Below are 221,177 nucleotides of genomic sequence, written 5' to 3' on the forward strand. Positions count from 1 at the left end.
AAGTGGTTTGGGAACCTTGAAAGGAAACTACAAAAGTTGCTTTGATTTCAGATTAATTATTCCTTCCTATTTGCATTTGGTAAGAAGTCTCATTCCTCCTACAATTAAGTGCTTTCAGGCAATAGAAAATAAAATTGTTTTCCATCCCCGTTCTGCTGAAACAGGCATCTCTGCAGGCTATTTTCTTGGAGAGTCGCCAAAGCTTGAAGAAAGATATGTTTTCTTCTGATTGTCAGGGATTACTGCTTTATCCCTAGTTCAGTTGTACAGCTTGGTGTGACTAACACCAGCAATATCCTAAACTAAATATACATATACACGTGTAAGGCTGAATCCTTGGCTTCTCTAATTCAGAAAATACAGTAATAAAATTAGATGGAAAAAGCTCCCTGCTAGGAGTTTGGATAGATTGCTTTAATTTGAGAAACCGGCAAGGTGAGCTAAGTGATCTTAGGAACAGAGGTGATGGTAAATTGGATTTGTCTTTGGCAAAAGTAAAGATTATTGTCACTATCCAATTGGATTTACTCATTTCAAATTTGTGTGGTGGTTTTCAGTAGTTATAGCAATTTGAAGAACAGGCTGAATATATAAGAATAATCAGCACTTGATATTTTGTCTGGCTTACATTTTGTATTTAAGATCTACGTTATGTCTGGAAACAAAAAATGAGTACTTATGTATTAATAAACTCAACATTCACAAATTTAGTGATATTTCCATATCTAGGGGCCACCAGCTCTGCCCTTCAAAAAAAAAGAATGGTTGGAGGTAGTTTTCTATTTTTCTGTTGTCACTGCCAACTTTCTGCAGTCTAAAACAAATAGCCCTACAGCAATAAAACTTATGGAATATTGCATTGATTTGAAGGTTTTGCTCTCCTGGTTCAAGGAAACATTTCAAATATTTCTATAGTTTTGTAATTTTGGCTTTCTAAAATGTTAATGGTTCCACAAATGTCAACTATCTAGGAAATGAATATTTGTAAGAATTGATACCATCAGAATGTACTAAAGTCTGACAAATGATGAAATAGTCTGAACGTGATTTAAATGGTATTTGGGAGAGTTCTCTTCTTGTCCTGCTCATGGACTGAGGTAGCATCAGCATCCTTAAATTGGAAAGCCAAAGCTTCAGAGCTTCCCAAATAAATCCAGTTGGCCCATCTCTGAATGTTGGTCTAGCTCAGTGTTTTTCAACCTTTTTTGTGCAAAGGCACACTTTTTTCATGAAAAAAATCACAAGGCACACCACCATTAGAAAATGTTAAAAAAATTTAACTCTGTGCCTATATTGACTATATATAAAGTGTTTTTCCCACGGCACACCTTACACTATGTCACGGCACACTAGTGTGCCACGGCACAGTGGTTGAAAAACACTGGTCTAGCTGATACAGCAGAGCTCTTGAATAGGTTTGCTGTACTAATGCAACCTTCATAACTGTCACAACTGTTGATGTGATTAGTTACCATAAAATAACATTTTCCTTAAACAAACTGAAACATACCGCTAGAAGGTTTTGTCTCAACGTTTTTATTCTTCAGACCAGCAAATACTTGGCAAGAGCATGAATGCACTTACAACTTCATTGTATGGAAAATATCAGCACATAATGTGGATTCTTGAAGTCACAGTCTCATATTCATCTTACAAGCATAGGAAAGCTCCATACTGATCAAAACAGAAACCAGAGTAAAAGGCCTGCGGTCTGAGAAGAATGTAAGATTCTGGCTGGAATATGATTTTATCAGCCAGACAAGACCAGGGCCCAAAGCAGGGTCTCTAAACTTGGGAACTTTAAGACTTGTGGACTTCAACTCCCAGAATTCCTCAGCCAGCCACAAGTCTGAAATTGCCAAGTTTGCAGACCTCTGCTTTAAAGGATAAGTACATTTAAGGACAATAAAGATCAAAATAGTTAATGCAATGGTCTTTCCAAAGGTAAATGCATGCTGAAGACCAAGAGTGAGAGAATTACAATATCTTCAAATTCTAAATTTGGAAATGTTTATTGAGAACCAATGAACTTTAAGAAGAACCAATTACTCAATCCTAACCAAATAAAATAACCTTGTTCCATAGGGGGGGGGGAAGAGCAGGCAAACTGAAATTTATTACTTTGGGTATGTGGCATGAAGAGATTATGAATGAGAAAAAATAATTGTATTAAGTTGAGGGAAGTGGGATGGAAAATCAATGACCAATTTGAATTGATGGGATCAAAAGAGATTACTGGAGTATCCCTGGAAAAGCTGCAAGATGTGTGTGTATGTTTTTCATTTATATTGTATATTAAAATTGAAGATCGAGCCTTTCCCAAGAATATACAGTTCAATAGTTAAAACTGTTTACATTTGAAATTTAAAAAATATCAGAGGTGCAAGCAATGTAATTTATAGTGCTTGTGACAGAGGTGGTATTCAGCAGGTTCTGACCAGTTCTGGAGAACCAATAGTGGAAATTTTGAGTAGTATGGAGAACTGGTAAATACCACCTCTGACTGGCCCTGTCCTCATCTATTCTCTGCCTCCCGAGTCCCAGCTAATTGGGAGGAAATGGGGATTTTGCAGTAACCTTCCCCTGGAGTGGGAAGGGAATGGAGATTTTACAGTATCCTTCCTTTGCCACACCCACCAAGCAACGCCCACAGAACCTGTAGTAAAAAAAAATTGAATCCCACCACTGGCTTGTGAGAAGGGTGCTGCCACTGAATCTGTGCAACCATGGGCTGCACCAACAGAAGTATAATGTCAAGATCAGGGGAAATGATCAGGGGTACTTCCACTCTGCACTGGTCAGATTGCACCTGGAATAGTGTGTCAGTTTGGGTTGCCATAATATAAAGAGGATGCGCAGCAGCACTGGAAAGAATGCAGAGGACCAGAGATGGTGAAGTACTTGGAGGTCAATCCTATGAAGAATGGTTAAAGGAACTGAGTGTGTTTAGCCTTAAGAAAAGGCAAAGGGGAGAGACAGCCATCTCCTGAGAGTTTAAGGGCTATCACAGGGAAAGTCTGGATTCATTCTCCATAGCACCCAAGGGTAGGACCAGAACCAATAGGTAGAAGCTTTAGAGGGAGATCTATGTTCAAAATGAGGAATTTTTTCTTCCTTCTGCTTGCCTTGGGCAGTCGAAGGTGATTTATCTCAAGTTTTCAAAGGTTGAACAATCATTTGTTTGAAACAATCTTCCATCTCTATGATTTTATTTCAGTGTTTGAAATTTTAACACCATTTTGTATTATTGAGCACTCAGAAGTGATAGAAGGGGATAATTTTAAATACACAAATATGCCCATTCCTCAAATATTTGACATAAAATACCCACCCACCCCCCTTCAACAGATTAGGCTGTATGGCAGGAAGATGCAACACATGACCCTTCAGATACTGCTCAACTACATGTTATTTCAGTATATTTAGTCACTGGCAATGCTGGTTAGCTTATTGATGAAGTTACCAGTATCTGAAAAATGCTGTCCTTTCCTATTATATAAAATAGGAGGTTTGGCAGGAACTCCAGTAGAAAACTACTAAATGATTAACTTCACATGATTCACATATATATCCTATCTGCTTGTTTAGCTACCTGCAACCCAACTGTGTTTGAAAGTAAGCCTCATGAAATTATGAAAGAAAACTGATTGATATAACCACAATGAGCTTTTAGGGAAGTTTGTAATGGAACTTCTAAGCTGCATTCAACTTTAATTTCAAATATGCCACCTTTAGATCATGCAAGGCTTAATAAATAGTTAACTAAGAGCATCACTAAGCTGATGGAAGAAATAAAATATCTGATGTGTGTGTATATGTAAAAGCGTTTCCTTCTAGATATTCTCAAAAATATTTTCCTGAGCTTTTACCAGAGATCTAAATCTATTACTGCCTTAAGAACAAGAAGTACACACAGATACACGCACATACACACACACACACACACACACTCTGCAATGACATAATACCCAATAAAGGGATGTTTTCGCAATAAAGATAAAGCAGTGGAGGGTATTCAGAAGCAGGATTCTTGTAATCAGCCTTAGTGTTATTGGATAAAACCAAGGGGGAAAAAACAGGGTGCCCCCTGTGGGCTTGTAGATTACTGCTTAAGCAGGAATCTTATTTTTGGAACAACAATTAAATTATAGTACTCTAACAAGAATCCATATCACCTACACAGACCCAAATACTCTTGGGGGAAAAACTGGTAAAGGAGAAAAACACTTCTTCCTCACAGGATTGATTGATTGGTTTAGGAAAAGAGACACATGTTGATAATGTATTTTCTAAAATCTAATTTTTATGTATGGTATTTTCTTATTTAGAATCAAATGTAGAATAGTAAGAGTATGCGAGATTAAAGTCTGTCTTCGAATGACAAGAATGAGAGATAGCTTATCAAGGCAGATGTCTCACAGTGACTTCACTGATAGTTCTCTTGGCAACAGCATGGAAGTGCAGCTGCTGTTTTCCAGGATAATTCTTTGACCTCCTGTTTAGCATACTGCCCCGATACTCCCTAGGAGTTTCTCAGACACATGCTGTTTAGCTTCTCAGCCTAGACTTGGTAACACTAGGAATATAAACATCAACGCATTCAAAGGAGAAAGGGGGATACATTTTGGTGATAATATTTGAATATTGTACCTTTCCACATGGTCAAATATGTATTTAAACATGCAGCTAAACAGAGTTTAGTAAGCAAAACAGACAAAATAATGACATCTAGATTTGTTATTACAAGATTTTTTTTTAATATGGTCTGTGACAAGCAATATCAAAGATGCCAACTCTCAAGCGCCATATTTGGGGACCAGACAAGTTTCAGCAACAATACACAGGTAGGCAGATTGTAATTTTAATTAAATATGAAAACATGAGCTGTGTACATTATTTTTCCCTAAAAAAAACACAGCAATCTCAAAAAGTTTTATTGTAAAATATTTTCATGAAATGAGTGAACCAGCAATACATGCATTTGCCCATCTCCTCCTCTGTAAAACAATACGATAAAGAAATAAGAGACAGGTGAGAAAGTTGACTCAGGATAGAAGAAGCGTGCCAGGCTTCAGGTATAAGAATGGAATACAACACTGACCTTCATTTCCTATGTTGGAACAAAAGAAAAAAAAGGGGGTGGGGACTTTCTCACCAGCCATATTTGGTGTAATACTTTAAACTTTTTTCTATTTATGCTTCAACCTTGGAGAAAAATACTTTTTCTATAATAAAATAAGTTTGCTTAAATGTAACCTCGTCCCGCTTCCCCCTGCAAATTTTGGGAACCGCCCTTTTTCAAGGCTGTGATTGGCTATTTCATTCCAAGACCTTCCCCGCCCATCCCAAAGGAAAGCTGTTCTTTGATGTGGAAGCAAGAAGGGGAACAAGAAGGTAGCTCAGAGCCTGCTTGCAGACAGAACGAAAAGTGCACCTGGATGGAACAAGGTCAGGTGATGTGGATAGAGAGGTTAAAGGTCACTTTCGCCATAGAGAGCTGTCGAGAAAGACATGTAGTCCAGGGCACCAGGTACAGAATCCAGCCCAGTATAAGGTGCCATTCTAGCAATGCAATATTCAGCTTGATCTGGAGGCAGCTCCCGCCGTAATTCATCCACAGTGATATAGTTCTGCAAGAGAATACACAGATGACCATTTTCCATTTCAGTTTATTAGAAGCTTTAGCTTATTGATATCAAGCAGACATTATTTGGTAAACACTTTAACTCAAATCCTTTTTAATTGGATGTATTATAGAAAACTGCAGGTTGAGGATACAGGTTAATTTGCTTTTAAAATGAAAACGAGTGCTGTGTGAAACTTGAATGAAAAAATATCAGATTTTTCCTTAGGGATGCTTAGGATCTGTTTCTTTTAAAAAATTCTTACTTTGAAAGAAAAAGCTGTGTGCTATGTGTGTACATACACACATACATGTAAGATGATAGACTGAGGGTCTATGAAATCCAAATGATGTCAACTAAGATCTTGTAAACAGAGCAACTGAAGTGAAACAAAAAAGGTCTGCCAAAAAGCACCTAAAGAATTTAGGATAAATGTTAAATTCAGAGCAGGCACTTCCTGGTTTGAAATTCAGTCCCTTGCTAGAATAAACCCCATTTAAATAATTCATTACTCTACTAGAATAGCTGAAGAACACATCAATTGATTCCCAAAGGTTTGTTATAGAATTTGGGGAAATTGCTAGGAGAGACTTGCCATAACCTAAAACAGGTTCTTACAGGCTTTGCTCTATAGATAGTCTTTGACTTATGACCATTCATTTAACAAAGATTGGACGTTTATGGTGGCTTCGGGAAAAGTGACTTGCAATCTATTTTCAACGTTTTGACTGTTGTGCCATCCCTGCGGACACATGATTGCTTAATGAACATATGTCAGAGAGAGAGAGACAGACAGAGAGAGAGAGACAGACAGAGAGAGAGAGAGAGACTGACTGTCCAAGCCATAGAGGAGAGTCAAGTGAGGATGTAATCTGGAGTCATTACTTGGGCATAAATGGCATCATCTGACTCCCCTTGAATGCTGTTGGACCTTATCTAATGTGGCTCAAGTGCAGAATATCAGTCTGAAAGATTCCTGTGAAATAGGCATAAGCAATAAAGCAGCTCTTCATGTATGGATCTGTTTATTCATGCCAGCCACCATGTGATTCACTTATTTACCATGATTCACTTAATGACCACAGTAAAAATGGGCTGTAAACTTTTCTCTAGTCCCAAAATTTAATTTTGCTTAGTGATCACAATTCTGGTGCCAGTTGTGGCCCTAAGTTGAAAATTACCAGCACAAGTCTATAGTATGAATATAACTGACAACTAATAACTTGAGACATTTATTCTCACTTGGCCTTTGAATCCATGTCATGAATGCCAAAGACATAGATGGCCTCTGTCCATCCCATCATAACAGCGGAATAGCTAGAGCAGGGATGCCAAACTCGTGTTGTCTTGGTGTCGTCACGTGACGTATCGGAACTTCCCTTCTCGCTAAACTGGATGGGGGTGGGGCCAGCACGTGACACGTGCAGGCCGTGGGCTGCGAGTTTGACAGAGAGGGATCAGGCACATACAGGCTTGAATGCCTGGGTGTATATATATGCATACAGAGTTGTTTTTTACTTATCGTAGTGATATGAATTCAATAATCATATTTAAGAGAGAATGTGTAAGACATTCAATCCATTGTTAAACGTTCCATTCCACTTTTATGGCTTCAAGCAGAAATAAGATATTGATGAATTGAAGGAAAGTTCCAGATACTCAAGTATTTCAATAAAAACCACATTATCTGTTCACAGTAAGATAGTGGCCACTATAATCTTCCTTTTGCATTTATATTATAACCTGAAATCAAGCTTAAACTCTGCCACAAGTCAGCATTCTTTTCATTCAACCTGAACTCACTTTATCTCCAGCCAGGATCTTGAAAGAGGCCATAACTTGGTCAGCTGTATCAGTATCTGCTGTTTCCCGGGACATGAAGTCAATGAAGGCCTGGAATGTCACCACTCCAATGCGATTGGGATCCACAATGCTCATGATTCGAGCAAACTCTGCCTCACCCTGGGTTCGGAAATAAAATTCAGCAACAATTTAATCCAAAGGTGGCATAATTGAATAGAAATTATTCCCTAGGATAGGGATCGGCAAACTTAAACACTCAAAGAGCTATTTGGACCCGTTTCCCACAGAAAAGAAAACACCGGGAGCCACAAAGGTCCTAACGGGAAGCCCCCTGTTCAATTCTGGAGCTGACCGGAAGTTCAGTCCCCCCACCATAGAGTCTCCTCCTAGCGTGGCATACTTTTTTCCTCTACCTGTCATAACCGAAAGTCCTATCAATTGTGGAGACAACTGGAAAACCCTCCCCTGGCCTTAGAGTCTTCTCCTGGCACACTGTGCTCCCCCCCCCGAAGCTCCTCTCAAAATTGTGGTGCCGACCAGTGGAGCCGCAGCACAGGGAGGAAAGAGCCACATGCGGCTCCAGAGCCGCAGTTTGCTGACCCCTGCCCTAAGATAATTTCCCTACCCTTTAAATGCAGGGGTCTAAAACGTCCATCATCCCCAACCAGCATGGGCATAACCGGATTGAAGAGCAACTCATGCAAAGGGAATGATTCTCTGCCCAAACTACAATGAATCTGAACGCATTTTGAAGGTGCAAGGGACCCAAATCCAATATGTCTGAAGCTATTTTTTTCCCTTTTTAAAAAATATAGCTTTATTAATTTTGAACACACAACCCTCAGAATAAAATACAAACTGACATAAAGGGAAATGGGGGAAGGATTAGAGTTAGAGATTCACATGGCTGCAAGAAAGGAAAGGTCAGATTCTGTCCTTTTTTTCTCCTCTGTACTGCTTCCCAACAGAAATATACAAATTTCATTCAACCTGCTGAAGTTTCACCCTTTGACTTCAGCAAAAGGACAGCTCTGCCAGGCTTTGCCCTCTTCATCTTTTGCCTATCTCCAGTTTTGCAGCACTCTGTATTTGTAACCCTTTTTCCTATAATACCATCACTCTGCTAAACAACTAATTCCCTCACCACTGCCTATTCACTAAGCTTGCATTACTATTACTATTAGTCTTCTCATCCTTCCTATTACCCATATTTTCCCACTTATGACTGCAGGACTGTAATTTTGTTGCTTGTATCCTTACGATTTATATTGATATTGATTGTTTCCTGATTGCTTATTTGTACCCTATGACTATCATTAAGCGTTGTACCTTATGATTTTTGAGGAATGTTTCATCTTTTTATGTACACTGAGAGCATATGCACCAAAGACAAATTCCTTGTGTGTCCAATCACACTTGGCCAATAAAGAAATCTATTCTATTCTATTCTATTCTATTCTATTCTCCTTTCTTCTATTCTAAACGGTTTTCTTTTTTCTACTCTTCCTAGAGGTTCTTTTTGAACTCTTCCTCTGCTTTTTTTACCCATATCATTCAAATGAGGCATAATGTCAGGCCTGCAATTATATTCCTTTTAGAATTTTGACCTGCCACGCTTTCTCTTATTTCATTATGCTGTTTCATTAGTATAGTTGATGGGAGGGGGGAATAGAAGGAGTAGGATTGTGGAATGTATTGTTGTCATTCTTTTCTAGAAGCCAAGGTCATCTTTTGTCTCCACACTTTTACACCTGACCGGAAGCAGCTGGGTGGAGACGCTAGCATGGAAGAGGAAGATTGGACCATGTGATGGATTGTGGGTGTGGGGACAAGATCATGAACTTTTAACTGGGTGGGATTCTGATGTAATTTCCAGAATTGGGATTAACACAGATGTGCTAAGATGTCTGCTTTATTAAATTGGAACTTTAAGGATCGTTTTGCCTTGGACTCTGATTTAATTCTACATGATACTTGGAACGCTGACACATAATTTCCAAATAAGGGCTACTGAGATTGCAAATTTTCAAATCTTTTTTGTAAAGACCATTTTTCTGTGCAATCCCATCGGTGAAACAACTAGATGTTTTTACTTATAACATGTAATATTTTATTGTTGCTAAAGTATAGCTATATGCAGATTGTAAATCAGTCATTTATAAGCTGATATTTAACATATTGAAACCTATAGTTTAACTCATCGAAAACTATGACAACTGGTTGTGTTAAAAGTTAAAAGGACTAGAAACTACCGGATTTGATAAAATAATTTCTGAGTCACTACCTATAAGGTCAGCCCGTAGCTGTCACTGAAATCCAAAAATCAAAGTAAGTTCATTCACAAGTAATGTTTTATCATTTCTACTGAGACATCTGGCCTGACTTTCTGACTTGACAGAAAAACATTCAGATGTTTTTACATCAAGTTCAATAAAGCATCCTCTCCAGTAAAATTTCACAGTCATACCATGATTAACTGCAAATGCAATGAGATCAGAAAGCTGTCCAAATATCAGGGCTAACTTTAATTTGATCACCATGTGTGATTCCTATGTGTGCATTGGAAGTGTTAGAGCAGTCAGCTGGTGGTGGTGGAAGACACAACTATTGAACTGTAAGATGCTGACAACACAAATATGTGAAAAAAATATCTTGGCTGAGGAATTGTGGGATTGGGGGCAAATTCCATTAATATGGAAACACTGCCACTATGGTCGAAACAGAAGCTGAACTGCCCAGATGGGGCCATTGCTGCAGATGTCACTGGATTACAGGTGCTACAATTACACACCATACATGCAGGTGGTGCAGAAATGTGTGCTGGCTTCTTCTGAAAACTAATGGCAGGTGGGTGTCACTGCTCTGATTAGTGGGCATTAATGGACTTCAGAGATTCTGCTGTCATTTTAATATTTTCTATTCCTGTGATTCTTGGATCGAGTACATGTTAAATGCATAACTAGATAATTCCTAGAGCCATGATGGTGAACCTATGGCACGCCAGAGGTGGCATTCAGAGCCCTCTCTATGGACACATGCATCGTCGTGGTTGTAGAGTTTCCATGCCAGCCAACTGGTCATTGGGTTTCCGGCACTCTGGCGCATGCCTTCCAGTTTGGGCACTCTGTGCCAAAAAGGTTCACCATTACTGTCCTAGAGTAGTGACAGAACATGTCTACATTCTCAATGTTTAAAGCAGTGTTTCTTAACCTTGGCGACTTTAAGCCATAGCTGGCTGGGGAATTCTATGAGTTGAAGTCCACAGGACTTAAAGTCGCCAAGGTTAAGAAACACTGCTTTAAAAGAATTAACACTTGAAAAGAAATTTCAATCTGGAAAAATAAAACCACTTCTTCAGCACAGGGGTGGGTTCTGGCAGGCACTACTGCCGGTTCGCTTGTGGGCGTGCTGCGCACACATGCACAGTGCAATAAAAATTGTTCTGTGCATGCACAGAAGCGAAAAACAAGATGGCGGCACCTACAGCGCTGCTCGGAGAACTGGTTCAGGGGTGTGGCAGGCCTGGGTCGCTGCCGTTTCCAGCGACCCAGGACACCAAACTACTACCGATTTGGCCAAACTGGTCTGAACCACTAGGAACCGACCACTGATTCAGCAGAAAAGAAGTGGTCTTGAAAGAAAATGTTATGCATTTGCATGAGGGTCTAGTAATGAACATTGATTATTTCAGAAAAACAGCCCACGAGAACAGACCTTATACAATTTTGATTCAGCCTTTACTATATTATTTCTTTTCTTCCGAAGATTCCCAAAGGAATTGATGTCAGGCAAAGTTCTGTTTCTTTTGAAAAACAGAGCTCGCATTTGGACAATTTTGTCTGTAATTAAGAGGCATTAATTCTCTTTCAGCACACTTTTAAAAATGTAAGATTTTAAATAATTTTCCATTTGAAAATCATGGACATGTATTTTTACCTTAAATTGTTTGATGTATGCCCTTTCCCTTTTTAAGGGCCAACTATACCAATGTGAAAAGAAGTGCTGTTGATGCTACATTACCATATTGTAACCAATGGCGATAAGGAAGGTGTGGAAATCTTCAGCATCCATCATGCCAGTCTTCTTCTACAAAGAGGAGTTTAAAAACAGACGAATAAAAGGGGAAGGGGAGGGAAGAAACAGAAATGGAGAGAAAGTCCAAGAAGAGATGAACCCATAGAAGATGTTATAAGCAATGGATATTCATTAAGAAGGAATGGAAGATAAAGCATTGCATGTAATGAACATTAAAAATAAATTGAGAAAATAAGATTTGGACATTTTTCATAAAGATGAGATGGAAGTTTAAATGTAGAGAAGAAGAAAAATAGTTATGGGGATATAAAAGAAATAAAGAAATGGAAAAGTGAAGGCAAGACAGTAAGATTTTAGGCAAATTGAAAGTTTAACACAAAAGTTTGAAAATGCATAAAAAGAAACAGCACAGCGGAATTGTGGGGAAACCAGAAAGTAATACAGGGAAATATGTGCAACAAAATATAAGAGCATTGACAAGAGATGGATTAAAACAAAACAAAACAAAACAAAAAGAGGAGAAAAAAATTGTTATTTCCTCATAATATCTGGCGATATTTCCCACTAGCATTCAGTACCTGCGCATCGTTTCCAATATCGTAACCCAAGCTGATGAGGCAGGCTTTAAATTCTTCAGGGCCAAGAGTGCCGGAGTGGTCCTGGTTATGCAGTGTATCAGATAGCAGGACATGCATTGGGGGTGATGTAAAACCAAGAAACAGAAAAGAGGTATGGGGGGAAAAAACAGAAGTGCATCATGCAGTGAATGAAGGAAGACACATGGAAGAAGAGTGGCATGCAGAAAAAGACAGAGGGAGGGAAAATAAAAAGTGCACAGGTTAGACACCGTGTTACCATTTCACTGTGCCAATGCATTTTAAAAAAATATTATTCATAAAATGTGACCTGACTAGCCAAGTGTGCGCATAACAACCCCTGCTCGTAGCAAGCGCTGAAGGTGGTTTTGCCCCTCATATCACCCCTTATCACTGATTACATAACTTTAAAATTGCCATGTTTACCCAGCAGCCAAGCGCACAAAGACAATGAATTCGAGATCGTGCTCTCAAAATAAGAAGAAAATCTTTTGAAATAAATTATAGGTCTTAAGAAGCTATAGTGACATCAGAAAGGATATTCTTTTACACATAACTACATTTTAACCAAGTGCCGTAATTTTTAATCAAAGAGCCTATATCTGCATTAGAATTCTGTCTGTCTATTTTTGATGGTCATTTTCAATTTATAAATACTAATGGTTCACATGGCATAGCACTGGATTTTCCTGTGAATGGGTGCAGATTTTTCACCCTGTTGTTTGAACCAATGGCTCATACTTGTTCATCTCGAAACAAATCAAATCAAACGAAGAAGACAGAAAAAAATTCCAGAGAAACAACCCAGAATTTATGGTTCGTAGCAAACGCTAAACAAACCACAGACTGAACAGTATCTTAACAACACACAATCACAGGAGAAGTCAGTAGGTATGGTAATGCTGATTTGTTGCATCATGTGAACCAGCACAGTATTAAAATGGAAATCAAGAAATCCCAAAGTACATGTAAACTCTATTGAATTGCAGCTAAGGCAAAGAATTAAACAGAGTCGAGCTTCAGTGCATACTGTTAGATTATGATTTGACTTCTGCTCTAGTATGAGAAGCCAGTCTCTGTGCCCCTTGTGGTCGTAGTGAATACAACAAGTTACTTAAATGGACTGTCTTAAGTTGAGGGACAGGTCATATTATAAAAGTTGGCCTTGGTCTTTTTGAGAAAAAGTCCTAAGAATCCTCCTGAGGTAAAAACAAATGTGAGACTGAGGAGATACTGCCAAGAACAGAGACTGTTTCTGAAAGGAAGACACAACTGCTTGCCTACACCAAAACCAATTTGCTCTGATTTTAGTGGCATATATGCTTTAAGTGAAGAACTTGGCTTAAATCTAGCAAAAAGGCTTATAAATGGGGAATGATGCTGTTTAAGTTGTAAAATATTGCAATACATTGTTGAAGTGTATTCCCTGAGGATAGTTGTACAACTAACATATATAAATCTAGCTATGGAATTACATATAAATAAATTGATACATTAAAAGAATAATCTTGTGATCATTAGCTACTAAGATTCACCTAATAAAACTGGGCCTTTACATTTTTATCTGAGAAGAGCTATTGAGCCAAAATTTGAGGATTTCAAAAAAATATTTGGGCTAGCACTAGGATTTGGGACTTCCAATTTTCATTCAGCCCAAGGAGACCTACTCTTGAGTGCTTACATGTATTGCTATTTCTTTCCTTCTTACCCTGTCAAAGTGATTGAAGGAGGCACGGAATTCATTCATCTGTTCCTGGCTAATTCCTTTGGCATCCCGAGTCAAAATCTGGTTTTCCACTTCATTGATAGTTCTAGCAATTGTTGTGAGGAGTTGCTCCCAACCCACTCGGATATGCTGGAAGGGAAAACAACAACAAAGGTAACTTATTTCCAGACATCTTAAGCTGAAGGACAGTATTTGATGCCGAATTCAAATGAAGTCAAGGAAATCTTGAAACAAACATTACTTAACATAACATTTGAGAAAACTGTGTTAGTCTACAGAAACAAAACATCAAGAGTCTGGTAGCACCTTTTCAGATTAACAAATTTTATAAAGAGGCATAAACTACTGTAAACTGCAGTGAACAAAAACATGCCTTTTAATAAAGTTTGTTAATAGGAAAATAGGAAGATCCATCTTCCTTCAAAAGTCAAAAATGCTGGGAAAGTGGAAGGAAAGAGAAGAAGAGAATGACTGCATTAGAGAGAAGATGAGTGCACCATTGAGATTCCTGAAGGGCCCAGATGAGGATAGACTTCCTGGAGAAGGTCTACATATGTGGCTAAGATCAATACAGCTGTCAGTAATAATAATAAAAAAACAACCACCTTCGGGATAAAGGTATTTCTAGATTTTATGGCCAAGTTATTCATTCTATTAAATGTCAGCAGGTAACTCTTTGCTTTATAGAACATGCCGATTTGGAATTGGGCCATACATAAACCAGCTTTTTCATTAATTGCACACATACACAACATCAACAGAGAGGTTGATGCAACAGTATTGTATTTCAACATTCTGACAATGAGGGCGGGAAATCCTGGGTCTCTAAAGCAGATGACTGGGGCCCGAGACAGTCTTGGAAACAGCAGTTGGCATACTGTAATTACTGCCAGACACAGTGATGGCAAAGCCTTTTTTAATAAGCTTGAGGGCTTTATCTTTGCCGCTGGGATCTCCAACATGGTGGTCATGGAGACGAACAAGCCTAAAGATACCTCACTTGGGACCTGCCAAGCTTTCTGTCCTACACTCATTTTGAAGTACATGAAGTCCTCTACTTACAACAGTTCATTTTTCACACTTATGACCCAACGGTCATAAGCAGCCTCTCCAGCATTCAGATGCTTGACAACTGGTTTATTTTTATGATGATTGCAGTGTCCTGGGGCCATGTGCTCATCATCCTTCCGAGGTGGGTAAAATGAGGACCCGGATTGTTGGGGGCAATATGCTGACTCTGTAAACCGCTTAGAGAGGGCTGAAAGCCCTATGAAGCGGTACATAAGTCTAACTGCTATTGCTATTGCTATTTTGCAACTTTCTGATCAGCAAAATCAGTGGGGAAACCAGATTCATTTAACAACTGTGTTACTAAGTTACTAACAACTGCAGTGATTGATTCACTTAACAAATGTGGCAAGAAAAGTCATAAAAAGGAGCACTTTTCTCCCTTAACAATATACATTTTGGACTCAGTTGTGGTCATAAGTCGAAGACTACCTGTATTTCAAATATTACTTTTAGACAAAATTAGAAAGGGAGCTGGCAGGCTCCAAACTAAAGCACGAAAATATCCTGATATTTCTTATAGAAAACATAAGTGTTTTCAGAAAAACAAAATGGGGAAAGCAAAGGCAGTCAATTGCTTTGTTCGAAAATATGCCTACTTTGCCCGCCCCCCCCCTCCAAAATCTTATGATAAATTGGAGATTGCATGAGCATTCCGCAGGGTTACAATTCATTTGGTAAAAGATGAAGGAACAAATGGGTGCTTTGTAATTAGCCACACTTACTATGATTGCTGTTTTGTGAATGGATAAACCTTCCATGGCAGCCATTTGTTTCAACCAACACACTATGCTCTGAAAAAAGTGCACCCTGACTCTTACTCTAGGATTCCTCTGCCTAAAATAATCTCTAACTGCTGTGTGACCTTCATTATATGAGAAAAGCAGCTGCCAACCTCACCACATTCCTCAGTTTATCTTAAACTAAGCAGAACCAAGTAGAAATTCTGGACTTTCAAGGTCTCCTTACCACGTCTTTGCTTACAGTACAGCAAATATTGCGTTGCATGTGTTTATATTTATACACAACGTCGGTGTCAGCCAATAATATTGGTCTGCCATCCTTTGGCAAGGAATCCTTTTACACACAGCAGAACTGTGTAGTGCCGTGTTTCCCCCGAAAATAAGACAGGGTCTTTATTTTCTTTTGACCCCCGAAATAAGCACTTGGCCTTATTTTCGGGGAGGTCTTATTATTTTTGAGGTGCAGGAGGTGGCGAGCGTGGTCACCATGGCTGCTGCTGTGTTGCAATATTTTCAGGGAGGGCTTATTTTAGGGCATCCGGGGAGGGCTTATTTTTGGAAAACAGGGTATTAGAATTCATTCTCTTCAAAGATCCTTTCCTTGCAAGCTTATACAATACTCCGAGTCTTTACCTCCATAGTGTAGTTGGTGTGCTTATTATCGAAGATTAGAGCCTCCTGAATCTGCTGGTGATCTCCCTCCAGCTGATCAATCTTTGGTTTATAGTTCACAATGCTCTTCTCGTACTGCCGCAGGTGATTAAGCTGGTCCTCCAGGGTCCCGTGCATCTCTATGGAGATGCGGCCAATCTCCTATAGGAGCCAAAGGAAACAGAGAGGTAAGGAACAAGTTCCAACATGAAAGGCATTTGCTCCGACTGTTCCCTAAATGAACTAAAATGCTTTAACCACAGGCCTTGCAGTCTCAGAAGAATTCGACTTGACTTGCAAGCTTTTTTTAGAGGAAAGGTAAACAGAACAGAACACTGGATCTTATGTAAGGATGCCTTTTCTGGTGCGGATGGAGAATATCTATCATGGGGCTTTCCCCTACCACTGTGGGACATCTTTATACTTATTTCACTACAGAAAAATATAGTGCAATTCCTATCTTGGACATTAATCACTGAAACTGCTGTTTAACTGGATGGAAGTATATTGAGCTGGATTTCCCATCCTCTCCAAGCAATAGATCTTTGTCTGCAAGATGAGAAAATGAAGTTCAATGCATTTGGAGGGCAGCATATGGAGGAAATCTGTTTTAAATCTTTAATCCATAATTGGGAGTAGCTTCTTTTCAGATAAAATGCAATAGGCACCATACAATTATTGCAAAATGCAATAAAAGGCAAAGAATGCACATAGTATGGCTTGCAGCCAATGGAGAGAGGCATCCAATTATGAGCTATTATAAGGTTAATCCAAAGCGAATTAAAAAGGAACAAATCTGAAAAAATATACTTAAAATACAAAAGCTCAATGTGGCTCCAATATGCATTTCATGTTCATTTCTCCAGAGTCCTCGGTCAAATTCAGTCCTTTTAACTATACACACATACATACACATAAATTTTTTTGGATCTATCCATTCCAGTGACATTAAATCCCATACTGTAACCACACTGTAACCCTGATAATTTTTTTTTTAAATAGGGCTTTCAGTCACAAGATAGTTGCATATCCCTGCTATTGATCACAGGGTTATCAAACCCATTTCAGCCATTGCCACATTTTGTATGTTAGAAAACCCAAATCTGTACCAAATGTCACCTTTCTCCAAAGCCTCTCTTATATAGCCTTACTTTTCTTCACATAAACTTACTTTGTGAAATTCTTACATGACAAACTGAGCTCTTTGGCAACCTACTGGTTTTAATGAGATATTTTAATCTATCTATATATGTCCATAGAGGAATATACACAATTTTAATTCATAAATAATATGAGAACTTTTGGCACTGGCATTAAATACCTCTATATAACAATGTGCTTTTTCACTTCAGAGGAAGAAAAAGCCCTAGATAGCAACTCATCAGGAGAATTTCTATACTAAAATTGCTTACACTGCTGGGGCAGAGTTCTTCTGTGATAAGCTGAAAGATGTATTAAATTGCACAGTATATCTAATCAAGTGCAGAGTCAGTAAGCTCCATTTCTATACAAAATGCAAAAACAGCATGTCTATCTCATAATTTCATAGTTATTAAGTGTCCCTCCTATAGCGCATCCTTAAACATTTCATGACAATAGAGACCCTGGGTTAAAAATAAGTAAATGGCAGAGCCAGCATTTTGGCCCTCCAAATTCTCCAAGGATAGTTTATAAGGCTGGAAGCTGGTGAAGCTGAAAATATAATTGGTTGATGTCAAGGCTCAGAAGAGAAAAGCAGAATTTCTGTTCATTCAAAAGACTGTGAGGAAAAGACCTAGAAGACTGGTCCCCAACCTTTGCAACTTGGTGGCCTGGTTGGAGGGGGGGAGAGGGGAACCGGGCCATGAGAATGGTGGGCCAGCGCAGGCGCACATGTCCACAGCTCAATTTGTGCAAGCAGTGGGCTGGCACACATGCACACACAGCTCAACTTGCACAAATTGAGCTGTGCATGTGCGCATCAGACATATGGCCCAGTTCCAAATAGGCTATACCCCAGTCATGGGCTACAGCCTGGGGGTTGGGGACCGATAACCTAGAGTGTATATATAAACCATATTTTCAGAAACGTTTTTATGTGTACATGACTTTTTGGTGCTTGCAATATAGCAGCTAATCTAGCTGGGTCATCTCTGTGAGCTTTTACTGTCAGCAAGCAAATATGAAGTTAAGCATCAAAGTATAGGATGCCTGAGAAGTGCACAGTCCTGCAACCATTGTTCCCATTCCTACTCTTTGTTACCTCATCACATTTTGTGATGTAGGCAAAGATCACCTTCATTCGCAAGAGGACAGGGGATGACAGGGTGGGTCCTGGGTGACCCCTGTCTTCAGAAGAAGACTAGAGAAGCAAGGAGGAGGAGGAGGCAACAGTTGCCATCCATGAGAAACCATCAGCATCAGAAGAATTGCTACAATATGGTATTTTCCAAAAGTACCTTAAAATTTATCGCAATGATGATGTTATCTTTTGAAGTCAGGATTAGGTCAGTTTGTAAAATAGCCTTTCAAATAGCCTTAATGTTTAAGTTATTTTTTCTAGAAGAGCTATCGTAAGGCTCAGTTTCTTATGTCACCATCTTAACTGGAAGCCCCCCTACAATTCCAACTTTCAGCATTTTCTGTGGAGTAGCAGCAGTTCAGCAGCTGAAAACCTCCCCCAGACAAATGGGGCCACATGGAGAAAGGACATTAATCCCTAAAGAGTGCAGCTGATGTGCAGGGCCCCAAATGTCCTCAAATCAAGTGTGGAAGCAGCCTAGGAGATCATTCTTTCTGTTTTTGGCTTGAATATGTTTCGAAACAGTAAGTTCTTTGGCAGAAAGTATCCGATTAAACATTGAGTTTTACCTCCATCTTGGTTTGGATCCAGGGCCCAATGACATTGGCCTGAGCCCCAAATTGTTTGCGGAGTCTCTCGTTATGCTGCTGCCGTGCATGTTCTTCCATCAGGGCCTGATCTCTTCTGGGAACAAGTTGTCTCACCTTTAGTAAAAACACAAAAGCTCAGAATCTTTTGCACAGTATTGTTAAATGTGAAGAAATAAAAATGATCCCTGAAATTAGTCAAGCAATATTTGCTACATCGACAGAAAATAAAACCATTATTATTGGTTTTATTCAGTTTATTATTTGTGGGTAAGAGTTTAACTGAACTCGTACCCACAAATAATACAATCTCCACAGATGAGGCGCAACACTAAACACATCAGGAGATCAGCCAGTACAAATACCAAAGTTTCTATATAAATGCCAAATAAATCATTTTTAATCTGCAATAGTGCTAACACTATAACGACCTTTCCACAATATAGTTCCGACCAAAAATATTCAGATCACTTCTGCTGAAATCTCCCAGCTGCTGGCCATACTAGCTAAGAATTCTGGTAAGCGCATTATTAATACCTGTACGGCCTCAGATAGAGAAAGGCTGGTTCAAGCCATCATGCCTCTCAGTAAATATCTATCCTTTGAGAGGTCAAGAATGAGATATATAATCCAGAATTAGCTTTTGCAATCAACACCAATGATTCCTTTCCTATAGAACAAGAGATCAGAAAAGTTGAGCAAAATATTGGGCACCTGAGAGAAGTTACACTGAAGTTACAGATCTAATATGCAGAATGAAGTCCCACTGAGCTCAGGAAGATTTACTCCTCAAAGAATTCAGAATCAGAACAGAGCTGGAAGGGACCTTGGAGGTCTTGTAGCCCAGCCTCCTGCTCAAGCAGGAGACCCTATATCATTTCAGACAAGTGACTCTTCTTAAAAACCGTCAGTGATGAAGCACCCACAACGTCTGAAGGCAAGCTTCAGGCGTTCCACTGGTTAATTGTCCTCACTATTAGAAAGTTTCTCCTCAATGCTTGGGATGAACCACTAAAAAGGTGCAAGAATACCCAGCGGGACAAGCAGCTCAACCTTGAAAGCAACTCACATGGTCCCATTTGCCATTGATTTCCTGTGGGCTGATAGTGGTGTAAGGATTGGTTCCTGCCATGTTGACATGGTAGGTCTGGACAATTTTTGACACTTCATTGTGGATTCCTAGGATAGCTTGTCGCTCTTTATCAGCATCTGGCAAGGTAGCTTTAAACTGTTCATGGGCTGTGGTCAGTCCCTGACAAAGCAAAATAACATAGTCATGAGAAATGAAACACTTCTTAAAATATAACATTATAAACCCTAACACCACACAGAAAAATCTAAATCTATCTATAACAGTTCAACATGGTATCACTGCATGGTAAGAAAATACTCCCCCCCCCACCCCCACCCGAGATTAGAATTTTTAAAAACAATTTGGAAAGAGAAAAATTTAAACTTGGTTCAATTAACAATTTTCTACAGTGTGGGTGTATCAAGAGTATGCCAGAAACATTATAAGACAAGTTTGCTAAATACATATATTCTTTTTAATAACCTTGAGGCTAAATATTCATGTCATTTAATAGGCTAAATTTTATATCATTTATACTATAAGATTTAATTCTTTCTGAAGCAGAAATAGGATTTTTTTTCTTTTTAAACATAAAAACATCCATACCCATTTGTGATTAAGGCCACATGTTCATTCAAGGAAAATCCTTGAGACACTATAAACAAACTTGCATATTGATTGTATGAAGTCCAGGGACATCCAAAATAATCATGTCCCATGGCTTACCAACTATTGACAGTTTTAGATATCCAGACTAATGTTTTCAAATGGAATAGTTCATCTCTCCTTTGAGCATTAGATCTGGGTTAAGAATTTGCTTGTATGCATTAAAAGGAAGACATATTTGGCATGTACTATGTATTATGATTTGGTCTTAATAGCCGCTTCTCTGCCACGATTCTCTTAACTATGATCCATGGAAAAGAAAAATATCCTCTGTAGCTGTCTCCCTAGCTTTACTGAATCATGACATCTTACTTTAGTGGCAGATAGGACAAAATCAGGAAACCTGATTTAGACTGATTGTCCACTCCTACAAATATCAGAAAATAGCTCTGGGGCTGGGGCAAGGGACTGGGAAACGCATGTTCTGCATTTGCTCCCAGCTATATATGTGGTATGGACTGGCATGCACCAATATTTTTCATCCATTTAGGGATAGCGGCTGTCACCTGCCTGTGTCTGTGGGAGAAGAGAAGCTATTTGTTGTTGGGCAGACAACATCTGAATCAGCTAGTGCAGCGGTGTCAAACTGGCGACCCTTGTGGCTGGATGCATCACATGTAGGCCACACCCACCCCAGCTCCGCGAAGGGGAAAACATCGTGAAACGTCACTTGATGGCAACGTGATGTTACGAGTTTGACACCCGTGAGCTAGTGTCATGAACCTACTATAATCAAAGATTGAAAAGGCAGTTTTTCAAACATACATACCTGAATCTCTTCAATTGTGTGGACAATAAATGTATCCTGAAGGTCCTCCATAGCGCCCTCCATCCAATTATTAAAAGGTGCAGCTCGTTTGGCATACTCTAGATACAGCTGATCAATCGTTTCCAGCAGTTTTTCTGTTCTCTGTAATGAGTCCAGAGAAAAATAATGCATGATAGACAAAAATGTAGGTATTATATTATTCTGAACATTGAATGATTTATATAGTAAGATGCAAAATGTTCTCACCTTACCAGGTCAGAAGAACAGGTTTAACACCGCTCTAACCATCTCAGAAATGTCCCAATTTTGAACAATTCTGGTAAGGATGGAACCTTTTACACAGCCCTATTAACTATATCATTGGGGTATTTTTCTTGCTTATCTTTTTTCCTTGTATGCTAAAAAAGGATATTTTCAAAATTATATTCCTCTCTTATTCAGACCACAAACCAGATAGACATATAGATACATTACATTTTAATTTATATAAAGAATAAGCAATGATCTAGAATAGTACTCTGAGTATAAAAATGTCACAGAACATGGGGGACTACAGTATATAGCAAAGTACTTCATAGATTCATAAGTTTTGTGTATGTATATGTATAAATAATTAATTGTATAAATAGTATCAAATGTCTGATAAGCTTTAGAATCTGGTCTCAGCAATGTATACATTCTTCATTACTTCCTTCTCCATTTCTCTATCATCATTCAACAGATATTACCATCAAGCCGAACAAAAAGAGGGTTTACAAAATAATGATAAAAGTCTCCATGAAATAAACACAACCAATAAAGAATGAAATAGTTAAGTGCCAAATAAAGGGCTCTGGAGAGCTTACTAATTTTAAAAGATCATGGAAAATAGAAAAGGCATTTGCTTTACACTTAAAAGACATTGACTCTCCTGAGTTGAGATTATAAATATAATATAAATCTGAAAAAAATAAAATCAAATAAATCGGAATTAGATGTCCATTTAATTTGAGCTCAGGTCAAAGCAAATTTTTAATCTCCTCTTGATATCTGTCTTTGTTAACCTGATGCCCTCCGCATAATTATTATTATTTCCACACTGCTTGAGAATGCTAGGAGTGAAAGTACTAGATTGAGTAGGGCTGATTTATGGACTTAAATATCCTTATTTCAGCTTGCAGACAAAATGAAGTCTAGCAGGGAAACTTACAGTGTCATAAATTGTTTGAATGAATGAGTGTGAGCGTATATGTATTTCTTGTTTTGACTTTAATGTTCCAAAAACTACCTGAAGGACCTCTACATTTCACATACATACATATAATCTATTTGTGGCACTGTGCATCTGTCTGTCTGTCTGTCTGTCTGTCTGTCTGTCTGTCTGTCTGTCTGTCTGTCTGTCTGTCTATCTATCTATCTATCTATCTATCTATCTATCTATCTATCTATCTATCTATCATCTACATAAAATGTACAGTGTCATAAATAGATTGTATGTATGTATGTATTACCGTATTTTTCGGAGCATAAGATGCATTGGAGAATAAGATGCACCAAGGTTTTGAAGAGGCAAATTAAAAAAAGTTTTTGCACTCTGCAAACCCCCCCAAAACGGCCCATTTTTTGCAAAAACCGGCCTGGTTTTTTTCCAAAAAAGGGCATGGATAGCCTTTAGAAGGCTTGTAGAACGCTCCTGGGGGAAAGGGCAAAAACGAGCAAAAAACGGGCCCGTTTTTTATCATAAAAAGGGTATGGATAGCCTTTAGGAAGCTTATAGAGTGCTCCTGGGGGCTGGGGGGGACTGTTTTTTGCTCATTTCTGCCTTCCCCAGCCCTAGTTCTCTGAAAGCCTCCATAAGGCTATGCACGGTCATTTTGGTGAAGGGGTGGGGTTTTGGGAGGCAAAAAATGCTGTATTCAGTGTATAAGATGCACCCAGATTTTCAGCCTCTTTTTTGCAGGAAAAAAGTGTGTCTTATACTCCAAAAAATATGGTATGTATGTATGTACGTAAGTATGTATGTATGTACGTATGTAAAATGAGAATCCTTCAGGTAGTTTTTGGAACATTAAAGTTAAAACAAAAATTGACTGGATCCAGAACTGAAATGCAAGATGCAGTACAAGGGCTTATTATGGATCCGATTAAACATTGTCCAACCTTACATGGGAAATCTTAATTTCTGAAGTGTCTTTTAAAATAAACTTGAGATTCTCCAAAGTTACTGCAATACCATTTTTTCTATCTTTATCATTGGTTAAGTTTGATAGGGCTGCTGAAAATGATACTCACAGCTCAGCAATATCAGAGGAGCCCAAGTACCCAATCTTGGATAGTTTACCCTAGCAACTACCATAGATAATTGACCACTAAGTCAATTTTTACTTTCCTGCTCCCAAAGTTCAAGAGAGGAATAGTCAGAAAAACTAGTAAAAATACATTGCAGGCTTAGAATGCACAAACATCTTTTACCTCCAATGCTTCTCGACGTTTTTGGGTTAGAGCTCCAAGGTTATCCCACTGGTCACATATTTTCTGGCATCTGGCATTGACACTCGGTGAATCATAATAATCTAGCTCACTAACAAAAACAAGAATTTTAAAATAGAGAGAAAAGAAAAAACCTTTATCCAACCCATTGGTAGAAGATTAATACAAAATCTTTTATGAAACAATGTAAATAATTGATGACACACAAAGCTCATAAAATAGTTGTCTGGAGAAAACAAAGTCCATCTAACCCAAGATCCTGCTATCCATTCTGATCATCTTTGTTCGGAATACTTTTGCACATCAAGAATTCATCTGATGTATTTTCATAGTTTTTATCCTCCATAATTTTGTAGCATTAAATCACATTAGTGGCATGGTGAATGAAATATTTTTTTCTATCTGCTTTGAATTTCTTAGTCAACAGAGGTATGAAAATACAAGTATTATAAGAGGTGAGAGCTACACTATATTGCCAAAAGTATTCGCTCACCCATCCAAATAATCAGAATCAGGTGTTCCAATCACTTCCATGGCCACAGGTGTATAAAATCAAGTACCTAGGCATGCAAACTGTTTTTACAAACACTTATGAAAGAATGGGTTGCTCTCAGGAGCTCAGTGAATTCCAGCATGGAACTGTGATAGGATGCCACCTGTGTAACAAATCCAGTCGTGAAATTTCCTCGCTCCTAAATATTCCACAGTCAACTGTCAGCTGTATTATAAGAACGTGGAAGTGTTTGGGAATGACAGCAACTCAGCCACGAAGTGGTAGGCCACGTAAACTTGTCCAACATCAGTGTGTGACCTCACAAATGCACTTCTGGAAGAATGGTCAAAAATTCCCATAAACACACTCCTAAACCTTGTGGACAGCCTTCCCAAAAGTGTTGAAGCTGTTATAGCTGTAAAGGGTGGACCGACGTCATATTGAACCCTATGAATTAGGAATGGGATGTCACTTACAGTAAGTTCATATGCGAGTAAAGGCAGGTAAGCGAATACTTTTGGTAATATAGTGTATGTAGTCACCAGCCTTGTCTGCACCCAAGTAAGTTTTAATTCTATTGTATCTGAACTTAAATTATCATTTGCCCAACAAAATGATAGCTCTACTGCCTTAGCTGAGCTCATAAGGCTAAGATGAGCCATACCTGCCTAAAACATGAAAAGGAGGAAATCCCTAGGATGTTAAGTAGACTTGAAACTACCTAACTTGAAACTTGAAAGATAAATGTTTGCAAAATCATAAAAAAATGGAGCTCAGGTGAAAGCAAACTTTTAACGTCCTTGTAATAGTTGTCTTTGTTAACCTGATGCCCAAGAGATAATTACTATTATTTCCACCATGGTTGGGAATGCTGGGAAAGACAGTACTAGATTGAGGAGGGCTGATTTATGAGCTTGGATGTCCTTATTTGAGCTTGCAGACAAAATTAAGTCTCAAAATTGATGAAATATGTAATCTATGCACACCAGCCATGTCTCTTTCATGGTTTGTTACATGTCATAGTGCAGGGGTGTCAAACTCAATTTCATTGAGGGTTGCATTAGGGTTGTGTTTGACCTTGGGGGGGCTCGGGGCATGGCCAGCACAATGTCAGTCATGTCGGGGGTACCTGTGGTGGCACTCTGCCAGCAAAAACAGACTCCTGTTTTCTGCCCCAACAGCCTCCTGCAACTCTTCACCAGTGAAAACAGAGCTCAGGAGGGCTGCACACAGCCAATCCGACCTCCATTTTCATCGGAAGAAGCACCGCGGGCTGGTCCTTTGCTGTTTCCAAGGTGGCTCCATGGGCCAGATCTAAGTACTCGGTGGGCTGGATCCAGCCCCCGAGTCTTGAGTTTGACAGTCCTGCCATAGTGCATAGTTCCCTTTCTGATCCCAACAGTTCTTTTTTTTTGGCACTCAAGTCCCTGCTTCTCTAAACTTCTGATTTAAAGAAGGAGCAGAACTGAATTTGAAGCCCATCAACCATCAAAAAGTAAACCGCGTGCTTGTGGAAGCCATACTTGAGTTCTTGTGCAATAGCAGCGATTTGTTCTACACGGTCCTGGTGAGCAGCCAGATCACTTTCAAAGGCCTCGTGTTTCTTTAGCAGAGCCTTGATCTCCGAAAGGGTGGCTGTTTCATAATCCTTCTGCTGCAACATGGCTTCTTTGCCTACCAAGAGATGGACAGCGAAGAGGAATGAATCAAGGACCTAAAGGTGACCAATGTACATAAGAAGTATCTTCTAACAGAAGTTTATTTATAGCAGTTTAATCATATTAGTAAGAAATAAGGTTTGTTCTATGGAATACTGTCTCAGAGTCACTATATTTACTTGGAAAAGTCTGATCTCTGTTCAATTCAATCCCATTTTCTGGAACATAAACCATCCTATTGGGGGTATCTTCCTTCCATTTGCTTCAGAGGCACGACTGGAATGTTAAAAAATTTCTAACGTTGATGTATGTGGGAAGGTGGTAGCAAATTTCTCATTTTCACCATAACCCAAAAGAGACATAAAAGGAAATACACTTGAGAAAGGTAAAGTGTGATACTTGTACAATTGGTTACAGATACTGATGCTCCCTGCACACCTTCCTTCTACTTTTCCCATGCCTGATAAGGTGGATACCCTGTCCCTGCTATTAAAAAAACCCTGACCTTCATGGTATGATTAATATACTATTTTTATATAGCAAAGTCAAGATGTCTTATAATGGACATATCCGAAGGCAAGGTATTATATTCAAAGGGTCCCTAGTCCTTGGTAGGCGCCATTTACAGCTACAACTTCCACCAAAGGAAACTTTGGCTGAAATGTAAACACTGATTTTAATAAAGAAATAAGCAGAAGTCTTATAGGTGTAATCCTGTAAGGCAGTAGTGTCAAAGATTGCCAAGGTAGGTGTGTCTTTGGTGGAATAGCCCAAAATTTCCATGGGGGCAGGCTTATTCTGTGTCTCATGTATTAATTTGACCTTGAACCACCTGGAGACCGTGATCAATAAAGCTTTGCAGACCAAGAGTCCTAGAGTAGCAAAAAAGCAAGAGGCAATTAGCACATTTCCAATACGCTTGGTTGCAAACAAATGAACATATAACACTAAAACTGACTGAGCTATAAATTAGGTGAAAAACAATCCATAGAGAATCTCTTCCCTGTCTCTTGCAGCTAGGTTTTAATTATGGACAAGGGGAGGTCTACTGAACTATGATAATCTAGAATGGAAGATATCCACAATATCCATTCCAGCCAAAGATCCATGTGGGGCATGGGGCCAGGAGAATTAATGTCCTTCTTCTTGCATTCTTTTAGAGAGTCGTTGAAGCCACCTGGAGGTTTATCTGTGTAATCAGGGTCACCTGAGTGGTGCAAATGGGTATGGAGCCTTCTTGGAACTGTTGGAGTATATGAACTGTTGTAGACTGGAGACTGATGTTGCATCCTCTGTTGAGAGAGGGCTGCTCAGTTTTGACATAGGTGGCCTCTTTGACCCCTCCTTCAAACCAGAGGTCTCCTCTGTCCAAAATGTAGACTTTACAGTCTTCAAAAGAATGGCCTTTGTCTCTTAATGCAGATGAACTGCTGAATCTTGTCTGATGGGTTTGTTCTCCTATGTTGTGCCATGCATTTATGAATTTGCATTACTTTGGTGACCCTGAAGACACAGATAAACCTCCAGGTGACCTCAATGACTCTATAAAAGAATGCAAATGACCCTCTGTCTGCAAGGAGTATAAATCCTTCCATTCCCCAACATCCAGCCAGAACTAAGGAAGTTTCTTGGATGAGAAGCGAAATGTCTTCAAAAAAATTCCCATAAAGTCCAGTTGCCTATTGAAAAAGCACCTTTGAGACAACCATGACCTGGATGACTGAGAATCTCCATAGACCCATGATCCTTTTAAGTTGGGGGCTTAGCTTTCCCCCAAGAGCAAGCTCTGACTCTTTGCTATTTGAATCAGAAGCTGGTCCTGTCATTCTCCACACACATAATTGCAATAATGAGAGCATTATTGCAAGAAGTTGCAGAAAGTCTGTGGTAGATCTTTGGTAAAAATATTTGTGGCTTTTTCTCTCTGGTTGGAAAACATGAAACGAAGTTTTCCAGCCTGTAATTGGTTGAAGTTGACCAAAGATGCATTGGTGATCAACCAAACATTAAAAAAAAATTGCTTGAATGCCCTGAGATCAAGACTTCCTTCACCAGGGTCCTGGATTTGCAACTGAGCCAATATGCAGCTATGCCATGGATTCCTTAGTCATATTCTGCCATAAGCTACGGTATATTTTCTTCAACCAGGATAGAGGGCAGTTGCTTCCTTCATTAGCTGAATTAAACTGCTGACTCCCCATTGCCTGATAGGGAATTTGTTGAAGGTATTGTGTGCAGCTCCAGAAAGCTTATTTTGGTCTTTGCTGTTGCTTTCACTAGATTCCCCGGGCTACTAAGTATGGTCATCAATCTGACATCTATGGAGAATTGGGATTTTGTGAGAAGGCTGTAAAGATGGGAGCCACCACTTGAGGGAGCTCTTCAACTTCAATGGGTATAAAGGAATTTCGGGTTGGGGAAAGTATGAGACTGTATTAAGAAGGAATGAGCTGTTGAAGAGGGACTTAGAGAAGATATTACACAGAGACATAGGGAAGCATGAGAAAGAAATTCAAAAGAACTCCAGCCTTGATTTTGTTTAATATAAGACTAGATGGAGAGAATATTGGACAAAGTTTCAAGACTCTGTTAATACATCCTGTAACAATAAAGTAGCATTTCTGGAATTCCTCTTTCTAGGCTTAGAATAGAATAGAATAGAATTCTTTATTGGCCAAGTATGATTGGACACACAAGGAATTTGTCTTTGGTGCATATTCTCCCAGTGCACATAAGAAGAACAAAATACATTCATCAAGAATAAAAAGTTACAACTTAGTGATAGTCAAGGTTACTAATAAGCTGTCAAACCGTACTAGTAAAGAAATAAAACAATATAAATTGAAAGATACAAGCAACACGATTATGGTCATAAGTGGGAAGAGACAGATACTAGGAAAGAAGTATTAGCCTGCCTCAAAAGGCTGATTCTGGATTTTTATATCCTTAAATTCTGGAAGAGGAGGAGGGAAATCCATTGGGGGTGTAGGAGTGAAATCTTGTCTAATCTATGGAAGCTACCATCTGGAGCTGCCATCTGGAGTGAGAGGCCCATGCTCTTCCATGCTCCCCATGGGACAACTGGCTAAAGAGTCACAAGTTGTCCCTTCTTGTGGGTAGGTAATCATGAGGGTGGCTTGAATTTGTTGCAGCATGGCCAGTTAATTATTACATGGCCTTCCAGGCGGAGGGACACACCTGATGTTTAAAAATGATAGCATCTTGAGGAAGAGAATTTCTTGATGGAGCTATGTGATCAAACCAAGTGCTTCCCTGCCTTTAGTGGTGGACTGAATGTGTGTTTTGCAGGCTCTCTAGAGCAGTGTTTCTCAACCTTGGTGGCTTTAAGTCCTGTGGACTTCAACTCCCAGAATTCCCCAGCCAGCATAGCTGGCTGGGGGATTCTGGGAGTTGAAGTCCATAGGACTTAAAGTCACCAAGGTTGAGAAACACTGCTCTAGAGCAATGATAAGCCAGTGAAGGCTGAGAATAATACTTGGCTCAAGGATGGTGACTCAATTAAGGGAGCCCATGTCACATGAAGAGTTGGCAAAGCTTAGCAGAGCAAAGCTGGGGCTGCCCCCTTCCCACACCAACCAAGATCAAAATATTTTTAGTCCTGCAGGTCCTGAGAAGCAGATATACACAACTCAAATAATGGGCTTCTTTGGCTTGGCTGAGGGCAGTTGTTTAAGAACTGGGATCTGGAGACACCCTCAAAGTTCTGTTAGTAGGAAGCTTTTTTCTGTTCTTCTATAGAATTATCTACAATGTAGCAATATACTTTTACATTTGTTTTACAGTTTACTTTTATGTATATAAACAGTTGTATCCGATCCTTCTAATGCATATGCATCAATCCTGCAAGTTAAAGCAATCTCAAAGTTTTGTTCCTACTAACTTGATGGTTTTTATAATCCGGTTTCTATCTTGTCTAGACTACAAAAATCTCTAATAATAATAGAACACATTTAGATGTTGTGTTACCCTCTGTCCAGGATTCATGAATGGAAGCTTTTTGCCGGAACTTCTCTGCTAGATGATCCAGTCGTTCTAATCGTCGGATGTCATTCAACAGCCACTCTTCATATCCTTTCTCAGCCTGCTCCAGGCCAGACCAGGCATTATTTATATCCTGTAGTATAACCAGAAGAAAAGCATAACACTATCAAGAAAAGGCAGATGGATTCAAAATAATTGAAACATTTCTCAACACAGTGAGAATTAAGTTTGAGGAGCTTCTACAATCACACTATGAATGGGTGGGGAAAAAACTGGCTGATAGATCGGCAGACAAATGATGAAGCCCTGGCAAGGGGATCTGAGACAATACAAGATGGGAGCTAAAGACAGTTAACTTCTGTAATCAGAAAGGACTGGGCCAGAGCTTTGGAGGTTCCCTACCAAACATTTTAAGTTGCTAAGGCCTGAAGTTCTCCTGCAGAGGGATGTATTTTCATTTCCCTCCTGGGATTGATATGGCGGTGAAAGATTTGCTCAGAGATGTGTATAATAAGAAATATAATCCCTTCCAGTAATTGTTAGATTTTCCTCTTTATTATTAAGGAAGTTTGTTTAAGAAGAGGTCACTTCCTGTCATCATCTAAGGAAGGGTGACCAATCTTGGCAACTTTGTAAGTTGTGGATGCTGGCTAGGGAATTCTGGGAGTTGAAATCCATAAGTTTTAAAGTTGCCATGGTGGGATGCCCCTGATCTAGGAAGATGCTGTCTGCCTTCTCTAATATGTAAATCTTTGGTACTATAAGATTTCTGTTCTAAAACAGCCACCATGGTATAATCTGGTATTGGACTAAGAGATCTGGATTCAAGTCCCCTATTGACCATTCTCATTCTCCTCCTCAAGATAGTTCAGGACAAGCTGAAGGGGAGGGGGGGGAACTGGAGGAAAGGGCACCAAAAATATTATTTTAAGCTCATGAAAGGAAGATGGATTTAAATCTAACAAACCTGTTTAAAAACTATATGAATTTATTATTCAGTTATCTGAGGTTAAAACAAAAAATCTCATGTGCGGTGTCTGTTTTCCAGAAGGGACAACCTGCTAGAATAGAGAGGTATCATTTGGCAATTTATAATCTGTGGCTACTACAAGTTGTAGTAAAGCCCATGGCAACCAATATATGTTCAGTTCTAGGAAACCGAGTTCCACTGGCCCATGAAAGCAACAGTAACAGTAGGAAACCCATCTTGCCAAGTCATTGTGTATGAACTCATTAATCTAACACACTCACCGAAACCATTTTCCCTTCCGAAGGCATGAAGGCTGGCCTGTTGCTAAGCCTCAGCTTAGTTTGCAATGTGTTGAAGTTGATTTCCAGCTGGCATTTCTCTTGGACTTTGGGAGGCTTGTGAAGGCGGCGGTAATCTCGGAAATCTTCCAGTTTCTGCTGCATGGCTTGCATGGTGTTCTCAGGTGCCCGATTCTCCAACCATGGTATGGTGCGCCGGATCCATTCCAACAGCTGGAAATACCAAGAAGAGAAAAGTCAGAATTTCTGGAAACTAAAATCATAGCTAGTATTAAATTTGGCCAAGACTTTGATTTCTGTTGGGAAGTTTTGCATTTACTTCCATAGTAGGTAGCAGCCCACAGCCAAGCTTGGCTGTTTCCCCTAAATTAAATAGCGTGAACTTAACTAACATTTGGATGGAAGGTTACGTGGAAATGTCTGTCAGGGTTCCAAATAGCATCCAAAAAGTCCAAAAAGAAAAGATGGCTTGCAGGCATGACAATGTCACGACTCTGGCTAGATAGGGAAGTCTTAAAATATTCTGGAAGAAGGCCACAACAAATCTCTTCATTATTACTGCCAGGCAAATCACACAGAAAGACATTCAATTCAGCTTGAGGGAGCCTTTTCCCCTTTTGTCTTTACAGCTGCACAACAAATTTGTTCATTCATCCCTGCCACTGGTTTTGGGAGGCAGGCTTAGTATTAGGTAGAGACCTATCTAAAGAGAGAGGACTGGTGTATTTACAGCCTGAGGGGAGAGACAGCAGGTCTTCATGTCTTGTGGAACTGTCTTGATTAAAGATAATTGCTGAAACATTCAGATTCTCCCTGAGTGTAATGGTATGTGAGAATGACCTTGGGAGACAAGGAGATGGAGCCAAGGGAATGGTCAGATAAAAGGCAGCCTGAAGCAGGAATGTATGCAAGGCCAGAGGTTCAGAAAAGACCCTCCCTAGTTTCTTGGACTGTAAAGGAGATGAAGGGGGGGGGGGGAGATACACAGAATACTTTCAGACTTCAAGATTCTGTTAATGTAAACTCACAATAAAGTAAAATTAGCTCATCTGTCCATGTTTCCTGTCTACTTTACCTCACAAAGCTGACTCTGGGTCATGTTGTGCATCTGTTTATCTTACAGATTGCATGATCTATTATTATATTTATCTATTATTATCTGGCTACTTAACCTTGGTTCTGTACGCACTGTTTTTAAATCACTACAGAACTCAGATATTTTAGTAGTATGAACTTCTGATATTAGTACTCATTATAGATTAAAAATCTATTTGGATACAATGCTATTTTAATGTAAATATTCCATTAAACCACGGTTCCAGGAACCCAAGAGCCATGGAGCAGCATACCCCTCTTTGCAATTGTTCACAAAGATTTTGACTGTTATATTCCAGTGATGGCTAACCTTTTTATTGTTGTGTGCCAAAAATGCGAGTGTGCACGTGCACCCATAATGCAAAGTGCCCCCCATGTGCATGCGCGCATGCGCGCACAACCCCAAACTTCCAAACTTCTGGTTGGGCCCGTTTTTCGCCCTTCCAGGCTCCGGAGGCTTTCCTGGAGCCTGGGGAGGGTGAAAACAGCCTCTCCCAGCCCTCCGGAAGGCCGAAAATCAGCTGGCTGGCATGTGTATGCACTTGAGTGCCAGCAGATATGGCTCCACATGCCACCTGTGGCATGCATGCCATAGGTTCGCCATCACAGTTATATTCCATACTGACTTTCCTGGGCTCTCCAGATGTCTTTACCTGTCCCATCTGGACCATAAAGAGAGACATGCTTCAGATCCCAATCGTGTGTGGGCTGATAAGGCTCAGAAGAGAGCTTTTTCTTTCATAGGGTCTACACTCTGAAATAGCATCCCTTTGGAGATTAGATTAGTCCTGCTCCTGCTATTGGCCTGCTGTAAGGATTTGAAGTCTTGGCTCGGTTCTGAAGCCTGGGACCTTGGGGATGCAAACCCCATCTTCTGGTTATGTTGAATGTTGGACAGGTGTTTTTTTAAATAATTTTCCTGGTGTTTTCCATAGGTTTTGTGTTTATTCTGTACACGTCGCGCTTTTTAATATTGTTAGCTGCCCACGGTTGACATGGAAGGTCATATAAACCTACTGAATAATAAAAATAGCATGCTGTAAACAACAGTGCTGCTCTGTTTCTTCCCTCCTTGCGCATTTGCTGCTGCACTCCACTAAATTGAACTATTCCAAAGAACTCCCCTGGCTACACCAAAGAAATTGAAAGCAAGGCTACCTACATCACTGGCCAACTTCTCATAGTCTTCCATTAGCTGCTCATTCTCTTGATTCACAGCCAGCACCTTGCAGATGCGATTGGCTGCCGTTTCAGCCTGTTAACAAGAGAGAAAGAGAACAAGAGAAGAAAACAAAAACAGTTTCATTAGCAAAGATGTCCCATGTTCCAACCCATGTCTAAGAGAATGATACTTGTCCCGTTTTCTTTTAATACTTCAAAAACTTGTTAGTACCACCACTTCTGGGAGATTAGGACGAGAGGCACATTTTGGGAATTTCAGTCTGAATGTGAACTTGTCCAACCTGAAATGTTTGGGGTTTTTTTTTCCCCATCCTCTAAAACAAAATCATCAATGATAAAAGGGCCTGAAATAATCAATGTAAAGAAGTGGAAGAAAAGCAACAAGCCCTGAATTCAGATCCCAGTTAAAAAAAATACCTGACGGTCCTTTGCATTGTTATGCGTGGCACAAGCCATAGAACGATGTCACATGGGTCATAAGGTCATCATGCAAATTATGTAAATGTTCTCATAACACATGACATCACTTGTCCCTTTGAACATCCAAAAAAATCCTGGGAGATCGTTGGGAGTTATAGATGCTACCATATTATTTCAATTGAATTATTTGCAAAATTTTACTTGACAATAATTTTATTTTAAAAACAGCAGCAGCTGTTTTGTAACTTTCTGTCTTTTGTTCTTGTGGGTTTTACTGGTTGCTAGCAAACAGTAACCCCAAATCTCTAGCATGTTTGAACTTCTGTATCCTATCACAATGGCCAAAATAAATGACAAACGAAGTCCACGCTTTGTTCCAAAGTGTTCAAATACTTCTTTACATTACTATATGGGATCTCCTATGGCAGAGAACTAAGCTTTCAGAGAATTAAGCTTTTGCTTTAGAAACTTTTAGTGAAGAAGCAAAGAAAAAAATTCATAAATAATCATACTCAAAATGAACAAATATGTATTTTAAAATACATGGCTATATCATCCCAAATGAAAGAGATAGCATCCAAAGCACACTCTGTAGAAAATAGTCAGTTATTTCAAATCTCCTCTGATCCTGACAACCAGATTGGTACGAAGAATTTGATATCAAAAAAGGAGATTAACAAAACAGAAAAAATGTCTTGCTTTTTCTCTAGGAAATGGATGTGCCCTAGGTTTAAAAGTGCCATAATAAAAATGTTATCCTAAAGAAACTATGTTCTGCAGGTTTTTTTTTAAATTAGGTTAAATGTTTAATTATATCATTGCTTTATTTTATTATTTTTCACATATGATCTGCATCTTCTAATTAAAGTGCAGTACAGTAGTGTTCTCTGAACTTTTAAGCTTGTATTGAAGTCAGTTAATAATTGTCAATTGCAAAAGGCCACCCTACTTGGATCCGCACAAATATATTTCACTGATGCATTTTGACATCCTAGATTCTTGGGAAGAACTCAATGCATATAAGGGCCAACACCAGCTAAAGAATTGGCAGCTGTGACTTCACGTTATTGTGAATAGATAATAATAATTTGCTTCCATTTGCCTTGCCTTGACCAATAAAAATACAAGCTTTCAAATTCCACAAGATTCTTCTAGCAATCTGGAAACTGACAGCCCCATTTTATATATTTTTATTCCAAATCAAGTCTTGGTTTTGACTCATGCTTAGTTTTAGATATGTCACATAATATACAGTAATTAATCACCTGTTTGCAGAACATTGTGCTTTGGCTCTTGCAAATACTTTTAACCAGTTTAATTAAGCAGGAGGTTAAAATTCCAGCTGTAAGTAGCTATATTGAGGCACTGGTTTGGGAAGCAAGAAACTAGCTTTCTATGTTATAAAATTCACTTCTTCACATTAACTGCTCATAAAATATATTGTACTGTATATGTATAATGCAGAGTAAAAATACTGATCTATGGACTTATGTGAACTGATCGTTTCCTCTATCAAGGATCCAATTATTTTGAAGGGATTTTTTGAACTGTATTTTTTTTTACTGTCCTTTGAGAATAAAAAAGTTTTCTTCCAAGTTATGTTTGTCCTAAAGTTTCCCTCATCAGAATGCACCATTTTTCTGGGTCACTGTCCAGTTTTTTTTTTAAAGGGCATCTTAATTAATGAACTAAGTATGAGAATAGCTTGGACAAAGACACATCCACGGAATTTCCCTGAAAGATGCCAAACTGCAGTGGCTCTGAGAGCTGCAGATTTTACACGTTTTGCTCATCTCTTCGCTTTATTATCACATTAAAAAATACAGAATAAACATGGTTATTGCAGAATGCACTTTGCTTCTAAGTTAATCCAAAATAAAACTCAATATCAATTTTTTCAGGGAACATAAAAAAGGCTAAAGCTGAATTAAAAGGCTTTATTTCCAGAAATCCACAAAGTAAAGTATTAAAAACAAGTTATAAGTACCAATTTAGTAATTAAAAATGCTCATGCACTTTAGGGTTATGAAAGTTGGAAGCAGCTGGGGAGGAAAGGAAGCAAACTGACCATAGCAAGTGTATATTTAGAGAAATACTCAGATAACACCCCCCAGATACATACACACATACAAATCAAATGAAGGAAAAGCAACCCTATACACACACACACATCATGACAGGCAGGGGCCCTGTACCTTCAGTGACTCAGTATAACAGAATGAAAGAAGCAGAAAGTTGATCATGTGACCTCCCCTTCAGAGCTGGTAGCAGTAATGAGAAATCTGAATGAGAAATGGAGTGACATCACAATAAATCACCTAGTCAAGAATTGGGATGGAGACTGAAAAGATAACCATGTGCTCCTAGGTCTGCATCAAAATAATACGCACTCAGTGCGGATTAGCCCTGCCAGCTAACAGAAATGGATCAGGAAAAAACTTCAGAGGAACCAAATCCTTGGGGCAAGCCTCCCCACCCAGATCCCCTCGAAAATGGCCATCGTTCAAGGAGACCATTAGCCAAGCCAATGCGGTCTGGCCAACTCATTCCATCTGTCTTGCTATAGCCAATTCCCCAAGGGACAACTCCAAGGATAACTCTAGAGAGGGGCAAGTAAATTGCAGTAAATTGCTTCAGGTTTGAATCTTCTCAAGTTAGAACTCTTCAAGGCTGGGGTCAACCAGAGCATGGAGTAACTTGTCCCTTTTCTCCCTCTCTTGAATTATCCTGCATTGAATTGTCCCACGGTGAGTTGGCCATGCGAGTTGGCCGGGGCAAGTCATCCCATTCCAAAGCCAATGAAACACCCATTAGGTCCCGCCAGGCCATTTCTGAGTCAGGTTCATCCTCATTGTGCCTCTTGTGTACCTAGAGTTGACGAGTGAGTTACGCCTTCACCTAAACCAAGGACCTTTGCATTATTTGAGATTCTGAAAGAAAGCAAACTTGAATTCCAGTCCTAGGATACATAGGGGAGAAACTAGAGTAGCTGTGTATTTCTTAATTATTTCACTTCCTTTCAGGTAGATTGTGGGGATGTGAAACTTAAGGTTTCCCACCCCAACTCCCCACTTTTACACAATTTACTTGGTCAGGGGCTTTTTGTGAAACAAAATAGGAAGTATGAGTTTGTCAGTAACCTCAATTTTTGTGAAATCTTAAAACAGGGAGCACAAGCCTATCAACTACACAAAGAGGTATGGGATTCTTTCTGATATAACTAAGTCAGCCAATAGTTCTGTCTTGATTGTTGACCAATTCCAGGTAAGACTGTTACTCATTATCTGGGCCAGACCCAACATGTCCTATGAACATGGCTGACATTTTACACTTCAACTCCCACAGTCCCCATCTAACCCATGGTTTTGTCCAATTCTTCTAATTGGGGAATGCAGATACATGAACCATTATTTTTAATAAACTTTACACCAGTTATTGTTCCGTGAGAACAAATCTAACAAATTTTCTAACTGAGAAAAGCTTTCTAACAAGATGGGTAACATTGCTAATTGCAGACTAAACATAGAATCTACTCATTGCTGGATAGAAATGTTATTTTAACAGTTGTGTTCACCTATCACTCAAAGAAATGAAATAGTGAATTGTTATTTAAAATGAGAATATATATATATATATATATATATATATATATATATATATATATATATATATATATATATATATATATATATATATATATATATATATATATATTGTTGACAAGGGTTTCAGTTAACATTGAAACCTGCTTGAAAACTTCTGACAAATTGCTACTTTCCAAAGAAATGAAACCGAAAAGCTCTTTGATTGTAAATATGGTAAGTTTAAAAACCAACTCTGTATATGTTGGTGTATATACTCTGCCTTCTGCTACATTTCATACTATTTACAGAAGAGGATTTTCCATCCATCTCAAGCAGAACTGAGCAAAAGTTTTGGCACCATTCTAAAATAAAACTTGTATTTATAATCCATGTTGTCTCTTAAGCACTGAAACAGCTTTAGAAAAGCTTTTAGTAGGTAAGCTTTTAGTAAACTGGTGTCACGGTTATTTGAAAACCTGGGTTTTCCATTTAAAATAATTTATATAAATTCAATTTATATCCCAGTTTTCTCAAACTAAACTTTTTTTTTACATAAAAGAGAGAATGAGTAAAATGTGTGCTTTTAAAACACAAACCTATCTGCACACATTAAAAAGATCTGCTAACTGCCTTCTGCAAAACATATTCTCTAAAATAGTCACTAAGCACATTGTTAAGGTCCAGGCCCAATTCTTCTCATTTCCAAGGTGACAATGAGGTACTACTGGAAACAACTCAATCAGAAATGAATGCAGCTTATCAGCTACACATGAACTGGGCCTTTCAACTCATAATATTTTAGTTTAATGTGAACTGAAACCCTATAGGCTTGATAAATTATTTTGGAAAATGAATAAAAATGTGCATGCTAATTGTTATTATAAGAAGATTACATCATGGAAAGTAAGGATGAAATTTCTAAGATTGCCTTGGGCAGTGAGTAAGATTAAGGCTCACATCAGCTGTCCTCAAGTGAGCACAAGGATCCAACAGGAAGCTATAAGACATGGGCTAAAGGCTGCTTTCCCCTTGGTAGCTTATACTCAGGTATGGATAAATGCATTAGTGCCAATTCTGAATGCCATATGTAAGCTGTTGGTTGTTTTTTTGTTTACAAACTACACACAATCAGTGAAAGGGAATCCATAGAAAGCAAAGTACAGGCTGTGCCCAAGTACAAAAAAGTCAAGGGAAGAGCAGCTAGCTGTATGGCATGGGGGTGGGGGGAACCATGGGAGAGATGGTTATAGAAAGTTTAAAAAAAAACAAAATAAAGCTGAAAGAATAAGAAAACATCGCAAATGACAGAAAGTAAAAATAATGCCAGGAACACCACTGAGTGGCAGAAGAAGACAAAGAGGTGGAAGCAAGGATAAGCAAGAAAAAGAAAGAGTATGCAGAAACTCTTGTAATACAATCTAGCCTAGGACTAGATATTAATATAGCTACACCTCAACTTGTACCCCCCAAAAAATGCATTGGAATGCAAATGTAATTCTTCACTCCAAAGTAGGGTTTCCAACACATAAAAGGGGAGTTCCAGGTTGGGGAAAGCAAGGTAGGACAGGACTTTATACTGTATTTAAGTATTAAAGTGGCCTTAAGAGTTTTCTCCTCATGTGGAGGAAAGACCTGGGATCTTCAGAAGGACTCCTGAGAAGTCTTTTGCTGAGGGTGGATCTGGCAAATTGGACACATTTGTCTTCTATTTTAAAAAAGTTGTTTTGGGGAGGTCCATTTAGGCATGTTCTGATCACATTGATATTAAAACACTATCAACAGGGGAGAAGGGATTTGTTTTTTTATGATATCCTAAAGAGCACATTTATGTCTACAATTGTAAACAAGCTGGAATCTTTAACTCTACTATTCGTAGATGTAGCCAATAGCAATGGAATCCTCTCACTTATTGAAAAAAAATAGAAATAAAACCTTTTGAATGGCTGGCTTTTTTCCACTACAGGAAACAAATCATATACAATGGCATTCATGTACAGCTTTTTTCAATATAGATACAGAAACTATAGCCTGGGGAGAAAACTCAGCTCTGCTCATCCTTGCTCCTCTTAATATTTTTTCTGCCAAAGGCTGCCTGATCTCTATTCTATTCCCCTCACAGGAAAAAAGAGTCATGGTTCCTTCCATTTATGAGATATTTCTAATTTATCCTTCAGAAGAATTAGAATTAGAACAACAGAGTTGGAAGGGAACTTGGAGGTCTTCAAATCCAACCCCTTGCTTAGGCAGGAAACCCTACACCACTTCAGACAAATGGTTATCCAACATCTTCTTAAAAGCTTCCAGTGTTGGGCATTCACAACTTCTGCAGGGAAGCTATTCCATTGATTAATTGTTCTAATTGTCAGGAAATTTTTCCTCAGTTCTAAGTTGCTTCTCTCCTAGATTAGTTTCCACCCATTGCTTCTTGCCCAACCCTCCTCAAGGTTGTCCTACCTATCCCAAGAACTAGAATAAAGATTAAATTTGAGAGGAAACCATGTTTTAGAAGAAAAAACATTGGAAGAGTTTAAAAGGGGGCTCTTTGTGCAGGCCCCAGTTCACTCCACATTGAAGTCTGTGTGGTTGCACTTGCAAAACATCTGAAAAGAAGAAGTGTGGCTGAGCTCTACTTGCAGCAGGCTCTCACCCTCTAGTGCAATGATAGTTATGGCCACACTACTAAAACACCTATAAACTGGCCTTTTTTAAACACCCCCAACCGTTTCACTACTGTAAATAGTAGACTAGTGCTATATCAGTCTTGAAGAACTATCAGGCTTAAGAGGTTCCGAGGGATGCTGCACCCTGCAGAGAAAAGGAAGACTTTGAGGAAGCTTCCCACTTGGAGAAGATATGAACGTTGTCAAATAAAGTAGAACGTGTTTCCTTAATTTGGATTAGTGTCAATACAGTCTGGGAGCTGCAGACGGGCAACTATGTCCAGGAAAATGCAGAGTTCTTCTATGTTGCAAGAAAGAAACAGAGAGCTCAGCAAAGATAATGGTCTTTTTTTTTTAATCCCCAAGATATTAAGAATGATAATATTAGAGCTCAAAATGAAAGCCAGCACTGGATTCCATATCTGTAAGAGTTTATAATACTTTTCTCTAAATTTGGTGGGCAGGAAACAGGAGAAGGAGGAGGGGTGGTTAGGAGTAAAGGCTCACCTTCTGCGCACCTGAGAAGGCGTGGTAGTAACATGAAACATAGGTCATAATGGCCTTCTCATCCGGCCTTAGCGTGCCTATAATATCTGTGCAAAGAAGGAGAAGAGGTTGAAAGGATAAAGTAAGAAGCAGCACACAGAATAAAATAAAACAGTCATGGGTGATAAGAGAGGGGGGAAACTTCCCATCATGCATTGCAGGACAGGCCAAACAGATTTCCATGCGGAGTGCTGGGAATTTGAATCAGAGTATGACTGGCAGAATTGGCTTTGTGGACTCCATGAATCTGTTACCACCACCCCTGTCAATTTTACGTGACACTATTGAACTTTCTTTTCTTTTTTTCTTTTACACAACTCCACAGTCAGTATATCCAACCCACTTGGAAATGGGCAAAATTAAGATTCTAGGAAACCAACTCCTGGCAGAAAGTAGACCTAGCAAAATGAAACAAGGTTATAACTTCTTTGGATGAGTTATTTGTTTACTAACCTTTCTGCTCATAAAAAACACTTGATAACTATAGCCCTCTTCTAAGTGAATAAACCTTTTGGCAAATTAGAGCCAAACTATATCTTGGGAAATATTGCCAGCTCTCCCTTCGAAAACAGTGTAGTTTCCAAGTTGCATGACTACTATGAATGAACATTCTCATCAACAGAACTTCTCTCTTACTAAGTGTTACTATATCAGAACAAAGAAGTCTTGCTTTTTCTTCAACATGTTAGCTTTCCTTAAAGAGAGAATTATTGCCAAGGGGAAACAACCACTCACAGAAATATATTATATGCATTGTGTGAGCCTTCTGGTCAGACAGATCAGCTGCCTTATTGTCATCTTATGAAATATACCCCAATCCCCAGAAGTCCCTGGTTTGTAATTGCAGAATAAAGGAGCGAATGCTTGTTATTTCAGACATGTGCAGCAAAAAAGCTCTGGATTAATCCCTTGCCCAATATAGAAATATAAATCAACTATGCCATATAATCAGATTGGATATTGGATTACTATTCAAGAAATGGTAGACTGAACTCAATTATAAGATCAGTGCTATCATAGGGGAATTCTGGAAATGTATTTCATTATTCAGTATTTAATCATTTGGAAAGTTTGAAAAACAATAACAAATGTTTTAGATTTGCTTCTGTTTTGTTTTAGAAGACATATCTCTCTCAAACCAAAAGTGAGAGGCTTATCTTAAAGTTGAGTTCAACGCAGTTCAACAGGTTTGACAGTCATCTGTTTGAATTCCTACAATATTTGAAATAAGCACGTATGTTTAAGAACATACATTTTTTGAAAAGAAACCTCAAGCCCATTTAGTCCAGAATTATTTTGTAAATGGGGATTTTGATGACTCTTCTATCTATTGCTGCCATGAGTCATATTTTATGTTTTTAATGCCTTTTTGAAGTGGTTTGCAAGTTCAAACTGAGAAAAGCAAGCTTATCTCATCCACTTTCATACTCCATTTTTGTTTGGAATTGTATGGTTAATTTTCCAAATTTCTGTTTTCATGCTCATATACCCAGTACGCATCTGTGTCTCCTAAATGAAAGATGGGGAGCATCTGTCAGCCTGAATGTTGATACTAAATCATCCACGCACCTGACATAAAATAGTAGTTTCTTCTTTATACCACAGCTCATTGCAGTAACTCAGGATTAGTTCAATCATATTTACTTCTAAGCAAATGTGAATAGCACTGCAAAGCCCCTTTGATCCAGAACAAATTTTGAGATAACAAGGGACAATTGATTCATTAAATTATAATCTTCAGTGACAAGTTCTTACTTGGAGAATGAGCAAGATTTCGGGGGATTAAAAGAAAAGAATGTAAACATATTTATCTAGGAAATCCAGCCATTTGCAAGATTGTGCAGTTTTACAAAACAAGTAGAACTACCCCATGACAATTTCTTTTGAGGGGGTAAGGTCTTCTGACATCAGCAAAACATGATGGCTATTTAACTGTCAACTTCTACACTACTTCATTCACAAAGTTGTATTGCTGAGATGGAAAAACTTTTTTGCAGAAGCCCAGTTATTTATTTTCCTGGTTAAAATGTGTGTTCCTGAAGATCATCTCAGAAGAAATGCTTGCACTGAGTGGGTCAAGGGAGAGTTTCTAGTGCTTTTAAAGAGGCCACAAGACTTATACGGAGAATGGCTTGGCATTGCATCACTGACTGTAGAACTGTATTTGATTAATATGCACTCCCAGATTCCTATACACTTGGAGTACCACTAAGACAACGCTGCTCTCAAATAATAATAACAAAGATGCCCGTAGCTAGATAGGAAAGAGAAAGAAAGAGAAAGAGAGAGAGAAAGCGAGAGCAAGAAAGAGGCTTGGACATTAGCAAGAGGACCAGGTGCGCTGTGTGGAAGGAGCTTGGAATCCTGTGATACCTTCTGGGCTCCTGAGAAGGCGTGGTAGAAGCTAGAAACATAGGTCATGATGGCCTTCTCGTCAGGACGGGCTGTTCCAACAATGTCTGTCAAAGAAAACCTGAAGTTAAAGAGCATCTTAACTTAGGGGAAGTGAGAAAAGTGAGGTACTAGGGGCACCAAGTGAAGAATGGAATAACTCTTTAGCTCCTGCACATTTTTTTTACAAAGGCCTCTTTGGATCTGCTTAGGAGAAGGCTCTCCTACGTTGAAGGGAAGTTATTCGTGCTTCTTTTCCCCTTGCTTAAAAAAAAAGATTTTTGAGAAATGTGCAGATTAGCACTTGACAATAGGTAGGTGTCTATTAGGTCAGCAAAAATATGGAACTTACAACTTCTCGATAGTTACTGTACTAAATGAAACTACTATTGTTCCTCCACCCAAAATTTGCCAATTGTTTTGAATCTGCTTTTGGCCTGAGTGTTCCAAGCGTTTGTTGAGGGGTTATTATTATTTATTATTATTTTATTTATTTGTATCCCAATTTTATTATTTTTACAAATAATTCAAGTTGGCGAATATATCCACCACACCTTCCTCCTCCTATTTTTCCCACAACAACCCTGTGAAGTGAGATGGGCTGAGAAAGAGAGAGAGAGACTGGCCCAAAATCAACCAGCTGGATTTCATGGCTAAGACAGGACTTGACCTCACGGTCTCCTACTTTCTAGTCTGGTACCTTAACCACTAGGCCAAACTGATTATAAGAGTAGGTGCTGATCATTTTTCAAATTAATGTTTTTCACAGCACCTTCCTTGCTGCTATAAGGAGGAAGACAAGGAGTGAGCATGATGGTCTCTAATACAAAAATACTTTGATGTGGTTTAACTATTCATTTCTTCTTTGAGTTTTGTTGGGGTTCCATTTAAACTCTTTACCTTGAGACACCAAGTCCAGAGGCTCTCTGTAAGAACATGAGGTCTTGGGAATCTCACCTAAAACTACTTGCAGAGCATAAAGGTGAACATTAAAATCATTGTTTGATTTTGACTGTTCCCCAAAGTGGTGCATTCTAATATCTCGATCTACATGTTCCAGAGTCCCTTAGCCAATGAACTGATAACTGGAAAATTCTGGGAAATATAGTCCTGAGATATTTTAGAGAAGGCTTAAGCAAATTAAACAGTGGGCAGACTGGCCGTCACATCCTGCAGAGGGTGTTCTAAGTTTCTGTATATGGCTAAGATCTATTCTAGAAACAGTTCTCAAAATTCATGTCCTAGATGGAAGGAAACAACTCGAAAGAGCTTAGCAAACAATAAATCGTTTTCACAAACTTTAAGGAAAAAAGAAAAGGCAATGTAAAGGGACTGAAAAACAAAGGCAATGATAAAACTAGCATTCAATGCCAGTGTTGATTTCTATAACACAGGGAGCAAAAATGAGTATTTAACATCAGTATTCTAGAAGCAGATATCCAAGAACACAGGGTTTATATTGAACCTGTGTTGATCCTATTTAAAGGACAGTGGCCTAAAAAGTAAAATGTCAAGATAAACTATTTAAAAAGGGAAAAAACAATGAAGGATGACTAGTCCTTTGTTCTATTTTCTCTTTATGTATTGTAGATTGCTATCATATCACTGGTTGCTGAATAATTTGACTTGTTTGCCCAAGGTGGAACACTGAGTTAGTCAAAGACAGGTGTGCACCTATTACTGAGGCTCAAAAAGCACACCAGGGACCAGTGAAAAAAAGCATGAATGCCATTCTGCTATTATTTGTCTTAGCCCAGCTTACGTACTTTTGCTACTACATGGAGCTAATGACCATGATAGGATCTCATGACTGGAACAAAATCATGCAGGACTTAACAGATCATGTTAGAAAGTCCAAAATCTGTGCTGCTCCTACTGATATGTACACAAATATTTTCTCTGTTATCCTATTAATCAAATGCCATTAGTATTGTGCAGGATCCAAAAATTTGACCAATAGGTTAAGACTGTGGTTGCTGCAGATGTATCAGGCCTTAGTCTGATCTAAATGGATCTAAATGTGTGATAAGGAGGGAATGACCTAATAAGAATCTCGGTTCTAATAAATACATAAAGGCATTTTAAGGAACCTTTTGGGGGAAGTGGGAGGAAGAGGAAGGAAGCAAAACTGGGTTTTACTATACCTTCTGCATCCAACATCTTTGGAATATCTAAGTATCTTTCAGCCACATCAAAAGCTGTATTCAGATTTGTAAGAGGGTCGTCCTAAAAATATAATGGTTTTATTAGCAATAAATACATATTACAAGAAAATACTTCAATAGCCATCAGTTGCATAGTATACTTTACTGAAAAGCTAGAAAACAGAGGAAACAAATGTAACTAAAGCACAATAGTCTTATCAAGCACATTTCTTCATGAAAAACTACTTTCTATTTTCTCAAGATTATAAATAACCTATAGGCACATTTTTATTTAGCTTTTTGAGAATTTTAATAGTAATTTTTATTACTGTATTATACAGAGGGGATTGCTATGCTTTTAATTTTCTTTTTAAAATTATTATATTTCTCCCCACTAAACTCTCTTATGGATAAGGATGGCTTTCAGTGACCCTGCTTTCTTGCATAATCATCTAACATTCAAACAAAGTCAATTCTCTCAAAGTCCTGCACATTCAAGGTTATCATTTGACCGGACCTAGGAAATAGGCATTTTGATTGATGCCCCCATTGATTGTGGAATTCACAATCCCCATGGAGACCCACATTGTTCCTACTCTTGTAGGTTTCAGGAAAACAATTAAGATCTATTTACTTCAATTAGCACAGGAGGAGAGCATATTGTGAGTGAAGGTTGGAATCTGGTGTGGTCACGACTATTTATTATTTTGATACTTGGCAAAATGTATACTTTTTGATGTTTGCTTTTGCTTGTATTATGGGTTAACTTATGGGTTTTGAGGGATCTGCATACACACACACATCTCAGTTTAGGTTATGTACACTACAAGAAACTGAAGATGTAGTCTTGTCATTAATTCTACTATTTTCACATTTTTTTTAAAAAGGAGGAGGAAAACCGGAGAATTTTGCACGCTTTGAATAGGTAGCGTCATAAACACCCTTCTATGAAGAAGAGCATTCTAGGAGCTGACAATTAAGACATTTCTTCTAAAAGAGGAAAATGAAATCCTTTTGCCCTTAACTTGGGGAACTGAATATAACAATGTTCAAGGAACAAAAAGAACCTTTTAAAAAGCTGCTGAAACATCCATTTTAATTAACTACTAAACCATGTGAATTATATTTTAGATAACATTTGGAGCAAACCTACAATCATTATTACAGTTTTGTTTAAATTGTCCTTCTTTTTATAAATGCTAAACAAAGAAAGATTAGATTAACTTGATTTTCCAGTATGCCCTTTTATTATTTTGTAACATATATGAACTGTTAGCTGAAATATATCCAATTATTATAACTTAGAGGCAGTTGAGGAAAAGCATTTTTAGAACTTACTGATAAATTAAATGGGTGTCAAAACTTTTAGTCAGAATCGGCAATGGGATTTAACTTTTTAACAAAAATTATAATCACAGTGATTTATCAGACCTCAGTTAAGTGAACTACAGAAACTGCGGACATTTTTTCCCTTCAGATACCTTCCCAAAATGATGAATAAATCAAACTGTATCAAAAATAATTTCAACAGTTGATTGAATTTACATCATTGGTGTAATTATTTATAATCTATAAATTGATGCAAATAAAGTCAGATGTAATGGATATTCAGCTTTAGCAGCCATGCCTTTCTTCTGAAAAGTTCATTTAACTGTATTAGGAGGTTTAACTGCACTAATACACTTTTGTGCAAACATATGCTAAACATTATTGAAATGTCACCAACTGCTATCTTTCTACCTTCTGCAAATTGAAGCAAGCATTTGAATTGCTTGAGCTAGAATTCTGAATGCCAAGGAACCATCAATCTGCTGTTAATCTATATCAGGAGTGTCAAATTCAATTTCATTAAGGGCTGCATCAGGGTTGTGTTTGACCTCAGAGGGCTGGGGTAAGCGTGGCCAAGGTAGGCATGGCCAGCTGGACATCACTTGTGGTGGCCCAAGTGCTTTGCCAGTGAAAACAGGCTCCCAAACTCTATTTTCAGCTGGGACAGCCTCCTGCAACCCTCTGCCAGCAAAAATGGAGCATGTGGCCCTCCCTGGCTTCATTTTTGCTGGCAGAGGCATGGGCCAGTCCATCGCTGTTTCCAGGCCAGCCCTCTGGGCCAGATCTAAGCACCCCACGGGCCTTGAGTTTGACACCCCTGATCTAGTATATAACTACTTCTCCTTCCAACCTGGTGCTTTCCACGTGTGTTTTGGAATGAGAGTCAGTCCAGCACATTTGGAGGTCAAAGAAGACTGCTTCATCTGAACTTTTCAGAGAATCTATTTCATCTTAGGTAGAATTATCCAAAGGTTTTATTTTTTTGGTATTATGAGCTTGAGACAGCCCAAACCAAAGTCTAATACAGTACCTTTCTTAGTTTTCCATAATCAATAAGTTCTGGACGGTGTCTGTGGATCAATGCACAAAAACCAAGACCATCTTTCCAGCTATAAGAGAGATGAAACACAATTAGCTATATTCTTCAAGATGCACATGATGACTAATTTGGAAGCAAACTGAAGACAGTCTAAAATCAATAGTGTTCTCTCTGCACACAACTTGGCAGAGAGAATACGGTTGATATAGATGGCATGAACCTTGGTGGGGCCGTGGTTAGAATGCAGTACTACGAGTTACTTCTGCTGACTGTCGGCTGCCAGCAGTTCGGCAGTTCAAGTCTCACCGGCTCAAGGTTGACTCAGCCTTCCATCCTTCTGAGGTCGGTAAAATGAGGACCCAGATTATTGGGGGCAATATGCTGACTCTGTAAACTGCATAAAGCACCGTGAAGCTGTATATAAGTCTAAGTGCTATTGCTAGTGCTATCTTCCAAAATTACAAATGCTATTAACTTACAACTCTCTTCATCCTGAGCCAGCACAGACAACAATCAGGGGCAATTCAAACTGTGGGCCACCATGTGGGGAAAGAAACAAGTTGACCATCTAGAGATTAATTGTCCTTGAATTTAATCAAAGTTTCTATTCATTTTTGAAAGGTCAACCAGTTTCATATTTAGAAGGACCTGGTACCGAACTAACTGTGGAATAAAAATAAAGAAGGTATATTGTTTTATCATTCACTAATGTGTATATGCAGTCAAATAATGTTACATTGTTGTTTGTCCAATTTTGGTAAATAATGATTCCAGTTTGTCTATAAATGTAAAAAGGAATACAGTGTGACATAAGACACGAGCTGTTTTCTTTAAATGGGTGGAATATATTTACAGGCAATCCTCGACTTACAACAGTTCACTTAGTTACAACAGCATTGAAAAAAGTGACATGACCCTTTTTATGACCATTGCAGCATCCCCATGGTCACATGACCAAAATTTGGATGCTTAGCAACTGATTCACATGTATGACGCTTGCAGTGTCATGGAGTTATGTGATCCTCGTTTGCGACCTTCTGCCAAGCAAAGTCAATGGGGATACCAGATTCATTAACAACCGTGTTACTAATTTAACAGTGATTCACTTAACAAATGTGACAAGAAAAGTCGTAAAATGGGACAAACTCACTTTTAAAAATGTCTCACTTTGCAACATAAATTTTGGGCTCAGCTGTGGTTGTAACTCGAGGACTACCTGTATCTTAACAAAACTGAGATGGGAGAGGAAAGAATAAGGACGTCAACATCTCTTGCTGCATCTCAAGATATAATATTCCTTTTCATTTTACTTCTTTATAGATTTTTGGCAGTTGTGTTGACTAACTGTATTTCAAGGGCTCAGGAGGAGGAGAACAGTAAAGAAAGTAAATGGACAAACATGTCATTAGAACATGATGCATTGCTTCCATTCTGGGCTGCTGGTATCAACCACCGTTAATGATCAACTCAGCCCTAGCTTTATCATTCAAGCTTTCAAAACCGAGGTATACACAAACAGAGATAGAAACAAGTCTGCGAGACAAAATGTTCATTTTGAAATGAATGTGTTATATGAGCGAAGCCTCTGTAAGGCAAGGATGAAGGAGGAAAAACAGTAGCAGTAGCAACTACATTCCCTTCCTTGGCTCCTCAACCCATTAGTTTGCATTAATTACTTTGTAAGTAATGTAAGAGCCATTTTACATGTCACTGTACATAGCTTAAGTCCTATAAAAGTTCTTTTAAACCACTCTCCATAGATTGCTAAACCACAGCATAACATTAGTTTTCCATTTGCATATTGAATAAACCAACATGAAATGACTTTTGCTGTCATGTTTCAAGTATAACAAAGAACTGCTGTTAAAGTTAACAACAGACGAAGGGACGAAGAAGGAAAGTGAGCCCAGAATTCATGTTTATCTTGACAACTTTTAGTTTAGCAAAGTGGAAATATAGTCTGAACTGGTCCTATCTTTCTCTTGGCTGGATAAAAGTTTTTTTTTTTTAAAAAAAAGCTTCAGTATTTTAACATAAATACCAGGGGGAATTGCATGTGGGTCAGCAAGAAACAAATTATGAAAGCAGCATTGTGGTTTTGTGATACAAGGTCCAACTGTTTCGCAGGGATATTGTCACATACATGTAAAGAAAGGGCAAAGTTTATGTTGCATCAATGCAACATTGTTTGATAGAAACCCCAGTCCTGAAGATGTGTCTGATGCCATGGTAACGGAGGAAGAAACCTTTAGCCAATTGCAGTCTTCAAATCCTGAACTGGAAGGTAGGTTCGAGAGCACAAGCACTCCATCCTCCTCCATCTAAGTCATGGGTGTCAAACTCGTGGTGTCATGTTGCCATCACGCCCTTCGCGGAGCTGAGGTTGCATAGCTTGCGCGTGACACATCCAGCCCGCAGGCCGCCATTTGACACCCCTGATCTAAGAGTTCATGTTAATTGTGAAGGTTCTTAGTGTGAGGTTTAAGAACAGCCCAGTTGATCACTAAGCAGTGTCCAAATCTTTTAGATGATTTTTTCCCCTCCAACTTGGGACAGGCGCTGGTTGTGCAACTGAGGTATGTGACATATCAGAAAAGCAATATATTCAGAGAACTGCTCTTTATTGGTTTTTACCTAATATGGAAGTTTTGGATGTTCACATTTTTGTAAGGGGCAGTTTTCCTCTGGCACCACAGCAAAAGCCCTTCTTTCGCAGATGTCTCTATAAAACAAAAGATACAAGCATTAGTTCCAGGTTTTCTTTGATCATTCTGACCTTTGAAACCATTGAAGAGAACGTGGATGGCTCCTTTCATTTGCATTTCAGAATCTCCCAAGAACCAGTTTAAGGTTCAAAGCTCAGAGTAAAATAGTAAAAGTAAAGTAACAGTAAAACAGCCCAGAGTCTTCTGAATTGAACAGCCACAGCAAATTTTAATTAATAATAATGATACCAATAATAATAAAATACAAACTAAAATTAGCAACCTAGCAGTGAAAAAAATAATAATTTACTCAACTCAAAAGTTATGATAACTAGGTAGAAGCTTTAGAAGGCTCAATAACTTTTCAAGATGAACTCCCTTTGTAAAAAATATTGCTGTGATGGGACTGGTAGACAAGTCTTATATCAATTTGATTCTGTGCATTATATTATTTTAGTGACTGACCAAGTGCAGCATTTAATTTTTAATGCTTACATTTACATCCAGTCTTCATTCTTTTTTTAAATAACAAGGTGGCAAACATATGTGATATTCCTTCCTATTCTTATAACCACCCTGTGAGGTTGGTTGGGAAGAGAATGAGTGACTGTTTCAAAGTGCCCCAGATGGCTTTCATGCCTAAGGCTGGTTTCTAGCCTGGTGCCTTAGCCATTAGATCAAATATAACCGTGATGGCGAATCTATGGCATGCAGAGGCATGCTGCCTGGCACACACGGTGTCCCCCATTCCTCTTCTGGGCTTTTGGAGTGCACGCATGCGTGATGATCTACTGGCCTTCGTGTATGCAGCAATGCCATAAACTGGAAGAGCTGGTCTTCCTTTTTCCGGTGGGAGCATGCATGCCAGCCAGCTGATCATCGCGCACATATGTGCACCAATAACCAGAGGTCTAGCTGGCTGGTGCGCATGTGCATGTGCCCGCCAGAAACCAGAAGTGCATTTTATGGTGTGCGCATGCCCCCTGCCCAGCTCCTCTTCTGGGTCGTGTCCCAGAAAAGAGCACACACGGGCTACCTTTTCAGTACTCGAAAAATCAAATCGTCCTCTTTCTTTCTCAGGCCTGTCAATATGCTGCCGCATATACAACGAATCAGTTCACAATTATTAACGTAGAACAATAATTACAAAGATGAACTAACTATAAAATAATACTAAATGAATAAAAAGGCCCAACTAAAGAGGTGTATCTTGAAGCTCTTTCACAAAGTTAAACTAACCCAGACTCCTAAGGAAGCCTATTCCAAAATGTGGATAGGCAGAAAATATCTTAAAAGGAAAACTTTCCGTCCCCTGCAGATCTTAATGCCTAGGCAGGTCAGAATAACATAAATAACATAAATAACAAAGTGAAGCATGCTCTACAATGTCATGAAAGCTGTCAGTCTGTGTCCATCTTTTGTCTATTCAGGGAATCCAGACTTGGAACTCCTCAACTCTGCATTTTGTAAATAGAAGAAGCAACTTTCAGATACCTCAGTGCAATTAATCAAGCAGAGGAGGCACTAACTTCCAGCTGACGTGCCAGTATCCTTCATTCAGTGTATAGGTTTCATGCTCTTTCCTTGAGGCAGCTCGTAATATAATCTTCCTCGTCATAACTATCCTTGGAAGAGATGAGAACCTGTTGGGATTTACCTTCTACTGAGATATCCTGAATGGCAAAACGAAGGATGATAGTCCAAATCATGCCAAGGGTCATTTTTGCATTCCCATCAACAATCTCTGTAAAAAAAAGAAAGAAATGTAGCTGTTAAACAACCAAAAATAAACAAACATGTTTCCTTAAAATAATTATTAATCCAGCAGCAGACACTCCCTGAAGCCTATGATGGGAAGAGGGGCAGAAGGCACATAAAAACTCCCTGGACTTATGAAGAAGATCAGCAATCATACGCTGAGGAGGAAAAGATCGAAATCCTCTGAATGTTTATTGCTTCTCTGATCTGATTTGAACGGTTTGGTTTTCTTTTTAATATCTTTCTGTTTATTTATTTGACTGATGTATATGATGCCTTTCTATTTGACTGCTGAAGACAGTTTACAGTTTAGGTTTTAGCACATCCTGCTTTCAGAGGGTTGGCATGAGAACCTGTTTTTAAAAACCAGAAACAACAGCTGGGCTCAGTCAATGTTTAAAAAAAATATGATCTGGTTTGGTGAATTAGCCCCCTTTCACAATTTGTAATATTTAGAAATGGGCTGCATGTTTACTGGCGTTACACAATGCCTTTGTCCACATCAGCACATATAAGGAAGTTCAGTTCCTATCAACTGGTTGAAGAATCTTGAAGGTAGTCAAGAGAAAGAAATCAGATTGTCTTTCTGGCCAATATGATGCTCAGAGATTCCCAGCAGATTTTGGTTTCCCCCAGGATTTCAGCTAGCGAGTTCCTCTAATAGCTGTGACCCTGCAGCTGAAAATTAACAATAAAATGCTGGCACTTCCATAAACATTTCTCCTCCACTTAGAACTCCATAGAGATGCAGCTATATCCTTCTTTACAAAAACAACAGAATCTTGTGATTTCTTAAAGACTCGTCTGTTGCATAAGACTTCCTGGATCACTAATGAGATTCGTAGAGCATTGCCCTGAGAAAGGAATATATAGAAACCCACTGTTGCTATGGGTGGTAGGAACAGAGAAAGTAAAAGCGAAGAAATAAAATGCAGGTGGTAAAACCACAGAATTTATTTAAGTGGTCGTTCATTATACAGTTTGGGTTATAACAGATATTTTGGCATCAAACTAACAGTGTTATGTGATAAGAAAAAAAAACTTTTCTGTTTAACCAGAAAGGTGTTAATTCTTTGAATTACTTGAAACTTGATTGCCCTATTACATGAAAAAAAAGGTTTATCAAGCCCACCCAATCCAAATAACACTATCTTAAGCTATATTAATGAGCGTTAAGGTGTTTATATCCACCTTATATCCAGAAGACAGACGCTATTGTTTGAAATGTTCAGCTGTTCAAAAGAATTGCCTAGATCAACTGAAGGATTCACTCCAATAAATCACATCAGTATTAACAGCAGGTGCATATATAAAGCTCCTAGTTCAGGAATAATACTAATAACAACAGCAATAATACTAATAACAACACCCCCAGTGTTGTTGGAGGGACACTACCTTGATGTGGTTGTGGGCCTTGTATGCTCTGAGAAAGATGAGAGGTAGCCACAGGTTCAACCATACTTAACACTCCTACTTAATCAGGAGTCAGACAGAGTGTCTCTCCCATAAAAAATATATGGTGAGATGCAGATTTCAAAAAGTCCAGTCTGAACATCTGGGTGTATGATGAACCATAACAATACTATCAAATATCCACATCTGCCTATCCAAGTCATTGGAAAGGACTCAATAGTAGACAAAAATGCTAAATCTAGTCTGAACATCTGGCAGACTGTGTGACAAACCACAACAGCAACAACAACAACAACAACACAAAGCAAAGGTAGTATCAATAGCAATAGGCCCCTTGGGTGCCATTCTAAAACAATCACAACACATTTGAACACCATTGGCATTGACAAATTCACTATCAGTCAATTGCAAAAAGCAGCTTTTCTCAGAACAGCTTACATCCTGCAACGATAGTTTCTTGAACATTTAGTACTATCAAACATCAACATCTGCCTATCCCAGATCCTTGGGAAGGACTCAATAAGTAGATAAAAATGCCAAATCCAGTCTAAATATTTGGCTGTGACAAACAATAAAATCAACCAAAAGCATTCCAAGAGAAGTAAGACAGCAAATTCATGATTGACAGCAGGCCTGATTAACAATTGTGCCAATAGAAGACAACTTCATTCAAATGTCAGCTCTTCCAGTTTAGTTCTTCGAATTATCTATGACTGGGCGGCGGCAGCAGCAATGGAAATAATGAAAAACAAATTCTGAAAGAAACAGTCAGGGATAACAATTTGCATGCAGAATGTGTTCCTGCCAGATTCTATCACCTCATTCCAATATTCGACTATTTTGCAACAATAAAAATGTGATAAGTCACAAATAAGCCTTTAAAGCAGATTCATGAATAAAAGAACTGTTGCTAGGAAGCAACAGTTTGGATTTTATTTGCTAAAGTTGGTAATTGTCTTGTATATTTTGTTCTCCATCTCAAAACCAATGTTGTCATCCTGGTGTCAGGAATATATCTTTATATCAAATGTGAAGATATGCTCATATGCAAAACATTCTTTCTGTTGCAGGGGTTAAGCATGGAGCAAATCTGTTTTATAATTCCAGAATTCTGATATAACAAAGAAAAGGCTAACAGTTCTTAAAGGGGTTCAGGGTAGGGAATAGGAGAGGTGCAGGTTGTGAACATTCTTTAGTACATCTAATGGACCACCACCCCTTTCCTCCAAAATCAGTGGGGTCCTTCTGGGACATTCGTACCAATGGAGAATTGAGATTCTGTTCTGCATCTTTCACACTTTATGAAGTGTTTCCATTAAAAGGAAAAGGGGTTGACAGAAATATGAAAAATGGGCTGAAGACTAAGGATGATGATCTGAATCCTCCAAGAAGTAATTGTGAAAACCTATAACAAAAGATCCTTAAAAAGTCAAGCAAAAATATCTCAGGTGTGAAATCTAGAACAGTTGTCATTCTCCTTTCTCACAATCTCAAGAGTGTTGTTCACAGCACACTCAACAAGGAAAAATGTTCAGCTAGCACTACATTCAGCCTGGGCAAAGATACAGACTGCTGTTTGAAGAATTGGAACAGCTGGAAAGAGGAAACCAAATGTTCTCCTCTAGTGAGTATATTTCCATATAATTGGTTTTACTACAATAAGTCTTTGTGAACAGAATATACAAATGAAGATACAATTTCCATCTCTTTGGTGCTCAATTCTTCCAAAAAGAAAATAACCACTGAATATTCATAATAAAACTGGGTTCTTCAAAAGGACTCCAAAATGAACTGAAATGTATAACCCTGTCATAGTACTCTAACTCTGATGTTCCATTATCTTCTTGTTTTACACAGGAGGATCACAGGATATTTTTTTACATCAGGATTTCAAAGAGGATTTATGAACTTATTTTATATGTAAATAGGAAATATAGTGGAAATGCATCAAGAGAATGAAAATGTATTCACACTCCATGTTGCGGTCCATTTTACCACAAAATGTGGATTGCTTTTGTGCTATTGATAAGAATTTACTTTAGGTTTTAAAAAATCCATTACTAAGTGTGAGAAATTGTGCAGTATAAGCAACCAAAGGGGATGCTTTCTTGAACCTGCAGAATTTGCAGAACATAAGCAATACTGAAAGCCACATAAGGTGGCTTTAATTTAGCCAATAAAAACCAATATTAGCCAATAGTTTCACTATTTAGAATTTCACTTGTATAAATACAACTTTTAAAAATTGTTCTAAATGTCAGTGTTTTTTTCTTACAGTTTCCTTTTTGCAACACATTAAGGAATGTTGGCATTGCCAATCTAGTATCAATATAGAATCCCAGTGTTTTCTCTTGTTTTTCCAAACATCTGACATAGTTCCTTGAAAATTTGGAGCCAAGATAATGATTAGGAAGTGATTACTGATTATATCATTTATGGTCAAGTGATATCAGGGATCTTTTGACACATTCTGTTGCTAAGGGTATATTTAAAAATATGCACACAAAATATCTTTTATTGGCCATCATGATTTCTAGTTAAATCCCACCTGCTTGATATGATTTATTCTGTCTCAACCAAGTTAACAACATTCAACATGCTTCACTGATTTTTATTGTATTGCCATCATAATGACAATCACTGATCTGGGTCTTTCAAAATGCAGAGTTTGAAAAAGTTTATAATCCTTTTCCCAATCCTGTCACCATAATAGCATGCTATCAGTCAACCCAATACAGTACAATTAAAAACCTGTAATGCAAAATAAAACGCATGCAATGGGTACAGCAAGAATCATATACAGTATGTCCATAATTATTCTTACATTAATGAAAAGAGTTGGGGATTAATTCTATTTTTACACATATGTTTTTGTTAAATTATATAGGTTTGATATAAGGAAACATTATGACCTAATTATATCTACTGTATGTTCTTGTTATATTTTGTGCTGAATCTAAAGAATAACAGACAACATACATAAACTAAACAGATTCACTTGGTTGAGTTGGGCAGCTAGAGAAATTGAATAAATAAATAAATCTTCCTTAACTTTGAAATGCAGCCTATTCCTATCACACATTGGGCATTTCCAGAGACTGCTACTTCCCTTCCCTTCCCTTCTAGATTCAGATAAATCAAGTTGTAATCACCCATAACATTGTTTCATTCAAGTATTTTGGGGGAAAGTTTGTGATGTATAAAAAGGTAAAGGTTCCCCTCACACATATCTGCTAGTCGTTCCCTACTCTAGGGGGCAGTGCTCATCTCTGTTTCAAAGCCGAAGAGCCAGCGCTGTCCAAAGACATCTCCTCTATTTTTCTACTTGCATTTTTATGTGCTTTCGAACTGCTAGGTTGGCAGAAGCTGGGACAAGTAACAGGAGCTCACTCTGTTACATGGCACTAGGGATTCAAACCGCCGAACTACCGACCTTTTGATTGACAAGCTCAGCATCTTAGCCACTGAGCCACCGCTCAGTGACTATTTGGTTAATCAGATCAAATAGAAGACTATTTGGTTCATCAGGTTCCTGGGTTAGAAAATCCATCAACAATTTTTTTTTTCTAAGATGAACAAAGGCATTGGATTCTTTCTTTTATTTTCTTCCCCCAAATCAAAGATAATGAGACAGGATAATAATCCTTTAGAAGGAACTCAGAGAGAATGTGTCTATACACCTGGTTCTTGGTAACTAGGAAGGATACAAATGAATGTAACAAATGGATGGATGGAAGCCAAAAACTGCTACCAGATATTCTAAGACTCCTTAGTTGGTTGGTCTTCAAATGTGAAGTTCACGTTTAGGAGATACATTATTTTCTAGTAATGCATCAAATATTAAATATGTATCAAATAAAAGCAGGTTCATTATTGTTACCATCTAGTTCCTACTTGAAGTAACTGCTTACCTTCAGCTCCAATGGAGACCAGCTTGACTCCTTTGCTAGCAATAAAATCCAGAGCTTTGTTCACATTTGAGATTTTATGCACTCGCATTTTGCCTCTTTCTGGCTTAGCCAAACGTTCACCTAATCAGGTTGAGAAAAAAAAATATGATTGTTTTTTTTAAGTGAAGTCCTTCATTTCACCTCTACAAAGAATTCATATACCACACAAAGATAACAGTTGCTTCTTTTTTGCTGTAAAACCACAACTGGTCCATTGGAATTTGTTTACACTCATGTTTGTAAGTACCTGATCATGCCACTTAATTATGTAGGGCAGTGTTGGTCAACATTTTTGGCACAGAGTGCTGAAATGGGAGCATGCAGATGAGAAGCGCCAGAAACCAGAAGAACAGCTCCCCAGCGTGCAAGCACAGGAGTGCCGGAAACTGGAAGAGCAGTTCCCCGGTGCGCATGCTAAGCTGCAAGTTTCCTGCATGTACATTCACACCAGTCTTCTGGTTTCTGGTGCACATGCGAAGACCAGCTGGCCAGTGTGCATGTGCACACCAGAACCTGGAAGAGCAACGGGCAACAGCTGGCGTGCCCAGAGAGATCGCTCTGTGTGCCATTTCCAGGATTCATGCCATAGGTTCGCCATCACGGATATAGGGGAATAATGTATTTGAAAAACTACATCCTTCAAGTGATAAGTTATATACATACTAAGCAGCACTTTGAGGAACAATAAAGCTAAAATAATTATACCATGGTCACAAAGCAGGAATGAGATTAGTGTTCAAATTTGCTTTGTTTATTTCTCTTTTCCTTTTCCAATTGTGAAGATCTTAACAACAAGTAATCAATTTGAGATCAAAGCCTTTATTGTAAAACAAATATTTTGATACAACATGCAGTGTTTTTTTTAATGTTATATTCAATTCTGGATGAAAAAGCAAAATAATGTCATGCTTATTAACATTTTAAATCATAATTAATATTGATATTTTTGTTTTGAATCCATAATGGTCTAAGTTATCTAAATATTACAATGGTAATAATGTTTACTTAATATTGTATTAATCAATATAGTTATAGTCAATATAATAGCAATATAATGTATTGTGTAAGCTGTATAACTGTGTAATGAAGACAATTAGAAAAAATAAAAGGAGGAACACTTTAAGTATGCAATTGCCTCTTATTCCAAAGTGGTATTATTTCAGAAGGACTGCTCTCTGCCCTAATATGTTTATCAATACATATGTCCCAAAAGCAACAATGCTTCCCCCCCCCTTGTAAAATATCACATACAGTGCCGATATTTTTTCTAAGGGCCTAGCCTAGACAGAATAAAATTCCTAAACAAATGTGCTCAATTATCTTCATAGTGGGGAATTGGAAGTGTATACAGAAGTAAATAAAAGCAGAACTAAGTTGTCATGGCAGTTTTCATTGGGATTTCTTTGTCTAAAGATGTGCAAAATGCTTGGTGCAGGGAACAGCTGATGATGGGTGGTCTATGCCTGAATGGAAACATACACACTTTGGGAGCTTTGGCCCATGCAGAGAACAAAATGAAGCTGTTTTTCTCCAGATACAAATGGTTTGATATTGGAGGCAGCGGGAGCAGGGAAAAAGCCAAGGACATTGATGGCGAAGGAGAGCAGCAAAGAAAAACACAGGAAGAAGATCTGGGGACAGGCTGGCTCAGGGAATATGCCCTGCTGCAACAACATCAGGGACAGCAGTGCAGAGATGAGGAATGGAGGGCTCTGGAAAATAAGAGGGATAAGCAGGCTGGTGGGATATGCTGTACTGGGAACCACAGAGGAGGGTAGGGCAACATGGACCAGGCTTGTTCTAGCCACTCCTCTGGATTTGTAAAATGTGAAATCTAGAATAAATAAAACATTCTGGGTTTTGTTGTACTAAACCATGGCTCATCAGTCTTCTAGTTTCTTTTTGCCCAACAAAAAGGTTTTTTTTTTGCCTGCCACATACTAATGGATTACTTTACTTAGTGCAGCTCACTTGTACTGTATCATTTCCCCATCCCAAATGAGTAGGGTTATCAACTGATGGCTAACAGTTACCACTACAAATTTATATATCTACACAGGAGTGGGCAGGGGTGGGTTTCTCGCCCCGTTCCAACCGGTTCAGTTGGAACGGGGCCGGCGGTGTCCTCGTGCACGCGCGCAGCGCACGCATGCGTACTAGCGTCTGTGTGATGCTCCAGCTGCTCCTGGAGGATCGCGCAGGCGCTGTATGCGTCCTGCGCATGCGTGGAAGCGCAGAACTCGTCAAAACCGGGTAAGGAACGCGGGCGGGCGGGTGAGCCCTTCGTCGTTCCCGGAAGTTACTTACTTCCGGGTTCGCCAACTAACCGGTTCGCGGGGACCGCCGCGAACCGGTTGAAACCCATCCCTGGGAGTGGGCTTCAAAACTTTTAGCAATAGGTTCTTTGCCCGGTTGCTGAGTGGGCGTGGCCACGGTGGGCATGGCCTAGTCAGACTCTTGCACCACAATGGGGGGGGTGTGTTCACACTCCCCAGGCTCCAGAGGCTTTTCTCGAGCCTTCGGGAGTGTGAAAACGCCCCCCCCCAAGCTTTGGAGGCCCTGCATACTTTTCCAGACTTTTGTAACTTCTGGGAGGCCCATTTTTCACCCTCTACAAGCTTCAGAAGCTTTCCTTGAGCCTCAGGGAGGGCAAAAATGGCCTCCCCCAGTTTTTCACCTTCCCTGAGCCTCTGTGCAGGCCCTTTACTTACCTGGCCCCAAACTGGCCGCGTGGAGACTCCTGAGAGGGGAAGTATGAGCGAGACCAGCCAGGGGTGGGATTCGCGGGTTCGCCGAACTGGCCAGATACTAAGCTAGAGGATCCCCCAAACCCGTGTGAACCCACAGCAGCCGACCCCTGTATCCACACCGTAATCACAAAGATATCGTATCAATGTATTATGTCTGTGGTGGGCAAAAACATTTCAGACATGAGATTTTAAGCTTAGTGGCAGGCAAAAAAAAAAAAAAGAAGGAATAAATGTCCTTATCTGAAACAGAACCTGTGGGACCTGATGTGTTTGAATGTGTTCTTTCCCTTTTGGGTATATTTCTAATTATTTGTATATTTTTAATATTCTGCGTTAACATAACCTCCATCCTCAAAGGCTCTCTTATGTCAAAAGATCATTCATACACAGCAGCGTTAACAAACCTTATAGTAAAAATAATAATGAAGTTGGAGGGAGATAAATGGGATCTCCTTTCTTGCAAAGGATTCAGTCTACAATCCTTTCCTTTTCAGTCAGTTATGTGTCCTTTCTTTCCAAAATGCAGCATGTCCAGCCGTTATAACTGTGTTTACTTTGAACTGCTGCCAAAAGCAACTGAACCTGGAGTTCAAAGAGGCAGGGGAACAGCCGCCTTTCCTTCTGACAAGAACGAACTGACTCTCCTTTGGCAGTCACAGTAATGTTTACCAGACGATGCCACAACAAAGCGAAGGCTTGTCCTGCACTTTCAAGAGATCAGTGACACATGCCAACTGTACATGTTTACCAGACAGGAAAAGGGCTTCTACCGGGGAAAACGGGAATCATTGAGATTTTAAGAGGCCGTGGAACCTGCTTACATATAATGTGGCAAACCACCATGTAAAATCGCAGCAAAAAAAAAATTTTTTTGAAGCACTTTGGCTGTTACACAGTGTGTGTAACCAGGCTTTTCCATGACCAGTGACCCCTAGATTTGTTGGTTCTAATGGTTGCCAGAATTCCTGGGTAGCCAAAGGCTAAGAATTGTTCATGCCAGAGTCCTGAACAAAAACCTGGAAAGCACTGCAGAGAAAGGGAACATTTAAAACAAAAGGCAATACGGGCAAAGAGATGAAGACAGCGGAGAAGGCAACATCAAGGAAATATACTCCATGGTAAACTTCTGTAAATAAAAACACCAAGGCTTGGTTATTTGCCCTCTGCCTATCACTGTCTGTAAACTGCCTCCTCTTGGCTTTCCTCTCCTTCCCCATGCATGAGTGAGCACTTCACTAGCAAGATAAACAAGTCAGGAATAAATAAGATGAGAAACAAATTCAGCTGGAAGACTTCAAAGAAAGCCACAGGACATGGGACCATTCAGCATTTTGCTTTTAAATTCTGCAGAGGAAGGAGCACCACTTGTGGCTTTCTCCAAGGCCTTCGGTTGTAGAAAAGCAATCAAAGTTCTATACAAGTAATCCTCGACTTACAACCTTTCATTTAGTGACCGTCCAAAGTTACAACGGCACAGAAAAAAAAAAGACTTATGATCACTTTTCACACTTTTAACCATTGTAGCCCCTCCCTGGTCATGTGATCAAAATTTGGATGCTTAGCAACTGGTTCTTATTTATGACGAGTTGCAGTGTCCAGGGGTCATGTTGATCCCCTTTTGCAACCTTCTGACCAGCAAAGTGTTACTAATTTAACAACTGAAGTGGTTCTCTTAACAACTGTGGCAAGAAAGATAAAAAAACCAGGGCAAAAAGTTACTTAACAACTATCTTGTTTAGCAACAAAATTTTGAGCTCAGTTGTGGTCATAAAGCGAGGACTACCTGTAAAGGAAGCTGCAGCAGACAACACAGTGAAGCTTAAGTGGGAAAGGTATCCCAACAAAAACATATGGAAGTGAAGTTGAAACTATTGCTTTGACTGACTTGGTTTCCAACCCTGAGAAAATACATTGTGACTGGATAAGCAATGCTGATACACCCTTCCTCAGCTGATACTGTTCAAGTGTCCTGGATTATGGCTCTCATTACCCCAGGCTGGCATGACCAGTCTAGAAGGCACCAAGTTGTATGTGGATGCTTCATGTGCTGATAAAAAGAGATGCTGATGAAACAAGTGCTTTGCTTCATGTGGTAATGAATACTGGATATGAATAGATTCCCATTTATTTGTCTCTCTGAAGTGCCTTCTCTCCATAAATTTCCCAACATGAGCTGTGTGCACATGGGATACTGATTCAAACAATGGCCATCTTGGCTCTTGTTTTGCACCACAGAGAAAGCTTGAAGTACAGGTTTCTCCACTCCAGCCCATTAACTACTGCACAACAATGGTCTCACCTGATATAACTTCCAGGAGTAGCATGAGCTTCAGGCCATCTCTGAAATCTTCTTCTATGTTGTCAATCTGGGTGCCAGCCTTGCGGAGGTGAGAGTTACACCATGCTGTAAATGTCTGGAAAGAGATAAAATGAGAAGGGATTAATTCTTCTCCTAAGAGAAACTATAAGGCTGCCGGGGGGGGGGGGGGGAATCCATAGTTTTGCAAAAACACTGCTGCTGTGTGATTTATTGAATTAATGTCAGAGTTTAATTAGATTTATTAGTTCCTCATGTTTTACCTCCTTAGCACCCAGGAAATATATAGCGCAAGCTGGGTAGGGGCGGGGGGGAGAAGAGAGCTAATTTTGCATGTCTGGGAGAGTGCATGTCCTTGCAAAGAATTACTCTAGAGTTCATTCGCCATTTTCTCTGAATGGGCCCCCAACTGTTGGAGCAAGCTGTATTCTAGCGTAAGGATTCCTGCCTTTACAGTTTCCATCTCAATCACAGAATCCATTCATCTCCCCAGAATTATACCAGGGTTGTTTTAAGATGGAGTTGCCAAGTCCAACAAAGCCTCCAATTCCAAAAATGGGTAAATCCCAGTTTTGCAGGAACTACTTTCTTTTTTTATTAGAATACAAAGATCTACCAATCAGAGCCAGATGCTGGAGTAGATTAGCAGTGGTGAAGAAATCTAAAACCAGATATTGATTGCTATTCTTTATAAATATATAAACTGAATAGACTTTAGTAGTCTTTTGGGTTAAAATAAACCCTTGGCTAACCTCCAAACATTTTTCATCTCAGCAGCATAAGGGGGGGGGGGGGCAGACAAGGAGAATTGTGTTACTGTTGCTACTGTTCACAGGTAGGAGTCAAAAATCTTTCCTGATCATTGTGAATCCCTAAAGGACTGTCAGTAGATTAAAATCAAATTTCTATCAACTGTTGAATAAGAAAAGTTAGTCATCAGTAGTTCCCCCCTCCCCAACTTTTTTGATGACAGCCTCAAAAATACAGAGTCTGCTGTTTGCAGCCTTGCCTCTTTAAAAAAAGAAAAACCACCACCATAAAGTTCTCAGGTCTCCAGTCCAATCTTTGTACATTATCAACTTAAATCCTTCATTAGTGACTGTTAAGTATAATATGTGGAGTGCAGCTAGGTAATTTGTTTAGCTCCCACATGAAGCTGTTCTTTAGGAAATGTTTTTATTTGAGTTTTCAATCATTGTTTTCTGAGTTTACAGGTTTTTGGTACTGATAAGAGGAGATACAATTGAAAAAAAGAGATTTTTTTATGTATAAGTAACCCTAACCCAGGGAACCAGTACATTTTCGTATAACTGCTAATTTGGGCAAAATGCTGCTGCACTATAGTTTCTATTGGGGGCCAGTCTAAAACTGTTTTATGTGTCACTACCAGAATATGTCTATTTTTGTGAAATTTCTATCCCACATTTTCTGTGCCCATTAACATTCTCAGACTGACCTCCAAACAGCATTGTTTGCTCAAAAAATTCCAATAACAACATTATAATCAACTATTTGAAAACATAATTCACTGCAAAAACCTAAAATGTACCAAAGAGGTCATCTCCTTTGAAGATACTTCCTTAGATACCTCAGCTGCAGTATTAATCAACAACTACATCAGCCCCGCCCCCCCCAAACTTCCAGGCTGTGGCCCATTGGGAACCAGGGCAAAACCATCCCTCTCCCTGCCCCCGTCACTGCTGATCCGCAACGCCAAAAAGGTTGGGGACCACTGAACTACATTGTAACTTTCATGTTTTAAGCTATGAGATGCTTAAAAGGTAGTTTTAAACATACAGAACATATATGATTATGAGCAATTGAATTGTCATCCACCTGATTTCAGTGGCATGCACAACTGACTCTTCCCTTAGTAAGAATAATAGTTGCAATAAGGTTCAATGTTCCCAAGTAAATTAAATGAGAGAAATTATGGCCAATGTAAGCCTGAAACGACAAAAATGCTACACTGGAGTAAAGGCATTAATCTGAAGTTAATCACCCAAAAAATGTTTATAAGAAAGAATGGCTGATATAGATCAGGTGTGTCAAACTCATGGCATCACGTTGTTGACACGTGATGTATCACAACTTTTTTCCCCTTCTGAAAATGGGGGTGGGTGTGGCCAGGATGTGACGCATCCGGCCCACGGGCCGTGAGTTTTACACCCCTGATATACTGTAGATGACAAAGATGTCTGTTTGATGTCTGTAGAGCCGAGGTGGCGCAGTGGTTAAATGCAGCACTGCAGGCTACTTCAGCTGACTGCAGTTCTGCAGTTCGGCTGTTCAAATCTCACCGGCTCAGGGTTGACTCAGCCTTCCATCCTTCCGAGGTGGGTAAAATGAGGACCTGGATTGTTGTTGGGGGCAATATGCTGACTCTGTAAACCGCTTAGAGAGAGCTGAAAGCCCTATGAAGCAGTATATAAGTCTAACTGCTATTGCTATTGCTATTAAAGCAAGAAAAATCATCTTGAAGGGAAAGTGAACATTAAAATTGAACTGAACCAGCACTTGAAAAGCAGGAAGATAAATGGACTAGAAGTATAATTTAAGTGTTTGTAACAGAGTATTGAGATATCTGGAGCAAGATTATTTTAGGATTTCTCCTCAGAAGACCAAAAGAAGAAAAAAGCTTGACTATAGAAGGCACGATCTTTATACTGAACTCAAAACCACACAGGCAGTGAGTGGTATAACATCAAATAAGAAAACAATGTCAGAATTAATGATGGCAGAAAGGGGGGCAAATTTGAACAGGTTTGTTTGCTATTATGCCCTAAACAGTATGTGGCTTGGCAGCAACTTGTAACAATAGTTTTAATTGTAACAGGGAAATCTAAAGTGTTACTGTGAGGGGAAAAAAAGTCATTATTCACAGTAGTTATGTTCTGTAAAGTCACTGCAAACACTGAATTAGCAAATACTGAAATCATTGTTCCTAAGGAAAATAAGAGTTGGATTCCTGTGAACCTCAGGTCACAACATGTTTTTCCACCAATCAATACAAAAATGTGTTTTATGTGTGTTTCTGTTTTAATATGCCTTTTTAAATATATTTTTCAGCACAAAAGTGAAAAAAAATGACATTAAACAGACCACAAAAAGGACCTCTTGTTTACAGGAATAGAGCTGAAACAAAAAGGCAGGGTGTTGCCTTGTTCAACTTCAGCTGGTAAACTGCAAATGACCACGAAAGTATTGATTTTGGGAGTGACCAATAAACTTTAGCACCTACCGGTAGCAAATTTAAAAATACAAACTTCATGAATAATGAGGATCAACTCCATCTATAAAAGTAAGCACTCAGCTAGTTCCACTTCTAAGGTAAAAATCACTGCAAGCCCAGAGTAAAATTGGAGCAATTACTTCTAATTTCTCTAATATTATGATGTCCATACCATGTTTTTTTCCCATTTAAATCAAATTAAATTAATACAAGCATCATGAAAAAAACTTCATAGGGAATCTTCATATAGAGCGCATACAGTTCTATACAGATACGCTGTTTCTAAATTTTACACAGAGACACACACAGGTTCCCCAGAACTGTTCACCAGAATCTGAAAGTCATAGATTCCCTATCCCCAGAGATGATTGGCAGGCAGGCCAAACAAAGATTCTTCTTTTCCTCTTCCCCAACAATTCTGGTTACTATATTTTCCCCTATAATATTTGAAATACAGCCATCAGAAGTATATATCCTATATAGATTGCTATCTATGTAAACATATTTTGTAATCACAATACTGGTAATTTTATTATAGGATTCCCTCCTAATAACTGTTAGGATGAAAAATAATGTTTTCATGGTTACTGAAACTTGGGTGAATATTTTCATTGGGCTAGTAAGGGTTTTCCAAATATATTTTCTTTTGATAGGTTATATTGATTTTAGATTTTAATGCATAATTTAAATTAAGGTAATCACAATGTATAAATGATTCAACACTAAATAGGATACATAAATGTCATATTTACTGATCATTCAATCAGTTTAGAACAGAGTGTACTGAAAGACCACCATGAACTATGGTTTAATTTCAGCTTTGGGCTTCACACTTACCACTATTAATTCCTGCTTCACCTTATTCCCACAATTTATTTCCTTCCTTCCTTCCTTCCTTCCTTCCTTCCTTCCTTCCTTCCTTCCTTCCTTCCTTCCTTCTTCCTCCCTCTGCCTAACAAGACTATAAAAGGATCCCAAAACAAAACAAAATGTCAAGGTTTATACTTGAGTAGGCTAGCAGATTCTAATCTTTATCACATAAAACTATAACAAAAGTGTATTCTCTCTCACACATAAAACTGTTCTATGCACAGACAAAACAATTCTTGCTACCAATACAAGAATTGTGCCAGTTGTAAAAGCTTCTTGTATCAGCCAAATGATGCATGACCAACTCAATAAAGCACTTAACAGTTTCTAAAATGAAATGGTGAATTGCCATTATATGACCATTCAATTGGCTACAGGCAATATTATAAAATTTATTGCAGCAAGTCAATACATTAAGTTTAACTTCTCATTTATAACACGTTGTCATCAGCCAGGCAGTCATGTCTCTGCCAATTTAATCCCACTAGAAAGTTTTTCCTATCTGTGGAGTCAATCAGCAGTCCATCTAGGTTCAATGTACTTCTAGAATGATAGTTCCTGGGGCTACCAATTCATAAACTCTACGCAACAATTTTATCTTGTCATCCAGAACTGATGGGAAAACACAAGATGATTACAAATTGAAGATAACGAGATCTCTGAACCACCATAAAATGTTGAGAATGAGGCAGAGTGATTGCTTGACAAAAGCCCCAATAAATAGCATCTAAAGAGCAAGACACTATTTTCTATTCATTACTAGCTAGAGCATTTCTTATGTTTCTTTTTAAACCCCTTATGGGTCATATGAAGAAATGGAAAAGCTATCACTTTCAAAGGAGTTACCGTAACTGCTGGAGTCACTACATTTCATTCTTCTTTTCCCTTCCCATTATTTTGAATAATAATGCCATAGAGAAGCATTTGCAACCTGGCCACACCCTCTTCTTTTCCCTTCCCATTATTTTGAATAATAATGCCATAGAGAAGCATTTGCAACCTGGCCACTGTCTCCACATGGGAAGATTTCGGCACCCAAAATTAACCACTAGCAAAGACATTGTGGAAATCTGCATATCTAGAGGATGACTGAGCTGGTCTAGGCTGCCACATAAATTTAAATAGTCTTCTGCAAAACACACATACATACATACCAAAAGAGAAATTGAAATTTTATTAACAGGTAAGAAATTCTGCCTGGCTGAAATACTGTCTGCAAATCTCCTTTTCACTGTCAGAATCCAATGTTAATCTGTCTTAAAACAACAAGCTGTCAATAGCTTTCAATTTTTGTTTCAACAGCTGTAAATCATAACTAGCTGAAATGGGAAGAATAGGAAACCAGTAATTGTTGCTATGTGACTATGGAAGTGAGGTTATCTGTGTATGTGTAAATCAGGCATGACTGCTGAAAGATGCCAAAGTTACATCCTTTAAAAACACCATTATGGACAAAGAAAGTTGATAAAGCATATGTAATCACCTGCATGTCCTGAGATTCTTGGAAACACTGAGGAGTTTTCCAGGAAAAATAACAACTCAGACTGAGACATAAAACAAAGTGACTTTAGAATTACCAGCTGCCTTCCAATCTAACCCATCCAATAGTATCTTAAGACAACGTTGTTTTTCTCTGTTTTTCACAATGGTGAATTTCATCACTTGAGAACACAGAAAAAAACAGATTGTTTTGCTTGGATCATCATTCATTATCATCTCTGACTAAGCTAAAATTTAACCCAACATGCAGTGATATCCAGAGTGCTTATTCAGTTTTCCTGATTCACAATTTTTATTTTAAAACATATGCATTTCCTTTATTGAACAGTCATGTGTGGCTCATTTTTTAAAATTTCTAAATAAACCTGTCTCTGCATCAGAAGTGGTATTCAGCAGGTTCTGATCAGTTCTGGAGAACCGATAGCAGAAATTTTGAGTGGTTCAGAGAACAGGTACATACCACCTCTGACTAGCCCCGCCCCCATCTTTTTTCTGCATCCCGAGTACCAGCTGATCAGGAGGAAAGTGGGTTTTTGCAGTAACCTTTTCCTGGAGTGGGGAGGGAATGGAGATTTTACAGTATCCTTCCCCTGCCACGTCCATTAAGCCACACCCACCAAGCCATGCCATGTCCACCAAGCTATGCCCACAGAACTGGTAATAAAAATTTTTGAATCCCACCACTTCTCTGCATCTTTGCAGAAAAAGATGTTGGCATGTTAGGATTTCAGGCAATGGAGTTTAAAAGGCAGGTTTATTTAGCCATGATGGTGCAGTGATTGGAATGCAGTATTGCAGACTAACTCTGCCCACTGCAGGAGTTCGATCCTGACTGGCTCAAGGTTGACTCATCCTTCAATCCTTTCGAGGTCAGAAAAATGCAGATCGAGATTGTTGGAGGCAATATACTGACTCTCTAAACCAATAGGTCTCAACCTTCGTAATGCCGCAACCCTTTAATACAGTTCCTCATGTTGTGGTGACCCCCAACCATAAAATTATTTTATGTTTTCCGTATTTTTTCAAAAAATATGTGTTTTCCGATGGTCTTAAGTGACCCCTATGAAAGAGTCATTCGACCCCCAAAGGGGTCCCGACCCACAGATTGAGAACTACTGCTCTAAACCACTTTAAAGATGGCTATAAAGTACTATGAAACAGCATATAAGCCTAAGTGTAACTGCTAAGTACATCAAACCAATCAACAGATTTAAGGAGCTGTGAAAAGCCCAAAAGGGTGAAAGTGGCAGGTACAGGACAGTTCACATGTTTCTGTAAAATCTTCCCATTCGTTTCCTTAATGACCAAACAAACCATTTCAGACATTCATCTACCCACTTAACATTGTGTGGAAGCCAAGAGGGCCAGCACTTTCCATACAGTCTTAGATCAATGTGTCAGTGCTACGTCTGCAGCGGGAAAGCTCCGGAGTTCAGCCTATATCTGTTTTAAAGAGACCCTACCAGAACACCAAAGGTGTCCTCAGTGGGTGACCACGCAGGTTGGAAGTAATGCAGAACCTTGCTCTGTCTCAAAAGGAGCCCAACAGGTCATTTAGAGGGGAGCACTTGAATATCTTCTGCAAATGGTCTGCCATAGCTTTACTGAATCTGGTGCTATATGTGAAGAAGTTCACAGAAGTCCTTTTGTATTGATTGGTAATTCTGAAAATGGTAAATCCAAAACTAAGGAATACTTCCCTTCCCACAGGAAATTGAGGGGGGTTGGATTCCTGGATTCAAAAGTTTTATTTATTATATAATATATACTCTTCTTCCTTGCTTGTATGTATCCAAGCAACAGTGTTGTTAACTACGACAAAGCATCCAATTCTCCCTCATCCCCAGATTAATTTTCCCAAAAGTAAATTAGATTTTAAACCAAACTCTGGGTGGCTTACAATCAAGAATAAAACTTTTAAGTTTTGACGGAGGGACGACGCGAAGCCAGGTTTAAACTAACAGAACTGTTTATTCAGGTTGACGGCGATTTTAAGGAACGAAAACTCGCGCCAAGGTATTTATATTCTTTTTTAACCAATCACTGGCCGGGGACGAGACAGCAACCGCTGACGTCAGTCCCTCGGCCAATCAACAGTAACATTACGTCGGCAACACCCTCTGGAACTCTCAGCCAATCAGAGAGCTAGAGAGTGTTACTGACAGCAAGAATAATTAACTAATATTTAACACCCCTTTCCCCCAGTTCTGCGCATGCCCGCAATGGAGCATGCGTAGTCCTCAAGGTACGCTGGGCGGCGCCGGACCCGCCCAGATTTTCTCAGTTCAGGGGAAGTCGTCGGCGGAGGAGGACCTCCTCGTGGTAGCTCCTCCCCGAAGGGAGTGTAGCTCCGAGGCACGCCCTTTCGGGAAGGCCCAGAAGGCGGGCTCAACTGCAACGGTAGGTGTAGCCGTGGGGGCGCGTCAATTGTCGTAGGGGGAATCCTCTGAGCAACATCCTCGGATTGAGCTGTTGGGCTGGCGTCCCTTTGGGTGGCGCTTGGGTAAGCAGGGCCTGGTGTGGCGAAGGCCCTTGTTTGCGGACTGCCGGTTTGAGAACGCTGTTGTTGAAGCAGGAGGGGGCCTGGTGTGGCAAAGGCCCATGGATGTGGTCTCTCGGATTGAGGGCTTTGTGCTTGGTGCAGGTTGAGGCCTGGAGCGGCGAAGGCTTCACATTGCAACCCCGGTGCTGCGGTGTTGTCGCTCAGGGGATCGCGGCCACCAGCCTGCGACGGGAGACGCCTCCTCAATTGATCCAGGTGGCGTCTCCATTGGGATCCATCAGCCAATTGGACCCTAAAAGAACAGGGGCCGGTCAGGGCAACGATAGCACCAGGCACCCATTTTGGTTCCCCCGTAAAAGACCGAGCCCACACTAGATCCCCTAGCTTAAAGGACCGGGGAGGGAGGACCCCCAGATTGCTCGGCTGATCCCCTGAATAGAGCGGATGAAGCCTATCCAGGGGAGTCCGCAGGCGCCTGCCCATCAAGAGCTCCGCGGGGCTTTTGTTGGTAGTTGGGCAGGGGGTGGAATGTTGGCTTAGCAGGTAAGCCGCCACCCTTGCCTGCCAGTCGCCCCGGTCCATGCGGCTCAGTGCCTCCTTAGCTGAGCGGACCGCCCGTTCTGCCCGGCCATTGCTGGCCGGGTGGTACGGGGCTATGGGCGCATGCCGGATCCCTTGCTCGGCCAAGAACTCCTGGAAAGCGGTGGATGTGAACTGGGGCCCATTGTCCGAGACCACCACGTCCGGCAACCCATGGGTTGCGAACATTTTCCGCAGGGCCCTGACCGTACTCTCGGCTGTGGTAGAGCCCATGAGGACTAGCTCCACCCACCGAGAGTAGGCATCCACCACTACCAGGAAGTTCTGGCCGTGGAAGGGACCGGCGAAATCGATGTGGAGGCGAGACCATGGGCCTCTCGGAGCCTCCCACTCACGAGCAGGCCCGGCTGGGGGGTTGGGCCTGGATAATTGACAGGTCGTGCAGCGGCCTACATGGGCCGCTATCTCTGTGTCCAGCAAGGGCCACCAGACATAGCTACGGGCCAATGCCTTCATTCGTGCTATGCCCGGGTGGTCCTTGTGGAGCAGATCCAGAACTAGTGGCCGGAGTGCGGTGGGGATCAGCACCCGATCCCCCCAGATGAGACATCCCCCGTGGAGGGAGATCTCCGCCTGGCGATTTTTAAAGGGCTGGAAGCCCTCTGCCACTTTGTCTGCTGGCCATCCTCTTAGAACCCAGGAAGAGACCTGGGACAAGATTGGATCGGCCTTTGTGTGGGCCGCTACGTCCGCGGCAGAGAGTGGGAACCCGGAGGCGGCAATGGAGAGGACTGAGAGAGAGGGAACAGGGGCGGTGTCCGTCTCCGGGAGTGGGCAACGGCTGAGGGCATCTGCATGCCCTAGCTGTTTGCCCGGACGGTACAGCAACGTATAAGAATACGCTGCGAGGAACTCCGTCCAGCGAGTCATGCGGGGGGATAGAATGGAGGGGGTCGGCTTGTCCCCCGCCAAAAGCCCAAGGAGTGGCTTATGGTCGGTGACAAGGGTAAAGTGCCGACCGTAGAGGTAGTCGTGGAACCTCTTAATCCCGGACACTGCAGCCAGAGCCTCCTTGTCGATCTGACTGTAGTTGCGCTCCGCCGAGGAGAGTGTCCGGGAATAAAAGGCCACAGGGGCTTCTGAGCCATTAGGGAGGATATGGCTCAGGACAGCCCCTACTCCGAATGGGGAGGCGTCACACGCCAACGTCAGAGGCATCCCATCATGATATTGAATGAGGACTGCCGATGACGTCAGTGTCTCTTTGACAGCCGCGAACGCATGCGCTTCGCGGCTTCCCCAGCGCCAGGCCGCGGATCGGTCGAGCAACCGATGCAGCGGCTCGGCTAGTGACGCCTTGTGAGGAATAAAGGGGGCGTAAAAATTAAGCAGCCCTAGGAACGCCTGTAGCTCCGCCCTGGAGGTGGGAGCAGGGGCGTTCTTAATGGCGGCAATTTTGGATGGAGTAGGGTGAATGCCTTGGGCATCTATTAAGAAGCCCAAGAATTCTACCCTAGGGACAGCAAATGAGCATTTGCTGCTTTTTAATTTTAATCCCGCGCCCCTGAAACGACAGAGGACCTTCCTTAATACTTCGATGAGTTCTGAGCGGCTCGTTGCAGCGATCAGAACGTCATCGAAATATGGAACTACCCCCGGAAGTCCATGGAGCAGGCGCTCCATGAGACTTTGGAAGATCCCCGGGGCCACGGATACGCCGAATTGTAGGCGGCGACAACGAAAAGCCCCACGATGGGTGACGATGGTCTGGGCAGCCGCCGCATCGTCATCCACCGGGAGCTGTTGATAGGCTTGCGCCATATCCAGTTTGGCGAATATGCAACCCTGCCCCAGGGAATGGAGCAGGTGTTGCACAACAGGGACTGGATAGGGGTTTGCCTGAAGGGCCAAGTTGATCGTCGACTTGTAGTCGGCGCAGATTCTCACCGAGCCATCCGGCTTGACCGGAAGAACTATGGGTGTCTCCCATGGAGCATGATCGACTGGCTCGATGACACCCTGCGCCAATAATTTATCAAGTTCGGCGTCAACCTTGGCCCTTAAGGCAAAAGGCACCCTGCGGGCTTTCAGCCTAATGGGAGCAATCTGAGGATCTAAGCTAAGGGAGATGGGGGTTCCCTTATAACACCCGAGTTGTCCATCAAACACATCAGAGAACTCCTGTAGGACGTCCTCAATTGTTGAAATTTTTACTTGGTGTACCCCCCCAATGGACAATCCCAGTGCCTTAAACCAGTCAAGGCCAAGAAGAGCCGGCAAATCATTTTTCACAATGATGATTGGCAGCTCTCCCTCAAACTTGCCATACCTAACAGGAATAGGAAAGGATCCCAGAACAGGGATCAACTTTCCTTGGTAGTCCCTTAAGAGTACCCGGGATGGGGCTAACTTATTTTGGGAAACTGTAGGGCAGAGATGGGAGAACATGTCCCATGACAATAATGATCGGGAGGAGCCAGAGTCCACCTCCATCTGGCAAGGCTGACCTGCCAGGTGGACATTGGCTGTGATTTTGCGGTTGCCTGAGGAGGCCTGATTGATGGAAGTCTCCACTTCCTGCGGTTCGGAAACAGTGTGGCAGTCATCTCCTCTGCGAGCTGGTTTCGGTGGCTGCTGGCGGCGCTGCTGCGGCTTGGTTCTCTCATTAGCTTGGAAGAAGGCAGGGGCCGGCAATGAGGCTCGGCACACTTGGGCGATGTGCCCCTGCCTCTGACAGCGGCGGCAGATTGCGTTTTTGAATTGGCAGGTTTGGCGGTCGTGGCGGCCTCCGCAGCTAAGGCAAGGCACCCTGGAGTTTTGCGGTGCGGCTGTGGATAGAGCAGGTGGTTTTCGCCGTGGTTGGGCACGGACTTGGTCGATGTTGTCTTGCTCCCGGACCTCACAAGGTGTAAAATCATCATAGTCAATGTCATGCACTTGTGAGGCCGGTGCCGGGTGAGTTGACAGCTGTAGCCGCTCCAAATCTGCTGTTGATTGCTCAGAGAGCTCAGCTGCTCTGGCGATCTCGACTGCCTGGAGTAGTGTGATGTCGTGATGACGGAACATGCGGCTTCTTAAATGTACATCCCGCACTCCGCACACGAACTGTTCGACTAGATTTTCTTCGAGGTTTGAAAAGTCACACTGAGCCGCCACAGTGCGCAGGGCCTCTAAAAATTGACTGATCGTCTCTCCCGGCTTCTGTACTCGTCTCCTGAACGCGAAGCTGCGGGCAATTTTGGACGGCGTTGGGGCATAGTGCCCCTTCAATTTCGCCATCAAGTTGTCCCAGCCTAATTTGTATGCAGGTCTGGGAGCAGCCATAGCTCTGGCTGAGGCAAACATCGAGGGTTCGCAGCATGATAAGAAGAAGCTGCACTTCTCCTCATCTGTTTGAGCCTGATTTTTGGTAGCGATTAAATAAGTTTCAAACCGCTCCATGAATCCTTCCCAGGATTCGCCGGCGGAGCCGAAAGGAGCGAAAGGCGGCAATGAATTCATTTTAATTAAGAGTTCAGTAGGCTGACGTGTGAGGAGCGGAGTGACGGAGGTCGTGACAGGAAAAATTTTCCTCAGCGTTCGGTGCCGGCGCGGATAGCGACTTACAGCAGCTAGCTGAAATAACCTCTCTGTCTTCTAACCTAGGCTTGCGTGGAATCGCCGGATCCCATCCTCGTCGCCAGTTTTAAGTTTTGACGGAGGGACGACGCGAAGCCAGGTTTAAACTAACAGAACTGTTTATTCAGGTTGACGGCGATTTTAAGGAACGAAAACTCGCGCCAAGGTATTTATATTCTTTTTTAACCAATCACTGGCCGGGGACGAGACAGCAACCGCTGACGTCAGTCCCTCGGCCAATCAACAGTAACATTACGTCGGCAACACCCTCTGGAACTCTCAGCCAATCAGAGAGCTAGAGAGTGTTACTGACAGCAAGAATAATTAACTAATATTTAACAAAAACACTATAAATTAGTTATACGAGCACTGTAGCACATGCCAGTAACACTAAGGTTTATATTATTCATCTGTAGTTGTCCATGTGAACCTATGCTGACATTTGTTACAGTATTTATATGTATTAATACTGAATCCTATTTCTAAATGGTTGAACATTACTAGCACCTCTGTAGAAGCATATATAAAAGCAACAGTTATTGGATCTCATAAAGTATATCTGTGTATCAAAAGTAGCAGAGAAACCTGTTAAAAGAGACCATGCTTTATGGGACCTCATGACTGCTTTTTTATATGAATCCAGATCTGGATTAGGAACACAGAAAGAAATGGGGGAGCTTTAATCTTCTGCTCCCAATCCATGGGGATATACCTAAAATTTAATCCTGAATTCAGAAACATGCCTGAAAACTCCCAGAGAAAACACTGGAATAAAACAATCTGATAACCTTGCTTTCTACAGAGTCCAGCCTATTTCCCTTTCTTCCACCATGATTTTCAAGCTCATCCATTTGAAATGAGACCCAGGACATCCATAAAACCTGGCCAAACTCCATATATATACAAAGGGGCTACCCCTCACTATGGCAACAGCACAGGCCTCATAAGTCCTGCAATTACTGATTTTCGCTCCATTTCACTGGCTTGGAACGTTATTGCTTTGAAGCCACTGTTTATCTCAGTTGGGTATTCAAGGCAGAGGTTTTGCAACTGTATAAAGGGCCACTAATATTTCACTCCATCTATGCAAGTCCAACAAGAATTACAAGGGCAAAGTAAGTGTCTCCTTGAGGGCCCACAAGTTGTTACTATTAGGATCATTGCCAATTTATCCCTAGATCACTTCCACTTCTAAAAAGTAAGTTGTCCTCTTACAATGTTCTAGAAAGCATTGGCTACAGTCCAATGACAAAATCTTAACTGTTCCAGGCTCAGAAGAAAAATATTCTGTCACAACTTGTTTAATATGACTAGTATGGAAATAGTGAAGGAACTAACAAAGAAAGCAAACACCTACAGACTTGAAATAGGGAACTTTCAGCAGTGAAGATGATCTTACAGAAATCCTACCTAGTTAGCAAAATGTTGGCATCAACCTTCCTCCCACTGGGTAAGATAAGCAACATCATAGCTCTCTGACATTGCTAAAGTCACAGTGTCTTAACATTCTGCAGAAGTCCTTCAGCTCCTTTTAAGGCTGCCTTGAGCCATACCTATCTAATCAATTCCCATTTTCTTTTTCCACATTAATCCAATATCCTTTAGGTTGGTGTTGCTCAAGGGAGGGTCGGTAGATAATTCTATCAAAACATATTACACTATCTTTGATCTTATCTCCTGTGATAGCTTGCCAAGGCCCTGCATCTGGTAAGTCATTCACAGCCATCAATGCAATGATTTGTGCATTTAATGTGTTTTATTTATAACGCCAGATCTCAGAACATGTTTCTCCTTCCCGCAGACTTTTCGTTACAAAAAAGCAGGGTTTGATTTAATGGCTAGAATGTAAACAACTAGAGGTTTCCAAACAACTTTGCTCGAAAACCCCCTTTTTGAGATTACATCTATATTCAGCAGATTTCTTTAAACTGAAATAAGATTTTCTCATAAACCTGCCCCTTTACTGTACCTTCATAGGCTGCTGCTACAAGATGACACCTATCATATCTCTATTACGCATCGCAGAGAGAGGAGGAGGAATCCACTCTAGGTTAGGAGTTTCAGATTTCATGTCTGTACTCCAGTGGTGGGTTCCGTATCCCAATGCAACTGGTACGGTGCAATGGGGCCCGACGTCCACCACATGAATGCGTGAAGCACGCACGCACGCACGGGCCTTATCTCCTGCGATGCTCCTCAACGCCTCTGCAACGCTCCAGCTGCTTGGCGGAGCGTCGCACAGGCACCGTACGCTCCATGTGCATACGCGGAAGTGCTGAAGAGCTTAAATACAGGTAAAGAGGAAGGGCAGGTGGGTGGGCCCTCCAGAGCACTGGAACGGAACGGTACCCAGTGCTCCTGGCAGGCACTGGTATGCCTGTACCGGGGCATACCACCTGCAATCCATCACAGTTGTACTCCTAATCCAAAGGTGGGTTCCTTCCGGTTCGGACTGGTTCGGCTGAACCAGTAGTAATTTGGTGGCCTGAGTTGCTGGAACCGGCAGCGACCCATGCCTGCCACTTCCCCGAACCGGTTCTCCTATGGGGCCGCCATCTTGTTTTTCAGTTCTGCGCAAAACAAATTTTAGTGGATTTTTTTCATTTTTTTAAGGTTTTGCGGAAGTGCAGACCTTTTTATTTGCAAATGTGCATAGGCAAAATTTTTGAGGCACCAAACCGGCAGCAACCACCCCTGTCTAATCTCATATTTTATCCACGATTTAGCTATAAAAGCATGATATATAATTAAAATGTTGGGGAGTACTATCATTATTTTCTATGAACTGGAATAGGTTTTCACTAAGTAACATAACAACCAGTACAGGTAGTCCTCAACTTACAAGAATTCATTTAGTGACTGTTCAAAGTTACAACAGCACTGAAAAAAGGGACTTGTTTTTCACACTTAAGACCGTTGCAGCATCCCCCTGGTCACATGATCAAAATTCAGCTGCTTGGCCACTGGTTCATATTTATGACAGTTGCAGTGTCCCGGGGTTATGTTGTTCCCTTTTGCGACCTTCTGACAAGCAACGTCAGTCAGGAAGCCGAATTCGCTTCACAACCGTGTTACTAATTTAACCAATGCAATGGTTCACTTAATAACTGTGGTGAGAAAAGTTGTAAAATGGGGCAAAACTCACTTAACAAATGTTTCACTTAGCAACATAAATTTTGGGCTGAGGTGTGGTTGTAACTTGAAGATTACCTGTACTAGAATTGAAAACATTACTGAAGCACTAACTGCAGCAGGAAGAGACTTATTGAAATTATAATTCACTTGAGCCCTTAAGTGATGCCTGCAATCTAAATGTCGAAACAGCAATCACACAAATACCAGAATGTTTAAAAAGCCAAACAAGCACTCTGGTCTCCTTACTGCTTTCAAAGTGACATTCCAGTTTTAAGTGACCTTTACATCTTTCAGTCTCTCTTTATGGTCTCAATGTCTTCTCTCTATTAAAATCCCTCCTTTCTCCTTTTAAACCCGGATTCCTAACTACTTAATCTAAGATACCATATTTAAGAAAGGAATTTAACAAAGCAAGGGGAAATGGTGATTAAAGGCCAATTCCATAACTGTTCATTCCACAACTTATATGAAAAACACTAATAGCTGGGAAGCTGATCATTTTTACATGCATTTTGTGAGAAATGTAAGAGAGGCTAGGGCAGAGGTCTTCAAACTTGGCAACTTTAAGACTTAGCATAGCTCGCTGGAGAATTCTGGGAGTTGGAGTCCACAAGTCTTAACGCTGCTAAGTTTGGGGACCCCTGGCCTAGGGCTACAATCATGTGTCACAATTGCCCTCTTGACTTTGTTGACCCGGCCTCTATGAACGCCCCTGCTTGGAAACATGATGTTGTTTCAACCTACAACTGCAGTTGTTTTTTTTTTTAACTACAGGCAGTCTTTACTTACTCGAGTGACAACAGTTCATTTAGTGACTGTTTGAAGTTAAAACGGAACTGAAAAAAGTGACTTATGACCATTTTTCACACTTATGACCATTGCAGTATCTCCATAATCTTGGAATCAAAAATTCAGATTCTCAGCAACTGATTCCTATTTGAGATGGTTGCAGTGTCTCCAGGTCATGTAATAAAGACCATAAAGAAAGATGAAACCAACAAAACAAAAAACTGATTCACTGATGAGTCATTATGGCTTGGCTTTGCTAGTAGCTAGTAGCCATAATATCTTGACAGCATCTTCAACTTCTTTATCTTTGTGTGCGTGACCCAACAAATGCACGCCTGACAACAGTGCACGGATGAAACCGCGGTGATAAAACCACGATGTCAACAGCGCGCCCACAAAGGCGCGCCGACAAATGAGCGCCAACAGAAGCGCGATTATGGTTAAGGTAAGGGTTAGGATAAGGGTAAGGGTTAGGGTTAGGTTTAGGATTAGGATTAGGTTTAGGGTTAGGTTTAAGGCGCACTGTTGTTGGCGCGCTTCTTCGCTCATTTGTCGCCGCGATTTCAAACTCGCGGTTTTCTCCCCACAGTTTCATCGGTGCGCTTTTGTTGAGCGCGCATTTGTCAGTGAACCCTTTGTGTGTACACCAGTAACTCTGGCATAGTTCTCTCCTAATAAGCAGAGATTAAGGGAGGAAAGAATTCAGGCTTGTTAGTAGAAAAATAAGATATAGTTCCATATTTTCATTTAACACCAATGCTAATAAGTCATGGTGTAAGTCAAGCTGTTTTACAGCTTGGGCATAACGTCCAAACACAGCCTGTGATAAATATGGCGTATATCGCTCCCTGCAACACACTGTTCCACACAGCTATCTAATTTTAAGGCCAGCCATAATATTCATTGCTTTCCACAGCAGAGTACTGCTTTTGTGTAGTTGCTAAGAGACCCTTTTGTCCAATCTTTGATCCAAACATTGCTTTTAGGAGGTAACAGTACCTCCTAAGCAGCAGCCAGGAGCTATTGCAGCAACAAACTAGGAACTCACTGCCTATCATCCCTCAAAACTGGAGTTAAATGCTACTTAACATATTGCCATAATTAAAGACTGACTGAGCTAGTGTTCTAACTCCTGGAATAGTATTTTCTTTTTATATTAAAAGCGCAAGGAAACTATACATTACCATCACTTTAATGTTTAACAATGAACCATAGGATACATAAGTCAATAAACATGACCTACTTCACAATTGTACAAATTCATTAAATTGGGGGTGAGGGGGTTACATAGAATACTGATCTACAGTAGCGTTTGCCAAACTATCAGGACTGGAATCAACATCCCATCCATCTGGAAGGTGATGAGGTCAGGAATGCAGTTGTTAATTATCTCTTCTACAAAGCTTGACTACTTTGATATTCATTTGTTTTTCCAGTCAATTTTGAAAACATATTTTTCAGATAGATATTATATGCAGGGCAGCGGTGGGTTCCAGATCCCGTTCCAACCGGTACGGTTGGAATGGGCCCGGCGTCACCCACATGGACGCGCATGGTGAGCACATGCATTGTAGCTGCCAGCAATGCTTCCACAAGCCTCCGCGACGCTCCAGCTGCTCAGCAGAGCGTTGCATACATGCCATGCACGTGCGGGAAAGCGCCAAAGGCTTTAAAGGACAGATAAGGAGCTCGGGCGGGTGAGTGGGCCTCCGGAGCACTGTACTGAAATGGTAACCAGTGCTCCGGGCAGGGTCCAGTACGCCCGTACCGGGGCATACCGCTTGCAACCCACCCCTCATGTAAGGCAAAGGCCATTTCTTTTTTAAATTACACAGTTTAAAAAAAATTAACAAAGAGATACAGCTTTTACTTCAGAAAAGTATTACTGTACTAGCTGTACCCAGCCACACGTTGCTGTGGCCCAGTCTGGTTAAATGGAAAAGAAAGAAAAGAGAAAGCACAAATTTCTAATATGTTTAATTTCACAATGCTTGTGGGTATACAATACTTTTTGTTGTTCCATTGTCTTTTCAGATATAGAGATTGCCTGGTTTGAACACACAACATATAATTGTCCATGTGAGAAACAATTTTCAATTGCTGGAAAGACGTTGGACCGGGCACATTTACCAAAAGCATGTGAAGAAAGAAACATTCCCATTCCTCTGGGCAGGGTCATGCTGTTGCCAGCAGCGGCAAGGTTCGTGAGGGTCTTGCCCACCTGGCGGGCCCTGCTACTTGTTACATCGGCCACAGCTCCCCCAGCAGCGGCAGCCCCCACATGGAAGTGAGCCACGGTGGCCCCTGCAAGAGCCGCCATGGAGGACGCTCCCACAGGCCTTGGCCTGGCACCCTCCAAGCTCCCCGCAATGGGCAGTTTCTGGAATGACCTGCTGGATGGGGCCCCTCTGGAGATGGGCGGGGGGACCCCAGCGTGGGAGGGAGGCTGGGGGTGTCCCCCATGGGCATAGTGGGGCGGCAGGTGGGTGCTGCCGTTGGTCAGGCCTCAGGGCTGCTGGGCCGAGTGAGGCTGGTTGGGGGAGACAGCGCCGGGGCTGTCAGCCTCATGGAAGTTGTTGAGCATCTCCTCAGAGGATCTGCGCTCGGACTCCAAGCCGATGGCCCATGAGAGCGAGACATCCAGGATCTCGGAGGAGGAGAAGTCTTTAGTGTGTGACTCGTCCAGGTCATCGTAGCTCTCCGTGTCTTTGGCGATGCTGTTGTTGGAGCTGAGGCTGGGCTAGATTTGCACCGGGGTCCCAGTGATCTGGAAGCCACTCTTCTTCTTCAACTGGGCGCCCGCCGGATCCCCAACGCCTCTTCCTTCCTGCAACAGCAGCACCAGGCTCTGCGGCGGAGGAACCCCGGGAGGGCAGGAGGAGATGGAGGCGGCATCGGCTGGGCCAGCAGGCTGGGCAGGAAGTCCTCAGAGTCGGCTCTGCTGCAGCTGCTGCTGCCGGCCCGCCAAGGCAGCATCGTGGGCTGCGCCATCTTCCTCTCCCATGGCTCTGCCGCTGAGTCAGGCTGCTGCTGCTGCTGCTGCATTACGGCTGGTGGGAGGAAGGCCCGACGCCACTATCAATGACGACAATGCCTCCCTCCGGCGCTGGACTGGCCAGGCTGAGGAGAGGTGGAGGAGGAGGCCGCTGCCCCTGATCCGGCTTCCCTCAGCGACGGCGGCAAGAGGAGGCCGCCGGCATTCCCTGAGGAGCAGGAGGAAGAAGTCGTCCCCTGCAATGTGGACACGAGGCAGCCCCTGCCGGCCACGGTCCCATCCAGAGATGCCACCGCTGCTGCAACCACCACCTCATGTGGCACCCAGCGGCCACCCCAGATGCGCTGCACCTCAGACTGATGACAACGACGATGCTCTGTCGGAGCCGCCTTGGCGAGTGTGTAGCTGGCTCACTGTGAGGGCGGGTGGAGAGCACGCGGGGCCGGCCGGGCTGAGGAAACACTCCACCTATGCCTCCTCTGGAGCTCCGCTGGGCTGGGCAGGGGGAGGCTGGCTTAAGGGCGGGGGAGGCCAGCTTAAGGGCGGGGGAAGGCAGCCAAGGGATGGCACAGGCACTGTCCCACTGCAGACAACAAAGGCCTGTGGGAGGAAAGGGGAGAGGGCGGCTGAAGGGCTTCAGCTCCCCTTGGCGGAAATGGCCAAAGCTTGTCGGAGGAGGGCCGGAAAGGGGAAAGGGTGCAGCCGCAGCCCAGCCACACATATAAAGGGACCGTTGAGACAAAACTGAAGAGAGGTCGAACTGTTCTGAATATACTATACTCACGAAATGAACACTATGGTAAACGACACAGCTCGATTCCAATGCAATGTCACACAAAATAATTAAATCAAAATGAAAATAAACCGAAATCTATGAAAATTCAATATAACAATGCAATCGGAAACATTGTAATGGAATCGTGAAATATTTAGTATGTGTGTTGCTTTTACGTCCAACAGATGGCGCTGGTTTTAAAAAAGCATGTTTTTACCTGTCACACGTGTGACATCTATATAATATAGGTATATAAAAACACGTGTGTATTTGAATGCAACGTTATGTCAAAATTTCAAAGAAATCGGTGAAGAACTTTTGGAGATTTACGATTTGGAACAAACAAACATTTACATTTTTATTTATATAGATAACTAACAATATGATGGAGAATGGACACATTTTGTAAAAATAAGATTTTTGTGGAATTATTTGCTTAATTTCATAACCTATAACACCTATTAGAAAATAATGTCACATGATTCATAAAGTTTCAATGCAAAGATGACCTTTTTGTAAATAAATACAAACCTACATTAAGGTAAAGGTAAAGGTTCTCCCTACACTTGCGTGCTAGTTGTTTCCGGCTCTAGGGGCGGTGCTCATCTCCATTTCTAAGCCGAGAAGCCAGCATTGTCCGAAGACGTCTCTGTGGTCATGTGGCTGGCATGTCTAAACGCTGAAGGCACACGGAACGCTGTTACCTTCCCACCAAAGGTGGTCCCTATTTTTCTACTTACATTTTTACGTACTTTCGAACTGCTAGGTTGATAGAAGCTGGAACAAGTAACAGGAGCTCACTCCGTTACACAGCACTAGGGAATCAAAACGCTGAACTACTGATCTTCTGATTGACAAGCTCAGCATCTTAGCCACTGACCTTACATTACCCGTACATAATTGACACAAGTACAGTAAATTATGCACTGTGATGTCAAGATGGGTGTTGGGTCATTTCTTCAATGTTTCTGTGGCAGCTTTGAAAAAAAACACTGTAGCTCAATTTTGCTGGTTTACACTTGCTAAATTACCATGTTCATAGCTAAAAGCTGCCTGAGAATTTTAGGAGCTGCTATACTGAATAGTAGCTTGGCATCAAGTTGGAGAATGTCACTATAAACCAACCTACATCTTCCCAGTAGATGAATAGTAGATAAAGCTAAAAAATACCCATAATCTGTTTCAATAATAATTAGTCTTGGGATGATAATTGCTGAGTGGGATAAGAATCACTTAAAATCTTATGCCAAGGAAAGTGACTTATAGGAGGGTAAAGATTTAATGGCAGGCAACAAAATGAAATGGTGCCAAAAGCACAAAAGGAAAGGAATATTTCCAATGACAGAATATTACAGTGGAGTGATATTTTTTCACTTCAATAACCAATTTGGTGTAGTGGTTAAGTGCTGGTCTAGTCACTAGAAGTCTGTGAGTTCTGGTCCCACCTTCTGCAGGAAAACCAGCTGGGTAAAATAAAAAGTGCTCACCAAATATTGACAGCAAATTGTTAGGGCTTCTAAGAGTAAAATTGCTTCAAATCTGACTTTGGCTTGATAACTCATAATATCTAAGAATGGGACCAAGAACAGGTCACTCTCCCTTAGCCCAGCTTATTTCACCAGGATTGTTGTTGAGGGGGAAATGGGAGGAGGAAGGTGGGATATGACCGGTACGCTCCAGTACGGGCGTACCTGTGCCTGCTGGGAGTATCAGGTACTGTTCCGGCACGGTGCTCCGGAGGGGACACCCGCCCTCCTTACGCGTGCATGTGGTGAATGCCCAGCCCCGTTGCACCATACCGGTTGCACCGAACCCACCACTGAAGGAATGTTATGTTTGCTTGCTGCGTTGAGTAAAAATAACGTAACTTTTTAAAAAATCTGATAAACAAATAATAAAATAGCACACATCAACTGGCCAATTGGAAGTAAAAACAATTTTACATGCACTGTAAAATGTTATGCCCTGAACATTTCAAGGAGAAATGAACATCTCCGTTACCTTTTAAGTGCAGATGTATGAATGGAGAAACTTTCAACAACAGAATAATAAAGAATAACAAGAGCTGGGCTATTGCCTTCTAATGAACCCAGTAACACTTTGCTATGACCTGAAAAGAAATAGTAATTATACAGGAATGTCAGTTGCATCAGACTGCCGCAGAATGGTATTGCTTAGTAGAATGAATTCCTTATTCTTTTGCAATCTTCTGCAAAATTGAATCTAGAGATTTGGAGAAAACGCCAAACTCCACATTTGTGTTTATAGGGGAAGCAGCAGGACTGAACAGAAAGTGGATTTAAAATTTGAGCACAAGCTACAAACTACAGCTAATTTGATCCTGCTGAGGCTATACTAAATTGTATGTTGTAAGTCAGTATTTTCAAGACTACAGAACTTCCCTGACCATATGTCATTATTATTTTTAAAGGAATTGGAATGAAAGGAATATTGAAATAAAATAGGTGTCAATAATAGTGTTTATTTTCCCTTGCAATTAATGCATTGATTGTCAATTTTCATGAAATGCATGAGCTTGAATATGATGCCACATTTTATGAGTAGAAACAATGTCTTAGATTTGGCGCAAAATGCAAGAAAAACTCAATCAAGCCTCTTTTTATTATTTATTGGTTTGTTTTGTTTATTTGTTTATTTCAATTTATACAGCTGCCCATCTCATATGGGTAACTCTGGGCAGCTCACAACAATTAAAAACAATAGCAAAAATAGAAGAAAATGTAAATAACAACTATACAACCAGACACATGGTTAAAAAGTCAGTTAAACGCAAAATCTAATCACAGTCAACAGGTAAACACAATTAATTCAGGATAACTATTAAAGAGCCTCACCACTGTCACCGGACCTTTTCTTTTCCCTCAGGCTTGCCAAACTAGGACAGACTTTTCTCACATTGCCGCCTTCTTGGCACTCACCATAACCTAACAATAGTAATAGATGCCCAGTACATGAGATTATGGGTAGTGGGTAGGACAATCCCCTCCCAATTCAAGTTGCTTGGGAAACACTGATGCAACATTGAACATAGATTAACAATCGCGGTTGTAAACCTCTTATCTAATTATTTGTGAGTCTTAAATATGCTGCATGACTAATTAATGATTTAGAAACTTTCTTTTATTAACTGATTTCATAATCTTAAATGTCAGCTAATACTAAATATGATTTTTTTCTTTGATCTGCAAATTTTTGTCATAATTTAGAACTTGGACAGAATTTCTTAATAAGAGTTTTACTACATGTAGATGGTTTAGGACATATTCTTTTTGTAGAGTAATACTAGGTTGCCAAACGTATGTACTGAAAACAATTAAACTGCAGAATTCCAAAGCTATAGTGGTGCTGTATTTATTATTTTTCACCTTCTAAATTAAGATATTTGTCAGGGTTCATTGGAAAGAAAAAGTATCATACAGGTCTTTTCTGGGAGGAAAAAAAATCAAATCTAGCCAATGTTTTATAGAAAAAACATAATTTCAGAATACATATTTTAAAGAAATTAGTTATGCTGCACCCATTTTGGTTGAAAGGATTTTGGATTTTCCAACTATGTATATTTGTGTGTGTGTGTGTACACGTGTACACACATACACACACATATATGTATATGTACATTTGCATTCACACAGAAACACACACGCACTTCCATCATTAATCCCTCCAGATCTTCTAGCTATCACCTTTGGGCTCAATTAGCAATACTGCAGCATTGCATTTACCTAAAAGATTGATTTAACATTAGACACAGTAGGAGAACTTTGCAAATAGAAGAAAGGAACTTGAGTTGCAGGATCTAAAATCAGAGTCAAAATTTTTGTAAGATAAAAGCAGAAATATGCAAGGCAATTGCCGAATGCTATATAGTCAATTACACTCTTATTCTGTCTTTGGACAAAGTGATGGTCTTGCTGCTGGTCTAGGATAAAGCCCATCCCCCTCCAGGGAAGCTTATTGGATTAGTCATTCTCTCACAACCCAGCTGAACTGACTTAACAGTAGCTGTGGGAAAAACTGGAGGAGGGAGTGCTGTGTACACTATCTGAGTCCTGGGGAAAGGGCGGGATATAAATTTAATTACCTACCTACTTAATTAATAAAAACAAAACTGAATAGGCAAGGTTGCACAAGCCATAATCTAAGTTGGCCTCAAAAGCTATAGTTCTGAGTACTATTTATTTACCGTATTTGATAAATTTATAAAGCCAGCTACTCACCAATGCCTCTGGACAGCTTATAGACAAGAACAATTAAAAAAAAAGGGAAAAGGGAAATTCCCCTATACCATTATTATTGGGTTCAAGTGTCATCACCAACTTATAGATTGTGGGAAATGGGAAGACCTAGAGAGTGTCAAGCGAATCTTACAAGATGGGCAGAACAAAATAGGATGGGTCCATTAATACTATATACTATATCACGAGTGTCAAACTTGATTGCGTCACATGATGTATCGCAACATTTTTTGTCCTTGTGGAGCTGGGGTAGGCATGACCCGTGTGTGATGCATCTGGCCCGCGGGCTTCCAGTTTGACACCCCTGTCCTATATATGAAAGATTTTAAAGATGACCACCAGTGCCTTAATCTGTACCTACATGCCCAGTAATAACCAGTGCAGTGCACAAAGAAGACTCATAAAGAAATGTACCCATGACTATGTGCAGTATTGCAGTTTGGACAGCTGTAGCTTCAGAGTAGTCTTTAAGGACAGCACAGTAGAGTGAATTGCAGTATGTCAAATGTCATGTGACTAAGACAGTGATGTAATTAAAACACTGAATAACTGTGAGAAAGCCCCCCCCCCCAATCCAGGATTGTGTGCAACTGGCAATAAAATGAACCTGGAATTAAAATTCCTAGTTCTACTCACAGCTACCACTTGTTCTTTAAAAATCAGCTGTGAGACCAAAAGCATCTGTCCCTCTAAAAAATTGCACAGTAGTTCTGTCTGGGTAAGTGCAAGCCCATATAAAAATTAAAGTTGGAAGGTCCCAAGAAATGGATGCTCCCTGAACCCAGAACCATTCTACGGTTGAGCTTAAACTTGTTCCATCTCATCCAGACTTCAATAGTTTCCAGGCACTACAACTCTAACACTACTATTTGACCAGCCTGGAGTTGAGATACACAGCTTGGCATCACTGACATATTGATGATGCCTGACTTTGTGCTGTCAATCAGATAATATCCAGCAATTTCATGTAGATATTAAACAGGCGTGAAGTGAGAGCACTGAGCTCCAAGCAACCTCAGGGACCTTCATTAATGGAACCAACCCTGGAAAAACAAGGGAATTACCACAGCCCTGTGCCCCCTTTTGCATCCCCCAGAGTCAACCCAGAAGGACATTATGATCAATGGTAAAGAAGGCCACTGAGAATGAAGACCAAGGCAGTTGCAGCATTCCAATCCTGTTCGCACCAAAATTCATCTGCAAACATGTTATTCAGACTGAAGTGGAAATTCAGATTAGTGTTGTGGTGTCCTCAAATACTAAGGGCATCAGGCTTCCATTTACAGTAGAATAAAAACCCTCTTTGCTGAAAGAAGCATTTCTAATCAAAATCAGATTCTGACAAATTGTTTTTCAACTATAGTCTGTATCTATTTAAAATCAAAGGTTCCCTTACCACAGTTAGATTTGGAATCCAAGATTTTGCAAAGTTTGTATTCCAGACAATGTTTTGCCTTTCAACATTCTAAAAAGAGACTGAATGTGGAGATATTTTTCAAGTTTAACGTTTTGTCCAGTCCTTCTTCAAAATTTTCTATGATTTCTTTTTTAAATTTATCAACCTTGCCAATTTCATCATTGTTTTAACATAGGTTCCAAAAGTGTAAGGCAGGAGACTTTCCATATTTTTGCTATGAATCCTGAAAATAAATACCGCTAAATGGAATATTTAGTATCCATCATAAATCAGAATTTGATATAGTTCAACCAGGTTCTCATAATGATTGACTTTGGGTCAAGGTAACAACTGTTCTGGCTTTCTCAAGCAGAACCATAAGTCTGAGTTTACAAGAATGTACAATGAGCAGAGTGTACAGTCTGTATTAGCACTTTTTTAAAAGAAGCAATGTTGACAGGCGAAAAATTCAAATAATCCAACATGTTGTCTCCTCAATGAGACTTTCTCCATCATCTAGCAGAGGAGCATTGCTCTTGTCCATGGGGCACCCCTGATTTAATGCAACAGGTATTAGCTGATGAATCAATTTTCAATGGGTTTAGTTCATCTTTTAAAAACCAGTGGCCAACATCACATGTCAGGGATTACAGATTCTATATATAAACCAGGGCTCTGCAAAGCTTTGGAGTAGAAGCCAAAAAGAGCATACAGAGATGTGTGTGTATCCTGTCTGTAACTTCATGCTACAGCTGCAGAAGACAATGATGCAAGTGCATGGAGACTTACACAACTAGGGACAGGTGTTAGGTGAATACTACCGCAGTTCAAAGCACCATTTTGTCTCCAAACCCAAAGATGCTCAGGTTCATCCTGCATTTTGCAAAGAATTCCCTTTTGCTTCTCATATTAAATAAAGGCAGAAGGTAGGCAGAGAGTGATTGGGAAAGAATGACACATCCTGCCTGGAGCACTATGAAGGAAAGGTAGAGGGAAGAAATACCACAAATAAATTAATGAGGAGGAAAGTTCACCAATGTTTTAGCAATCAATATTTTTGTGAGATGAACGCTTGGCATAAGAAAGTTATCAAATGGGCTCCGTACAGTTTGCAGTTCAGCTGATTCACTCTTCCCCATGCAAGTGATCTCGAGAGTTATTGTCCCCACTCCCCAAATTCTGGGAAAAGTTGCTGTCCAAAGGATAAGATAGACTTACTCCCTCTGAAGAAAGCCTCCAGAGCATGGTTGTCAAACTCGCAGCATCACGTTGCCATCATGTGATGTTCTGTGACCTTTTTCCCCCTTCATGGAGCTGGAGTGGGGCATGGCCTGCACATGGCCATGGGCCACCAGTTTGACACCCCTGCTCTAGAGCGAAAGGGAAAAAAAAGATCTCATCTCAGAAACATTTTACGCCATAAAGGTAAAAACGTATTTTTACTGCTCAAATCATTTCCATCTGAATAGTCCACATCTCCCTTCATCTTTGTGAATCATTTCTGCTTACCTCCCTCCTATTTACCATGCACGAAAACAAGTCTTAGTCACCAGGGTGCTTGCAATCAAGTGAATCTGACTGCAGGATACATTTCCTATAACTTATCTCAGTACTGGATGTTATGTCCCTGGCAAAATGGGACACTTTCATCAATAGCGCTGGTTGGTACCAGGTTCTATTTATATAATTCTTGTGACACGAAGAACAATAAACTATGCAAGGTTCTCTCCTTATTCATAAAGTGGGAACTTTAAATTGCCTTATTTAAGGTTGTTTGCTCCACTCTGTGTCACAACAGTAATGACAATTGTAGATTTTTTTAAAAACCAACAAAACAATATGCTATTATTTTGAAAACAATGTTTTTTCATACTTCATTTTAGTTTAAATAATTTATATGTTACTTCTCTTTCAAATGCCTCACTATAATTATAGCATTCATGAACTATTCTTTAAATTCCAAACAGTAAATGGGTAAAGTACAAGATAATCTTGACTTTATACTGTTAGGTTTTTAAGAAAAGCAAAACAAAAAACCCTGCTGGGTGCAGAGATCAGAATGACATGCTTAAAGACTATAAAATCTCCCAAGAGAAGACACTCAAACTAATTAGGAATTCCAAGAATTAAAAGAATGAAAGCAAGGGGGAAATGTTCCTGTTTACTGTCAGTGAAAAATCAATCCTTGTCTCTAAAACTGTGAAGTTGTAACAGAATAATGCTTTCACATATAATTCTTGATTAATCTATTAAATCTGTCAGCAGTGCCTAAGACTGAAACAAACTGTTTTCATGGTTAAACACTGGTATAGTTAACACATCTATAACCATATTTAAATATGGATAACTGAAAACTGAATATATCCAATGGTTTCAGCCTTGCTTTACCATTTGGCTTTTTAAGGAGAGCTTTAATCATAGTAAATATTCTCAGGAATGTATGTGAAATTGACTCTTCAGCTAACTTTTAGGCCTTAAACTCAACCAGATGCTTTAATGGTTAAAATGATAGACTTGGAACAGGAAGAATAATATAGATTAGACTTGAGAAGCAGATATAATCCTGAGCAGGTTAAAGGATCTGTGCAGGTTAAGGGATCCGTGTCAGGAATTTCTTAATCCAACTATGTCTTTTGACAGCTCCATTAGCTGTGCAAGCCCAGGAAAATACACGGCTGCTTTATTGTATTCCTGCAGAAACAACGTAGACATTCACTGTTTCAGGTTATAGCATAGCGCTAACATAATTGTAATTATTGAACAGTTTTGGGACAGTAATCCAAAAATAAATAAATAATACTGAGGCCTTCTGTATTGCACAAATTACTTGGGCATTTCTTTTATGATATACTTTATTTCTAATATTTCTCAATTAGATTTACAAAAGGTTCAAATACAGCCAAGTAGCATGAAGAGGAATTAAGAAGTGAGAGGAGCAGTTACATATCATAATTTCTCTACTTTGTGTACAATTAAAATAGAAGGCTACTTTTTAGAGCAGTGTGGGGGCTGAGGTGGAATAGGGGGAAAATCTCCACAGTTGAATACTGTACATGCTTTTTGTGCAAGACACATGTTAATTTCCTGGTATTCCAATACAGAACACAAATCCTTTTTAAAACACAAGCATGTATTCCTGAAGCCTCTTTAAAACACAAGCATGAACACAGCTCTCTGCCATTTTCCAAAAGAAAATTTCTGAGAATTTAGACCCTAATGAATTTCAGAATGTTATATAAATATTCACTTTAAATAAGGTTTTCCATTTAGAAGCACTTCTAACACAGAAATAACATCCAAGAGGTTGCTGTTGTTTTTTTAAAAAGAAACACAGTATGTGCTAACTTTAATTCTATTATTCATGTGTGGCCATAACAATACAATTTTTTATATGTAATCCTTAGCATGTAATGGTACAATTCATCTATCTATACCTCCATCTTGGGAGATGAAAACAAAACATATTAAACACCTTCCACAAAGTCATCTTTTTACTTTTTTTTTTAACCTCGAACATGGGTATTATCATCATTTAGTCTACAGCTGTAAATTGGCTCATTCTACTCAACCTCTTCTTCTAGAATTGTGGCTGGCTGTGAATTGTCTATTTTTAAAAATTATTATGACTTACGTTAAGTGTACTAATGAAATTTCTAGGTTTAAATAGCTTTTATTCACATATAAGCTTTAATTTACATCTGTTTTCCAAATCTGTCTGTCTAATACATGCTGAGTAAAGAAGAACAGGCCACCTTATCTGGTACCACTCTATGAAGAGACATCATGGAAATTATATGCAAAAAGTACATGTTAGTCCTGCCACTAGCAAACAATAGATATACATATAAAATATAGAAATCTAAATGGATCTGGCAATTGTTGAGGGTTATTTATTTGACTATACATATTGTAAAATAGGAAAAACTAATCAAGCCAACACATATGTGTTGTTTCTGAAGGATGTTCAAAACTTTGTGGGTTTCATACCATTTTTATACCCAAAGATTGGCAGGAAAGTAATTGACAAAGACTGGCAGAGGCACTGGCTGCCAATTTGGGTGGGAGGCAGAGAATTCACAAGCATGTTAGAGATCTATTCTTGCAATGTTACTAATTTAGAACAGAACACCAAACTATGTGAAAGATTTATGATGTGGGATTGCTGACTTGTTGCATAAAGATGAAGACAGGTGAGACAACCCCCCCCCCCTTTACTAAAAGAGAGTCCATGGAAAAAGAAGACAGTTACGGGCCAGTTGCAATTACTATGGAAGCTAACAAGACCTGAGCACCTACTGTATTTTTTTCGGACTATAAGACGCACTGAGGTATAAGACGCATCAAGATTTCAAAGAGGTAAGTAAGAAAAAAATTTTTGTCCTCCCCAGCCCCCAGGAGCACTTTACAGGCTTCAGCAGGGTTGGGGGAAGGCAAAACTGCCCGTTTTTGTAAAAAATGGATGGAAAATGGGCTGTTTTTCGCAAAAACAGGGGCATTTTTGCAAAAAAAAAAAAACAGCCCTGCTGAAGCCTGCAGAGTGCTCCTGGGGGCTGGAGGAAGGTAAAAACATCTCAATTTTTGCAAAAAAAACAGCCCGTTTTTCACAAAAATGGGATGCTGGTGCAGGGCTTTGGGAGGCCAAAAATGGCTGCATTCGATGTATAAAACGCACCATTTCCATGCTCTTTTACTGGGGGGGGGGGAGGTCTTATACTCCGAAAAATACGGTACTTATTAGCCAGCTATGATACCAAAGTGATCTACACTGGGAATTAACATCTTTTGTATAATTGACATTTAGAAGAATTTATCATATTTATTTTCATACTTTGAGATCCTATACTTGTTTGTTTTTAGGAACTGGAACATGGATTCATATGGACAACCAATGTGTGCTTGGATTCATTGAAATGTTAGGAGTCATCACAAAGAAAGGAACCTCTCCATGGCATACAAAAGATGGCTATGCAATATGGCAGATGAGAGAGTGAAGATACTACCAACAATAGGTTTGAATACATTTATTGGTGGCAGGTATTCAAAGAGTTTTTGACAGATAGCTTGTATTGACATTTTATCCGAAACTGAAGTTATCGATGTGATGTCTTCTACAGGCACATTATCCTCAGCATGATGGTCAGTCACTTGTTCTGATAGTATCCTTGGCTGGTGCACAAAACAGTAGACAAAAACCACAATAAATCGCCAAAGTAACTATTGGGTAGAGGAAGACTACCAATTGACTTTTAGAACAGAAGAAACAGTGAACCTAATTTCAAGGTGACCTCCTTTCTCACACTCACATTATGTATATGTGTAACAAATTTAGAGATAAGGGACAAATCCCCAACTGATTTATCATTCCCCTAAAAGATCATTATTAAGACTCATCAGAGTCTTATTTATTTCAGTGCAATGCAGTTCTCAAGTCCTCTTTAGGACGAGTTCAAACCCTGGAATACAAAATGGTGATATGATGACCTGGGGTAATTATTGTATGAATAGGCCCAAGACTTTCTGGTTCCTGAAGCCAAACTATTAAGGTGATTAAGCAGAAGGCATGAGCACAAACACAAAGCTAACACAATTGGTCCTGTATCCAGGCGACAGCCTATAAACATGTGCAGCACCTTGACAACCAGATATCACACCAGCTGAATGATGGCCTTATCAACACAGGGAAGGCCTTCATATATGACCTCTATTTCTTCCTATTCCTATTCCTTAAAGTCTGATTAAAAACTGAAGACTAGGTATAGTCACAGCATTCTGGTATCCCACAGAGGTCACAAGCTCATCCTGATTTGCACCATGCAATTTTTATTTAAGGACAGCTGAAATATGCTGAAACTCGAACAGGCAGAAGAATTGCCCTTTCGCAAATGTCCAATGTAAACCACTCTTCTTTGTCTTTATCTGCCACAACTATTCAAGCTCAAGAAACAGAAATACCACTCGAATGAGGGCATAAAAGATTTATGCTTTTGGAAGAGAATTTAACGGTGTGGGCATAATCATACCCCCATCACTCAAAAGTCACTGTGCTCATCTCAAAACTAGTTCAATATTGTTGCAGCTGTAAATGGAGAAATTCTTCCCTGGCTATGCTTTGGCTGAAAGTGCTTGTGTTCTCGTGAAGAAAGAGTAGCAACTTAACATTTAAATGGGCATGAAAGGTGCAAAGAATAGCTTTGGGATTCTGGCATTATCAGGGTGCAAAAAGCGTGACCTGTCAAAACCGCGTTCCACAAAAGCGCGGTCGACGAAATCGCGTATGTGACGTCATCACAACGCGACGAAAAAGATCGAAAAATTGAAATAAAAATTAAATTACAGCAAGCCGATTCACATAAAGGTAAAGGTTAGGTTAAGGGTTAGAGTTAGGGTTAGGTTAAGGGTTAGGGTTAGGTTTAGAGCGTTAGCGTTACGTTTAGTGTTAGTTTAAGGGTTAGCGTTAGGTTTTTCATTAGGTTAAGGGTTAGGTTTAGGGTTAGGTTTAGGGTTAGGTTTGGGGGGGTTAGGGTAAGGTTTTTGCTTTATTTTTACATTTTTCGATCTTTTTCATCGCGCTGTGATGACGTCACATACGCGCTTTCGTCGACCGCGATTTTGTCATCCGCGGTTTTGTGGTGGAACCGCAAAAAGAACTCAGTGGAAATAACTTAAGAGGTATGTGTAAAGCAATATTAGAATCATATATACCATATTTTTCAGAGTATAGGACGCACCAAGATTTTGAAGAGGCAAATTTTTTAAAAAAAGGTTTTGCACTCTGCAGACCTCCCCAAAACGGCCCATTTTTTGCAAAAACGTCCCCATTTTTTGTGAAAAAAGGACATGCATAGCCTTTAGGAGGTTTATAGAATGTTCTTGAGGGCTGGGGGGGGAGAGCAAAAACAAGCAAAAATTAGCCATTTTTGCAAAGTGGGCGGGGTTTCAGGAGGCCAAAAATGCCAATTCAGTATATAAGACGCACCCAGATTTTCACCCTTTTTTGAGGGAAAAGGTGCGTCTTATACTCTGAAAAATACGGTAGTCTTCACAATAGTTCATTTAGTGATCATTCGAAGTTATAATAATACTGAAAAAAGTGACATGATTGTTTTTCCCACTTATGACTGTTGAAACATCCCCATGGTCATGTGATCAAAATTCACTCACTTGGCAACTGGTTCATATTTATGACAGCTGCAGTGTCCCGGGGTCATGTGATCCTCTTTTGCAACCTTCTGACAAGCAAGGTCAATGGGAAAGCCAGATTCACTTAACAAGTATGTTACTAACTGAACAACTGCAGTGATTCACTTAACAACTGTAGCAAGAAAGGTCACAAAATTGGGCAAAACTCATTTAAACAACTGAATCACTTAGCAACAAAAATTCTGGCTCAATTGTGGTCATACATCAAGAACTCCCTATAATTAAACAACATTGTAAAGAAAAAGTAACTATTCCAGAGGTCAAAGATTCATGGCAGAATTATTTTGTTTTGTGTCAAAAATGAACTATATTCTTTTGTTTGTATACATGTTTTTATCAACCTCAGGCTGTTACTATTTATGGGAGAGAGGGATACTGATATAGAAAAAGGGACCGCTAATATTTACTGATCGAATGAGGTCAAACCAAATAGATTTTCATCTACCAAACTAAATCTAGATATTTAAGAGTTTTGTTCTTAAACATGTTGAATTTATTGGTAAGGTCTCCTGACCTTCAGCTTATGAAAGCCAATATATTTACTACAAGTTCTTAATTGGACTAACATGGGAATGTTTTTACAATATTTATTGATAGGAATTACACATCGACATCTTTAATATACATAGCAGAAAATAACAATTCAAGCTGGAAAAAATTACTCAACTCTTATTTGAAGTGAAGCACATAAAGCTGAGTTTGGCTGCTATGGTAACAAGGTAACATGGTAACTCATCCTGATTGTCCCAATTTGGAACAGAGCAAGGTGAATCCAAATAATAAGTAAACATGAGTTCTAACTGCTTTGCACCTAAACATATGAAACTAAAAAGAAAAGACTACATGTGCCACACCCAATTTTATAGATTAATGTTTTTCAGACTTGTCAGCTTTAAGGTATGTGAACTGCCAGAATTCTACAGCCAGCATCTGGCTCAGGAATTCTGGGAGTTGGAGTCCACATATCTTATAAGCTCTAAGTTTGAAAAACACTGGTGTAGATTGTGATTGCATGTCTCTTTGTTAAAGCTGTATGTGTCCTATTTGATAATAGTATCCACACAACGGTTCTCCTTGCTGGCTGTAGTTGAACACAATTTCACAATATAACTACATGCTGCTGAGGGTTGAAGAGACTATTCTGTCCAAGAACACAAGTTTGTGGAAAGTCAAAATATCCACCACCTTCCAATGATCATAAGCTTCACTGAAAGAATTTTCAAGGGAATACTCACCCTTATAGTTGGCAATGACTAGCGGAATAAAATCTACAGTAACTCCCCTCCCTCCTCTTTTGCTGATTTCTATCTGAAAACTGCCAGCCCAATTATATGAGATGATGCTTTTGTTTTCGGTTTGTAACCACATTACTTGAGAGAGTGGTGATAGTGTAGGATCTAAGGGAGTTATGACAGCAAAAAAAAAAAAAGGTACCAATTACACATCTAAAGGAAAACAGACAGCTTAAAAATCTGATGCAGAAAATCCTCTCTAAAGTGAATTAAGTTTGTGTTTGAAAATTGTGCAACATTGGATACTTATTTTACATTTTGAAGTGGCCCTTATGTGTGCTTTTACATTGCAACAGAAAGTAGCGAGTGTTGAGTATCTTTTCTCAGATGTTCTTTTTTAGCAACTGGAATCTCCATGTTGTTGTTTATGAAACTAACTCTGAACAAGAGAGATGGCCCATCCATTTCAGTATCACTCGGCGTGCAAGCATTGGTGAGACTTCCTTCAGCACCAACAGGAAACCTTAAACCAGGGGTTTCAAACTGGCAGCTCATTATGCACAGGCCACACCCACCCCAGCTCCGTGAATGGGGAAAACACTGTGAAATGTCATTTGATGGCGATTGTGGCACGGCGAGTTTGACACCTGTGCCTTAAACCATTATCTCCGAACTTATTCATCCTTATTTATTTCCCAATATAAGCAAGAATAACTGTATTAATATTTAAATTATGAAAACCCCCAGTGAGGGAACAATAGAAATAAATGGAAAACATCACTATAAATCCTTTCATATGCATTCAATTAGAATTCATTTATCATTCATAAATGCATACTTCAATTAAACAATGAAAAACAACAACAAATAGCTCAGACAGAGCAATATTTGGAAACATTTTGACAATAAATACCAGATTTGTTCATATGAAGAAAACCTTTTTTTCCCCTACTGTTTTTATTCACTCACTGATTATTTCCTTGGCGTTAAAGCAGCTTATAAAGAAGTTAAATGGGTATATTTCCTTTTGGGGGGGGGGGAGTAGAACAGGAAATATATTTTTTAAAAATTTCTGTTAAAAACTGCTAAAGGAAACCAGCTTTTTAATAGTACTTCCAGACACTTTTCTGGCAGCAAAAGTAGTAGCAAGCAGTGAAAGAGGAATACTTCTGAGAAGAATTTACTGATTAACACCATATTTAGAAGAATTTGGCACCTTTCAAATGTGCACAGACTACAAATCTTATCATGCACACCAGCACAACTATTGTTTATGCAAATTAAGAGCTACAGGGCTTCTAATCTTGCCTAAGAAAGGCTATGTTGCACTATTTCCTCTGGTACATCAGCTGATATACTTGCATGAACACTTAACCTGTTTCCTGAATTTTATCTGCAATAAAATATGCGCCAAGCCCACTTTCAATTCTGCTGTTTCATTCTTGACAGGGACAAGGGGAGGAAATCAAAACTGTGCTCAAATTCACTTTATCCCTTCGCAGTAGTTATCAGGGAGCCATAGTCCATTGTCAGCATCAAATTTAAAGTAAAAAAAATAATAATTCAAAAATAGCTGTTTAAAGTACCAAAAGTCATCACTTAAAGACCTTAATTGGGATAGGAATTCGTATTGCAAAAGTGATTGTTAGGTGAAATATCAGATACCCTACCACTTAGCGATGGCACTTGTGGTAATCCCAGTTGTGGTCATTTGACAAGGACCAAGCTGTTGTTAAGCAAGGAACTCATACATTTTCTGTCCTCCCCAGGCAGGGCAGTAAATTGCCTTCAGAAGATGAAGCTCTGCTGCCCTGCTAAACTCACCTCTGCTATAACTCCTCCCCCCCACCTATCTCCCCCCCCCCATTTCAACCCTTTTGGCCACCCTGCACTCTGCTGCTGCTGCTACCTACTACTCTGATACCTCCTCACTGCCTCCAGCTGTCTTTGCTGTTCTCAAGGCACACCTTTTGCAACACTCACAACAACCTCTGCAAGGTCTTGCTGTGCTTCTGTAAGGCCTTACGGAAGGGCAGGGTTAAGAAGAAAATTGGGATGGATAGCTAAAAGGTGCAAGGCAGAGTGCAGGGAGATGTGGTGGCAAAGTGAAGTGCTGTCAAAAGTGCAGAGATGGGAGGAGATAGATGGGGGAGTTGAACTGCAGACATAAATATGGATGGGCTGCTAAGTGCCCAAGTTTTGATCTTATGGCTGAGAGGCCATTGCAACAGCCATAACTTAGCTATCATTTATTCAGCACCATCATAACTTCAAACAGTCACTGAACGAATTGTCATAAAGGACCACCTGTTTATAATATATAACATATAGCAAATATTTCAAGGGAGATTTCAGAATTCATCCAGTCATGAATGACAGGCCCATAATTCCTGTGCTCTTCAGAATAATAATGCAGGCATTTCAACTGCTGCCCCGTGAGTTTTTAACATCAAATAAATAATTATGCATAATTGTAAATGTGTGTGTAATCCACTGGCCGGGATAACATCTTTGACTCTCCTCTTTTATCTAAACTAGTACAACCAAGGGCTTACATATTTCCTGGATGAAAACAACTTGAAAATGGAAATATTGGTTTTTATCTTTATTTTCTTTCTTTAAAAAAGCATCTGATCCATATAAATGTTTGCTTGCAGGTTTTCTGTATCCTAGAATAATCAGGCATGTAAATGTCTTCGCTCCTCCCAAGCTTTTTACTTCAAGCAATGGACTTTAGGAAAAGCTTTTGTTTTGCTGAGATTCTTTTTATTCAAATCTCTGCAAACCCAGAGACTCCTGTCTGAGAGCTTGAGGTCCAGAAGACAGCTAAAACATACTCAGACAAGGGTAACTAATCCCTGAATGAAATAAGGTAAAGATAAAGGTTGCCCTCGCACATATGTGCTAGTCATTCCCAACTCTAGGGGTGCCCATCTCCATTTCAAAGCCGAAGAGCCAGCGCTGTCCAAAGACATCTCTGTGGTCATGTGGCCACATGACTAAACGCCAAAGGCACATGGAACGCTGTTACCTTCCCACCAAAGGTGCTCTCTATTTTTCTAGTTGCATTTTTATGTACTTTCAAACTGCTAGCTTGACAGAAGCTGGGACAAGTAATGGGAGCTCACTCCGTTACGCGTCCCTAGGGATTCGAACCGCCGAACTGCCGACCTTTCTGATCAACAAGCTCAGCGCCTTAGCCACTGAGCCACCGCATAGAAATATATTCTTCCATTCCCACTCAGGGAATTTTATGGTAACATTTGTAACATCCTTCAGAGAGATCACAAAATAAAAAAATGTGAAAATGCAATGAGATCCATTTGTGATTCTATCATACAGTTTACCTTGACAACAGAAATGGAGTGAAACACTGAGGCGATTTTAGCGTAATTGATGCAGGGCTCCAAGCCAGTTGGATTATTAGATGAGTGAGTTTTTTCATAAACAGAATTAAAACTCAGGATAGAAAAGTGGGGTTACAAATCAAATTAACAGTGATAAAAATAAAAACACAACATAACAGCCAGTTAATCACTAAAAATTATTAAAATATTAATCTCTTCTTTAAAAGTGCAGATTCCAAATATGCCTTTAATGAAGCACACAATCTGTACATACCATTTTTCTCATCATATCTCAGATTCAATTATTAATTCCTGTTGCTTCCACCTATGCCTGGGGGAATCTTTTGGGTCTGAATTCTCAACAACTCCAGATAAAGAGATTTTGAGAATTATGGGATTTTGAGATTATGGGATTTACAATTTTAGTTTACGGATTGCAAGAAAACCAAAGACAAATGGTTCTAAAAAGGATCTTATTTATGACTCCTTCAATGTCTTCTGACACATATTCAACTATTGTGTTCTTTTGTGCAGAATTTTAAATTGTCTAGGCTAATTCATAAGCAGCTCTTCCCCTTGTACTTCTTTTTACTTTCCAGAATGTAGAAAATCAATGGCAAAATGTGAAATCAATTGACCATGTATGAAGGGAAACTTTGGGAAAACTATGTTATGAAATCCAAGCGAAGTTAATCGTGACCCGTCAAAACCGCAGTCCACAAAAGCGCAATCGACGAAAGCGCGCATTTGACGTCATCACAGCGCGATGAAAAAAATTAAAAATTGAAATAAAAATTAAATTAAAGCAAGCCGATTCACATAAAGGTAAGGGTTAGGTTTAGGGTTAGGGTTAGGGTTAGGTTAAGGGATAGGGTTAGAGCATTAGGGTTATGTTTAGTGTTAGGTTAAGGGTTAGCGTTAGGTTTAGCGTTACGTTAACGGTTAGGTTTAGGGTTAGATTTAGGGTTAGGTTAAGGGTTAGGTTTAGGGTTAGGTTTGGGGGGGTTAGGGTAAGGTTTTCGCTTTATTTTTACATTTTTCGATCACAGCGCGATGTTTTCGTCACGCTGTGATGACGTCAAATGCGCGCTTTCGTCGACCGCGATTTTGTCGTCCACGGTTTTGTGGTGGAACCGAAGTTAATATTTTCTGAGTGAAGCTGGGATTTCATTTCCCCCCCCCAAGCCAAGCAGAAAACAGAAGCTGAATGGAATGTAATCCTCTAGTGACAGAAGGGCTGCTATGAGTAGTTTGAGGAGTGGGCATCTTCTTTTCCCCTTCCCAGATGCCCTTAAAATTGGTTCAGAAGCATATTTTGGGTGGTTGTGGGAAAATCTAGGAAAGAGAAAATTTCTTGTGATGCTAGGAGACATTCATTCTCCATGTTCTGTTGAAGTTATGTTCTGCAAAGTGTTGGCAATTGTTTTTAAATTCTCTGAGATTTGAAAACATTGCTACAAGAAAGAGAATTGTGGCCCCTCTTACCAGCATAACTAATACAAATATTTGTAACATTTTATTAGTAAAAACAGAGAAATCTTCTATGGTTTCATAATCTCAGAAGTGATCATAATCTTCAATTATTAAAACAAATTCCAGAAATTATATAGTTTGGTGCATCATACACATTAGTAAGCCCCATTATAGAGGAAGTTTTCTCTGGTAGCAGGTTACCAATGACTGACTGAATGACTTTCTTTATCCTGAAAATGAAATACCTTCGCAGATTAGGTATGAAAATACATTTCTAGCTTCATTTTTAGATAATGTTAGGAATATAATCTAACGGTTGGGTTGTCAATATATAAATCATATAGCAATGTTGTACCTGTTTCTTTAAATCATACTGTAAAATGTGATTGGTTGCTGTTTTCCTCAATTGGCCATAAGAGGGAGCCAGAACGACTGTTAGTTCTCTGTTAGATGCTGGGCTGATCTGATCTGAGTGTATTGAAAGCTGGCTGTTAGAAAGTGCCGTGAGCTATTGTAAGTTTTGCAACTGCTAGCAAACTTTGAGTACCAGACTGATTATATGATTATGGACTATGTTATTTGGATTATCCCTTAACTGAATGACATTAATGACTGACTGTCTTATCCGTGTATGACTTGGACTGTTTGATGGACTTTGATACCCCTATTTCCACGAAAGTAAAAGCCCATTTAAACTGCAGTGTCTCTGTATGCTGGTTTGTGTGTTCTCCAACACAACTCTCCCAACGCTTCTCTAAACGCACGCACTCGCTCTCCCAACGGGGAGCTTACCTAACAACAAGTTTCCAATAAAGTATTATCCAATAAGATAATAAGGTATCTTCATAAATTAAATCAGTCCAGAACTAAGAGACATTCTAAGTAAAACATGAGGAAATTCATGTTCCATCTACATTGGCAATACCTCATAAAGAGATGAACGAAGAAGCTGGTGATTGGCTGACTTTATGACTTTAACCAGTGTTATAACCTGAAAACCATCTTGTTTCAGACACCAGAGTTGAACAGCAGTCTTAAAGATTTAAATCACTACTCTTTTAAGAACTGGTGCATGAAAAGAGATTCCGGCTTTGTTAAATCGCCGTTAACTCTCTTTACGCTGGCAGAGCACTAGCAGACAACAGAAGGAGCTGGAATATGTTGGCCAACTCCTGTTCACAGTATACCTCTAAAGAAGAAAATTAAGTCTGTGTACAAGGACTGTAACATACTCTTGCCAACCTACATCAGGGCCTTGATGCTATTTTTCAGATTAAAGCATATGTCACATGCCCACCCAGGACAACTTTAAGGTCCTCATCTGAGAGGATTTTTCATTTCTTGCTTAACATATTCACTTGAAATTAATTATTGTGATTATTATTTAATTCAATTTGGATGCTGCCCAGTTCCAACTGACTCTTAGACACTGAAGATTGTTCCTAAAAAGAAGTAAAATAATTGCATTTTTCCTTTTCTATGTTTGCTCACACAAGTAAATTAAGGCACATATACCGTACACCTGAAGAATTTTTTTTAATCAGTGTGTCCTATCTGCTCTAACGTATACGGATAACACATGGACACTAACCTCACAATTGATACAAAAGCTATGAGTGGCACAAAGAGCCACAGAAAGATATAAGCTTGGCATTACAAGACAAGATAGAAAGATGTGCACGGATTAGAGAACAAATAAAAGTAGATGATATCATCAAGAGGGAAAAGAATTGAAATGGAAATGGGCTGGTCACATAGCAAGAAGACCTGATGGCAGGTGGACCAAGGCAGTCATAAAATAGATCCCACTTGATAAAAAGCACCCACGAAAGAGACTTAAAACAAGATGAATTGATTTTTCCCAGTTGGGAAAAGAAAGCTCAGGACTATATTGGTTGGAAACATGCAGAAGAAGCTTTCATTCTGCAGTGGATAGACAATGGCTAAAATGATGGTGTTAATGTTGATGATATTTTGATGATGATATTTAGCACCAATGGAAACGTCCTTTGTAGTATAAATAACGATGCTGGGCAATTTTAGCATGAAAGGTTTTCCAATTCAAGTTGCTTTCTCTGTGCAAGAGAAAGATTTTTTCCAATGCTCTCTTCAAATTGCCCTAATAAGATCCCTAGCTTTCTTTGTAAGAGTAAAGAACATTAAGTATACTTGACAATCCTGCATTTAATATTTAAATGCAGTTTAAATTTAATTATGTGAGTTCTTGGAAAAACCAAACATTAAGGAGAAACTTAAAAGGAACTGCCCAAGGTCACACAGATGGAAGAAATCAAACATATATTAACAATATATTTTAGATAAAAAATACACCCACTAATGATTTAGATTAATTAAGACAATTGTTAAAGTAAAAGATACTCATTTTGCTTACTTACAGGCAGGTGGCCTGCTGTGAGATTCCCTCCCCTCCCCTTCCATGTGTCTCTAGGTCAGTTTTCGATTCCTGGAAGTGCCTGGACAAGTCCTTGTAGTTTTCTAGGCAAGATTTTTCTCTGAAGTGGCATGCCATTGTCTTCTTCCAAGGGCTGGGACCACCCAAGGTCACACAGCTGGCTTTCTATCTAAGGCAACACTAGGATTCACCAGCCTACCAGGGATTAGACTACTGTTTTAAAGCACTACACCAAATGGGCTCTGTTATGAGAATAGACTATTTTATTCTGTTAGCCTGGTCTTTATGCAGCCATTTGAATGCTTGTTTGTGGAAACAGTTTAGCAACAGCTTCACTACATTCCAATTTTCTAAATAATGAACCAGCTTTTCTAAGGATCCACTAATCTTATATGAACTAGCGCTGGCCTTATAATTGGTTTATTAGCCCCTCTAGCTGCCCCACTTTATGTCAAGAATGCTGACAGAAAAGGGTCTGGTTCATATTTGCCATTCTCAGGAATGCTTAGCCATTTGCATGGGGGGGGGCTCTTAAAGAGGCCTATAGACTATTATCTTTAAGCTTTTTATTTAATATATTGCCAGCGGCTATATCCAATTTTAGCTAATGCTTTTTTGGTTGCTCATCTTATTATAGTATTATTTTTAACTTTCTTACTGTAAGCAGTTTTTCAACAGCTTGCCTAAAAAAGCTAGGGTGGAATGAAAAGCAAAAATGTATTTATTCCTTCAAACATGTTTTTATAGAGTTCAACTCCTTATATATAGAACAATTTATCCATGAAGTTAAGATCATTCAGGGTAAAGATGGGTTTTTTTCCCTTTCTTTTCTGTAAGACTGCCATTCCTAAATGCAGTGACTTTTAAAGTTAAGCTAAAACTAGAAATGCATAGATTGCATTGTAAACCAAAAATACAACTACAGAAGACTCTACAAATATTAATATACCATAAAGGCTACAATCCTGTTTTTCACATTGTTTTCATTTCTCTCTCTTTAAAAATGGGCTGCTATTTTGATGCTTATGCTGTATGCCACACAGAACTGTACTATGTTTATTATTGGGCAAGCTGGTTTTATGAAACTGTAATTGGTAAGGTGACAGGAAAAATATTTACATAAATAATTCTAAAGTTCAGAGACTTCAGAATCCCATTTGTTCTAGCTACAACACCATTCTTCCATTATATATTTAAATATGCTTGTGTACAGCATGTCTTGGATTCTGCACAGTACACAAAATTCTAGATGAAGAAGTGTTGCACACCCTATAAGAAATTGTTCTTAAATGCACTTCTTAAGTTACCTTCTCTTAGTCTTTATAAGAAAATGTATAAGTAGTATAGATAACAAGTATTGATCACCAATGAGAGGGGGAGATGTATTTTCCTGATTTTTCTAATAATTACCCGATTAGGATATCATACAAAAAGTAGAAACTGGAGGTAATAGTTAATTGTTCATTTACTATAACATCCAATATTTCCTTCCAGGGCTGCATCTATTCATGAATGCAAAAGTTTTAGAAGTCAGCTTCTCAAAGCATTAGAGAAAGAGTAGGGCAGAACATTGGACAAGAACACAGAGGATCCAAGCACATCACATTACTGATAGAAGAATCATGCAACATTTTAAAGAGTTTATATGGGATCAGGGGATAAGGTTGTATAAGTTATGGTCAGCATAAAACATCACTCCCCAAGTGCATTCCGGAAAACCAAGTAATTTGTGATGCTGTAATATAGAAAACAATACAAAAAGAGTCACTTGCATTACACAATTTTCTTTTATCCTTCAGCCATACAGACTAAGACTGTCTGAAGATCCTTAGACCCTTTAAGAATGGTATCCACCACCACTGGAAAACCAAACTCTGGCCAATCTTTTAGAATTTCAATTGATTTCTTTTTTCTTTGTGGAGATTATAATCTCCGCATAACACTAATCTATAATGTGTGCTTTTTACTTTAGCACAATGTGCAAAGATGTCCATTAAAGATTTCAAGGTATCTGTGAACCAAGTTTACATCTTTTTCCATCTGAGCTAGCTGGGCACTCTTGGAACACCTTACAGTTCTGATTAGCTACTCACATGACATTCAAAGCCAAAGTAGTGATTTAGCTTGTCTTGATCTGTGCATTTTTACCAAGACTTGACTTTAATCTGATTGACCTGAGCTAGGCTGGAACTGACTTCAGTGATCTGACTGATTCAACTTGATTGTCCTGACCAAATCTGATTTGCTTCATTATTAATCTGTCCTTCCCACGCAGGTTTTAATCCTTGGCAAAGAGATCTGTCACTTTCCATATGAGACAGAGTTTAATTTCTGGACCAAAACCTAGAATTTCAGATAATCTGAAATATTTTAGTGTGGTGTTCAGTCAAAGGGGCCAATCTTAGTCTTTCATGTCTGCAAGGCTCTCTTTTCTCAACCATCTCCTTCTATATCTCCAAGCATCACAGTATCTAAGTCTAGTTTCTGCATGAAATAAAATGTAGCAACCAAATGTTTTTGCAAATTACGAGTATGCAAAATGAGCTAATTTGCATGCTTTTCTGCTTTAGCCAAATTACATTGAGGGAAATGTTTGTTTGGTTCCAAGGAAGTATAAATAAATTTGATTCCTAAAACACAAGAAGGAAAAAATGGACTCTACAGGAGAGAGCTTTGCTGCCTTTAATTTTATGTTTGTTTGTTAGATTTATTTGCCACCCATCTCATTTTGAAACAACTCAATTACTGCTTCTTTACTCAGGCCACAGGCCAACCCTTCTCTAGGGCAAAAGTAGATGGTGGTGAATTGATAATATACTCTATACCTAATTAATGGAAACACACATCGTATAGAGCATAATCCAATAACAACACCCAGGCAAATAAACATTCTTATCTCCTTTTTAAAAGTTCAACAACTCAAAGTTGGTTTCACAGCATTTGTATGACTTCAGAATATATTTTGATTACCAAGATAGTTAAAAAATTTACTAATATCAAGCTATCAAGAATATAATTCTATAATGTGCAGAAGTGATAGTCGCAATTGTCACTCTCAGGCAAAACATTGCAATGATTTCCAGCCAAATTAAATGTATCTGCCCAAATGTCTTATTCTGGATTCCATTGAACAGCATCTACATTTGTAGTTAGCTTGTGAAGTGCAGTTTTGAAAATACTTGCTTGAAAGTAGTGTCTAATTGATGGCTGTATACAATGTTAGCAACGTAGAATTGGTTCCTTTGAATCAGTATTGACTCCTGCCTGGACAAATCCTTGCAGTTTTCTTAGCATGGTTTCTCAGAAGCAGTATGCCATTGCCTCCTTTTTAGGGCTGAGAGAAAGTGACTGGCCCAAGGTCAGTCTGGCTGGCTTTGTGCCCAGGGCAGGACTAGAACTCTCAATCCCCTGGTTTCTAACCTGAGGTCTTAACCACTACATCAGACTAGTTCTTACGGGAATATTAATTTTAACCTAGATTAAATACTGAATGCGAACTAACCCAGCAATAAACTACTTCTATATTTTCCAAACTGTAAAGTGGATATGGTGCAGTGGTGGGTTCTGGATCCCGTTCCAACAAGTACGGTTGGAAAGGGCCCAGCGGCATCCACATGGATGCACAACACGCATGCGTCTTAGTGCCTCCGCAAGCCTCCGCGATGCTCCAGCTGCTCAGCATAGTGTTGCGCGACCGCTATTCATGCCATGCGCGGAAGCGGAAGACTTAAAGACTTAAAAGATCGGTAAGGAGCTCGAGCGGGCGGGTGGGCGGGTGGGCCCTCCGGAGTACCGTACCAGAACGATATCCAGTGCTCTGGATAGGCTCTGGTACGCCCGTACCGGGGCGTACTGCCTGCAATCCATCATTGATATGGTGTTACTATTGGCCATAGATCATGAGAGTGTTTTACAAACTAAGTCAGAGTGTAGAATTAGTTTGTGCCAAGGGTTGTGCTACACTTTGAATGGTGTATTGGAAACGGCACTTAAAAGATAAGTAGGGTAGAGAGCAGAAGTGACTGCATAAAGCAAAATTAAATTTTGATTTCATTTTCATATGTAATTAAAATTAAGTTACTGCAATGTTGATAATATGATTACTCATCTATCACATGTTGAGTAAGTTTTCTCTCCTTTAACTCTGTGAGAAAAAAGGAAATGTGCTCCCAACTTATACACCGAGCTGTAAATTAATTTCCCATATTTTGAAAGGGGATAAGCACTTTAGAAGATCAAGTTTGGTGTCGTGGTTAAAGCATTAGGCTAGAAATTGGGAGAGTATGAATTTTAGTTCTGCCTAAGGCACAAAGCCAGCTGGGTAACCTTGAGCTAGTCACTTTCTGTTAGCTCTAGGAAGCAGACAATGGCAAATCTCTTCTGAAAAACTTTGCCAAGCAAACTGCAGGGACTTGTCCAGACAGACTCCAAGAATTGGACACAACTGAATGGCAAGGTGGGGGGGGGGAAGCACTTTTTACATATGTATGCGTGAATGTATGCGTGAATATTCATAGTTTTTAGTGGGCAAAAAGTACACATTAAAAGAGTGTACATATTAAATTGTGCATGAAATGCAGAGTTTGACATCCAAGACTGACAGCTTTAAAACAACCATGCAAACATCAACACTGGAACTTTTCAGAAAGGCACAGGATTCCTGGCTTAATCTTCCTTGCCTACCTTTTCAGTGGTGTTTGCTGGAAACAGTCAAAAAAGCACACGAGCAAAAAGAGACTATGTTCTAATCACGCTGCTATGACAAGTATCTTGATTTTGGAGTATTTTTTGAAATTAATCTTTTTCAAAGAGATGGGAAAACCACAGCAGCACTCTCAAATTCACGAGGGGCTTTTTGAGAATAAATACCCTGCACGGAAGCAGCTGCTCAACATCTGTGGACATTGTTGCTGTCTAGGTTAGAACCCCAAATTGTCAGTCTGGTACAAGTTTGGTAGCTGTACTGTACTTAGGCAGATGCTAGTCTTTCTTGGACAGCAGTCAATATTAGTGGGTCATATAAAAATAAGTAAGATTCTTAGGAGAAAGTTTGCTTATAATATGCAAGAACTTTCAAGTAAAGTCAATGTAGAAGTCAATAATGTTTAAACTGCCCAAATGTTATGGCATCCTATATACATGTCATAATAGATAGCTTTATATTGAAACATTTAAAACATTATATACAATAAAAAGCTAGATTATCTACACTGCAATATGAGCATTTCTACATACTTTGTTAAGGTAGTACAAATACAGGTTAGTCCTCAGCTTACTACAACTGACAAGCAAAGTCAATGGGCAAGCCAGATTCACTTAACAATTGTGTTACTACATTAACAACTGCCGTTATTTACTGAACAACTGTGGCAAGAAAGGTCGTAAAACGGAGCAAAATTCACTTAAATGTTTCACTTAGCAATAGAAATTTTGGGCTCAAGTTGTGGTTGTAAGTTGAGGACTACCTGTATCAGGAAGATTCGCCACATGCCAATATTACTTGAAAGAGCCAGCCGTGCAGATAGGCAGGCATTCAAAGAGGATGCCTGTAAGCCAAAAGCTCTCCTGGCTCCTTGGGATCTTGGTTCCTATAAAAGCCAATATGTGTGCAAAAGTTTTCCTTGGATATCTGTAGGAGACTAACATCATTTGAGTAAGGTCTCCAACAAACAGGGTATATTGGGGATTAATCCTGATTTTGTAACATTGGTGGAAGGCTTTACTTCAGCAATACCGAGAATTTTCTGCTATACTGAAGCGCAGCTGTTGAAATCCCATTTCTAGAAAACAGCAAGGAAAGGAAAAGGAGAAGCAGCCACCCACAATTTTGCCAGCAGTGTGATGTCAGCACCTGGCTTCATACCATGCTGAGTAGGATTGGCTCTGTGCCACCCTTCAACAGTTGAAGAACAGGAAACAGGCAGTCCAGCCACATCCTCACGATAGGCTGCATCCAAGTAGGTGCAAGGGAAGAAACAGCCAGTTTCCTGTGCTGTTAACCTGCTTTGCAGCCAATTAAGTACATTTCTGACATTTTTTTTTGCATACTGTATAAGGCTATACCCTCTGCAATCAGCAGTCACCTAATAAATTTATTCCCTAGGAAACAGTTCCATCTTCCATCACATACAACGGCCAGGACAGGTTTTTTTAAACAAGAACGCTAATGGGGAAACTCCAAGCATTCCCAGCCCGTGTAATCAATAGTTATTCAGGGCTCACTAGCATCTTTTTTTTAAAAGTTTTTTATTTATTTTTAATTTTAAAAATATAAACATTCCATATCTCCATAAGCAGGGTACAAATATTTCTGTGCAACATTCTTCCATACGTGATAATATTTAAAAGATTGTAAAGCTCTACATTTCCTTCTTAACATATCTTCTAGTAAAAATAAAATAATAACATTAAACATAGTTATTCTTATAACGCTAGTAGTCATTTTGTTCTTATCTCAATCTTGATATATTTTCTTTTTTTTAACCTTCTATTCTTTTTACCTTATTCTATTTCCAATTTCCTTTTTTATTCTCTAACCATTGATAAAACATTTCCCCTATCATATAATAATTAGTTTGTTCCTTCTCCTTAACTGCCAATGGCTCACTAGCATCTCTTAAAGACCTTGATTCAAAGAAGGCTGAATTGTGGAGACCACACCAGAACATGAATAAAACAAAGGGGGCGGGGAGAGAGAGAGAGAGAAGAGAAAGGAAAGGGGGAAAAAGATATTCTGTTTTGGCACCTGTAAATCTTCACTTCCATGGTAAACTACAACATACCAGTCAATCAACTTTAACTGATTTGACATTTTCCTCCTTTATCCATTCAGCAAGAATCCTCTGTTAGCTATACATAAAACATAGCTGAAGCAATTGTCATGCTGAATAATCAATAAAAAACCAATAAGGCTACATCAGCCCAATGACAGAAGCGTTAAGACTTTAGAACTTCCATTGTTGCATCCAAAGTAAACTCGACCTTGATTTCCAATTACTACCTATCCATGTTTTTTCTTGGTAGAAATACAGAACTGATTAATTATTGCTTCTCCCAGCATTTTTTATAAACTTCCCTAACTCCCTTACAAAGGGACACGGTGGCTCAGTGGCTATGAGCCTGTCGATCAGAAAGGTCGGCGGTTTGAATCCCTTGCACTGCGTAACGGAGTGAGCTCCCGTTACTTGTCCCAGCTTCTGCCAACCTAGCAGTTCGAAAGCATGTAAAATGCAAGTTAAAAAAAAGGGACCACCTTTGGTGAGAAAGTAACAGTGTTCCGTGCGTCTTCGGCGTTTAGTCATGCCGGCTACATGACCAGGGAGACGTCTTCGGACAGGGCTGGCTATTCAGCTTTGAAACGCAGAGGAGCACCACCCCCTAGAGTCAGGAACAACTAGCACATATGTGCAAGGGGAACCTTTACCTTAACTCCCTTACAGACCTGGGCATTCCTGGGATTTTCCATCTATATGTTAACAAGGTCAAGCCTTGTTTAGTTTTCTTTGAAATCATCCACAAGTGGCTAAGGTACTGCCAGGTGTTAATGACATACCAAATTGCAATGGGTGTCATTTATGTCAAGTTTTCTGCATATTATAGAAATGCAAAACTATAATATCTCATTGTTGTAGCATCTAGGTGATTTGTCAGAGAACTTCTTACAGTAAAACATGAGACCTTTTTATTTGGTCTTGAAAAACAACCAAAGAACTAATTAATCCCCCAATATAAATTGATTCAGGGCTTTAAAACTTACTTGAATATTTTCTAGTTACTTTCTGGTAATATGTATTCTTTCTTTTTTTATATCTGGACCCATAACAACAACCTTTTCTGACAGGCAGCAGTTTTTGAAGAGTAAGAAAATAGGCACTTCCCTCTCTGCTTCCTTCCAAGCCAACATTTCCTGCATGACTATAATAGGCAAGTTAGTAGATTTTTCTGGCATATATGCAAAGTCATGATAAGTCTCAGCTAAAACAAAAAATGACATCTGCACTCTAAATCTACTTTAATGCATCAGAAATGGAGTGTGACTAGAAAAAATATATGTAAGATTATTTTAAAAAAATTCAAAACAACATCCCACGTAGTTTTTTGAGGACACAATAAAGGAGGCAAGAGAGAACCATTGCAGTTAGCAGCAACAGTGCCACAATATAGTAATTATCGTATTTTTCGGAGTATAAGACGCACCTTTTTTCCTCAAAAAAGAGGCTGAAAATCTGGGTGTGTTTAAACATCGAATACAGCATTTTTTGCCTACTGAAACCTTGCTCTGTTCACCAAAATGGCCGCGGAGAGCTCCTGGGGGCTGGGGAGGGCAGAAATGAGCAAAAAATGGACTGTTTTTGCTGAATTTTGCCCCTCCCCCCAGCAGCGCTCTATAAGCCTCCATAAGGCTATGCATGTAATTTGGTTGACAAAAAATGGGCCCATTTTCATGAAAAATGGGCCGGATTTTGCTCATTTTTGGCCCCCCCACCCCCAGGAGCTCTCTGCAAGCTCCCTCACTATTCATGCCTTTAAAAAAAAGCCCGTTTTTACAAAAAAAGGGCCATTATTGGGAGGTTTGCAGCATGCAAAAACATTTTCCCCCCTTTTGGAAAGCTCTTTAGTTAAAGTGATAGATGAGAATTACATTGATCAAGTGCTGTGCCAGCAGAAACAAAGTCTTAGGTGCTGCAGATTGTCAGCGATTTCCTTCTCCAGCACATGGATAAATACACCTGGAAACATCTACTTCCCTACTCTCTCTCTCTCCTCACCTACCTACCTACTATATTTCTCTCTCCCCCCTTCTATCTACCTACGTACCTACCTACTTACTCTCTCTCTCTCCCTACCTATCTACTGTATTTCTTTCTCTCTCTCTTTCTTTCTCTCTCTTTATCCCTCTACCTTCCTACCTACCTACTACCTACTTACTCTCTCTCTCTCCCTACCTATTTATTGTATTTTTCTCTCTCTCACCCTCTATCTACCTACCTATCTACTCTCTCCCTACCTACCTACTGTATTTCTCTCTCTCTATCCCTCTATCTATCTACCTACTTCTTTTTAAAATTTGCCTCTTCCAAACCTTCGTGCGTCTTATACTCCGGTGCGTCTGATACTCCAAAAATACGATAATATATACTAGGGCAGGGTTCTTGCCTTGCACCCTCAAACTGATTGACACTTAAGGTAAAGGTTTCCCTCACACATATGTGCTAGTTGTTCCCAACTCTAGGGGGCGGTGCTCATCTCTGTTTCGAAGCCAAAGAGCCAGCGCTGTCTGAAGAAGTCTCTGTGGTCATGTGGCCAGCATGACTAAATGCCGAGGTGCATAGAACGCTGTTACCTTCCCATCAAAGATGGTCCCTATTTTTTCTACTTGTATTTTACAAGCTTTCGAACTGCTAGTTTGGTAGAAGCTGGGATAAGTAATAGGAGCTCACTCCGTTATGCGGTGCTAGGAATTCGAACCACCAAACTGCCGACCATTCTGATTGACAAGCTCAGTGTCTTAGCCACTGAGGCACCGCATCCCTTTTTTTAAAAAAAATTAATATATACAGAAAGAGAAATTATGACATAATTGGCTAATAAGCAAGGCCAATCCCGAAGTGCTTTCTCCTTGCTCAATTAAATATACAAAAAAGGAACTACAAACAAAGAATCTTTGCTAACAGTCTTCATATTTGCAGTTGCAGCATCACTCAGTTGGCAAACTTTTGTTGCTTCAACATCCAAATTTCCGCTTTCCCTCCCCGCTTTTTACTCATTTATCCCAGACTTTTCCAATCTAGTGCCCTCCAGATTTGCTAGGACTATAGTTCCCAGGAAGTCCAGCAAATATAGTTGAATACTTCTCAGCTCATATAACCCCTCGTCCTTCCTAACCCAAGTTTTCAATTCAAAGCTCTGTGGCTTGCCTCAGATTTGCAGATTGTTGTTTGATTAAACCAGATTCTCCAGGTTTGATCAAATCCCCAAAAGCAGTTTTAGTGGTTCATTACTAGTTAAACAGAATTTTATTACAAAATAGTATCTTCAAGTTTAGAGGGGAAATCATTAATTTCTTAATAAGGGAGTTAAAAATTTCTAACAGATCATCTCCCACAGACATTCATTAACTAAATAAAAAGCCCATCTATCTATGGTATAAAACCAGAGGAATGCCTATGTCAATGTGCTGGGTTGATAAGAGGCCCTATTTACATTGCACACTTATCTTGATCAACAATAGCAGCATTTGCACAAGGTGCAAATTTATTTAATAAAAATAGATTAACCCCTACCTATTTTATGCACCTTTCATGCATAAAATTTTCATGCAAAAAATTTCATGCACCACAGTAATGCTTATGCAAATTAGCAACTGGGAAATAAATGTCACATTTAAGTTCATCTTGTGCATGAAAAACTCACAGGTAACAAGAGGGTTGAAATACTAGACTACCTTGCACTACATTGAGTTCCTTATCAGGCATTTTATATTATCAGAAGCAACTATTCAAATTTTTCAGATAACATGAATGAATTGCTCTAAATGAAATAGAACAAACTAGGACAACATGTCAAGGTAATGTAATTGACAGAAAGGCTATAGATATGGATTTTGGGCATATCCCAAAAATCATTACATTGGATTTTTTTTTTAAAAAAGGCAAAGATGAAAATTAAGATTACAGTCACAAAAATGTTTTATTATATCAAAAATGCCCTTCAAATAATGCTATGGCAAAATACTGTACTGGACTGCAAATGAATATGCAATAGCAATGAATGTTGAACCTTGCTTTACCTTTAATATAAATCTATATTCCTGTGTCAACACTTTGTGTAGTTCCTTTTCAATGTAGGTGGTCCTCGACTTACAAAGGTTCATTTAGTGATCGTTCAAAGTTACAACGGCACTGAAAAAAGTGACTTATGACCGTTTTTCACACTTAGAACTGTTGCAGCATCCCCATGGTCACATGGTTTACATCTGGATGCTTGACAACTGGTTCATATTTATGATGGCTGCAGAGTCCTGGGTCCTGTGAACGTTTTTTGCAACCTTCTGACAAGTAAGGTCAATGGGAAAACCAGACTCACTTAATCATATTACTAATTTAACAACTATGTACTTAACAAATGTGGCAAGAAGAGTCGTAAAATGGGCAAAAGTCACTTAACAAATTTCTCACTTAGCAATATAAATTCTGAGTTCAAATGTGGTTGTAAGTTGAGCTACCTATAGTTCATTTTCAATAGCTGCCACACTCCCGCCAAACTTTTTAAGGCAGGGAAGAGAACCTCATGTCAAAATTCTAATCAAACTTCTGATCATCAGACAGATATAAACAAATGAAATCTCAGCTAACACGTGCAATTTCCTATACCATTATCACTGATCAAGCTACCCCCTTGAGACTCTACAGATAGTCTTCAATGTACAGCCATTATGTTCAGTGAGCATTCAAAGTTACAATAGCACTGAAAAGATTGACTTATATCCATCATTCACTTGTGCAACTGTGGCAGCATCCCCACGGTCATATGATCAAAACTCAAGCATTTGGCAACTGACATGTACTGTATTTTTCGTGCTATAAGACACACCGGTGTATAAGACGCACCAAGATTTCGAAGAGGTACCATATTTTTCTGAGTATAAGAGACACCTTTTTCCCTCAAAAAAGAGGCTAAAAATCTGGGTGCGTCTTATACACTGAATACAGCAATTTTTGCCTCCCGAAACCTCATCCCCTTCACCAAAATGGCCATGTATAGCCTTCAGGAGGCTTTCAGAGTACTTCTGGGTGCTGGGGAGGGCAGAAATGAGTGAAAAACGGGCCATTTTTTGCTCATTTTTGCCCCCCTCACCCAGGAGCACTCTACAAGCCTCCTAAAGGCTATTCATGCCCCTTTTTTGAAAGAAATGGGCCTGCTTTAATGCAAAAACTTTTTGGGAAGTCTGCAGAGTGCAAAAACTTTTTTTTAAAATTTGCGTCTTTAAAATCTTGGTGCATCTTATACTTGAAAAATACAGTAAATAAGAAAAAAAAGCTTTGTCTACAGGCTCCAGCAGGGAGAGGCAAAAAGACCTCCATTTTTGTGAAAAACAGCCCGTTTTCCACCCAGAGTGCTTCTGGGGGCTGGGGGAAAGCAAAAACGGGTTTCAGGAGGCCAAAATGGTTATATTCGGTGTATAAGACACACCAACATTTCCACACTCTTTGGGTGGGGAGGGAAAGGTACATCTTATACTCCAAAAAAATATGGTATTTATTACAATTTCAGTGCTCCAGGGCGATATGATCACCTTTTTCAACATTCTGACAAAGTCAGTGGGGAAGCCAGATTCATTAACTATGTTGCTAACTGAATAACTTCAGTGATTCACTTAACAAAGTTATTCACTTTCGGTTGATCACAAAACTCACTTAAGAACTGTCTTGCTAAGCAAAAGAAATTTGCGGCAGAATTGTGGTCATAAGTTGAGGATTGCCTGTATATGCTCACAGCATCACCATGCTGAGAAAGTTCAAAAGATTAAGTAAAAAAAACAAAACATAGCTGGATGGATTTCTTGTCCAACCTGACATTTTCCAAATAACCTCATATTCCAAATAGTATCAGAATTCCTAATCAATAAGGCTGTTTGCCAATTAAGACTGGGAATTCTAGACATTTTTTTCTGAATTTTAAACTAGGACTGGACAAAGAAAGTTGGTACAAGATATTTGTTGCTCCTTAAAAGGATCATACTACATATTAAAGTATCTACCGGTACATCAAGAGATATTGTAAGTACGGTATTCACTCTCCAAGTGCCAGTATCAACTAAATCTGAATACTGTTTGCATGCCAGCATACTTATTGTATTAGTATAGCAATAGCAATAGCAATAGCAATAGCAGTAGACTTATATACCGCTTCATAGGCCTTTCAGGCCTCTCTAAGCGGTTTACAGAGAGTCAGCATATTGCCCCCAACAATCTGGGTCCTCATTTTACCCACCTCGGAAGGGTGGAAGGCTGAGTCAACCCTGAGCCGGTGAGATTTGAACCGCTGACCTGCTGATCTAGCAGTAGCCTGCAGTGCTGCATTTAACCACTGCGCCACCTTGGCTCTAATGAGGAACAGACTGGAGGCAAGCTAATACATCAAAAATCCTTGGTGTTGCCATATCTGAAAGATATCTACTGCCTCCTATTACTTTGTAAATTTTGTTGCAGAGCATTGTGTTTTATATTAAGATACTAGCAATGAAGGAAAACCCGACACAGCACGTGAAAAATGGGGCTAATTGTGGTGGGGAGGGAAGTAGGGTTTTTTGGGCAATATCTGCAGCTGAATTGGGGAAGGAAATTGGGAAATTATCACTACCTAGGATGGTAAAGCTCTGTAAAGAAATATCTGGTGCAATCTAAAGCAATAGCAATAGCAGTAGACTGTAAAGAAGTGTACACATGATAAATAGGTGATAACTGGGTTCAGTTGCTGCTTAAGCCAGGTGCTAACTTGTCTCTAAGCTCCAGGCTCCAACTTGTCTATTACTGTGTATCCCATACCTGTCTCAGGTGCCTCTGAGAAAATCACAAGCAGGACATTTCAAGAGCACCTTGCTAGGTGGTGTGCAACAAGTGAGGGAAGTTGTTTAGAAATGGAACCCAATTAACACCCCCACTCTCCCCATCACTGAAACTAATTTTCACATTCAGTCAATTTCATGATGTCTTTATAGCAACCAGGATGTGCAGACTGTCGATAACAAACTGCTTAAAATACATAACAAACTATCACTTAACAAGCAGCTTGTTCTGGAAATACAAAACAACAAAATGAAACCACTTGACTTCAACCCCTTTTCTTTTTCCTTCACACCTCCTGGAGAAGAGAGTCAGTTTATCATCATCTGCAGAAGTTATTGGATACCAAAGGAGGCATCTCACCATTTTTAACTGCTATGGCTTTTTAGGACTTGTTTGCAAGGTAGCAGCTGAGAAGCTGCTCAGGCATTTATATTTTAAATAAGAACCACATGGTGTCTTAGTGAAGATTTATGGTTTCTGTAGCAATCTGTTTACCCATTTATCTACTTCTCTGAAAAAAAAGGAGAGGGGAGGTTTAGGTTTAGGTTTAGGTTTATTGGGATTTATATGCCGCCCTTTTCCCTGGGGGGACTCAGGGCGGCTTACAACCACAGGGGAGGGGAAGTGCAAGGTCAAAACAAACACTTTGTGAACAAAAGAAAAATAATAAAACACAACTTTCATTCAGCAATCAAACACTCGGGCGGGTAATTGGAAGCCTATCCCCAGGCCTGCTGGGAGAGCCAGATCTTGAGGGCTGCGCGGAAGGTCTGGGTGGTGGTGAGGAAATAGAGAGTAACTTATACTGAACACCAAGGGATGCAGATGTGTTGAAAGGGAACTCATGAAAACATCTTGAGAGAGTCAACAGTTAGAGGTTATTTTAACATTTACACACTGGGGGTTCCTAGGGATAAAAGGCATTTAGATACTGCTTGAAGGACGCTCATCCAATCCATTCCCCACCTGCCCCCCATTTCAGAGGCATACGTTTTACACAGATAAAGCAAAACAATGTTCTGACTGCAAACAAAAATTAAATGGCAATTATTTGCTTAGCAGCTATGATGTTCAGAGTTTCTCTACCTGAGGCATTGTATCATAAGTTACAACGATTCACTCAAGCTATACATTCCATCTCCACAGTTAGGTTTTATATACCAACAACATTTCTGCTTTGCCTAAGCACAAAGATGTAAAGTTTAAATGCAGTAGAAGATTGCATTTTTTTCTTTTTGAGAAAAATATAAGAAATGTGACCAATAACATACTCAAGCAGGTAGCTAAATTTATTTGGGTTTTAAAAGGAAAAATTAATGACTTAAGATGTCCAGCTTCTAAAGCAGACGTTTCCCATCTACGGTAATCTTTTATCCCCACAAATTGAAATATTGTTTTAAGAACCCAAAATTTGATTCAATCCACTTTAGAGGTTCTCTGAAGGCTGCAAATGGAAAATTGGGTTGGGCATGACATACACTTCATGGATTGCTTGCTTACTGTGATATGTGAATGCAATCTTTTTGACTAGCAGACATGAATTATGGTTTAGCTTTGGATCCCCGGTATAGTGCCTCTCTCAGGGTTTGTCTGCCCCACCCATCTTGCAAAGTATCATTCCAAGCATAAATAAAATTAAACAGGCCATGCTGCAATTTCCATTCTTTAGTGCTAGGAATTTCATACAAGCCTCTACAGATTTTTAATTAACTAATTCTTAACAATTAAAAGAAAAATGGTGGGTGGTGTTTGCTGAGTACAGTTTGGAAATGCTTTTTAAAAAGTGAAGTTAAGCTGGTGTTAGAAAGCTATCTGAACTGGCTAGCACAGTGGTGTAGGCAATGCAGGCATAGTTACTACATTATTTGTCAGAGTATAAGACGCACCAGAGTATAAGACGCAGCAAGGTTTTGAAGAGGCAAATTTAAAAAAAAGGCTATGCACTCTGGCAAACCTCCCCAAAACGGTCTGGTTTTTGAGAAAACGGGCCCAGGTTTTTTTTCAAAAAAAGGGCATGAATAGCCCTTAGGAGGCTTATAGATTGTTCCTGGAGGGGGCCGGGGGGGGGGGACAAAAAACAAGCAAAAAATTGCTTTTTGAGAAAATGGGCCAATTTGTTTCACAAAAAGGGCATTAGGAAGCTTATAGAGTGCTCCTTGGGGCTGGGGGGGGGGAATTGAGCAAAAAATGACCTGTTTTTTGCTCATTTCTGCCCTCCCCAGCTCTCTGAAAGTCTCCTACAAGATATACACGGCCATTTTGGTGAAGGTACATTTTCAAAAATGTCAAAAGTATCCATCAGTCCAAAAAACGCTAGGGAGCCCCATTTGAACATAATGCATGAATAAGGTCAGTGAGGTATGTGGGATTAGGGGGTGCAAGCCAACAGGAGACATTTTTCCATCCTACCTGAATGTTATGGGATAGATTCTCCCCCAATGTTGTTGACCTTCCACACATGAGTTAAAATGTACATTTTTTCAGAGAATTTTAACACTGAATGAGAAAGCACCACTTTAAATGTAACTGTTGTATGAATTGCTGCCATTTAAGTTTTGGTTTATTATTTTCCAAGATTAATGGTGATTTTTAATGTTTTATGGTAGATATTAAAAACATAATATACAAACTGCCAAGGGACTGATAATTGTGGCATTACAAACAATTAATAAATTGATTAATGAAATGATCCATTTAGAAAAAGTCATGTTATATAATAATATAAAAACCCACAAAACCTCAGTAGACATCATTTGAATCATACACTAAATTAGTAACTTGTTAAATTAGTAACACAGTTGTTAAGTGAACCTGGCTTCCCCTTGTCTGTACTTGTCAGAAGGCTGCAAAAAGTGATCACATGACTCCGGGACACTGCAACCGTCATAAACATGAGTCAGTTGCCAAGCATCTGAATTTTGATCACATGAACCATGGGGATGCTGCAACAGTTGTAGGTGTGAAAAAGGTCATAAGTCACTTATTTCAGTGATGTTGCAACATAAACAAACTATTACTGTAAGTTGACAATTATTTTCACTAAACAGAATCAAGAAAGGATTATCTTGAGTTTCTTTCTCATCCCTTCTTTCTCAGGATCAAGTTCACTTAACGGTTCTTGAATTCTGTATTCAAGATTACCTTCTTATTATACAACCTAGGAACTATACAACTTATGAACACCAAATCCAGCAAGGGACAACTAAGTATTGCTACAAGCTTATGCAAAGGGCATGAAGATATATGCATTTCCTGAGCAAAACAAAAATAAAAATGGGTATTCTGGAGGCTACAGTTCCCACAAAACCAGCATTTCTTAAGTCACAAATCTAGCCAGGATCTATATTCAGAGATTAACAACTTTAACAGGACTTCCATTGGACAGAATGTGTAAAAGACAAGTTAGTAGGTGGAGCCAAGTAGGAATGTGGTAGGAATGTGCCACCCCTGTCTTTTATGTCACCCTGTCACAGAGGTGTAGAAGTCCCTGCTCCTATCTGTCCTTCCAAACTGCAGGAACAAATGAAATATAGCACCCTTCTTTTAAGGCAAATAGGTAGAAGACTATCGATTATAAAACCCTATATTTTTTGCCTCCTCTTCACCATATATGTGTCGTATATGCATTCCTTCTACTTCTTCCTTTAAAAAAACATTACTTCGGCTTACAACAGTTCATTTAGTGACGGTTTAAAGTTACAATGGCACTGAAAAAGGTGGCTTATGACCATATTTCACATTTATGACCATTGCGGCCTCCCCATGATCACATGATTTATATTTGGATACTTGACAAGTGACTCACATTTATGATGGTTGCAGTGTCATGGAGTCATGTGATCCCCTTTTGCAACCTACTGACAAGCAAAGTCAATGGGAAGCCAGATTCACTTAACAACAGCGTGACTACCATATTTTTCAGAGTATAAGACACACCTTCCCCCCCAAAAGAGCATGGAAATGTTGGTGCATCTTATACACTGAATATAGCCATTTTTGGCCTCCCGAAGCCTTGCCCCCACATCCCATTTTTGCGAAAAACGTGATGTTTTAAAGCAAAAACAGAGGCATTTTTGCCTTCCCCCAGCCCCCAGAAGCACTCTGCAGGCTTCAGCAGGGCTGGGGGAAGGCAAAAATGCAATTTTTGTTAAAAATGGGTGAAAATGGGCTGTTTTTCACAAACTTTTCCGCCTGTTTTTTGCAAAAATTGGGACGTTTTTGCCTTCTCCCAGCCCTGATGAAGCTTGCAGGATGCTTCTGGGGGCTGGGGAGGACAAAAAACTTTTTTTCTTACCTGTTCAAAATCTTGGTGTGTCTTATACACCGGTGCGTTTTATAGTCCGAAAAATATGGTAATTTAACAACTGCAGTTAATAAAAAAAGTCGTAAAATGGGCAAAACTCACTTAACAAATATCTCACTTACCAGCGTAAATTTGGGGCTCAATTGTGGCCATAAGTCGCGGACTATCTGTAATAACATACTCTGATTTTAAGCTGGCCTGTGAGCGTAAGAATGTTTTTCTTTGAAATCCTTGATTAATATAAAAATATATATTTATGCACAAACTGATCCACAAGGGACTTGCAGAAGCACAGAATTAGCATTAACTGTTTTGAACTAATGGATTTCTTTCTGCTCAGACTAATGTAACCACTTCAAACAAATGATTTCTCAAGGGACCCACACAGTAAAGAATAAGCAAACTGGTGTAGAGAACAACTTGGGAGGTTGCATATATTATCTCAATGAAAAGGGCTAGTTATTTCTGTTGTATGGATTACATTACCCATGTTTAGCCAAACCATAAATGAGTTTATCTTCTTCCGACCCTCACAGCACAACAGACAGCAATTACCCTATTAAAACCCTGCAAGGGGTATTTTAGCATTGTGGCAGCGTCTAATATGTTGAATGACAACTCTCAGAATTCCTACCCAGCACAATCTGCCTGTGGGAAATATGAGAGTTGTAATATTCCAGCACACTGGGAAGGAAACTTTGCTGTTTACTCTAATAAGATCAAGCAGCTCAGCTCAGAAACATGCAAAATATTTTGGAATTTAAAAGAGAAAAGAACATTAATCCCATAAAACAAGCCTCCTGTAAGAAACAGAAGGCTGTATAAAAGTCAAAACCAGGCCTGTTTATCATTTCCCCTTCTTTCCTTTAAATTTTAACAAGAGAAGCTTTTTAAAGATTCAATATACATAGTTCATTCCTCTTGCAGATATTGCTCACGTGAAAAACAAAAATCATACTTCTCCAGAAACTCAACTTGAACAAGTCCTTGAAATGTTATAGTGCTAGGCAGCCCTTTTCATATAACTATGGGGGGGGGGGGGGAGAAGGGATTGTTTTTCAGATAAAACATCTCTAAAGTTCATTATTTTCATTACATGTCCTGCAAAGGACTTTCAACAGAAAATAAAATTTGGTTACCTTCTGTTTGCATATTCTGGGAACAGGAAGCAAATAATGAACTCAATTATAGGTGGGAAGCCATATATGTAGAAAGAAAACCCAAGGATTCCAAAATTATGTCCCAACCTGATGAAATGCAAAGCCATGGGATGTGTCAGGGCATACTGATAAGTTAAACCTCTGGGGATAAAAGTGCTAAACAAATAGTGACCTGAATGCGATGCTGACAGCCAGACTCTATTCATGGGGCAGAGTTCTTACCTTGTGTCCTCAAACTGATTGACACTTAAGGTAAAAGTAAAGGTTCCCCTCGCACATATGTGCTAGTCGTTCCTGACTCTAGGGGCATGTGCTCATCTCGGTTTCAAAGCCGAAGAGTCAGCGCTGTCTGAAGACGTCTCAGTGGTCATGGGGAAAGCATGACTAAACCCCGAAGGCGCACGGAACACTGTTACCTTCCCATCAAAGTTGGTCCCTATTTTTCTACTTGCATTTTTTACATGCTTTCAAACTGCTAGGTTGGCAGAAGCTGGGACAAGTAACGGGAACTCACTCCATTATGCAACACTAGGGATTCGAACTGCCAAACTGCCAACCTTTCTGGTCAACAAGCTCAGCATCTTAGCCACTGAGCCACCGTGTCCCTTTGATTGACACTTATTACATGCCTATCTTCTGTCTCATCCAGAAGCCCAAGTTGGGATGCATGTTTTCCCTTCTACAACTATCTATTGTGATGCAGGTAGTTTAGATTGAAGATAACAAGCATTTCCTAAAGTTGATCCCAGCAGAAACATGTGAAGTTAGGTGTCCACCATTTTAATCTTTCTCAATCCCCAATTTGCAGAGTAAAGGAGGTGGAGCAGGGCAGACCTGTGGTAAGGGAAAAGACAAGCTCATTCCTAATTCTGCCAAGGCCTGCAGTTTCGTCAACAGAAGGGCTTAATTGATTCCGCCCAATATAGTGAGAGGCAACAAGTTTGCTTGCTATAAAATAATCTTCCTCAGATGTGAAAGAGTGACATTTTCAGTTATAACTTACAACTGCATAATAACAATAAACGTTTCTGAAAGAGCCCTTGTGTTTATTTCATCCTGCTCAGTCTGTAAGGGAGATCTTAACTGTAAATACTTTAGAAAGAAGGCAGGTGGGACCAAAGTTAGGTTTATACTTGGAGGTGGAGTCTTTCTATATTCTGCTGATGCTTACGCCTATTCGGTACCAGGCACAAACTTACTTGCTGCACTTTAACCAATAATTTACTTTAAAACCTACTTTGGTTTTGCTGATTTTATTATACTATTTGCATTCTATTACAATGCAAAATTTTCTTCTCTTTTGTTAGCTGCCTTCAGAAGCGTCTACTGAAACACATAAAGCCATTTAAAAATAAGGTTGAGATGGGAAATGCACTTGAAAATGTAATATTGATAGGACTTGATTTAAAAAACCATTTGTCTAGTGACCATTGAAAGTTACAACAGCACTGAAAAAAGTAACTTAGGACCGTTTTTCATACTTACCACCATTGCTGCATCTTCATGGTCACATGATCAAAGTTTGGGTGCTTGGCAACCGACATGCATTTATGACAGCTGCATTGTCCTGGGATTATGTTATCATCATTTGTAACCTTCCCAGCTGGCTTCCAACAAACAAAGTCAATGGGGGAAACAAGAGTCGCTTAACACCAACATGACTCATTTACCAACTGCAGTGATTCACTTTAGCGACTGCCTTGCTTAGCAACAGAAATGTTCACTCAATTGTGGTTCTAAGCTGAGGACTACTTATACTACAGGTCATCTTGTTTCATTCTGCCATAATTTTATGGGGACAGCAATACAGAACAGAACAAAGTTTCCAATCTCTCTACTCAAGAATAATTCACAAGGTGCCTGTCTCACCTACCTCACAAGTCTGTGATTAGGTTAAATTAGGAGAGGCCTTATGTACATCACCTTGAGCTTTCAAAGAAATAGCGCAATACAGATTCAAGGAGTAAACTAGAATAGTCCTAATTTCTAATTGGAGGCATTCTTTATGCAAAGGTTATATTCACATTATGCAGTTGACCATCAGGATGGTTACCGTAGTTATGAAGTTAAGCAGAGTTGTGCTTTGGTTATGTTCTCCCGTAATGAGCTGTGCCCACATAGACCTACTTAATCTTTGAAGAAAAAGAGTTGGGTTTATAAAGGAGCTGGAAAAATCCAGATATACACAAAGTATTCGCTCACCTGCCTTTACTCGCATATGAACTTACTGTAAGTGACATCCCATCCCTAATCCATAGGGTTCAATACGACGTTGGTCCATCCTTTACAGCTATAACAGCTTCAACTCTTCTGGGACGGCTGTCTATAAGGTTTAGGAGTGTGTTTATGGGAATTTTTGACCATTCTTCCAGAAGCGCATTTGTGAGGTCACACACTGATGTTGGATGGGTTTACGTGGCCTACCACTTTGTGGCTGAGTTGCTGTCGTTCCCAAACACTTGCACGTTCTTATAATACAGCTGACAGTTGACTGTGGAATATTTAGGAGTGAGGAAATTTCACGACTGGATTTATTACACAGGTGGCATCCTATCACAGTTTCATGCTGGAATTCACTGAGCTCCTGAGACCCAGTCTTTCATAAGTGTTTGTAAAAACAGTTTGCATGCCTAGGTACTTGATTTTATACACCTGTGGCCATGGAAGTGATTGGAACACCTGATTCTGATTATTTGGATGGGTGAGTGAATAGTTTTGGCAATATAGTGTACATTTATACAATTCACTGCTCAAATTCTGGCAACGACTGGCTGAATATGACTGATTGGCTGTAGGTATCAACTAATTCACAATTTATATCATGCACACCAGCGGTGGGTTGTTACGCGAACCAATACCGGTTCGCTTTGCGCGTCCTTTGCTGCTTGCTTCACTCGTGCACACCCTGACTGTGCATTGCTCGTGCATGCGCAGTTTGCTATAAATGGTTCTGCGCATGCGCTAAGACCCTTAAAAGCTAATTTAAAAGATGCAATGGAAACAGAGATCGGGGAAAAGGTTTGGTGGCGTGGCCAGCCTGGATCGCAGCCAGTTCTGTGACCCAGGCCAGATTACCACTACCGGTTGGCCAAACCAGGAGCAACCCACCTCTGATGCACACATGTGCATGTGCACACAAGTTGTTGTCAAGTTGCTTACAGATACTCTTTCTGCAATGATTCCAAATGAGAAACTGTGTGTTTCTCTGTTTATCCACATACTATGAGCTCTCTATAAATAAACCATGCTGTAAACAATGCTATGTGGTAAAAGTATTTGTGTGATATTTACTCCCTAGTATTTTACAAGGCCTATCAAGTTTTCCTGCATCATGGATGATAGATTACTTATATGTTTCTCTTGTTCTCTTTCCTTTTCTCACTGAAAATATCTTCTGCTCTCAGTGGGGATTGAGGGTTGGGAAGACTGCCTTCCCTTCTAGTAATCAAAGGCTTTCTTACCTAAGCTTTTAAGAGGTTTCTGAGTGTGTGGGAATCTACTGGTCTGCAATATTTCAAAGTAATAACTATGTCTTCCCCCTGGATTGGTACTTGGCTCCAAAATATATTTGGAGACTGACTCCTTCAAGATCTTGTTTTCCTTTTGGGGGGGGGGGGCTAATAAGGGTGATTTGGGTGAGGACCAAAACAGATGGAAGCTGAGAGGTTGGGGGAGGGGTGTGCAATGCGTCCATGCTTGTAACTTGTCTTCAGTGGCTGTGTTGAGGGAGGGAGTTGATGTTGGTAGAGATTGAGGAAACAGATGTTGCTGGAAGCAAGCATGACATCAAGAACAGCAGCCAGGCTGAGATGATGTTGAAAGTGTAAATTGGGCTTGGAACACAGCCATTTTTTCCTCTGCTTCCCCCCACCCTTTTCTTTCTGCAACTCTGCTACCTGTCTGACCAACTAGAAAGGGACCAATCACAATAGAAAGATCTTCCAGGAGCAAGGATGTTATATATGTCCTGGAAAAATTTTCCCCAAAGGGTGGCCTGTGTTCCTTTTAGCATGAGTTTGTGCTCTTAGAATGACCAATATGGAGATTTGATTGAGTTAATGGCTGACTTAATTGTACAAATAGAGCCAAAGACTCTCAGCTGAAAGTAGACAAAAGAAAATCTATATACCACTAAAGAAAAATAAAGATCACTTAGGACTGAACACAATCATTTATTGCTTTACTTAAAATTTACTTTGAAATGAGTGCAGGGACTCAAATGTACAAAAATCAATTTTGCTCCCAAACATTTATCTACTTTGACTCCTTCCTAGCCGCACCATTCTCCTCATTTCTTCCTGGAGTATCTAACTTGCTTGGATTGTTCACTCTCTTCTTACATCTCTCTCCACTATTTCTATTCTATGTTAATCAGCTGCTATCTCAAAGTCACCATACAAACATCAGTATGAGACCATAAGGAGCTGTTCCTCTCCCCTCCCCACAAAAATGGTTAGATTTCCAATGCATGGCTGACATTTTGAGAGGAGAGTGAGATTTACAGAGAACGTCAGTGTAGCAACAGCAATACCACTTTTGACTTATATACCACTCCAAAGGGCTTTATAGCTGACAACAGCATTCTGAGCAGTTTACAAATATTAGAATATTACCCTCAACAATATAGTATAGTATAAGTACAGCATGGATTAGTATAGATTAATATAGATTATCATAGCATAAGGCCGTGATGGTGAATCTATGGCACATGTACCAAAGGTGGCATGCAGAGCCCTCTCTGCATGCACACGAGCACCAGCTCTGCTCCACTGCGCATCTGCGCGCCTCAACCGGTCTAACTGATTTTGGGTCTCTACCGCACATGCACGGGAGGGGGCACATCAGAGGTGGGTTCCTACCAATTCGCACCTATTCGGTAGAACCGGTTCGTCAAATCTACCGAACCGGTTAGAAGAGGTTCCACCAGTGGACCCGGAAAGCAGGCCACACCTACAGAAGAGGTTCCAAAAAATTTTGAAACCCACCACTGGTCCTTGGATATGATTATTCTACACTATCATTCTCATATTTATAAAACTCAGTGCTTCTGTGAAAGGTAAGGATGACTACTGCGTTTGTGGTGCAATCAGAACATTGCGTGTGTTGAAATTGTTTTAACGCAAACCAAAGATGCCTTTTAAAAAACAAGTTTACATCATATTCTTATGCATGGCAGTGCTGTGTGTGAGGTAATTTAAGGTGGTTCTGACAAGTGTCGTCAGCATCTTCATATCCGGTCACATGGGCGGCAAGCCACTCCCATCCGGTCACATGGGCAGCAAGCCACTCCCACAAAGGAAGCCACACCCACAGAGTAGGTTCAAACAATTTTTGAAACCCACCACTGGGGCACATGGAGGAGACCTGGATGATGCGCACCCTCCCCACGGCCTGTTTTTGCTCCCAGGAGGCTGCAGGGAGGCCTACTAGACCCAAAATGGGGTGCGGGAGGTGCGGCACCACCCCTGCGCAGCCTGTTTTTGCTCCCAGGAGGCTGCAGTGAGGGCCACTAGGCCTAAAACAGGGGTTTGGGATGGGGTGGGCAGTCCCCTAAGGCCCATTTTTGCTCCCAAGAAGCTGCAGGGAGGTCTACTAGGCCCATAACGGGGTGTGGGGAGGTCGCACATGCATTGCATTATGGGTGCAGGCGCGCGGGCACTTTCAGCAGGCGATGACAAAAAGGTTAGCCATCACTGGCATAAGAGGTCCTTGATGCTCTCTGAGCTTGCTTGTTTTCTTGCAGACCTTTCATTACCCAAACTAGGTAACATCATTAGTGCTGACAGACTAGCACTGATTACGTTACCTAGTTAGGGTAATTAAACGTCCGCAAGAAAACCAGCAAGCTTGGGAGCACCAAGTACCTTCTCATATCAACCCTGAGCTACAAATATTATCCTTTAATTAATAGTACAGTTCTAGACATTAGACGTGCATGCAAGTTATTTGAAACATTTAGGGAAATACCTATCTCAAATGTTAGGAAAAGCCAGAAACAAATTTAAGCAACTTTCTATCATGGATTTCCCAAAATAATTCCCAAGTCTTTGCCATACAAGATAAGCATTTCTTTTTAGATGTAGGACTGCAGACCTCTTCTGGTTATTTGTACAATGTTTTTCAACATATAAGCTTATCTCCCCATTAAGAGTGATGAATGAAGCTCTATCACCTTAGAAACTCTGTTTTTATCTTCAGTCTCATATTTTTAAAGAGTTTTTTTTAATTACCTTTGAAAGTTTATTATTAAATACTGGGATTATTTTTTTTGAAATTCCATTTGAAAGATAAGAGTATTGTTATCTATTAAACAAAATAAAAGTATATATGTGACAATGAAAGACAAATACTTTTTCTTATGGGAACATGACCTACAGAATTTCTCATTTTACTTATAGTTTACTAATTGGCACACCAAAATAGCTCTTTACCATTTCTAGATAACCGTCTAGATCTGCAGTTTAACATTCTTGCCACATGAATATGAAATTAAATTTACAAACTTCTCTTCATTGTCCTTTTAAACTCCTACGTTACCAAACTTTATCACCATAAATACTTAAAATTCATAGGGATTTATTCTTCTGCTTTGATTTGTGTCTGTGGAGCTCTGTCAAGTTAGGAGGCAGATCCAGCTGAGGAGAGTTTTCAACTTATCTTGGCTTCCACTGAAAACACATCATTTAAAGTTATCTCTCCTCCCGTTTATCATTAGACAATGGGAATAACAGACTATTCTTTAATTGCTATGTTTTTCAAGCAAGACTTTTCTACTTCCATTCAGAGCTCCTTGTAATGAAAGCTTTCTTTTAAAATATAAGGTATTCCTTTCATTCTCCCAGGCCACCCCACCTCTCCCCACCTAATTTCTCTTATATGACAAAAAGGGGTATAAAACTCAAGTCTGACAGAAAAAGGCTGACCTCCATGTGCCACATGGCTAGGAGACAACTTTGTCAAATCTCCCTCCTCCCCTCCCCCTTTTCTAATTGCACTTCACTGACAAATGACTAAAGGGAAGTGTTTAAGAGCTTAGGATTCCAGAGTGAGCTAATACAGGATGTCTTTGGTTATTGGGGATGGGGGGGAGGGAAAAGAAGAAAGCAGCCTCCTAACCTCCCTCCCTCCCCCGCCTCCTCCTTAAATTTAAAAATGGGACGAATGTTACCATTTTTGGACATGAGTTTTGCACAAGCCCAGCCCTAAACCGCACCATTCAAAACTGATCCCGCTGGTGAAGGGCTATCTCTAGGGCAGGGCGAGCATGGGTGCTGCCCCGACTGCGCTTGGCCAATCCATCCATCCATCAGCCCTGGGCATCCTTCCTCACAGGGATGTACCTAGGCGGGTTTTCCGATGACCTAAAGATCAAATTCCTAAGGGGGGCCGGGAGAAGAGCTGTATTCCCCAGGGGTTTTAAGGAGGAAGGCGTCGGGGGGGTGAGGAAGTGACTCGCTAACGAACTCTACTTTCGCTTTACCTCCTCCTGTCTCCTCTTTACATCGATCTGTACAAATTGCCTTCGGTATGGGGGGGGGAGGGAAGTATTGCAGTTTCAATGACACTTTGTGGCAAGGACACGCGTTAGTTGCGCCCTTTCCTGCCTTCTGTGTGCAAAGAGGCCAGCCTCAAAACGACTCCGAAAGCGGCAAGCGGTAAACGGCAGCCACTTCCCTCTTCCAACAGCCCCCCACCCTCACTCTCCGGGAAAGTGGCTTTTGTCGGTTGCCTTGCGAAACGCCGGAGGGGCCAGCAGAGCCTGCCAGTCAAGTCTCCCCGATGTTAAGCAAGGGAAACATCTGTTGCTTCAGTAGAAAGGAAAGCAACTTCAGAGCTACCGCTGGCGTCGGGCCGGCAAAGGCTTCCCACTGACCTCCCCACCACCACCTCCGATTTCCTGATAGATCGAATTATTTCAGCAACATCTCCCCCTACCACGGCACCCCGCCTCCCCCTCGCACGTCACCTCCGCTCCGTTCTCCAGCAAGCCTCATGCTGCTTTTTTTTTTTTTTTGCCTTTAGGAATAAGAATGTTTAAAAGGCTTTTTTTATTAATTTGGAGGGGGGGGAGATGATGCAGGTTCTGCAAGCTACGCTTTTTATTCCTCCAAATAATGGTCGCCGCTTATTGTAGCGAGTCAGCCTCCTAACTTCAGTCCAGGCTCTGCAATTACCTTTCCCCCCCCCCGCCCCCAAGCCCGCAGAAACAGAGGGAGGGGAATCGTTATCATTAGCACTCTCTCCCACGGGTGGTAAGGGAGGTAAGGGGCGGGGAAGAGCAGATCTCCCGGGGATACAAATATTCCCCAAGTGGCTATCACCCGCTTCTCGTCGTTGTCGTCCCCCCCACACCAGAAAATGGGAGAGGAGTAAAATAATACGCTTTGGAAACGTGGATCTCCAACGCCAGGTCCACGCCAGGAGGTTCGGAGCTTCCCTCCAGGCCACCTGTATAGCCAGCAGCCGCGTCCACAGGCTCCGTGGGAAAAGGCGGGCAGTGGGAAAGAGACGGCCGGGGAGCATGTGCGCTCGCCCGCCCGCTCCAATCTCGCCCTCCCGGTTCCCAAACCACGCTCTTCGGAAAGAGTTCTGCAGCAGCCGCTGGCAAGGTGTCTTCCCCGCCCCGCTCGGGCCGAAAGCCAATAAAGAAAATAAAATACAAAATGCTGGTTTACCTTTCTCTGCTGCTTCTCCCAGGCTGGATCCAAGAGGAGATCCCTGTCCCAGTCTTCTTCCGGCTGCCTATAGTCATTGGTCTGCTGGGAGTCATAGTGATCCATCCCTGCGTGGCTGCTGTCCTTGCTTCGCGGGTGCTTCTGAAGCTGCTTTCGCCGACGCGGCTTCTTCTTCTTCTCCCGCCCTTCCTTCCTCCTCTTCGGCGCTGCTAAAGCTCGAAAGCTCCCTGCCGAGGCACAGCTACCACACAGCGGCGGCAAGATCGAGAGCGAAGAAGGCAGATCCCTTGGCCAGACCGCAACCTAAGCTTTGCACACTCCGAGCAGGGAGGGGGGGAGAGCAAGAGACAGCGCTCAGCCCTGCCTCCTGAGTGACCTCATTGGCTAAACAGAGTTGCCCAAAGTTCACTTTCCAGGGCCACCGGGAAGCCCCATTGCATCTCTCGAGTGCCAATCGCAACTTGCGGCAGCTTCTATAGGTTGTTTTGAGAGCGCGCCCCCCTTGGCCTTCCCCTTATAACACATGTGACGTCTGAACTACTTCATCTGTTCAGCGAGGAGGGAGGGCGAGTTTTTCTTCTGGGCTGTCTATGTTTCCTCGGAGTTGTAAGTCGGCTGGCTGGATGCTTTGGAGTGAGATCCGTGGTGACGAACGCATGGGATTTGTAGGAAAGCGATGGGGTTATTTCTCTCTTCCTTACTCTTGCACTAAGCAGAGAGGATCGACACTCAAGACATCCCGAAAGTTTAGTGTCCAAGATACAAGTTTTTAAAAAATCCACCGAGGTGCTTCTTCGGTTAAAACTCTTTTTGATTCAGCCCTATTTCTGCGTGCATTTGGTTGAGTGACAGAGATTTGAATCTGGTCCCTTCCTCCATTTCTAAGGAGAGTTCTAGAAATATCAATAAAGAAACCCTGACTTAAGGGAGGAGAGCCGATTAGAACCTTTGATGATATTTGGACTGAAGTATTGTAGCAAAAACTAGCAGAGTAAATGTTTAAGTAATGTTCCACCACAGAGTAAACCTTATAAATTGGGCAATCAAACCACTCCTTGAGCAAATCCAAAAGTTATTGACCAAGTTGTAACTTTGTATGTGACTGAAAGGAAAAAGTGTTAAATGTAGAAGAGAAAAAGAATAATTTCAACTGTATTTAATTAACTTTAGTTTTAGTCCAAGCCATACCTTTTTGTTTGGTCATATACACTTTTGAAGAGTGATCCAACTACAAGGGCAGAGAAAATTGTGCAACCATGCTGTAAAACAAAAGTGTTTTTTTTTAAAGGATTGTATCAACACTTTCAAAATACTTTTTCTTCCTTTAAAGGATTTTTTTTCTAAAGATGACCTAACATTTTTTCTAAAGATGACCTAACATTTCATGATGAGCTCCTGATATGTCAGTATTGACAAAGCAAGCACCTTGTTGAATCAGACTCAATCTCTGGCCCAGAGGCAGAAACCTCTTACTCTCCAAAAGTTAGGTTTTAACTTTCATTTTCACCCTTGGCTACTGGTCAAGCTGATTGAAATGGATAAATTAGTCCAGTAACATTTGACAGAGTGAAGATTTTCTACCTCCAGTCAGCTACAACCAAGTCCTGAAGATTGCTTTGTTCTTTATTTCCAACATCTGGATCTTGGAATCTGTTGGCAGGATTTATGTGACATGGGCATTTCAGTCATTACCTCTCCCACTCCACAGACTAATCTCCATGCGTCAGCAACACACAACATGGCAAGACTAGTTTTACAATCTACCAAATAGCACAACAGATGTCAGAATGATTTTTTTAAAATGATGTCATGATCAACACCATTCCACTTCTACTCTCACTTTTTCTCCCATTCCTTCCTCTCCAATCATGGTTGGCTGGAGGCAGAATGAAAATAGAGAAAAGATAGATGCTGTTCATGCTAATCATGGAATAGATAAGAGTTAGTTAACTCTCCTGGGACAGCTATTTGTGTGGCTGGGCTGACTAGGGGAGCAGACATGACTCAGTAAAGCATATTGTGTAAATGGGGGCTGCTGGACATTCTTATAATTTACCATAACTAATGCTGACCAAAGGATCTATGGTCCATTCAAATGAGAACTTTAGACAAATTGATAACATCATCTAAGGACTAAATTCCACAAGGACTTCCTTTGGACCTATCTTTCAGCTTGTTTGTCCAGCTTTTGAAGTGACCGCCAATCAGTTCTGTTGTTGCCAAAATGTCCTTGTTTCTCTCTCTCTGTATCATTGTTTCTCACAATACGACTTCTTTATCCCAACTTGAGAAACAGCATCCATGCAATCTCACTTTACTATTAGATTTTAATAACTAAAAAGGGAGTAGTGGTAAGAGATCTCCTACACAGAGCTGTAACTTGATTAAAGCAGGCAGGTATACTGTTTCCGTTTTGATTTGGGTGAGATAATTGAGGGAAATAAGGAGTTGGGATTTAGAGCATAGATACATATCCTATAGTTTGACTTTGAAAACTGTCAAAACCTAAAAATGATTAATAGGAGAATTCATATTAAGAAAATTATAGGGTGTTCACATTTTTTTACAGGCTTAGATAATTTCCAGGAATGTCCCTGTGAAATACAAAGTAAATTAATTCAATCTACATTATATCAAGAAGACTGCAATTAAGAAGACACTCTTCCACATCTTTGTGGTTTCGTAACCCAGTTGTCTACAAAATAGTTTGAAGTCAAGAACCATAATCATCTTCACTTAACACTAGCCCTAAAGTCCAGATAATACACAAAAAAGATGAGAAGGCCATCAAGGTTAATTTTCTTTCTCTCCAGTTGACAAGCAAGCAGATACAAATAGTATAATTGAATGATTGTCTTGCTTCCAAATTATGACTTCTTCTCCTTTCAGTTGCCTATAAAAAGGAAGCACCCACTCCTGTGTCTTCCTCATCTTTGCCCAATCTTCTCATGTTGATTATATCCGCTCAGTTTTCAAACTAAAATGCAGTACTTGCCTTCACAGTGCTTGAATTGTGGTTTATTTATATGCAGTATTGACTTTATTTATTAGTATGCTGCTAAAATGCATGATTTTTTCCTGAAAATTTGAAGTTTTTAAATAGTTTATTAAAGATTTTTTTCATTAAAAAACAAATCTAATAAAGAAAAAAGAGAAGAAAGAAAAAATATGAAGTTCAAAGAAACTAAAGAAAACTAGAGAGAAACAACAAAAGAAACTAGAGGACCCCATCTGTCTTTTCAACAGATTAACAAACCCATAATCTCCCCTTTTAATGACTATATGATTCACTTAACTGCAGTGAACACTTAATGACCATATGATTCACTTAACTGCTGTGATTTGCTTAACAACTATGGCAAAAAAGTCACAAAATTAGGCACAACTCAGTTAACTGCCTTGGTTAGCAATAGAAATTTTGGGCTTAATTATGGTTGTAAATTGAGGACTATTATATATAGAAGAGAAATTTATGTGGGAGGAAAAGAAAATTTGGTCTGTACTATTGCTGAAACAGTTCAGGACAAAATTGATTTTCCTCATCAATCTGGCCACACAGATGTTCATTCATTATGGCCTTTGATATTAAATGAATGCATAAACTAGCTCCATTAGCAGGGAATAATCTGTCATTATCATAATCTTGTTATAAAATTTGCTGGATGAAATCTTAATAAAATATTAGAGCAGTAATTAACAATAATTTTTGCTTTTGTTGTTAGCTTTTCAGAATAAGAACCCTGTCCTTCCATATGCATTTTTCAATTCTGTTCTTATGAGCATTTAAGCAAATTTAATTGAACAATGACACTTTTTTACATATGCAAGCAGATCCTACACATGTGGGCAGTGAAATAATAACCATTAGATTCAATGGAATATCCCTAAGTTTGTATAAAACTGCAACCTGAGTACATTTATGATAAAACTATTCATTTATTACAGGGGTAGTCAACTTTTTTATACCTACCGCCCACTTTTGTATGTCTGTTAGTAGTAAAATTTTCTAACCACCCACCGGTTCCACAGTAATGGTGATTTAGAAAGTAGGGAAGTCAATTAAATAAAAAAAAGGAAAGTGCTTCAGTATCGGACAAAACCCCTACCACCCACCATGAAAGCTGGAACGCCCACAAGTGGGCGGTAGGGACCAGGTTGACTATCACTGATTTATTATATCTGCATGCTGTCAAATCAAATGGGCTCGTGGCATTTTACAATAAAGTCAAATGAATAATAAGATGGTCTGCAACCAAAGGGCCCCACCAAGTCAAGAAATCATTCCACATACATAAAAGGGTAGGGCTGGAATTTCACTACCACAATCTTGTCTTCTTTGACAGTTCTACCCCACAGGTGTCACTGCTTGACTTTAGATAGGCCTACAGCTTGATTGCTGGTTTCAGAATTTTTTTTTGAAAAGTTGCATGTGTCTTCTTCTTGTGCCATAGCCATCAACGGACATTGGTGATCATGTTGGTGATCCTATTTTGATCAACAGCCACAAAAAGTGCTGTTAGGTGTTGTCCAAACCAGTCCCTTAGATTTTGAAGCTATAATGTTCTTCTTCTGACTGTTTGCCCTCTATCTTTCCTTGGAGGACTAAGTGAAGTATGCCATATTTTTCCGGGCATCGCATCACATGTCCAAAATATTCTAACTTCTGCTTTTTTATGGTTTTAATGATTTACCTTGGCTTTCCCCGTGGCACGACAAAACCGCGCTACGCAAAATAGCGGAGATTAAATTGCGTCGCTAAAGTCGCGACGTCATCACCGCGCGTCATCACCGCGGGGACAACAGCGCGGTGACAGAAGGGCGTTCTACATACTTCGTTCTTTCCCTCCAAAGGTAGCCCTCCTCCTCCAGCTGACAGCGGCAGCGGGCATGGGGCAAAGTGGGCTGCCCAGCAGCAGCAGCCTGCGGGAAGGGTCCAGCACAGCCACGGGGGGCAGCAGGAAGCCTGCGGGGGGCCCGAGCAGGGCCGCCGACGCTGGCAGCGGAGGAGGACGCAGCAGCGGCGGCTGAGGCTCTCCCGGGGCCGGCGAAGCGGGCTTGCCCGGCAGAGGCAGGCCGCCCTCTTCTTCCTCAACAACATCTCCTTGGATGGGCGGCCGCCGCCACCGGGCAAGCCCGCTTCGCCGGCCCCGGGAGAGCCTCAGCCGCCGCCGCCGCCCACCCTGCCTCTTCCTCCGGGGGAGGCTCCGGCAGCGGAGGCCGCCCGTCCAAGGAGATGTTGTTGAGGAAGAAGAGGGCAGCCTGCCTCCGCCGGGCAAGCCCACTTCGCCGGCCCGGGAGAGCCTCAGCTGCCGCCGCTGCCACGTCCTCCTCCGCTTCCTGCTGCCCCCCACGGCTGAGCTGGACCCTTCCCACGGGCTGCTGCTGCTGGGCAGCGCGCTTTGCCCCGTGCCCGCTGCCGCTGTCAGCTGGAGGAGGAGGGCTACCTTTGGAGGCAAAGAACGAAGCATGTAGAACGCCCTTCTGTCACCGCGCTGTTGTCGCGGCGGTAGGGTCGTTTTTTTCTTAGCGCTTCGGACGCCGCGGATTTGCCTCCGCACTTATGTCGGCGCGGATAAGGGCATCGCGGTTTTGTGGTGGAACCGGCTTTCCCAGGTGGTTTATCATTTCCACATTTCTGATTTTGTCAACCCAACTTATACGTAACAGTTACCTGTAAATCCACATTATAAATGCTTCTAGTCTAGGGGTGTCAAACTCGTGTCATCACGTGATATATCGGGACTTTTTCCCCCTTCGCTAAACGCATGTGACGCATCCAGACTGCGAGTTTGACACCCATGTTCTAGTTTCTTCAAGTGACTTTCTGTCAGAGATCATCTCTCCACTCCATAGAGCAGGATAGAAAAAATCAGTGATATATTTGGTTTTATAGTTTCTTTAGTTATCATCAGAGAAATGCTCTGGTGCTTTATTCTTAATTTTTGAATGACTTTCATTTCAATAGAAACCTCACATTTCACCATAAATTAAGTGATTAAATATGTTACAGTGCTCCTGTCTCCAGTAGTTGTGAGACTTGCACGTAACCAAGACATTTCTCCCACATTCAGATAGCAGCAGATAGACAGCTAAGGAGAGCTGACAGAAGAACCACATGGCTGAAACAAAATCCAAATATTCCAATGCATTGGCTAGAGCAAATAATATCCCAACAGACAAAATATACAATCATTTCTTCTCATGATAGCTTTTAAGTAGATCTGATTAAGTAGATCTGACACCGCTACCTGAAGGAACAATAAGAAAGCAAAAAATTGCACAATAATGGATTCTAAATTGCATTTAGCTATGAATTGGACTAATTAGTGTCTCTCCACTGCCCTCAAATATATATTGGCTGGGAAGTTGCTGTGGAAGCATGTTTACCACTTTCTGGTGAAAATAAATGTATCTAGTTCTTTCCAGGAATGAGAATAGAAAAAATACTTTCACCAGTTTCTGGAACTCCATAATCACCATGTTGACTGACTGGATTGTTAGTAGCTTCTAACATTGTAGCCTACATCCAGAGCAGTTTTGCACTTTTATACTGTTTTCCCTTTTAAAAAAAGTTGTTGTGGGAATGGGTGGAATGTAATTTTGGAAGTAGATGAAAGAATAAGTGACAATTGAACTCAATCAAAAGAAGCATGTCATTAAACCACCAAGGATGAGAAAGCCAGCTAAATTAGCATGACACTGTTGCTTGCTGTTGTTGTATAAAGAACCTTAAAAATAATATAGTTTTAGGACAAGGTGGGAAGGAAAATATCCCTTAATGCTGTAGGAACCAGAGTTAGAAGGTGTATCTACTTATGTATCATTGTAGCCTATAATGGGGACTTGAAATATACAAAGCTATTTAAGGTGGATGTAATACAAACATTCTACCAGCTTCTCATGGGTTCCTGCAGTTCAGACATGATGAATTCTGGACAGTGGGGCAACCCCCCCCCCCATTTTTACAGATTTCAGAGTTCTCAGGATCACATTACCCAAATCAGCAGCACATCTGTAGAAGTTGTGGTGGTGTTACTTTTTAGGCTATCTGATAGTTTATTCAGTATATCACATTTCTTTAACCACCCCAAAAAAAATCCTTTTAAAAAAGGATGCCACTATTACACTGGTACATCACTTCAGTATTTTTGTTGTTGTAAGGCTAGTTGCTGTATTAGTTATTAGTTCAGTCCACTTTAGTTTTAGTCCCATTTTTTCCCTCTGAACTTTGACTTTCCTTAGAACTTGCAGATCACTTGTATTGTCAGCAGTTGGTGTCGTCAGCATAGTGCAGATTGATGTTTCTTCTTCCAGTTTAAAAAACACATTCATCTTCCAACACAGCTTTTTTCAATCTTTATTCCACATATAATTGACAAAGTGAGGGGAGAACGTACAGTCTTTTTCTTGCTCCTTTCCCAACTTGGAGGCTGTCCATTTTGTCATTTTCTGTCTGTAATTTCCTGACATGTGTATAGGTGGTCCTTGATTAACAACCACTTGTTCAACAACCATTCAAAACTTGTGACAGGGCTGAATGAGTGGTAGTTACAACGAGTCCTCAGAGATCTGGCTGTTGTGATACCCCAACAATCACGATAGCAACTGAGGCGCTCAACAACTGGCCCAGGTTTCCAACTGCCAGTGTCCCCATGGTCATGTGATCACAATCCAAGTTGGCTTCCCACAAGCAAAAGGCATTGTGGAAGCCAGCAAGCAGCTAGCAGAAATCGCCGTCACTTGAGGTCTTCATTTAACAATGGTAACCAGGGACTGCCAGAATGCTGTTGCTAAGCCATGCAGTCTCATGGCATTACATTTTACAAGCACATTGATTAGCAGTAATAATTCCAGTCCAAGTTAAAGATTATTAAGTGAGAATTACCTGTATACATTTCACATAAAGATAATGAGTTGCTCTGGAAGTTATTTTTTAAGCACGTTCTACAGCTTGACATAGTTGACACAATTGAAAGAGTTTCTCTAATCAGTGAAGGACATGCTGACTTCTTTTAGAGATTTTTTAGCTTTCTCAATTATTCAGCATACATCAGCAAAAAAATCTCATTTACTCAGCTCTTTCTGAAACCAGCTCAAACATCTAGCATCTCCTTGGCACGCCGAGATGCATGAAATGCTGTTACCTTCCCAATGAAGTGTTACCTATTTATCTACTCGCATTTGCATGTCTTCAGAACAGTGTCTTAACTGCTAGATCACTGCGTTCCTGCCATTGAAATAACTAAGCATAAATAAGACCACTCCCATATAAGACCACTGCTATAAGCAATCTTAAAAAAAATGATAAAGTTGTCTCTCTTTCAGTTTAACTGAGAATAAAGCCAAGAGTTGTGCTGATAGCATCTGTTTATTCTTAAAGTACTTCATTAAGTACATTAATCCATCCAGACCTGTGAATATATGGACATATTGTTTAAAAGTTTGAAACTATTCTGACTGAGGAAAGATGCTAAAAACGTTCTTGAAAAGTAGGACTTAATGAAGATTGCTATGCACTTGAAAAGCAGCAGCAATGAGACTTTTGCTGAAAAAATATTCCTGTTGGACTTTGCCCTTTAGATAATCATTGGCTTGGCTCTAATTTAACATTTTTAGCTAGGTGTTCAAGTAATTGTTAAGCCCATTAAAAAGTTGCAGAACTGTTGCTTTAGAAATTAAAATGGTAATATTTCTTGTAGTACATTATTATAGATTTTGAAGGAGAATGATGGAGAATCTGGATCTCCAAAGTTCACCTTTCTTGAAGCAGGGAAAACATTTGGGGGTGACATAAACTGGATTTGTTTCCAGAGAAGAAACAGTGGTGGTGGAGGAAACATCTTAACCTAATTTATCTCCACTCACATTTGAATAAGGAGGCTGATTGTGCAGCAAAATCCTTGTCTGGACAGGAAAGCACCTACAAAACCATCTTTGCTCTTCAGCGTCCCAGTGTGCACCAAGCCTTGTCCCTGGAGAACTGCTGGCTCTCAGAGCAAGGATATCAGAACAGAGCTGGAAGGGACCTTGGAGGTCTTCTAATCCAGCCCCCTGCTCAAGCAGGAGACCCTATACCATTTCAGACAAGTGACTGTCCAGTCTCTCTTTTTTTTTTATGTTGTCTTTGTCTATTTATCCCCCCTTCCCTTGTCTGTTGTGAGCCGCCCGGAGTCCTTCGGGAGTGGGCGGCATACAAGACAAATAAAATGAAAAATGAAATGAAATGAAAACCTTCAATGATGAAGCACTACAACGTCTGAAGGCAAGCTTCAGATGTTCCACTGGTTAAGTGTCCTCACTATTATTAAGTTTCTCAATCCCAGGTTGCTTCTCTCTTTGATTAGTTCCCATCCATTGTTTCTTGTCCTGAACCCTCCTGCCTGCTTCCTTTTGAGCCAACAGGATTGCTCGCATTCCGGAAATTGCTGCTTCTTCACCTCCGGAGGAATTTAAGGATTGAGGTTCCTATAGTCTTTGGCGGGGAGGCATAGCTTGAGGTTTTGCAAAGAGGCCCAGACAGCCATAGCCTTCTAAGGTAAGGCGGCCTCTTTGCAGCCTAGCTCCCCACAGCTCGGCAACAGAGCACACACACACACACACAGAGGAAAGGTGGAAAAGTCTGCCTGCCTTATATGGCTATGCTTGCATACATGAGCGACGTGAGAAAGTCGCGTCACGGGGCTGGAGGGAAAAGGAGGGGGCATGCAGGTCGAGCCCGGATAAAAGTGGTGCTTGGGGCACGTTGCACGCCCCGCCTCTCGGAGGCGAGCCTGCTTCCTGTGACACGCCCGAGGTTTCTCGGCTGGAAACACACCTGGGGGAGGGAACTGGAGCCAGGCTCCGGACTGGCGGAAACTCTGCCCTCCCTGCTTCTCTAGAGGACGGGCCCGTGCGCGCCTCGCGCTTCCGGAGGCTTAAGGCGACTCCTCCAAATTTCTTACGAATCGTGGCAGTGGCCTTAAAGGACAGAATGTCCAAGTTGGGGGGGGGGGGCGGTCGCTTTAGAGCAGAGGTATTATCCAACCTTGAAGACTTCAACTCCCAGAATTCCCCAGCCGGTGTGGGGAATTCTGAGAGTTGAAGTCCACAAATCTTAAAAGTTGCCAAGGTTGGACTCCCTTCTTGAGAGCTAAGCGGATGAAGGACTTTGGCTTTTGGTAGCTTTGCTCTACAACCGTGTTTCTCAACCTTGACGACTTTAAGTCCTGTGGACTTCAACTCCCAGAATTCCCCAGCCAGCTATGCTGGCTGGGGGATTCTCGGAGTTGAAGTCCACAGGATTTAAAGTCGCCCAGGTTGAGAAACACTGCTCTACAATGACACTTAAACATGGGTTTTTAAAAAATGTTTAAAATGTTTCTGGCCTTTTCTAAAGTTGTTTCTTAATGTTGCTAGGTAACCATAGCAATTTGACAGTGTATCCACCCTTCGAAGGTAAATAACATAACTAAACGATAAAGGGTAAAAAGACACTGCAAAATGCACTTACCTACTACGAGAGCTCAGTCAGCCACTCTTCTGAGTTCGAGGACAACTGTGTGTAAGACAGAAAACTCTCACTCCAATGTATTATTAAAGAACAATTTAATATGTTTTGATTTTTAATGAGTTTCAAAGATGCTTCCTCCAGGCAGTACATGGAGATCTGTTAAGGGAATTAATTACAATAAAAAGCCATGTCCGTGGATGTAAGGTGTTGACTCAGGCAATTACGTCTTTCAGTGATACCCATTTCACACAAATGAGCCAATGACAGAAATATTTTTTTTCTCCAAAAGAATGAAGGAAGGCAAGAGATTAGCCTTGCTGCCACCATTTGGCCTTACGCAACCTGACCAATTTATGCTTTTAAACACACTGCAAAGTCATGTGTCTCAGCACTAATGAGAAGGAATGACATTTTCTGGGGAGTAAAAGTAATTTCCCAGTGGGACTTGTAGTGTAGAATGGATTCAATGTTTAATTATTACCCCTTTGTGGCATCTTTCATTTTGTTATCAAAATGTTGTTCTGAGTTGGCTAAGCACGCTTAGTCCTGTGGGACGTTATCATCCAGCCCTCTCCCAGAAAAATGAAATATTCTAGGAAATATTGAAAAGGCAGAATATTTCCCTGGATGTGAGGAGAAAGAAACATGTTTTAAAAGACAGAATAGTTGCCTGTAGCTTCCTGCCCATCCCCACTTTGTCAATAGGCCATTGAGAAGGCCAGGCTAGCCCACTTTACATAATAAAGACTTCTCCACTGCAGCTGCAGGGGGAAGGGATAATGTTGGAACTTTATTCAACTCTCCACATGGCATCTGAGAACTCATCTATACCTGGGTTCAAAACACAGCCTAGAGAGTAGCCCTTGCATGGCCCCATGGGAGTCTGACAACCAATCAGAATACATTTCTTACACAGGAACAGGAAACAGAGAGGTGGGACTAAACAGGTATAAAAAGCCTAGCAAGCCCCTCCTTCAGCCCTTCTCTTCTTCTCCACCAACATTGAAGCATGTGATCACCTTTTCTGTTCAGGGCTCAAGCCATGTGGCCCTGTCCAACAATAAACCATCTTTCCAAGCAGCCTCCATGTCTCCAGTGTCTTTCTCCCCACTTGGAGCTGAACCCAGAAGGACATTTCTTTCAACAGTCCTTTCTGAGCAATTGGTAGGATTTGTATATTTAGTAGTTTTTGTTATTTCCTAAATTTTTTGTCTTGGATGCAAGCTGCATATTTGCCTCATAAGAATTCATGGCATAATAATTATGGAAGAGAGACAACTTAAAAATAAACTTGTCATCCACAGATGCTGAAGACCATAGCACAGGTTTCATTTCTTCAATAAATTGTATTAAATAATACTTCTTTACAGAATAATTTCCCAGCAAATACATTTAGTTGTTTAAATGTTAGGCAATACTAATTCTTCCATAATAGCAACAAATACAGGGATTTGACTAATTAAAGCAAAGATCTAAGTTCTTCCAGAAAGTTGTGTCTGGATTGTGCTTTTCTTTGTCAGTTTCAATTGGTAATCTTAGTCCCATTTTTTCCCTCTGACTAATTAAAGCAAAGATCTAAGTTCTTCCAGAAAGTTGTGTCTGGATTGTGCTTTTCTTTGTCAGTTTCAATTGGTAATCTTAGTCCCATTTTTTCCCTCTGAACTTTGACTTTCCTTAGAACTTGCAGATCACTTGTATTGTCAGCAGTTGGTGTCGTCAGCATAGTGCAGATTGATGTTTCTTCTTGGTAATCTATCAACAAACCTTCCAAAGAATTGGCCTGGAGATTTGTAGATATTCCTTTTATTTACTTTATTCTTCAATCCATACCTGTATGTTTTGCTTTGGGTTTTTTTTCCAATAAATATTTTTTAGCAGAATGCAAACATTTAAAAATAAGAGATAATAATTTCAATTCAATTAGAATACTTATTAAAAACAATGTCTAAAATGGCTAGTAAAAAAAGACCCAGTTTTTCTTTTTGTCTATTAAATATACATAGAACAGTTACATGTGGACTATGAAATTTGGAAAAGGATTTTTCTGCTGAAGTCCTTAGTTAGCCATCTAAATATTTATATCTCTAGAGTAACAAGGGTACCATGCTTAAGTCTTCTACATCTGATCTTTCTTCCATAGGTACATATTTTACAGAAAGTGCTCATTTTAGGCTGTTGGAAGAAATGTCCTTCTGGGTTCAGTTCCAAGTGGGGAAAAAGACACTGAAAACATGGAGGCTGCTTGGAAAGATGGTTTATTGGTGGACAGGACCACATGGTTTGAGGTGTTGAACAGAAAAGGTGATTGCATGCTTCAAGATGTTGGGTGAAGAAGAAGAAGAGAGAGAAAGTTCCTGGCTTTATACTCTCTGTTGGGCCCCACCTCTCTGTTTCCTGTTCCTGTGTAAGAAATGTATTCTGATTAGTTGTCAGACCCCCATGGGGCCATGCAGGGTCAACTCTCTAGGCTGTGTTTTGAGTCCAAGTTTGGTTGAGCATTGCTTCTTCCCAGATGTGGTGAGTTTCTATAGAAGGCTAATCCTATCTTTGTTATGTAAAGTAGACTAACTCAGGTTTTTATGGCCCATTGAGAAAGGTGCGAGCTATTAAGAGTGAGTCTGTTTCCTGCCTAAAAAGATGTTTCTCCATTTCTTATTATATTATTATATTCTTCAAATATAATATTCTGCTTTTTCAATATTTCCTAGGATGTTTCATTTTCTTTCTAGGAGAGCAGTGGGATTTAACTTCCTACAAGGCATAGTAATGTCCACTAGGTTTCCGTGTTCAAGCAGAGGGTAGGAAAAAGGTTTTTGCAAAGCTTGCTTTTTGATGCACTTAATTCGGTTCAAAATACTAGAATGGGGAAAATTCATCTAGTATTAATGTGACTGTTATAAGCAGAATCAGACATCTGTAGCATAAAAGAGGCATATACTCTCTGAAGTGAAAATGAACTTGCATTGTCAGTGAAGGACAAACTATTTTATTTTCCTCTAGCAGTGTTTTAGCTACAAAAATGTGCCATGAATTATTAACATTACATAGTTCTGCTGCAAAAAAAATGATATTTTTCAAAGCTTCAGCATTAAGAAAAATTGATGTAATGATTTTTCAAAATCTCACAATACAACAGCTTAATCTTTAAACTGTGTACTTTTTTCAATGCTGGTAGCTTTGTATCTAGTGATAAAAAAACAAAATGCAAGAAACCCACAGGGGAATGCAATTGCAAGTCAAAACAACAGTTTGGTATGCATATTTCTGTTTCATAAGTCAAAACAGATACACATTCCTTCCATGACATAAGGTTGTTTCTTTACTGTAAATGAAAGAGATAAGATAGGGAGCAGCTCTCAAGTCCATAAGGTCAACTCTACCATTTGAAAAAATGGGGTTCTGGTGTTGGAAGACAGAGCTGAAAATACCACTATATTCCTTCTACCATCTTGCTACTTTCAGATGTTTAGAAATAGGCTGCCCCAAGTGTCATTATCCTTAATATCAACAAATCCCATTGTTTTCAAAACAGATTTCCATACTTGCATTTCACCTTATTCACAAGGGCCAAGCAGTGATTTTTTTAAAATGTGACTTTTGTAAATTATATGCATATTTGTCCAGAATGCCATTCCATAGAGTCCAGTGACACTCTAGGAAAAGCATGGAAAGGATTCCAATCTTCAAGCTAAATGAGAAATAGTGAGACAAATTGTCTGCTTGAAAAGTTAGTTTAAGGAGAGAAGTAGAATCCCAGTTGGATCAGCACTCTGGTTCTGAAATGTAGGCTGCAATGCTATTTTATCATGTACGGTACATCCCTATTATTACTTCCAACCTTGTATTTGCACCAGTACATCCCCACCCCAAGGGATTTCAGTTAGATAAAGGGGTTAATCTCTGATTTTTACCCAATTTTACATGACTGAAAGTAAGGCCTGAGATCTTGAATCAAATTTGACTTTGCCATTCATGGAGGAATCTAATTTGGAACAGTAGCAGATTGTGGATCATCTTATATCTACAAAAACAACCAGGAAGACTTTAATGGAGATTTAGTCTCCATCAGTGCATCTTTTGCCTCATGACTGTAAGAGAAAGCTAGATAGGTAGATTTGCTTAAAAGCTTAATTTCATTTTCAAATATTTTATTGTTCTAAATCGGAATAGGGAGGAGACCTTTCAACTATTGCTGAACTACAATTCCCTGAAAGCCCAATTAGCAAGGCTAATGGAGGGTGGTGAGGAACGCTATGAATTGTAAATCAGGAGCATATGGTGGACAAAAGGTTCCTCATTCTTGTCCTGTGTATGTTTTCTGTGACCAAAATGACAACTCTTCCTGAAATGGAAAATTGACAAGTGAAATTTACATGTCAGATTCCAGGACTGTGGTGAGCTCTGACCTGGCAAATAACTGAGGGTGTATCTTTACTGCTGAATTGAGCGTCCATCCTAAACTCAGAAAATATATATATATATATATATATATATATATATATATATATATATATATATATATATATATATATATATATATATATATATATATATATATATATATATATATATATATATATATATATATTAACATTAAATTTCGTCTCCCCGTTGTTGCTGATCTCATTTCTCTATAATCTCTGTTTTAGATCACTTCAATCATTTGACTTCCCGCTAATGTAATGGATACCAAAAGCTAACTATTTATACAACCCAAAATTATCCTTGCATGGTGTCAAGAGAGATTTTAAACTTATTTCACTCATAACATGAAAGTAATGGCAAGCAAACACAATCTTCCCAGAAAAGATGCTAGGGTATGTTTGTGCCATACTTAGGAGCAAGTGTGAACACAGCTCTAAGATTTTCAATATGCTCATCCATCTCTATAAAAGGAATATTGTACAATTAGAAGGTGGATAGGGTTGCAGTGTGGAATAGATGTCCCAATATTTTTCCCACACTCTTGTTTGAGCTCTCTCTCCAACCTTAAAGATAAAGTGACAATCTTATACAGCTCTGGCAATGCTGTCCCAAGGGTTTTAAATCCTTTGAGCATCCTCACTGATTTTGCAGCAGCTGTGTGAGTCATAATTACTTTTTGTATTTCAAAATATGCAAATTAATTTTGCATTTTAATATTTAAGGGAGTCGATTATTTTATCTTGAGAAACTCACTGTCCTTTATTTTATAAACTGCTTGTGTTATGCTTCATGTTATAAAGAGAGATACTGCTATTTTAACAGTACCATTGCCTTCTGAATTTGTAACAGCACAACTCTACTATGAGGATATCTCTCTGTAGGACTAAATGGAGAACTGTGTGTTTATTCTTAAAATATGTCCCTCTAGATCCCCTCTGGCCATTTTATGCATCTCTCTGGTTTTCTTCAGATAAGAAATGCTTTCGGTTTATAACAGAGAATTTTTCAGGATCCCCAGATATTTAGAGAAGATGCCAACGTTTCCTGTGTCAGTGTTGTTATCTTTCCACAAGAGGAGGATTAGGGCTTCCTGCCTTATAAAGATCAAGTTCTTTGCCTAATTGCATTGGAGAAAATCTTGCACCAAAGTAGACACTAGATGAAAATACAGATAAAGGGAAATTAGAAGATTGACTTAGTCTTAGACTACTGGGCTATCTGGTTCAGCATTATGTTTGACATACTTGGTGTGTATTCAGAAAGCTCATAAATAGGTAATGGGCTACAGGTGGTATTCAGCAGTTCTGACCAGTTCTGGAGACCTGGTAGCAGAAATTTTGAGAGGCTTGGAGAACTGGTAAATACCACCTCTGCAAAATGGGGGGTTTGCAGTAGCCTTCCGCTAGAGTGGGGAGGGAATGGAGATTTTACAGTATATTTTCCCTGCTAGGCCCACCAATCCACACCCACCAAGCCATGCCATGCCCACCAAGCCACACCCACAGAATTGATAGTAACAAAATATATGAATCCCACCACTGTAATGGGCCCACTTCTGAGCATCATAATAATAGAAATTGATACCAAAAATATACTTTTCTTAGTATATATAAACAGAACAGATCCAACTGCATCAAGGTCAATTCTGTCAATGCATCAACTATAACTTCAAGAAAACAACTAATTTAGTAGTATGTTATCAAACCTTGGTCAAAAAGCTATGTGTTATTTGAACCACTGTCTTATTTTCTGATGTTCGATTAGTTCCTTCTTGAGAACAATGAAGTATAACAATTGTTCTATGTTCTGTTCCGTGAATTTGGGCCTAGAAACAGCAACCTCGGGAGGCATTTCTTTTAGTTTTAGTTCCTCTGGGAGGGAGGAACTTTGTGAAGAAGAGACCAGTGAGGAATCTGGCATCTTTCTTTTTATATATAAATGTATATGTATGCATCAGTGTCCTGTCATGCTCACTGTGATGGGTTTGTGGTATTCTAGTCATCCATAAATATCACAGTTTTAACTTACACTTTAAACAAAGCAAGTTTCTCATATGCTTCTGATAACCTCTGAATCTGTGGGATTGTGCATGTGTTGATTTAAGATTCTAATCCAACACACCCAGAAGAGAATAAATCATTTTGAGAAGCTGGTTTCATTTATCTGCCAAATTGGGGATCCAAACTGTATTTTGTAACTGATAGCATTCTGTCCTGTGATGACTCTTCCATTCTTTTCCTAGAGATGAACCTCATAAAGTGATTAACCAGCTCAGCCAGAAATCTTATGCACAATACATTAAGCATAATTACTTTTGATCTTGCTTAAGATTCCTGAGTCTGATGAACAAATGCAGGCCATTTGTTTGTTTATGAATCCATTTATTTTTCTTTTTACAACTCTGTAATCCCTTTGCGGTAGATTTGGGGTGGTTAAATGGAGCTAGCGTTTACTAGTCAGATGCTGTAGCAATTAAAAATGTACCATTAGCTTCACAGGTGGTGAAATTCCCTAGGTCCCTCTATAGTTTCTACAACTTTTTATCATGCATTATATCCCCCATATTACTAAAATCAAGACCAGAAAGAGGAAAAATGAAGAGAAACTTGGAGGCCACTTCACACAATACTGAATGTGAAATTATGTATATGGTTATAGCGTAAGAAACTTATTAAACTAAACTATTATAGATATGGTAAAGAATATTGGGACCAGGTGAAAAATGGTCAATAGAGACTTGCATCCATGTGCTGTCATTCAGGCTTTGAAAAGGATTGGGCAACTTCATGGAGAAACAGAAACAATAATCTTTATTATCCTCTTCTTGCTGTCTAATTCCTGACATAGCTCACCAGCAAGTCACCAAGGCCATTTCTAACCACAATCCAGATCTGACTCCAGATTGAGATGGCTCCAGTTAATCTATTCCATCTAGAAAATCTTGGTGCTATAATATCATCATACATTTCTTCATTAGGCTAAAAAGGGTAGACTGGAAATGGGACTACATATTGCTGGTTACAATCCAATCCTGACCTAAGATTAGACTCACTGATTTTTTTTAGGGCCATAAACATACTTAGAACTATTGGAATAAGGTCAGAAGTAAACTTTGATCTGTTTCTGCTCACCTTAAGGGCAGAAAAAAATCTTTGGAAAAGATTTTGGGGAAAACATTTTTCAATGTTTTTCCCCAAACTGATGGATTTTAGCTATGAGCCCCACTGCCATATGTGGAAAAGGAACATTTTCCTCACTTCTGAAGTTAATATCTGTAACAGCAGCTATAAATAAAACAATCTCTATATGTAGTTATTCCAAGAAAATACTCCCATTTCTTTCTTTCTAGAAAGAAAGACTGCAAGAATTTGAGGCATATAACTGAATCTTTCAGTAATTTTGATCAAATAAAATAAACAGATTTTGAGATTTGTAATTTGGTAACATTCTCCCAGCAAAATTCACTTCTAAGCATTTCTTTCTTATGGATAATCCTTTGAGCATGCTGATATCTCCCCTTTGTTTCTTAGGAGTCGCATTTTGGTCTTTTCTCCAGTTTTTTTCCTCCTTGATTTGCATAGCTTAGCATTTGATCATAGGGAAGTTACTCCAGCTATTGGCATTTATTTCAGAGTGTTCCTCTATGGTGAGAACTGGGAAAAACAGGATACTGTACTATTGGAACTTAGAAGAACTCCTGAAGATGAGATTGAAGCTATCAACTGATAGAACTGCTGAAAGCAACTTGCAGAGCTAAATGCTACCATGTTCTTGCTCTTACCTATCCTTGACTATAAAGCCAATGCTTCTACCTGAAATCAATCATACTATGCTATCAGGAATTTTTGCCACTGAAAGAAATATAAAGCAAGATGTAATTATTTCCTATGTGGGAATTTGGCCAGAGTGGAAGATAAGAGCAGCTTTCCGAATGAAAAACGAAAGACTTACATAATAAAGTCACTATACATTTTTCACACCATGCAATAGCAATAGCAGTTAGACTTATATACCGCTTCATAGGGCTTTCAGTCCTCTCTAAGCGGTTTACAGAGTCAGCATATCACCCCCACAGTCTGGGTCCTCATTTCACCCACCTCGGAAGGATGGAAGGCTGAGTCAACCTTGAGCCAGTGAGATTAGAACCACTGAGCTGCAGATAACAGTCAGCTGAAGTGGCCTGCAGTACTGCACCCTAACCACTGCACCACCTTGGTTCTTAGTCCTAATCTCGCCTTTGGATGAACTGTGGAAAATATATATCATGAAATAGTTAACTGTCTCATGCATTGTAAAGCCTGTTAAGGGATACCACCAACTTTACAAGCATGTGGCCTGTTAGCCTTGTACGGCTAATTGCTACCATGATGTTTGAAATGTTTGAACATGACAGAAAAATGGAAGAAAATAACTACCCTATGCATGCTGACAGTTGGAATGTGTGAAAGCTTTATACATGATTGGAGGTACAAGAAAATTAACCTTGCTTCTCTCTCTAGGGCTAGGCCTTCTCATCCCCTCCCTCACAGAGAAGTACAGCTGCCACAAAGACTTTGCTCTGCCTCTGAGATTTATTTTGAATCTTCCCATTTTAAAATTAGGAGTATCTCTCTGTAGACAGAGGAAATGCTACATCAACGCAAGCACTTCATATTTGGAAAATGACAAGACTGGGGAAATAGGATAGTAAATCTCACATGTCATGTCTCATTTGCAATTGATGCATACAAACAAGGCATCTGTTAGAACATCTGAAAAAGGTTCGTGTTGTTAGCCAAAGAGTCAAATCTTCAAGTCGTAGACCAGGGGTTGGCAACCTTAAACACTCAAAGAGCCACAAAGGTGCTAACTGGAAGCCCCCCTTTCAATTCTGGAGCTGACTGGAAGTCTGGTTCCCCACTATAGAGTCTTCTCCTAGTATGGCATCTAGGGGTGGGTTCCAGCAGCCACTATTGCTGATTCGCTCAGGGATGCACCACATGCATGGACATGCGCTGTGCACTGCGCACACATGCGCAGTACAACTAAAATTGTTCTGTGCATGCGCAGAAGCAAAAAACAAGATGGCGCCATCATAGCACTGCCAGGAGAACCAGTTCAGGGGCATGGTAGGCCTGAGTCACTGCTGGTTCCAGCGACCCAAGCCACCAAGCTACTACAGTAGGAACCCACCACTGATGCATCCTTGTCCCTCTACCTGTCCTAACCGAAAGTCCTATCAATTGTGGAGCCAACTGGCGACAGGGAGCCACAGCAGAGGGATGAAAGAGCCACATGCGGCTCCAGAGCCATGGGCTGCTGACCCCTAGCATAGGCCAACAATTTAGTATCTGCTTCTTACTCAGGCATACCAACCTATGTTTAAGATGGGAAGCTGTCTGAGGGGAAAGAGGAGGGAAGGGAAGGAAAGGAAAGTTTGCATATCCATGACAGTCTAAAATGGATGTGGTCATTTCTGAATAGGCAGGCTTCCAGGGTGAAGAGGATAAAGAAGAATAGGAGAGTTGTTTCTTCCCTTTGATCCTTACTGTGCTTTATCAGAGAATCTTTGTACATCCCACTTACTTCTGTCTTCAAAAGAACGAAAATCTAACATAACCACAAAAAGAGAGCCTGTTATATGAGCACAGTGAAATTTTCTCTGTTGCCTTTTTCCTTTATGTATGCTTCCTTGCTATAATAGACTGATAAAACCTGCTTGTTCTCTGCTGAGCTATAATAAATTCTGACCTTGAATTTTGATAGAAAAGGGGGAAAGAATAAAGCTTTTGTACAGTTAGTAATGTGTCAGTCATTTTAGGCAGAACTCACAAGCAGAATGATGCAGAACTCTTATTCCCTGTTCCAACCAGCTGAGGATTCTTTCTGAAAGATTCTATTCACATTTCCTTTTCCTCAGATACATAACATTTGGGGGGGGGGGCATTGAGCATTATATTGGGCTCAGGATGGATTGCAAGGCAGTGGTGGGAGAGATTTAGAGGGATTTTCTTGTTTTTCTACTTTATAACTTTATTCTCAGACCTGCCAGCATCCCACTTTGGTTTCTTAGAAGTTCTAATTTGCTGCATTGGCATTCAGGTGAGATATTAAGATTTCAGTGCCAAAAATGTTGGACCAAGTAGATGAAATGCAAAATCCGATTGGCCATGGGAACTGATTGCATGACTTTGGACCTGCTGCACTCCTGGAACATACTCTACTATATTCCTTTCTGCTAACCTTAGTTGGTACATTTTTTACTACTAGGCATGCTTGCTAATTTGTTTATTTGCTTGATTGGTTTCGTATCCATTTTTTTAGATCTCAGAGTGAGTATACATACCGTAGTTTTCCCATTAGGTGGGCAGACAGCAATTGGCACAAAGTCACCCTTAAGCATCCATGGTTGAGAATGATTTGAAATTGGATTTTCAAGCTTAATCCCAACTGCATTGTGTTTCAAGTTTGTTTCCCCTGAGATTTTGTATTCATACAAGCCTTGCGATTCCTTCAACATTGCCACCCCTTCCCTCTCCTACTGTAAGCAGATGCTGCTGGGTCAGCTGCATACGACCTTCTTGCTTGGAGAATTGAGCATGGCTCTTGGTGTGCATAAAAGGGAGTTCCTAGATTTCCTGTAGCAGCTTACACATACTTAATTGACTGTAACACTCCTTGCAATCAATCAGATCACAGCTAAGGTGCTTTCAGTTCAGGACCTTGTGCAGTATGCTGATGTACGTGTGGTATGCATGCATACCTGTCTGTCTTGTGCTAAAAAGATCCCTCAGTGATTCACATTAACAGAAGGAAACCAGATACACTCTCAAAGTATTGACTCCCCCACCCCAAACCTAAAAGAATTTGATTTCTGATTCTACTTTTATCATTGGAAGCACTTTCCTCTTAGTGACACTTTAATGTACAATAAAACATATTAAAACCCTGATGTGGAGCTTCTGAACAATGACCGCATTTAGTACATTTTCCAGGAATAAAGAAAAAAAAATCAATTTTGTTCTGCTAGTGTAGCTGTAAAATACATCTAGTCCAGGTTTAAAACTCAGCAGCTGTTTAAAAAAAACATCAAGTAAGTCACGGTGGTCCTAGGACAGAGGAATCAGCTAATTTGGAAGGTCATTTCTAGCCTCTCCTTCAGTGGACATAACGAAGTCTAATGCCAAGGGGCTTCAGAAGGAAAAGTTATTTTTAATTAAACCACAGTAGATGAAGAGCCACAATATTATTTTGGAATGAGACCTATTTAAAGTATTACACCATTGCTATGGCAACAGTGAACTGTGCTCAGGAGATAGAAAGATACATACTGTAGGCTAATGAGCGTTTGAGGAAACTTCCATTTGATTAGGTTCTGAACAATTACTTTTGCCATACTTTTTACACAAAAGATCAAGAAACTATAGTAAAAAGCACAGTGGGGCAATTTGTCCCATACTTATGAGGTACACAAAGCAATGCAGTTCTGAGAACAAAAGAGGGAGTTATCCATTTCTGGAGTCTAGGCTAAAGGTGAAAAATGAGCCAGCCAAAAAAGGAGAAAAACAGCTATAATTTGACTTCAGTTTCTGATGAGTGATAATTACTTTCACTAGTGGGTTGCATCTAACCATGAGATGAACATGCCCTGCAGCTTTTTTTTCCCCTGCCAGTTCCCCATGACATTGTCTTTTATCTCCTCTCCAACCCAACCTGAGGCAAATTATTAAATTATTCTTAGCTATTCTGTGGTAGTTATTTTTCTATTATGCTGACAGCAATCCAAGATAACTTTCAGATGGGTACCAGAGATGGTATTCAGCCAATTTTCTCCAGGTCGGGCAAACCGGTAGCGGTCGCTGGAACAGGCTCCGCCCACCCTCCCGATGTAATGCGTGATCACTGTGCATGCACAGAAGGCACTGTGCATGTGCAGACACAGCGCGCATCAGCGAAGTGCAAATTTGCAAACCGGTAGGGAAGATAAACTGATGGGTACAACATGCCTATCATTGAGGAAGTCAAGTGACCCCGTAAGGTGGAATCCATCTGGCTCTATTGGCTGCTATAGCCAGGTATGAATAGACCTCCCTCTGGACCTTGGATACTGTCTTCTGGCTTGAGCATTGTATACTTTATCTCTCCAATCTCAAATTCTAGGGATTAGTTGATTTGTAGGATTGGAGAGCTGACTGGGAGACATGCCAGATGAAGGAGGAAAGTTGACTTTGCCATCAGCTGTCCCATCCCATGGATCAGCTGACTTACAGAATTGAAGTCATGGTGCCTATGAAAATGCCTCCATTTACTATGTCCTTTCTTAGCCTAGCAATTGAATCTGCTCTAGGGAGCGGCTGACTGCTCTTTTAATCTCTGCAACCTGGTGGGTTTGTGAGGTGGTTAAATTTGGAAATCAATAGTCAAAGCAAACCCATGGAGGCTGTTATGAGAAGGAGCTGTTGGCGTATGTCCCATTCTGTGAGCTACTGCTGGAACTGCAGCATAAGGTAGGAAAGACTGGTGCTCTCACAGTCCTGCATGGCACACAGGATAAAAGGAACTTTCTAGATAATAGTGGTGAGTTTTGACAAGTGCCTTTCTGCTTAACGCATGCAATATAGATCAGTTCCCAAGAACCTCTCTCTAGCCCATTCCTTCCATTGATATCCTGATTGGCAGTTGGGTTCCTGTTGGCTGGTAAGGGCCAGAAATGGGAAGGGCAACACAATCAGAGATAATAATATTGAAATGATAACATTTTAATTCAGCACTGAGGAAAGCCTTTATGCAAGACATGAATTGTGGTGAAGATCAACTGCATGAAGATGGCAGTCATCCTCTTGTGAAGTGTGTCATATAAATGTGCTCAGTATGTTCAGAGAGAATTACCACAAAGTAGGAAGGACTCCAGGATTAGAGTAAAACACATTTAAAATTCTTTCATTTTTACAATGCAACAGTTGTAAAAACTCATTGTTCATATGCATTATATTATCACATCATCCCAAGCTAAAATAATGAATTTATAGATTCTTTTAAAAACATATTTTTTCTTCCCCCCGCCTTTATCACGAATGGATATATACATTGTATTGGATCATAATATGGCTTCTTTGTGGACTATTCACAATAGTTATATGAGCCAGCAGTGAACTGCAGCTGCCAAAAAAGCCAAAGCAGTCCTAGGCTGCATTAACAGGGGAATAGAATCAAGATCACATGAAGTGTTAGTATCACTTTATAATGGTATTATAATGGTATTGTCTGAAATAGGATAGGGTTTCCTGCCTGAGTAGGGGGTTAGCAGAATACAGAATTGGAAGGGACCTTGGAGAACTTCTAGTCCAACCTCCTGCTCAGCAGAGTTGCCCAATCTCTTCTTAAAAACCTCCAGCATGTTCTGACCTAGGCTCCCCAATAGCAAACGCCAAGTCCCCCCCAAAAAATCCTTTTTACTAATTTGCTGTGACTTCTGCTCATTCACACAGCAAAGTCTTTCAAGGGAGGATGTACAGTCACAGACCTTATCTGGCTTGGAGAGTTGACAGGCCGTCATCTGCAGAACTTGGCAAGGAGTCTCAGAGAGTCATGAACCAATGTAAGCAAACTAATTGTCTCCTGCAGACTCCACTCCCCTTTCCTTTTATTTCCTCTGGGAGGGACCATTCATCGTCCACCTGTGGCCTTACTCCCAAGTCGACCCCTGTTCTTTAGCTGTTCCCTTCGTCTGGCAACTCTGCGTATGCGCACACTGGAACACGCCCAAGCTGTTTGTCTGCCTCACTGATGTCTGACTCTGAAGGCAGCTGATAACTGGCATAAGCTCTGCCCCTCTCTTTGACTCCGACACAGAGCTCTCATCCGAACCTTCCCCTGATTCCAGGACTGGCCCATGTTCCTCCCCAATCTCCTCACTGTCCAAATCTGCTGCCAGCTCTGCTGGCTGCTGGTGGGCAACAACACAGTGTTGGAGATTCACAACTTCTGGAGGCAAGTTGTTCTAACTGTCAGGAAATTTCTCCTTAGTTCTAGGTGGCTTCTCTCCTTGATTAGTTTCCATCCATTGCTTCTTGTCCTGCCTTCAGGTGCTTTGAAGAATAGGTTGACTCCCTGTTCTTTGTGGAAACCTCTGAGAGATTGGAATACTGCTATCATATCATTCCTAGTGCTGCTTTTCATTAAACTAGACATACCCAGTTCCTGCAACCATTCTTCATATGTTTTAGTCTCCAGTCCCCTAATCATCTTTGTTGCTCTTCTCTGCACTCTTTCTAGAGTCTCAACATCTTTTTTACATCGTGGTGACTAAAACTGGATGCAGTATTCCAAGTGAAGTCCTACTACGTGATCTTGATTCTATCCCTATGTTAAAGCAACCTAGTCCTAGGACTAGAAGACCTCCAAGTTCCCTTCCAACTCTGTTATTCTGTTTATTCAGCTAACTATGGTTAAAACAAATCATGCCTTAACATAATGTAAAAACCTAGTCAAAGTCTGCAACTATTGTTTAGGTTCAGCAAATGAAAGAATAAAGCACAATGAGTGAAATGGAGTGGGGAATCCCACAGTCAGAGCCAGATGTTGCAAAAGAAAGATAAAAGGCAGCTAATTTCATCCTCTGTCTCTCCTCCCCACTTAATTCTCTGAACTTGAAAGAGAAATGAAGCATAGTACAGCCTTGATCAAAGAGGAAACTGATACTCAAGAAGTCAATACCTCACCACTAAAGTTGGTTTTCAATCTTGCATTAAGTGGATTTTTTAGCCTTAACCAGAAACTACTGGGATACCAGTTGCATATCCAAATGTCACTGTGTTTATTTAGAGGCAGGGTAATTCAGTTCAATTTAGCTGATTTGATGTGTTTAGAAATGAGATTTTAAGACTGTTTAAAATGGCAGCTTAAAGATAGGTAACTGTAATTAACTTATGTTAATTATTCTACCCATAACAAAAAGCCCTGAGCTTTTTACCCATGGAAAGTCAGCTGTCATTTATATTTTCCCTATGCCTGACAGGAAATACATAAAGTAGCAAGTTCTGTTGCAAACATGGCCTGGGTGTGGCTTTCCAGATCTTAGGGAAAGAGAGTTTCTTAGTCTTACTGAGAGGTAGTAAGAGTCCAAACTTGGATATTCTACACAACAAGCCCATATCCACTCTTGTCTAAAGGACCTGCACTTCTGATGGAAGTCTTCTAATTTTAGTTATTATTCTATTTCTTCTTACTATTTCCAGATTCCTCGCTACTATTCTAGACTCATTCTACCTTGTCCCCATTTCGCTATACAGTAGAGAGGTATGTATCAGAGGGGATATACCAGTTTTGGAGAACTGGTAGCAGAAATTTTGAGTAGTTCGGAGAACTGGTAAATACCTCCTCTGACTGGCCCTGCCCCCATCTATTCTCTGCCTCCCCAGTGCCAGCTGATCGGAGGAAATGGGGATTTTGCAGTATCCTTCCCCTGGAGTGGGGTGGGAATGGAGATTTTATGGTTCCCCTGCTATGCCCACCAAGCCATGCCCCAGAACCAGTAGTAAAAAATTTTGAATCCCACCACTGGTATGTATGTGTATGTGGACATCCTTTAGATCAGAATTTTCTAAATGCCCATTTGAGCATTCTCAAATTTGAATTAAATGTTCAATTCTCTCTTTAAAGCATAAAAGAGCAACAACAATTATAGCTCAGGCTGCTGTAAAGAGGTTATTCTTCTCTTGTTGGCCATATTTTAATTCCTTGGGGATAAAGCCGTATCAGCAGCTTGCCACAGCCGTGGTAATCATTTACTCAATGTTTGCTTAAGAATTTTTACACTTTTAGCACACAGTACATGGTGAGTTTATTCATGTTGGCAATTTTACTTCCCAGGGATGTTTAGATTGGGGTCAGAGAAATGGAAACACTATTTAAAACTAAAGCTTCATTCACACGTCATGCTAAGCTTATATCTTTGGATCAGGGGTTGTTGAGTAATTCTTATTTTCTGTATTCACACAACTCATTCCTTAAACCATGGGTTACAAATTGCAATAAACACATTATGGATTATGGTGATATGTGAACCTATCCATATTGTCCATACTTGATTTATTCTGGATTATTTTATCACCCCTTAATGTGAGTATCCCACATATATGTAAGGCTTGTTCTTAGCTAAGGAGACAAACACTTACAAAATTTGTAAGTGTCCAACTTACCACAGGGTAAATGATACCAGTTATTCATGATAAGATTTATTTCCAGTAGGTGTAATGAGGTAATAATTTGGAACTGTATAACTAGCAGTATAAAACTGAAACAATGACTCTTAGACCAGAATAATAGTCCTTAAATAGTTTTATATACAGATATATGCATTAAACGGAATAAATAATTGTTTGTTGATATGTGTGAAATCGGTAGAGATAGAAATTCCTTCTGCCTGTTGGGAAAAGGAGATTTTCCCAGTTTTTGTCCTACAGACATGTTGGATTATATCTCTTATTATCCCTTGCCAATATGGCCAATCCCCGATGAATTAGATCCTTTCTTATGTGATATAACATGTCTTAACCTTCCTCCCTGTTTCTCCTGTTGAAAGAAATGTCCTTCTGGGTTCAGCTCCAAGTGTGGAAGAAGACACTGGAGACATGGAGGCTGCTTGGTTTATTGTTGGACACGGCCACATGGCTTGAGCCCTGAACAGAAAAGATGATCACGTTTCAATGTTGGAGGAGAAGAAGAGAAAAGGGCTGAGGAGGGGCTTGCTAGGCTTTTTATACCCTGTTTAGTCCCACCTCTCTGTTTCCTGTTCCTGTGTAAGAAATGTATTCTGATTGGTTGTCAGACTCCCATGGTGCCATGCAGGGGGCTACTCTCTAGGCTGTTTTGAATCCAGGTATGGATGAGTTATCAGATGCCATTGGAGAGTTGAATAATATCCCTTCCCCCTGCAGCTGCAGTGGAGAAGTCTTTATTAGGTAAAGTGGGCTAGCCTGGAATTCTCAATGGCCTATTGACAAAGTGTGGATGGGCAGGAAGCTACAGGCAACTATTCTGTCTTTTAAAGCATGTTTCTTTCTTTTCACATCCAGAGAAATATTCTGCCTTTTCAATATTTCCTAGGATATTTCATTTTTCTGGGAGAGGGCTGGATGATAACTTCCCACACTCCCCTGCAAACTATGCCTCTAGATATTATTTTTAGAATCTAGAATTTTATTCCTGCTGAGAAGTTTCCTGACACTCTCTGGCGATTTATTACTTTAATTTGGATGCATATAACTGGAGAAGGTCCAGAAGCACCATCTGTCCAGAAGAGGTCTTCCCACTTAAGCCAAGCTTCTCCTTTCCCCTGTATATAACAAAGAAAGCTGAATTGCTGGCTTCAATCTTACATGCAATATTTTTATGGCCTTCTTTAACGAAGATTAAATGTTTCTTATTTGTAGTCATGGTTTTATACATTGTCAACTTTCCATCAATTTTGCACAGAAGCAAACTCTCTGTGTAGAATCAATCCATAGCAGTTGCCTTGTCAAGACAAAGAGCAGCCGTTGAGCTTAAACAACCGGCATTTAACTGTGAAAAGCAACAACAACAACAAAATCCTGCAGAAATTATACCCTTTCTAATTTAAAACATCTCTGCTGGATAACACGCAGGAAATGACAATTATTTTTCATTCACTTACTGTATTATTTGACTATATGACTGCTTTGCTAAACTTTCAAAGAGATCTCTTTCATTGTCCCAAATCTTAACAAGGCAAGGCTGTTTTAATGTACAAGAATCTATTGGAGAGGAGAGCTACAGCTGTTAAATGTGCCTATAGTAGGAGATATCCCTTTTGCAGTTTTGAGTGAGGCTCCTGACTATCATTTATCAAGAAAAAAACATTACACTGGATCTTCTGGTGTTATTTTCTTAAGCAAAGTTCAATATACTTGTTTTGTCCTAGATTATTTTTTGTAGTATAAGTAAACTATTGCAAGAGACAGCAAAGTATTTCTTTTCAGCAATTTCCTATTCTGAAATAGATTTGATTAAAGAAAGATTTATTAGTGTATCTAGGAAAGGGCCTAGAGGGATAAATTAGATTGATGTAAAAATTACAAACCTGGCAACTTTGCTTTCCTTGTTAATGTAATTGAACTTCACAGGGAAAGTTTATAAATCCCGTATGGATGCCAATTCTGCCTATTTCTTTTGTTAGCATAGTGATGGATTTTCTAGTTAACTGGAATCTGATTTGGTTCACTACAAAAATAATGAGCTACATCTTAAAAGGTAACTGTTGGGGGATCTAGTATGCCCAAATGAAGTTTTGTGCAAGTATTTATCCAGTTAACCATATATAATTTTCTCTTCTGCTACTGTTTACCTTGAATGACTCCAGTTGGTGGAATATTCTGACTGTTTTTGAGTAGCTATTAAGGAATAATGTCTGCTTTACTTTAGATAAATATTTGTAAAAAAGGTTGCAACTGATTCTGGCAGGGACCAATCCCAAGGAACTGCAATGCTACCTACACTTACTTACAGTTAAGGTCCCATAAACTCAGTAGGACCTATTCTGAGTAACCATGGCAATATTGCAAAAGGCCAGAACAATGGCTACCTCACAAATATTTTAAAAAAGCAAATGCAATCCAAGTATGTTTAATAGGCATCCTCTTTCTTACATATTCCACGATTCCCTTTGTGTGATACTTTGGAATTTTCATTAGAAGTTTCTCTAGTATTTACTCTATACTTAATATGAATTGTAGCAACAGGAGCCTCTGGACAAATATGACCCACTTAGGCACTACTGAGTTATTTCAAAGTGATTGAACAATTGAAACAAGAGGTGAATGTCCTCAGAAGGTACTAAATGTATGTTTTAAGAACTAAGATGTAGTATAGATTTTCTCAATTGTGTATCTTTCAAACATGTTGGGATTTTAATTCCAGAATTCCTAATTAATATGGCTGTTGGTATCAGGTTCAGAAATTGTGTCCTAGTGAAAAGTATCTACTTGGTTTCTACTCAGTTTCAGCCATTTTTATAAGCTGAAAATATACTTTACATGGGGTAGGACAGGGGTGTCAAACTTGCGTCATCACAGTGTCATCATATGATGTACCGTGGGTGTGGCCAGCATGTGACACATCCGGCCAATGGCCTGCAAATTTGACAGCCCTGAGGTAGGGGAAAAGGATAGTGAAACAAGTCAAATGAAGCATTAGTCCAATGTGTTCACCAGCTTTAAGTAGAGAAACACAAGCTGGTAATTAAGAAAATTGTGAATTTAATTTAGATTAAATGCTCAATGAGCAATAATTATACTTGGTATGAAAAATCAGATATTTCAAGTTCTTGTTTCCTTTTAACACACATCTAATGCAACCAATACATCATAATTGGAAATTAATATTTGATGCTTGAGTTGCAGGTTTCAAAGAAGGCCTTCATTTCATATTTATTTTTTTAGAAATATTTCTGTATGCTATACATCTTATGAAGATCAGTTCCAACTTTTGGGTATCTCACACCGAGCATTACTTAGTGAACTGTATCTAAATGTTCACCAGCTCGGACATCAAGATTTTGGTGGTTGGATTATGTGCTAGAGATACAAATTCTTGTGAATGCTTTATTCCTTCTGTTGGTTTAAAACAAGCTATTATGAAAGTTATTATTCAAAATGCTTTGGGAATTTATTCAGAAATCTGATAGCCTGCCTATGTGATATTAATAGGCCAACTTGCAAACACAAAAGATCTGGTTATACAGTCAGTAATATAAAAGGATGCCGCATTCTTGAACTCTGCAAAGTGTTTTAAATAAGCTATAAGCTCTTCCACATGCGTCAGTTCATCCCACAAATACACTTACTACTTATGCTGACATTCTTGAAAGAACATCAGGTCAGGATTTCACACACCATCGCTTGACAAAACTAGGACACAATCCCAGCCAAAGTATCTAGTAAAGATGTATTTTCAAAATTTGAGTAGTTTCTTAGGAAGCCTTTCACATCTTTTCATTTCGAAAAGCTAATAATTGTTAAGACACCCTTGAGTTCTGCAGACTGAACAAACATTATCAGTTGTCAGTCTTGCATAGATGTTCCAATGTGTTTGGGGCAATGGGGGTGGATTTATTGGCAGCTCTTTAAATGTTAAAAGATGCTGACTTTCGATTTTTCTGTCTTAAATTTAGAGACTTATATGACGTCTAAACAAAAACCTCTTTCCCAACTGTTGGCCAATTAAAACTACATTCTGGACATATTACGTCCGCTATGACTGGTACAAGAAGTGTCATTATTAGCTCCATGTTGTTGTTTTTAAATTAGGACTTTGCTGCAGTTCAGGTTCAGTCAGTGGTGGGTTTCAAAAATTTTTAGAACCTCTTCTTTAGGTGTGGCCTGCTTTGTGGGAGTGGCTTGCCAGCCATGTGACCGAGTGGGAGTGGCTTGGCAGTCATGTGACTGGGTGGGCACGGGCAACTTGTAAAATGTGGTGAAACTCACTTAACAACACTCTTGTTTAGCAACCAAAATGTTGGCTCAGAAACTCTGGCATTTGAAGCACGCAAGTCTTAACGCTGTCAAGTTACAAGACCCTTGAACCCCTAACCCTTTAGAAAAAAATCCCTGGCGTGTTCAAACTTGACAGCTTTAAGACTTGTGGACTTCAACTCCCAGAATTCCTCCTCCAGTCATGTTGGCTCAGGAACTCTGGCATTGAAGTGTGCAAGTCTTAACGCTGTCAAATTGCAAGACCCTTGAATCCTTAACCCTTTAGGAAAAAACCCAGTGGTGTTCAAACTTGACAGCTTTAAGATTTGTGGACTTCAACTCCCAGAATTCCTTCTCCAGTCATGTTGGCTCAGGAACTCTGGCATTGAAGTGTGCAAGTCTTAAAGCTGTCAAGTTACAAGACCCTTGCACCCCTAACCCTTTACAAAAAAACCCCAGGGGTGTTCAAACTTGACAGCTTTAAGACTTGTGGACTTCAGCTCCCAGAATTCCTCTTCTCTTTCTTCATCATGATGATGTGCAGACAGGCGGGGGGAGGCAGCTGGAACCGGTTCTAAATGGCACTGTAGATTTGTGGAACCTCTTCTAACCTCTTCTATAGAAGAGGTTAGAACTGGCAGGAACCCATCCCTGGGTTCAGTTCATAGCTGCCATGCAAATCCTTGATTTGCCATGCAAATCCTTGGGGAAAAGCAAAGTTGCTTTAAGGAGCTGCAGACAACTCATTAGCTTGTGTCCTTACTTACTGTGAAGTGCCTCTTCACAATTAAATTTGAACCATTAGCCAAACCTACTGTTCATTATGAATGTGTTCCTAAATCACATTTCTTCGCCTGAACTTGCGGGACACATATTATGTGTGGAATTATGCTTCAAGACAAAGATCAAATAAGCCCAAGTTCTCAGAATGTGACAGCTTGTATCATGTAATTTATGCCACCAAAAGTCAGTCGGTCAGTTTGAGTCAGCAAACCACTGGAAAGCATTTTCGTTCACCCGGTGTCATGTGCTTCCATCGGCCGTCCTGTATGGCAAGTATAAAAGGATACCATTGACAAATAGACTTTGTTCCTGTGGCTCAGGAGAGGTGGAGACTGTGGACCACATGCTCCTTAGATGTTCCTTTTATACGGAGATTAGGAAAAAAACATATTCTGCCAATAGCTGCTAGGTATCCTGGCCGTTCCACTACTACCTAACTTCAGTGACTACTATGTAATCCATAATTACAGCACAGGTGGCCAGATTCTGCACAGCAGCACTGGGGATTCATCCCAAACATGTGTCTTCTCCACTGTAGTGATGTTATATATCAACGGTGGAAAACCCTTTGCACTGCTTAGTCCGTTCCCTTTTAGCGTTGAACCTACAACGGACCACACAGTTTATGGATTGCACCTGTGGTATAATCAGACCATGTATAATGGATAGACTGGATTTTATTATAGATTTTAGTTGTTATTATTTCATACTAGAATTTTTAATTTTATAGATACTGAGTGTTTTTATTTGTTCTGGTCTATGGTCTAAAACTGTAATAAATTGAATTGAAATTGCATTGCTATCAAAAGGATAACCTAGTTTGTAATTTTATTGATTAGAAATGTAGTATCAAACTATTTACTAATGCTATCAACTAACAGGGTGAACAGTTGCTTTTTCAAATGAAATATCAAATTTCATTGTTGTAGTGTTTCTAAATGGAGGAGGATTTCCCTATTCATATATCCTTAAATACAACATTATTTGTCTTACTAATGAATATAGATACTTGAACTAAGGTATATTCTTGATACCTTTTGTACTTCAGGGGTTTTGGCTGAACACACCTGTCTATTGCAGGAGTACCTAAGCAGACCAAGTTCTCATTGCCCTTGGCAAGAGGTACATTGCAGGAAACGTTAAACATCAGTTCATAGGTTTGCAGAAGCATTTCATTTTTAATTGATTTTTTTCCCCAAAGGTCCAACAATTTAGCATTTTTATTCTCATTCTTAGCATAGTAACTTCAATACATACATGGAAAATTTGGCATCTCATTTTATTCTGGTAACATCCCTTGTTTTACATCCATAGCAATGATCCAGCAATTTAGAAAGTTTCCAGAGGTAGGTGAGTAAGTAGAATAAAGCTTATAGCACCAATCTACTCATGGAAATCTTCCTTCTGGTCACTAAGCTCCCCATTTCTCCTAATTTTAAAAGCATTTTATTACAAAATAAATTGAAAAGAGCATGTTGTAATTCAAAGTGTCAGCCAGAGAATATCAGCTTTATTTCCAAGAATGCTTATCTTCCTCCTCGCTACCACTACTCCATAGGGCATATAGGCAGGCTTTGAAAAGGTGAAAATGATGAATGCCTGGATGCCATATTTCATTTGTAAAATATGACTGTGTACCAAAAGAAAAAAAACGCAAGCTGAATTAGTAGAGAGCCTTTTAGATAGGGTGGCTGGGATCAGTCTAATCTGTTGTTTTCTCGTAAGCAAATAAAGTTATTAAATTTATATTTATTAAATGTATGTATTATGGCTGTTCATGACAGGGAAGAGCTGTGGGGGTCTTTTTTTAGTACAGGTATAGTTCTGTCATGCTAGTCATTTGGGGAGAGCCTTAACAAAATGCTTTCCAAATTCAACATATGCTTTTGTGTTCCCAAAATTTGGCTACCTCTGATCTTTGTAAATAAGAACATCAGTTAGTTGTTATTTTCACTTCAGTGGTTGTCTTAGTCTAGCATAATCTTACAGAACACGATATTCCCTGTATATCATACAGGGCCTGACAATTGTACACAGCTTCCATGCAAGTAAATTGAGGTGAACTCGGTGGGGACTTGCAAGAAATAAAGATGAGTAAGAGTGGGTGATGGTTTTGCTTTTTTGGGGGGGGTGGGGAATAAAGACATGACTAATAGCTCTGAATCAGTTGATGGGCTCATGGGTGCCTTAAAAAATGACACAGGTATCTTTTCCAAAATGTTCAAAGATATGAACAAAAGATAAATGTGATAAGACGTATAAATATAGGGCATGTGGAAATAGGATTCATACTGAAATTATTCCCACCTTTCTATCTTTTGCAAACAGTGGTGTGTAACATGGTGAATACCTATTTTGGAAGGAGCAAATTTCAGACTGAAGAGGCTGGTACCCTTCGATAAGTGAACTGCACATCCCAACAGTAACTTGGGAAATACACACATGCCTTCCACTCATCTGATTATGATTGTATTAGCCGGCATAATTAAGCAGGCAAGTAATATGTAAAAGCCGGTTGACAAAGAAAATGATTTAATTGGTGTCCCAGAAGAATTTACTAGACCTCTTCCCTTCAATATACAACTATTATAAAAAATATATCCACTCTAAGTTTACTATAAAACACAAAGATAGCCCATACAGACAAAAATATTTGTTTAATTTGAAACCATACATCAATCTGCACTGTGTGTAATATAGTGCAAGACTGTAAAACAAGGGTGCCTCAAGTCAGGCAACTGTTCTGACCAGTTCGTCTTTTTAAAAAATGAAGGAAAAAAAAAATCAAATCTCAAGAATCAGTTCAAACTCTGTTAGGTACACCATTATGCATCTTTCTCCTCCTCTGAAATGACTAGCCATCTTCTCTAGGCTCGGCTGTTAATGTCACAGAAATAGAAACTATTTTGTAATTAGATCATAGTCTGGGGAAGTCAAAAATTGCAATGGCTCCTTCTGAATCATAGCACAACAAATTTCGACTGGAAGTGAATCTACTTCCCAAACCATTCAACATGGTTATTGTTGTTATTATATAATGGGAGAAAGTTAGTTTGAGAGAGAGAAAAAAGAAAGATAATTATGGATGCTACCTTAACAGTCTCTAGTTCAAAAAAAAAATTACCCTCATATATGAGTAATGGATTACAAGTTCATAACAGCTGTTGATGTTACTTCACATACATAAACCATGAGGCTGCTTCCAAACTAAACTTTTTTAAGATTTCAGAAGCATGAGAGGTTTTAAAGACTGCATCCAATTTTGTCTGTTTTCTTAAACAGAAACCGTGCTCCAAAAAGCATCATTTGTAGGATGTCATTTGCCTATCATTCAACTCAGACTGAACACCCCCCTCCCCAGTATTAACAATCTAAGAATTATATTTTTTAGAATAAAATGTACAATAGCTACTTTAAGTAGCTGGCTGAACAAACACCACACATCACACAAGAAAAAGTCAACTGTCTGAATCAGTGTTTACTTGAGCCAAACCTTGTAAGGGTACACTATACTCAGTCTTATTTTAAAGAAGTTGATTAGATTTTTATACAACATAGCCCCTGTCAATTTAAAACAGACCGACTGAAGAATGGAATGAAGAGTTGGAAATGCAACATTTCAGAACCAGACTGTGTGTGTTTTCAACTTCTTTTCTGAGGAAGACCTCTCAGAATCTGTGTCTTCAAACTCTGCTCTGTGCCTTTTCTGTCGTCCATGGTTTTGTGAGCCATCACTGTCTGCGGGCTGCAATTCAGCAACCTCCTCTTTCATGCTCGTGCTGTGACTGGAAGAGTCTGTTGCGGACAGGCAGCATTCCTTGTGCAATGATGTGCACGTCTGCACAAAGCTGCTGCCTTTATCAACATTTAAGTGTAATTGTCTTCCTTGACCCAGAACCTCCTGCTCTCCAAAATTCTGTCCATTATTAAGGTAAGGAGAACGAGAGTGTATATGGCCATTACTGTAGTTTGTACAGGAATTGTCAGTGTTCCTATCCTCATTGTCATCTGTTTGGTTTCTAGATAAATTTCCAGAGGTGTTACCATTGGCAGGAGTAGAAAATGAATCCTTAGAAACAGCCAGTGAGTTGTGGCTGGATGTTGTTTGACAATTCTGGCTATTTTTCTGTTCCACAAATCCTGAAGGTTGATTGCATGACTCCTCAGTGCAACTCACTCTTTCTTTGCAAATGGCTTTTCCATTGAGCTTTTTAGCTTCAAAAGAATGCTCTATAGAGCCACTACTCCCAGTATCCTGGGCTAGGGTTTCCTGGCTTTCCACCTGTCGTTGATTATCACATTCATGTTCTTGACCATTTCTAGAAGTTTCTGCTGGGTTACAATCCTTGAAAACGTCTTTGTTATAGCTTTCAGCAGCAGAAGAATCTTGACTGCTAAGAGCTTTTCTACTAGTTCCTGGTCTTCCTTCACTATCTCCACCTCCACATGAAGATTCACCATCTTTATTAGCCGCATAAGACATGTAGTGAAGCCAACGAAAAGCTTTATAGAGCTTTCTATCAACCGATTCACTCTCAGAGCAAGGAAAAATCTTCTCTTTACGGACCTCTGTGTTTCCAGCATTTCTTTCAGGCGATGAAGCTGGAGAAGCAGAGAGATCATCCACTTTGATTTGGGGATAATCGTAAAGGTCTTCACCTACGTAGGTACTTGTGTTTCCTGCATTTGCATTAGTCCTTTCTTCCTTCTGTGGCTTTTGTCTTTGTCTACGTCTCTGAGCATTGCGCTGCCTGGTTAAGGCACGTCTCTCATTCAATTCGTCATCATCTTCTGTGCTGCTGCTACTACTGGAGCTGCTTGAATCATTCTCTTCAGGACTAGGTGACCTTGGTCTTGGGAAAAGATCAGCATCCAGCTCAGTCTCACAGGTGTTTTCATCAGAATCAGATTCATTGGAAAGGGCTAGGAGACGTTTGTCTTGATATCTCCTAAGTGCAGATAACCGTTGCTGACGAGAAGCTGCAGCTTCTCTAGGAGATGGAGATTCAGTGGATCTCAAAGTTCCCAAGTTATAGGCAGGTTCATCAGATTCTTCTATCATATGAGGTGGGGAGTGACGCAGAGAAGTAGAGGACTCAGATTCACTATAGCCAGAGCGTTCACTTACTCCAGCATGAAGCTGCAGGATAGTACTTTCACTGAGATCACTGTCAGAGTCAGAACTCCACCCCTCAATTTCTCGGCGGACCAAGGAGTCAAAGAAGGCCATCATTCGTGGGTCCTCTTGGACTGACTGATTGGCATAATCATGAGACAGTCCGCTGCCACTGTTCAATACAAGATTAATGTACTCCTCATGTGTATAGAGACAACGTGAATCATCTTCAATTTTACCATCAAGATCTCCCGTACCACCAGGTTGTCGATAAGGGCTCCAAATCTATAAACAAATAGAAAACGTCACTTTATACCCTTACCACACATAATGTCAAGACATTAAAAAAAGCAACTTTTATATTTATATTATAATGATTTTAGAGAAATGGTATTGATGTGAGCCTTAGAAGAATGCATTAATTCCATTCTATAAGGGCATTCAGATAAAAGATTTCCCCCCACCTGAACTGGAGGATTCACAACTCATAAACGTGCCCTACACTAGAAAAGGAACACCAGACTGCAGTGCTCTATTTTTATGCAATAAGTGTCTACTGGTGGGATGGGGTGGGGGAAGGAAGAGTGCAGAAGGGATGGCTAAAAATGCCTAGCTGTGTTCTGTGTAAAAATTTAGGCACAAACCAAGATACTGGTTTCCCAGGAAACTAGCATTACTTGGATGAAGAAATATGCCACTATGCTTCATGAGATTACATATAATACTTCATTTAGCAATTGTAGACATTCCTATACTACAAGATGAAAAATGAAAAAATATTATTAGTTGAGAAATGTATTGGGCACTTCTTCAGCTTCAAGGAGGACAAAATTTACTATTGTAACTGTGCAACTATTACTTTTATGGCTATTATAAAATAAAACCTTTTTTGTATAACTTTATATCCTTTCTCTCTTTCATTTTATTTTGTCACAGTAATCTAATCCTAACTCACAAAACTCTCTTTTAAAATCTTAACTCAGGAACTAGAATTTTGTACAATAAATTTATTACTTAGAATTACTAAATTACATTTGGTGTAGAACTCAGATTTTGAGATTGTTAGTCAGAAATAAAGTCTAACATAGCATCTCAATAATGAATGAAATCCTCAAATTACTTGTACATGCTAGAAGCAGTAAAATTGCTGCAAGTATTTATAGTTAGAACCAATGTGGTACACATTAGATAATCCCCTACTCTAAAGCAGAGATATAGTCTATCTCTATAGTTATCTCCATAGAAACAAAGGTCTATGAATATTTTGATTCTCATTAAAATATACATTAGCAATACTTCAGTCTTTTTCCTTCTATGCAATTGACAAGTTACCATTGGCATCAATATTCAATTCAACACTGCCCTCCTGCTGTCAACCTTTTCCAACTTAAAACAGTTTTTCTTAATAGATTAAATTCCTTAGCAATATTGCTCTGCAAGAAAAGTTCTCTATCGTCTTCTTTGCTGTTTGCTGCGTACTCCATTTGTTTCAAAGCTCTTCTGAAAATATTGCCTTTCACTGACAACTTTTGTTTTAGAAAACCCTTCCATCAAGCCAAACCAAATTTATTATTCAAAGTCAAATAGGGCAAGAACTTAATTTTGTTTTCTTTTACATTAGATTAAAACAAAACTACCTTAATATGCTGTCTAAAATTAAACATAAGCTCTAGATAGATTTGCTTAGGGAGAAATTATTACAATTGTGAAAAGTCCTGATGTAAATTAGATTTAACTATATATCTTTTCTCCCCTTATCCCAGGTCTTTAATTTATTTGCTTTAATATCTTTTTCTGTGATCTGCATATTATTATAATGCTTACTAGAATAGTAAAAGATATGGAGTGGGATAAATATGTAACATTAAAAAAAATCAAAAGGTGGTAGAAAGGCCTCATCTTTGGAGCTCAGGTGATGAAGAAGTTATAAAAGAATAGGCCACACTTTCCTCTGTTAGACTAGATTGGTACAGAAATTTGAGAGGCGCCAATAGTTGAGCTATTTTGTCTGAAAAGTGATGATAATAATAAAGTTTCTATTATTATAGTGTTTCTTTCACATGGTTAATTGGTTTATAAATCAGAAAAATAGTTATGTTTGATCAGGCACATGCTGGGAACCTAAAGAAATTCCCTTTTCAAAGGAATTATCTAGCAGATTGAGAACAGCTCACAAACAGTGATAGGCTGCAACAAAAGCAGTAGAAGATGTTTTTTGTGCATTATTTTTTAATCTTTTTGTAACATGGACAAAAGGGTAAGTGTCTGGTGAGACCTATTGGCTCCTTCTGAAAAAAATGGATTTAAACACATAAAATAAATTATATATAGTTTTACCCAGAAACCAATTATCAGATACAAAATAGCAGTAGAGTCCTTCAGGTTTTCAGGTTCTATAATTCCCAGGACTTGCAATGAACACTTAATATTAAAACCATCATTAAAAAGGCAAAACAAAGAATGTTCTTCCTGCATCAACTCAGGAAGTTCATACCGCTCCATGAGCTGTTGACCGTTATACAGAGGAATTATTGCGTCTGTCACTTGCACTTCTATAACTGCCTGGTTTGGAACAGCAACCAAACAGGGCATGTACAGACTCCAACAGATAGCTAAGACTGCAGAAAGAACAGTTGCAACCAGCCTGCCTTCCATAGAAGAACTATATATTAAGTGGGTCGGAAGGAGGGCTGAGAAGGTAGTTACAGACCCCTCACATCATGGACATAAACTGTTTCAAATCCTCCTCTTGGAATGACGTTACAGGGGACTACATGCCAAACTAAATAGACACAGGGGCAGTTTTTTCCCCTCGCACCATCAATCTGCTTAACACTTAATTCTCACAGTACTGTCTAATGTGCATGTCTATTTACCCATGTAGTATGGCTATAGTATTATCTTCTTTAATCCCCCCCCCCCTACTGGCATGATGATGATGATGATGATGATGATGATGATGATGATGATGATGATGATGATGATTCTGTTACCCTGCATGTGCACTGAAAACTTCTGCACCAGAGACAAATTTCTTCTGTGTCTAATCACACTTGGCAAAATAATGTTTTCTATTCTGTTCTATCCCCTATCCTAGTAATTTTTTATTAGTTTTTTTAGATTTAACTGACTTTTTTATTAGTCAGTTAAATCAATAACAAGACCATAAACTTTTCAAGGTATAATAATTTAAGCAGTGTGATTAGTCGAAATCCACAAACATTTTTGGAGTCTAGAATCCATAAATTACTTTCTTGCTAGTGTGTATTATTGAATGAAAAGCTACATTTTACTCAGAGGTTCGTGAAAACAAAGTTGCAATCTTTTTTCCATCTAAGATCATGGATCCCCAGAAATCCTATCTGTGGCCCTCACGTTAGAACTCCTGTATTACACCAAGTACATTCATGCACAAAAGATTCCGAGATGAATCATCCCAATGGACAGTATCCAGTATTCAATAGGCTTTAAGGTCACATTTTTCCTTAGATAAAAATTGATGGAAACATATTTATTCTGGAAAATAAAATGCTATACAATATACTTTCTTCAAGAATCCATACTCGGCCAAAACATTTTTATTATAAAATATGCAAGTATGAGTAATAAACTAGAAGAAACCAATCAGACAAATTAGAGTTTGTAATTGACTACAGTTTAAGCCAAAATGACCTCAGTAAAATGGGCTCTAAATAGAGTTTTGAAACTTGTCTGGAAATTAGGAAACAGAGATTAATTGAAATTAATTCATGTGGATCTTAGTCAGAAAACTTGCTTGGCAGAATTCAGACAGGAATACAAGGCTGTCTTTCCTCAACTTAGCATAAATCATGACAGTTTGAGTGCTGGACGTAGATAGGTAAGAGTAAGAATGAAGTCCTACCTACCCTGAAGCTCACTGGATGACTCATTCTCAAAATGCCTGTGACATATGACTCAGATTTGTCAAAATGAGACTGATTCTAAACACCTTGGAGGAAGCTAAAGATAAGACTGTAGGACCAAGGCTCTACAGTACCAACTTGCTCCAAACGCAGAAAATACGAGAGTGAATTTAGTTTAGTGACCTTTTGAGAGCTTTCTGCAACAAAATGTCATTTTAATGGATGCGGATTAATGTACATTCAAAGTGACAATAAAGTTATTCTATTCTAGTCTATTAGTTCAGATAGTTTGCAGTATTTGTTTTATAACTCATGTTTTACTATTTAAACATGCAAGGCAGTTTACAGTTAGAATACATCTAGAATGGTTATGATAAAACCAGTAAAATTAAAAGTAAATTAGTGATTACAATCTTAGTGAAAGAAATGCACTTTCCATTTTTTTTAAATACTTGGAGAATGGCACCCAACTATACCTCTCTGAGGAGCACATTCCATAGCCTGAGAGGCACATTAGGAGAAGCTGTTCTTCTCTGTACCTGGTAGATGAGCCTCTGGCAATGGCTTTATCTTCAAAAGGGAGTCTCCTGCTGAACTAAATAACGGGGGTTGGTTCATAAAAGGAGAGTGAGATAGTCCTTCGAAAGTCAACTTCTAAGCCCGTGATGGCGAACCTATGCCGCACGTGCCACAGATGGCACGCGGCGCCATTTATCAGGGCACACGAGGCATTGCCCTGTCAGCTTCAGGGAAGCCTCCAAAGAGTGAAAAACCAGCCCTATGGGCAAACCAGAAATTCAGAAATGGCTTCAGGGAAGCTCCTGAGGCCCCCAGAGGGCATCTGTGGAGGCAGGGGAGGCTGTTTTCGCCTTCCCCAGGCTCCTAGAAAGCCTCTGGAGCCTGGGAAGGCAAAAAATGCATGGCAAAAGCGGGTGGTGATGGTGACTGTCGCGCGCATGTGCATGCACTGGGATGGTCACGCACATAGCATTATGGGTGTGGCTCACAACTCATGACCCCCCAGTGCTCCCTCCGCTTTTGGCATGGTAGCCAAAAAAGGTTTGCCATCACTGTCCTAAGCTATTTAAAAGATGAGCAGAAATCTGCCAACAGCCGAGATCTTTGGGTGCAGGCCTTATTTGATCCTTGCATTTCATACCAGTATAGCACTAGCATTTGTGATGATTGCACATTTTTCAATAATTGCACATTCTTGATAGTTTTCAAGGATGAAAAAGATGTTACAGCAGTCAAGATAGGATAGGATGTCTAACACTTGGATGATAACATTAGATTAATGTTGATATACTGTTCCAAGGTGATTTTTCAAGAGGCAACTGGACTTTCTGGTTTTCCTTTCAGTTGCCTCTTCAAAAAGCACCTTTGGGACAACCATGACCTGGATGACTGAGAATCTCTATAGACATTGATATACTGTAGTTACGTCATTGTGCAAAGCTTATTATCACAGCTCCTAGTTGTGTATCTAGTGACCATTAAGGATCCAGGAGGATCTGCTCTTTCAGGGGAAATGCGAACCTATCCAAACCACAAGTCACCAATCCATTTTCTTTTCCTTACCAATACCACCTGCATCTTTTCTAGATTTATTTATAGCTTATTCACTCTTATTTAGCCAGCATTAAATGCTCCTTATGGCTAGAGATAAAATCACCTTTTTGCATATGCAATCTCTCAAACTCTTCTGAATTACTAACATTTCATATATCAACTTTTTAATAGCTTTTTACTAAATATATAGGGAGAAATGATAACTTACTGTTGAGCAATAAACACTTAGAGACATCATAAGCAGTTTCACCCATTATGGATTGCTTATATTTGAAAAGATCAAAATGTGTTTATTTGTTTAGAATATTTTATGCCCTCATTTTAACAGCTAAAAACAATGTATAGAAATACTAAAAACCCACCAATTATAAAAACAAAATAATTACCATCATTTTTATTACTATTAATTTGATTTGTACGGCCTCTATCTTATCTATGCAACTTTGAACTGCTTACATCTAAAACTATCAGATAAAAGCAAATGAAAAACCAATATTGGAACATATAAAAAATACCGACAATCAATTTAAAAAACAACAGAAAATTAGAATCTGTGGAAGAATTCACCTTACATCATCTCAACACACCATTGCTGAATCCCCAGGCATGGCAGCAGAGCTCTGTCTTCAGGGCCTTTCTAAAGGCTGGGAGGGTCAGGCTCAATGTAAGGTCCAGGGGGATGATATTCAATAAGATGGATGCCACAGAAGAAATCTCTTTTTCTGGGATCTACCAGATAATCCTCTTTTGTAGACAGGTCCCATAACATGTCACTCCTGCTACTTAAAGCAGGAGAGACATGTTATTTTTAACCAATGAAAAACAAACTAAAAATCATGACTATGGAGAAAAAGCAAACCACCACAAACTCACCTTTATAATTTTTTCCACACCAGAAGAGCAGATCATATACGTGTGAGGATTAAATCGGACTTGGTTCACAATTGAACGGTGACCTTTCAGCACCATGAAGGCTCCATTAACCACTCTGCCAATTCCACCTGGAAAGAGAGAAAAAAAGGCAGAACTGTGTGACTTTTTATAAACAGGCTTGATTGTATTGCCACTGGAATATGCCTTCTTAATATAAACAAGCACTACAATGTGTTACAACCTTGAAAGTGACTGGTACCATAACTCCATCCTGGGTTTAATTCCTCTCCCAATGGTATGTCATAGCAAATTACAAGATTTACATTTTTTCAAGCCACATTCTGCATCAGTTCCCCCATATTATCCTTTGGAAATATTCCGAATCAACACCACATTGGTTTCAGCAGTTTAGTCAAGAGAAATAAGACAGTAGCTCAGAGGTGTGTTCTTACAGGTTCATCCGAACCGGTAGTGGTATGGCGGCCTGGGTCACTGGAATCGGCAGCGACCCAGGTCTGCCATGTCCCCAAACCACTTCTCCGGTCACCGCCATTGCCGCCGCCATCTTGTTTTTGAGTTTTGTACATGTGCAGAATAATTTTAATTGAACTGTGCATACGCACATGCAACGAAGCGCATGCACGAGCAAACTAGCAGTAAAGCCAGCCAGAACCCCCCCCTGCAGTAGATATGTGTAATTTGTTAAAATGCATAAATGCATAATGACAACATACAACAACCTTTGACAAGGGCCACATTTGCTACTTGAACAGATCGTTTTATTCTATATGTAAAATAAAACCTGTTATAATCTAAGCTAACATTGCGTAACATGCAAACATTGCTTTGGATTTGGTATCAAGAGAGAGAGAGAGAGAGAGACCTGCTTTTGATGCTGAGAACAGAGTACTAGAAGTACATGCTGTTGTCATAGGAAGGGGAGTGGGGGGTAAGTTAAGCATGTTAGCATTCACCTCTTGTTGTTGAGAACATGGTTCTACAAAAAGATACTGTTGAAAGCAGGAGGTGCAGATAATGAGCGAATGATAATTTGATAATAAGGAATAGTACTACTCCTTGACTGGCAACTTGTTGCTTCCCAACTAATAGACCTCTGTACGAGATGACTAGACTGAGCCTGAGGGGAGGGGTCAAATGTGTCATCAGTCATGAGTCCCTGCTTACTCACAAGAGATCTAAATCCAGCCCACCTTCAATTCCTTTCTTTTCTTAACTCCCTCTTCTTTCTTAACTCTCTCTCCTTTGACTGTTACGGTAGTAGTCAGATTCTTATAGAGAGCTTAAACTTGCAATAAATCTTTACTCTCATTTGAACTGCCTGAATATCCTGACTTCCCTGGCTCTTGACACTCCCTGGTTTTTATATTACTTAATCTTAAATGATTTAATTAATTAGTGGATTTTATATGATCTAATATATCTATTCTTTTTATTGTGAAGTAGTTACTTCTCTGGTATTCCATTAGTCCCTTAAAAGTTAGTGCTCCCCAGATTTTAATGAGACTACTTTGTACTTCTGTATAGTCTAAAATTTAAAATATTTATTTATTCTGCCTTTATTATTTTCAAGTGGGAAACATAATATTCCCTCCTACTATTCAACTGTCATTCCTTTATTATTGTTATTATTATTGATAGCAATTATGCAAATCCTATCATTGTTTTTTGTCTTCCATGTAGAACAGGTGAGTATCAACAGTGGGGGAGCCTCTATTAAGGAATAATATGTAAGTGGGGAATCGTTACGGATACATTTTCCATTAGGGAAACTCAGCCTCCATGTATATGTCATTTTTAGTCTAAAGAAACTGCCTTCCCCATTGACTTTGCTTGTTGGAAGATCACAAAAGGTGATTGCATGACCTTAGGACACAGCAATGGTCATAAATGTGAACTAGTTTTCAAGCATCTGAATTTTGATCACATGATGCTGCGGATGCTGCAAAGATTGTGAAAAACAGTCATAAGTCACTTTTTCAATGCTGTTGTAACTTTGAACAGTCACTAAATGAACTGTTGTAAGTCAAGGACTACCGTTATATAGAAAGGAGGAATGTCTTCCTAGTTTACAGCATGGTTTTAACAGGAACAAGATAAGCAATAAGAAAAGTTCCAAACACCAAAATGCTTCATTTTAATACTATGTATTGAAAGCAAACAACAGTCTAACAATTTAGGACCCTGAGAGTCATCATAATAAATTGTTTGAAGTACACAACAGTCACTTTGGAATCATGTGAAAACCCAGAAACTTTGCTTTTCCTGCCAAAAATGAATGGGGCTAAGGGAAGAGAAGAAAAATACTGCAGAAAGAAATTAAAACAAGTTCCAGAATGTTGGTTAGTTTAATAATGAGGCCCCAATAGGGCATAGCATATTTCTGCTAGTAGTTGAAATTAAGGAGTTGAAACTGAGAAGACAGTTTGAACAGTTTGAAACTTAAATGTACAAGGCAGACTTCAAAATGTCTGGGATTATTTATAAGTATGGAACATCAGCAAGCAAAAGGTATGGAAACAGAGGCACAAAAGAAAATGCAGAGAGATACAAATGCAGCAAGTAGGTATTAAGATAGCAATGCATCCTGTATTGCACAGAACAATACTCTATATGGAAACATCTTCTGCGGTTCTGAAGAATCATATTAATCTTCTTTAAATAAAAGAACTACAAGAAGGGGGGGGGGAAGGTCATGAAGGATTCCAGCAATGGTCTGTATCAGAAAATATGGATCACCTGATTAAAATCTTCAGTAGTATGAGAGATAATATGCCATATATCCTTCTAAATTTGTATTTATGCAAATAGTTAGCAAAAGAAAACGTCAGTAGAAGTTCTTGACCATAAAACAATTAATAATTTCAAGATATATTTTTTTTTAAAATGTTGCTACCACAAATCCAGATCATTTGTGGTTAAGTATGACATAATATTATTTGATCAGTCTGATCAAAAGAAAACATAAAGCTTCAATGCCCCGGGGAGTGCTGGATTTTTATCTCAAAACTATCCTGGATATTATTAGTCATGTTGCTTCCTCAGAGTACAAAAAGAATATCAAATGGTACAACCCATTTGGCTTAACTGATGTTTAATTGTAGATTAAGAATTTGTTAGAATGAAAACAAGTCCAAACAAACTACAGATTACAGATATGCTATTTTGACTGCGGAAGTGAAAAGGTACGGTATTTATTAAGGTTTACAAAGGAAAGTAAAATGCTTCATTTTAAAGGAACTCCTTCCCAAGTTATTGCATTTTAGAATAAGAAATTATTCCCATGACCACCTCAATGGATAATTTTCTTATCAATCTTCCATTAATTCCAAATTACAACATTCCTTACATTTTTATTGGGAACAAGTTCAGTAGATTCCATACACTCACCAGCTTCAGGATCTGGAGGAATTCTCCACATGTATAAATTGAAGTCATCAGACCCCGAGAGAATGTACTATTAGAAATCAAAATATTAGAAGTTACAAGAAAAAGATTATTAAAATACATGCACATGAATAATATAATTTAATTACATACTACAGCTAATGCACGTTCTGTGCTTTGTTCAATTTAATATTATTGGGATTATGACAGATTAAATGCTGAAAATATAAAGGTTACCTAAAAAAAGATTGCAATTCTACATATACACAATGATTTAGAAGTGCCATTGAAATTATGAGAATGTCTCCCTAAATGTATTGATTCTATTTTGGATACTCTTTACCATACTTTACTTGTACAATAACTTTTCATATGCTACAAGCTTACATTTATAAAATTCTATTACCCATTTATAAAGGAATTCCCAGGAAGATCTCTAGCTCAGTGACAGAGTAAATATTTTGTCTTAAGAAGATCCCATCTTTGAGGGCAAGGTTAAGAACAGTGCCTATTATTTTCAACTACAGTTAGACTGATTACTGCATTATATGGTTTAATGATCTGACAGGGTATGAAGTGTTTGAAAAACAACTTCCTATTGTTTCTTGTATCACATCCAAATTACATAATGATATATATAATTTCCCAAATGCTGCAATCATTATACACACACACACACACACACACACACACACACACCAAAAGAGGGTTATCACAATGTATTTTATAACCCATCATGACTATATTATAAAATGTTAAGAGATATATTTCAGAATTTCATGCTGTGTTGCTAACAGACTGAGGACATTTCTCATGGGATATTAATATTAGAGTCAATAATGCTGTATGATGCTTAGTGGTGGACTTAACATATCCTTCATGTTTTCATCCATATTGGTAAAATTATTACTGGCTCAAGTCAATAAAACAAAACAAAACAAAAGCAATGATTGTCTCAGCAATGGTGAAATCTTACTTAAAATGTAAGCAATTCTAAGCAAGCAATTGTTTGATGGCATGTCTGCTCAGCAACATTGGAGACTGATTTCTTCTGTTTGCAACATTTTGAAATATCTAGTGTTTGCAACCTATAATTGGTGCAAACAAATTTTTACATATTTTTGAATAACTTATAAATCTTACAAAACATAAAAATAGCACTTGTGTTGTAAAACAAATGCAATCTGTTGTTTAAAAAAATTAGGGTGCCTTTAAATTTTATGCGGAGCTTTACCCTAAATTATCTCTTTCAGTACATTCTCTGAATAAAAAGTTATCAGGTCCCTGATAATGATAATTTCTTTAAACTAAACTACTGATCTACTTAACAGGAAAAAAAAGGAAAGAAATGCACAATTGCACTTAGAGACGAAGAATTTGCAAACATTGCAGAACTGTGAAGCTGTTAATGTACTAGATATTTACCGCTTCAACTGAAGATTAAACAGTATTAAACAGTAGTTTAACATAGAGTTACTTTATTCCATATGCTATTACTCTCTGGAAAAAATGGTTTCTACCCCAGACCTTGTCAAGATTTAAACCCAAGGCATCCCCACTTTTATTAGACTATTATTAAACTTATTATTTTCTTTCAAGTAGGACTTTGGATTTCTCTTGTAAGAAGAAATTTTTTAGAAGTATTAGAAAAACTATGTAAAGGGTATATTGGATAAATAGCACTAAAGTACCAGTAACTTTGGACAAATGCCACCCTGATGATATCTTTTTGCAATAATGCACAGAATCTGGTAGTAGAGAGTGAATATAGCTAGACCAGGGTTTCTCAGTAATTTAACACATGTGGATTTCAGTTCTCAGAATTCCCCAACCAGCATGCTAGGTAGCAGGGGTGTCGCAGCAAGCCCATAGGCTGGATGGTTACCCGCTGGCTATGCCTACTCCTGGTTTAGTGAAGGGGGGAAAGTTGCAATACATCATGTGATGAAATGTGACAACACAGGTTTGACACCCCTGCTAACTAAGGAATTTTGAGAGTTGAAGTCCACATGTCCGTAAGTTGCTAATGTTGAGAAATACTGACTTAGACTGATAAGGTATACTGAGGACACCTATCACGAAGACTCTTTCCCAAAGTTTTACAAACATGCCACTAATTGTAGTGTAACAGAAATTAATGTCCCCCAAAGGTATTCAAATCCAGGCAGATTCTCCAGGGAGAGATAGCATTTGGAATTGTGCCTGAAGAAAAATGAGTGCAAGAGAAGCTGATAAAACAAATAGATCACACATTAACTACAATTAATAGCCACTATTCCAGTTGTACCTTTTTGGAACAACCAAAGTATGCCTGTTTTAGCAATGTGAGATAAGTAATCACTTTTCTGCTACTTTCAACATATGTGTAAAATTGTGAATTCAAGCATTGGGCTGATTAAAAATATCCCAAACTTGTTTCTGAGCAAAATTCGTAAGCAATCATTCTTCATCAATGATTAGTTTAAAAAAAAAGGCTGGGGTGGAGTGAAGAATTGGCTTCCAGACAACCAGCTGCTGATTCAGAAATTTGCCTTACATGGAAGAAATTCCCAGGCGTGGTTAATAACTGCGGCATGAAACATCAATCCCAGAACAATAAACAATGTCTCAAATGTTTAGAATGAGCCATCCTACTGCAATTGCATGGGATACCTTGTGGCTCCCTCCCACTTCTGTCTCCAAAGTTACTTTATACTAGCATCTTATGCAAACTAAAATATGGGGAGAAATAGCTACCGTAAGTAATATGATCTTATAACATTTCTTTCTACATTTTTCTTGAGGAAAAATTCAGCTTCCTGTCCTTTTTCTATTTCCTTCATTTTTGTGGAATGCAGAATAATAACCATGCTCCTCACCACAAGCAAAACAAAAAACAAAAAAAACCCCATTTTTCTGTGGCCACGATTTTTCTGATTTATTTTTCTCTGAAAATAAGCCCAGAATGGAGGATTTTGTGTAAGACTCCAAGGTAATCAAAGACTGCCATACTAAAGTTAAGATTCTTAACAGAGTTCTTTGGATGAAAGGCAAAAAGTAAAAATGTTGAAATATATTTAATTATAAAAGTTAATTAAAAATTATATGGACAACTACCTTTTTTAGTCTCCGCCCCCCCACCAAATTTCTATTTATGTTGACTTTTTCTTAATGAAAGATCCCACCATTTCGCAATCACATTTAAAATAAAGTTTGTGGGTATTGCTGGTCTTAACACGAAGAGAGATTCAGAGAGACTCCAAAACTGAAACACACACAAACACACAAGCACACACACACACACACAGAGCACATGTCATGCTAAACCAGAATTATAGCAATCTGTAATTTGCTATGAGCTTTTGCATTTAGCGTATTTTTAGCCATCTTCATTCTTCCTAGCAGCTAAACTAAAAATCAAAAGTTTGCTGTGACACAAAAAAACCCATCAGGAATGTATTTGTTTCCCATGGGCAAACCAGGAGTTGCAACAAGCTCAATCATACCATTCTGGCTAGTAAAATAAGGACAACAATTCTAATTCTAACTTCTGTCCAATATAGCTGCTCACAATATGGGGATGAATGCTACCACACTGGCATGTATCTTACAAGAATTTAGGATTTACCAAAGTCTCAACTATATTTGATATTTGTTCAGAGATATGCCCTTCTACATTGGGAGGCAAAGGATGTACCTTCAACAATACATTCATGTGTGATCAATTTCTCTATTTTCTTAGAACAAAAGGTATTTGTATATCACTAGATTAAAGATAATAAGTAAACCGTTTCAGTGCCAAATTCAAAGGATGTTTCAGTATATTAACCTTGAGCTCCAACCTGAAACCTTTTCTTCTCCTGAGCTTTGATAGGCAGGGAGGAGAACAGATATTACAAATGTTAAAAAGGTCAACTATGCAGACTTGCTGGCCTGAATGAGGTAACTAACAGATTTAGACTCTGCATCCAGAAGTTATGCCAGAAAATAAGAGAAGCAAATAAGGAAGTCAGGAATTAGGTAAATCTGCATCCAAAACAGGAACCATTTTAGCACTTCCTATTTAAGAGTTCCTGACGGCCAGCTTACAAGAAAAGAGATTCTGTGACTTTGTCAGCTGGACAGCAATTAAACAAGGCAACAAATGAACACATGGCACCTTTAAAATATGGAACCTCTGCTTGAAGAATGTGGGTATCAGAGCTGCATCCAAGATTGACAGCTAAATTAAATGAAAGCTAAAACCGAAGTAAAATAGCGGCTTAAGTCAAGTTATCGATTCTGTCCAGACCTCTGATTAGATTTCCTTCCTAGTATATATAATTTTATAACCACTGAAGTTTTTTAGTAGTTTTTTAACCACTGAAGTACAGGCTGCCATTTCTATTATTAAGGACTCTTAATATTTGCAATTTCTAACTTAACTAGCACAATAATGAGCAAAGTGTCCTCAATTTGGTCATTTTCATGGACTTTCAATAACCTTACAACATCCAGTTTTTCCTTTAATCAGCTTCTCAGTTTTAATTCATGAATTTAGAGATGTAGCTAAATGATAAGACATAGTATTTTCATTATTTTTCTTCCCTCTAAAGAATCAGGGCTAACAATTTTTCTACTTAACCATTTCTAAATAAATAAAATAAAAAATTAAGTAATAAGTCCTAGGACCCCTAGGAAACTATTTCAACCTTATAAAGTTCATCAATATTAGAAATAATAACACATACAAATCCATATATTATTATACATAACTGTTCATTATAGGCACATTTTCCCATTAAATAAAATATTAATTGTAAATCTTTCCAATGTATACTAATAGTCCATTGCTGCCCTCCACTGTCAACACAGAGAAATTTCAGCATTTTTCAAGAAAATGTTAACATAGCAGGAAATGGGGGGAACCACATATACACATATGCTGACTAAATCTTAATTAGGCACAATATAGATTGTTTTTAAGTATCCAAATGATAAGACATGTTTTTTAGACACAAATATTTCTAGGGCCTCTGTGGAAAAGGAATGTAGGAACAGGCATCCATTTTAAATGGCTTTTCAGGATGTAGCACACACCAGAAATTCAGGAATTTCTACTGGGAATGCTCCCAATGACTGCTGCATTCCTGAAGTTCTGTACAAAAATAAAGTCAACAAAGGGGATTGGGTGGTGATGTAATGTCTGAGATATGCCCCAAGTCGGATAAAGCAAAGCAAAGCAAAACAAAATTAAAATACCCAGTCATACACAGCATATATTAACCCTTGCTTGAAAAAGTAACCCACCAGAGAATTTTGTGATCGGGGACTTACAGATATGTGGCATTCCTGAATGTCACTATTTTTTGCAGCAAGTAGAACCAAAATTTACTTTCCATATTATTATTTTTATTTCTTACCTTTATTATTTTTAGAAATAAGTAATAGAACACATCCAACACACCTTCCTCCTAATTTCCCCACAACAACAATCCTGTGAGGTTTTGTTTCTACGTTCTACAAATGTCTATAATTTTATTCTTCTATCTTTTGCTATATATTTTTAGAGGTATCAAGTTTATCATCCTTTAAAAATATTTTATATCTATCTATCTATCTATCTATCTATCTATCTATCTATCTATCTATCATCTATCTATCTATCTATCTATCTATCTATCTATCTATCTATCTATCTAATCTAGCTATCACTATAGCTATAGCTATACCTATTATTATATTTTATAAGGAATAATGCATTTAAAACCTTTTTCTCCACAATATAATTTCCAGGTACTATTCCCCCTATTACTAATTAAATATTAATATTAGGATTTTGTGACCAACTATCTTCTGAAAAATACAAAAATTGTTCTCACAATTTTATGAATGCACATATTACATGATAAGACAATGGCACTATGGTTCTCTTTCATCTAAGAAATATTCCATGATACTTGGTATTTAATAATTTATTGTTTAAATTGATTTACATATGGCAAGAAAACAGCCAAAAACCAGTGGGTGACCTTGGGTCAGTCATCTTCTCTCAGGAGAAAGAAGGTGACTGGCAAACACTTCTGAAAAACCTTGCCAAGAAAACCTTGCCGCCTATCCCTGCCACCTGGAACAGGCCGAAAACGGGATGCGCGGAGGCGAAAAATGGTGTGTGCGGAAGCCAAAAATGGGATGTCCAGGGACGGTGATTGGTGGCGGCGGTGATGGGTAGCAGCAATCCCCAGAGTTTGTAACAGCTGATCAGCAGTATTCTGGGAGGCCGATCCAACTGCCAATCAGCTGCTCGTGCTAAATCAGGCTGTGCTAAAGCTGACCAGACTGCTCCAAAGAGGCAAATTTCTGGGAGGGAGGAAGAGGCCAAAGGGTGGGGGCTGGCGGGTAAGTGGGGCTTAGACAACATTCGCTCTATAAGATGGACAGACATTTCCACACACTTTTTGCGGGGAGGGGAGTGCATCTTGTAGACCGAAAAATACGGTATATTATCTATGTGTGTATATTTTTTATAGCAGTTCTGAAAGGAAAAGAGATAAAAATAGGAGAAACACTGCATCTGCAGCAACTTTAAAGCAGAGCCTCAACAAGTCAGTTATATGTTAATATGGCTTCCAAAGCTGACATTATAAATAGTAAGATGTTTATCATTAACTACGAGTTAACTTATGTGGATGACTAACCACAATATGATTTAGGATGTTGTGAGAACTATGTCACTAAATATTATCTATATTGATCTAGATCTATTATTTTACACACAAGGAAATCTTACAGTATTCTACATTATATTCTCAAGCAGTCTTAAAATATCTTAAAATGCCTCTGTATAACTCTTGGATTTTAGGAATTAATGTCTCTTACCTGATCACGATCTCCAGCAAAACAGCAGCTTTTCATGGTACAAGAGTTAAAATAACCCTGGTTGTCAAACTGGAAGACAGGCAGACGGGAATGGATGTCATAAAGGACTGGTGGCAACCGACGCCTGAGAGCAAGCAGCTGCGTTCCATTGCTGTTAAATCTCACACTCATGGCACTCTGAAGTGACAGATTCCCGCCATACCGGAGCAAGGAACTAGGAAACAGGAAACAAAAATGAATTAAAATGAGCTGCGACAAGTCAGCTGTCACCAAGGTGGTCTCTATCATTAGCATTGGGGTTCAAAGACGGCAGAGTGTCTGATGTGCTGTTTTGTAACAACATAATTTGGATACTGTAGCCAGATTTCCTGTCCAATAAGATATTTGAGTAAGGATTACTTTAGCAAAAACATTTGGAACAAATTTCAAGTAACTGGTTATATTTTTACAATTTTATTTCAGGTGAGTCTAACAGCATAGAAATCCCCATGAAATAAAGGGGAGGAAGGTGATTTTAACCAATTTATTCTACTGACTGCAAAGCTGGGGTTGGGGATTCTAGCTGCAGTGCACAATCCGCTTAAAATAAGCACTGATTTAACCTGGGTTTCCTTCTAGTAAAAAATGAATAATGTTTTGATATAAGAGATCATTTCCATGCATGTTTCTTCAAAGATAATCACTGTTGAATAAGACTTGCTCTCCCAAAGAAGTAAATTTAAGATTTTTGCCTTAAATGTAAAAACATTTTAAAATCTTTAAAATCTTAAAATGTAAGATTTTAGACAGAAAAAGTGAATTTTTAGGAATAAGATAATTAGTTTGCTAAGTTTATATACCGCTTTTTGTTTTGGTGTTTATCATATTTATCACATTCAGTGTAATTGGGGAAGAAAAACCTAGTTTTGGACCAAAGGTTGCATGAATACAGTATCTGGAAACTTTTAAGATGTTTATGTTATAAAGTTCTTCATATTAAAATGCACTGTGGCTGAAGGTCAGAGCAGAATTTAAAAAACTCAAATCCAGTAGCCTTGCACTATTCTCAATAAAAACATGAATGAACACTACTTGATTGTTATTGTTGTTTTCACTACTGAACTGCTTCATGTATAAGACTTGTCTCCGGGCAGGAAATAATTTCTTTGTAGAAACAGGAAACACATTTATAGTGTGACCTGCTACACAGGTATAAAAAAGATACACTTGGGCTATTGCTATACAAAAACTGGAGGAAGATACAATTATGTTGCCATTATTACATAGAAGACCTCCAAGGTCCCTTCCAGCTTTATTCTGATTAATTGATATTTAAATTTAAGTCCTTTAAAGTCTTTTGGGGAAGAAAGAATAGGCCTTAAAAAGTCATTGGGCATTCAGGCAGTAAAGTAAAAAAAAAGTGAAACAATATAATTTGAAATGCAAGAATAGCTTTGTTATGTCGAAATAGGTTTCAACAATAGCTTGTGGGAACAAATGAAAACTCTTGTGTTTAAGAATCAATGGTTTCATTTCCAAGAAAAAAGATAAAAATTTATCTTCTTTTGGCAAGTGACATCATCTGGATTGTTTATTGAAGCTCACAAAAACAAAACACCACTAACAAAGGGCAAAGAGATTGGGACATGAAATGTCTTCAGTTGCTTTCATTATGTTATTCAGTCTCATAATCATAATAACCTTTGGGTGAAAAGAAGGACAAAGAATATCTAGTGCTAAAGACCATGAATATAAAAGTCATCATACATAATGAAAAAAACCTGCCAACATTACAAAGTGTGGTAGTAATTTGATAAACGGTGTTAAGAACAGAAACAACCTTATGGAAAGTTACAGTGCAATGGTATAATGTTATTATATATTGTTTGAGTACTGGATGTGCCATCAAGTTCATGTTGACTGAATGATGACCTAGGTCTTCTGCATGAATAAGCTTATATGCTTTATTTATTTTCCATTCCTAATGAAATGAATTATTTTTTCTTTTCAAATGCAAAATGAAATGTTTAAAGCTATGTCGTCTGTGAACACATGTTCCCCAATGATTAGTAATTATAAAGAAGGGGTCTTTATGGCATGATTTCCTGGAGTCTTTCAAAAAGTCACATGCTGGCTGGAATCCAATCTTATCTCAAACCATTGCCAAGATAGCTGAAACAGACAAAAAGTCATAAGGTGATGTAAACGCTCTAGCAATTCTGAAGGGTAACAGCCAGTATCTTCTAGCAAACAAGATTCATAGTACACTTTAAAGACCACATTATCATTTAACCACAGGATATTCAGACAACTTTTTTTTGACTGAAAAGTTCCATAATTGCTTTGTCTAAACCTTTTGAGAGAAATCATGCAGAAGCTGGGATATGGTCAATTATGATAATAGTTCCATACATTCTCACGAAATAGCATCATGTTACATTTGTATTTCAAAGGTAGAGAGGCCAGAACTCAAATGTATTTATGTGTGTCAAGTTTTTAAAGAATAAACTAAATATCTTAAAGAAGCTATTCATTTTATCTCTTAACTCCCTATCTCCCCAGTCCTAACTGTAAGTGCTTACTGGGGAAGGAGTTGTTGAACCACTGCAGAACAGTGCCTTGAATCCCCACTCCTTGCAGGTGTCCGGAAGAGATTTGGATTAGGGGGTACATACCACCTCTGGCCAGATTTCACATGGGAGAACTGGGGATTTATAAAAATCCCATGGCCAGTTTTAAACCCTCACTTGAAAGGGTGTAGACAACCTACTTCCTCTAGCATGCTTCACAGTTCTTCCAACAGTCTCAATAACTTTCTCTAAGACAGGGGTGTCAAACTTGCAATGACACATTGTCGTCACGTGACCTATCACAACTTTTCCCCCCTTTGCTAAAACTGGGGTTGAGTGGCCAGTGTGTGAGGCATCCGGCTCACAGGCCACGAGTTTGACACTCCTGCTCTAAACCATAGTGCAATAGTTGTCAAAAATAGTCAGACCTAAGAAGACCCTCTGTCAAAACTGTTGGCATCAATCCCTCCAAGAGAGAAGAGTTAACTATCTCCCAAATCTAGGAGAATTAAGGATTAAAGAGCCAAGAATGGGCATGATTTGAGTTCACATATATTTGGGACAGCTTGGAGAGCACTTCACCCATTTCTTCAGAATCTGCAGGCCAAAAAAGAATCCCAGATAACATGGCAAGACGGTTCCACCACAAAAGCGCGTAGGACAAAATCGCGCTCGACAAAAGCGCGCTGTGATGTCATCACAGCGCGACGAAAAAGTTCGAAAAATGTAAAAATAAAGTGAAAACCTTACCCTAAGCCCCCCAAACCTAACCCTAAACCTAACCCTAAACCTAACCCTTAACCTAACCCTAAACCTAACCGTTAAAGTAACGAAAAACCTAACGCTAACCCTTAACCTAACCCTAACGCTAACGCTAACGCTCTAAAGCTAACCCTAACCCTTAACCTAACCCTAACCCTAACCCTAAACCTAACCCTTACCTTTATGTGAATCGGCTTGCTTTAATTTAATTTTTATTAATTTTTATTTGAATTTTTCGATCTTTTTCGTCGCGCTGTGATGACGTCAAAGGCGCGATTTTGTCGATCGCGCTTTTGTCATCCACGCTTTTGACGGGTCACGGGCAAGACATTACCTCATTCACCACAACGGACTTTGCCCAGGAAGATACAATTTTGCACCATAGTACTTACAACAGTGAATACAAATATAAGCTGCCCAATTCTGACCTGAGGTAAAAACATGCACAAATATGCTACTAAATTGTATGGCTCCACACAATTAACCACTTACAATTACAGAGCTTTTAAGTGATTTTAATGCATTTTAAAGATGCATTTTGAGATTTGGGGGCATATAAGATAGATAGATAGACAGACAATTGTGTGTAGTGTTATCATCTGGATTTCTAGAACTGAGTGAACAATTACTCGGCATTCTTTCAACACTATTATGACCAATGCTTTCTTGACAGTTTATGAATATAAGTGGAGAAGGAGGAAATGAGTCCATATGTTTTTAGTTAAAACTAATAATTTTGGGGCATTCTCAATTGACATAATAGAGAAGAGACATTCAGAGGCCCAATTTAACTGCAACCATACATATGCTTGAAGCAAGACTTACCAACAATTTTATTTGACATATATATCCAATAGCATTGCAAATCCAGGAAAAGATAAGAAAGAGCGTATCTAAAGTTACAATCACTATCATCACCCCACTTTTACTATATGGCAAGGCAAAGGAGGTACCAGAAAGAAAGGAATGCGGTTATGCATGCACATATATGCTGTCTTCAATGCAGCTGCACAAACCATTTCAATGATACAAATGCAAGGCAATTTGAAGAGGTACAATTTATTCATGCTACGCTGCATTGTGAAACACTTGTTTTAAATAACGTTTCACCAATATGAAATGACAGAATGTCTAGTGATACCTTCTTCATTTGCAGCATTCAAAACTAAGGTAGGATGTACTTCTAGCAAGCTCTAAGTATTGTAGACAATTCTGTTAGATAATCTGTAGGTGCTTCTGTTCTGATATCAAATGAATTGAAAAACATATGAAATGCACATTAAGTCAATTAAGCTTCATGTGAAGTAATAATCGGAGCAGGAACAACCAATCATATAACAGCATTTTTATATAAAATGTAAACATGACATATAGGAAATAATATAAATGGCCTATTGTATCCATATTGGTAGAGGTTAGAAGGAAATTAAGTAATCAAGTAATATAATTTATTCTTGAAACTCTGAAAACGCAATATAGATTGAGCAGATCGTTCCCCATTTAAAACCAGGTATTTTTTACTTCAAACTTAAACGTTTGTTTAAATAATCTGGATAAAGAGTTCCTATTTATCAGTATTGAAAGAATGCTTACTACAAATTTTTTCTTTATATTATATGCTATATGAAGAAAATTTTACCAAGGAAATTTTAAGGATAAATCAAATTCTTATCAGATTATAAATTCCACTTTGATTTCTCTTTCCAATTTCATTAAACAATGTCTAAGAAAGCATGTTATTCTTTACCTTTGAGGTTTTCGAATATCCCAAAGCCCAACACCTTCTTTTGAGTTGGCAGTGGCCAGTAATCTAGGCTCCACTGGATTGAACATCACACTATGAAAGGCAGAAGGATAATTTGCCAAGCAAAAGGGCTCTGTTAAAAAAAAAAACAGCTTTAAAGGTGGTACATTTTCAATGTAAAGTATTGATTTCTAGATAAACTTTGTCTATATTTGCCAATAAGTCTTAGAATTAATTTCAAGTTGTCCTGGCAGAGGTGTCATATTAGAGTTTAAATTATCTTCCCATAACTCCCACAAAAATTATTAAACAGTAATCTCTATAGAAATATGCATTATGTCTTCATTAATGCCTACCAACAAATACAAATAGGCTCTTCAGTCTTAATCTTGAAAGTGACCAATACCAACAAATAATTTAGATTTGACTCTTCTGCATTTTCAAGTTATTTTACCTAAATTCTGCAAAGTATGTGTTCACTTGTATATACAAAACAATGCTCCAGTCTGCAAGGTATTTTGCAAAGTTGTTAAAGTAGCTTCACTGATGATATTATAAGTTGGGAAATGAAACATTTGTAAGCATGCAACCAAGCTCAGAGAGCACCAAGGACTCTACAAGAGCTTCACTTACCATCTAATTAAAATTGGATTATTGCATCAAAATATGGCACTAAAATAAGTGTAATATTGGATTTTCAATGTTTTCTATTATAACTTTAATAATTTTGTAAACTGCTATTCACAACAATAGTGGTTGCCCTTTCAACATCTTAAAATATGCTTGCTATTGGCAGATATCAAGATCTCATATTCTGTGGAAATATTTATATTTTTCATTGTATTTCTCCATTTCATTGCATTCCTTCAATTCTTCTCATTATTAACAGTCTTTTCTCTCAAGTATGTCTAATGGATGTCAACTCTAGAATGCTTCTAACTATTAAAGTCTTTTACATTTGCTTTTACTGTGAATATAAGCTTTATGTGCTTTCAGTCTACTGTGGTTTGCATTCTATTCCATTATGGTTTAACATTAATGTGAGTCAGATTATTATGGTTTGTTCTCCAGATCTTGCTTAAAAATTCTTGAGAATCAGAATTATATAGGAATTAGACCACAAACTAATATCGAGATGACAAAGACAAATCTATAATAACTTCACTAATTAAAATTACATTTTAAGCTTGTTTTTAAATTTGCTAACAGCTAAACACGTAATGCAATAGTTAGCAAGGTAGAAACCGGAATGTGGTTCCTAAATCAATTTGACTATGTTCATACAAAAAGCTAATCTGATAGCTTTAGTGCCACACTGCACTTTGCCTTATATTTCTATGCTGCCCTCCTTTTATTTCTGAAATCTGGTCTTAATGATAAAATTCAATATGCTCATTTACAGCTAGCTAAGCAATTATAATTTATAAGACCTACTAATAATTAAAAATATTGTTTTTAAAACCAATGCATAAAGATAATTTAAAACTGTTTCAAATAACTACACATGATGATATATTGAGAATTATAGCTCCTATTTGAACTTGCCTATATTGCAATGTTATTTTTGTAAGATGTTTCCTCAATGATCTCATCTTCAGAGGTGAAGTGGGTGGAAAAACAATCCCTGCTATTAAAATACACTTCTGGAAAAACTTTTTGGCACCCATTCTTATTGCTTGGTAACATTTTATTTCCCAGATGTTTATATTTTCAACTGAAATACATTTTATGCCACAAAGAGCTATGCTCTTTTTTCTTTCTCTTCCTCCTTCTCTTCCTCTGTCATGATTTGCTTTTATTACTCCTGATGACTACAAGGAAAGGTGCATGTAGTTTTCTAGGCAGCATTTTCCATTGTCGTCTTCTTAATGCTGAGACTATATATCTGGCCTAAGGTCATCATCTGGTTTTCCTATCTAGGCAGGACTAGAACTCAGGTTCCCAGGTTTCTGGTCCAGAGTCAACCATTAGACCAAATTTGTTCTACTATGCAAATATTTGAAATTGAAGAACAGCATAAAAATTAAGTTCTACAAAACATGAGATGGCACATCTCATTTCATTACTATTTAAAGTTATAGATACCAAGTTTCTGAAGCCACAGGAGGAAAATACTAACACCCTTCCAGGTGAACATTTTAAAGAATATTCAAATACATGCAATTCTTTCCTTATCAAAATTAAAATTAGGTTTTCTGTTTTAACAGAAAAAATGCTGTTGTTCCCAACACTGAGAAGTTCCCAACCTCTTTGTGGCAATGACAGAAACTGTATTTGCTATTCCTGACATGATTCATCATGGTGGAAGGAACATCATACCAAGATCATAAGAGAGCAGCATTCCTCTGACATAGTCACTCTTCCAACATGTTCTAAAAGGCATTCCTACCCCACCACATTCCACCCTAATTTATTTTCAGTCTTATCTGAAGCTAACCATAAATTATATTGGAAAGAATTGCTTTATTTGCTCTCACTTCTTCATATTGCATATTTGGAGTAAATAAAATTCTCCTAAATAATTGTCCTAAAATTATTTTGTTCATTTCAAAGAAGAAAACATTTTACAACATTTTTGTTCAGTTTTGTCTAAATTTTCCTTTCTTTGGAAGAGAAAGAGATGCCATGTCTCGTCTTCCCTGGTATTCCCCCCCTCCCCTCCAATATATTGACATATTTGTTCAGTGTCATCTGTCCCCAATGAAGTAAATCAATGCTCAAAATCATGCAGATATAATTCTCACCTCCCTGAGAAGACTCTCTGATATCCCAAATGAGAACTCGACCATCATCAGATGAGCTTGCAAAAACATTATCATCAACTGGACTCACGGACAGTCCATAGACTGCATCTTCATGGGCAAACACATCCAGAGTTTCACCACTGAAACATACACCAGCATCATCAGCATCTTATCTTTTACAGTGACAGTGTGCTATAAAATTTATTTCCAGACATTCATAGTCCATTATCCCATACATATCCTTAGAAGCAAGGGTATATAGAAAACACATCTACAAATATGTTAATACAATGCAATTCTATATAAACTATGACTATCATATTTGGACTGAAAAATTCGAAATCACTAATAGAAATTTCTGTATCTGTTGCGGCTATCAAATGGCTTTCCATGTTTTTGCAAGCCAAATATGGTAGCCTTAATAGGCTACCCAGAATGTTGTTTTTTCTCTTTAAATGTCCCCGTAATCTCTTGCATCAGAGTGGAGTTGGGGCAACTGAATAGAGCTGAGTGTTTACTGCCTGGATGCCCTTCCTGTCGCCAATGCAGAGTTTGCGGGGGATAATTTCACATTGTGCCCAGAGAGAGAAATACATCTTACGCTACCTAGGATCAAACTCACAGCCTCCTGATTGTGAGGCAAGAGTTCCACCTCTAGGCCACTGCACCACCCAAATAGGCTACCCAGAAATGCCTTATTCAATTCAGTAGGAGTTTCTCATTAGTAAGTATGCAATGGAATAAGCATCTTGATCTTAATGCAAAGTAGCATTAACCCAATTATCCCTTATATCACTCATCTTTAAATTCAGAGATGTTTCAAACTGTTTTCAGTGTTACCCTCTTAGTAGAGAGTAGCATATATGCTTGAAGCACATGGATTAACATGCTTGTAAGGATGAGAATGTTTCATTAACCAACAATGCAATTCTACATGCCAAGTCTTGAAAGTTAATCTTACTAAAGATTGGGGTTATTTCTGAATAGAATATGTGAAAACTATGGGATAAATGGAATATTCCAATACATGTTAATCATGTAAATATTTTAGATCATCAGATATAAATAAAATATCCTACAACTTAGGCCCACTGATATTTCAGTGTTTCTCCTTCTCTCTATCATTACTCTGGTAAAGAGTATTTAGATATTGGAAAAAAAATGCATTTACCTTTGGACATCATGAAGCAAAACTTGTTCATCATTACCTATAAACAGACACAGAATTTGTAATTTAGTAACATGAATGTAAACGAGAAGTGTAGTGATCGTGCAGTTTTCATTTAGAAAAAGAAAAATGGTCTGGGAACACAAGAAAGAAATTAGCTTTTTACTTTTATTGTGGACCAAATATTTATGACAATGACTCCTACTCTTGTTGCTTTTGAAATCCAAAGCAATAGTAGTTTGCTGTGGAGGAGGAGTAAAAGAAGTCATCTCTGGATATTCTCAATCATCCTGGTCATAGTAGTCCGAGAGGTGGTTTTCAAAATGCAACTTCTTACAGGGAAAGTCCAGTTGCCTTTTGAAAAGCACCTTTGGGATAGTAAGATAAGTTGTGTACTACAAGTCCATTCTATCTTTAAAGACACTAGGGTATTTAAGTATGGAGAAGTTGTACAGAAAAAAGCCACTATCCTTTGTTTGCTTTAGAAACATTATCACAATGTACATCACAGGAATATACAGGATTTGGAATCTTTTTGGTTACTGAATGTGTGTGTCTGTCAATTAACTCACTCATTCAAGAAGAGGAAACCTTTTGCAATTGGGAAATGATTTGAATGGCCTTGTATAGATAGGTACAATAGTGATCATTAACTGCAGGGAGTGGAATGACATTCAAAATGTGTGGAGCATAATACAACATGAGTGGAGTTTTAGAAATTTATGGTCTTTTGTTTTAAATGATGCCAAGCCTATTTTAGCTTTAGCCTATTTCAGCATCCATAGTGTTTTCCGCCTCAAAATGATGTGAAACTAGACCTGTGCATCACTGAAGTAATGTTCCAGGAGCAACAGCTGCAGGACACAGAAGGCTTTTCCATGTGATCAGAAAAAAGTACAGGTGGTCCTCGACATACGACCACAATTGAACCCAAAATTTATGTTGCTAAGCAGATAGCTGTTAAGGGAGTTTTGCCCCATTTTATGACCTTTTTTGCCACAGTTATTAAATAAATCGCTGCAGTTGTTAAGCTAGTAAAATGGTTATTAAGTGGATCTGGCTTCTTCATTGACTTTGCTTGTCAGGAGGTCACAAGAGGTGATCGCTTGACCCGGGATCCTGCAACCATCATAAATATGAGCCAGTTGCTGAGTGTCCAAGTTTTGATCACATGACCATTGGGATGCTGCAATGATTGTGTAAAAAATGGTCATAAGTCACTTTTTTCAGTGCTGTTGTAATGCTAAAAAAACACTAAACGGTCACTAAAGAAATGGTTGTAAGTATAGGACTACCTCTATTTTCTTTACACTATACCCTAAAGATAGCTCAGGTTAGGAAGAGAATAATATTGCTTATTTTTAAAAAAAATATTTTGGTACATCTTTTTTTGTGTATGTATATCAAGATTATAGAGCATATAATTTTGTCCCGCATATCAGGGGGCAAAAATAGGGGCATTATACAACTTTATTAAAATAGGGGATTATCCTGCAAGGCACTCTACCATCATATGCTATATCTAATACATGCTACATTGCAGCAGCCAACAGCAATGAATGGGGGGAAAACATTGTCAATGACAATGTGCTCAGAAGGTGGTTGGTTGGTCTGTCTGTCTCTTATTAGTAGGAAATTGTTTTTCACTTGTGCAAGCTCAATTAACATTGCAAAAAAAAAAAGGTGGGAGATATACATTGGAACCACTTAAAAATTCTGTTCAGACTGAAGCAGGATGTAAATTGAAATCAATCAATCAATGGAAGTATTCTTGCGTTGCTTTAAAAACTTTATTCTTTACCTCCAGAAAAGATTCTGGTGTTACCACTATTAAAAGCCAGGCAGAAGATATTAGAGTGATGTTCTCCTTTCAGTTGAACAGGCTTGACCCTGGAGTGGATTGCTTGTTCCATATGCCAGAGCAGAACTCGACGGTCATCTCCACCTACACGGTACAGAGCACAATGTTCAAGAAAAGCACTACAATCATCTATACACCTTATGATATCAAATCCTGAATATTTTAAGTCTGCATTGCCGGATCGTATGAAGAGCCACTACAAGTTAGAATGAACTTCTTCATTTTTGCTCGTTCTTTTTTTCTAAACAGAAGCTATTATATAATATTGAATTGAGATGGGGAAAAGGGGGAAACTATAAATATAACAAGCTGTTGTTTTGGTCATTTACATTCATTCTCCTATAATTGGATAATTCGTTTATTGAGAGCTCTAGACTGTAAAAAACTGACCAGAAGTCTTGCTTCTTTGAATGAAAGTATTTTATATTACAGACCTCTTCTTGATAAAGGAACTTTTTGAAATATAGAAGATTAAATACTATAATGAAATAATATGTATTATGCTTGAATCCAGGATTTTGGCCTAGGGTGTCAAAATTTAAAGGGCACAAAATGCTAAATTCCTTCCAAAAACCAAGTCTATTTTACAAATTCAGGAAGGAGGTGCCATCATCTGTAGGAGGTGGCTCCATCAGTCAAGGTAGCTTAGAGGTGCCATATAGCTCTGAGCTAGGACTGTGTGTCAGTCTCAGACTAAAGACTAAAAACAGATTCAAATCTTCAAATACTCAAAATGGCAAGTATAGCTTTCCCTTTTTACATTTATCTTCCAGATAATGCCATGAAATATTTAGGCTGAAAGCATGACTTGCCTAAGGATATCCAGTGAGAGTTTCAATGTAGAATTGGAATTTGACAGGATATTTACAGTTCTAGTCCAATACTGTGGTATTGGCTAACATATTTCTAATAAATCTATTATTCATGCCATGTTTAAATAAGGGGTTTAACACAATTTATCCCTACAATGAATTTTCGTGGCTGCCATATATTTTCCAACATTCTTTCAGAATCACAGGAAGAGCATTAAAAATAATTCAAATTTATTTGAATTCAAAATCTTAACATAACAAGTTGAATATTAAGACCCATACACCTGTGGCTTTTTACAAATATCTTGCCAAAATTGTCAGTCTTATAACCAATCTAAATGTATAGGTATGATGGTAGTTCCTACATCCAATATAAAAAAAATATTCATTAGAGAAAAGCATCATAAATCTTTTGACTTTCTGTTAATTACAATATAGCTTTTCTAACATATTAACATACATTTGCTCAACATGATGAGTGTGGTGGCAAAGTTTATAAAATAGGAGAAATGTGTATATTCAGATATGAAACATAATGAATAGCTGAAATAATTAAACAGATGAATTAGGATATGTCTTAGAATTGAAATATAAATTTAATGAATGTTTTATTGTGTTGAGATTTGCCTAACAAGGATCTAACCATTTATTACTGCCAACAGCATGTTTAGACATTCCTCTTAACTGAAAAAAAACCCCACTAAATACAGATTGAGGTGTCTATCTGGGAGGTTACCAGAACATAAAGTACTGAGACCATTGTTTTTCATAAAGGATCACAGACGCTGGTCCAACAGCTACATCATCTTACTTAACTCTGATGATAGGAGAATGGATGTCATTAGCATAGCAGTGACATCTGCCCAGAGCAGGCCATGTGTCATTGCAACAAAAGTCATTTCACTGTCAAAATCAAGTCTGGTAATTGCCTAGAATGGAACATGATAATCTCTATTCTTCAAGAATATATGAAAGCTAATAGAACTAAAAAAACAAAGAATACCTCCACATTCAGAATTATTTTTATTTATATCTCAATTTTTAATGATCAAAATTATATTTTATTATGCCTGGCTGTTAAAAGCAGAAAGATTCATCCCCAACAGTGTGTGCCTCTCTTCAACAGTAAAGAGACACAGGACAGAAAACATTTTGCAGCCAAGAAGTCTCCATAAACATTTGCACTGCTCAGGTGACCCCAAGGACACAGATAAACCTCCAAGTGGTCTTAATGACTCTCTAAAAGAATGCATCTTTGGGATAGGGGTTGGATTTCTAAATTCTATTTCATCCAGCATTAAAAGACTATTGAGGAATACATTAATGAGTCTTGGGTATATAAATTATGCCCTCTCCCAATGTGGCTAAGAGAGTTTTAATTTACATTTTCAACTAACCATCATTATGCAGTATACTGAAACTGTAACTGTAATTAGTATGAACTATGTCTTTTTAAACCAAGAAGTATAATCCACAGGAGGTTGGCTCATTTCCCTAAAACATAATTAAAACTTATCATACTTTATCTGGTTTCAGACGTAACAAATAACCACATTTGAACACTTAAAGAATGTTTCCTATATTTTTTTTCATAGCTTGTTTCAGTGTAGAGAAAGTAAGGCAAAATATGGAGAAGGCTCCTGACTGTTGCAGTAATGTTGTGTAAATTATCTGGTTCCTAGCAAAAAAAGACCAAGAGACAGGTTTAATTTCTACTGGAAGGCATTCCAGTGTTGTAGTACTCGACTTGCCTGTTCACTCATCAGACATATTGAAATTACACCAATGACAAATGGTCCCAAAATAGATTTTTTAAAGATTTTGAATCCCAGGCATACTTAAATGAAAGCAAGTGGTTTTTAAAAGACCCTAAGCTGTGTTGAGATTTAAATGCTAGAACCAGAATTCTGAATTGGACCTACAATCAAGTCAATGGAGCCAACATAAAATCAAACTTACATGCATCCAGCCAATACATGCAACATTTCAATTTTTATGCATTGATCCAAATTCCACCTCAACATCTTCCTGCATTTTCCTGCAACTCCACATTTGTTATGAGTGCCTTTTTTGGACAGGTATAAAAGCACAGTATTATTGCTGTAGAGCTGTCTGATAGTGCTTCAAAAAAATGAAGCAGCAAAGATCATAAGCACCTCTTCAATATTTTATACTGCATTTGGACAATACTATTTCTCCATTTTAGGTCAGACATAATTGTTCTTGGTTTATTTTGAATTGCCTTCTATTTTATCTTTGTCTATCTTCTATTAATAGTTTAAGAATCTGGCATCCATTAATACTGACTTCTCAATCATACTAGAAGCCCTGGAACGGCAGTAAATTATCTAGAGCAAACAGTATGTACTGTACTAAATAGATATCATGCTCTCCCTCAACTGAGTGATCTCAATTTGTGCATAATTATGAGTGACAGACATTTAACTTGAGTTAAAGCAAGTTAACTATCAAATCCCAAAGACGTCTGTTTACAGTGCAGCAAGCCCTGGCGTATTTCAGAACTCTGAATATTTACAGTAGTACTATACTGCTTTTCATTTAAACATCAAAATGATTCAAAGGAAAAAAGTACCGTATAATAATTACAATAAACAGTAAAAATAGTTTTTAAAATCTTAAAACCAACAATGAACAAATGCCAGAAATTATGGCACCTGATTAAATAGACAACAAGTCCTGGTCAAAGAGGTAGATTTTAAGTTTTGAGAAAAGGCTACACACTGGGGTTGCACACATAATTTTAATTAGAAGTTGTTTGCTCCAATACAGACATTTCTCATTTAAGTATGTCTGTGAATAAACAGATAATTCTGCAAATTTCTTGGTCCCAGACTGATTAGGTTTTATAAAACAAACACTTCCACCTTCAAAAAGGTTTGCAAGCTGATTGGCAGTCAAGGTGGAGGTTTCTACATAGTACTGTAATATTGTACCCAGTGAGACACTGTGCTGAATTACTTTGTCATAACATTCAGTGCTAAACACTTTGGGGAAGAGGGATACATAGGCCCTTCAAGGTGGTTGCTAGCTTTTCTCTCCATCATTTTCATCATGAATAAAAATCCCCAATTACTATTTCCACATAAAATATATGTTATACCTACTCCCTCTTCTGTCTAGCCAATGGGGAAACTCCAAATGCAAGAAATAGCTGTGGCCTCTTTGTGCTCCTTGCTCTCCATCTAATTCTTGAATTTATATTCACCTACTCCTATGGTGAATATAACTTTCCTGAACATTAAATAAGCTGAGGTGACCATGCAAGTTTGGTTTTGAAATCAAAACCTCTGCAACCACTATCTGAATTAGCACAACAGTTTTATTTTTGTCAAGTAAAATTATCAATTTAGCTTCCAAAAATATCTTTTTTAGAAAAGAGTGTGAAATAGAGTAACTGTATATAATAAATCAACCCTGTCTTCTCTGTGATAGTCCCTCAAGCATAATTGCATAGCTATCATGTCTAATCTTTTATTTTTATTTTTGTTAGACATATCTAGTTCCCTTAACAGTTCATCATATGGTTTAGCCTCCAGACCAGTGGTGGGTTGCAAATATTTTTACTACCGGTTTGGGCTCACTTCTGCGCGCATGTGGGCAACACTTCTGCGCATGTGCAGAAGCGTCCAGGTGGGGTCTCCCGCCGCCGTTACTATTGGTTCAGCCAAACCAGGCAGCAATCCACCACTGCTCCAGACACTGCATCATCTTTGTTGCTCTTCTCTGGTATTCTGTTCTAGCTATGTGCCCCTCTTTCCATGTTTTTGTACATGTCATTCTTGTCAGTTTGTTAGGGAGCTCTTTGTGCAACTATGTTGGTCTTATCTGTTTTCTTTTGTTTTTCTTTCTCTATGGTATTGTTTTTATTTCAACTTTTAGTATTTTATTTTTCAGAGCTACCCCATGAATCCGGATCTGTTTCTCCTTCTAGGATTTCCATCCATGGAACCCTTCCTAATTTCTCTTAGTTTGTTAAAATCAACTCTCTTAAAATCTAAAACACTGGCCTGACTTTGTTCAGTTGCCTGTGCCTGCATTATTCTGAATTCTACTATGACATGGTCACTCTCTCAATGTTTTTTTCAAAAAGAGAAAATAAAAGCGGTATAACCTATTTTTGTAAAAAAGACAAAATAAAAGAGGTATAATCTATAATTTAAATCTCACATTAACTCAAATGTATTATTATATTATATATTATATTATATATTTCTGTGTCCTGATTTTGCCCATCGTTAAGAGACCTTTCCCCAGCAATGCTGTCCTCCAGATATACACACTCTCAGAATTTCCCAGCTACATGACCATTGCTGAGAAAACTGAAAGTTGTCCACCCATTTCAAGGCTTCCAATGTTGGGGAAGGCTGTTTTCTCCACACTATTCAAATACCAAGTTTAGCCCTTGGCCTGAAAAAACAAGTATCACTGACATCAGCAAGTTTACAAACAATGGATAAAACAAACCTTTAGAACTGATTCCAGAGTCACTGATGTAACATTTAACTTTATTTACTTTTGTTTATTCATATTATATCATATCATTATTATTGCATTTTCTTATATATCTTATAAACTTCTTAACATTCAATTGGATTGAATCAGTATATAAATTTCCTAAATAACTAAACATTGATTCACATTTGAAATGACAATTTACAAAAGGAAGATGAGTTGTTTTCTTCCTATCCCAGATTCTGAGTCTGAGTTCCTTGGAGAAAACAATACATTTAACAATACAAATACCAACAATGGTCAGAGAAAAGTCAAATGAGGAAGAGAGAAGGAACAAATTATGAGGCAAAGTTATTGAATGTTAATATTTGGCCAATAATAGAGAAAATGTTTGATTTGAGAAAGGTCTTAAGACAATCAGAAGGGTATATAGGAGAATAGAACACCTTCCTAAAACACCTATGATGATACAGCTTGGAAGAAATGGAAAGTCAGTTGGAGGGTTTCATCTGACAGTATTGTAGGGAGATAAAAACTCAAGAACAAAGATCATCCACAGAGTTATTATCTGAAAGAAAGGATTAGGAGAGGGAGCTTATGCAAATTCATAAATATTTTAAAGTTTAAGAAAATATTTGTGCTACATAGAGAATTTATATAGGACTTTACAAGGATTATCACAGTATCTGACAAATGTGAGTTTGGAAATTGGTCTAGTACGTTTAATATTCATATAATATAGACATACAACAAATGCAACCTATGGCATAGTAGTACAAGAATGAAAGTATATTGTGTCAGGCTGCTTCTCCTGCCCAGTAGTTATCGTTTACTGTTTTGTATATTCTCATATCACCAGATTCCAGTATACAAAACTATAAAAGCAACACGTACATTAAAATATCATACATCCCCCAACACCATAAAATCTGATCCAGACATTTAAAAAAAAAAAAAGAAACAGCTACAGCCAAATTATCATTGTTTTGAAAGCCGACCTGAATAACATTGTTAAAGGCTTATAAAAGGTAAGTTAAAGTTAAAGGTTTGGAGGTAAGGTTGGGACTATCACAAATAAAGCCCACTTTTTTGATCTATGCCCCCCCCTTCAGAAGTAGGCTTTACCAAATGACTTGACAGAATGAATAATTTCAATATTCAAATTCCTATTCAAGAAAAAGTAATCCTGTGCATTTCAATTCCAAATAAAATAATCCTGAAAGTATTAGTCACACTTTTGGATGATATCCAAATACATAGGCCTCTTTCAGTAGAGATCTGATATGTTTATTTCCTGAAGTATTCCTGAAGTATTCATAAAAAGTTTTCCGATTTTGGAAAGAAATAAGCCATTGAACTTCTCAAGGCAATCAGCAAAGTTTTAGACAAGTTGACATAACTTTTTAAAATCCTTTAGAGCTCTTTTCTTGTAGAATGGCAACTAAACTGTAAAGATGTAAAATGCACACAGTAAATAAATAAAACATTACTATTACTAGTAATATAACATATTACTAGCAATACTAATACACTATTACTAATAATAGTAACAGTAATATATAGTAATATATACCATATTATTGCATTCTACATCTTTACACTTTAATTATTGTTCTTGAAGAAAAGAACTATAAAGGATTTTTAAAGTTATATCAACTTGTCTTAAACCATGATATGGTAGAGTATGTAAAATGCATGTAAAGTGTAAAGATGTAAAATGCATACAGTAATATAAATAAAATATTACTACCAGTATTGCTAGTAATATAATATATATTACTAGCAATAGCAATATACTATTACTAATAGTATGTAATAGTAAAATATGTTATATTAATATATGCATATTTACACTTTACATGCAATTTACAGTCTCCATCATATATTTAAAAGCTCTTTATTAATCAAGGAAAAAGGCATGATTGTTATCTTCTATGAATCACAGGCAGCTTTTGCAGTACTGTAGCTTATCTTGGTCAAATCATTACTTTCTCTTCTCACTCTCCATTAAGTAATCCATCCTTTTCTAGTTTGCAAAATCCTTTAGATAAAAATAATTACTTAAATGTGATTCCATTGTATTAGTTTGCTGCAGTAAAATAATCCTCAAGTAATATAGAAAATAAAAGATAATTTAGAATTATTCGTTTATCAGTAGTTTAACTTTTGATTAATTTTTTTTTCTTTGAAGGACAAAAAGTTCTAATAGGCTCATCTGACTGCAGTTTACCTACTCTTGACAGGTATTTTTGTGCTGATCATTTTCCTTATTGTTTCTTTAAAGAAACTTCAAACATATTTACTTAATTCTGCATCATATTCTAAGTCATATCATTGTTCTTACATGTTAATGATATATGGAATATGTTCAGATCTGATGAAGCTGGATACACATTGAAAAAACTTTGTTTCAAAACAAGTGGATTTGATTCAAAATTTCTGCCACTTCACAGAAGCTCTTCCCTTTCTTCACTATACTGCCTAGTCTGTGACTATAAGTAAATATATTTAAATGTAATGAAAGTCAGATCAACATATTAACCATTTTAAACCATTTAAACCCTATTAAATAAAAGTGCCTGATTATTGCTAACAGCATATTTGGCAACATGTACATGTCACTTAACAGTCAGCTTCAATTGGAGTGGTTTATAAGCTTTGTAAAATGAATATTTTTGCACTTCAGTTACCATCAGGAGATAAGTGGTTAAAATGTAGCTTTTCCAAGAAGCCTTGAGATGAACGTCTATGCTTCTTATCTAATCACCAGCAGCCTTTTAAATGTTTTGTTGTTTTATGAAAATTGTTGTTTATGTTTTAAAATTGCTTTTTGTGGATGAACTGCCTAGACATATAAAAAAGTGGTGTATAAAAATACTGGAGATAAATACTGGGATAACTGAAATACTATTTGATATTAAGCAAAACGATATGTCATGCAACTGCCAATAAGGAAGTTTTTTTTATTACTATGGAAGACAGTGTGGTATAATGAATAGAATTGGTTTGACTAATTGGTTAGCATGAACAGAGAAAATGGCCTCAGGTGAGCCACTTGTGGAGTTGTTTTCAATAAAACAACTAAAATAAAAAACATTATAATACACTATATACTTAAGGTGTTACTGAAGTGATTATGTAGTATCACTAGTACAATAGCATTGTACCAATACTAATCGATACCTTAGTATTGTGGTATAATAAAATTGCTTTGTTTTAAAGATTGGGCTCATTCAAGGACTAAATTATAATGTGTGGAAAATGTGTGAGTGTTAATCTCTTTCCTTATTCTCTTGAAATGAACCCAAAGCTCTCTTTAGCTTCAGATTTCCAACTTTTTTCTTTCTTGAAGACAGAGATGTTGTGGGCCATGTCCTTAAGTTGGGAAAGTGTTACCATATTGCCAGGCATTAGCTATCCAGTCAGACCTATAAAAGGGTTTATATATGCCTTAGTTGGGAGACTCAACTCCGAAGACCAAAACTACAAACAGTGTAGAAAACCAAGTAATGGTGATTATTTATTATAAAAACTGTGTTGTGGGTGTCTTGATAATGTGCTCTCTTAACCGTGGCTGAAGAGAAAGGAAAATGCAAAGGCCGCGTGTGACTTGATTCTTGTCAAAATATTCCCCGTTTGGTTACGCGGAGGAAAGCCTGGGCATCCGCACCTTCCCCGGCTAGTGGGAAGCCAAGGCGGAGAGAGATGCCACCTTCTGTCGCCTCTACGCTCTGAACGGAATAGGCCATCGATTCCCCGGCCTGTCGCTATGAGGAGCTCAAGGAGAGCAAGGCCTGCGGTTCCCACTCAAGCCCCGGCCTGGAGTTTGCATTTCCCCTCGGGGGGGGGGGGAGAAACTCCGCCTAAAGCGGCAGCGAGGGAGAGAAGGAGAGCTGGCAAGAAGGGAGCGCTGCCCTCGGGTTCCTTCTCCGGTGAAAGGCGCGGAAGGAAGCGGCGAAGCCCGAAGGGACTCCTCCCTCCTTCTCCCACCACCCCGTCGCCGCAGCTCACGTCAACTCCGAGGCTCCCCGACACCTGACAGCACCCCTCCTCCCCCGCCTCGTTCACTCGGCTCCACTCCCGCCAGCTCGCTTTCCCCTCCAGCTGCAATTAAAACTGGGTAGTAAAATAAGCATAGGTTGCCCCCCCCATCCCACCCCCTTCCTGGAAGGGGGGGGGAAGAGGGAGAGAAAAGCTAGCAAATTACAATACTAAGTCTTCTCGCAATAGGGGCTTCCTTCTTCTCCATCCCGTTTTCAAAAACCACCCACGCCCCCCCTAAAAAAAATCTGACCCAGACCCTCCCCTTAAAATTCGGACACAACTCTCCCCCCCACTTAATCTCGGACTCCATTTACGACGCCTTGCGTATCAGTTACGGACTTCATCGGATGTCACTGGGAATTTCTACGCCTCTTTTATCCATTTTGTTCCCAGTTACTCCGACACCTCTAGCAGGAGAAGGAAACATCCTGTTATTAATTAATACACACAGGCACCCAGAGCAAAAACAAAACTCCTAAACCTTCCGGAGGAGCCGCTGCGTCCGGATGGGGAAGCCCAACTCCCCCCGCCGCCCCCAAATCTGCCTCCTGCAAGCCGGAGCGCAATAAACAGGATTGGGAACAGGGGATAGGACCATCCCCCTCCCTCCCCCCCAAACTGTCAACCATTTTAGATCTATATTTGGGAAACCTTAGGGTGTGTTTGGGGGGGGAGAGGGAGGGCATCTGTTTCTCCAGGCGGGCTTAGCGATGCGGGACGAGGGGAGCGGAGAAGAAGAAAATTGGGGGGCGGAGGGGGGGGAAAGGATGGTAGGGGGGAGAGGAGGGTTTGCATTACCTGAGACCAGCCATTGGCCTCCATTGTTGGAGAATTCAATGGCATTGACACAACCGAAGTGGCCCAGCAGATCCTTCTTGTAGAGGTTTCTACAGCCTCGCAGGCGCCTCCGCTGAAAGTCCTGGGTGAGCAGAGGGTCTCCCTGCAAGCCCCTCTGGGACAAGAAGCCCACGACTGACCTCATGTTGCCCCCTAGGCCAGCTCGCCGTCTCATGGTGCTGGTGCTGGTCCCCCACTTGCCCCCCTCGCTCGCTCGCTCGCTCCCTCCCTCCGCTTTCTCCCCGCCCTCCCTTGTTATGGTTATGATGATTTTCTTTAGCCGGCCATAGCAGGGGAGAGGTACTAGACACTCCGTTGCTTCCTGATCCCCTTTAAACTCCTCCCCTGCCTTACAGCAGCGGCGGCGGCGGCAACAGCAGCTGATTCACAGCTGCAGCCTTTTCCTTGATGCGATTCTTCTGCCGGCTGCTTCCTTGGACTGAACGTTGCTCGAGGGGCCAGTGGTTTTGGAGATCGAGGATGGGCTCTTGACTAAGTGGTTCCTTACCACCACCATCATCACTATCATCATCATCACCATTCCTTCCCTATAAAATCCAAGATCGGCGGAAGTATATTTGGCTTTCGCTGGAGACCAAACAGACGTTGAATCCACCATCACTTTTATGTTACGGAGTTGCAACAGCGGAAAGCCAATGGATCTCGCTCGGGCGGGACGAGAACGGACAGATAGGCTAAAGAGCGACGAACCATTAGATGCCGTTTGCCCTACCGTCCTTCTTTACAATCTCCATTAAAGTAACTTGTGAAGTTGAGCAGGAGTAATAAGAGATAACCACTTTCAGGAGCTTCGGTGGAGTTTTCATCAAAATTCTTTCTAGGACAATAAAACTTCTTGACCGGAAGATGAGATTTCCCAATTGGCTTTTCAATCTTTCTCTGGCGACTATTGCTGGCATTTTAAATATTCCTTATGGTATCATGGAAACTTAATCATTTTGGCCAACGGGCTATTTTTTCCCCGTGTGTATGTGTGTTTAAAAAATTGTGAAATCTTAACATTTCTTAAAAAAAAAAAACATTTTAGGAAATTCCATACCAACCAAATATTTTGAAAAGGGATTCTGGGGAAGAGATATACTGTACATGAGAAATGATAAAAACAATACTTGCAGAAGACAATCTTAGTGGAACTTACATAAAAGGTACATAACTCTACCTCATCAAAGTGTACATTACTTCTTGGAATATAAGTCCTTAGTTCAGTGGTTCTCAGCTTGTGGGTCGGGACCCCTTTGGGGGTCGAACGTCCCTTTCACAGGGATCACCTAAGACCTTCGGAAAACACATATTTGCGATGGTCTTAGGAACCAAGGCACCAATTTTATGGTTAGGGGTCACCACAACATGAACTGTATTAAAGGGTCACGACATTGGGAAGGTTGAGAACCACTGCTTTAGTTTGTCTTTAAAGGAAACTTATACCAAATAGCTGTAGCATCTGCTTTGACATGAACAAAAAGCTCTCCAATAGCTGAATTTATAATAGTAAAATGTATGAGTTTTCATGTTGGTTCAATGTGGGATATATTAATAATAGAGATGATAAAGTTATCCTATGTGGGTACCATTATCGAATGTAAAATAGCAGTGAATAAGCCTACAGATGGCACCTGATTCTCTTGCATTAACACATCCTGACTTGGAAGTATGTGGATGAGCCCATTTGTCCTACTAGCCACTGGCAAAGAGCAGTTCATATAGGACTACAGTAATGTTCCTAGAACCCATCAATGGCATCAGATATATTCAGATAACCCAACAGCTCTTTGAAAGATGTTATTCAGCAGAAATGTGTAAGATTAACACACCTGACACCTAAACCCCAACTTTATCCAAGAGGGGGAAAACCAGGATGTGATCTAGCTAGGCGTATACGATGATAGACCATTTGCTGTGTTTAATCTTTCATACAACATGTTACTTGGGTTATTTTTACTATGACATATTTTTTGGGGGACAACCTCAGTTTGATATTATGATTCACTGTATTATGTGAATTCAGAATATGACTTAATTCAGCAATGAAGCAAAGTGTATCAATCCAATATGAACATTAATTAAAAATATTTCTAATATTTTCACTATATTGACCAATGATGCTTTGTTGGGCTACACAAGTGGTCTTATTACAAAGGCAGCAATAAAAAGAGCCTCTCTCCTCTTCCTCAAATATCAGTGGGATATGCCATTTATTAGAAAACAAGGAATGGTAGGCTCTTCAGATGCTTGAAAAGGCACAATCAACATACAACTGAATGAAGAAGACATTGAAGTATGGAAATTATAAGCCTGGTTTCCAGCTCTAATCAAGCAATCTGAAATGTCAAAATATGCTTCTTTTAGAATGTTTTAGCCTGTTATTTAAATTTTGTGTGTGTGTGTGTGTGTGTACACACATAAGTTATGAAATAATAAAGAAAAAAGAACAAAACAAAAGGAAAAATGATTTAAAAATATAGTTAGGAACTACTTACTTGGAAGTTATACTATTACTTTCACATTGGACCCTGGCTGATGATAGTAATAGATCTGTTTGCCAACACTGTATAGGGTAACTCTTAAAAACATTATTTAGTAATCTAAGCTTGCCTGTTGCGTAATACATGATAAATAAGAAAGTCATTCTTGCTTGAATTTGGAGGATGTATTTTTTATTTGCAAGATTAGTCTACAGTCCTGCATAATTGTTCTTATTATTGTTTTTTTAGATCAACCTAGATTAGCTAGATTCAGTGGTGGGTTTCAAAAATTGTTCGAACCTACTCTGTGGGTGTGGCCTCCTTTGTGGAAGTGGCTTGCCGCCCATGTGACTGGATGGGAGTGGTTTGCTGCCCATGTGACCGGATGTGACTGGATATGAAGATGCCGACGACACTTGTCAGAACCACCTTAAATTACCTCACACACAGCACTGGCATGCATAAGAATATGATGTAAACTTGTTTTTTGAAAGGCATCTTTGGTTTGCGTTAAAACAACTTCAACACACGCAATGTTCTGATTGCCCCACAAATACAGTAGTCATCCTTACCTTTCACAGAGGCACTGAGTTTTATAAATATGAGCATGATAGTGTAGAATAATCATATCCAAGGACCAGTGGTGGGTTTCAACATTTTTTGGAACCTCTTCTGTAGGTGTGGCCTGCTTTCCAGGTCCACTGGTGGAATCTCTTCTAACCGGTTCGGTAGATTTGACGAACCGGTTCTACCGAATAGGTGTGAACTGGTAGGAACCCACCTCTGGCTAGATTCTTCCATATAAAATAAAACTTTATAGAAGACAATAAACTAATGCCTGCGGAATCAAACAAACATCCCTCAGCATGTCTTTCTGTAACTCCCTTTCCAGGAAGTACATTTTGAGTGCTTTTGAATAGAAAAAGGAGGATAGTAATATGTTAATGGAATGAATATGCTAATATTGGTAAACTCCATTCTGCCCAAAATATCCAGAAGTTTCAATAACCTAAAGGTGCTCTTTTCAAGAAGCAACTGAACTTTCTTTGTTTTTACTTGCAGATGCTTTGCTTCTCATCCAGAGAAGCTTCTGAAGAACTGAAGAAGCTTCTTGGATGAGAAGCGAAATGTCTTCCAGAAAAAATAGGTTGACTCTTAAAAAAAGCACTTTTGGGCCAACCATGACCTAGATCAGTGAAAATCCCCATAGATATAGTCTTCAATAGATCTGTTGGCTTAAAATCTTTTTTAAATGAGTCTAACCCAGATTGCACTGCCAAAAATCCAATGACAAACCACCAACATTTAGTTGCTTAATGAGGTTTTTTTTAAAGAAAATAAGAAACACGTTAACTCTTCAATAGAGCATGTTACTTAAAGAGGTTTTCCTGCAGCAAAAAATAAAACCCCAGTACCAACCCCTATGATGACACTACAATATCATCTCACATCATCAGTGATCCTCAAATACTATTTTTTAAAAATGTGTCTGCCAACTAAAGCAATATTGCCTATTTTTGGAAAGCCAGAAAGAGGATTAGTAAAATTACAGAGCCATGCTGCCTTTCGCTATACCAGACACATGATTCCATAATTTGCCTAAACTATAGTTTATTGTATTAATCTAATTATGTATGTTCAGACAAGTCACAATTATATTCAGTCAGCCAAACACAAACCATATCAAAATATTGAAATATGTGTGCACATTAATACATCATATAATTATTTTTCCAACTGCATTATAGCTTAATGTATTATGCAAACATAACCTACAGTTTATCCAATATTTTAAGTTAGGAAACTAAGTTTTGAACTACATAAAACGCACTTTTGAGTTTTAGATCTAAGGTGTTACCAATGTACAAAATGCAGAATTGAAATCAAAACTATTATGGCTTGGGATTTTATTAATTTATATAATTGTGCATAAATATTAATCAAATATTAAAAGATATCCCAAAAACTTATTTACCTAATTGAAAGGATTATTATGTAAAGTAAAAATCTCCCCATCTAACATTTGTTTATTCTTTTTCTATGTGGTAATGAGATTTGGTTAAAATGAACTTTACTAAAATGAACTCATGCCAATTGTTACCTAGATGGTATGGTAAATTGCTAAAATACATTACCATTTGCTGAATATGTTTGCAATAGTTATATCATAAAGAATATTTTTCCCATTTAACAGTGTTTGCTTTCTGCTTTGATCACATCAACTTCCATGTTGATTTATTCTCTCCCTCCCCTCCCCCCCTCTCTCATGACTGCCATAGACATTTTTGTTGTTAATTTTCTTCTTCTTCCAATGGCTTTCCCATTGACTTTTGCTTATCAGAAGATTCCAAAGGAGATTGCATGACCTTAGGACTCTGCAACTGTCATAAATATGAAGTTGCCAAGATCTGAATTTGATCACATGGTCATGGGGATGCTGCAATAGTCATGTGTAAAAAAAGTAATTAGTCACTTTTTTCAATGCCATTGTAACTTTGAACGGTCACTAAATGAACTGTTGTATGTTGAGGACTCCCTGTACTGCACTCTTCACTTTTCAGAACAAGTGAAACCAAGTGAAGGGACATGTGAATAGTCTTTATAATGATTTTCTGGGACAACAGCAGATAAACTTAATTGGACACGACTTAACTCTTACCAAATACAGTAATACATTTTCAAAGTGTTCAGTAGAAGTTTGAGAAGTTATTCAATCTGATAACCTACAAAGGAACATGCTCTTGTCATGCTGGTCGGGAATTATGGAAATTGTAGTTAAACATATTCAGAAGGCACCAGATGTAATGAAGTCCTCAGCAATAATGCTGTCTAATAATTAGTGTGGGAATCAGATCCGGGTTCAAGAAAATATGGAAAAAATAATAATAACTTGCTCCGTAATTTTCTGGTCAAGCTAAAGCAATGGTTGTTCTCAGAGGCAGCCGAGTCTCCGCTTCAGGCATAAACAGCACTGCAATTTTTCCTTTGAACTCGGTGTTGTTTCCGAGCAAATAGGTATAGAATCAAGCAGCACCAAAAAGAGCTTCCCTTTTCGCAGCAAATTCCCACGTTTCCGGTAAATTAAAGGATGCTAACGTGCAGATTAATTAATCGCTTCAATTAACAGTTCAAGACCTATGTCAAACCATTTGGGTACCTCGCAAGAAAACCAAAAGGTAGATGCCACACAGTACCGGCTATTATTTTTTTAAGCTTTAGTGTAGCAGCAGGAGTGATTGTTTTAATTAACGTTAGAGGCCACCGTTTCAGAAAACAGAAGCCCAAACAAATCGAACTAAGCCACAATTGCCGTACAACATGGCAGCGCCCTGAAGCGCTTGTATGACAATACACTTGTACGTTCCGCTGTGAAGGGGAGCCCGGAAGTCTTGTTGTGCCAACGAAGAGGAATTTTTTTTTTTTTGCCTTTCGCTACTGAAACAGGTAACGTACACGTGAGCGCTTTTTATTGATAAAGGCACCGTCGGGGGAGGATTGGAATTATTATTAGTTTGAGGACTGTAGGCAAAATATGCTGGATGTATGATTTCTTTTTCTTTAGGTAGTCTCCCGTCTTCCGGGATTGTGATTGTAATGCAGTACTGTTTAGCAATTATTAGATCTTTTTGATTTCTGCTTGAAGCCTTTTTCTAAAGGGGCTAATAATATAAAGCTTCCAGATTCATAATGAACTTTAGTGTAGTGAAGTTTACAAGATGGAGAAACTGCTTTTTATAGAATCTCTCGCGGTGTTTCCCTGTTGATGAAAATAGGAACATTTTGTCATCCAAAGATGTTATTATTACTAGCAGTTCTCTTTGCTTTGGTTTCCTAATGTGGCTCACTCCTCAACAATGCTAGCTGGGGATAATGGAAATTGTTCAGTATTTTGGAGTCAGTGGTTGGGGGAGGATTGTCGTCACTCCCAATGAAAAATCGTCATTATGTTGTCAATCTGTATGTAAATAAATGTATTTGACTACCTTTGTAAGGGAGAGTGTTGTGAGAACTGAACACATAAAAGTAAAATTCTGCCTTTTATATACATTTTAAGGTTCCAAATAACTTATATACCAAGTCTGAAAAGTGATTGCAAAGATTACTGTGCTTTGTTTTACATTTTTAAAGTTTGACATTAAAATGGATCATCTCATGCCTCAATAATATTGTTGAAGATCAAGAAATCTTACTGATGAAGCATATTGATCACATGTCGAGTAAATTTCTAAGAATAAAAAATATTTAGAAATATAAAAAGTATGTCTTAATTGTTATAATCTGCTGCATTCAGTGATGGGGGGGGGAGACCGTATTCATTTTTTGCTCATTGAACCTGCACATAAATGGGAGCTGAAAAAAAGTTTGCAAAGTGTATTTATTACACTTGCCTTTCCTGTGAGACCATAACAAGGTACATGTAAAAGTGTTGGTAATCTCTCATTAAGGCATCGACATAGCTCACACATTGTATACAAAATTTTGTTGCACATTTCAGTCCAAGATATGAATTTAAAACAAGATTTACTGACACCTTTAGCTATGTGTCACAATTGCATCAAGTTCTGTGTCAGTCTATATTTGTGTTGGGCTGGTAATTCCCAGAATTCTTACCAGCATGGATTGAAAGGTAGTGCTGTAAATAATGTCAGAAGCTGGGGTTGTTTGCAGTATGCCAGTTTTCTTCTTTATTTTTTTTATTTATAGAGTTTTGAGAAAGCAGTTAGGTGTGGGAGAAAGCTTGATGAACGTTTCTTCTGTAATAAATCATATGCCATTTTCCTGGTATGAAGAAAAGCAATATTTTAGGGAACAGTCTGCATATTTTACTGTAGTTTTGCTACTATAAATTTTAAGTTATTCTGTTTATATGTTAGTACAGTTGAGGAATAAATCCACTGAAACTGAAAATGTGACCAGCAATAAAATATTACTGCCTATCCTATCCCTTTACAAGACTGTTCTTTTTGAGAATTTTGCCCCAATCTGTAATATTTCACATCTCATATTGAATTGCATGTTCAGTAATTTGGAGAGATCCCTCCATCAGTACACTTGGCCATCCTGCTCCCAATTCAAAATATAGAAAAAAATAAAATAAAAAGCACTGATGTTCATGAACATGATTGACAATATAATGTCTTGTTTCCTTCCAATGTGAGGACTGTTGTTTTATTTTTGTTCTTTCTTTTCTGTATTTTATTTGGCAAACAATCTAGAAGAGAATCTTTTTCTCTTATTTCACAACTTCTAAATTTGCTTAGGAATTTTTAATGAGTTTTGTCAAAAGTATTTTGGAAGTCCAGTCATATTGGAGTTGAGATTGCAGGCTACATAGCTTGATATAGCCTAATTTTATGAATTTATTCTTTATTCCATACTTCTTGTTCTTCAAAAATCAAAACAGTTCTGAACAACTTGAGAGTTTGCACACTTTCTGATAGTTTATAATAAAAGTATTACCAGTTACGATTTTATAATGGGTATTAGTTTTTCTCCCATGGATTTATAAGATACAGTTACTTGTTGATATTAAATGGATTCATTTTACCATTTATGTGTATTGACACTTATGGAGATTATGAAATTTAGTGTTATACTTGGAAACTTTCCATATTGACTCTTCAAAAAAATTGATCTTGGTACAGAGGACAAAGATGAGCTTGGAAAAACTGCAGAAACCATTAGAAAAACATATGTTTAGTCCAGGAAATGGGGAAAAATATTAGAAAGAAATCCAGACTGGCTTTGCCTTAACTTGCTGGTGTGAAAGAGAAAAGGAAGGGAAAATATAGTCAGGCTTTCAAGGTTATTACTACAGCTTATATCACTAAAATTCCTGTCATTCTTTTGGAGTCTATTTCCTGACCTGGCCAACCTCAAAGGGCTGACATCTAAGCACTGGAAAATGTTATATTAATCATACTTTGTATAATTTGTACAGAACTGAAATTAATTGCATATAATTTTCTGAATCCCAGCAGGATTTTATTTTAAGAATGGGAACTACATTGGCCTCTCTCTCTTTCCCTGGGGCTGGAGTGAATCTTAAAGAAAAGTTACAAAACATTATTTAAGATTTCACATTTATATATTCTTGATGAACACTAGTTATTTTTTAAATCATTTGCTCATATTCTCTGCCTGAAAATGTTAATCACACACTGCTTATCTATCCAACAATTTCTGAAATGCAAAGAACTCATTGGGACGATTTCTTTATGACAATATATTTATTTATATCCTGCATTTACTATTTTTATAAATAATTCAAGGTGGCAAACACACACAATGCTATTTTCCCCACAATAGCAATCATCTTCATCAGGGGTCTCAAACTCAAGGCCTTGAAGCTTGATCCGGCCCACGAGATGCTTAGATTTGGCCCACAGAGCCACCCTGGAAACAGCAAAGGACTAGCCTGCAGTGCCTTTACCAGCAAAAAAGGAGCTCGGGGGAGAGCAGTATACAGCCCTCCTGATCTGTTTTCTCTGGCAGAGGGTTGCAGGAGGCCATCACAGCTGAAAATGGAGCTCATTTTGTTTGGCAGAGTGCTTGGGCTACTACAGTCATCCCAACACGAGTGATGTCAAGCTGGCCATGCCCATTCGGCCATGCAAGGTCAAACACAACCCTGATGCGGCCCTCAATGAAATCACGTTTGACACCCCTGATCTTCATTTTCTTTATAATTTTCGTATCTTTCTTCACTATTATAAAGACTAACGCTGATGAGAGAAAGCGTAGAAAATGCTTTCAAACATTTAAAAAGGCCAAGCAAATATCCTTTGATTTAGAAAGGTGGAAAGAAAAAATCTCCAATTTAAATCTGTGTATATTGGCTTAGACTGCTGTGTTCTGAAGGAAGTAGAACCTTGTATATATGGTGGGGATTTTTTTGTCCATAATAAACAACAATTCTAGTTGTGTTGTGTCTGTGGACTACCAATGTATGTATACTAGTTCATAGGTCTGTCCTTCTGATTGGTCAAGGCCAGGGGTGGGTTCCGGCAATCACTACTGCTGGTTTGCTCATGCCGCACTGTGTGTGCTTGATGCACGCTGTGCGCGCATGCGCAGTGCAATAAAAATTGTTCTGCACATGCACAGAAGCAAAAAACAAGATGGTGCTTATAGTGCTGCTGGAAAAACCGGTTCGGGGGCGTGGCAGGCCTGGGTCACTGCCGGTTCCAGTGACCCAGGCCACCAAACCACTACTGCTTTGGCCAAACAGGGCTGAATCGGTAGAACCCACCGCTGGTCAAGGCCTCCCAAGGAGATTATATGTGATTGTATCCCTGTGGGGATAAATGTTTTCTTGAGGGACAGGTTTTTTTTTGCCACCTCTGAAAGAAGAAGTAGTCTGTCCCCACTTAAGAAGCCATTATAGATGCAATAGGTTTGGACAATTTGTGTCCAATCCCCAACCTTTCTGTTGTTGAAACAGTTATTGCAGATAGATTTTGGGACAGAATGGCAATTGGGGCCAGAATTTTGTGCTAGATAATGCAGTGGTAAAATGCAGTGCCATGGGACCACATCATTTAGTGATGGCAATCCCAGCAGTTCCTGTTCCTGTCATTAAGTAAATATTGCAGGTCATTAATTGAGGACTTCATGTGACCATGACTTGTGACTTCATGCTGGCTTCCAACAAAGTCAATGAGGAAGTGTACTTGGGAGAAAAACCTTGGGAGTCAGGGAGAAGAGACTTAGGGAATGATCAAATAAGAGAAGGTGTAGTTTGCCCTAGTTAATGGGGCTAGAGGCTCAGAAGTGACCTTTTCAAGGCTCTTGAGCTATAAAGGAGACAGTGGGAGGCTCGTACTTGCAGACTTGCAAGATTCTTTTAATGTAGCCTTACAATAAGGTAGAATTAGCTCACCTGGCTGTGTTTTGTGTCTGGTCTACCTGGTAAGGCTGACAGGAAGATGGCAGGAAATTGCAAGTCCTGGATCTGACAGTCCTTTCCTTAAGTGGCTGTATTTTTCTTCTGAATGTTTGAATCCCTCCCCTTCTCTCCCTCTCTCTCCCTCCCTCCCTCTCTCCCTCCCTCCCTCCCTCCCTCCCTCCCTCCTTCCCTCTCTCTCTCTCTCTCTCTCTCTCTCTCTCTCTCTCTCTCTCTCTCTCTCTCTCTCTCTCTCATTTTGGCAAGATATTTGTTTTCTGAAGGAAATTTTTCCTCTGTGAGCTTTTTGACATTGCATAGTAACTCTGACTGGAGCTTAATTAAGGGGCAATTTACAGCATACAGTTTCATTCTGGAGTGAAGTGACTTCTGTTTCAGATTCCTTCTAAACCATTTTTGGAAAAAAAAAGAACTTCCTGTGAAGTTAAATGGGGATTCTGTTAGACTACCTTGGCAATTTTACACCTTGAACACTTTTACTACTATTTCCAGTCAATTTGGTAACATTCATATTTCACATTGGATCCTGAGTAGCATTGATAATTAGAGCCTAAGTGGCTTCACTCTGTTCACTTTCTTCACCAACATTTCTAAGACACAATTAAATTACCTCTTTGATGTCATCTGAACACACATTTCTTCAAATTCTATGTGGCATTTGTAGCCTATCTGATGGAGATCAATTTATAAATTCATCTTTCATGTATGTATTCAGAAATGTCCCAATGTTTGAACCCACACCTATAATTTGTTAATGTTGCTTGTTTAGTTTCAATAACATAGACAAAAATGTAGAACTTATTTCAGGTGAGTGGGTTCGTCAGGCTTACTAATTTTTCTCCACAATTGTGCTTTATATTTTAATCAGTGTTATTCCATGTTGCTAGATCACTGCGTATTACCATTTTTGCAAATATGGAGTAGAAAGGAAGATGAAAACATGCCCAGACCAACAGCAGTCACTGTTACTGTGGCTACCCTATTTGGCATTGCAGCAGGAAGTCTAGCTGTCTGGAGGGTCATCCAACGTCGAAAACATAAAACCTGCCTTACACCAAGCCAAGGAGGAAATATTAAGGAATGGGAAAAGAAAAATATCTCAGAAGACATTTTTCATTCATTTTTACCTTCTCCCACAATTTGTTGGTTGGAGGAGATCCTTGAGGCAAAAGTAATAATCATTTCTGAGGCAGAAAAGTGGCATGAAGTGGAACCCATATTAACAAAAGAGTTGGAATGTTGCCCAGTCCTTGGAATTGACTGTGAGTGGGTAAGTCTTAGATTCTATTGAAAAATCTCTTTCACAAGCTAAAGAGAGAGGTTATTAACAAATTTCTTTGCACAGGCATTATAAACTAAGACTGAGGGCTGGTTAGATACCATAATCTATTTGAGCAGCTTTTGCATATTGCTTTTAGTCTTCGCCTAATGATTTATTTTTAATATACTAGTAGTTTCTGTATATTCTTCCCATAGAATTCAAGAGGTTTATATATGCTACTTATATCTGTTCAGAGCTCCTGTATAATATATTAATTATTCCTCTGACACATAGGCTATTCTCACAAGCCTTCCTTCCTTCCTTCCTTCCTTCCTTCCTTCCTTCCTTCCTTCCTTCCTTCCTTCCTTCCTTCCTTCCCTCCCTCCCTCCCTCCCTCCCTCCCTCCCTTTCTGAAAGACGGAGATAGAGTATGTTAAACAGGTAATTGCAATGGGTAAGAAAAGGAAAAAGGGGTACCAGCTGGATGGAAATGAGGCAAAAGGAAAAAATAATTGGAGATGGAAAGAGACACATGAAAAGAAAGGAGCTCTGAATAGGCTACACAAAAGGTTAAAGGCATCAAGAGATCATTTCTTTCCCAGTTACTGGCCATAGGCTAAAATCACACGCATGCGCACTGTCCTTCCGCCCAGTGGTGGGTTCCAAATTTTTTTACAACCTATTCTGTAGGTGTGGCCTGTTTTGTGGGAGTGGCTTGGTGGTCATGTGATGGGTGGCCAACTTGTAAAATGTAGTGAAACTCAGTTAACAATGCTTTTGCTTAGCAACCAAAATGTTTGCTCAGAAACTCTGGCATTTGAAGCACGCAGGTCTTAAAGCTGTCAAGTTACAAGACCCTTGCACCATTAAGACTTTAGAAAAAACCCAGAGGGATGTTCAAATTTGACAACTTTAAGACTTGTGGACTTCAACTCCCATAATTCCTCCTCCAGTCATGTTGGCTGAGGAAATCTGACATTTGAAGTGTGCAAGTCTTAAATCTGTCAAGTTACAAGACCCTTGCACCCCTAACCCTTTACAAAAAAAACCCAGGGGTGTTCAAACTTGACAGCTTTAAGACTTGTGGACTTCAACTCCCAGAATTCTTCCTTCCCTCATTCAGCTGCTATTGCCAGGTGCCACCAGAACAAGCGAGGTTTTGGGAGGGACTTTCCCTCCCCCTCCAGAGAGCCCATGCAGGGAGAGAGGAAGTGGGCTGGTTTGAATGCAGGTGAGTGGGTGGTTTAGTGGCCAGTGAGTGCCTCCTTCACTTGTTCGGGCAGGTGGAGAAAGAAAGGAGGCATGCAATAGCCAAAGGCGAACGAGCTCTCCTTTGCCCTTGGTGGCGGAAGTACTTTCTCGCGCGCCTCCTTTCTTTCTTTGCTTGCCTCCTTCACTCATCCGGGCAGGCGGAGAAAGAAAGGAGGTGCACGATAGCAGGTTTGAATGTGAGTCTCCTTTCTTTCTCTGCCTGCCTCCTTCACTCCTTTGGGCAGGCAGAGAAAGAAAGAAGGTGCTCAATAGCCGGTTTGAATGTGAGTCTCCTTTCTTTCTCCGCCTGCCTCCTTCACTCATTCGGGCAGACGGAGAAAGAAAGGAGGCGCGCGCTAAAGCACCCCCACCACCAAGGGCGAAGGGGAGCGCCCTCACCCTCGGCTATCGTGCACCTCCTTTCTTTCTCTGCCTGCCCGAACGAGTGAAGGACGCCACTAAACTGCCCGCTTGCCTGTGTTCTAACCAACTTGCATCCTCTCTCCCAGCATGGGCTCTCTGGAGGGGGAGAGAAGGTCTGCAGAGGGGGGAGCGAGTGGGGGGGGGCAGGCCAGGGGAGGGACCGTTTTGGTACGGGGCTTCCTGAGGCTCCAGTACACAAACACACGCCGGATTTCTGGCACTGGTACCCGTGTACCGGACTGGACCGCCTGAAACCGACCTCTGCTCCGCCTACTTGCTGCTTTTCTAATCTATTTTCTATTTCTGATGTAAGATGAATTCTCTCTTACTTGCTATTTTGGCGGAAAAACTCACCATCTATTAGATAAATCTAATATAATTTACCAACTGAAAAACCTATTCCATAACTGAGTTAAATAATATCTGGATTTGCAATCCTCCTTCCACAATAAAATTACCACCATCAGCCAGGATTTTCAACACAATTGGGAATTGCTAGATTGTGTTCTGAAATACATAAATCTGATATTCTTGGCTTATGTAGAGTATCACAATCTGGAGTTGAGAGTCCTTCTGAGATTCTACAAGATGAACAACTCATTATGTACATTCTACAACCAGTGGAAGGGTTTCTGGATTACATAGTGAATATTTAAGAGATTTAGGCGTCAGGATCAGCCTTGGTATTACTAAAAATACATAGAGGTATCTGTGGATTTGACATAGTCTAAGTTGCCCAGTTGCTTTTTTTGCCATCACTTTTTTCTTCTGAATTACTTCTAGGTCTCAGTGGAAGGAAAAAAGGCCAAGCCTGTTTCTCTCTTACAATTAGCTGCTTGTAATGGACTTTGCCTCCTTCTTCGTTTGCCCCAGCTGACCAGTGGGGGACAAGTTCTTCCAAAGACTTTGCTTGAAGTTCTGTCAGATGGCAAAATCCTAAAAGTTGGGGTAGGATGTTGGGAAGATGCCAGTAAGTTATTTCATGACTATAGTGTAACTGTCAAAGGGACTGTGGACCTGCGCTATCTGGCCCTAAGACATAGGTATGTATCTTTGAGAGGACAGGTGCTGGGTAACCTTGATTTAACAGACCATTTGTGTTGGAGATGTTGGCTGTTCCTAAATGACAATAGTATATCATTGGGGTCATTATTATGCAAACTATATCATTGGGGTCATTATTATGCAAATGTAACAAATTATATCATTTGTGTCATTTGACATTTGCTCA

At 39.2% G+C, this 221,177-nt stretch overlaps 3 protein-coding genes across 6 annotated transcripts in view; 1 reads left to right on the plus strand and 2 right to left on the minus strand.

Annotated features, from left to right (window-relative positions):
* Positions 1 to 4,733: 4,733 nt before the first annotated feature.
* On the minus strand, positions 4,734 to 132,085 carry ACTN1 (actinin alpha 1). Of its 3 annotated transcripts, XM_087721393.1 has the most exons (22): positions 131,776 to 132,085; positions 62,778 to 62,892; positions 57,690 to 57,809; positions 52,265 to 52,351; positions 50,537 to 50,624; positions 47,894 to 47,972; positions 45,535 to 45,616; positions 43,373 to 43,458; positions 33,770 to 33,862; positions 31,495 to 31,725; positions 30,229 to 30,376; positions 26,107 to 26,257; positions 24,073 to 24,181; positions 21,622 to 21,762; positions 20,184 to 20,366; positions 19,097 to 19,231; positions 16,229 to 16,408; positions 13,767 to 13,913; positions 12,041 to 12,121; positions 11,448 to 11,513; positions 7,428 to 7,586; positions 4,734 to 5,630 (listed from the first exon to the last, which is right to left on the minus strand). In XM_087721393.1, the coding sequence occupies exons 1-22, from the start codon at positions 131,878 to 131,880 to the stop codon at positions 5,472 to 5,474; spliced, it is 2,745 nt and encodes a 914-aa protein (XP_087577519.1). In that variant the 5' UTR covers positions 131,881 to 132,085; the 3' UTR covers positions 4,734 to 5,471. The 3 variants fall into 3 exon arrangements, with proteins under 3 accessions (XP_087577519.1, XP_087577512.1, XP_087577504.1); XM_087721386.1 differs by lacking the exon at positions 12,041 to 12,121; XM_087721378.1 differs by lacking the exon at positions 11,448 to 11,513.
* Positions 132,086 to 166,579: 34,494 nt separating this feature from the next.
* Positions 166,580 to 206,828, minus strand: DCAF5 (DDB1 and CUL4 associated factor 5). Its single transcript, XM_014054413.2, has 9 exons — positions 206,584 to 206,828; positions 196,397 to 196,540; positions 194,599 to 194,635; positions 193,428 to 193,567; positions 190,687 to 190,816; positions 185,629 to 185,842; positions 178,795 to 178,861; positions 175,387 to 175,514; positions 166,580 to 169,342 (listed from the first exon to the last, which is right to left on the minus strand). The coding sequence occupies exons 1-9, from the start codon at positions 206,795 to 206,797 to the stop codon at positions 167,561 to 167,563; spliced, it is 2,856 nt and encodes a 951-aa protein (XP_013909888.2). The 5' UTR covers positions 206,798 to 206,828; the 3' UTR covers positions 166,580 to 167,560.
* A 5,655-nt stretch (positions 206,829 to 212,483) lies between these two features.
* Positions 212,484 to 221,177, plus strand: part of EXD2 (exonuclease 3'-5' domain containing 2) — a 23,289-nt gene continuing 14,595 nt past the window's right edge. For both annotated transcript variants that reach the window (XR_015697477.1, XM_087721405.1), the window contains exons 1-3: positions 212,484 to 212,549; positions 217,899 to 218,281; positions 220,730 to 220,989. Coding sequence is in view for 1 of the 2 variants with exons in the window: in XM_087721405.1 (XP_087577531.1) it covers positions 217,952 to 218,281; positions 220,730 to 220,989 (590 nt within the window). In the remaining variant the exon portion in view is untranslated. The remainder of the gene's footprint in view (positions 212,550 to 217,898; positions 218,282 to 220,729; positions 220,990 to 221,177) is intronic.

Source organism: Thamnophis sirtalis, unplaced genomic scaffold (genome assembly GCF_051295495.1).
Source record: "Thamnophis sirtalis isolate CommonGarterSnake01/CBP01778 unplaced genomic scaffold, rThaSir2_p1.2 scaffold_1, whole genome shotgun sequence".
In the NCBI taxonomy this organism is placed as follows: domain Eukaryota; kingdom Metazoa; phylum Chordata; class Lepidosauria; order Squamata; family Natricidae; genus Thamnophis; species Thamnophis sirtalis.

Bases quoted from the DNA above. Each gene is read 5' to 3' on its own strand.
- DCAF5 (XM_014054413.2), bottom strand. From the start codon at position 206,797: ATGAGACGGCGAGCTGGCCTAGGGGGCAACATGAGGTCAGTCGTGGGC. The intron at 175,515-178,794 runs GTGAGTGTATGG...CTCTCTTTCCAG, and splicing joins TCCTCCAGATCCTGAAGCTG to GTGGAATTGGCAGAGTGGTT. The intron at 169,343-175,386 runs GTGAGTTTGTGG...ATTTGTTTATAG, and splicing joins GTGTGGAAAAAATTATAAAG to ATTTGGAGCCCTTATCGACA.
- ACTN1 (XM_087721393.1), bottom strand. From the start codon at position 131,880: ATGGATCACTATGACTCCCAGCAGACCAATGACTATAGGCAGCCGGAA. The intron at 21,763-24,072 runs GTAAAAGATGTT...GACTCATTACAG, and splicing joins AACGTCGAGAAGCATTGGAG to AGAACAGAAAAACTGCTGGA. The intron at 11,514-12,040 runs GTACTGAATGCT...TCCTCTTTGTAG, and splicing joins ATATTGGAAACGATGCGCAG to AAGAAGACTGGCATGATGGA.